The 288,358-nt window shown below is 43.2% G+C and overlaps 1 pseudogene; it reads left to right on the top strand.

Moving 5' to 3' along the window:
• Positions 1-84,058: 84,058 nt before the first annotated feature.
• On the top strand, positions 84,059-182,779 carry LOC123819615 (annotated as a pseudogene).
• Positions 182,780-288,358: the final 105,579 nt, after the last annotated feature.

Genomic DNA, 288,358 nt, shown 5'->3' with positions numbered 1-288,358 from the left:
TGCCCACTTTTCCACTTATGGTTCCTTTTACCCAAAATACAACTAAGCAGAAACACTATTTTTCTCATTATGGTCAGACTTGGTGAGTTTAAACACAGCTTAACAGGTAAAGGCACTGGACCAGTTAACAGAAGACTAGGGGTCAATGTTGCCTTAGCTATGAATGGGCTCGGGGACCTTGAGACAACCATTTAAATCTCTCATGACTCAATGTCTTCCCCTTTGAAATGGACATGATAAAATCTACTCTACTGGGTTGGTTTGTAGATTACATAAGGTAGTATATGCAAAGAATTTTGCACATCAACAAATGTTAGTTTTTCTCACAACTTCTACCCCATCCTTCAATGAGTTAGAATTTCTCTTTCGCAAAATTAAACTCACCTACCTCACCCCATTTTACCTGTGAGAGCTAATCTGAGAAGTTAATGTGATGGGGAAATGAATGTGAAAGCACTAAGGCAAAATAAAGCCTGTCGGGATGGCTCCTTCGACCACGTGGGAATGGCCCAGGAGAGGAGAGTATGTCCTTTTTGAAGGTCCACTACTTCAATCACCTCTCAGATCTAAGGGTCACTTTAGAGTAGGCTAGGCCGATTGATCAATTAGCATCAAAGAGCTGGAGAAATTGTTCAGGCTCCAGTTGCTGTCGAAGTCAACCCACGTTGGCTATAGGGCCAGTGCCCAAACCCTTTGAGTGCCATACAACCTCAAAGAAATAAAGGCTGGCAAAGCTTGACGCCAGCTACATGATTAACTGAACAAAACCTAAACACTCTAAGCTGTGAGATCAAAGAGAATACTTTTTCCAACAAGTAAACCCTCTTAGAGAATTGGAACATGATTCATCATAACAAGCCACTTCGGAGTCAGGCGAGCAGACCGTCCCATGTCTGAGGAATTAGATACAGGCCTGTCTCAAAGAGAGAGGAGAATGACGGGGTCATCCCTAAGGGCCATCATGTCCAGAAGCAAGATATTCATGACCTGAGGTAGACATCCTGAGAACATTGCCCCTGGAGCTACAAAATAGTGAGAAACTGGAGGGCAGGGGTGCACCTGAGTCAGCTGACATCCCTTTTCCAGGTCGGGACCTCATAGAGCCTGGATCTCAGGAACATAGTTTTCCATGCTTGTGTCAGAAAGTCTTCACTATTAACTCAAGCCAAGAATTAACTTAGCCCTAACTTGCCTACTAAAGCTCCTCTCCCAGCACCTCTCCCTATGGCTGAGAGGATAGGTGAATGAATGTAAACAAATGTGCTTGCAAGCTTCTCCCCAAATCATCCAAGAGTCTCAAACCAATCAGAACAGGGAGATGGCTGGGATTTAGGGCATTATTATTATTCTCCGTTCAGTGGGGAGGTGTTATGGATTGACTGTATCCCCCAAAATTCATATGTAAAAGCCCAAATCCCAACATGATAGCATTTGGAGATGTGGCCATTTGGGAGGTAATTAGGGTTAGATGAGATCATGAGGGTGGAGTCCTTGTTTGATGGGATTAGTGTCCCTACAAGAAAACACACCAAAGAACTTGTTCTGTGTCTCTCCCTGTGAGTGCGTACTGAGGAAAGGCTATATGAATACACAATGAGAAAGTGACCGTCTGTAAACCAGGAAGAAAGCTCTTACCAGAAACGGACTGTGCTGCCACTTTAACCTTGGTGTTCCAACCTCTAAAACTGTGAGAAAATGAATTTAAGTTGCTTAAACCACCCAGTCTAGGGTATTTGGAAACCCAAGTTGACTAAGACAGAAGGGAAAGAGAATTCTTCTCTACTAGTTGGCACCATTATCTACCCACTTGTCCCAGCCAGAAACCTGGAAGTCATTCTTGAGTCCTCCTAATCCTTCTGTCTTCCTGACCTAATCAATCACCGTGTCTTACCAAAAAATTCTCCAACTTGCTTTATTCTGTACCAAGACTCACGAGGTCCTCTCCATGCCCTGGAACTGGGCACTAGTTCCAAACCCCAGAATTTCTCTTGATGGTCTCCCTGACTTTGATCTTCCCATGCCAATCCAGCCTTCATGTGAACATCAGAGCCACTTCACAGAACTTTACTTGGTGCTAATACCCTGCCTAATACCTTTTCATTGGCTCCTGTTCACTCAGCCACGGCCCTTTAGCTGAATATGCAAAGGTATTGGATGACCTGGCCCTGCCCATCTTTCAGTCTCACCTCTTCATCTCATCATACATGCCCTCATCCCCTGCTTCATCCCTCAGCTTTGGCAAGTCATGCCCTCTCACACTTCTGCATCTTCATGTTGCCTAGTCTGGCTACACTCTCTCACTTCCCACAGCAAACTCTCCCTTGTTCTCGAAAACTCAGTGTAAGTGTTTCTTCCCCAATGGAACCTTCTCTTTCAGCCTCCCAACCCCTTTCTCCAGGGTTAGGGACATCCTCTTGGCTCACAGAGCAACCCCAGAGTATAATCATCATGATGCTTATTACAGTGTATTTTACTTGACCAATTGCTTACTTGCCTATCTCCCCTTTATAAGCAGTGTATGAGTTTTCTAGGGCTGCCATAAAGAAGTACCACAGGCTGGGTGGCTTAACCACCAGAAATTTATTTTCTCACAGTTATGGAAACTGGAAGCCTAAGATCAGGGTTTTGGCAAGGTTGGTTTCTTCTGAGGCCTCCTCCTTATCTTGTAGATGGTTGCCTTCTCCTCCCTGGGGGCTCACATGGTCTTCCCTCTGCGTGTTTCTGTGAGCTAATCTGTTCTTCTTGAAAGGACACTAGTCATATTGGATTCAGAACCACTCTAATGTCCTTATTTTAACTTAACTGTTTCTTGAAAGGTCCTATCTCCAAATGCAATCACATTCTGAGGTACTGAGGTTTAAGACCTTAACATATGAATTCTGTGAGGGAAACAATTCAGCCCATAGTATCCATGACCTCCTTAAGAACAGGCACTGTGTCTCATTCACACTGCATTATCAAGCCTAGCTCATCTCATAGGTCACGGCAGATGTCTCAGGAATTATCTGTAGAATGAAGATACTCCATGAAATTCAGAGCCAGTCAGAGAAACCTGCTCTCTCTGCTCTATGGAAGCCAACTCTGGAGACCTCTTCTCAAGTATCTTTTATTCTTTGAATCAGACAAGCCAATGAAATGCTGAAAAGTTGCCAAGACACATTCTTCTCAGAACTAGAACAACTAACCCTAAAATTTGTATGGAACTACAAAAAAAAAAAACCCTCGAATAGCCAAAGAAAACTTAAGAAAGAACCAAGTGGGAGGTATCATATTCCCTGATTTCAAACTATACTACAAAGCTACAAAAATTAAAACAGTAAGGTACTGCCATATAAACAGATATATGGATCAATAGAATAGAATATAAAGTCCAGAAATAAATTGCTTATATGGTCAAGTAATATTTGACAAAGGAAGCAAGAATGTGCACTTGGGTAGAAACAATCTCTTTAATAATCGATGTTGGGAAAACTGGGGAGATTCATGTAAAAACAAAAACAAAAACATGAAACTGAACTACTTTCTGTAGAAAGGCTTGGGCACTGATATTTTTTAAAGTTACCCAGGTGACTTAATGGCTGGAGTTTAGTGCCACTAAAGCAGAGAAGAGAAACTGTGACCTGTATCGGTTGGTGTGAGGGGCAATATTTGTACTGGCTTAGGCAACAATGAGAAGAGTTTCACAAGTTCCCATCTCTGAAAAGTTTTGAGTACTTAGCAGGTGGGTAGAATAGGTGTATTCACTCATTCACTGTGCCAGACACTGTGTTAGGTGTGTGCTCTCATGGGGTCACCACAACAGTCCTCTAAGTATACTCCCCATGGAACATGTGAGAGATGTGGACTCAGAGAAGGGAAATGACCTGCCTAGTATCGCATGCTGGAAAGAAGAGGAAGTAACATTAGAACTGGGCACTGACTGCAGACTCCATACTTGCAGTATTATCATGTACAGAGTAATTGACCAGCTGGGGGCTGGGCCCTGGACAGTGGCGTATAGCAGGTGCTTCCCAAGAGCTGTTGTAGGAAGGATGTGACTCAACAGTTATTAAGCATTCATGCATACTGGGTACTGTGTTATGTGTGTACAGTACCTCTCGCCTTAACTGGGTTTGTACAGAGAGTTGGACAGGTTAAATAACTAGTCTTTTTAAATATGTTTCAGGATCTGAAGAAAAAAGATAAAGCTAATTCTTCCTAAGGATTAGTAGAAGGTCAGACAGCTTACTCATAGCCAATCTGGGATTTCAAACCCAGAATTCTCTGACTCCAAAACACGTGCTCTCTGCTCCTCACAGGCCACTTCCCAACAGACATGCATTTAGGACACTGCCAGGCACCTTCCTGGAGAGCACTGCACACAGCTAATAGAAACCTCCTCTTTTTCCATGTGGTTGGGTCACTGTTGGAAATGGCTGCATCTGATCTTCCTGTGCTGCACCCTCTCAGTTGTCTGGAATCCTGAATTCTGTGTCCCGAGTGCAGTCTTAGGAGAGAAGAGTGTGTGGTTAGATGTAACCTGCACCCTGCACTGGCTGCTCTTCTTTTGATTATGTGGCTACAAATAGGGAGCTTGAGAAGATAGCCCTGTTTCGGAATAATTTCCAAGGGCAGGCAAGACTCACAGTGGGAAATTCCCTCTAGAAGACAATTGAAATGAGTGTATTTTGGGGGACAGGCAGTGGGGGTGACAGTGGCTACAGAGCTCAGATTTTGGAACCTCAGAGATCAGGAGCTTTCTCCAAGGGAAGTTATAAAAGTCAGGAGGTGAAAGACAAATACCATATGATCTCACCTGTAAGAAGAACCTAATGGACAAAACAAACAAATGAGCAAAATAGAACCAGAGGCACAGAAACGAGGAACAGACTGACAATGAGCAGAGGGGAGGGGAGAGAGGGATAAGGATCGAAAGAAGGGGAAGGGACTAGTCAAGGAACATGTATAAATGAGCCACGGACATGGACAACAGGGTGGAGATTGACTATGGGAGCAGGGGGTGGAGAGCAATGGGAAAATTAGGACAACCACTATAGAACAATAAAATATTCTATTAAAAAAAAAGAAGACAAGCACACTCAAGTAGCCTCCCCTCCACCTGCTGGATGCTCACAAGGACCAACAGATGGATGGACAGGATTCTGAGTGAGGCTGCAGGCACCAAAGGGGTTTCCCCTAGGAAGCCAGAATAACCGAGGTTTGCAAAGTTAAAAATATGAACCCAGATGCGGAAGGTACAGCATAATCCTCCAAGTGAGTGATTCATAGCATGGGGGAGGGGGGCATTGGCTCTGCCCTTTCATTCTCAACTTCCTTCAAGCAGTTCCTAAGGAGGTGCCTCTTTTCTGAAAGCAGGAAAGAAGTATTTCAATTATCTTATCCTGTCATCCAGGTGGTATGTCCTTCAACCCCGACCAAAAGGCAGACAGCTATTTTATACATGGCAACTCCCTTTGCTAGCAGAAGAGGCTGCTATCATTTAAATCATGGCACTTGTGTTCTCAGGGAAGCACACAAAGGTCCTGGACATAGCACCAACTTCAGAGTTAACGTTGCCTCAATTCAACCCTGACTCCATGCACCATGCTGTGTCATACTGATCAAGTTCCTTTACCTCTCTGAGCCTTAGCTTTGCCACCTTTAAAATGGACATGATAACAATAGCAGTCAAAACATACTGCGTGCTTTGATATCAAGTCACTTTGAATGTTAGAAGCACTCTAAACTCAGCCTTGCAGCTTTATTACCGAACTAGAAACCATACAGTACCAGTGTGTCAAGGCAGCTGTCCACAGCTTTGATGGCTTACATGGGCTTTTTATATCAGAGATCTCATTTGATTTTCACAACTGTCCACGGTGGTAGTCCCAGGAGGGATGAAGCTCCTTATTTTAAAATGAAAAAAAAAAAAAATGATGCTCAGAGACTCTGAGCAGCTTTTCAGAAGTGGAAAAAATGGGTCTGAACCCAGATCAGAACCACATTGCTATGTGCCAGGCATGTACTTTTCCAGTGTCTCATTTAATATAGAGAGTTGGGGTTCTCGACCAGGGTCAATTTTGTCCCCCTAGAGGACAGTTGACAGTATCTGGAGATGGTTTTAGTTCTTATAACTGGAGAAGGGGGACTATTGCTTCTAGTGTGTAGAAACTAGAATGCCTTTAAACTCCTCTAGTGCACAGGACAGCCCCCCACAACAAGGAACTAACCCCCAAATGTCACTAGTGCCAAAGCTGAGACCCCGGATACAGAGAAAAGCAATCAGGCAAGTTCCCATTTTACAGCTGATAAAGCTGAGGCCTAGAGACTAAGTAACTTCCCCAGGGTCACATGGTTATGATGTGATAGAGTGGGAACTTGAAGCCAGACAGGTTGACCTACACCTATCTTAGTAACAACTAAACTATGCATTTTCTACAAGGGAATCTGTGTTGAATTCATTCATGTCATGGAAAGTATCGAAAGTGCGACTGCCTTCAAATGAATAAAGCACTTTTATGCCACAAGGCTTTTAAGCACATGAAGGTTATACAACTGGTCCAAACAAGAAACTTAAACCTAGCCTAAACCAGGGACTACAGAGTGGGGCCTGTCATCCCAAAATATCTTAGTTCTTTATTTCTTTTATAGTAAGTAGTATATTTACTTTTCTCCAAAGGAATGTGTACCCTCTCCTCGAAAATGCCTATGTTCTTAGATGCAAATGCTAAAAGAATAAAAATGAAAGACTGAAGGTGATTAAAGCTGAGAACATGGCACAGGGATGAGGAAGATGAGCCTGACTCCCCAGGGCACATACTCTCAGGCTCAGGCAACTGGGCCTTCGCCATCTGCCATTGGGGACCATGGAATCTGGTCTGTTTGGGGGTTTACGCAGATCCACCCATACACCATTGTGACCAGAGGGCAGGCCCCCTCTCCCTCTGAATCCCAGTCCTCCTCTCATTTGTAAAATAAGGGGCTTCAACTAGATGCTCTCTAACCCCTCCCCAGCCCGATCTCCAAAGTCCTGGCCTCCACATCAATAATTGGCAAACTTTTCCCCTACCCACTCCCATCTATAGATGGAAAGTATTCTTGAGTATGCCCCAACTTGTATAAAATTCCTTTATGCAGGTAAAGATATACATAATCAAAGACACTATCATCATCTTTAATTGCCATACCCTTTAATGAGCCATCTGCATATGCAAGCACACTATGGCTGTGGGTTATATCCAGTGCCCAGCCCAGGACCTGCGATATCACTGTCCTGGGGACAAGGGCACCTGGAGCTGCTAGATGAGCTCCTGTCCCAGAGGTTCAAGGACCTTGAGGAATAGTCTCAGGTGTGGTCAGTCCTGGGAAGGCCCAACAGGGGATCCTGATGGGGACAATGCCAAGTAGCAGCTCCAACATCTCAGCTCATGTGTGTGAGATACCTGTTTTCATTCGTGGCCAAGGAGTCCTTTAGTGGTTTGCTAGCTGGCTGAAGGGTGTTAGCTCCAAGAATGCCTGCATAGCATACAAATTATGACTTCATCCTTACTCTGAAACCCTTGACATAAAGAATTTTAGTGGGATTTGAAATCTATTTGCATGATTATAAATGATTCAATATTTACCAATCCATTAAGAAGCGCTGTTAAGTTCTTTTTTTTTTCAATTTTTAAAATAAAGTGTTTTATTCTTTTAAGTTATTTAGAGCATTGTTTATTAAACCAGAGCTATTTCTGAAGTTAACATGAACGACTAAAACTTAAGCTCAGTGGATTTCACATAGAAAAAAATATTTGTTTACATATGTAACTGATCTTTAAACAAAATTGGCTAGTGGCTTTATCATCACTTATAAACTAACATTCCTTTCAAAATGTTTGCCTTTTATATACAAGAACATCGGCACCCTTTACTGTCGTTTCCTTTTGTGTGTTAGTAAGGAAACTTCCCTAATTGCAATTAGTAATTAATTGATTAGAAAAGTTTAGTACTGGTTATGAGTCTATTCAAGTTGGAAAAGCTCTGTTCGAAGTGAGAACTAAAGTTCAAGAAATTTCTGAAGAAACATTCAATTTTTCTCATTCAGCATAGACTGAATGTTGAAAGTTTTACTGATTGTTCTTATTTTCCTTTTTTAAAAGGACTCTAAAGGTTTAGGATCTTATTTGCCCTAAGAAAGTTTAAGTACAATTTCAACTGTAGAATATATTAAATAGTTCTATAAATCATGTATAATCTAAATACCTCTATGTAAAAAGTTTCTGGCCTGTGGTCAAAAATGTAAAAGACAGTCATGAAACTGTCATGGTCAGGCGTGGTGCCATCATTTCAAGCATGAGGACTGACAGTTTTAAAAGTTATATTAATGGATGCAAGCTCAGTTACTCACTGGAAATTTTAAAATATTTATTTGGTGGGTTTAAATAAAGTCAATATTTAATATAGTCTTTTAAACTTTGTATTTCATCATACCAGTAATTTTGTAATATAAAAAAAAAGGTAGTGATTTTTAAAAATCCAGCCCATACAGTCTTCCCCAGGTGGCCTCAACCTGCCCTAGGAGACTGCACAAATATTCTTATTTTCTCTGTGTGCTGTGACATGGAAGAGTTCAGGAAACACTGTTATAGAGGATAGACTAGGCCTGGGCCTCGATTTGCTAGCCATATTTATGTGCTACCACAGCTACACTGCAAACTCATTGGGGCAGGACATTGCTATTTATGCATCTTCGGATGTCCTGTGATATGGCACACAGGACTTTGAGCTGAGTACTTTAAATGCTTGTTTCAGATGTTTGCTCTTATACATAGTTTGAACTTGTAAGAACTATAATCCTTTATTGAACAACTACTATATCCAGCACTATAGCCAGTCCCTTCCAAACATTATCTAAAATGTATATAAGATATCTATATGTCTGAAAGCCAGCAATAAAATGAACCATTAAAAAACATTATGCTCCTTACCACAACCTTATTGAGAGATTAATATTCTTGTCCCTTCTTTACAAATAAGGAAAGTGAGGCATGGAGAGAATAAGTCACTACCCGAGGTCACACAACAGGTGATGTCATTTTAGGCTGTTAGTACTTGACCAAATGGCTTCGATTAGCATGTCTCAAAACCTATAGAAATCAGACCAATCTAAGAATCAAAGATATAAAGAATCCTTCTTACAAATAAAAGACAAAATATTTATATGGATCTGATAGACACCAGGAAAAACTATATTTAAAATGTGGGAAACAGTCTCCACATTATCATAACTTTAAAAAAAAATAAAGGGATAAGGAGGGAGGAAGACGAGAGCTCTTAGAGGCCTGAGATGAACTCAATAATATAAACTGAAATCCCACCCATCATAAGCTCAAGTCATGATTCAACAAAGTTAGATGAAAATAACAAAGGTAAAGAATTTGTTAAGTCAGAAGTTGTGCATGTGTCAGTGAAGTAATCCAAGAACGTGGACAAGATTTCTGATGACCGAAGACACAGACCACAGTGGCCCCACTGCCTTTTGTCTGGCAGCACCCTGACCTGCTCTGTGGTCATCAAAGACACACACTGGCCATCATTTTGGGGGGAGCCCTCACTAGGAGGGAAGAAAAAGGGAAAATTTCCCCCCCAAACCCCATCAGTTCCCTTCCCAGGGGTTCTACAGAGCAGCAAGGCAGTGAGAGTGTAACATCTGCCTGGAAGGCTCTCAGACTGGCGTGACCAGGAACCGGTAGGGAGGGTTCTACAAGAAGTAAGTCTGATTGATATTTTGTATTAGGGGAAGACTGAAGAGATGTCAGGAAATTTTATGTTTCATCCAATCAATTCACTATTGTGGGAAGGAATAGGGGTTCTAGGTATCAGACCAAGCTGGTAACCTGGATGGACACTGAACCTCCTAGGGAAACTTAAGCATGGCCCTGGAGACAGGGAGGGTGGAGTGTGACTAGCAGTGAGCCAATAGATCCAGAAACCTGATCATGGTGATGGCACGCCAGAATGCTTGGGTGGTCAGACATATCTTCTCTAAATGTCACTAACAACCTGGCTCAGGGTGCGACACATAGTGTGTCTGCAGAAAAGTTACTTTCCCTTCCTCATTCATGGATAGTGGTCAAGTCAATAACGGGAAGAAAAAATAGTACTTGAAATAGCTTTAGTAACAATAAGAAAACAAAGAAAAATGTGATTTAAATATATCCCTTAGTGATTTAGAAAAGAAACAATAAACTAGATAGCATCTGGAATAAAAGAGAAAACAAAATAAATAAGAAAACATTAGTATTAATAAACTAAATGAAAAACTGGTGCATTAATAAGGATTGTCCAGAAAAACAGAACCAATAGGATGTGTATAGATATAGATATAGATCAATATATAGATTGATATACATAATTTATTTTAAGGAATTAGCTCATGTGATAGTGCAGGCTTGGTAAGTCCAAGATCTATAGGGGAGGTCAGTAGGCGAGAGATCCAGGGAAGAGTTTCAATTCAAGTTCAAAGGCCATCTGCTGGCAGAATTTATTCTTGCTCAGAGGAGGTCAATCTTTGTTTTATTATGGTCTTCAAATGATAGGATGAGGCCCACCACATTTGAAGAGTAATATGTTTTACTTATAATCCACCCATTTAAGTGTTAATGTCATCCAAAAAAACACTTTCAAAGAAACAGCCAGAATAATGTTTGACCAAATATCTGGACACCATGGCCCAGCCAAGTTGATACATGAAATGAACCATCACAACTTGTTTATGAAACTAATTTCTTTGGAGGGGTGTACAACCCGTGGCCCATGGGATGCATGCGGCCCAGGATGGCTATGAACGCAGTCCAATACAAAATCGTAAATTTACTTAAAACCTTTTTTTTTGCTCATCAGTTTTCTTTAGTGTTTTTGTATTTAATGTGTGGCCTGAGACAATTCTTTTTCTTCCAGTGTGGCCCAGAGATGCCAAAAGACTGGACACCCCTGCTCAGAGCTTTATAACTCTCTTTGCACATGGACAGTCATTATTTCCTTTAACCCACTCAATGGACTTTTTATGGAGTAGCAAACTGAGGCTGAAGTGCTGAGTAACTCCCCAAGCACACACAAGGAGTAAGTACTTTGACCTCAGTCCCCCCGACTCCTTCCAATGTGCCACACTCGCAGTGGTGCCGACACAGACAGACCCAAACCCAGCCTCTGACCCCAGTGTTGTGCTGCTTCCCTGGGGTTGGGGTCCTCTTTAAAAATAGTAATACAAGAAATAGATACTAGCGTGAGCCTATCGACAGAAAGAACTTAGTGCCCTTGTTGTGAGTACACCTTTTTAAATAAATATTGCCTATGATTTTTCTGTACAACTGCTGCCTCACTTCACCATCTCTTTGGCTGAAATGTTAAAGCCACTTAAATGGTCTTCTACCTGCAATATTTCCCACCCCCAATACTTTCTCTCTACTGCCTTCAGTTATCTTCGTAAAACACAAATCTTATTAAATCACATCATTCTCCTGCTTAAGGTTTTTTCAAAGTCCTTAGCTTGACATTCAAAGCCCTTCCTATTCATCTCAGGTTCTGTGTTTCACCCATGCTGGCAATTTGCAATTCCTGATGTGCTGTGGTCATTTCTCATTTTATATATTATTAACTCTGACATGCCCTGCAGTCTTCTCAACATCCACTTTCCTTTCACCAACCGGTAACAGCATAGACATTCCCATTCTCCCACATTCCCTTCCATTCTCAGCGTGGTCACCTCCCTCATGAACACAATCGCTAGTCTGGTTTGCGCGCCTCTGGTTGATGTTACCTATGCCTTAGGTTACATTAACACTTACCAGACTCTCACAATCATATTTTTTTGAAAACTGTATTTCTTGCTAGACTGTGAACTTCTTGAGGTCTTGCATCTCTGGAACCTAACACAGCTTTATGGCCTGTGGTAGGTTTTCCATACATGTTCATGAAATGAGTAAATAGGTAAGGAATCTGATAAGATAAACTAATGAGAGATATGTCATTTTCACTCTATCTTATCACCTGGCTATTTGTTGCGGGCCATGTGCAAAGAGGGAAACGAAATCCTGCTGGAGAGTCTGGGAAGAATTAGCGAAAGGCCTGGATTCATGTCTCAGGGAACTAGATAAACTAGATAGTTGCCCATCAAGTGGTGCCCATCAAAGAGTGAATCAAGGTGACATAACCAAAGAATTGCATGCATCTGGATGTTCCACATGCCCCAGCAGCCTGAGGAGGGGAAGATATGGGTTCCACAATCTGCTTCTTCAGTATATTCTTCTAATTCATTCATTTTCTCAAACCATTACCCTAGTCTTAGTTCAGTTCCTCCCAAGAACACGCCCCCTCAGCAACAGTGGCAAGAAGGTGGCATCCAGACCCAATCAACATAAATACCAAAGTCCTCATAGCACTTAATCAGGAAGCCACCAAACCCATGGTATTCAAGAGACATTTGCTTATCTCAGAATATGAAGTCTGTCAAAAAAAAAATTACCTATGAGCAATGGTTTTGCTAAAACCCTTACTTTCCTCATTAGAGATCTGGTCTGGCCCTGAAAGTCTTTTCTTTAAAACAGATGTTCTTTTAAAAATCAGCTTTATACATGGAGATTTTATGCAATCACTTCAGGGAATACTTTTTGTTCAGTGTCTCTCTTATGTCAAAGAAGAAGGTGAATCCCCAGTAGAAAAGCATAGGAAGCCTGACACAAAAGTGTACATGCTGTAGGATTTCATTTATGTAAAGTTCAAGAACAAGCAAAACTAAAGTCAGCACAGCGATTGCCCTTGGTGGGAAGTGTTGGAGGCAAGAGGCACACAGGAGGCTGTGGGTGCGGGAAATGGTCTATATCTTGATCAAAATGCCCCAAAGAAGTCACTGAGCTATGCACCTGAGATTTGTGAGCTTTATTGCATGTTATGTCACTTCTCAATTTTAAAAAATAAATGTTTTACTGGAAGAAAAATGGACAAAAGGGTGGAGAGCATTGGAAACTGCTTGTTTCTAGCATGGGGCTGGTAAGTGGACCTGTGCCCAAAATAAGAACATACCTGGTAGACTTTTGCTGCAGAGGAGAAAATAGTCAAGAAACAGGGGGGGCGATGCCACAGGATGAGAGCCTTCTTCTGTTCAGTAAAGGTTTGCAGAGCAAAGCCCTAACCCAGGATGGCATAGTGGTAGGAAAGGAAGCGGGGAAATTTTGCTTAACATAAGGCAACTACAAGTATATTATTTCCTGAATATCCTGGGAAGGGGGAGGAGAATGCAAAGCCCCTACCCCTTCCTAGAAGATTGGTAAGGTAGAAAATGAAGTGAAGCATGACCTATTACACTAAAAAGTTTTGGAGAAGGCAAATTGCATTTTACTTTAAAACATGATTTCCAAAAATCTGGAGTGATCATATGTGGATGAGTAGATTGGGTTTCCTATGGGATCCCTAAGGAAGTGGTATCTGGGATGGCTGATGAGCCAAAGAAGTTACCTAAGTTTTTGGTAGAAATGTCTGATGTGGGGAAACCTCTTGTTTAAACAGGTCATATCCTTGACCTCAGAGCCATTTCCAGAGTAGAAATAGATTTCTATTTACATCCAGGAATAAAAGAACCAACAGTATTTTCTTCCTGGCCCCGGCTCCTGCCCTCCAGAGATGGTTCTGGAACCAATGCAATATTGCTGCAGGTATGGATTTCTAGATGGTTTTTAAGAATTGCTTGGGTTTGGGTGAAAAATGAATTCTTCCAAATAGAATTGCCTTGGGTTTTCCAATCCCATGCTCTAATTATAACAGATATTGGGACCTCTAAGTCACATTGCATGCTGTGTGCTGGGTTTGACTCATTGGAAGCAGAGGGAACTGGCCAAGGCCAGCATGCCCCATGGCCCATGGCCCGGCAACTACCTTTAATTGGGTTCTGCTGCCAGACAAGTGGCAGGGGGAGGGGGTAGCAGGAGGCGGTCCTGGCCATGACCCCTGAGGATTTGGAGAGGGACTGATTCTGACTAAGAATGACACACGTAGTTTCTGGAGAAGTGTGCTCAGGGCCACTGGGGCCACCAAGCTTGTGGAGCTAACAGGAACTTTACTGGGCTTCTTATGAGCAATGGATGTGTGACTGGGTCCATCCTGGTCACAAAGTCCTCTGTGCCAAACCTTCCTGGTAAGGTAAAGAGTGTGCCAACCTCCAATCACTGTCCAACCAACCACCCTAGCATCCTAGGACAATGACCACATCTCCAAAATCCAAGACATAAGAGTACAGGAGGAACACAGTAACCTGTGAAAGATTAATTTAACAATCCTCCCCTTCCAGAATGTTCTCTGTCCCTACCCCTCTAGCCACTCCCCTTCTCTAAAACCTGCCCCTCCTCCACTGTGTATTCACTTATAATCCTTACTTCCCTTCCTCTACACTAGCTAAAGCTTGATATTTTAGCTGAGGTCTTCTTTCTAAATATGGAAACTAACTTCAAGGAAAAACTAAGAAAAATCCTTGAGATTATCAAACAAAGAAATAGGGGAAATTACACCCACGCCGTCATGTGACGAGATGTGCAACCTAACATCATATCAATAGTATCTTCTGTCTCTCTTCCAGGCACCATGGAGGATGCCTCAGAAAATCAAGGTATAAAGGAGGGAGATGAAAATGGATGAAGCCTTGATAATAGCCAACATTCATTGAACACTCTATTTGTGTCAAGTTATGTGGGAAGTTTTTATATGTATCAGCCCCTTTAATCCTCTCAAACCCTTATGAGGAAGGTCCTTTTGGCCTGATATACACTGAGGCTTAGAAGGTTCAATAACTTGACAGGACTGACCAGCTAGTTTGTGGGGGAGACTTTCTAATCCCAGAGCACAAACTTGTACTGCCAAACCCTTCATTCACGTTATCGTACTCTATCATCACAACTAACTTGCAAAGTAGGTTGTATTATTCCTGTTTTATAGGTGATGAAACCAATTCATAAATTTCAAGTAACTTATCTAATGTCACATAGCTAATGTACAACAGAAAAAAATGAACCCAAGCTTTTCTATCTCCAGAATGTATCCTGTTTTCACAAAGCCATGGGTCACATGGTCCAAAACTAAGGAGCTCTTAATTTACTAAGAGTGTTAAGACACAAAAACAGCTGTGATAATTGTGTTTAAAAAGACAAGGTGTGGCAGAAGAAAGGTCACCTCTGCTTGAGAGGCAAAGAATGGCCCCTTAGAAAAAGTAGCATTGACATAGTTGAGTTAGATTGAAAACCATGGCCCACCAACTGCCCCGTATCTCAGAAGGATAAGATTGCCTTAATGCCCCTCAGCCTGACCTAGGTGGAGTTCCTAATTCTAATTTTTCTTGGTCCAGCCCTTTCTCCCAGTAGAAATCTCTAGCAAAAGGACATCCAAATAGAAGAAGTAGAAGGAATGAATATGGAATGGGAATGGTTTTTTTAAGAAGATTAAACAGTGGTTTTCAGGCCATAATAAAAGCAAAACCAAAAATGTTTAGTAATAATAGAAATAAGGTAATAATGATCACTTTGAGCTGTGATGGCCTTTTTTACCCAAATGCCTTCTACTGAAGAAGAGTCAGCCTCATCATCAGTAATGAGACTGGCCCCTCTGTCCTGATTACCATCTTAAAATGGGGAAATGGCTTCCGGAGAAGCTAAAACGGGTTTTTGCACATGGGTCACTAAGTCTTATGGAGAAGATGGGGGAAGGACTCCTAGGGTCCTCCTAAGACCTTGTTTTCTTTTTTTTTTAAGATTTTATTTATTTATTTTTAGAGAGAGAGAGAGAGAGAGAGAGAGAAACATCAATGTGCAGTTGCTGGGGGTTATGGCCTGCGACCCAGGCATGTACCCTGGCTGGGAATCGAACCTGGGACACTTTGGTTCGCAGCCCACGCTCAATCCAGACCTTGTTTTCTTGTCCCCCAGAAACAGCATATCTATGTTGAGTACCTGTTTTGGACCAGGAACTGTGCTGGGCCTGGGAGGTGTGATGGCCTCAGTGGAAATGAGGCAGATGTGCTGTTATACCAGATAGAGCCTTCAAATCTCTGCTCACAGTGAGGTCCCCCTGCCTCTTGCACAATGCAAAGGTTACATAACTCTCATTTGAGCAACCTAGACTCATGCTTCAAGTCAAAGGTTTCACAACTGCATAGTTGACTTCCAGCCTCCTGCATTGCCCTAGGGTCTAATTGTCAGAGACTGGAGAAGAAACCAGGTCAACTCTAAGAATTTGAGAAAACAATAATCACTTCATGAGAACTCACTATTTGAAGCCAGGGCTCTTGGTGGAATGGAGAGAGGTGGGGAGTCAAGAACAGCTTCACAGAGAGGTTCTTGAGCTGGGTTTTAAAGGATAAATAGGGAATGTACAGACAGGCAGAGGAGGAATAGTTTCCCTAAGCATAATGAAAGCAAGTGCAAAGATAGAGGGGTATGAAACTATATGATGAATTCATGAAACTATAATAGTTCAGCATGACTAAGCCCTAGTGAGTGCTCTTATATTGTTCTAGCACTGGGGAATTCCTGCAAGTCCACCTTTAAAACTCTGGAACTTCTGAGACGCTCTCCAAGAGTCTATTTGCATGAGTTTCCATGGCCTCTTAGAAGACACAGTGAGGTAAACCCTTTAGACTGACTTAGGCCTCCACATCTATCAGGATTAAAATGCTAGTCTGTGGAGATCATGAAGGTTCCCCAAGCTCTGCAGTGGTTCCTCAGGTCAGCCTAGAACTCACTTTGGATTGGAGGTGCCCAAAGAAATCAGCCTAAGGTTAGAATGCAGGCTGATGACTGGTGAGGGCTTTTTCTGAAACTGTGCTATTTAAGTGCCCCCCGCCCCCCGCCCTGAAGCTCTAAAATGGGCAGGGATCAAATCAGCTGAGAAAGGAGACCAGGTGCGAACCACAGTGGGTGTGAAGCACTGCTGACATTGCTCTTGAGAATTTGGGAAATGCCATTCTCAGGCCTTCTCTCTGTGTCATTGTCTTTGTTGCTGTTATTCACAAGAAAGTCACAATCCTTGGGTCTGCTTCTAATTAGGTTGGAGACTTATTTACAAACCCTCCCATTGATTGGATGTCATCTGAAACCTACAAAATATGTGATCGTCTCTGCTCTAATACTCAGCCCAGAACACTAGCCCCAAAGGCATCACATGGGGACTGCTGTCATAGCTGGTGTTTATTCATTAATAATAATGGAAATAATCAATAATAACTAACATGTGGATATTGCTTTGTCCTTTAACAAGCCCTTTTCACATATAAATTTCCTTTGTCCCATATAGCATCAACCTTGCATAGGAATTACTAAAAATATCTCCATTTTACAAATGAGGACATTTAGCCTCAATGAGATTACAGAAATTGCTCAGTGTCATGTAGATAGTAAGAGTCAAGGCTAAGATTTCAGGACCAGCTCTTTAATGGCTCCAAAGAGCTTCACCTTTTCAACATGTTTTTACTATTAAAGTCTTTTGGGGCTCCATAAACTAATACCCTTCAGTCCTAGGCGTAGTACTGCTGAATATCCTGTCATTAGACTGTCCTCTTATTCAAGTTCAACTGCTCATCTTGGTGTGGGAGAAAAGCAGAGTAACAGTGTATACTCAGTGGTCACAGGCCACATGAATGAATTTGGATATCCCTGAATACTCACAGCAACCTCCCTGAAATCCATCCATCTCTCAGTGGGGCAATGGTGTTTTTCTTGTTCACCACTATATCCCCAACAGAGTGCCTGACACTAGGAAGACATTCAATGTGTTTTAATTGAACCAGCATGAGCACATTTATCCCTACTGATTAAAGAAGGAACCTGAGACTCAGAGGAGCGAGGCAGAACACTTGCGATGACAGAGCCGGTAACAGATGGAGTAGGAGCTCCAACACAAGCTACCTGTGGCCACAGACCCCACTTTGCCTTATGCCAGGAGCCAAAGTTGCTTGGAAGTCTTGCTAGCTACCAACTTTTTCTTCTTACTGAACTAAAGAAAGTCGATGACATTGCCCAGCTTGGAAGTCAAATGTGTGTGTGTGCTTGCTATTATGCTTGCTTATGTGTTTGGGATGGGGTAAGAAGGCTTTCTGAAAGACACAGGAGTCCTGTCTAAATAGTATTTGCCTTATAGTCAGGAGACTACACTTCTGAGACTCCATTAGTAGGAACATTTCCAGGAACCTGGTCATTTTCCCTACTTCTGGATAATTCTGCACATCCTCTCACGCTCACTGGGATATTTACCTTATAGTTAACCAAGACTACCTCCCTTATATTGCCAAGACATGGCCTTTTCTTACAAACTAGATAGTCCTTAAATGTTAAGCAAAGTTAAGATCTTAGTGTCTTTAAGACCCAGCTTGCTGGGATTGCCAAGTGAAAAATACAGATTTTACCATGGTGATGGGTCTTTCATCCTTGGGGGTAAGAGTTGTGTGTGTGTGTGTTTGGTGGGGGGGGGGGGTACCTTCTCCATCTCAGAGGCAGCAGACATCTATGATTAACTATACAAAAGTGCCAGTTTGATGATAAAAGCTGTACTTAGCATCGACTCCTCTGCTATAGCAGGAGTCTGGGGGTGCAGCTTTTGAGGATTTTTTTTTAATGGAAGCTTTTGTTAACATCAGATATCTAATTAACTTAAGTTTTTAAAACTACTGACGTGCTGTGTCTTCAAGAAAGACAGTTATCAAAATAGTCTTCATCTAACATAATTACCCTAAACCTACTATGGAAGAAAGAATAAAAATGTTTCCTTTTTTAAGGAAAGCCAATGTATTGAATAACATGGAAGCATTTTGTTGTGGGATCCCTGTCTATGCAGCTGAGGCTAGATCAACATACTAACCAGCATAATTATCATATCCAGAGTTTGTCTCGGGAAATGCCTTCCAGAATAAGGAAAACACAGTGTCTGTGCCCACAAGGATGACTTGGCTCCCCCCGAGGATGAAAGGCTCCAGCTGCTCTGCAGTTATAATCAAACTGGCTCTCCCCCAGCCTCCTCGGGCTCATCCATCACACAGTAATAACAGAGTTGCTGGCTGCTCATCTCCAAAATGGTGTTTAGGACATCAAATGCTTCAACTACCACCTATGTGCATGATGACTCCAGAATATGTCTTTGACTCAAGTCTTCCTCTTGCTTTCCCCTAGACTCCAAATCAAGCTGCCTATGGGACATCTAGACTTCCCTCCACACTGTCCAAGGCGATATCTCCAAAACCAGACATACCGCATTCCCCTCTTACCCTCCCACTATAAAGGAACTCTTTTGCTCAGATTCCCTGCCTTCCTCCCCCCCCCCCCACTATCCTGACAGTCACTCACAACCCTTATTTTAAGGGTCAACATGATTATTTTTAGTAGATTTTATATTTTAAAATGGACTTCGATTTACAGAGAAATTGAGAAAATAGTACAGAGAGTTCCTGTATACCCCAGTCACTTTTCCTGTTGTTAACATTTTATATTGGTATGGCACATTTGTTAAAATTAATAAACCAGTGGTGGTTCATTATTATTAACTCCACACTTCATTCAGATGTCTTCAGGTTTTACCTAATGTCCATCGTCTCCTCCAGGATCCCATATGGGGTACCACATAACATTTAGTCATTGTGTCTCCTTAGGCTCCTCTTGGCTGTGACAATCTCTCAGGTTTTCCTTGTTTTTGATGACATTGATAGTTTAGAGGAGTTCTGTTCAGGTATATTCTAGAATCTTCTTCTATTGAAATTTACTGATGTTTTCTTGCAACTAAACTAGGGTTATAGGTTATTAGGAAGAAAACTGTAGAAGTTAAGTGCTGACATGATTTTTAAGGCATTGTTTGGACATTGGAGAGGGCTGGTCATTGTGTTCATTTGACAGAGGAAAGGCTAATACTTATTCTGATATTTTACTTATTAAACTGAATCATAAATTTCATTTTCCTTTTCCCTCCTAGACTAGGAGTTCTTTGAAGGTAAAGACTGTACCCAATCCATCCCTGTATCCACAGAATCTGACACTGGTCATGAAACCAACTCAGGGCTTGATGTATATTTGAAGCTTTGGTTCATTTTCTCATCTGCAAAGTAGAATAATAGAACTTATTTCTAAGAATTTTGGGTAATTAAAATATTAAACTACTTGGCACAGGGACTTGCATTCAAAATAGTAAGGACTCAACTATGTTAGCTGCTACCACTTTTGTTACCATTATTCAGACATATCTGTTCTGCAGGATATCTTGGAAACCCACTTCACTATGATCCTCTCTATATCTAAATTTAGTGATTACATGGAAAGAAGGGCGATCAAGCTCAGCTTTATACTTTATAGAGTTCTCTTCTGTAAATGCATGTTGTACTTAGTTCACTTTGACAACACTACTTTGACAAGACTCTTCACAATGGTCCAAAAGAAACATAAGGCATGGCTCCTGCTCTCAAGACCATACAAATTGACTGTCAGATAATAATACAGGGCAGCATTTGATGATGAGCCAAGCAGAGGCAATGTGGGTGTGGGAAGTTGCAAGAAGGGGCTGTGCCTGTGCGGGCTGTATTGTTGCTAAGGTTTGAGATGTAGGCATTGAATGATGGGCCAGATTTGGATGGTTAGAAAGAGAGTTTAGAAGATCATAAGCAAGGATCTGGAAAAATGAGTATATAAAATTCAGTGCCTGAGAAGAGGCCAACCCACCTGATACTGGGATTTAGGCAGATAAGAGTAAGAGGTGGCATTGGATAGGACATCAGAGAGAGCAAGATAACAGGATGGGGGTGGCTTGAAAGCTGGCCTGAAGAGTCATGGGGAGCCACTTATATGTTTGAGCAAGCGAGTAACTGCATGAAGATGGAATTTTCGGGAGATAGTCATGCTTGCAGGGGGCATGACTAACTGGAAAGTGTTAAGACTAGCATGCTAGTTTATTCATTCTTTTATCTATTTATTGGTTATATATATACTTGGCAATATTTATGGAGCTCCTTTAACACTCTGGGCATATGGAGACATGAAAGCCTTGATCCCTTCCCTCAGGGAGCTCAAGGACTAGAGGGAGAAAGATTAAAGAAATTTCTGCTATAATCCAGACAAGATCATAGTGAAACCAAAGAGAAAAGAATAAAATAACCTGTGGGAGATAAAAGAAGAATAGATAGACATATTATATTTCTGTTATAAAAATAAATGAAAGAACTCATGGTTCAAGAAGTAGGAGAAAAACCCAACAGGAGAGAGGGCTAAGAAGGAGATAATCAATAACATCAAAAAACTACTGGAATGAAATAGAAAACCTGCCCAGGGACAATGATACCTAACAACAACAATGATAAACAACAACAGCAACAGTAACAATAATAACACTTTTAAACAATTACTATGTCCCAGACCCAGACATCATTCTAAGGCAGTTCATATGTTTTCTCATTTTCTTTTGTACCTACCATAGCATAAGATGCCTAATTCTCCATTTTCAACTGGTGTGCTGCAAAAGGCAACTGGTGCACCACAGGAATTTTTAAAATATGCAAAACCTAACTATTTAGTTAAGGGCATTGACCTCTTTTTCAAAGATTGTCAAATTAAAAAATAACATTAGCCAACACAATAGCCATCTGATGTGAATGAATCAAAATTATACTTATTTTTTGTCAGATCAGCAAAAATATAATACTTTTTTTTTTGGCATGCTGAAGAATTTTAGTAGTTAGTTGATATGAGACATGAGATGGAAAAGGCCAGAAATCACTGTTCTAGGCCAAACTGAAGCACTGTTAGATTTATGGGTGTTTGGATAATATAGCTGGGGCTGAAATGTTAAAAATGGGGTTTATAGGTTGGTAGAGTAGTCATTTCTTTCTTCAGGTTAAAATCATTGGTCTCAGTTAAATCATTGGTCAGTCCTAGCCAGTAAAATCCTGTTTGATAAGATGCCTTTCCTTTGTCATGACTAAGAATGCATTTCTCACTCATGTGGGTTTGGGTGTAACCCAGAAGGTTCTTCAGTCCAAACTCTCTGACAAACAGAACCTCTGAACATCAGCCCAACCTTTGGGAGATTGGCCATTCTCTTCCTAAAGCACTGATACTCTGAAGTATATCACAGGAGAGAATGTGTTCTGAGCAGGGCCTGGATTCAGACGGGGAAGTTTGGAGGGGTGGGTGGAAGTGCCTGGACTTCCAAGAAAAGTTGCCAATGAACTTGTTATTTTTCCCATGGCATCTCAGAACTGCTTTATATCCATCCAAAGACTGAACACATTTTAGAAAAACAGGAGGAGATTTCTGCTGAGAGACTTTCAGTTTGGGGAACCAAGTCCCTCTGAGAATGCAAGGGGGAACATCGTATCAGGAAAGGTTGTTATCATTTGTATATTGGTGTACTTTAAATTTAGGCTAGGACTCACTAATTTGCTTGTAAACTGCCTGCAGTGATCTTTCATTGATAGATAGATAGATAGATAGATAGATAGATAGATAGATATAGACTTACAGTGTTGTGGCATATGTGTGTGTGTGAATACATACATACATACACACATGAGTTACCCAGCAAATGTCTTCATAAAGAGCTTTCAGACATCAAGTTACAGGATCCAACTGAGAAAAACAAGTAAGCACGTTTTTAACTTAAAACTCAAATTTTTAAAGAGGCAACAGGAATCCTGGTGCTAAAATAAATCTTAACACACAATTCCTTTATGCCAGCAAGCCTATGTCCTGCTCATAGGGTCTTCTCTAATGTAAAACAGGACTCCAGCTTCCTCTAAGTCACAGACTTAGTTCCAAACTCTTCTCCACATCTAGGAGGCATGGAGCTTGACAGGGGTATTTATCAGGGTAGAAGCTTTGTTCATGGTCACTTATGTAGGGGATCAAGGTTTCAAACTTAGTTCTGTCCACCCCCAATTTCTTCCTATCTACCTGGTGGCCGTCTATAAGCTGACATTGACCCCATGTTCAATGAAAGGTCACAGGCAAAGTCAGGATCCTTCAGAAAGCATGAACCCAGTGTGGAAGCAAGAAGTGGGATAGCAACTACAGGAATAAAGGGTTAGGTGGTAAGAATCAACACTGGTGGATAGCTTGATTAGGATGAAGGAAAAGACTAGTCACTTCAAGTCATTTTCCTTGTCTTTTCAAAGGCCTTTTTGCTCTTCACCCTGAGTTTCCTATATGTGCCTCCTCTCGTACATGGTATTTTGAAATCATATATCCCGCCAGTGTATCAGGACATGAGTTATCTAGAAAAGCTGGTCAGGACTACACCTGCAGGAGTAGTAAGAACAAGCTTGGTGGGATATTCTGCTCCAGCCCTTGGAACATTTGACTCTCACAATCAATGACTCTCACAATCAATAAAAGACTTCAATACTGGCAGGTGGGAAGTGTGGAGGGAAATGAGTGGAGGGGCTACTGTAGATGAGACCACACAGTGAGGAAAATGGAGACCTGTGTGGTCAAAGAAGCTGGACACCCCTTGAAGGTCTACATTAAGGGTACAAAAGGATCCCTGGAACTTTCCATTGGGGTCTAGGAATAATGCCTCAGAAGTGAGATATGTGCCTGTTCAGCCTGGGTCTGGTTTAATTTAACTTCTAATTATGTATCTCCACAAAACCCTTGAGTGCACAGTATAGTTGAAATGGAGTCCTATCAGAAGCAGGTTCTTGAAAATGAGAATCTCAAATCCGTTTAGCCTGCTTGGTAGCACTCTTGGATTTCCTCAATTCCTAATGTCACCTGTATATATGCATACACAGATTTTCCTGAACCTTCTCACTCATTTCTCTAAAATCCCTTGGTCCTAAAAGCACAGCAGATTCATCAACAATTGACTAGGGATGGATGGAAGGGAAAATAAGGCCACAACACTGTAAGTCAATTTGACAAAATTCAATGTATAGTCAGTTTTACTCAAACATTTATTTAGCACCCTGCTAGGCCCTGGTTTGGTGAACCAGACAGGGTTTCTGTTCTCGAAGAGTCACAGCCAAACTGGTAAGCCTCCAGGATAGTGTTTCTAACCTCAGATTCATCTTGGGAGCTTATAAAAATACAGACTCCTCAGCCATATTCTGGTTTTCTGAGGTAGAATACCTAGGGTGGTGGAACCCAGGAATCTGTGCTTTAAAAAGCCATCACAGTTGACTCTTATGCACTATAAACTTTGAGATCATCTGCCTTAGGCTCTTAGCTAACTAACTACGGTTTTATTTCCAGGCCTCAAGCACAGAGACCACTCTAGAAGCTTACCTGGTGAGGTGAGGGACAGATTGGGGGCGCAAATCTTGTCACCACACATTTCTTGAGCCTCTAACATGCAGGAAGTTGCAGCTGACCTCACTTGGAAGTCCAGAGCAAAAAGATACCTAACTAAAAGCTACCCTTGGCCCATATGTCACAGGAACAAGCTTTATATTTTTCTTTATAAAAAATAAGACATACTCTGGTTGGTGTGATTCAGTGGATTGAGTGCCAGCCTGTGAGCCAGAGGGTTGTGGATTCAATTCACAGTCAGTGCACATGCCTGGGTTGCAGGCTAAGTCCCCAGTAGGGGGAGTTTGAGAGGCAAACACACATTGATGTTTCTCTTGCTTTCTTTCCCCCTCCCTTCCCCTCGCTCAAGAAATAAATAGAATCTAAAAAATAAATAAATAAATAAGACACAATTGTGACTTAAAGAGTAGACTGGTGTGGTACCCAGGATTAAAGTTCAGGTGTACCTGTTTTAGACCAGCTGCATCTCTCCTACCACCCTCCTCCCAGCACTACCATTTAAAGCAGGTATTTTGATTATCTGTGTGTAACAGTATGAGGATGCTAGCTCAACAATATTGAATGACCTGCCCATGCTGCTGGAATTTTAATCTAGCTTTCCCAACTACAGGTCCAAGGTTGTTAGGAGTTTCCAACTTTAGAAGAGCTTCCCCATGCAACCCATATGGGACTGGGGCAGAAGTAAATCAACCCTGGCCCATGGGAACCAGTTGTGATGTGTTATAGGTTATTGAGCCAAGCCTTGGATAAGAGGCCTGGCTCTACTTCTTACTAACTAGGTGACCTTGGTCATGTTACCCTCAGCCAAACAGCTCCCCAAGCCATATGCCCAGGGGTTTCTCTTGACACCTGCCCCTCACTTACCCTCCACATATAGTGCATTCTTACTAGCTTCACCTTCTAGATATCTTCAAATGTATACAGTCTCCCCATCTCCACCACTGTTACTTTAGACCTGAACTACCGCAAGAACTCAACTGATTACTCTCCTTCCATTTTTGCCACTCATCTTATCCCAATCCAGCTTCCCCTCAACAGCTTGATTCATGGTATGCCACTCTTTTACTTATAAACCTTTAACAGCTTCCAATTTACCTCGGGGAAAAAACTAAATGTCTTACCAAGGTCCACAATATCCAGTCTACCTCTGCACACTCATCCTGAGCCTCTTTCTGCCTTGCTTTCTAAGCTTCAGACATGGAGGTGTTCCTATCTTTCAAACGTTCCATGCTCCATCTGCTCAGAAGCCTACATATAATTTGGACCTTCTTAATGAGCCTACTTACCTCATTCTTCAGATCTCAGTTCATTATCATCACCCCTGGAGCCTTCCCCCTCCTTCTTCCTCACTGCTAAATCAGTTCTTCTTTTTATATACTCTCGCAGTTCCCTGAACTTACCACAGTTTGCATTTATATATCCCATGGTGAGTTCCCATCTCACCCACTAGAGTGGGACCTACATCAAGGTGTAGACCATTCTGTTCTCTCCACCACAACCTTATTCCTAGCACCTGACCACAGAACCTGGGATGTAGTGAAAAAATAGCAATGGCACTGCTACTGCTAAAGATGCTGCTGACGTTCATGGCTAATGGTATAGAGTGCCAAGCATGTGCTAGTTCTCCTTCTAAGCTTTACTTGCCTTTGTTCTCTTAAACATTGAAACCCTGATGCATTTGGAGAAATTCCATGATGAAGGAATGTACCTCATTTCTCTGAGCCTCATTTTCCTTATTGAGAAAATGGAGAAAGTAACATGTGAGTAAATCCCAACCAGATCAGAAGTATCTCAAATTTATATACTCTAATTTTATATATATATATATTTACTCTAATTATTTACAAATGAAGGACTAGAAATTTTTCAAAAACTTTCTGTGGGTTTTAAAAATCAACCCATATACCCTTTATCTTATTCTAAAACAGCAATTCTCAGCCTTTTTTTTTTAAAGTATTGCCAGCCCCAGCCTGCCACAAAAAGAGAAAACATATATTCAGTGTATATTATCCCTAGTGGGAGAAATTAATAAGATTCCTTTGGGTAGTGTTGAGCTTCATAGGGCTAAAAACTGTTGTAATATCTACTTTTTATCACATCCAAAAAGCAATTTTTATGTCTTTGGTAGTAACCTCACTGCTCCTGCCTTTGAGAAAATGTTCTGAAGGGAAAAAAGAAAGTGAGAGAGACAGGAACGGAGGAAGAGAAAGGGGAAGGGAGAAAGAATGAATTGAGGGGGATGCCAAGATCTCATGATGGAAGATGGAGTTTGAAAAGCAGATGAAGCCAAGTTGAAACAAAGCTAATATCCAGTCTTCCAGCTGCTTAGTAGAAAAAATATATAATTTCTTTAAAACCAGCAGGGGATACTGAGAGCAAATCACCTTCAGCCATTCCTCCTTTAAACTCCCAGATGTTGTCCTGAGTTGTTTTGCCATGAGAGCCACTGGGATGCAGGTAAGCGTGTGTGAAATGCTCAGGCGAGGAGGGGTAGGGGAGTTGATGGCAGGACAACAGATGAGGAAATAGCCTGGTCACAGCTGGCTCCCATCAGGTCTGAACTACAGAAAACAACTCGTACACAGAGAGGGTCCATGGAATTCTTTGTATTTAGGATTTCTGTCTTCTGCAAAATTCATTGCGACCAGTTTAATAGAGTACACTTGAGAGGCAGAAATAGCTTAATTTAAAAGAAAAAAAACTCAATATTTAAAAACCCAAATCCTCTTTTCTACTGACTTTCAGTACAATGGGAGAAAACTATAGTTACTGTTCTTCCTGAGGACAAGGGGTGGTCTGTAAAAGTCCATCGACAGTGTTATTTTCTCCTCTGATTATGTCCATGCATCAGCTAGAGAGAGACAGAATGGTAAGTCCTGGGCTTTCTTGTCTAAATACCCAAATAACTCATCCCTCTAACCAATCACAAGAATGACAAAACCATAGTAATCCACCAAACATGTTAACACATTCTCATAAAACCTCAGCATGTTTTTAAAGCCTGTTGTGAAAGAGCAGTGACAGACAGGCAGGACAAAAATGCGTTGACATCACTTCTGTGCTGGGCTGAGGTGCAGCTTTTACCAACAAGACAACAGCCTTTTCCTAGCAGGGCCCAGAACCACAACAGTGCCATGACGGCTCTGTCCCCACAGCCCTCTCAACAGCTGGCTACAGTCAGAGGCAGCTGAGCTGAGGGCCAGAAAGACTTTACTGACCTCCCTGGTGGCTGGAGAAATGGCCTACACATGCTGCAGGCAAATACGCTTCACGTTCCCCAAGAGGCTGCCCTTCCTCTCTTTCCACAAAGAGGATCAGACTCACCTTGCTCCCCTGCCCGACAGGGCAGACAGGGGCCACAGTGCTGTGCGGGCCCTTTGTATCTTCTGCCTGGGGCACTTACAAAAACTTTCTAAATAGTCTCTCTACTACTTTCTCTCTCCTGTCCACACTGCAGGAACCACATAACCTTTCTAAAACAAGCTTAGAATGTGTAATTCACTGGCTTGAAAATCTCCACTTGTCCCCTATTGCCAAGGGTGTAAAACTCATTCTTCTTAACCTGCAAGAGCAGAATCCTCTCATCCAGGCCCTTGTATTTCTCTCCAGTTTTTCTTCCATCCCATCCCCAATCCTCACATGTGCCATCCTCACAGAATTCCACAAGATTTCCAAGACAATTAGGCCCTTTCACAACTCAGTGGCTTTGCATACACTGACCTCTGGACCTCCAAGCACACATGACATCTCCTTTGGGGGAACCCCTTCTCATCCTTCAAGATCCAAACTCAAATGCCATTTCCTCAGTAAAGGCTTCATGGAATCTCCCTTGCCACCAGGGATGGAGAGGATAGTTCCCTATGCCCCCATGTCAATCTCCACTCACCTCTATGGGAGAGGCAGTATAGGATAGTAGTTAAGGAGATGCACTTCATAGATTAACAGGGTTCCATCCCAGCTCTGCACATTCTAGTTTTTTGACCTTGAACCAATTAGCTTATCTATGTCTCAGTAGCCTCAACTGTGAAACAAGAGGAATAATAGTAAGTACTACATAGGATTTACTATATGGTGATAAGCACCTAAAACCCTTAGAAGAGTGTCCCATTCATTATACGTGCTCAGTAAGTGTTGGCTATTATTATTATGTCCACTAAAATGTTAATACTGTCATCATCTGTTTAGGTGTCTCTCTCTTTGTCTAGAGAAGAGGGTGGGGACTGTGTCTTATTCATGCTTATATTCCTGGTGCCTAACAGTTCCATGTAATAAGCCCTCAATAAATGTTTATGGAATACGTTGATTATTTTCTAGGCAGTAAAACATCCCCATGACTCCAGAGATTATATCTCAAGGAATTTTAATTCCTCCTTTTGCTCCATGGAAGGAAAGATGTTACATAAATCCATAAAACACTCTGTCCTGAATAGAGATGCTTGAAGTCAAGCATCTCTAGCAGTCCCAACAGGAACCACACACAGCATCCTGTGTGTCCCTGGACAAGTCACTGTCATTCATATGCCAGGCACTGATCCAAGGGCTGGGGCAAAAGCCTTGCATATGATAGGCCAGGTTGCTATTCTCATGAACCTTGACTGAAAGGAAAGAGTGCATTAAATGATAAATAAGAGCAAGGAAAAGTAAAGTTGGATGGCTATAAGTTCTATGATTGAAATGAAACAAGAAAACATGTGTAGAAGTTGCCCAGGAAGGCTACATTTGAAAATCAGATCAAGGAACTCTTCCATGAAGGCTGGCAATAACATTTAGGCTTAGATTTGAGACCTAGTGGAAAAACATTCCAGGCAGAGGGGGCAGCTACTACTAGTGTTCAGTGTGAAACTGAATGTGGAATGCTTTCAGAAGAAAGCCTGTGCCTGGAACTTGGGGGAGGAGGGTTAGAGTCAGTCATACCACCTGAGGTCACTGGGGAAGATAGGGGCCCTACAGACTAAGAGAAGGAATGTGGAGTTTACACCAAGTGCACTAAGTGATCACTGGAATGTTTTCAGCAGGATAGGAATAGAGCTCCTGTAGAGAGAATAGATTGTGAGTGAAACAGAGGCAGGATTATAAGCCATGAGACTGGCTGAGAAGCTGTTCCATTCATGTAGTTGAGAAATCAACAGCTAAATTCAGATGGTGTCTGAAGAGAAGGGCTTAGTGAACTAGAGTCTAGATTCTGATTAATTAAGTGTAGGAGTCAGAGAGTGAGAAGTGAGGATGGATGCTAAAGTTTTGCCTATAGTGTTTGAGATAACCCTATTGGTAACACATTTCACACCTAGGAAGAGTAATTTAGTCCATACCCCAAGTTATTGGATGGAGACAGCTGGGTAAGCTGTAGACTAGAGATAAGAGATTAAAGACTTCTGTCTTTGAAATGTTAAGTTTGAGATGTCTAGTAGATACCCAAGTGGAGAAGGCAGAACATTGGATGTACAAGTCTCAAATTCATTGGGAAAGATCAGAACGGTAGATATGCAAGTAAGAGTCATTGGCATTTAGATAGTATTTACAGCTATTGGGGCAGGTGTGATCACCTATGGAGAGCATATAGTTGAAGATACAGAGCCTCAGAGTAGAGGCCTGGAAAGAGTGGCATTTTGAGGTATAGTAGTGCAGACAAGCAAAAGAGACCAAGAAGAAGCAGCCAGTACCGATGGATGAAATCTGGAAGAGTATGTTGTCATGGAAGCCAAGAGAAGAAAGTATTTCAAAACAAAAGGAGTGCTAATCTGGGTCAAATGCTTCCAAAAGGTCAGCTAGGAAGAGGGTTGAATTTGGCAAAATGGAAATCTTGGGTGACTTTGCAGGGGTCAATTTCACTTTTCATCTCTTGAATTGTCTGTTTATCCATTTTTTTAAAGGATATTGTCTTCAAGCATTTTTTTAAGATTTTATTTATTTATTTATTTTTAGAGAGGGAAGGGAAGGAGAAAGAGAGAGAGAGAGAAACATCAATGTGCAGTTGCTGGGGGCTGTGGCCTACAACCCAGGCATGTGCCCTGACTGGGAATTGAACCTGCGATGCTTTGGTTCGCTGCCCACGCTCAATCCACTGAGCTATGCCAGCCAGGGTGTTTTCAAGCATTTTTAAACATAAATACTCTTTTCTTAAAATAAATCATTAAAAGAATCTCAAGATATAAAAAAAAAGAACAAAATCAAAACTGCCATAGTTAAAGCAGGGACTTCAAGAGCTTATCTAGTCCCAACTCCTTGCCCTTGCAGTAGACCCAAAGGTAGCCTTGGAAAATGCCAGGGCTCCTTAGAGAGAAGACCCAAAATTACTGAGCTGAAAAGTCTGTTAAGGGCTCTTTGGCCAAGAGAATCTAAGTGGGAAGGTGTGGGTAGCCCTCAGTCTGGTTGAGTAGCAGGCCACACACTGGATAGGAACATCCTTACATGCGCTGTGAAGAATACAACATCCCAGGATTATAGGTAGGAATGCCTGGGAGCTCCTATAATCACAGTTCATTCTGGTTTCAGTACCCATTTCCTCCCAGAGTAGGCCACTGGCGCACCCATTCAACTGGTTTGCCCGGATCCTGTCGTTCTGCCACACCTCCAAAAAGCATCCAAAGCCCTTCCTTTGTTGCAAAATGATTCAGTGTTGTTTCCATAAAATGTGGGGACCTGAGCCTATGTTCACACACGCAACCTGTGTATGCTGGAAGATTTAAAGGGAGACATCCTTTGAGGGAAGAGGCCGCCAGAATGAATTCCTGGTTGTCTTAGAGGAACCGCCAAGCATAACATCTTCTGTGCAGTCCCTGTTCTCTCAAAAGTGAGCTATAGTTTTGTTGCTCTGTTGCAAATAATTACAAAAGGAATGCCTAAGTATCGCTAGTGTTCACTTGAAGAATCTTTAGAAACTACCCAATGAGCTGACAAAATGAGGTAAAATTCTTAATTCCTGGGGTACCTACTTTGTGTCGGGCACTCTGCTCAGCCTGGGCAAAGGTGAGACAGATGCAAAAAGATAAATCCTTCAGGACATCCCTTTTGCTTATCTGAATCGATCATCTTCCTTTAATTCTAAGACAGCTTATGTCAGGCTGCTCATTAGAATTGCAGGATTTTCCCCTGGAGCACACTCTTGCCCACTACCAAAACACAAGATTGAGAGCACTTATATCACAATGGAATAGCAACCCCCCTGACATTTATCTGCACAGACACTGGACAGTTTACAAAACTTTTTCTTATACATTAAGAGGTTGAACAGCCCTGGCTGGTGTGGCTCTGTGGATTGAGTGCTGGCCTGTGAACTGAAAGATCACCAGTTCCATTCCCAGTCAGGGCACATGCCTGGGTTGTGGGTCAGGTCCCCAGTTGGGAGTCTGCAAGAGGCAAAACTAATCGATGTTTCTATCTCTCCCACATTGATATTTCTCTCTTCCTCCCTTCCCTCCTCTCCCTCTAAAAAAAATTTTTTTAATATTTTATTTATTAGACCTGGCTGGCATAGCTCAGTGGATTGAGCATGGGCTGCGAACCAAAGCGTCGCAGGTTCGATTCCCAGCCAGGGTACATGCCTGGGTTGCAGGCCATAACCCCCAGCAACTGCACATTGATGTCTCTCTCTCTCTCTATCTCCCTCCCTTCCCTCTCCAAAAATAAATAAATAGAATCTTTTTACAAAAAAAATTTTAAAAAAAGATTTTATTTATTTATAGAGAGGGTAAAGGGAGAGATAGATAGAGAGATAGATCGATAGAGAGAAACATTATATGAATTTGCTAGGGGCTGTGGTTTACAAAACAAATTTTTCTATAAATAAATAAAATCTTTATTTTAAATTTTTTTGTAAAAAGGGATTCGATTTATTTATTTTTGAGAGAGAGAGAGAGAGAGAGAGAGAGAGAGAGAGAGACATCAATGTGCCGTTGCTGGGGGTTATGGCCTGCAACCCAGGCATATACCCTGGCTGGGAATCGAACCTGCGATGCTTTGGTTCGCAGCCCGTGCTCAATCCACTGAGCTATGCCAGCCAGGGCTAAAAAAGTCTTTTTTAAAAAGAGGTAGAACATTTTTTTCCCTTGTTTGTATAGTCTTCATGTTTTCCTATCATTTTGTTGTTGTTGTTGTAAAACTGTTTTTGCTGCTACAGTATTAGCCTTTCTAAGGTTGTTTCACTGTCATTCTTTGTTTCTCAGGTGTATATAGCCTGCCTCAAAAGTGAGCGCCTGACATAAGAAGCATCACTGAAGGGCAGGTGCAAGGGTGACTCTTCAGGACTCTATGCAAAATTGCTGATGCCCATTGGCCACTGGCTCCTGTCTGGTGTCAAAGATTTCCAGTGCAGCAGGGCACTGCTAATGGGGGATGGGGAGAGGTATGAAAATCATTTTATCTAAATAGCAAAACTCAAGGAATCTAAACTGGGAAAGATCCTTAGAGTATTAAGTCTCTAACCCCCCCACATCATCACTCACCCAGATGAGCCCAATCCTCAGGCCAGAGCAGGTCCCCCAGGCTAGCATAGCAGCATGGTCACATCCCCAGAGCAAGTGAAACTGGGTGATCGAGCCTGGGAAAGAGGGAAGTACTGCTGTATCCTCCTGGAAACCAGGGGAGTGAACAGATAGTGCTTATAAGTGTGATGTATTTACTCACAATACTTTTCCTTTGAGCTCACAGATAGCTCCCATCTGTGACATACTTGCTTTCCAATTTATACTTAACAGTTACAGAAATATTATTATTCCATCACCACCCTATGGGGATCTATATATTAATATTCTCAATTTACATAGGTGACATGGAAACATTAAGTTATGTGAGCCAGGTCATGGATCGCTTAACAGAACCGGGGTAATTACCTGTTTGTAAATCCTATGGTCCCAACTGCCGCATCATCTGGGTCACACACAAAACAGGAGCAGGGCTGAGATTTGAACCCTGGTCTCTTTTCCTAAAGGACTAAATCTGTCCCCTGACATCCATTGCCATGTGTTTAGATCTTAAGTTCATGGCTGGAGTTTTGATGTTTGAGCACCCTCCATCTTTCTTTCATCTTTTAAAGATTTTGTTGTGAAGATATTACTCTTGGAAAGTACCTTGTTTGGCAAGTACCCATGGCCACTGGAGATTCAGCCTAAAGGGAAGCACTAGCAAAATATTTGTGGTAACTCTGGTATAGAAGGAAAGTACACCATTCTGGCTGGATTCCACCCAGAAAACCCTTCACAAGTGTTGTGGGAGCCAGGGGAGGGGGAGGGGGGGTGTAGAAATCCCTGGGATGGGAAATGAATTGGCTTGTGTCCATTTGAGGTTACCTCTGGTCATTTGTAGCCCGAGATTAATGGACCACAGATCCTAACGCAACTATGATAGAGATCACACCAAGATTTTCATCTTAATCCTTGGAGTTGAACAAACATCAAAAAGCTCAGCAGGTTGGTTCAGATCATTATGATAATGATTAATAAGAGGCTTGTTTACAGAGCTGCTGTCTCCATAGTTTGTCATCACCTCTATGCAGGAGACTCTGTTGTGTGAAGATAACAACAACAACAACATTAAGAACTGAATGAGTTTCCCCAAATATATTAATCTCTCCATAAGCTTGGACCCCAGCTCTCATCCTGAACACCTCTGAGTAACCCACTGACTCAAAAGCCACTTTGTCCATGTAAAAGGATATAAGGAGGAAATTTTCACAGAATACTAGATTCTATAAATTTCCAATACAGCGTACACACTGTGCCAACACAATTTGTATATGCCTTTCCTCCTATACCCAGAAAACGCAGGAGATAAGACCACATATGATTCACCTTTTTATTTGCAGCACTTAGCCCAGTGTCCCATACATTGTAGATGGGCAATAAATGTTTACAGTGTTGTTAAATGTATGATGTCATCACTGTGCGAAGCTTTCTGGCACAGCCCCTTATTTTACAGAGGAAAAAAACTGAGGTCCAGAGAACAGATATGACTTAGCCAGGGTCACTGAGCTACCGACTGGAGAAGACCTGAGTCTAGAAACATTGTCCCTTAACTAACCTGCCACTGCTCTTTCTACACTACATATTAAAGCCTAGAAATGACAGGCCAATCAAAGATACCAGCTTCCCAAGAAATCTGCTATCAAAAAAGTATAAACACATGACCCAGCATAACCTTGTTGCCAAATCTCCAAGCCTCTTTGATATCCTCCCAAGGAAGAACTCAACAACACTGGTTCATTCCTGGGATGGATTATATTAGTCAGGCTTTTAAATTTGAGCCAGAAGGAGCAGGAACATATTCACCTAAGAATTGAAATCAAATGAAAGTTCATATTTTCTTTATCATTTCCTGGGAATGGAAGGGATTCTGAATAAAGACATAGATTAGAGTTGCTTGTGACATTAGGAAGTAGTGAGCAAAGCACCAGTAATTATTGCCATTGTTCATTCAGTAACAAAAAGAGAGTCTCAAGTGGAGGGGTGGGGGCAGGATTTCTGGGCAATTATTCATTCCTTCAAAGATCTTAAATAAACTCTTATACTTGCAACCTGATCAAACCAAAACAATCTTCAATTATCCGCTAACACCAAAAGGGCAAAAGGAAGTCTCAAACCCTGCAGACTGGCCAGGTGATCCATCTCTGTCTCAGATCATTGTGACTGTGCTAGGGGCTGGTATCCTGGTCATTGACACCAAGCTCAGAATGATTATTTCTGTAGATGGATGGATTTGTTCACAACAGTACACTTTCTCTCCAGCCTTTCTTTTGCAACCTAGCAAGGGAAGAATATGGCAAAGCACATTGGACAAGAAAAGAATCAGGCTCACAAATTTGGATGCCTTAGCCCCAGAACCTCCTTGGTCATGACTTCACAGCGGATCTTTTCTAAATGCTGCTATGTATCAGTTACTGTGAGGAGTGGGTGGCTCAGAACCAGCAGTAGACAAACTTGCTAGTCAAACATGGCTCAGGTGAGCTTTTCTGGAAAGAAGGCAAAGACACATACTGCCTGTTCAGCAATTCTTATGGGCTATGTCTCAACCAGGCCCATGGTTGATTTCGTTGATGAAAATAAATAAATGATTAATTTGATGAAATGTTGAATGATTTACTTAAATGATTGATTTATTTTTTAAAATTGTAATTATCTTCATTCTTAGCAGAAAAGAAAGCAGCATGCTATTACAAGAGTCCAGGTATAGAAAGGAGGTTGTCTTGTGTTCCAGTCCCTGATCCACTATCTGAGTGATCTTGGTGAATTACTTAATCTCTCTGAGACTTTTTGTTTTTATTTTTAAAATGGAAATAGCAATTTCTCCACTGCAAAGATTACTCTGAATATTAGCTTTAAGAAATATGAAGAGCATGGAACATCAAGAGGATGTAATAAATATTTCTTCTCTTTCTCCTGAAATCTTTGGTTTCATGTTATTAAAAAAAAAAAAAAAAGCAAAGTCCAAAACTAAATGGATTCAAATGTGCACTGTCATTCCCTGTAGTGCCTTAGCCAAACTGAAAGATGATTCAATGGTTAAGGCAAACAGGTGATTATAAACAGCATGGCACATTCATTAGCTAGGCAGTCTGCCCCTCAGTGCGATGGATCGCTCCACTCATTTATGAGAAAACTTCCCTTGCTGCTATTGAACCCCAGAGCAGACTTGGTGGTGAGATGAGGGTGTATCCCTGAGGGCACCAGGTCATCGCCTGGATGTGTAAAAGGGTACTATCCATTTGGTTGCTACCACACCCAGCAGGAGCACCTGTGCGCTTTATGGGGTGAGGTGATTGTGTCTCCATGTGTGGTGTGTGTCAGCCTCTGCATTTGTGGAATCTGCTGGATCGCCATCATATTTTTGCATAGATCCCTCAAAATGCAGCACTTGGAACCTGACCCTCGTTCTGGAAAGAGGGGCTTGGGATAATCCTAATAAAACCAGCAAGATATCCTATTACCTGCTTCCTTTTCTTGGGCCTTTCAAAAGGGCATGGCAATTTCTCCACTGCAAGTTGAAAATTTAGCTGTAAAAATATTTCATGTTCAAGTGCTTATGTACATTATATGTGTGTACTAACATTTCAAAAAATTATAGTGAATTCTTTATAGCTTCCTGAAATATGTAGTATTCCTTTGTCACACCTTGTATGTGCTGGTATCTCTCTGCCTAGGACACTGTATAGTCTCTCACACCCACTCATTCTTCCGGAATCTGCTTGGGTGGTACCTCTTCTCATAGACTTATCTGGCTTCTTCAAGGTAGGCTGAGACATTCCTTTTTCTATTCCTCCTGAACATTTTTTTTAATTACAGCCCTTTCACATTATAGGTTCATTACCTTTACTAACAGTGCATTTCTGGCAAACCTAGAGCATGTTTTATTTATTTATCTCAGCGTCCACAATGCCCAGCACAGGAATGACATTCTGTGAATCTTATATTGAGTGAACGAATGGCTGGATGGATGAATAGACGGGTGGGTGAATGGATGGTTTCAGGCCCAGGGCCAGGTCTAAGTGTGGTGACAGCCCCAAAAGACTAGGAACTATGTAAGGCAGGGCAGGGTCTTGCACTGCAACCCCTATAGCATTGGGACTTCGGAGAGGAAACAGCTCTCTTAGGCAGGTGCATTGGCTTGTATAATACGTGATAGTGGCTAATAGATCAAGTAATTTGTCCACTTTCCTGGAGTGAAGTTTTCAGCCTGGACTCAGCTCAGCTCAGAGAGCTGAGTGCGTGATGCTGCACGTCTCCTTCAGCGCAGTTAAATTAAGCTTAATATCCTATGACTCAAGAGTTTGCACACCAAGGCTTGGCACTTAATATTGTAATTACCCCTTTTGATTAGAACTGCCTTTCATAAGCAAATCGACGCAGTGATTTGACAAGCTTGAGGAATTGTGTTTGGAGCTCACCCTACGAGTTCCACAGGGAACTATAATCATAGTAATTACTATTGAAGCAAGATTCCAGTTCTCGATGTACCAGGAGGTAAGTGAGTAAGAGTCACACGCTGCCTCCTTTCCCATCTCAGGATAGGCTGTGGGGCTGAAAACAAGGAAGGAAGGTGGAAGTAAACACATTGTGATCGGCAGTCAGCCCACAGGCTGCAGTGTTTCTCCTTCTACAGGGCTCAGTCAGCCTCTGGAGATTCAAGACTTCGAAAAGAATGTTTTAGCTGCCATGTATGTGTGTGTATGTGTGGGGGGGTTAACTTTTATGAATACATAGAGAAAGCAGACATGAATCCACAGACTCTATTTTTTGAGGGCCTCCCAAGCTAATGTTAGGGTGAATGTAGAAACTAAAACTCATTAGAAACAGGGTCTGCAATGACTCAACAGGCTTGGTGTTCCAGTCGACCTGTAGATACAACATTCCCTGAAGGTCAAGTTCAGATCACCTCTGGAAGTGCTCAGAGTGTTCTGGGCTGGCTTTTAAGGACAAATGCCTGGCCAGGAACAAGAGCCTTATTCCAAACCACAGGGGAGCCTTGCAGCCACAAAAGTACTCGGCTTACAAATGAGCAATGCTGCCCTTCTGTCCCATGGCCCTTGTGCTGGCTTCCCTGGGAGGATGGAGCAAGTTCCAAATGCGAAAGAGGCCTAGTTCCCAGTGGGACTCTCAAGAGGGCTCTGAGGGATGGTTATTTCGTTTCTTTGTCTGGTAGAAGTTGTTTATGCTGGGGGCCTCCTACACTATGGAAACCGGATCGCTTGCGCATAAGCCCCACAATTACGGCTCCCCACTGTCCATACTTTATGGATTCCCTGCCCCCTACCTTCTGCTTTTGCCTCCATCATCCACAGCCTGAAAATTCATTTAACAATTAACAGCACAAAAAGGAAAATGCCACAAGACTCAGATTGCTAGCAGATGCTCAGGAGGTGCTGCAAGAGGAGAGGCTGTTTGAGGCCAAGGTTCCTTTCCCTGCCTTTTTAAAAGTCTACACAGAATCAGGTGAGGCAGAACACACTGCCATTTCTTACTCATTTGATTCTTTTTAACAAGTATCTTTTGAGTAACAGAGTGTGCCAAGCCCACCACTGGATTCTGGAACCTTGTAGTATTAATAATGAACATTTATTGAGTGTTTACTATATGCAAAGCACTATTCTAAACACGTATTTTCAAAGAATCTTCAGAGCCAAGAATCAAATACAAGCAAAAGTGTACTTAAAAAGTCACAGAGGTAGAAGTGAGACGGAGAAGAAATGGGCTCAGGGTACAAGTTACAGAGACAAAAGAAGGGCCTTTGGAGCTTAGGGGAGAGAAAGAGGCAAGGAAATTGCACCTGGGGGAAAAGGGTGGGGGAAAGGCATAGGTCTGCTCCGTAGAGAGAGCTGCTGAACATTTTAAATTTAATAACATATTAGCTCACTTTTCCTAACAGCCCTAGTTTAAATCCTCAGATGAGGATAAAGAAAACCAGAGAGGTTAAGAATTTTGCCCAATGTCACTCAGGTATTAGAAAGAGTGGTCAGGATTTGATCGCAGACAGTCTGATTCCACAACTGGAGCCAGAAGTTGACACATTTTTCCTGTAAAAGGCCAGATAATAAACATTTTAGGCTTCACGGGCCATCTGGTCTCAGGCACAATTACTCAACTCTGCTGCTGTAGCATAAAAGCAGCCGTGGACAATAGGAAAACAAATGAATGTGGCTGTGTTCCAATGAAACTGTTTATGGACACTGAAATTTGAATTTTATAGAATTTTTGTGTCATTAAATATTTTGTTGATTTTTTTCCTCAACCATTTAAAAACATAAAACTATCCTGACATCACACTCCATACAAAAAAAAAAAAGTGTTTGGCCAGAGATAGTTAATCCTCAGCCTAAACTATGCTATCTGTCCATTAGTGAGTAAGCAAGAATTGTTATCCTGGTAGGGGAGACATGAAAATTTAAAGCCCTTTCAAGAATCCTTTCATCTATGTGTGTGCTGCCTGCTATGCCTGATTACTCTCTACCTCTCATCCTCTCTCCTCCTTCTGGCTAAATCCTGTGTGTCTTTGACACTCCAGCTTAGCATCGACTGCTTTCAGGTTGCTTCCTTTGACACCACGCTATGCCCAGCCCCTCCACTGTTTTCCAGCATTCTGTTCTGTCCTCTCCATCGTTGCATTCTTGGAGTGAGGCAGTTAACTGTCTGCTCCAGGACAGCATGTTCCACTCGTTCTGTTCCTGCCTCCCTGGATTCTGACCTGGTCCCTCGCACTGGTATCAATAGACACACAATGTGTGTTGTAGAATTAATTTGTAGGTATGGGAAACTCAAGGAGCATCAGTGGAGAAGGAAACTTGGAACTCTGGGTTGGATAAAAGAGTTCTCCAAGCCAACAAGATGGGAAGGTTGTTCTGGGGGGCAAAAATGAACTGCACATGACAAGAGGCAGATGTGAGGAAAACATGGCATGCTCAAGGAATCACCAGTTTTTGAAAGAAAGGCCAATGGCAAGAAATAAAGCAAATGACATTTGTATTGACAAAGGTCTGATTTCTGCAGGCTGTGGGAAGACAGTTGGAGTTCACTGAACATGGAGGTGACATGCTTAGATTTGTGATTTAGAACAAGAGTCAGAAAAACAGAGCCCGCGGACCAATTCCAGCCCAACGTTACTCAGTTACAAAGAGAGGGAGCCGGAGATGGAACTCAGGGGTGTGTGAACCCTAGTCTATGTTCTTTCTTTCTTCCAAGCTGCTTTCTCCCATATGGGAATTTAGACCTGGGCTGGGACTGACTCAATGCTTCTGGGAGCTCTGCAAACTTGAATCCAGTCCCATTTCACACTGATGGACTTGACCTTGGGGGAGGAGTGAGGGACAGGTTGTACAAGCCTCTTCAGTTTTGTTTCTGAATGCATGGTGGGTGCATAACCAAGGCTCATGGTCTCTGTGCCTGCTCTGCCACAGATCTCTGGCATATACCTATTCCTCCTGAAACCTTTATCTATATAATGAAGAATCGGGCTACATGCTTTTGATGGGCCCTTATCATGATAAGGTGCTAAATATTATATGGATTCCATATGCCATATTAAAATACCTGTGCCTCAAAGGTTTATAAACAGTAAAAGTCCTGGAAATAGAGGAAGCAGGAGAAGAGACATCACTTACCCTGAAGACACAGAGGTGAACCACGATACAGGGCTTTAGAACAGAAAGGAGGAGAGGGAGCTTGTTAAGGAAATTTAAAGCCTACTGTCTTAATAACCCTTTGTAGTTCTTGGCGCCTGGCTTTTCTTGAAGCTCAAAGTATTTTGCAAACATTAGCTCATTAATCCTGCCAAAGGCCTGTGAAGTGGGTAGATGTGAATGTCTGATCCCCATTTGAAAACCTTGAATTTGAAGGGGAAAGGGCCTCTAGCCAGTGACTAGTGCATGGCTGGGGAGAGGAGAGGCCCTGAAGTCTGAACTAAATCGAATAGTAATCTTTTGGGGGGAGTTGTAAATCATTATTCTACTAGAGAAGTAGTGGATGGTGGGAAAACCATGCCTGAGCTCTGGAACCAGCCAAATTCATATACCAGGGCTAGCTGGGTTTCTACAACTCTGTGAATTTGGGCAAGTCCCTCAACTTCTGTGAAATTCAATTTCCCTTTGAAAAAGTGGGTGATGATACATAACACTTCACCAATTCATAGTCTGGGAAATGTAAATGCAAAGTTTATCTCAAAGTCATTGGATTACTGGAAGTTTCAATAAATATATTTAAGAGATTTTGATTACAGAGATTTTTACTAAAACTCACCAGATATCTGGCACAAAGTTACATAGATTTTTATCTTCCAGTGAGTGAGTTCAATGCACTAAGCTCAGATAGGGAGTAAATAGGGATGGTGGTGGTCCAGGTGGGACAGCAAAAGTAGGAATGAGATTCTGGAAACAGCTGCCTTGGTCTTGTTCAAAGAAACTAACCAACCAACCTGAGTTCAGTTGTCTAGAGATAAAGCTGAAGAAGGGGCTCATAATCCACAAAGTGGGGAAGGGGTTATGTGGATGATGGGAAGTCCATTTCTCCTTGGAGACTCAGAAGGCTTGATTAGGGAACCATCCTGGTCAGATCTGCAGTGTGGAGACTCCCTGGTTCAGCAGAGAGAACCACAGACTTGGCAGGTGGTGGATGAGATAATTCACTGAGGTATGGGATGAAAAGTTTTATGACTTCTCCCTAGCTACTTTCTAATACTTACTATTTTAAAAATTATTTTTGTGTGTATGTTTAAAGGCAAATAATATATTTCTAACATAGTATATTTGCGCGCGCGCGTGTGTGTGTGTGTGTGTGTGTGTGTGTGTGTATGAGAGAGAGAGAGGGAGAGAGGAAGCTATACAAAATTTTTTACTGATGGGGCACACAATCGAAGTTTGGGAGGCCACTTATTTTGTGAGAAGAGAAGAAACTGATACAGAATCTCACCTGAAATTTCCTTAAGGCATCTGGAAGTAAGTTAATGAAAGCCTGGTTGGAACAGTGATTTGAACGGAAACAGAATAGAAAGAATATAAAAACCGTACTACACAGGAAGAAAAAAGCTGGATTTGGTCATTCTTCATCACAAAGAGCAAGTTATTAAAGAAGACGGAAGAGGCAAAGCTGACTGGGAGGTTTCAATCCTTGACCTCTTAAGAGACTGCTGGCACCATCAGAGAAAATGAGGAAGGACAAAGAGGAAACTGGCTGGAGGAAAGGTGAAGAGGTCTGCTCAGGCCAAGTGGGATGGAAAGCAAGGGCAGGAGAGAGGGATAAGTTGGAGATGTGAGGCTGGGGCTTGGAAGAGATCCCTGGCTAGAGGCAGAGGAGCGATGGGGGAGGGGCCTCCTGCAGAAACAGTGGAGGAATGGGATCTCCCAGAGAAGAGTGGACAAAGAATCAGCACAGTGGGAACGAAAATTCTTATCTCTACCAAAATCCATGTTGCAGAGCCCACTGCCAGAGGTCAGCCACCATTTCAAGTGGTCTCAATGTATAGACTCACAGAATATCGGAGTTTGAATGGCCTGTAGAGACTTGTCTAGTTTCTGGTTGTCTTGGTTTAAGTAGGTTTTTAAAGTCACAACATTAACATATCCACAATGTGTCAGTGAGAGCTCCTAGTTGCGAGCAGCAGAATCCACACTGGCTAATTTAAGCAGAAAATGGAGTTATCTAAAGATATTAAAAAGGACATCAGAGAATCCTTAGGAAGGCTAAAGAAATAGATTTGAGGTTGTGCTTCCAGAATCAGTATTTAAAACCACAATACACTGGACTATTGTTTGGCAAGAGAAAGAAGTGAAGTACTAATAATGGAGGCTACAACATCGATGAGCCTGAAAACATTACACCAAGTAAAAGAAGCCAGTCACTAAGGACAACATATTGTCTGATTCCATTTATATGAAATGTCCAGAACAGGCAAGTAGAACACTGATTAGTAGTTGCTTAGGGCTAGGGGGATGGGAAGTTGGGAGGTGACAGCTAAGAGGTATGGAGTTTGGTGGGGAAGTAATAAAAATGTTCTAAAAGTCATTGTGATGATAGACACACACCTCTGTGAATGTCCCAAAAACAAACAAACATGGAATTGTATACTTTGAGTGAACCATATGGTGTATAAATATATTTCAATAAAGCTATTAAAGACACAAACACACACACCCCATAGAAAGGCAAATGGGAAGAGGATCATTACTGTCTCTACTACCAATGCCAAACAGGAAATGCCACGAACTTAGTTTTATTGCAAACTCCACTCTCAGCATCCCTGGTGCCACCTCTGCCTCAGGGACTCAGCCAAGCAACCACTGGCTTTCCTAAAAACGACAGCTTAGCCCCCACCCATATAAACACATAGAAGTTCTGGGAAGATTCCATTTCTTCAAAAGGCTCACTTGCAGTTTGAAGTCCTGCATGGATGAATCTGACAGATGAAACCAAGAACATGCTGTGTGTGTGTGTTACCTAGCTGCAAGGGACTCTAAAAATTTCAATTCTGATCACTCCATTGGGAATCAGGAGAATGTCCTAGAGAAAGACTAGTCAAAAGATGATGGGGCCTTGACAGAGAGGCTCAGTTGCTTGTGCCTATAAAATGAAGTGTCACCAGTTTGATCCTGGTCAGGGCACATGCCTGGGTTGCAAGTTTTGTTCCTGGTTTGGGTGTACATGAGAGGCAACCAATCAATGTTTCTCTCCCTCTCTTTCTCCCTCCCTTCCCCTCTATCTAAAAACAAATAAATAAAATATTTTTTTAAAAAGATGATAGCAAGGGAGGGATGAATAAGCAGAGCACAGAGGATTTTTAGGACAGTAAAACCACTCTGTATGACATCACAATTGTGGGTGGGTGTCATTATATATTTGTCTATACCCATAGAATGCACAACACCAAGAATGAATCCTAATGTGAACTGGAGACCTTGGGTGGTAATGACATGTCAATGTAGGTTTATCAATGCTAACAAATGCACCACTCTGGTGGGGAGTGGTGATAATAGGGAAAATATGCTTGTGGTGGGCCAAGGGGCATATGGGAAACCTCTGCACCTTCTGCTCAATTTTACCGTGAACTTAAAACTTATTTTAAAAAATTAGGTCTATTTTTTAAAAAAGGATAACAGGCAGCCACAAATATAATGAACATCCACTATTAAACTATATCATAGAACCTCAGAACAAAAATTAATAGAACTTGGTAGCTTTTAACAGTCCCCCTAAGAGGACTTGAACTCTAGAAGTAAAAAGCAGCCACATACTGTGTAAAGAGTGGGCAGACTGGTGAGGTGAAATGACCACTGGCTTTGTAACCCACCAGTTCTGGGTTTGAAACCCAGGCCTGCCTCTTACCAGTTGTTTGGTCTCCACAAGTCACTTAATGTCACTGAACCTCACCTGGAAAATGACAACAATGCCTTCTTCACAGGGTTTTATTTCTAGGACTGGGAGAATGAAAGCTAAGTAAATCTTAGTTTCTGCCAATAAAACAAGGAAAACAAATGTTATTATTTCTATTAATTTTATTCGACCAGCCTCAACTGTTTTCCAATTTCTGTGTTCTCAGAATGTGTAAATGATGTGCTATCACTATATTTACTTCCTATAATGAGCTTGTTCCTTTTAAGTTCCCTCTTGCTGCTTGTGGGAGTTTTAGAAACTCAACTATATGAGAAGTATATAGAAAAAGCACACAAAAAAGGCAAAATGATGACAATGAAATGTTTTCCTTTTTCCTTTCTACTTTTGTGACTTCTCATTTTGTTATTTTAAAGGTAAGAGTGTGTTGTTGTTGTTGTTGTTGTTTTCCAAAAAGAAGATGTAAGTAAACAATCAAACAAAACAGAAAGTGAAGAGGAAAGCTCTAGGAGCCTAGCCTATAGAAGAAGAACCAGCAGCTCCTTCTCCATTGAGAGGTCGCGTCACCTGCTGTGTAGAAGCAAGCCCTCATTAGGAGCCCACAACATCATCTCATGGACCACCAGCTCCAGGGTGTGGCACCAAACCTCTCCTCATCTACTCATTCTGTCATGGTATTACACATACCACCTCTGGTCAGAAAATAGAGGAACTCTTCACATGTTTTCCAGAAACCCCTAGGATCCAATACTCTTCCCAGGAAGCTTATTGCATGCGGTCCAAGTCTCATGTTATTCTTGAGTTACTTAAAGCAGGATGACAACTCTAGCCTCCTGATTCCCTAACTAGCATTCTTGTCATTCTCCTGCCCATTGTCAAATCTGACTCTCAAGGAATCCATTTACCATAGGGAGTAAATAACTAATAGACATGGTAGATTCTTTAGGGTCCCCAGTAATGGTGATACCCCTCTCCTGATTGCATGTTCTGTATCTTTCTGGTGCTCAGTACTTTCTTAGCTTTTGATGGCTTCATTGGCAGACCTTCTTATATTAAATCATGACCACCTGATATTTGGGTAATATTTGAGGGTACAAAGGACCAAGGCATGAAAGGCTAATGTGTTAGTGCCCAAAGTTATTCAAGTAGCCATGAAAATAAAAACATGTGCTACAGTGGAACAGGAACATAATTTGCTATATCTCCATCTGACTTATACATAGCTTTTCAGAATACGTGTTTGATGTGTTTGACCATGTCTTTGACTTTCTTACTGTCTTCTCTTGGCTCCCTATTTCCTTTGCTCCTAGATTCATACTCTGTAAGAAGGCCTCTTGTGAGAATTTTCTCTTCTCCTCTAATTCTACCAACTGCTTCTTCTGAGACTCATTCATTCTCTTATCTGACTACAGGGAAGACTTCCTGGCTCCTCCAGGGAAAAGCAGAGGCTCTCCCCTGTTTTTTCCCAAAGCACAGAGGCTTTATTCAATAGTCAATCCACAAACATTGGTTGAGGTCCTACTATAAACTCTGCACTGTGCTCTCATAACCCCTTACAGTTTACATCTCACTTCTTACAGTAAATGTCACTCTGGGTATCATTATTCTTTTATCTGTCTGGAAGGTACAGCCTGGCAACAGCCAGCCATGTGGAATGTTTGGTTAAGACAATGGCACCATTTCCTTTTTCTCCACACCCACCCAGCTAGAGTGACCTGTGCCCTTGCTCCCTGAGCCCAACCCAGAACAAGGAGAGCCTTGGATCCAGCCTCAGGGCACCCTGAGAGACAATATGTACTTTTGTGCCTACTCCTTAGCCTCCGTTCATTAGTAGACACCATATGACTGGGATTCAGGCTCAGTTTCCCTGCCAAACATGTCATTTCACTATTGCCGTGGAGCCTAATCTGGCATGTGGGTCTTACCAATCTTCCTGCCCCATGTAAGACTCTTACTCCAGAGGCTAGCATTGTTCCAGGGAGACCCAGTGGTGCCTGGGGTTCTGCTTACCATGTTAGGGACCAGGACCCTCTCTGTTGGTACTGTAATTGCCTGCTTCAAGGGCCTTTGCAGCTGGACCCTCAAGGAAGCATCATACCTAGGTGTGCTTAGCCCTTATTCTCCACAAGCTGAACTGAGCTTCCCTCCTGGACTGGCCTGCCCCTTTGGACTGTGGATTACTCCCTTAAATATTTCCTCCAATGAGAAAGGCAGGCTGCCCCAGCCTCTGCCTTGCCCAAGACACCTCTTCCTCCTCCAAGAAAGTGTGCTCAATAAGGACCAATAGTAACCTTTGAGCTGAAGCTTTGGCATGCCCCTGGAAAAAGCCAAGCTGACAGGAAAAGGGGGTGGTTAAAATAGCTACACAGGGGACTTCAACAGAGTTTCATTAACATGATAGGAGGGAACATAAGAAGAAAGAAACTTGCAAATGGATATGAAAAGTCTAAAAAAATGAAAATACCATGGTCTCTGAATGTTTGCATCTAAAAAAAGGATTGCCCACTTTAGTAAAGCATTTTATGGAAAATAATAATATTAGCTAATATTTATTGAGCACTTAGAATGGGCCAGGGATTCTGCTAAGTGTTTTACATGCATTTTCTTATTTAGTCTTTACAATAGCCTTATGAAACATGTTCAGTTAATAACCCTACTTTTTAAAAATTTTTTACATTAAAAGGATCATACACCCAATTTACTTTTTAAAAAATAACTTTGATTTCTAAATAAATACATTTTTTTCCTAGATGGTGAGTTAAGAGAGGTTTCAGGCTATTTTTTTAAGTCCTCTTCTATTTCAACACATTGCATGTATGAATAATCTATATTGTCAATAAAGGAGAAGCAAAAGTAGAAAATATTATCACAATAATTCCTCTTTTTAATGTTATTTTTTAAAGTACTAGGGCCATAATAACCTTACCTTTTAGAAGAAGAAATGGCTTAAAGAAATGAAGTAACTTGCTTTGCAACTAGAAACTAAGAGAATGCCCATCAATAGGAAAATGGTTGAGTAAATTATGGTTTCTTTTAGCCATGAATTAAATCATTACAAAGAATAAATTTAAACTATCCCAGTTGACTTAGGAAGAAATTTTTCTAGAGGAGTTGAGAAAAATAGTCAGACAAAATAAGTGTGTATAATATGGTTCCACATTTGTTTACCAATGAAATAAACCTCTTGTCTGTATGTGTGTGCATGTATTTATGTATATACTTACAGAGTAACATACATAGTATAATTCTACTTCAGGAAAAATATAGAGCCCTATGTCTGTGCATTTATATTTGCCTGTGTGTGAATGAGAGAAGAGAAAGTGATGGAAGATTCTGTTGACCTTGGCTGTGTGGGAGGGAACAGGGGAATAGTACGTAGAATAAGAGAGATTTGGGGTTATATATTTTTGCATCATGAAAAGCATGTATTGCTTTTAGAATCTGAAACCATCAGATGACAACAATGATTTATAATAAATAACTGTTTTTCCCATAGTTACATACTCTCCATCTCAATGCTAAACAGTGAAAAAGAGAAAAAAAAGAGAGGTCTGTACTCGAACAGTCCCCTACTACACATGAGTGTTTGGACCCATAAAGGGTTTTCATGTTCCTCAACTTCACTGCCATATAGTATTAAATATGTTTGAATCATGATTTTTCCAGACACTATAGGTTGCATGGCCAAGGCCACACAGCAGGCATCAGAAGAAGCCTGAATAGCAGCCCAGAGTTTGGACTCCAAATTCAGTGCTCTCATGTTGAGAGTCTAAAATTATGTAATGAAGAAACACATTTTAAAATACCAACTTTTAAAACTGTGTAAGAATCAATTTGGTTAATGCAGTGAAAACTCCTAGAGGTATAATGTATCATTATTATAATTACCTCTTAACTTCCTTTTTGCCTATCATTAGAGTTAGACGCCATCAGTTACATGAGTAGTGTGGGTCCTTGATTATGACCTCACACATTCATTCAACAAACATTCATTGAGCACCTAATACGTGCCCAGCACTCAGTGAGGTGCTGGGTCAGCCTTATAGTCGGAACAAACACTTTCCATGGGCTTTTGGCCAAGAGCAATTAGTATATGCCTCCAACATTTTTCCTTTTAAAAGTTAAGAGACCATTTTATTAAACTTGAAAGTTTAGTAAACATTAAAGACTTTAATTTTAGAAAGACTCTGAATCAGAAAACACTTACAAGAAATAAGCACCATTTAGAGAAAGAAACAGAGACTACAATTAAGTCCGGCATGAATGAGCATGAGGGATGGCCAACAGCACCAGCATCTTTGAGCGCACACTATTGCCAGATACATTCCGTGTGTCATTATAATAAGTGCTCACAATAACTCTAGATGGAGGGGACTGTTATTATTCAGTGTACCAGTGAGGAGACTGTAGTTCAGGGAGATAGGAAAGAATTTTCCCAAGGTCATACGGAAAGTTTTGGAGCCAGGATTCGAGTACAAACTTGTCTAACTAGAAAAATCATGGAGTTCCTTTACTACTTTGCCCTGCGTGCAAAGGAGACTGTCCCCCCAAGAGCACATCAGGTTTCCGTGGCTAAGATGAAACCACCAAGGTGGTTGAGTGTGTCCACCTCCTGGGCCATGTGCCCAGAGTAGAGATCTCTCGTTAACACTGGAACTGAAACCCTGACATTTCCTGGTGTCCCGTCACCTGCCAGGCACCACTCTTGATCTTGTTCTGGTACTGTACACAGGTTGTTCCAAATCCTAATTGGCTAAGTGGCCTCTTTGCTTCCTAATCTGTCAGCCTTATACTTTCCTTCAATGCAACCATCAGAGTCTTCTTTAAGCTCAAACTGGGCCAATTCTGTTTTCTGCTTGAAGTGTTCCAGTGACTCAGGGTCTCACATATTCCACCCCCTTTCCTTGACCTCCTAGCTCATTTTCTCCCCTCACTGCCTTGTCTCTGCCCCTTTGAGTGCATGAAGTTGGGAATCCTAATTGATCTTTTTAAATTAATCTTTCAAAGAATTGTTTTCACTTGCTTTTGTGAGGGCACTACACATTCCTGTGCAGTTGTAAGCCTCCCTGCTGGTCCACAGAGACTTGGGGTCCACTCCAGTCTGAGGCTTTGGCCCTTGCTGCTCCCTTGGCCTAGAATGTCTCCCCATGGGTGTCCAAGTGGCTCATCTGCCCAGAATCAAGTCTTGGTCCCATTGTCATCTCAAGTATCCCTCCTTTCCTCAGTTAGCACTGCACATTCCTTTCTTCCAGAACTCGGAATCCGCACTACCACCATTTTCTCCAATGTCACTTATCACCTTCTCACCTTCTGATATACTAGATAATTTACTTATTTGTGTTGTTCACTGCCTGTCTTCCTCTCCATGGTCCCTCATAAGGACCATGAGGTTAAAAGTGTTTGTTTGTTTGTTCACTGATGTATCCCCATCACTTAGAGCAGTGCCCAGCATGTAGCAGGCAGTCACCAGACACTTGCAGAATTGAGGAAAGAACCTTCTCCCGACTGAATAAGGTTGACTGTTGTCATTTCCATTTGAAAGTTCAGAAATTCGCCCTGGCTGGGGTAGCTCAGTGGATTGAGCGTGGGCTGCGAACCAAAGCATCGCAGGTTTGATTCCCAGTCAGGGCACATGCCTGGGTTGTAGGCCATAGTCCCCAGCAACCGCACATTAATATTTCTCTCTCTCTCTCTTTCTCCCTCCATTCCCTCTCTAAAATTAAATAAATAAAATATTTTAAAAATACTTAAAAAAAAGTAAGTTCAGAAGCTCAAAATCAGACTTTTATGCACAAAGTCAGCCCCTGGAGAGTGCCTGAGCTGGGATTCAAAACCACGGTGGTTCATCAGGGAGGAAAGAGGGGAGACAGAGGATGCCTCTCCAACACTGGACTCTCCCAGCTTCGCACTCCCCACCAGCAACCCCAAACACCACGGCCTCTGTCTTCTACAGTGACCGCAGGAAAGTGTGGAAGTAAGCAAGTGGGGACATCCTCTGCCATTCCTGGCAGCCCCTGCCAACAGTATCCAAGAGCCCAAACTGAGAGGCAGGCCGTCAGTCTGCTTTTAGGAAGGAAATAGAAAATAGGGGCTAAACAGGAGAATGTTACAGGAGTGAGCCCAGGAATCAAGCGCTTTTGAGTCCCTCATGTGAAAGCTTCTTTATACACACTTAAGGCCAAATATGAAAATGAACAGGTGTGATAAGGTAGCCTTAGCTCTGCTGGAAGGGTTCCTGTTTGCCCACCACAAAGTGCTTCCTATTGGGGCCACTGCACATCCCACCTCCCTCTGACATCAAACACCGCCCAGACAAGGAGTGCCAAGTAGTGATCACTCTAAGGCAGAAAGTCAACACAGCCTCCAGAAGGTCATATGTGTACTTGTCCGATTCTTTTCTTTTTTTTTTTAACACAGATTGTATTCTATCTCCTCTCTAGGCCCTATGCTAGGCCCCAAGGACTCGGTATGAAGCACATTGTTACTTTCAAGGTGTTGGTATTCTAGTAGGGAGGCAGACACATAGGCAATCTCAATGACTATGGGAGAGAAGACCGAACAGCTCAGGGATCCCAGCCCTGCAAGCCTTCCCAAGAAGATGACATTTAAGACAGTGAGGTTCCCTTTGGAGCACACGGGTTGGCAGGACTTCAGAGTACTCAATTAGGCCCTGAGCCTGCAACCTCCAGAGAGCAAATAGGGAGGTTCCTATAATACCTGTACCTGGAACTGACCCTGAGAAGCAAATGGCCTACAGGTCCCTGCTGTAAACAAGGGGTTAATGATTAACTAGAGCCAGAATGTCTGCTCTGCCCCATCCTGAGCTCAAGGAACTCCTCGCAACCATTTATTGGGCCAATCCTTATGCTACGTACTTGTCATTCATTATCTTATTTAATTGTCACAATAATTATTTCACAAATGAAGAAACGGAGATTCGCACAAGTGAAAGGCTTCATGCAAAACCTTCAGAGCTGAAGGCAGTGTGGGAATCCAGGACTCTTTCCATAACACAGAGCCCTTCCTCCTTCCACTCCACACTGTCATTGCTCACAGACCTGTGGTTATTCTTAGCCCTCAAATGGGTGTCTTGGAGAAGTTGGAGCAACACCTGCTACTATGGGCCAAAAAGAAGACCGATAGAATTTTTGTGGTTGGAGTGGCTCAGGTTTAAATTTCAGCTCTCATTAATTCCACTTGCCACCTCAGGGAATTTGCTTCACTTTCCTGTTGCCTTAGATTTTCCTTCTGGAAAGCGGAGATCACTGTATTGTTGTGAGGCTTCGAGGGAATGAAGTCCGTGATAGAGCCTGAACCTAGCAGGCCTTTCTTCCGGAGAGCTCTGGGCTAAGTGTTTCTGACAAGGTTCCGCTTTGGGAGACAAGTGAAGATAGACAGTGACCACTTGCCAAGGGGTTGTCATCATGTCCTTCTTCAGTTAATTTTTTTTGCCATAAAGAGGGAAACGAAGCACTATCTTGGATCTATCGTCCTTGAAAATGAATTCATTTATTTATTGTTAGGACATTCTTTACACTCTTCCCAAATATCCTGCTAATGGTCATGGTAGACCTAAAGGGAGTATGGACCACTGCCCAATCCAGTCTCCAAACCGAGCCGAGCTCTTTATTTCTTGGCAGTTTCTCAACCATCAGTTGCAAGCCCTTTGCTGCCAAAGGTGTTTGGCCCTGAGTAATTACTAAGGGAATGTGATGATTTCCGGCATGGGAAATACAGTGTGAGTCCCTGTGTAATTACTAAGGGACCCACGAGGTATAATTACCAAACAGGCTGCACAAATGACATCTACTGGCACCGTCAGATCGGTCTGCGTACTTGTAAAGCAGCTGCTGTCAAGCCTTTTTATTGCATGAACGTGGGTATCCTAAGTGACCTGATTTTTTTTAATGAAAATTTTTTTCTTTTTAAAGGACTATAGACTCAGCTGTAAGAAATAATACAGAGTTGTAAGAGATAATACAGAAAGATCTACAATGGACCTCTTACCCAATTTCCCCTAATGGTAGCATCTCGAAAAATTATAGTACAGTATCACAGTCAGGATACTGCCATGGGTAGAGTCAAGATGCACAACGTTTCCATCACCACAAGATCCCTCATGTCGCCCTTTTAGAGCCACACTCACTCACTTCTTTCCCCACACCCTCCGTAACCTCTATCAACCACTAACCCACTGTCCATCTATAATTTTGTCATTTGGAGAATGTTGGAGACATGGGATCAACCCATTTGGGATAGGCAACCTTTTGGGATAGGCTATTTCTCTTAGTATGGGCTTTTCCCTCTTTGTCTGACACTGTGGCGATGCACTCACATTGCTGCACGTATCTCCTTTTTTCCTTCTGAGTAGTATTCCATGGATTAGATGTACTGTAGTTTGTCTAACTACTCACCATTGAAGAATATCTAGGTTATTTCCAGTTTGGGGCTAATATGAATAAAGTTGCTGTAAACATTTGTCTATAGACTTTGGTGTGAATGTAGTCTTCATTTCTCTGGGGAAAAAATGCCCAGAGATGCAGTTACTGGGTCATATGTTTTTTGCATATTAGATTCCTAAGAAACTGCCAAATTGTTTTTCAGAGTGCTATCATGTTTTACCTTCCCATCAGCAAATATATTAGTGATCATATGAGTTTCTCCACATATACAAATACGTTGGTTGGTTGCTTGGTTGGTTGGTTTGGGGCTTTATTGCACTGGCTAGAACCTTCAGCAGCATGTATATTTCATAAAATGAATAGGGAAGTAGTTCCTCCTCTTATGTTTTCTGGAAGATGCTGCATACAACTGGTGTTAATTCTTTAAGTGCTTGGTAGAATTTTCAGTGAAACCACTTGGGACTGGAAGGGTTTTTTTAGTTTTACATTAAAAATTCAAATTATATAATAGTTACATGGCTACTAAAATAATCTATTTTATATTGAGTGAGTTGTGATGCTTTGTATTTTTTGAGGAATTGGTTCATTTCATTCAGTTGTCAGATGTATGTGTATAGTTTGTACTATTATCTTCAAGGTCTGTAATGTTGCTGCCTGTTTCTTTCCTGATACTGGTAATTTGGAACTTTTCCTTATCTCTGCTATTTGTTTTTGCTTTTTGCTGGAAGTTTGTCAATTTTATTAATCTTCTCAAAGAACCAGCTCTTTGTTTCATTGATTTTCTTTTTTTACTATATTTTATTGATTACGCTATTACAGTTGTCTCATTTTTTTCTCCTTTTTATTCCCCTCCATGCTGCTTCACCCTCCTACCCACATTCCCCCACCTTAGTTCATGTCCATGGATCATACATATAAGTTCTTCAGCTTCCCCATTTACCATACTATTCTTAATCTCCCCCTGTCTATTTTGTACCTACCATTTATGCTTCTTACTCCCTGCACCTTTTCCCCCATTCTACTCCCTCCCCCTCCCTGCTGATAACCCTCCATGTGATCTCTATTTCTGTGATTCTGTTCCTGTTCTTGTTGTTTGCTTAGTTCATTTTCATTTTTGTTTTTGTTTTTAGTTCAGTTGTTGATAGCTGTTTGTTGTCATTTTATTGTTCATAGTTTTGATCATCTTCTTTTTCTTAGATAATTTCCTTTAACATTTCATATAATAAGGGCTTGGTGATGATGAACTCCTTTAACTTGACCTTATCTGGAAAGCACTTTATCTGCCCTTCCATTCTAAATGATAGCTTTGCTGGATAGAGCTCCTTGCCTTTCATGACTTGGAATATTTCTTAGGATCCAGCCCCTTCTTGTCTGTAAGGTTCCTTTTGAGAAATCAGCTGACAGTCGGATGGGAACTCTTTGGTAGGTAACTGTCTCATTTTCTCTTGCCGCTTTTAAGATTCTGTCCTTATCTTTAATCATGGCTAATGTAATTATGATGTGTCTTAGTGTGTGCTTCTTTGGGTCTAATTACTTTGGGACTCTCTGAGCTTCCTGGGCTTCCTGGAAGTCTATTTCCTTTGCCAGTTTAGGGAAGTTCTCCATTATGTTTCAATTTCCTGCTGTTCTCCTGGCACCCCTATGATTCAGATGTTGGAATGTTTAAAGTTGTCCTGGAGGTTCCTAAGCCTCTCCTCGTTTTTTTTGAATCCTTATTTCTCCATTCTGTTCTGGTTGAATGTTTAATTCTTCCTTCTGCTCCAAACCATTCATTTGAGTCCCAGTTTCCTTCTCTTCATTGTTGGTTCCCTGTACATTTTCCTATCTTCACTTTTCATAGCCTTCACTTTTTCCTTTATTTTGTGACCATACTCAACTACTTCTTTGAGCATCCTGACTACCAGTGTTTCAAACTCTGTATCTGATAAGTTGGCTCTCTCTGCATTGCTCAGTTCTATTTTTGGAGCTTTGATCTGTTCTTTCTTTTGGGCCATGCTTTTTTGTGTTGGTGCACTTGTTATGTAGTAAGGGGTGAGGCTTTGGGTATTCACCAGGGCAGGGCAACCCAGCTAACTGCATTATGGCATTGTATGTGGGGGAGGGGACCTAGAGGGAACAATGGTGCTTGCTTAGCTCTTGGCAGGCTTTCAGTCACTTTCTCTGCTACCCACAGGCAAATTGGGCCCTGCTGCTGCTGACTACCAGATAGGTGGGTTTATGTATGTTCTAGGACCCTGGGATTCTCTTCAGTGAGCTCTCCTGTGAGGCCAGGAGTTTCTCCTCCTGCCTCAACCCCTACAAGTTTTTTCAGTCAGAGGTTTTGAGGTTTTATCTACTTGCACTGGACTCCTGGGTTGTGTGATCTACCTCACTCCCTAGTTGTTCCTCCTGGTTTATCCACATGCAAATGTGGAACCACCCACTCCACCAGCCACCACCTTGCTGAGAGTCCTCTCCACCCTGGCTGCCCTTGTCTGCCCCTCCTACTGGTCTGGATGAATATTTCTTCTTTAACTCTTTGGTTTTAGGTCTTCCATACAGCTTGATTTTCTGGCAGTTCTGGCTTTTAAATGTGTTGTTGTCCTTCTTTTGGTTGTGCAAGGAGGCAAAATGTATCTACCTATACCTCCATGTTGCCTGGAAGTTGTTTCATTGATTTTCTTTATCATTTTTCTGTTTTGAGTTTCATCAGTTTCTTAAATTGTCTTTGTAATTTACTTCCTTCTGCTTGCTTTGGATTTATTTTACTTTTATTTTTTCAGGTTCTTGGGGTAGAAATCTAGAGCTATTCTAATTTATACATCAGTGCTATACATTTTCGTTTCAGCACTGTTTTAGCTGTGTCCCACAAATTTCAATGTATTGCATTTTATTTGAATACAGCTTAATGTATTTTTTTATTTCCCTTGAGAGTTCTCTCTTGACCTATAGATTACATAGAAATGTGTTGTTTCATTTCCAAATGTTTGGAGATTTTCCCCTTATCTGTCATTGATTTCTATTTTGATTCCATTATGGTAAGAACACACATTCTGAAAGATTTCTAATGTTTTAAATTTTTGAGGTTTATCTTATGGCCCAGGACATATTTTGTATATGTGGAATCTGTACTCTGCTATTGTGTATTCTGCTGTCGTTGGAGTGAGTGTTCTGTGTCAATTGCATCATGTTGAGTGACGGACATTTTCGCGGGGTGTTGGGTTCTGTATTGACAGTTCTTCTTCCAAGGACTCCAGTGACGTGAATTTAAATTTTTTATTAATATCCCATAAGTCCCTGAGCTTCTATTCTTTTTGTAGCCTATTTTCTCTCTGTTGTTTAGAACAAAGATGATGTTACTAAATTCTTTCTTTCCACAGTGAATGACCTTTATTTCTTCTCCCTGCCTAATTCTTCTGACTTAGACTTCCAATACATGAGCTGTTAGGAATAAAAGAATATTCACATAAGCAATTGAATGAAGGAGGAAACTCAGAAAGACTGGTAGAGCCCTAAAGCCCATTTTCACTTCAATGGCATTTGCCATGCCTGATGCATGTGAGCATCATTTTGCTACCTTGTGGCAGGTGAGTGACTGAAGATAAGCCAAGGTCCCTGAGAAATCTCACCCGAATCCATAAAGCCAGGCCCTCAAACATTTACCCCCTCAGATTTCTAATGTTTTAAAGATTTCTAATATTTTAAATTTTTATGAACTTGGTGTTCATTGCCTTAAAGAAGACTGCAAAGAAAACTTTTTGTCTCCCATACTGGTACCAAGTGGTGGTGTAGGGGAAGATCTCCCTTAAGAATTAATAACCACAAGCTACCCCCAATGGGTTGCACCCTTACATGGACTATTTTTTTATATGGACTTGTACTCAGTAACAGCTTTGAATTCCAAAAGCCTTAAAAACTAATGTAGATTTGTGCTATGGTATACTCTATGTCTTCTTAAAGGAGTCAATGCAATGATTTAGAAGAATCCAACAAAGAAAAGTAAAATCCTGTTTAGAAATTATTTCCTTTTCTCCATCTCTCTCATTCTCTCCCCTTCATTCCTCACCTGGGTATCTCAATGCCATGCTGTTTTACTTCCAACATTGCCTTCACCATTGGGCTCTCCCATCCTGCCTCTTGACCAGCAGTGACCACCAGAATTTCTTTTGCCATATACAGGCTATGCTGAGCTGATTCAAGCCAACTAGAGAATAACAAGACTCCATGTTCCTGATCCTCTTCCCTTCCAAAGAGCCCCTAGAAGATCGAGGTTCTTCACTATTATTCTTAAATTTTTCACTGAATTCAATTTTCACTTTGTTTTATCACAAAATCTAAGCTGCCATGTTAATTAAACAACCCATGCAAACCAGCAGTCACACAGACAGAACCACATCACCCCTAACATTGAAGATCATCCATGTGCATCCCCGAGCAGTCTGTTGTAGGAACCTAAGGCCTACAGACATGAAGGGAAGGGACAGTTTATCAGGGTTCTCGTGTGGGAGGAAGAAACACACACCATTGTGAAATGCTTTGCTATATAAAAGTATCCCATGGAATGCAAATGGACAAAAGATGTCCCAACCCCCCATGCCACTTTGTGAGAACTTCAGAGTACCAGGAAATGTCATGTCCAGCAATACTTGCAATTATAAGGGATAGTAATTATTCCTACAACAGTCATCATCAAAATTACAAAACTTCTTATTGTTGCAATCAATTAGCTTCACGATGACATGGATGCACTCCCTCACGTATTTTCTTTCTCTAAGGCCATGGGTACCTTAGATGACTTACCACAAAAGTGTAATGTTTCACAAGAACATCAAGCAGACTGTGTCCTAAATATCAGATTCCAATTCAGCCACATGTATTGAGAGTCTACTCATATACAATCCTTACAACAGCCATGTGGATGGGTTGCATTTTTATATATTTTATAATACATATAACTAAATTAAGGCTCCAACAAGCTAAGTAATGTGTCTAAAAGTAGACATCCAGTAAATGTCATGCTTCAGATCTTAGACTAGTTTCTCTGACTATGTTCTTTCCACTGACCAACTGCGGAATTAAAGCAGGACAAGTGAGATCTGTTACAAACAGGGACATTGTGCTATGTCAGGAGAATTTCACCATTGTGGTCAAGGTTGTAGACCTGGTTTGGGGCAATTAGCTTTTTCTCTGTCCTAAACTCTAAATCTTTCCATCATTTAGCCTAACTGGTCACAAAAGCAACAGTGTAAGAATTTGGGGATGGCTGGTGGCAAAATTAATGAGTGAGAATGTATATGTATTTCCACATTAAAAATTTTCAATTCACATCACAATTATTTACTTTGCATCTGCAAAATAGGACAGGCTAGGTTTTATCAACCTCACTCTACAAATGAGGCTCAGAGAGAGAGTGTGCTGTGAGTGCCCAGGACCACACAAATGGACAGTAAAGGAGACTAGCACTGAAAGACAGAGTCTCTGACTCCAGGTTCAGTGTTCCTCCTGCTTCCCCAGAATAAACCCAGACTCTCCCTTATGCTTCAAACATTAGCTTAAAGCCAATAGCTTCCTGAGGGGCTGTGGGGGCATCTTGCAGGAGCGGGGACAGACCATAAATTCATATATTCCCAGTTGAGTACATGTTGTCCTCCATCACCCTGGCGTTCATCCGGTTCCTCATTCATTCCCTTCCCTAAAGCACATGCCAATTGAGCAATGCCAGACACCTGACCTCCCATGTCCATTCCCTCAGTCATTTACCTATGTAAGATACAAAGGCTAGAGCTCCACCCAAGGAGCATGAGTGGACATTTGCTGGTTGTCCCCATCACCCATTTCCCCTTCCCCTTCCCTAATTCTACCCTAACTTTCCTAATAAAGTATTTTGAGTGGAATTAATCCTGAGTGCTGACTTCCTGAAAAATCATCAAAATAACCACAAAGCTCAGTAATGTTTTTATTAAAGTGAGGGAGAATACTGCCACAACAGAGTCATAGTAACGTCACAGGGCCAAGCCGGGATGCCTGTAACATTTTAGAGTCTGGTTTCAGATGGGCTTTCAGTGAGGGGAGGCTTATATAAGACTGGCTCATGATGTGATAATTTGGGGATGGTAGACAATCAAGGGTGGAGAGCATTTCCAACAGTCTTGGAGAGAAAATAGTCACCTGACACTATTTAGTGAAAATTGCAAGTTTGATGTTCGTTTGTTTGTTTGTTTGTTTGTTTTGGTGAGGACTACATAGTTGATTTCCAAAATGAAGTAAACTGCAACATATATCTTTCTGGGCAAGAGTTCCCTGGAAGAGCAAAGCTGCATTGATGAAGACAGTGGAATAGTAATGTTACATTAGTGAAGATGGTCAAACAAAAGTCAGATTAATGTGGACAGTAAGCTATGTGGATGTTGAGGGATTTGGGTCTGAATTCATCCCAGGAGTATGTCCTCAGTGACTGAAATAATTCAGCATAGTCTATTCCCCTGGTCAACGTGATTGGTTTAGCAATGGAACATAAAAACTAAATCAGGCCAATGGAAATCAATGGAGATTTATCATGCAGCTATATGCTAAGCATACTTTCCAATATCTACTGAATTTGAACCCTGGAGCCTGTAACCCCAAACATTGTTGGCAGTGACCTTGCAACCATAGGACAAACTCTGGAAAAGAGCCAATGCAATGGGAGAAGCTGAGAAAGAAGAGAAGGAAGCCAGGTTCTGGTCTAATAATTCACATAAGCCACTGAATCAAACCTTGAAGCCAGCCTTGCTGGAACTGCATATAATTATGTAAACAATGTGTTTCTTCTATGAGCTAAGCCATTTGAAGGTGAATCTACTATTACGTGCAATGCAAAGTGCCTAATCCCTGGCACATAGTTGTTATTCAATAAATGGTAAATCTAGCCAAGACAACTCTAGCTATTACTCTGCTACTAACTGGCCAAATAACCCAAGTAAGTCATTAACCTTCTCTAGGCCTCTGATTCTTCATCTGTACTATTTCAAGGCTATGAGCTAGACTCTAAACCCTCAATCAACTCCTAGATTTTATTATTGTGTGTGTTATATTTCTACAAACTAGAATTAAACTGGAAACCCCCTCCAGGTCCTGCCATATGATTCATCAAGCCAGTTCTGGAGAGATGATATACTGGTATTTGATACCAGCTTGGGTTCTTGGCTGTGATAACAAACAGGACTTTGACTTGGTCACCACTTGAGCAGATTCCAAGTAGCAGGTCAGATTTGGGAAGCTGGCTGTATAAATATTAGCCTTTATCACAACTCAAACAACCTGAACTGCCAAACCAAAGAGTTCTTGGGGAGGAATTGTGTTCCCTCTTCCGCTTTGGAGAACCAGAAATCACAATGCAATTTTGTCACACTGCCCAGAAGATAACTCTCTTTGCTAGATAGTAAATAAAGGTGGACACCACCCTATGTGTTTCAAGGTATTGCATGCCCACTCTCACTGTCTCCTTCAGGTAACAAGGAGCAGGGTTGGACTAATAAGAGGCACTGCCAATAAACTGAAGGTGGGTTTTGCCTCTGGCCAACCTGAAAACTCTGGTCATAGGAAGGCCAGTCCAAAGAGTCTGAGAATTATTAAAAGATACTGCAAAAAAGTCACATCCAGGAAATAAAAAGTTTGGAATTTCATGTTCATGGCAGAATTTCTTCCCAAATGTCAAAAGCTGTGTGAGCATAAACAATAGGAGTTTGAGAACAGAAGTAATCATCTGGGTGATTTGAGTCAAAATGTTTTTCCCTAGCACTGGCTGGTGTGGCTCAGTGGACTGAGTGATGTCCTGTGAACCGAAAAGTCACTGGTTTGATTCCCTGTCAGAGCACATGCTTGGGTCGTAGGCCAGGTCCCCAACTGAGGTCTTGCACACTGAGGTTTCTCTCCCTATCTTTCTCCCTACCTTCCTGTTTCCCTAGAAATAAATCTTTAAAAATTTTTTAATGTTTTCCCCTAAATCATTCAATTGATACAAAAGAATTTTCTTTCTGAATTACTAGGCAATCATCTTACTTTCAATATTGCATATTGTACAGTTCTTTGCAGTTTCAAATGTGCAACCCCGAATGACTCTTGTTAAAAGTCCAGAACACCTATGGCGATAGTCTAGGTGACCGGGAGATGAATTCTAATGCCATACCAGCATCATGGGAACTGGAAAGCCTATGGCCTAATAGGAGAGCTTGTGTCTAGGTTTCATTGAGGGAGATAGAGATGGAGACAGAGAGAAGAGGGGCAGAAATGTGTGTTTGCATGTGACACAAACTTACTTTTTATGCACAGAGTGTCTAATAATCCTCTTGGACAGCAGTCAGCTTTGGGTCATAAATCACCAGGACCATCCTTTTTTTTTTAGAGAGATATCTTCGACAGGCAAATATTAGAAGGAATGTAAATTTTCTGGACGTCTGAAAAAGATGAGTAAGCATTTCTTTTCTGGTTTTTCATGCAAAGTGCGGAGCCGCTCTCCCTCCTGAAATAAAACAGGACTGTCAACCCCACATGCCTTGCTTACCATGTCTGGAAAGTGTCACATGTCAGAGCCCAGGAGATACGCATCCCCACTGCCTCTCCCTGTGGAACTGGCAACAAGCAGCCATCCTAGATCAGAGACTGTTAGACACAGAGGAACAAGTGTGAGCCATGTGAGAAGCTAAACAGAGCTCACGTGGCCAGAGAAAGAACCCCTTGTAGCCCCCAGCCTCTCCAGTGAGGACACCCTGACACTGAGGGGATGAGTGGGAAGAGAGTGAGAGGGGTCAGAGCAGGAGCAGCCCCGTAGGCCTTCCAAGTGGACCCTGGACGAGGGACTCTGGCCAAGCCCTGCCAATGCTTACTCTGAGGCTTCAGCAAATTAGTTCTCCCTTCCATGTTCAGCAGTCTTTACACATATAACAACAAAGTAGACTGGTTCAGTGGAAAGATCCACTCCATTGGCAAACCCCTATAATCCATCAATCATCAATTCAATCCAGTGTACAGTCAGTGAATACTTCCATGTGCTTGGCCTTAGGCTAGATGCTAGAGTCACACATGGGCATTACACCCAGTGCCTGCTCTTAAAATCTCCCATTTTAGTGCCTGAAGCAGAACAAACCATGATCTATGGTTGAAAAAAGTGGCCATAGTTGTATGTAAAAGGGAAGAGATGAGGGGTGAGGAGTGAGGGGAGGGATGAACTCATCTGAAAAGTAAGGAGGAGGAGGTCTGGGGAGACTTCAGGCAGGGGCTAGGGAGATGAGAACTGGACTCTGTAGGACACAGTACCATGTCAGCAAGAGTAAAGGCTGCAGGGGAAAAAATGCTGCAGGCGTAGTATACGGGAGAACACCCTGCTGCAGCTGGCACCCCCAAGGAGGTTCCCATCTCCAAGGGATGTGTCTTCCTTCCCTGTCCTGTGTGCACTCTGGGACCTTGCCCCTTTCATGCCATGCAGTTGGGTGAGATCAAGGAAGAAGAGCCCATGGGAGCTTCCTATTCTGGGCTCAGGGAAGGATGCATGGGGCAAAAAGCAGTGAGCAGAGGCCATGGCTCCTTATAGCACCTCTGCTGCAAAGAAGGGGTAGGGAAGGGGGGGAGAGTTTTCTTAATCTTCCCCCTTTTTACTATTTTGCATACATGGGTCTATATGTAACTTCATTCCGTATAGACCTGTGTATGCATGTAGAGGTACTTGACCTCCATTAGTGCATTTTTGTTTTCCTTTTCTATGTTAGCCTGGCTGCTCCACCTCCCTCTGCTCTCCCCTCCATCACTGTCTCTCACCTCTCTAGCCTCCTCCCCCAGTCCCCTCATGTTCACAACCACATGAGTCAGGGATGTTGCGAGAAACAGACACGGAGTGTTCAAGAAGACTTTAATTAGGGGAAATTTTTAAGACATGAACGGGGTAAAGGACAAAAAAGCAAAAGATGGTGAAGCAAGAGCAGATAGGCCTCGGCTGGAAGAGCCAAAAATAACAATTATAAAACAGAGCAGTCATACAAAGGTCCCCACCAGGCGCTGTGGTGGCACGTCCCTGCAGCCACCACCATTGAAAGGAGCCAGGAATTTGTGCCCTAACCTCATGTATCTCCCTCCTCTCATTAAAAAAAATTAAATATGTGTACTGATTTTAGAAAGAGAGGAAGCGGTGGGGGGGGGGGGGGGGAGAGAAACATCCATGTGAGAGAGAAACATCGATTAGTTGCATCCCATATGCTCCCCAACCAGGGATCAAACCCACAACCTGAGTTTGTGCCCTGACTGGGAATTGAACCCTCAATGTTTTCGTGATGGGGTGATGCTCCAACCGACTAAGCTACACCAGTCAGGGACTCCTTCTCATTTTTTTTTGCTGGAACCTCCCATGTACCAAACCAACCAGAAGCCTAAGGGCACACTGGACTATATAGACACAGACCATGAAGGTCAAACCTCGGGGCACACAGCTGGTTGGAAGGGTAGGGAATGGATTTGGAGACCAACAGACGATACCCAGCACAATCTAAAGTGCATTCTTTCTCTGCAAACATGTAACTCTCTAGAGACCTACATATTCATATATATCATACATGAGATTTTTCTCATCATGTCACAAAAATAGCAATCATATTTGCATACTTTTGCTAATCTTGCTTTTTTTATCCAATAACATCTCACAGACAAGCACTCTAAGTCATTTTGTAGAACTGTGCTTTTGTTTTCTTTTTAAGGAGCTGCAAAATTTACCATAAGATGAATGTATGATTAGTTATTTGGTAATTCTCTTATTTTTCTGGGGTGTTTTTTTTTTCAGTATAAGCAGTGGTGCAAAAAAATCTGTATATTCATCTTATTATGTATTAGTATTTTTTCTATGCTGTAAATTCCTAGAATGGAGACAGTTTTGGTTTAAGAGCATATTTGAGAATCTCTATACCTTCTTGTCAATTCTGTTGTAAACCTAAACCTCCTCTAGAAAGAGAGTCTTTTTGAAAAAGAGTACATTTGAGTATGTGTAAGTATAAATATTTTTAACAGAAGTTGTCAGAATGTAATTGTGCTACATCTGTCTTTCAAGTGCTCAAGGAGAATAGGCAACAAGGGGAACCGAGCCCAGAGTCCCCACTCACATGTCACCTGCTCTGGCAGCCATCCCTGAGCTCCCCACACCCTGCCCTAGATTGCCACTGCTCCTGGTCTGTCCCTTTTCATCCATACCCCACTCCATTTCAAAGACTATGAACTTTGTGAGTTTAGATCTTGTGACTGAGCCTCTCAAAACCTCCATCCTCAAACACGGAGCCTGCAATATGTTAGACTTTCTGTGTTTGTTAAACAAACAAATGAGTGAACCACACAAAGGTGGCAAGAATCTTTCAGTTTCCCCTCTGCCCTTCTAGGCTGAAGAAGGTGACACAGACTCAGGACTGAGGTTCTTTGTCAGTACAGCATGTGCCACCAAGTGGAACATTCTCTATGGTCCCCTTCTTGGGTCCTGAGCTTGACAGATGAGGTACAAATGGCAAGTGGAAGAAGAACATGAGATGATCACAGACCATACATAGGTTAGGCATTTTTTCCAAATACATGGTGTTTGTCTCACTCTCAGGAAGAAAAAATAAAAACAAGACTACTGCATATTAAAAACCTTTGGGAAAATGCCTTGCAAGAAAGCATAGTTCCGAGGGCCAGTAAGAGGAGGCCTTGTTTCAGCTTCTTCTGTTTGGGTTCATTAACTTCCTTCCTCTTCTCGGACTATTCACTGCAGAGCATGTGTCTCGGTGCACCAGCTGATGAGGCTGATGGCAGAAGTCTTTCTTCTCAGAGTTGATGCTTTCAGAAGTAAAAGGAAATGACAGAGTGGTGATGATGTTTCTGCTCTTCACAAGCAGAGCAGGTTGTTTTGAATGATTTTGAGGGAGGGTTTTTTTTTTGCATTTTAATATTTGTCATCTTGGTGTCTCCAGAAAGCCCTGCTACATGGTGTTCCTCTGGGAAATGAATTTGTCCTTGCCAGAAACTGTCAGCAAAGGTCACAGTGGGTCTGAGTTGAAGCCATCATGTGTGGGGCTAACAGAGCACAGACCTTTGCTAGGGGGACTGACCTTTGATGGACTGACTCACAGGCTGGGGCTGGGCCTCCACCACCTCGCATCCCTCGGGTCCCTGGATAAAGGATGTTTGGGAGAGGCAGAGGAGAATGGCCTGAATGTGTTGCCATCCACAGAAGGTGAAGTTCGAGAACACTGACCCAAAAGGATGTTCTCAGAGAACCATGTTGTCTAGTGGGGGTGATATGTGTGTTAGGAGTGGGGATGGGTCAGGAGTGCTGGTTGGGCTGGATACTTCACCAGAACAGGCTGGAGGGAGAAACATCAAAGGGAAAATCTGGAATCTGGTCAACCAGGGGAACAAGGCCATAGTCAAAGAAGGAAGATCAAGTTCTAGTCCAGGGTTTCTCAACCTCAGCAAATTTCACATTTTGGACTATAACCTAATCTCAGAAGTGATATCCTATCATTTGTGCCATGTTCTATTTGTCAGAAGAAAGTCACCAAATCTAGGGGAGGAAGGGTTTACTCAGGAGTTAATACCAAGAGGTGGGGATCTTGGGAAACCATCTCAGAAGCTGCCTTCCATAAGAAATTACCAGAGCACCGTGATCTTCAGAACCATGGCCACCAGGAAAAGTTCACTCCTGTGTCCAGGTGAAGACTATGTGGACAACTAGAGCAGTTTGATTGCACAAAGAAGAGTTATAGGGTCTGGCTCTTCTAATGTCATCATCCTTTACTCTGTCTGGCTTAACCTCCGTCACAAAATTTATGTTATGTTCTGTCTCTTCTACTTGATAGTGTCTCATTCATCTCTGTATACTCAGTGGCCAATGTAGGGCCTAAAACAGAGCTGGTGCTCAGGGCCTATTGTAAATAAACCTGAACAGACATTTCCCATTTGCTGTTCTAGCAAGAAGACCGGGATAGCACTGGCTCTTGTTGCCTCTTGTTTCCCCATTGGACTCAGCTTTCTTTGATGAGAAACTTTCCTACTGGACTGAAGTAGAATTAGATGTGAACTGGGTGGGGCTCCAGCTGGGAAAGGTATTGGGCCCTTGGTAGTGCACAGTTGGGTTGGCTTCTCCTGAATGGGACAAAAAAGATGTAAATACTGAACAAGGGTGTCTTCATTATTAGGATGGCTTTTCCTCTCAAAGGAGGAAATGTTGTATGTCTAAGGGGTTTTGTTTTGTTTTGCTTTGCTTTTTTTGGAAGAAGTTCTTCTATTCATGCAGTTTTAAGTAGAGCTGGAAAAAAAATAAAAGACCTCTTTGAAGAATTACTCTGTCTTATTGTGGTAGATACTTGGATGGGCATTACAGTCTCCATTTCACTTTTCTTATATTTGAAGAGATTGGAAAGCCAATAGATGCACTCTTATGATCTGAAAGAAAAGAAGTAGAAGTAGTTTATTTGGCCTCTGGTTGTCATTACTCCTCCAGCCATTACTCTGGCTGTCAAAACTTCAGGAAAGTTTTGATTTTTTTTTTTTTTGCAACAGGTCACAGTGTTTATTCTCCAAGGTTGTGGGTATTGACAAATAGTGGTGGTCATGCCAGCCTCTCAATCTGACTTCCTCATCCCTGGATTGCAGCTTCAGAGAGCCATTCTCCTGGTTCTTGTTGCCTCTTGGTGGCAATGCCCACTCAAGATCTACCTAGCACCAGTGGCACCTCAGAAATAGTAGCTGTCCTGGTAGGTAAAGTCTGTATTGCTTGGAAATCACCAAAACAAAAACAAAACAAAACAAAAAAAAAACCCTAGTCTATAACCTGCTCCTTCAGCCTTTAAACTATTTCATAAGTGTACAATTGTTTATTTTAAACCCTGTCCTGCTTAAAATACCTAGAATGAGTTTTATTTTCTAAAATTAAACTGATTGATACATATTTTGTCATCTGAAGTCCACCATTTTAAAGCCCCTTCTGGGATTCAAAGCCATGAACTCACTGATGTCTCATACATAAACATAAATAGGAGGACTTCTGGAAAGTGCAGAGCTTCAGCTGACAGCCCAGCTCCAGAGCTAACTGGCTTCTCTGGGACCTGCCCTCTTGACTGGTGAGACAATTCTCTTTCTGGTATTTTCTAACTGTGAATGCCTACACCTTTGCTAAGTTGTCTATACCTTGAAGGCAGAGCAGAGATTGTGGTGGACTCCAAACTTCAGGTGCCTTCCTCAAAACACACTTCTCCAGATGTAAAAACAGCCTGGAGAGGCTCAGCCACCACCCCCCTCCCCAGCAGGCCCACCAGCTACTCCCTATTCCCAAGCACAGGACAGGGTGTGTCTCCACTCTCAGGTATAAGAAGGAATTTGTCCTGGTAAGAGAAAGCAGTAAAATCAATCAGAGTGGGCAACTCAATTTCCATTTTTACTTAGAAACAAAGTTGTACCCCAAGTTGCTTGAAACACGTGTAAATACTAAGAATGGGCATAAAACTTTAGCTTTCTAAGGCAGTCAGTGGCCAGCCAGACCTGAGTTCCAGCCCAGGCACCACCACTTAGAAGAAATGTAACCTTGTATATGTCATTTAGCCCCTCTGAGCCTCAGTTTTTCATCTGTAAAGTGGAGGTACCATTTTGCAGAGTGAGTACAAAGATCAGATAAAATCTCCTTTCAGATTCCTAATAAATGTTAAACAATGATAGTTCCTTTCTATCAACTTTATTCTGTAAGAACGTAACCAATCACAGAATCCTGTTCCCACAACATCAGAGCTGGAAAGGGCCAGTGTGGTGACTGGCAGAGAGTTGGCAGGCAATAAATGTTTGTTGAACTAATGAATTAATTGTTGAAGAATGTAATTTAATAATTTTACAACTGGAGCAACGTGCCAAAGTCATGTAACTAATCAGTGACAGAACTGGGGATCAACATATAACCCTCAACTCCCAATCGGAATTCTCTGCCCAGACACATTTCTTTACAAAGCCATGCAGTTCTCAAAATGATTTGTAGGTAAAATAGCAGTGATTTATGGAAAGCAAATCATAAATTATTCTCAAATACTCATTTCTCAGCATCTGAGACTCATTTCATATAGAGCAGGAATTCAGATTTCCTATTGAAAGTCACTCCAGGGTCCAAGGATTACAGAACCTATTTCCCCAAAGCAAATGCTCCCCAGCTCTCTCCATCGGACCTTAAGGAAGACGCTGAGAAGGAAGCTAGAGGAGAGCACCGGGTGCTGGAATGCAGAGGGAAGGGAGGGAGGCCTTTTGTGCTGTGTGCTCTAACAATCCTTCAGAAACTTTCTCCTTTCGGGAAGTGAGAGGAGTGAAATCTGAGGTCTGGACAAGGACATCCTTGGTGATACAAAAATATTGTGAGTCGGCAACCCAAACTACCATGATTCACAGCAGAAAGTCCCATGAAGCAAATGAAATCACAAGAAAAAGGAGACAGCTGAATCTGAGAAGCAGCTCCGCAGACACTCTAAAAGGAGGAATCACAAGGTTCAGAGAACGGGCAACTCTAGAGAAGATTGCCATTGATTTAAGTGAAAACAGTCCAGAAGTTTAAGAATAATAGAATCGTTGGACTGGCTTACTTTCCTGGTCCATACTCCACATAACTCTTCTCGCTGCAACTCCCAAGGCAGATTCTACTCTTGGATGAATTAGGCCGGGTGAAGAGAACAGGATTCTTGCCCATAATTTTTTCAGCATATCTAGTTGATTTATCTGTTGATACCACTGTGTTATGGCAGTTAAAACACTGCAACATTAGAACAAGCTGGAACAGACTTCGGGCATTCATAAAAGCCATATGAAAACCACATGTAGGAGACGTGGGAGAGGCGGTCCAGATAAGAAAGTGGATGCAAACAATTGCAATCCTTTGCTTAAAGCTGAAGTAAGGGAGTGTTTGGCTGCAGAACTGTAAACACTGTGATGGAATTTCAGGATCATCACCTTGTAGGATCCTGGAGACAGACAGAGCTGGTTTTGCTTTGGGACAGGTGCTGGCCAAAGCTCGTGGGAGAAACACCTTTTCATTGCCCTATAAGGAGGACCCCTACTGACCAACAGGAAGTGTGTAACATTCCTTGTTTCCTCTCCAACCCACTTTGAATCTGTGCCCCCTAGATCTTTTCTGGAGAAGAAATTGGAGCCTTTTAGTCACTCTCTGGCTAAGGGACTGGACTTTTCATTTTCTTAGGTGCTCGCCAGGATGGATTTGGTGTTAGAGATGGAGGCTAGAATCTGTTCGTTCCTAGCTGTGTGACTGTAGGTTCAAATCTAAACCTCTCCTCAGAGTCCTCATCTTCAAAATATTGTGATATTCACTCACGCACATGCTTCAGGGAGAAAAATGTGGAAATGTTTCTTCAACTCCACTGTTCAGATTTACTGAGACTTGTGTAATATATGAACAACATGGGTTTGAACTGTATGGGTCCACTTATATACACATTTTTTTTCAATAAGTGTGTATAGTACTGTAAGTGTGTTCCCTCTTCCTTATGATCTTGTTACTCACATTTTCTTTTCTCTGTCTTACTCTGTGGTAAGAATACACTGTATAATACATACGACAATCAAAATACATGTTGATTGACTATGTTATTGGTAAGGTTTCTGGTCAACAGTAGACTATTAATAGTTAAGGTTATAGGGAGTCAAAAGTCATCCTAGATTTTCAACTGTACATGAAGGGGGTCAGTGTCCCAAAGCCCTGGTCATTCAAGTGTCAACATTTTTGTATGGAAAAAGCACACCTTCTCATAGAACCCCGGGAAAAGGATCTGGGACATGGGACTTGTCTCCACTTTAAGACCCACAAACTGAACCCATGAGTGTCTTACGTTTTCTATATTGAAAAGAAATCTTTCCATTTCAAGTGATCACTGACATTGATTAAAGTAGTTTTTAATGTACCATAGGTAAATGAGATTATTTTAAAGTTCATCATCAAAACAAAAATGCAAAATATTTAAAATTGTGTAACCCCAGGCTCCCCCAAAATGAACCATGAATTAATCCTCATTTGCAAAGCACTGGCAGGGCAGTTAAGAAGCCAGGTTTTGATCCTGCTTTGCCCTTTACTAGCTGTGTGATTTGGGGCAGGGAACGTAATCTCTCTAAAGCCTCAATTTCCTCATTTTAGATTACTGGGCCCAGAAGTACTGATTAAAGGTAAGAAAACCTCTTGGAATCCTACTCTGCAAACAAAATCATGTGGGAAAGAAATTCTAGTCAAGGGGTTCTTAAAGCAGAGGGTCAAGGCCAGCTGTGCCAGCTTGGGCACACCTTTTACCCTTTCTGGGCCTCAGTTTCCTCTTGGAGGAAAGAGGGATCTCCCTAGCCGACCCACCTAGCAGGGCCTCCAGGAGGATCAAAGTGGGGATGGAAAGGAGGCTGCTCTGCAAAGAGAAGAACACCGCACAGAATAGAACTTCTGGAAACTGGAGGTTTCGTCATTGCTCAAGGCTTAGAAACCACCATCCCTATCTGGAAAATCGAATCCATCTTGAGGTTAGAGCTCTGGTTTATGATCCTCTGTTTCTCGTGCCAGAAATGAGCTCAGCCGAAAGTGCCATTAACTACCCGCTGCTGGGGTGGGTTCGCTATCAAGATCTTTTTTATCAGTCAGCTGGCTGTGAAAAGCCAGATAGTGCTTATACACAGCCATTCCCCACAAAGCTCAGCAGCCCTGCTTCCCAATGCTCTGACAAAGCCCACCCCTGTCAAGACACGGGGGGGGGGGGGGGAGGTGGAGTTAGGGAGGAAACTCCGCTAAGGTCATGAATGGATTCTGTTCTCTCTCCCCATCTGCCGTGTACACTGCTGGCCCCAGGAGGAATAAGTGAGAAGCCAGGGGGCATCCTGAATGGTTTATCTGTTCCTCTTTCCTTCTCCTTCTTGCTTTTCCTCCTCTACCCCCACCACTGAGGCAAATACGATGATGAATTAGGCTTCAGTGAGAAGAGCCAAAAGCAGTCTCTGTCCAACCTCCCAGAAACAATCTGGGGATCGTCTGATAATCGGCTAACAGTTCAGCCCACATTCATTCAGGTGCCTCCTATGTACCAGGAGGTAGGCCAAGGGCTTTTATACAACATTATCTCTATTTCATCTTCATGCAGAGACCCTTCCATGTATCTTGCTGCTGGGTCTACAGTAGCTATTCAGGCTTTTATTATGATTGTGGCTACTCACACAGGACCCCCTAAATGGCAGAAGGATGGTTCTAGTCCCAGCATCACCCCAAACAACGGTGCCCTTAGATGCTCACCAGAACCAGCTCTAAGCCACAGCTTCCTCCTTTTGAACTTCTGCCTGTGTGTAAGATGGTTGTGGGGATTCACTGAGATAATGCACCTGGGAAGATTGTCTTTGAAGTTATAGAAAATACTGTAAGATCCTCACTCAGACTCTAATTCATCTTCTGAATAAGGCAGGCATCACACTGATATCCAGTGAAGTACTGGTGAGAAATCCCAGTGAGTGACCTAGTTACTGGAGCCAGCCTGACTATATCCACTTGCCTAATATAGGACAGCAAGAAGGTAGAAATTTGATGGTCCACCTTGACCACATGAACTATGATACCTGCCTGGCTGGTGTGCCTTCTGGCTGTGTGGCTTCTAGAACTAGCTCTTTGAAGCTCAGACTCTTCTCTAAAATAGATCTAGTAGTTGCTACCCTACCTCACAGGGCTATTGTGAAAATTAAGAGAAAGTATGTGAATACATTGGCATGGTGCCCGGAACATAGTGGAAGTTCAATGGGTACTTATTGCTTCATGTGTTAGTCTTAAAAACTCGGTTAGGTTTTCACACATCCTGCGTAGAACAAGAAGGGATTCATATCCTGAGCAGATCTGTGGGACACCCATCATCAGGAATGCTGCTGAAAAGAATTTCTGTCCCTGAGAAATGTGTTTAGAGGCCAGTTACCAGTAGGTATTCTGCATCTGACCCCAAAATGATAAAAAACCCAATAACACTGCTTGTGTTTAGCAAACTACTTGGACATCAGGTCTTTCTATGATTAATAACCAAGTTTCATTTGGATAGTTAGCAATGGCATTTCCCAAAGGAAATTTCTTGATGTAGAGCTAGGTCTCATTGTTTGTCCCACCTGGCCAGTGCCAGTGGGTTGTCTATTGTTGTCTGTCCTAGGTGTGGAACAGACATCCAGCCAGATGAAGTGACTGACCTAACAACGTGGTACAAGCACTGAATTCAGGGAAGAGCTTCTGGGAATCTATTCTTGCTTCTCTGCTCATACTCTTCTTCATTTCTAGGCAAATTATGACCTTAACTTTTTTAAATCCTTACTCAAGGATATGATTTTTTTAATTGAGAGAGAAACATTGATTGGCTGCCTCCTCTGCATGCCTGACCAGGGATCAAACCCACAACCTAGGTATGTGTCCTGACCAGGAATCGAACCCACAGCATTTTTGGTGTACAGGACAATGCTCCAACCAACTGAGTCACCCTGCAGAGACACTTCCAAGTATCTTGCCAGGGTGGCAAATTGTGACTTTAAAAGGCAGGCAGGATTTTGCCCATGTAAAGAACACAATTATACTTCCTGATCCTCAGACTTAAGGTTTTGATTGTGATTTCAAGATCCACATGTTCCTTTCAGTGCTCTGTCTTTGGCTCATTCAAATGTTTGAACAAACAATAGAGTAAAAGCAAACAGGTCAGACCAGGGGAAGCATAATGTGCTGTAGGAGAATAAATGAAAAACTAAGCACAGGAGAAGATGAGGCAAGAGGAGTCAGCATTTAAGATGGAAACTTGAGAAATGGGTAAAATTTGGAAGTGTAGAAATGGAAGTCCATTCTAGGACCAATGGAACAGCATAAACAGAGACAGGAAAGCAGGACACTCAAAAGATTTTAAAGAATAAAGAGTTTTATGTATTTGGACTATGTAGTACACCCTCTATACACACAAATTAATTACTGTGCTGTAGCTCATGGAAGACATGCTTTTTATAGTGGAGGTTGGGTGGGGAACCAGAGTATGGCAGAGACTACTGGTAGTCACTCTTATTTAGCTCCTTCTTCTGGACATAAAGGAGAATTCACATCTCCACCACCCCTGTAGTTAGACAGTGCCACCTGACTAATTCTGGATGATGTATTGTATGTAGAAGTAGTAATTGTCACCTTCTGGCCAAAGCAATTGCCAATGCAGAAATATCCAGCACTTCTTTCCCTGCCATGTCCACTGAGAAGATGATATTTTCCAAATAGTATCCTTGCAGGACAGTGGAGGCTGCTAACATGTGGATCACTGAATCATTCCATGAAGAGTGAGTGGCTTAGAAAGTCTCCTAGATCTTAAGTGAACTATTCATAAGCCATTGGAAGTTTAGGGACACAGTTATGTCAGCATAACCTAGCTCATCCTGAGTGATACAGAGCTTCTGAAGAAATACCATTATCTTCTGAAGACCACTCTGGACCTAATATGCCTACTTGCTTCTCTGAGGATACTAATTCTAAGCATCCTAATGATCAGAAAAGAGATAGCTATTTCACATGTACCACGCTTCTGGCACAATTAGACACCTTCCTCATTCTAGACCAAATCTGTTCAAGATAACAACACTACCAAGAGCTTTGCGGCTTTATTTTGAAGTGGTTATGAAGGAAGATATATTTAACAATCCGTAAAGCTACACTGAGATTTAAATAACTTGAACAATGACCTCACAGCAGCTTTGCATAGTAATAACTGCTACCATTTAGTAAATTACTGAGATTCAACATGTTGGTGGACACCTTACACCCTTGGCCAGTTTCACCCTTACACTAAACCTGCACATTTAGATTAGTATCCCCAATTTACAGATAAGAAAACAGGCTCAGAAAAGGAATACACCTGTGTAGTTAGAGGAGAGCTAACATTCAAACCCAGATACGTTTGACTCTAAATTCAGGCTCCTTTGACAGGTCTATCTTGTCTACCAAAGTTCACAGGAAGGATAAATAAAAATAGAATCTGTCCCAGAATTGCTCATCTGTACTCCAACAAGAGGAAGATATAAAAGGTGACAGAGACAGATAGTACTAAATATTTGTTTTCTCCTCTACATTTCCCAGCCTCTCTAGCAATTAGTTTGGGGTCATGTGACTAGTTTTGGCCAAGCTGTGAGCAGAAGTGACAGATGGTGTTTGCAGGCTGAAACAGTTAAAAGCCAGTGTGTTTCTTCTATCCTTCTGTGCGCCTGCCTCCATAGGAGTTCACATAATCTAGTTGGCATGACTACAAGGAGGAGGAGAGCCTCTCAACCTTCATAAGATTGTATGTTCATAAGAAATAAGCCCCATTATGTAAAGCCAGTGGCAACTATGTTTAGAGACTCGTTTTGGTTATATCAGACCACAGGCAAATAGCACTGAATTAATAATGAAGTTCATGGAACATTTTGATCATTGGTCCTTGCATGGCCATTTTTATTAGTTATTTAATTAGTTGATTTAAATAATGTATGCATTAATGAAACCACCTCTCAGAACTAAAACTAGGATCATGACAGTAACCTTCATCTAACTAAATAGTCTTTCTATGAACTCCTTTGCCTGCCTTTCCTCACACTTGGTAACTATCACCCTAACTCCTGTATTCTTCATTACCTTGCTCTTCTTAATATATGGTGTTATTGTATCTATGTGTATTCCTATAAGCTGTGTGTGTATGCATGTGTGTATAGACAAAGTCTCTGTCCTCCCATCTGCAAAACACAGTTGTTATGAAAATCAAATCAGATAATGTAAGATGAATGCTAAGAATAGGCCCTGAAGTAAGTAGATGCTCATTCAAATTCTAGTTTTCTTCATCTTTTCCTTTCCTCAATTTTCTCAGAGGCATTTCAGTAAAGGAGAAGCATCCCAAGATGATTTGAAATACCTAAGAAAAATAATGTAACTCACTAAAGCAATGCAACTAATGAGATGGCAGGTTCCATATCAAAAGGAAAAAACACTTCAGGTCTGAGAAAGGTTTTGGATTTCTAGATGTTTGTTTTGGCAAAAGCAGAAACTCAGTCCTTGCCTTGTTAGAGCAGCAGCTCACAGGGGACCTGACACTGCATCCACTCTGGATGGGCCAGGGAAGCTGCTGAGGGACATCACCTTGGGGCAAAGTAGACCTTGCCAGTTAACCCTTGTGCTACTTCAGGAAGAGAAACCAGCTTCAGAAACCAGCTTAAAAGGAGACACGTTTTCAAGTGTGAGAGAAGACTCTTTAAAAGAAGGTAGCTCAGAAGGGTGGGAACATTCCCTGAGACCTAATCATAATAAATAGTAAGCTATTCCAAGGAAAGACATAAATATTTCAGGTAGCTACGGAGGCCAACTACCCGCCCAGTGCATTATCGAATGGGCTGATGTTTTCAAAGTAATGCAGATATGAGAGAAGAGATGAGATCTGTGGGACCCACACAAGGAATACTCAAGCCTCTGAATTCCAGTCCAGGATCCTTGCCACCACTCAGTGGGGTTATTCAGGTGAGTTTCTGTGCCTTTGATGAGGGAAAGAGGTAATTACATCAGTAGATGGAGAACTTTCAGTGACAGAAAAAAATCAGGCCACAGATGGACACGGTCCAATATGGTAGCACTAGCTACATGTGGCTATTTTCATTACAAGAGATTAAATTTTTGAAATGAAAAATTCAGTTCCTCGGACACACTGACCACATTTCAAGTGCTCAGTAGCCACATGTTGCCAGTGGCTACCGTGTCCACAGCACGGGTATAGCACTTGGCCATCAAGGCAGAAAGTTCTGAGAGACAACACAGGACAGCCCAGAGCACCAACAAGCCCAGGGCAGAAGCTCCAAACAAGTGCTGGATGCAAATAGGGTCAGCACTGGACAGGAGCACCTGTGGGAGCGTGGTGGCAGTTTCCTGAATTTGCCGTGTCCCAGTCACACTGGCATCAAATGTGCACCCGAGAATAACAGTCTATGCATGAAACAGAAAAATGCAGGCAATGGAGACATTCTACTTTTCCCTCTGCAACAAGCCACCAAGCAGTGGATTCACCTGGAGCATGGCTGGCTCAGAATAGACACTTCGTTTAAACCCTCCATGCGTAATTGTCAGAGGAGCCCCTTGGTCTCCTCAGGGGATCAGTGTTGGAAGTCAGAGAATAATGGTGGGTCTTAGACGTAGGAGTGTTTTAAATCTCTGTCACCTCACCACATTCACTTGGGCATTTTCTTAGTCATTTCTTAGAGTGGAACAAACAAATTTAATTTTTTTTATTATTATCACTGATCAGAGCAATGTGATAGGGTACCTATATATCAGAATTACTGCCAGCTTGTCGAATTCCTTTGCTGCATGAAAATAAATGAACTCAACCTTAGAAATAATTTCCCAAAGCAATGCTGCCACAGGAGAATTTTCATATTGCTGCCATAGCTATATCCACATTTGCTGTATACTTTATAGCAAATGCCCATTCCCCCTTCAGGGCCATCCACTATTATCAAACAGCAGAACGATAGAGCCCAAGGGGATTCTAAGGCTAATCTAGTCAGAACCCTTCATTTCCCAAGGCATAAATTTCAGGATCAGATTTACCAACCAGTGAGGGCCAGAGCAAGGATCCTTTGAGGATTACCAGGATGCAGGTGTCTGTGAGGTCAAAATCATGTTCATAATAATTCCCAGGATTTATTTACCTTTCTAAACACATCACAGGTGTGCAGTGATTTCTAGAGGTTATGTGACATACCCATAGTTATCTAAAAATGCTATTAAAATACTACCCCCTTTTCCCATTATACATCCATGTGAAACCATGGATGCCAACTTTATACATGCCAACCAAAATAGTAAGTGGCAATGGATGCATAAGGAAGCTGATATGAGGACTCCACTGTCTTCTCTTAAGCTAGGTATTAAAGAGGTTTATAAAAAATGTAAGCGCCCTGGCTGGTGTAGCTCAGTGGATTGAGCGCGGGCTGCGAACCAAAGTGTCACAGGTTCCACACAATGATGTTTCTCTCCGTCTCTCTCTCTCTCTCTCTCTCTCTCTCTCTCTCTCTCCCTCTCTCCCTTCCCTCTCTAAAAATAAATATAAATAAAATCTTTAAAAAAAAATGTAAACAAAGGCATTCTTCCCACTAAACATTTTTAGACTGCACAGTTATTATTCATTAAAAATTTTTGTTTATGTTAATATACAATCAGCTTGTTATTTTTATTCTTTTTTTAAAGATTTTATTTATTTATTTTTAAAGAGGGAAGGGAGGGAAATAGAGAGACAGAGAGAGAAACATCAATGTGCTGTTGCTGGGGGTCATGGCCTGCAACCCAGGCATGTACCCTGACTGGGAATCGAACCTGCAACACTGTGGTTCGCAGCCCACGCTCAATCCACTGAGCTATGCCAGCCAGGGCTTTATTTTTATTCTTAAGTGAATTAATAACTTTCTAAATTCCTCAGTTTTAATTTCTAATGAGGTAAATAGTGATAGCTCTATATCTACATAAACAAAGATATTTGGAGCCCTTGATATTTTTTAAGAGTATAAAGGGGTTTGGAAACTAATATGCTTGAGAGTAGCTAGTTTAGGGAAAACAACAAAGGTGAAAAATTATTAATGTGCAAGGCAATTTATAAAGGAAATTGGATTGATTTGTAAGGAGCTGAAGACTGCTTTTGTTGAACTTGTTCTGAGTGGGCCCAAGGAATACAAATAATGAAAGGAACTCATAAGTAAAAGCCCAACAAGTAGATTTCAGTCCAATAATAAGAATTCTCCAATGGCCTGAGCTATGCCAGGATGAAAGGGACTGCCTTGATAAGGAGTGAGTTTCCCATCCCTGGAAGCATGTAAACAGAGTCCAGCAAATAATCTAGCAAGGTTGTTGTAGAGAAGAAGCCAAGTACCAGCAGGAGCTGGGGTTGGGGTGGGATGGGATATGCAAACAGCTTTCAGATCCCTTACAATCAGAGTATCTAGAGTTTAAGGAAAAACCTCAAATGATTTTCATACAAGTCAAAAGACTTTGGGCCCAATCTTAACACTAAAATTGCTCCCTGGTCACTCCAGGGTACTGAAAGGCATGGTTCCCACAAGTTGCCTTGTAATAGCCTCTGACATTTGCACTGGGCCTTGCAGTTGGTAAAACTCTTCACTCTCCTTATTTATGGTGATCCTCTCCACTACCCCATGAACTAGATAGCACCTCACAGACAAAGCTCTGAGAGGCAATGCAAACAGCCCCAAATGATGCAGCTGGTAAGTGGCAGATCCTTCTGGCATCAAGAATGGGATTCTTTCCACTGTATCCCAGCTGCCTCCCTGCTGGTCCAAAGGATTGAGCAAGCACCAAAAAGCAAAAGTCCATCTCTGACATATCCACTCAGTCCTCCCCACATGGCGTATTTGTAATGAAACTGTTTATCTAGCTCAACTCCTCCCAAGGCACCTGGTCACATAGAGAAGCATGATGTTCCTGCTCTCACAGAGAAGTCTCTTACCCCCAGAGCTGCCCTCTCTCCCTGCAGATTCCTTCTTGGGAAACTGGATTCTTGAGAAGCCTGAACTATCAACTTTCCTGGGCACGGTTGTCTCCAGTTGTGAGTTCAATGTTCAGGAAACCCAGGAGCTAAGCGATCACAGCCCAGGCGTGCAGGTGCGAAGTGTCACCCATCTCTGTGCAGCCTGCCCTCTGCTCAAATGTTACCACCTCTTTTGGGTGGCACTTCTGCCTGCTGTCAGCCATCCCTCCTTGGGCAGAGATCCCATCAGATTTTACAAGCCAGGCAGGGTCAGGCCTGGTGAAAACGGGACTGGGAATGCCCAGAACAACAAAGGCAGCAGGTGGTTTTCCTGGGGAGACAAGGGTGAGCCAAGCCACCTCCTGGCAGTCATGGGTCACCCATGGAACAGCTGTGAGCAGGACAGTAGCAGACCCCAGTTAGGGAGACATAACTGGAGGCAGACCTGTTAAAATAAGGCCACAGCTTATAAAGACAATTTTTGAAGAAAGACTTTTGTTTGGATGATTTTCGAACAGCCAGATTACCGAGATGCAGATTTGTGAGTTGTAACTGTTTCTAAAGCCAGGACAAATGTTTTCTGTGAAGCACTGAGATGAAATATCATAGGCTTTGTGGGCCCAGTGGTCTTTGTTGCAATGACTTGGTTCCTCTACTATAGTTGAAAGCGGTGGTAGAAAATGTATAAATGATTGAGTATGGCTGTGCCCTGATACCATTTTATTTATGGACACTGAAGTATGAATTTTGTATGATTTTCATAAATCACAATTTTTTAAAAAAAAATCTATTCTTTGCTCATGAGCTGTACAAAACAAATAGGCTGGATGTGGCCTGTGGGCTAGTTTCCCAACCTCTGTTCTGTGGCAATAATTCTCAAACTACATATGATAAATAACCCATCTTTTTAGATGTCCAAATTTCTCAGTTACATACTTTTGTACATTTAGATCAAGTTGCCTACTATAAAAATAAAAAGAAAGTAAAAGAGCTAAACAATGCAAGTCCACTGACAATTGATACCGACATTTCTAATGCATACTCTCAATGTCTGAACTTAGTCACTAGGACCTGCACCCTGTGGCTACCTGACCCACACTGTGGAAGACCCTATGAATCTAACGTAACTGTTTTGTTGGTCTAAAATCAGTTAGCCCATCAATTATTTAAATCATCATCTGGTGTTTTCAAAGAGCTTCAGGTTTGTGGTTTTCATACACAGGTAAGCAGTGCCCCTTGCGGTCTTGTGTACAGCTCTTAATGAATGTCTTCTTGCCCCATATGGGTTGGCGAAGGCACATTCTACTGGGAACTGCCGTTCTTTCACAATAAACATTGCTGCAGTGTTTCTCTGCCTTTGCCCCAGCCTCTCAGGCCCCTTCAAATTTCTGCTGACTGTCACGGAGGCTCTGTGCTCTGCTGCTCACCTCCTTGCCTTCTCTGGTGTCCAGTTCAGACAGGGGACACAGCTTCTATCATTCCCCATACCTGCCACAGCATGATGGCTGTCCTTCCTCCATGGAAACAGCCATTTATATATAATATAATTATTGATATGTTTGGCTTGAAATCTACCATTTTTCTATTTGTCCCTTCTTGTCTCTGTCCCTCTTTCCCCCTTTAGTATTACATTTTATCTCCCATTTGTTTCCATTTTAGTGGTTGTTCTAGGGTTTAGACTATATATCTTTACATTCACTTATATAGTCTATATTTGACAAATATTCTGTTATTTCATGTTTAGTGTAATACCTTACAAAAGCATATTTCCATTTCTGTCCACAGTGTCTCACTGTTAAGAAGCGACAGGTAGTTACTGTATGTTGCAGGTGTTTAGCAAGGTCCCTCCACTGTGACTAATTGGAACTATAATGTCTCTTGTGTGAGCTCTGGAATTGTTCAGTTTTTGCTTCTGGATAGTCGTGGGTTTTTCTTAACCTGCCCTCATGCAGTTTTGCCCTTTACATGTGCATATTCATATTTAGTCAAATATTCAAGGTGAAGAAGTAATCACTTGATAATCAAAATTATATCTGCAGTGGACTTGAGGGTCTTTGGGATGAAAGAAACATCAAATGATAGGTTGGTGCTGGAGTAACCATTCAGGGTCTACAAGGACTGTTTTTTTTGGAATGTATATTGAGTTTTAGGACCTAAAATTCTGTGGCAATTCACAAGAATTTGCTTGTAGTTGAGAGGCTTGGCCACCCAAGGATGAATCTAGAGATTTAAATTACATCAACCAACAGTCATTGTGCTCCCAATATGACCCAGTCCTCAGCATGCCAAAGCATAGTCCCTTCCCTGATCTGAGGGAGAAAATGATGCCTAAAATGAGTAAACATATAATGAGATTCTGTGATCATTACTGCTGAATGAGGTATAAATAAAGCCTCAAGGACAATCTTGATTGAACAGGGGAGCCACGATGGCTTTAGAGAATAGGAAGCATTTGAAAAAAGTTTGGGTACACGAACAGAAGTTCTCAAAAGATAAGGACAAAACTATTTTCAACAGAAGAAACAGCCTGAAGAGGGGCACATAGGCACAGAAGTACAGGAACTTTTCTTCCTCTGTGCTCAAACATAAGTTGTGAAGTGGAAGCATTCTAACCGGTGATACGAGAAGGGAAGGCAATAGTGTGATCATGGAAGCTGAATAGCTTGGGCTTGAACTTTAGGACAGTAGGAAGATTTTTCTACAGAAGTGATTTACACAGACTAACATTTCAGAATGATGATTCTCAAATCAGGAAGCTATGTGGCAGCAGGAATTCTAGGTGGAGGACATCATCACTCCTTGGGTTGAGGAAGGAACACAGACAGAAGAGAGAGTTTACCAAGGAGATAACCCCCAGGATGAGCCGGGATCCATGTGCTGATTGCAAAGGGCATGTATGTGCGGCACTATCAAAATGGGCTAATCCACACCTGGGCCCCAAGTTCCAACAAGGGTCAGGAGCAAGGTGGTATCCCAGAGATACCTTTCTGCGTGGAGAAACTAGTGTTTCTTTTTTTCTGTGACTTTGGAATATGGATGGAATAAATATGCTTAATTCTCATGTTTTCCTTTTGTAAAAAATGAATAAAAATAATAAAGTAAAGCAATTCATACTTTGCTAAAGAGCACAGATTATGCAGCCTGTACTTAGTCCCCATCCCACCTCTTATCTCAATGAGTCCCACTTGAAAAGTTGGGAAGAGCAATACCTATCTCCCCATAGTATGGTACAGATGAGATGAGGTGGTTTTTGTGTTTTAGACCTATTGTGCGACCCATCCCAAGTCTGCTCATTTCCACCTGTCCCCCAGTGAAAGCCAACATCATGCTCATGGTCACAAAGTCCCCCAGCTTTCACCACCATAGTCACACGGTTCCCTAACATCGACAGTTGCATATCTCCCTTCCATAGCAAGGGCCAGACTTCAGAAGGCTTATACTTTGCCAGCCTTAGTAAGAGCCACTGCAGCCTAACCTGGCCCGCTCCTCTGGCTGCCCCCAGTAACTGCCCAGAGGGTGAGTAACACATCCCAGAAATGTGAAGGAGTTAATGCCCTTGGGAGGGTTTTTGTCCATCATTAAGGTCAGGAGACAGGAAGGAGTGCACCAAGTCTGAATGGTTCCTTTCTGAGATTTCCTACATGGCCAAGCAACCTACTATATTTTTAAAAATTTTTATTGAATTTATTGGGGTGACATTGGTTAATAAAATTATACAGGTTTTAAGTGCACAATTCTATAGCACATCATCCCTATATTTTATTGTGTGTCCACCACCCAAAGTCATCTCCTTCTATCACCATTTACCACCCCCCCTTTACCTTCTTTTACCTCCTCCCATCCCCCCTTTCCCTCTGGTAATCACCACACTGTTGTCTGTGCCTACGAGTTTTTTCTGGTTTTGTTTTGTTTTGTTTTGTTTTTGCTTAATCCCTTTAGCTTTTTCACCCAGCTCCCAACTCCCCTCCTCTCTGACTGCTGTCAGTCTGTTCTCTGTATCTATTAATCTATTTCTATTTTGTTTGTTAGTTCATTTTGTTCCTTAGATTCCACATATACATGAAATCATATATCATTTCTCTTTCTCTGACTGGCTTATTTCACTTAGCATATTACTCTCCAGATCCCTCCATGCTGTTGCAAATGGTAAGATTTCCTTCTTTTTAATGACTAAGTAGTATATCTACTTACATACTGGTAGACACAGGCTGCTTCCAAATCTTGGCTATTGTGAATAATGCTGCAATGAACATAGGGGTACATATATTTCAAAAATCATATTTTGGGTTTCTCCAGACAAATTCCCAGACATGGAATTGCTGGGTAATTAGGAAGTTCCATTTTTAATTTTTTTGAGGTAATTCCATACTGCTTTCCACAGTGGCCATACCAATCTGCATTCCCACCCACAGTGTAGGAGGATTCCCCTTTCTCTACATCCTCACTAACATTAGTTGTTTGTTGGTTTACTGATGGTAGCCATTCTGACAAGTGTGAGGTGATATCTCATTGTGGTTTTAATTTCCATTTTTCTGAAGATTAGTGATGTTAAGCATCTTTTCATATGTCTACTGGTCATCTGTATGTCCTCTGTGGAGAAGTGTTTATTTAGGTTCTTTGCCCATTTTTTTAACTGGATTATTTATTTTTTGGTGTTGAGTGGTATACAGCCTACTGTTTTTCTCAACAAGCTGTAGCTAGTTCAATAAAGTGTCATCTTACATTTGCTTTTCCTCTTTCTCTGTCTCATTTCCTTTTTTTTTCTCCTCACTTTTGCTTCCCTGGATTACACTTCTCAATATAACATGTCCATATAAGTTTTGCCTCTGACTCAACATTCTAGGAAATCCAAGTTACATTAGCAAGATCTATTCTGGGTGCATAGCGGGTTCTCAATTCATGTCCTCTTTCTTCCCTCTTAGCTATATATTTCCTTCTGCTTGTACCTCATAGGTTTTTGTGAGGCTAAATTGAGATAACACATGTATTACTTTGTGAACAGCAATTATGCTGTGCAAATGTAAATCATCATTACAAATTAATTGACACAACTGGACTAACCAATCAAATGGCTCTGCTTTCACATGGTGAACAAGGTATACTTGTTCTTATTCACAGTGAAGGAATGATTGCTGTCACAGTTTTTTACTAGCTGGGCCACCCTGAGAAAGTGGCTTCTCTTCACTGAGTCTCAGCTTCCTCATCTCTAAAATAGGGATAACAATATCGAGTTCATCTCGTTGTTATGAGGTTTTAATAAAATCATGGGTGTGAACTTGCTTTGTAAACTCTAAAGTATTATGGAAATGAAAGAGGTATTGTTACTACCAGAGAGGTAGCAGCTCAATAAATACTTTCAAATAAATGACTTCTTGTGAAATAAGAAAACTAATTTAAGTAGTGCCCAGTGTCTTGATGTAAATGAGGCATGCCTCCTGGTCCTCAATATATAAATCTCCCTGAGAATTTGGAGCAAGAAAATGGAAATCAGAGGCCTTATACTTGATGGGTGTATTAGCCATTAATTCTCTGGGTATTGCAAATGCAGTCCAAGTGTAAGGTATGAATAACAGTGTGTTTGAAGAGATAAAACATATAATCAAGCCACTTATTTAGTTGACACAGGAGAGTTGGCGACCACTTCATGGAATTAAACTTACTATCATAACTTATATTTTTTGTTTGTATACCTTTTATATTATATAAATATATTATTTAATCTCCAAAAATGCCTATGAAATAGATATGAGTTTCCTCATTTTTAGTTAAAGAAACTAGGATTTAGAGAAGTTTGGCAACTTGCCTCAAATCTAAAGCTAATAGTTTTGTGGAACCAGTATTTGAAACAAGATCTGTCTCATCCTCAAATCTGTATTTGTTCCTCTACATGAGGCTGCTGTCTGAAAGTGCTGTCCTCCCTCTTATTCCATTTTAAACTGCACTCTCAGCAAACCTAGGTTCCAGACCACCCAGGTTGGGACTAGAACAGAACTCTGAGCACCCTCACATCAAAACTGTGCTGTTGCCCAGGACTGTTGCCTCCCAAGAAAAGTTGTAGGACTATGTTGAATATGGAGAAACACATATTTAACTTGAAGTTTGTTGCAAAATAGCTTAACAGGAATGCCAAGAAATGAGTTAAAGAAGAAAAGGCCAACAGGTGAAACCCAGGCATCAAAAGATGCCCAATGTGAGTGTGGGTGGTGTGTGTGTATCTATCTACATACACACATTACACACAATACACTCATGAACCTTTATTGAGCACCTTACATGTTATACTGGGCACCATATGATCCTATCAACATTATGTATTTTAATCTCTGCAATTAAAACTTCAGTTAAAAAAAGAAGAAGTAAAGATTTAAAAGACCATTCAAAAAGGCAATACAGAAGTTGTAAGAATACATACTGAAAATGCAATCCACCAGAGGACCCAAGCAATTAATTTCTTGAGAATGAATGCTAGGGTAGATGCTGTGGCAGCCAGAGTTCAAACTGCAATAACAATGAGCAAGGTAACCACTTCACACCAATCAGAATGGCCATCATAAGCAAATCAACAAAGAATAAGTGCTGGCAAGGTGGTGGAGAAAAGGGAACCCTAATGCACTGTTGGTGGGAAAGAAGACTGGTATGACCACTGTAGAAAACAGTATGGAATTTCCTCAGAAAACTAAAAATGGAATTGCCTTTTGAGCCAGCAATTCCACTGCTGGGATTATACCCCAAGAATCCTGAAACACCAATTCAAAAGAATCTATGCATGCACCCCAATGTTCATAGCCAAGTGCTGGAAGCAACCTAAGTGCCCATTAAGTGCCCATTAGTGAATCAAAAAACTATGGTACATCTACACAATGGAATACCATGCAGCAGAAAAAAGAGGAGCTTCACAACAGCATGGATAGAGCTGGATAGCATTCTGCTAAGTGAAATAAGCTAGGCAGTGAAAAACAAATACCATATAATCTCACCTATAAGTGGAACCTAATCAACAAAACAAACAAGCAAGGAAAATATAACCAGAGGCATTGAAATAAAGAACAAATGGACAGTAATGGGGGAGAGGGGTGGATAGTAGGGGGTAATAAGGGAATGGCCATCAAGGAACATGTATGAAGGACACATGGACAAAGCCGGAGGGGGTAGGTTCAAGGGTGGAAGGTAGGATGGTTGGGGCGGGGATGCATGGGGTGGAGGGGTGAAAATCGAGACAACTGTACTTGAACAACAATAAAAAAGAGAGAGAGAGAAAGGAGAACAAATAATGAGCAAGGTAACCAAGTCTATGGCAGGTGTAGTTAAGTCTACAGATCTTACGTTGAGGAGTATGAACCTTGAAAAGATTGCACTGATGAATAAATTTGAACACTAGCTTGAAACACTGGATGTTCAAACACACAACAAATGGAAAACATAATGAGTAGCACTACAACAACACCACAAAACCAAATGGATATGCTGCTTCAAGAAATAGCAGATGAAGCTGGCCTTGATCTTAATATGGACCTACCACAGGGTCACACAGGATTTGTTGGCACCAGCGTTTCTTCCACGGAACAGGACGAGCAACCACAGAGACTTACTAGTCTATGTGATCAAGTGCAACTTAAAGAACTAGGCTTTTGTTTACTTCACCTGCTTCTGAAATATTTAGTGTGTATATGTAGACAAGTTGCACTCCAGTTACACTAAGAACAGCCTATGTTACAAAATGCTTAAACACTATTTATATAGAATCCTTTATTTGCCATGCTGTGCTTTCTAATGCTTTTAAGAAATTCCAGAGAGTTTCCACCTTTACAGATTTTACAGTTTTGTATATTATGTTGAAAAGTATGGGGGACTTTTTTTTGGTATATGACTTTGACCAAACGAGCATTAGTTTATTGTATATGAAAATTCTTCCTCAAAATTACATCAAAAATCTAGCAATGAAGTTACTACAAAAGAAAGTACAGAATAAAGGTATTGGTATCTTTTTATTTCAAAGTTGTTTTAAGTCTGCATTCACATGTGATGCATAAAAATACTAGCAGGGAAAACGTATTTACTTAACATGCTTACATAGCCAAAAATACCTCATTTAGTGTCGTATGATGAACAATCTATTTTTTGTGTTTTTGTTTGTTTTTGCTGTTCAAGCACAAATGCAGTTGACTTTTATTCTGTATTCATCAGCTTTTAAATTTAGATTATCATTGGAATTTTTACTCAATAATTTAATGATTATTATATGAATTCCTGAAATTAAAAATTTTTTTCACTGATAATTTTTCAATGTAACTAGAAAAAATTATAGTGTTAATTAAATAAATTAAGGTTTGCTCAGTTTTTAAATTTTTTCTTTGCTAAGTATTACTGTTAATAGTCAGAGTAATTTAACTTTTTATATTTTCAAATGAAATTGAAACACATTTTATTTTATTTTTAAGTATATTTTATTGATTATACTACTACAAGTGTCCCATTTTTTCTCCCCTTTATTCCCCTCCACCCTGCATCCCCCTCCCACCAGCATTTCTCCTCCCTTAGTTCATGTCCATGGGTTGTACATCTATGTTCTTTGGTTTCACCGTGTCCTGTACTATTCTTAACCTTATCCTGTCTATTTTGTACGTACCATTTATGCTTCTTATTCCCTGTACCTTTTCCCCCATCCTCCCTCTGCCCCCTCCCCACTGATAACCCTGCATGTAATCTCCATTTCTGTGATTCTGTACCTATTCTAGTTACTTGCTTAGTACATTTTGGTTTTCTTTCCTTTTTTTAGGTTCAATTGTTGATAATTGTGAGTTTATTGTCATTTTATTGTTCATATTTTTTATCTTCTTTTTCTTAGATAAGTCCCTTTAACATTTCATATAATAAGGACTCAGTGAAGGTGAACTCCTTTAACTTGACCTTATCTGGGAAGCACTTTGTCTTCCCTTCCATTCTAAATGATAGCTTTGCCAGATAGAGTAATCTAGGTTGTAGGTCCTTGCCATTCATGACTTTGAATACTTCTTTCCAGCCTCTTCTTGCCTGCAAGATTTCCTTTGAGAAATCATCTGATAGTCTTATGGGAACTCCTTGGTAGGTAACTATCTCCTTTTCTCTTGCTGCTTTTAAGATTCTCTCCTTGTGTTGAATCTTGGGTAATGTAATTATGCTGTACTATCGTGCATGCTTCCTTGGGTCCAACTTCTTTGGGACTCTCCATGCTTCCTGGACTTACTGGAAGTCTATTTCCTTGGCCAGTTTGGGGAAGTTCTCCTTCATTATGTTTTCAGATAAGTTTTCAATTTCTTGCTCTTCCTCTTTCCCTTCTGGCACCCCTATGATTCGGATGGTGGAATGTTTAAAGTTGTCCCAAAGGTTCCTAAGCCTCCCCTCATTTTTTTGAATTCTTGTCTCTTCATTCCATTCTGGTTGAATGTTTGTTTCTTCCTTCAGCTCCAAATTGTTGATATGAGTACTGGTTTCTTTCCCGTCACTGTTGGTTCCCTGTACATTTTCCTTTATTTCATTTTGTATAGCCTTCACTTCTTCCTCTATTTTGTGACCATACCATTTCTGTGAGCACCCTGATTACCAGTGTTTTGAACTCTGCTTCTGATAGGTTGGTTCTCTTCATCACTTAGTTCTATTTTTAGAGCTTTGATCTGTTCTTTCTTTTGGGCCATATTGCTTTGTGTCAGCACACTTGTTATGTAGTAAGGGGCAGGGCCTTAGGTATTTTCCCTGGTGGGGCAAATACCTTCGCTGTGTTGTGGAGACCTGGTCCTCCAGCCAAGAGAGCCAGCCTTGCCATGAGTCCTCTCTGCCCCAGCTGCCTGTCTCTGCCCCTTTTACCAGTCTGGATGAATATTTCTTCTTTAACTCCTTGGTTGTCAGACTTCCATACAGTTCAATTTTTCTGGCAATTTTGGTTATCTTTTGTTTTTAAATTTGTTGTCATCCTTCTTTTGGTTGTGCAAAGAGACAAAGTGTATCTACCTATATCTCCACTTGGCTGGAAGTAGTCTGAAACACATTTTAAATGATTCTGCTATTTCTACTCTACTCTCGGTAGACTATATTTTAAAAGATCATTTTGCAAGGCCTTAATACGATTTACATTTTCCATAAGCTTGTTGATTGCTTTTTGAGAATTTTAGCCTACCATTTTTTAAAGCAACCAACAAAAAATGGCAAAGAAAACAAAATTTTATTGACTCAAGATACAACTACCATAAGCCCTCGTTAAATGTAGTTGTCCTTTTATCTCAAGCAAAAACTGTTTAATAGCTGGAAGAAATGAAGTAGAAATAAATGTTAGAATAAAATGTATTGCCTAGCCAGTGGAATTTGGTATACAACATAGGTGCTGAGAACACAGAAAGGTTCTAAGGTCCAAAGATGTCTAGACTCTGGAAGGTCAGGATCCTTGGGTAAAGCATTTGATGGCCAACTGTACTACTTTACATTTTCCCAGAAATATTTGTTTTACCCACCTAAAATGAATAAGTGCCTGAAATTTTCTGCTAAGTGACCAAGTTATATTTTAGCTAAGATAGTACTAATGTAGGTTAAGTAGATAAGGTTTTTTCATTACTTATTGCATGATTGATCCATTAAAGAATTTTAATATTTCATTTACTCTATCGAAGAGCAGATCTGTTTAGAAAATCTTTCCATTGTTAAATCATGAAGGCATTCAAAGTGCAATTATGGAGACTTTTGTGCTAAGTACTCACCATTCATATATGTTTGCTACTATAAATGAGAGTGTGCATAAATGAAGATTTTCACTGATTAATGAAATCAGAAATTAGTCTTTTGCTAAGTTTCAGTTAAACCTATTTAACTTTCATGCTTGGAACCTGACTATATGGTATGACCTCAATGTGGGAATCTTCCATTTTGTTTATAATTGAGGCTTTGTCCTTTTTATTTAAAGGGTAAATTTGCTTATATCAGATCATCTTGGGGAGGCACAGAAGAGATTATTATTGACTAAAATATCCATGAAATACTTATCTTATTTTCCCTTGGTGGGAATTGTAGTTTTTGTTCTTTTGAATTCAATACAAAGTGTTAATTGTGAAAAAAAATTATACTCTCCAAAATCTGTTTGACACCAAAAGTGAGTACCTAGAACCCCAAAGACCTATTGATTACCCATTAACCAATAGCACTCAAGAAAAAAAATATATATATATATATATATATATAGTATTGTTTTCTAATGTTTACCAGTTTCCATGGTGTAAATGTTCTTACCATGGTTGAATTAAGCTGGCAACTTGACATCACTGAATGCTAAGTTAGAGAGAGATGTACACAACCTGCTGTCACAAGTTGGCATGCTCTGCATCCAGCACACCACCCCCTTCAGCTAGGATCTCAGCATTCCACAGAGCACTCTGGAGCAAGAGACAATGATAGTCTCTGTCTTCAAATCTGTGTTTGTTTATTGTTTTCTTATAGTTTCTTTGGAAAGAAAGCATAACCAATTAATAGAACACTCTGTAATACTCTGTAATCTTTTTTTTTATAGCTTATGCTAACACTCAGCTCTGGGAAAAGATAGAGGTGAACAGATTAAATCTAAAACCAGTAGCAATATAAACAGGATAATTGGAACAACTGTAAAATGAAAAAAAATTAAATCATCAATTAAAATATATATAAATATAAACAGGTACAACCCTTTGAGGAAGCAATGGAATAATAAGCATCAGATTGTAAAGATGCCCCTATTTCTGAGCAGTAATCCCGTCCATAGAGTTCATCTAAGCTATTGGTCCTAAAAGCAAAAACTAAGTGAATAATCATTCACTGCAGTGTTATCTATAGAAATAAACAAAGAAATAAATTGAATGCCTACAAGCTGTCTCAATATCCAACAATAAGTAATGGTTAGCTTAAGTGTTCACAGTAAACAGAATAATAACTTCCCCAAGATACCTGTGTCTTACTCCTTGGAGCGTATGAATATGTTACATGACATGAAAAAAAGAGACTTACTTTGCAAATATAATTAAGATTGCAGACCTTAAAATAAAGTGAATGCCTTTGATTATCTAGATGGACTCTGAGCTGTTTTATGCACCCTTAATAGCAGAGAAGTTTCACCATCTGGAGCAGACAAATGAGGCAGAGGGGAAGTCAGAGATATTCTAACATGAGAAGGGTTTGATGCACCATCGCTGACTCTGCTATGTACAGGCCTGCATGCAGGAACCAGAATGAGGCTTCAGGGAGGCAAGGGCTGGCCTCAGGTGACAACCAGCAAAGATGCAGGACCTCAGTCCTACAGCAGCAAGCAACTGAGTTCTGCTAATAACCTGAATGAACTCAGAAGCAAATTCTCCCCAGGTAAGAGCTCAGGCCACTGACACTTGATTTTAGCCTATGAGACCCAGATTCCTGGCCTATAGAACTATAAGGTAATACATTTACATTATTTTAAGCTGTGAAATTCTCAGGAATTTTTGTGACAGCAATAGAAACGTAATACAGTATTCTTCATCCATATGAAGTAGCATCAGATTCATATTTTTGAATGATCATTGTAAAGATCCTACAGTAACACAAAGAGTTCTGCCCAATATGAAGAGAAGTGGAAAAAAAAAAAGATTGCTACATGAACTACTATGATCTCTCAGGTAAAAAAAAATACATGTATGTAAATGAAGGCCATTACAAAAAGAAAATATGCAAAGCTGGAAATAATTAGGATTTGGAGAGGGACACTTCTTTAAGGGCCTGAGCATCAGCCTGGGGGAACTTGCATGGACCTGCCTTACGAGAAGGTCCTCACTTTTTCCAGAGCAGTGGCATTCCTCAAAGGGCCCCAGGCACTCAGGAGCTGCAGCTGCATCACTGATACCTTTTCTTCACCTATAGCAGCAATGAAATCAATGGATAGAGCCTTCTCAGTGCTAACTTCTTCTACGATCTTTTCATTTTTAAGGCTATGGCACCTGCTAACACCTGGCCAACACTCACAGCTTCCAAATAAGTGTACAAACACAAATGAATGTGAAAGGAAGACTTGGAAAAGGATGATCCCGTTACCTGTGGCAGCTCTGTTTTTCATTTGTGGCCATGATTTTTCCATTGCCTGATGATATTTTTTCATCTGGGATTTGTCATTAGTTTGAATTGATAGAATTAAACTCTTTTTTGCCTTTCAGAAGCACTCATCTACAATCCTGATTGCTAAACAAATACTGATCATTCCCTTTACCTCACCCCAACTGCTTCAGGAAGGAAGAAGGGAATGGTAGGTGCAAACTCTGCCTGAAATAGTATGTTCCAAGGTGAACAGAATGGACTGTAACAAAAGGGAAATTTCTATTTATGTAAAATGGTTCAAAGATCACATATGCTCCCCAAGCAGCTGGGGGCTGGGACAGGGACTTGTGTGATGCTGCAGACCAAAGCTGCCTCGAGCCGCTTATTGTTGGAGTAATGTATCCAAAATGACAGAGGCAAGTGGTGTCCACTATTGGTGTCTGATGTAGATTTCAGAAGTGGCCACTTTCACTGTTAAGTCATATTGGAGAGTGATATATGCAAATCATGCAAGTCCAGGAGAGAATGATCAAGAAAGCAATTATGACTAACTTCTTACAAGCCCAGCACCATGCTAAGCACTTTGCATACCTTATTGATGTTCCCATTATACAGATGCAAAAGCTGAGACAACAAGAAAGAGAAGTGACTTGCCAGAGTCAACACACAGCTTTCCCCACACGTCTCTCTCTGCCTGACATTTCCACTGCATTGTGTTACCTTTCAGACACCAAGAAAGTGAGGGATCAGGAAATTTAGTCATTTGAGGTGTGACTCAGCACACTGGGGATGTCTAACTCTGAAGAAGGGACACCAGAACTGTCACAGAAATTGGCCTCAGATTTCAGAAGGGCTGCCACAAGTAGAAACAAGCAGAACACTTCTATGTAGCGTTAGCTTTGGTGATAAGTTTGGTGGGAAGTATGGGGGAGAAATAATGAGACATAAAAGTAACTCTATCTATGACAGCTAATCAAAACTTCAGTGGGAGTTAGGGCCTGAGGTCCCCAGCAGGGTAGGGATCAAGCAGAACCTGAACCTGCAGTTCTCAGGCCCACACCATAGGAGGCAGATTTCTACATTAGGTGGGAGGTCCTTCCCACCTGGGTCCTTCCACAGTGAGCTCATGCATTCTGATTCCTCATTATGCCTACAATTTAAGGGAAAGGAAACTAGCATTTCCGAAGTCCTCATCTGTGCCAGGTAATACGCCAGGCCTTCCTCATATATCATCACATGTAATCCTTACAACACCCGACTCTCACCTTGCCAGATGGGCAACAAGGCAGACCTCACTTATCTCTACATCTACACATACAGATTCAAGTGCATTGCAGTCAAAATTTGCAGTGCCTGTTTCTATGGCAAGTGCCATACAAAGAGGATTGGGGGTTGAAGCAATAGTCCTGGCCACCAGCTACCCTAAATGACCTGTCTCCTGGCTCATGCTCCACAAAGGGCCATTCTTGCTTCCAGGAGAACATCGGCTGAACCCAGCAGGCAGAAAGAGGGGGAGGGGAGAGAAGCCAATACGTGAGCACAGTTTTTCCTAGCCTGAGGAACGGAGATGTTGAAGCTCTGTGTTTGTTTTCGTTGTTAAGATTGGTATTTTATTTGTGTGTGTGTGTCAATTAATTGAGTGCCCAAATGGAAGTCTTCTTTCCCAATAGGCAGGTCTTGCTCCAGCTAAAATGAATATGGAGGAATACAGAGTCAGGGGATTCCCAAGACAATTCTTCTCATTCTGGAGGCCCAGCAGACCCTTAGCCTAGCTCTCCTTCCTGTCTTCATCCCTGCTTTCTCCTCTGGCAGCTGGCCTGTGGCAACCCAGAGAGGCAGCCAGATGGGCAAAGGAGAATGGAAGAAAAGTGTCTGTGTAGAAAGCACCTCTGTGCAGATGTACAGAGCCATATGACAGCAGAGAATAGAGAAAGAGACAAGGAGGGGAGAGATGGAAAAGAGGAAGGGAAAGCAACAGGGAGAGGCTGAATGAGACAGCAGTGGGGAGGAATGAGGGAGGGGAGAGCAGCAGGGGAGGAAAAACAAGGAGGCCCACAATAGAAGGGGCCAAGGGACAAACAGATGGAGTGAGGCATAAACATCGATTAAGGGAGAGCCCAAATGAGGAGGAAGAGATACAGGAGTCTTTGAGGGGAGTGAGGCCTCCAGAAGATAAAGGGAAGCACTGCCAAAAATTTTAAAGTAGGCCAAGAAGAAAAGATGGAGAAAGAGAAGAACCGTTATTGAGTGCCAGGTAGTTGGAATTCAAAGACCACACCCTTTGCCAATCCACCATGCTGCTTCCCAAGCATTGTGCCAAGAAGTAGAACCAATATGAACCTTGGCTCATGGGAGGGGTCTATGTCTCAGCCTGTCCACCTGCCCCAGAGTGCCAGGCCTCCCCCCTTGGACCAGGCAGACCCACCACGAAGGCTGGTCTAAATGGATGCTTCATGATTAGGAGTCATGCTCTCACTTCTAGCCATTTTCCACCAAAAATCAGAGCACTGACTCGTAGTGTAGTGACAGGTGACTTCTCCATTTAAACCCAGGCCCTGATTAGAAGAGCATTATAAGCAAGTGGTGGATAGAGAATGCTTGTTTGAATTTATACCTGGGCCATCTATTGTTGTTTGGTCAATATGACAAGCACTGCTAGTCACTGAGTTGTGTTCTGGATTTTGTCTCAGCTGGAGAGCCCCCTTGCCCGTGGAAGGAGGTGAGGTTCTTCCTCAGGCTCCTCTTTTTACTGAGCACCTACTAAATGGCTGGCTTGGTCTTATTTCAAACACACAGGAATTCCTTGTAAGGTATGCACTGTTACCATTCACAATTGCGTTGAGAAATTAAGGCTCAGAGAATTCAATTTACCTGCCTAGATCTGGTGCATTGTCATCCTAAAGAATCCTTCATCTTGGCACTAAATTGAACAAAGCAGTACAGGAGATTTGATGGGTACAAGCAGAAAACAGTTTTATTCTTTCCCACCACTCTCATAAGAAGGCCTCATTGAAAATTTCTTTCTCTGCCCTTGGGTGCATGTATGTAGAGGGTGGAGGAACATGTTTCAGTCCCATAACAATTTCAGGTATTCCTGGATAATAAGTTTTTCAGTCACTTTAATTCACAAGTATGCTCTCATTTGAAAAATTAAAAAGTCCTGTCCAGGATAATGACACTACAGCTGAGCCCTCAACCTACAGTTCAGACCTGCTTCCACAGTGGACCCCTATAGTGCTGGAGGGATGTGGTCAGTTTCTCTTGTCATTCTGGCTTCAGGCAAAGGGTTTCAGTCATATTATTTCTACACTTATGGAAAGCAAACACAAGCCTCATATTCTAGGGGACATACATTGAGACCTTGAGTCCCTTGAACCCTCTTAGCATGTCCTTAATGTTAAGACTTAATGGCACCTGGCTTTCATATCAGGAAGTACTTGGTACTCACCCAAGTACCCAAGACAAAGACTAAAGAGTCCTGCTTTCACCTGTATTGTAGAAACATTGAAACGTCCTAGCAGAGGTCCACCTCTGTGGACATGACATTCAAAGCTGTAGCTCTGAAACTGTTATTTGTAGGCAAGTTTTGTTTATTATGCTTAATTGAAATTGGAGCTCTTGATCAAATAGGAGCTGGCCTATATACCTTCATAGAAAGGTATATGTATAGGTCACTTGATAAATGTATTGATTCAACACTCAGAGGCTCAAGATAAATTTCTCATTAACTCTGAGTCATAGAGGCAGTCACTGGCCATGTTCACGCCAGCACATTCCAGAGAAAACGGTGTTCAAGCCAATGGATCTCAAGGGTCATGGCTCCACCCTCAGGGATAACCACATCAGGTATGGATGGGGGACGCATCAGGCTATCTTAGCTGAAGAAGATATCTTAAAATCACCCATGCAATCACCCTTGCTCCAATATTATGCTCAACAGGTAGATTTCTGATTCTTTATGTGTGCACCACCTCACTCCAACATAGCAGTCACCAATGTGGCTGACAGAAAGATCATACAAGAGTATGGCAGTGTTTCATGCTGCTGTGCCAGGTCAGGTGGGCTGACTAGACTTCCCAGAACCTCCTTCACTGTGTGTTTCCAGGAGAAACTTGACCAAAAGAGGAACTTGCATGGGATGAGGAAGACCAAGGTAAAGCAGCAGCTATCACTTCCAGAAGTTAGTCATGATAAGGTATGATGACTAACAGACAGGCAGACGCAGAGGTGCCCCATGGGTCCCCATATCCACTTGCTCCCCTTCATGCTCTATCACCAGGATCACCACAGAGGTGGTGACTGCACAGAGGTAATGGCCACATCACCCACACCACACCCACAGCACGTGGAAGACCGAGGCAACTGGCCAGACACATGGATGTCGTGACTGGAGAGAAAAAAAGTTCCAAAGTTATGAAACACAGAGAAAACCCATTCTTTAATAGCATGGAGCATGTGGTAGATATTTTTCAGGGTAATTGGGAAAAGCAGACCTTTGTAAAACTATATAACTGATAACTGATCTGGTATTTAGAATGATCTCTGAGCAGATTAGCAGGCTGCCAATGTTAGCTGATTACAAAAACCTGAGAACAACGGGAGTGTAGACTCCAGCTAGGGAGAATTATGAGGTCCACATCATTGTAGGATCTACGATTTTGTGCAAAAAGAAAGGAAAACTTGCACACAACCCATATAAATTCTACTCAGCTGGTGGCTAAGGCTTTTTACCAATCCCTTACTGAGGAGCAATTTGGAAGATAGTATCTAAACCCCATCTTTAAAATGTATTATGCATATATGTCTATCATGGATATGAGGGAGCCAAATGCAGTGACTAACTGCATACATGCTGGGGAAGATTCCCCGGGTTCAAGTCCTGACTCTGCTACTACTAGTCAAGAGAGCTCAAACTGTTCCTTGGTTTCCTCATATGTCAGATGAGGGTAATAGTAGTATATATCTCATGGAGATGCTTTGAAGAGTAAATGAGTCAATATGTATTAAGTACTTGGAAGAGTTGTTGGCACATAGTAAATGCTATATAGGTATTTGCTATAGAGGAACAGATTTAGTTTTCATTCCATAGTGCAAATTCAAGGGTCCTGCTAAAACCTTTCTACTATCTTCCTAGTTCTAGTTAGAGACTCTCCCTCCACCCCTATACCTGTGAATTGTTACAAATAGGTATTGCCCCCTGGGCAGTTGCATGTAGGGTCATGGCGCTGAGGTGAGCAACCCCAGGTGAGCCACCTCCCTGCAAAATTTTGCTTTGCAAAGACTGATGCCCAACCTTCATGGTTGAAGTTCTCAAGTGGAACCACTGAGTCTGCAAATAAATTCCTTGGGTGTTCTGCCAAAGCCTGGTTTGAAAGAGCTTCTCTCTCGCCTATACCCAGTGGGTTCTGACTCTGGGTCCAGCACAAATGTCAGCAGTTGCAGGCTCCTTACTCCAACTTATTGGCAAATCCCAACTGGTCCTCCTGGGAATCTTAGTGAGTCAGTCATCTTCCACTGTCCTGCCATGGGGTAAGTTTGGGCTGTTCCTCTGGGCTCAGGGCTGTCTGTTCTCACATTATGATTTCTTCCCTGTTGCTTTAACATCCTTTTTTAGTCACCACATCAAGGTTGGGAGATGGTCTTCCCAAACAGCACTGATGCCCACTGACCCCCTTTGTCTCCTTTATTAGGTCCTGAGGGAAAGGACAGAGGTGGTTAAGTGGTAATGAACATGAAATTGAAGAGGCTCTGTCCTGCCCCAGGCCCACCACCTCCTTGGCAAGGTATCTACCATGGGCCTGTAAGATCTTATGGTATTTGGAAGGAAAGGGAGGGAGGGAGGATATAGGCCCCATATTGTGAGCCTCTTTGTCACAGTAAAGCAGCTAGAAGTTGTCAGTGTTCACACGTGATGGTTTCGTTTCACAAATTTCCTTAAGTTCATACATTGGCATGTACTTATTGACAAGTGTAAGATCCCTCTCTGTGTCTTCTTTTCAGAGCCCTCATCAATGAAGATTCGTGACCTCAGAAGAATTCACCAAGCACCTCCTTGGCCAGGCCTTGAGGAAGCAGAAATAAATCAGATGTGGCACCTTTCTCCTTGGTGTTCACAGTCATGCAGAAATATGCACAAATTGATGAACCTTAGGGCAAGCTGGTGGATGCTGGAAGGTGGGTACCCAGGATGATGGCAAATGGATGAGCCCCTATGTCTGCTAGGGGCTCAGAGAAGGCTTCCTATGGAGGCAAAGGTGCACAAGGGGCTTCTGAGCACAGATTTTCAGGATACTGGTTAATATACCAGCCCACTGCTTTACCAAGAGGTCTTGGCCAGATATTAAGATGAAGTCTATCACACAAGTGCATTTCAGTGGGTATTGAAATTAGAGGAATCAAAGGCCTTACCCAGAGACAGTTTATGAGAAGAGAAGGCAGCCCAGGTGAGGCCTTTAGTCCAAACACAGGCTAGTGCTCAAGGGACATCTATAAATTAATTACCAGCACTCTTGAGAATGGATGGGAGGTGAACTCCCGGAGCAGGCTGAAGCCCTGTTGGGCATTTCATCACTTTCTAGGGGACCAGCCCTGGACAGCAAGTGGCTTATTTCCCCAGCCCCTTTTCCTGGAGACTGACAATGGCTGTGGGACAGCCACCCCCATGGGTCAGCCAACCACCCTCTCTCCCACCCCCTCTTTTAGCATCTCCACCATTGACAAACACACTGACAAGCACACAGGGAGTTGGTCTCAGGTTCCCCTGTAATGGGAACCTCTGTGCCTTGGTCCCAGGGCTCTGAGTGGAGCTCAGAGCTCAGCTGTCCCCAGAGCTCCAGGAATGAGAACTACTTCTCCATTCTAAGCATCCCTCTGAAACCTAATTCCTTGTCATAGGAAAGAGGAAGAACAGTCTGAGGCTCCCCTGGGGTCCATTCTCCCTCAAGGTCTGCCCTCTCACAGTCTCTGCCAAAAGGTAGAAAGTGCCCCACTCATCCTTGGATGCCCGGACTCCAACAGGAAATGCTCCATGGATGCGGGGTCTTTGCTCTTGGCTCCAAGTGTAACAACAATGATGTGAGTTCTGTGTGTCCCAGATGTGAGGATGTGGGGAGTTGAGAATCATGTCCCCCGCCCCAATGGGAAGATTTTTTTCCCATGGGATGACTTTGAAGATATAACATTTGCAGTGTGTGAGCCTTTTAAAACAGAACACTCAAAAGGGTATGAATATAAACACCCACCTGCTTTTCCAAGGACATAAAATAGCTTTTAGAATGACACAAAGCCTCCTTTCTGAGCATATTTCACTCCATAGGGCACTTCCCAAATGAGCTGATGAATCTGGGTCCAGAAATTCTATCATGTGACTTAACCAGCTTTTTTTTTTTCCATCCACCCTGATTGAAGCTGAAACATTCCAGGGAAACTTGCTTTCCAAAACTTACACCTCTCCAGAGAGGCAGAAAATAGCTCGCTTTCAAATCCACTGAAGAGATTTCACTTAAAAAATAAAATAAAATAAAATGGAACCAAACACTCCTGGCATCTAATCTAGTACAAATTGAAAACTATACTAGTGTTTACATGGTTTGGGGTTTTATTAGGAAAGAGTTGCCTGGCATTAATAATATGAATAATATGATGTTTAGCTGGAATAGAATTTCCGCTCTCCATCCTTCCAGACTCTGGGGAAATGGGAACACCCTCTCTGTGTTCTGGGCCTCCACAGACTCATTCGAGGAGGAGCTGCTGGATTTCAGGTGCAGATGAGAATCACAGCCACCATGGATCCGATGTCATGGATTTACATATATAAGACCTACATGGTTTCCTCTAACCCTGGTACATGGATCTCATCCATCCCACTGTACACATGTGGAAACTGAGGCTCAGATGGATTAAATTCCTTGCCTAAGATGACCACACAGGCAGTAAGTAAGGAAACAAGAATTTGCATCTGAGTTTGTCTGCATTCATTTGTTAGATTCTTGATTCATCCAACTGACTCAGTGGTTCTCAATGTGTCAATGTGTGTGTGTTTGGGGGAGAGAGAGATTTTGCTTCCTCAGGAGATGTTTGGCCATGTCTGGAGAAATTTTCTGTTGTCACATCCAGGGGGTGGCTACTGGCATCGAATGGGTAGAAGCCACAGATACAGCTAAACATCTTACATTATACAGAACAGCATCCCATAAAAAAGAATTGTCTGGCCCCAAATGTCAATAGCACAAGGATTGGAAACCCTGAACAAACTCTCAAGTGCCAGGTAAATACCAGATCACATGATATTTTTGAAGGACACAGAACAGATGTCTGTTCTCATAGTCACACCAAGCCAATGAGAATTCCTTGATCATAGACAAGTTCTGTCATCAGTAAAAAAGAATACCTTCATTTTTTTTTCATGAAAAATATTTAAGGTTAGAGGTGGTTAATTGCAATTGAAATATATCTGGGGGAGAAATAATCGGGCAATTTCCTTTTCCTTTCTCTGAATTACAGTGGACCCTTATAATGCTGAGGACATTGTAGTATAGAAGTCATAAAGCCCAGCCCCAAAAGCATGACTTTCCCATGGAGTTTTCCCATGGAGACCCCTGAGAGGCACTGGGAAGTCAGGCTCATTGGTTCACAGTGTAGTGGTGAGACCTTATGCAGTTGGGTGGGAGGTGGTGTTTTGAGCAGTGTCTTTTAAAGATCACCCTTCAGAAGCCCCCAAATCCAGAGCTTGATGAGTTGGGGTATTTTACAGGAGTAGTCTTGACAGGAAGGAAGGAAGGAAGGAAGGAAGGAAGGAAGGAAGGAAGGAAGGGAAGGAAGGGAGGGAAGGGAGGGAGGGAGGGAGGGAGGGAGGGAGGGAGAAAGAAAGAAAAGAAAGAAAGAAAAGGGGATGGACGGGCAACTATGGGATCATCAGAACAACACCCAAGAAGTTTCCAAAATTCGGGATACAAAGAAGAGATCAGGGACCAATAAATCATGGAAGAGGATATAAAGAAGGAAAGAGGCAAGAATGAACAGGGTTGTAAATATGACCAGGGTTTGTTGTATGGGTGTCTGTCTGCTTATGTTAGAGTAAGATAAGAATCAGATGAACACAATATAGTCCTGCTCTGACTCTGGAGATGTATCTAGGTCTCCTTCCTGAAGCCCTGGCCTTCTCTGTAATCTGAAAGAGAGAAAAGCTCCACCATTTGGGGCCAAAACTCCAGTACTGTGTTCAGTGCCACACTGACCACAGGCCATTGCCAGGCCATTAGAGGGAGAAATGCACCCACGTGCTCACATTCAGCCAACCCCAGCCTTCGATTGCACTTTAACTCTGAAAAGGCCCAACCTCAGCCTCATGCCTACATATGTGGGGACCATGGACAGGAAACAAGACCAAAAGGATGCAGTGTGTCTGTGGCCACGTATGCACAGAGATGCAAAGAGGATGTATTTCAACCCACACAGGGCCTGCAGACCCTGGGCAGAAGCTGGTCTGTGCCATACTGTACTTAGCCTGTGCTCTCCAATTTCATCATTGCTGGCTCAAAATGGGCCTGCAATTTTCATTTCTTTATGGGCTTAAGTAATCTATTGCAAATGTCACCAGCAGGCTGTAATGCATTCTTGCCGAGGAAACTGTTCTTTCTGTTCAGTAACATTCTGGTTGAAGTTTCGCCGGGCCGGGTAACTGTTTTACATTAGTTATAATGGTGTTTACATTGGATGCACCAATGTTTAAATCATTGGACAGATTTGTTATTAGTAGGGAGGCAGTGGCATTGTTTAGTCCGAGTTTCTGGCTGGGTGTGGGGTGGGGAGGGGGCTTCTATTAGTATTGATAATATTTTACAAGAGACCTTGCAGAAATGTTTATAATAATAGCAATGCTGTTTATCTTACCAGGATTATGTTGAAGCAACTTTAATTGTATTCATATTAAACATATTTGTGTTAGAACTGATGTAATATGTTTAGCATTAATATGAAGGTTGCTAAGTTGGGGGCTTTCGAGATAGAATTAAAGGGCCAGGAAGACAATAGGACATATGGAAAGCATTTGGGGGGTTTCTGTTCTTGTCTAACAAGAGGGATTAGTGCATTTGCCGAAATACAGTATAAGATGTACAGTGGGCTGTAACGCCGGCATCTGTTTCCCTTACGATCGAGTTCTCTTGGCTTGTGTGTGCGCGCGATTGCTCTGAGTCCGTGCATTCTCAGCAGCTCCACCAAAGCCCACATGTCAGGGATACTTCAGATGCTTTGCAGCTGGCTGTCGCACCCAGAGATGTTTCAAAATGGATTTTGTAATGGCTTATAAAAGTCCCACATTGTGCACTGGCGATTATGGAGTGTGATATAGTGTGCACAAGAATGTTCCCAATTCCCTCCGCGCTGTATCCATCAATCTGGCTCTATTAGGCTTGGCAGGATAATGGCCGGAGTGAGGCTCTGGACTTTATCTCCAGCTGAAAGAAGCGTCCTAATTATCTACTCATCAGAGCTACCCCACTCCTGGCTCAAGGAGACCACTGCTAGATCAGGCCCCAAAATTCCAAATCTTTACAGTCACCGTCCAGGCCCACAAAGGTCAAGATGCAAGACTGTGTCCAGCCCAGCTGGGGAATCGTGGTCCCAATAAATCCTGGAAATCCATCTGGCTCCCCAGCTGGAGGCACTATCCAGAGGCATTGTCCAGTTAACCCATCAAGGCTCGGTTTCCTGGTCCACCCCATTCCTGGACAGTTCAGTTCCCCGGGCCTGGATGACTTTCTGAGTCTCTGTGGCAATGGCTCAGACCCAGCCCAGGCAAGTCAAGAGCTCTGACTTTCTAGAACACATGGCTGATTTCTGCACCTCCCTGCCAAGGCGTCTGGGAGGATTCAATGGAGAAACGTGACAGCACCTAACAGAGGAACTGAACACATCATGCACTTATCATTGGCCAAATTAGAAAAGTTCATGAAGCATTTAGCCTTTACAGGAAATGAATGGTTTGCTTGACAGATGTGTCTGTTTTCTAATAGAATTCTCAAAGAATATTTACAAAGACCATTTTTTACATAATACTTGTTACAAATACCATCCTGTAAGCTTGTATTATTATTGTCAGTATTATATTTTCATCCCCATTTTATTGGTAAGGAAATTAAGACTCAGATAGATGAGATGATCTTGTCCCTTTGCTCATGATTATGTCCTATGTGCTGGCCACTCCAGCACAGAGTCCCTGTCCCCCCATGGGTAACAAGTGGCTGGGAAGGGAGCAAACACACAGGTTCGCTACTTCCATGTGCCTTTTGCTTTCCAAGACAGCACTGTCTCTCTTCCAGAAAGTTCTCAGGATGTTTGCAAATGTGGAAGGGGTTTGGAGTGAAGCACATGCACAAATACCTGCAGTGTAAGGTGCAAAGAACTTAGGAGGCATGAGAGACAGTGTGGTGAGATTTGAGAAAAGGGAGAGACAACAGCTCTCTCCCTAGGATGTAAAGACATCACAAAGGAGGTTGAATTTGAGCTGTGCTTTGGAAATTAGTAGGACTTACACATGCACAGGGAGAGAAGGGCAGGCTAGGCAGAGGGGACAGTGTGAGCAAAGGTGTAGGTCAGGAAAGTGGGAGGAACATGGGAATTAGCAGGTAATATTTTCATTTGGAGTGGCAGGTCCCACTGAGTGCTGATGTATAGTGGATCAGGGCAAGCTGGCAAGCTAGGCTCTTTCCTTTAAGAAATGGGGAGCCAGGGAATGCTTTAAAGCAGGAGCATGATGTGCATGATCAGAGCTATATTTTCAGATGATTAAACTGAAAGCTTTGGAGGAAGTGGATAGGAGGAGGAAGAGAGACAGGCTGGCCAATGTTAGAGTAGTTGAGGCCAAAGCAACAGGGGCTTTTGTAGGGGTGGAAAGGGGGAAAGAATAGCATGCCAGAGAGACCAGAGACATGTAGAAATGTGACCACATAAGACTCTTTCCTCACTCTGCTCCTTGGAGGGACACCGGCAGCAGCTCAAATGAGAGAGGAAGAAGCCATGTGGCAGCAAGATTCAGCCCATGTGGTGTTCCCCAAGCACTGGTGGGTACTGTCTCTGTATCTCACCTTGGAAATAGACTTTGGAGATTGTATGAGCTTGCTTAGGCTGCCATAACAATGTACCACAGTCTGGGTGGCTTAAACAACAGAAACTTATTTTCTCACAGTTCTGAAGACCAGAAGTTCAAGATCACGGTTCAGCAGGCTGGGTTTTTCTAAGGCCTCTCCTCACATTGTGAGCCATCTATCTTCTCTGTGTCTTCACCATGACTGTGTTCAAAGTTCCTCTTCTGAAAAGGATACCAGTGATATTGGACTAGGACTAATCCTAATGGCTTCATTTTAATTACCTCTTTAAAGACCCAGTCTCCTATTAAAGTAACATACAAGGTACATATTTTGGGGAGACACACTTCAGCCCATAACAGATGAATGTACAGTTTCTCCCCACATGCCTAGTATTATGTAAGCCCACATCAAGCCACAGAAAAAAAATACAATTTCCCAGGCTTTCCTCAATGGCCCAAGAAAGGACTCATCTCCCACCAGCAGCAGGCAGAGTCAGGACCAGGAGGTGGGTAGGATCTAGGGCCAGCCTGCCCAGGTTCAAATCACAACTCCACCACTTACTAGATGCATGATCTTGCTGAGATTGTTTATCTGTCCCTGAAATTTCTCACCGGTAAAGTGGAGTTAATGGTATCTCTATGTGTTGAACTTATTATGAGGATTAACTGAGTGACCATATGTACAGATTTTAGATTATGCCCAGTACATGGTAAATGCTCAACACATGTTAATTATGGCATCCATTAATATTCTGGGTCCCAGCTGGGATGGAGGTGGCAGACATTTGAAGGCAATAGTTCAAGAAGGGGTTTATCAAAGAGAAGTAAGGTCTAGTGTTGGGAACCGCCCTGCCTGGTTTCAGAAGCTGTAAACTCTGCCAAGGCTAAGGCTGAGGGAGCGACCTTGGACCATAAGCCACCAGGAAGACAAAAGCTTATCTCCCTGGCAGGAGCACTGCTTCTGCTTCTTTCACTTCACCCTGCCTGGCCCCCAATGCTTGGTTGGTTAGCCAATGATGGGTAAGATTCCCCAAGGGGGGAACGACCTAAGACAGGCACGACAGCCCCCAAGGAAGGACTTTGGGGGCTACAGCAAAAGGGGGTGATGGACCCTCGCCCCTCGGCTTTGACATAGCCTGAGTCTTCATTGTCTGTGAGAAAATCTCCTAATCTCTTGGCTGCCTTACTTCCCTTGCTCCACCTAAGCCTGAAACAATGACAGAGGGTGGTGCAGCCCTGTGCTGGAAAGGGCGGGTTCCCCCGGGTGATCAGGCCTAAGAAAGAATATGTAAAATCCTATGAAACCTGCTTTGTTTAGAATGCTCTCAATTAAATGATAAGGGTCCAAGGAAGAAGTAAGTTTGTTCCTTAAATTTTTTATAGCTCTTTAGCTATCTGACTCTGACTCAAAATAGGCCCTCAGAGTTCCTTGTTATTTGATCCTTACTTCCCAGAAATGAGTAATGAGCTTTACCTGAATTCCTGTGTAAACAAACCCAATAAAACCTGTTGAGGAAAAGGCTCTTGGTCCTTCTCCTTTGAGAGATCAGCCACCTTTCCTCCCCAAACAGATCACGTCTTGGTAGACTTATTCTCACCCGTGGCAGACGGGGGGCTCCGCAGACAAAGCTATCCCACAGTCTAGAGCTTTTACCAGCATTTTACCCAGTCCACAGGAATGGGGGCATAGGCTGAAGAAGTCCAAGTCCTTGCTTTGGGGTCGTTATATGTACCATCTATCATAATTCACCCTGAGTGAATTAGCACAGGCCAGGCACTGGCAGGAGGACAGGGCTGGGTGATGATCAGGCTGTCAGAGGAGGGGAAGCCTATACAAATCACAGGAACACAGAAGGGCCTGAGACTAGACCATGTGTTTTATCAATACAAAGCCACACTGGTGGGAAGGGTGGGGGACATAGGCAACGCGTGAGACTATGCTGCATATCGGGACACATCTGGCCTCCTAGAGTGTCCCCACAGAGCCAGGACTAGGTGAGACAGGTGAGGCACTGACCTCTGACACAGAATTTAAGAGGGAGGCAAAACTCAGTAATCAAGAGAAAATAACATTTTAATGCAATCCCTGTCCAAATCAAAATTAATACCAAAAAAAAATCCATAATGAACAAAGTATCAAAATTTCAAATAAAGACAAGATCAGACCCTGTACCTGCACCGTGGCCTCGCCTGCCTCACCCTAATTCTGGCCCTGGATCCCCAAATTTCTTCATGAGTCTAGCCTCACTCTCTGTGATCCTGAACTAGGTCCTTGTCTTAAGCTGCTCCTCATTAGAGGGCAGATATAGTCTTGCTATTTCTGGGCTACGGTACTTGGGGATTTTTGTTTCACCTCACCTATAAAATGGGGCAACCATCACCTGTGTTATAAGGATATTGTGAGGCTTAAGACACAAGAGGCTGACTGGCGCCATTCCCTTTCCTTTCTCCTCCCCGCCCCCTACTTCTTTCCCCACAGGCTCGTGTCTCCTCAACTCTAAGCCAGTGGGCAGCTGGAAACTTGTCCCAGGCTGATCCCCTGAACCTGTTCCCAAAGCCCCCCTTTTTCTCTGACTTCCCAGTGAGCTAGGGCAGTTCAACTTAGGCTCACCTGTTGCTACTTCTATGCTGTTTTCCTTGTTTTACTGTCCCCAGCTTTAATGGATCCTTATACTCCAAAAAAAAATAAAAAAGATAAAAGAGACTGAATGTGTTACGGCACCTAGTTCAGTGCCTGGAACATATACTTGAGCAATGTTCAGGGGAGCTAAAGAAAACATTTTAGATCTGCTTTAATGGTATTCACACATCACTCTGTGTAGACATTGAGTAGGAAAATTGATGTCCAAACTCAGGAGGACATCTTCACAGATGGCACATTATAATTAAAATACAGGCATTTAACTTGGACCTTAAAAGGAGAAAGACTAAACCAGGTCTAAATTTTCCCTCCAGACCCAACAAACCTTTGTCAACTGGAGTACCATTTTACAGAGGAGACTGAAGAGGCTTTGAGAAGACTTGCACACTGCCCAACATTGCACAGAGAGAAGATCAGAGGGTGAGGCAGAAACCTGAGTATCATTGCTGAGCATCAGAGCCATGACTGGTCCTCACAGAAGGGGTGTGGCGCTCTGTGTGGGGCTGGTGCTGATTCTAGAAGCTGGTATAGGGTGGAGCATGGACCATACAGGGATCCACAGAGGGATAGCACGTCACGTGGGGCCCTTACCCGAACTGTAGAGAGCTGATTGCTACCAACCAATGCTGTGCTCCCTGCATAGGATGACTAATGTGGCTTTGCATCCTGATGCCCAGGAGAGTCCCAGTTTGTACCTGTTGTCCTGGCATAACTGTTAGTAGCTCACATCTTTTACTATCAAACATGTCCTGGTCTAGATAGAAACCTAAAGCATCACCTTAATTATAGCACCTTTCAGGCAGAAGACATTGAGCTGTGGATTCTTCTCCTCTACCAGGGAATCTCTCCCACCCAACTGAAAGCTCTCCTAGGACCAGGTCTGTGTGTCTGTCTGCTTACCAGGTGGCTGGCCCAAGAACCAATTCAGAGTGGACACGCTCGAAATACTTGCTAAAGGGAACTAAACTGAGTAAGCCAAACAACTTATCTTCTCTGCTGCTAAGCCTGCCTTCCCTGTACTCCCCATGAAGGCATTCATTCCTGGTCTCTGACTCTCCCAAAGAAGGGACAATTGTCTCCAGAGCCACTGTGCTGGGTGTGAGTCAGAGAGGAAAGCAGAAATGAAAGCAAGCCAGAAAGCAAGGAGGTCCTGCCTGGCTTGCACTCGGCGTGAAACAAGTGCTGAAGGCACACCCTGTGGAATGGGGATGGGGTTCCACTCTTCCCACTGCAAGGGGTTGAACCTCCAGCCTTGCTTCTCAGAGCACAGCAGTAGCCCAGACCCCCTGCCCAAAGCACACCCACTGTCAGACATTTAGCTGAGAAAACCATCCTAAGTTTGAGGAATGTGGGACACAGAGGCAATGGCCAGTGCCTGACTTGGGAAGAGGACCTGTTTGGCATCACTCTGTGCCTAATTCTGACCTTTCTGGATCCTGCCTTGGTTCTCCCAGATGCTCCCCTCCCTAAGGAAAGTCCTTTCAGTTTGCAGTCTTTGCCCCTGACCTTGGCTCTGAAGGAGACCTGCCTCACTCTCTTGGTTCAACGTTACACCACTTTCCTCCCCAAACCCTCTTCAAGGACACCTTTCCTTCAATTCTCAGACATCAGTCTGTCAAAACCCCCCACAGGGCCTGATAAATACAGATTGCTGGGTCTTCGCAACCCCAGAGTTTCTGCTTCAGCAGGTCTGGGGTAGAACCCAAGCATGTGTGTTTTTTACATGTTCCCTGGTGATGCTGATGCTAGGGGTCCTCCCTCTGGCTGTACATTGGAATAAGCTGGGGAGCTTGTGGAAGGCCCCACACTGCAGTCCACACCCTGGACCAATTACACTCAGATCTGGCAGTGGGACTCAGGCCATCAGCACATTTTAAGGCTGCTCAGGTGATTCCAATGTGCATTCAAGGTTAAGGAACACTATTTTCCAGAAACTTGATTTTCCTCGGCCCTTCTGCCAATCACAGTTTCCCATCTAACTGGAAGTGAGTAGGTCTCCTTTTCCCTCCGTGTGTGCTCAGTATGGTTTTTTCCCCCCTCACCACAAGGTCCTCTCACATTTAATCCGTCTTCACCGGGTGGTGGGTGGGGGCTGGCAGTGTCGAAATTTGTGCCACCTTCACACAATATTCTTCAACTACTAGTTCAATGTTTATTTCATGGGGCTGGTGAAAACATGTTCTCTTAATACAAATTATACTCAGAAACAGGTTCTCCTGATCATTCATTTCCGTGGCCAAAGAAAATAAAATGTTCTCTCTTAAAAAAAAAAAAAATTCCCATTTTTCTGTGGTTCTGGAACTCCCTTCAGTTGTCTTTTGTGATTTTGTGAATCAGACCAACTTCTCGGGAGGACTAATAAAGGGTTTAAATTTAGATAGTAAAATGAGTCACTGACAAAAGTACGCCACATCAACATGCTCTTGGGTTTCATAGTCTCAGCTGACAGCGCTTGCCTGAGCCTGTCGCAAAAATACGCAGCTGAACTAGGCAATTGATGGTTAGGCTTTTTCAGAAAAGAACTTCCACTCAAAGGTGTTTTGTATTTGGATGAGAAAGGGACCAATTTACATTTTGCCAATTATGTAAAGCGTTACACACAGAGGTTCTAAATAAATTGGCACCGTAGTTCCAATTCATTCTCAGGAAATTTGGCCTGCAAAGGATTGATGCCCTGGGAGGTGGTCCAGCTGGCCTTCCCCTCAATCCACTTTGGCTTCCAAGTTATTCTTTCCATCACAAGCATTCACAGAGGTGAATATGATAACCATTTCTGCTCACCAGAAGAGCTGGCTCTTATAAAAATCAAAAAAGAAAAATTTCCAGGCTGGAGGAAGTTAGCACCGATGCCCGACGCAACCGAGAGGCTGAGTAAGCTGAGGCCTCAGAGGTGTTGATTGGAAGAATGGATATCACGTGGGAAAGGAGAGACTGAGGTTGGAAAGCTGTTTTGAACATTTGGTTGAGGAGACAAAGAGGGAGGATGAGGGAGAAAGCTTGTAAGAAGGCAGGGCCAAATGGGGAATTTTGTTTCTTTGTTTGTTTGTTTTGTTTTGTTTTCACCAGATTAGAGAGACTTGAATTCTTCTATACAGGTCAGGAGGACTGGTACAGACTAAGAGATAAAGAAGGCAACAGTAACACATGGCGTTTTGTCACTCAGGAGGCAAAGAGGGGGAGGTTCGGAGTGAAATTTACCAGAAGTTTCCTTCACTTTGTTGCCTTTCTGTGTAATCACTGCCTTTTTTTTCTTCTTCTCCCCAGCTTAGGAGGACTTTGTCCCTAACAAACTCCCATGGAAGTGACACATTCCTGGGTGACAGGAGGGTCTATCACAGGAAAGGGACTTATTGGGAGAGGATTGAGTCATAATGGCAAATATTACAAATGGATTTCTAAAATCCTATTCAGAGTGGCTTTTAACATTTTTGTTAGTTTTGCTTTGCTTTTTTTTTTTTTTCATTGAGTTAAAAAATTTCAAGAAAGTGTACGGTACTAGCCCTGGCTGGTGCAGCTCAGTGGATTGAGTGCAGGCCTGTGAACCAAAGAACTGCCGGTTTGATTCCCAGTGAGGGCACATGCCTGGGTTGCGGGCCAGGTCCCCAGTAGGGGGCATGTGAGCGGCAACCACACTTTCATGTTTTTCTCCCTCTCTGTCCCTTTCCCTTCCCCTCTGTAAAAATAAATAAATGCAATCTTATAAAAAAAGTGTACAGTACTAATCTCAAAGTAGAGCCTGTTGAACTTTTACGTATGTATATGCTTACATAACTACCACAAGATCAAGATATAGAACACTCCCAAGCTCCCTAGGAGGCTCTCTTATGCCCTCCCTGAGTCAATGCCCCACCCCCAAAAAACACTGTTCAGACCTCAGTCACTGCAGATTAAGTCTCCTCTTCTTGGACTTCATAAAAATGAAATCACACATAAATGGCTTCTTCTGATCAACACGTAGTCTATGAGATTCATCTGTGTACTGGCAAGTGTCATTATTTTGTCTACTTTTTTTATTGCTCTGAAGTAGTCTATCATACCAATACATTGCAATCTACGTAGCCAGACTTCTGTTGATACATATTGGATTACTTCTTGTTTAGAGCTTTTAAGAATCAAGGTGCTGAGAGTATTCTAGAACATGCCTTTGGTGGACATACATACCTCTTTCTATTGGTGGTATATCTGGGACTGAAATGGATAGGTCCTAGGTTGGTGTATGTTCAGCTGTAGGAAATAAGAACAAGGGTGTTTTAAGAGTTAGGGGCTCCCCATGAACCACAGGATAAGACTAGAGCTTTGTAGCACGCGGTACCTTCAATCCTATTGCCCTGTCTACTGCTCTGAACTTAACCTCTCACCATGGCCCTCTTGCACCCTGCCCAGTGGCCATCTGAAGGACACACATTTCCCCTGACCTTCTTAGTTGCCTGGTGTCTCCAGGCCTGTGCTCTTTCTGTCCCCTAAGCCCACGATGCCTTTTTTCCCTTCTCTATTAGAGAAGTCCTGTTGACCACTGAAGACAATAGACCAAAATTACTCCATCACTGGATCATTCCCCAGCCTTTCCCTTTCTTCCCTGTTTGTAACACTTTCATCTGTGCACCCAAAGCCTTCTGCACTTGTCTGTGTTATCTCCGATCACACTGTGTTGAGATTGCTTGGTTATGAGTCAGTGACCTCCTGTGAGGCAGGGCCCACGTCCTGGTCATCCCTCCAGCCTCAAGTCATGCACAGGACTTCACCATAAAAAGGTTAATAAGTACTTTTCAGATTTAACAAATGAACCAGAATTTAAATAAACAAGGAAGACGGCCAGTTTTTTTTCCCTCCCCAGAGATATAACAAGAGGTGAACCTTCTAGTTTCTATAACATTTCCGGTGCAATTGCTTGTCAGAGCTGCAGTGAATAGTACAGATGAAAGGGGACCGGAGACAGAAGTGGGTCTGAGTGACCATTTCCTTCTCTCCTCAAAGGAATGCCTTTTCCAAACTCGGAAGGACATGCGGGTGATTCAGACCTTGTCTATGTCCTCTAGCACCAAACACTCGTTACAAAGTGTTATTTATTTCTTATCTTTGGCAAACTGTCCAGATGTTTCCAAATATCCAGTTGTTCTCCCTGCTATAACCCAAACAACTCTGGGTCTTTCTCACGTTTTATTAAGATATCATGGAAACAGAGCTGGGTTGAGTTGAAAATTTAGTAAGACAGAGCCAAGGGCAGGAACTTTGACCAACTCACTGTACGCTAGAGGTTGCCTGAGAAATGTGGCCCAGAGAGGAATCCAGAAGACACACCTGAGATGTGCAAGGTCATTAACGCCCAGCCGTTCCAGGAGCAGCCTGGTCCGTGTGCTTCTGTTGATCACCTGGTTATGGGATGGAGCACTTGCCTTGCTGTTCCAATCCTTCTCAGTCAGGCTAGTGGACCAGCCCCCACAATTTTCAGGCATTTTAAACCTCTAAGCCTGAGTGTAAGCTCACTCCTTTGTCTAAAATTCATTTTCCTGATTCCTGCCCAGCCCATCCTTCCAGTCCCAGCACCCAGTGAAACTGATCTTTTGCTCTCAATCTCCTCTCTGCCTAAACCCTTCCACGAGTCACCTCAAATGCCTGCTCCTTACAGAAGGTGATCTCATTCTCCCCAGCTACCAAGTTCTCCCAACACCCTACCCTCTGCTTCTTTTCTGGGGTTCATTTGGAATTTTCTGCATTTTATCACAACCTGACATGCATATATTACTGCCTCCCACAAACGGTACATGCTTGAAGGGCATGGTCTATGTCTGCTATACATTTGTGTTCCCCAAGGAAAATGGCAGTCACTTAAAAATATTGATCAAAAGTGACCATTTCAATTCACAGCTTATGACCATCATCTGGATGTCCTAAAATCGAGGAAACAGAGGAAAGAGCTCTGGATTAGGAGTCATACTGACCTGAGTTCCACACTGGACCTGCCACCACCTCACTCTATGTCTTTAGACAAGTTGGCTCACCTCTTCGGGCCTCAGTTTTCCCACCTGTAAAGAATAGCGTCTCCAAAACTGGTATTACAAGACAGCTGTTAAGGCAGTTAGATGGAGAAGCCTGATTATGTCAACATTTCTATTTTCTATTTGGGGCTGGAGATGAGTGATTCTTTAGAACACACCTTCTTTGTTCCGGGGCGGGGGGAAATCACCTTCAGTATACAGATTCGACAGACAGGGAGGATACAGCAGAATTGATTGTGCCGTTGTATGGAGGGCTGGAATTCAGGCCGAATGATTTCTGTGTCCCCAGTGCCCATACTGGCCTGGCATGGGAGGGCCTTAGGTCAGTGTTTAGTGAATGAATAAAAGTTTAATCCAGCCGAGACTCAGGAAAGGCAAGGACTTTGTTTCTAGAACTGGGGACAAGGAAGAGCCTGGCCTTTCGGGATTGAAGCATTCAATCAGAGAATATCTATCAGCTAGACTGAAAAGCTGACTCACTGGAGAATTAGACTTGGGCTTAAATGATACTGTGGCTCAAACAGAATTGTTTCTTCAGACCAGGTAGGGCCAAGCCTCTCACTGGAGTCAAGTGGCTCCAGTTGTTAGGAGCTTGACACTGTCTGCTCATCTGATGAGGAAGTCCCTCTTGAGGGCAAGTCAACTATATATTCCCTAAGGGCCCCTTGAGCTCGAAAGCTGCCCTGGTCTCTGCCTGCCTGCTCCGTGGGGCCTCCTGACCTCTCTCCCTTCATCCATTCTCTCTCTCCTTCTCCTTTACCTCCTCGATCACACAATGGCGGGTTACACAAAAGCCGCAAATTCCAAGCTATATGTAGCATAGAGCGGCTGTTTGTCCCAAAATACCACGTCGCTGACTACAGCAAACACAAATTACAAGCTTTATCTAATCACAGTTATGTGACCAGTCATTTTTGGTTTCCAAAAATGATGGTAAGTGGTGTGCTTCTGCAGCTGGTGGTGGAACTGGCTTGGGTTTCAGATCTCGAGTGCACGCAGATGCACACGGAGATGGGCATCCCAAGTGACCGGTTCAGAAAGGGAAATAGGAGAGGGAGGAGAGGAAGTACAACTCCCTGGGTCAACAAAGCCCTCTGGTTTGGACCTCAAAAATAAACTATTTAAAATCATCGTGTTGCATCGCCACCACACCAGAGGTTATCAGCACTCATTTCCTCAGCACACAGTTTATTCACATAGAAGATGACACCAAAGTAGTCACCAAATGGCCACACCAGGAACTGGAGGAAATGAACCTTGGTTAGAAGTCATGGATTTTGTTTTGGGTTTCGGTTTGTTTGCTGTTTTTATTTTTCACCAAGAGTAGATGCAAAGGTATCGAGGAAAGAGCACTGGGCTTAGAGTTTGGAACCCAGTTTGGCTTATGACCATGACCCATGACCTTGAGCATGTCAGCCCGCTTCCCTGAGTGACCTAGTGACTAAGGTGAGGTTTATAACACTACCTGCCTCCCCAGGGTGATGAGAGGGTATAATAAGGGAGAATGTAAAAGTGCCAGCCACTTATCTGGCACCAATACGCCTGGATAAAAGGGGCTGAGCCATTCACTAAGACCTGGCTTCTCAACTTGCTGCATTGCTTCACCATAACTATTGTGACTGCTCCTTTACCCCCATATGTGAGGGCTTGCATTTGCTGGGAACCAGCAGGAGAGGGGCCCAGCCTCTCTCGTCATGTCTTGTGGCTTCAGTTTTCTGCATGATGAACCCGGCCTATGATTCAGTGTCAAATACTGCCACTCAAAATAAACCGGTGTTCCACTGAGAGTCAAGGGCACATGTGCTCAGCTCAGAAGGCACTCCTCTATATGCTTTAAATAGCCCAAAGATGTGCTTCAGCGATTCTCTCTGCTAAAGCATAAACGCACTGAGGAAAGCACAGCCCTGTGAGTATCTGTACTCTTCCACACCAGATAGAAACTGCACAGGGCCACTCTTTGCAGGGAACATGAGCTGTCACCATGAGCCTCTTTGGCAGCAGAGGACTAACCTTCCAGGGCCAGCAGAGGGGAGAAGAAGGATGGACAATTCTACCCGCAGCTGAAGTAATAACAATGAAACAATGAACGGTCCAAACTCAAACTGACTCTCACTTCCCGAATCTATAAATAAGTCAGTGTTTTTTTTTTTCTTTACTTTAATTCCATGTTCGTACCTCTCGTGAATGGGTCCTTTAAGAGTAAGAACTGGAATTTCGGTATCAAAAGTCTAGCTGGATAATGCTGGAAAATTCAACTCTCCCCTCACTCCAGAAAGAGGTGTTGAATGAACCATCTAGGCTCCTTTAAGTTCTCGCATTGTATTGTACTGAGGCCAGTTCATCTTGGAAAATGGGCTGGGATAAGGATCTTACCCAAAGAGCCCCAGCCAGTGTGGCTCCGTTGGATGGACATCTTCCCTCAAACCAAAAGGTGGTCCATGAAGGGCACATGCCTGGGTTGTGGCCTCAGTCCCAAGTCGAGGCCTATGTGGAAGGCAACCAATGGATGTTTCCCTCTTGCATCAATGTTTCCCTCCCTCTCTTTCTCCCTCCCTTCCTCTCTCTGAAATCAAAAATTAAAATTAAAAATTGAAAAGAAAAAGATTCTTACCTAAAGAAGCATTGTTGTTGTTGTTTTTTTTTAACCTGCCATTATACCTGTTGCAAGCAGATTAATTCTCCCACTTGCCCCTCCAGATCGGTCATGTAGCTAATTAGGAACATTATTTTTCAGCCTCTACCACCTTAGAAAAGGAATAAAACTCTGGAGATAATTTGATGGAAGGAGCAGCTGCGGTGCCAAAATCGGCTGATTTCTGACTTCAAGCAGAAACCCTGGAAAAAAAAAATCACAGTGATGATAAAAACTGGCATTTGCAGAGTCTCTGCTATGTGTCATACACATACAGGTTTCACATCCCTTATTCCAGTTCATCCTCAGAATGGCCCTTGGGTGTAGGTGCTTTTATTACCATTTCATCAACGGTGAAGCTGAGATTTACAGAGAAAGAAACCTGCTCAGAGCGTTTCTGTTTCTTCTAATGACTGGGAGGCTCAAAGTTGAATCTGGTCAAATAAAAGCACACGGGGGGTTGCACTTGTGGTTTTGTCATTCCCAGCTCATTTTTTTCCCTCCTGCCCCACTTTCCTATTTTCTTCCACATCCCCCCGCCCCCTTATAACTAATTTCTGCATTCTCCCTATAGTATAAAGCAGCCTGAAATCCTTTTTGGAAGAGATGGAGAGTTGTCAATAAGTAAAAGAGGAGAGCCAGGTAGCAGCACAGCTAAGATGAGAATTCAGGTCCCAGCTGCCATCACAGTCCTCTGCTCCAAAAGAGGCTGTCTGCCTGGAAACATGCTTTTGCAAAGGTAATAGATAAGTCCACAGGAGGTCAAGAGCAGACTCTCAGCCTGAAACTACCACAGGCTGCTTGGGTTCCAGCTAAGGATGGGCTGAGAGACAGAGGTGGAAATCATTATCTGGAATCTTGCTAGGGAAGAACTTGGCTCTTTTGGTGAAAGACATAGAGAATGGGGACCCAAGAATGAGGAAACAAGAAGAGGCTCCTGACTCTTGGTAGAGGCAACCCTGAATGTGGCTCAAGAAACTTAATTGTTGTAGCATCTTTTTAGGAGCACTGTATGGCTTTCAGAAGCCGTAAGGCATAGGATAGCACCATGTGTACCTGAAAATAACCACCCACAGTGATAGAGAGCTCCACAAAGGGGTGGACCACAAAATAAAATGGCAGCAATTGATAGCATCCTGACTGTCAGCAAGAAACAGTTGTGAAAATGTACAGGGGCAACAGAATCCATTTATGATACATATAAATTGCTGGGGAGCTTAAGAAGGTCGAATGAAGCTATCCATTGTGATTGCAAGAAAATTTAAAGGAAATGAAAATTGAGTGCCCCTGTGGTGGCAGGCATTGTGCTGGGTGTTTCACATCCTGTCCCTCGTTTAATTAGAATGACCCCCCTCTGAAGTAGGCCCTATTGTCTCTCTGTGAGTAAGGGGGGAGTAACGCTAAGGGTGGCTGAGTAACCTGGACAAGCTAGCAGGTGGCAGGACTGGATTCATGCCCAGGGGTGGTCCAATTGCAAAGCCCCACTCTGTCTGCCTTGTTATGCCACTCAGAAGAAAGGTCTCAAGTTCACCTTGATCCACACAATAATGGATGTGTATCTTAAAGGTTCACCAACCTGAATGTCAATGGTCTCCTTTTAAAACTTAGGAATATGTAAAACTCATAAGAAATACAAGGGGGACCCGAAGCACAGAATTTATTTATAAAAAATTGTGTATTTATTCTTACATGTTTCAACTTCTGTCACCTGCAAGGACTCTCCATTTGATGCAATACATCTATCAAGATGTTTTTCCACTGCTCAAAACAGTGTTTAAACTTGTCAATTGTGATGCCTTGTAGTACTTCTACCATTTTTTACTTCACTACCACATTGGCAAAATATTTCTCTTTGGGGGCTTTTTTCATCCAGGGAAACAAAAAAAAGTTGCTCAGTGTGAGATCAAGTGAATAGGGAGGGTGAGACATGGGAGTCAAACCGTATTTTTGGTCAAAAACTGCTGAACACGCAGGGTAGTGTGGGCAGGTACCCTTGTAAATCATCCATCATGAAATGGGCAAATGCCTTGAGTCTTCAAGAAAAATTCACTGAAGCTAAATGCAGCCTCTCACAACAACACCAGCTGGTGCACTGATACAGATGGGCTCCTAGAACACTCACCTAGAGGGGGAAGCCTGTACTATAAGGGGCCTGCCCTCCAGAAGATAATTCAGGAGGTCTTTTGGGCCCCCCCCATATAAAACTCATAGGAAATATAAATATATGAGAACTTGCACAAAAACAAGCTGGAAAAATAAACAGACTTACTAGGAGTTAAACCAAATTATAAAGCAGCAATAATAAAAATTTACAATATTCAAAAAGTAAAGAACACAAATTTTTATCACAGAAAAATGTACATAGGATTATTTAGTATATAATCAAGGAAGCATCAAAACTAATTGGGATAATTGACTCTGACTTAATCAGTTATTTTGTGTAACTGGATCACAATTTGGAGATAAATTAATTTATATTTCACCTTATATAATATGAAAAAATAAACTTCAAATGGATTAAAAAGTAAACTAGTAAAATGAGCCATAGAAATAACAGAGGTAAAACAATATTTAATTGCAGATTTAGAGAAATGTTTATTTGGTACATAGTAAGTAATAGTATAACTTTCAAAGGAACAAAAAAATGTACTTTATAACATCTTCAAAATAATATAAAACATACAAGGAGCAACCAATGAATGCATAAATAAGTAGACTCTATCTCTCTCTCCCAAATCAATAAATTAAAAAAAAATTAAATGCAAAATAACTCTCTTCAATGAAAACAACTGTCATTATAAGTAAAGCTATTTATTTCTAAAGTATGGCAGAGATGATTTACTTTAATGTCTATGATATATCAATAGCCAGTACCAATAGGACCCAATAGAGTAATGGGTAATATCAATTAGCTTAGGACAATTCTACAGAGGAAATAAATATATTTTCAACCTCAGAAAATAAAAATGTAATGAAGCACCACTTAATACATATTTTCTGATGGCACTATATTATGTTTGTGTTCTTTAGGAAAACAGTATAAAAATGCATAACAAAATTCTTAACACAATTTGTACTCTTTGAGTTGATAAATCTATCCCAGAAATTGATCCAGAAGAGATAATCCAAAAAGAATCAAAAGTTTATAAACACACTTCTTTTTATGGTCTCTGCATGAGAACATAGATGTTAGCTGAACCTGTTCTGGCAATCATTTCACAATGTATGTAAATCAAATCATATGATGCATGCCTTCAACTTATACAGTGATGTACGTCAATTATTTCTCAGTAAAACTGGAAAAAATATAAACACAATGATATTCTTTGTGATGTTAGCTAACTGAGTAAAAGACAAAAAATTAAAATCATTCAAATTAATGACCAACACAAAAGTGAAATGAGGAAATGATTGTGGTATAACGACCGGATGAAATATCAGGCCGACATTGTAAGGTGATGTAACAACAATGTCGTGTGGCGGGAAAAGGGCAGATCACAAGGGTAAATTCGGACTGAGGTCACAATCACCCACGCATGTGTGCAAATGGAAGAATGCTGGCAAGGGCCACAGAAAAAAGGCACGTTTTATGAAAGAGGAATGTGATGAATACTTTCTATTTTTTAACTCCCCTCCATGTTGTTCTAATGAAACTTTCACAGTGATGTGAAATCTGGTGTAAGCAGGCATGACTGAACATCCATGGGACACCTAGTAATGGGCCAGCAGATTCTCCAGAATGCTCCCTGTAAGAAGCCACTGAACCTTCCTACCCAGGAGAGGTCATCGACCTGTATGTAACACAGGGACAGGCAGATAGGACAAGAAGACTGATTCTCAGTCCCTTTCAGCAATATGTGTCTGTGTTGGGCCTAGTGCTACTATAACAGTGTGTCACAAACTGGGTGGCTTTAACAATGAAAATGTATTCTCTGACACTTCTGGAGGCTAGAAACTGAAATCCAGGTGTCAGCAGGGCTAAGACCCTCTGGACTCTGGGTAGAATCCTTCTCTGCCTCTTCCTAGCTTCTGGTGGTATCCAACAAGCCTTGGCATTCCCTGACCTGTAGCTGCACCACGTGACATTCTCTCCTTGTGTTTTCACATTCTCTTCTTACAAAGACACAGGTCATATTTGATTAAGGGTCTACCCTATCCAGTATGATTTTATCTTAACTTGACAAATTGCATCCACAATGCTCCTATGTCCAAATAAGGTCATATTTTGTAAGGTACTGGGAGTAAGAACCTCAACACATCTCTTTGGGGGATACAATCCAACAGTGCCTAGCCCAGGGACTTTCAAATATGAACTGCCCCATCTCTAAAAAATCTAGATGCTTGTAAGCCTTATTCCTCCACTTGTCTCAATTCTCCCATCAACATGATGTAGGTAAGAAGTAAGGCAGTAAAAAATTAAATTTCAGGGTAGCCATTTGGCACCACTTTGCACCCAACACCAGATACTTCTTGCTGGAATTGCTTTGTAGGATAGATGTGAGGACTTACTTAACTAATGACTTCAAGGGGGGTTTCAAAGGAGCTCTCTGACTTGCGGATTGAGAGTTATTGAGTTCCATGGTGCTCTATTAGTCTCTCCTTCATTTGTCTGGCCTCAGCAGCATTTAAGAAAAGTCAGCATGAGATTCACCCAAGATTTATGGCTACTGTGACTGATTTCTACTACCCTTAGCTTTGGGGACTCAAGAGGCTACAATGTGGGGTAAAACCCAATCAGAGAAAAACAAATACCATACAATTTCACTCATTTGTGGAATCTAAGGAACAAACTGAACTAACAAGCAAAATAGAGACAGATTCATAGACAGAGAGCAGGATGATAGCTATGGTGAAGGGAGTTTGGGGGTGGAGGGATCTAGCAAAAGGAAAAGGACTCATGGACAAAGACAACAGTGTGGTGATGGCAATGGAGAGGAGAGGTATAAGGGGGCTACAGGGTAATGGAAAAAATACAATAAAATTTTTTAAAATAAAAGGCAGCAAGGAGTCATCACTACGTGGCCTAGCAACAGTAGAGGCAGAAAGAAAGCAGGGCGCACCCAAATTTGGAAAGCCGGGACATGTTCAGCAGAAATGCAGAATTGTCTAGGGGTGACTTAAGTCAATATTAGAGGCAGGAGATTCTCAAGCTCCGATGGAAATAAAATTTCTTCACTACAGTCTGTGTAGTTTCCCTTTACTGATAAGATCAAGTCCAAACACGATTGCATGTGCTTGCAATTTGTCCTCAACCAACCTCCCTAGCTTCATATTTTACTCAAACCTAGGTGCTCACTTGACATTTCCTCAATAGATCTTCTGACTTAACACACCCATTGCTTTGCACGTGATCTCCTTCCTACAGAGTGCCTCTCTGGCTCCCATGCCTACAGCAGGGAGCAGCTCTAATGCCCACTCAAAGAGCCCCTACTAAATGTGTCTATGATCATTTTCTATATTTTCTCCATTCATTTATTACGTTCACTCAGTATTTAATCGTCCACTGGGTATTTGTTTGTTTGTTTCTTTCTTTCTTTGTTTTGCCAGGCTCTCTCTGAAAGCTCTTGGGAAGAATTCTTTCTGCTTGGTGGCTTCTGATGGTGACTGCCAATCCTTGGCAATCTTTGACCTACAGCTGTGTCACCCCAGTCTCTGTCTCTGACATCAGCTGGCTTCTCTTGTCGCCTCTCCATGTGGCTCTGTTTCTCTGTGTCTCTGTGTTCAATCTCTCTCTCCTTTCTCTTATAAAGATATCAGTTACTGGATTAGGGGTTGCCCTAATTCTGTAGACTTAAGGTTTTTTTTATTGAGGTATATTTGACATACTATTAAATATGTATTCACTGCTGACAACGTATCCGGGCCCATATGTACATGTGAGGGATGGGTGGAGGAGCGGGGATAATTAGTCTGTGAATTCTCAGGCAAGAAAAGAGTCTGGGTTTGTGGATAAAAAGTTGCAGATTCAAGCAGAGAGTTCTATGGAACTAACATAAGGGACAGTTAGACACCAGGCACCTTCCCCAACAGGGGTATTTGGGAGCCCTGTGTCATGAGAGCAGTATGGCTCTTTATTCCCAAGTAAGCCTGCCACCTCCATGTAGACCGCTGGAGCCTGGGGATGGCAAGTACCTTTCATGATGGGCATTCTCACACCTCAGTAAGGACTCCAGGAACAGAAGCCATTCCGGGCCCAGCCTGTCCCCATCTGCGGCAGTGGCCAAACCAGGTGTCCTGAAGAGGAACACAAAACCTCTGAGAACAGCTTCCCCATCCTCCCATGGGAAGCCCCAAGTCCCTTCCCGAGGGATGCAGGAGCACCCAGTGCTTTGCCTTTGACATTCAGCAAGTGTCACTTCTTGACCAAGGAGGCAGTTTCCATTTCCTGAGCCCAGTTGTATGTTGGAGAAATATCCCAACTTCAAAAGCACTGGGGAAAGTTACGCATCCTTGGTGCTTGTCGGGGCCTTCTGTGCTTCTGTTAGATTAGAACTTTTATTTCCTCCTCTCTCCTCTATTTTTGATTGCATATACTTCCTCTATTTGCTGCCCCAATGGTCCAAGCCACCCCCTACATATCACTTCCACAAGAGAAATAAGCAGAGGTAAATGAACCACTTCTTCCTCAGTTCTCCCTCAGACCTCTGCCCTTCCCTCCACCACTGCAAAAGGCACAGTTCATGATGATGGCTGCTGTCTTTCTGTACCACCCCCCAGCCTGGGAGCTTCCCAGTGCAGGGTCCCTGCCTGTTCCCTCTCTGTCCCCTAAGCAGAGCCCGATGTAGAATACTTACAAGATTTTACTGCAAGGATAGAATAAAATGAAGGCTCTGACACTTACTTTGATTTCTCATTTAAAGTCTCTCTGGGTGAATACAAATGGAAAAAGTAAGTCTTATAGCCTGTCCTGTTCTCCCCAAGCTTCAGAATTTCCTACTTCCAGGCTTGTGTTCAGTGAACAAACTGCTGTGCCATGAATGCATGAATGACAGATAGAAAGGCAGGACTGGAACATCTCTTAGAAATAAGTTCAACCAAACTTCAATGACCAAATGGCCCCTGAAACCCAACATCTGGCAGTGAGTCCCTGCCTGACTCAATGCAAAAATGGAGGTCTCCAGATTATCAGGCACAGCACCTCCTTCCATACACCACCTCTTTATCCAAATGTCTGTGCAAAGATGTCCAGCAAATAGAGGGTCAGGTGGAGGGGCCCTCCTCCAGCTGAATGCTTTGCTAGTCCCTCCTTTCCTCCCCACCTATGAGCTCAGCGATGCCCAGGTGTGCCCCCAATTCTATTCAGGATACTTGCAATTTTCCAATAAGATCACATAACATTTGCAAAGGACATCTGAAAAACACGTTAGGGACACAGGTACGAATGAATGCAGGGAGCTGTGTCCTTCCGGCCTCTTTGCTTCCCTGCCCCAGGGCCACCCCGAGTTGCTGCTTCCTCCTGCTCAAGGAGACAGAGAGAAACCTGAAGTTCCTGCGGGGAGTTGGGCCACAAATGCAGGAGGAACACTTTCCTCACTGATATTTCAAGACTATTTCACAATCGCCAAACCACCGGCCGCATGCAATCACTAGCTGAAGCAAAAAGTGCAAGTTTGGATTATGTGTGTGTGTGTGTACTCAAACACAAATAGTAAGGTTTGAAGGAAACTCAGACAGCCAACAGAATTCCTTGTAATGGCAGAGCAGGTTTTGGCCAAAAGAGCATGTTTGGGGCAGGGAGATGAGAGGCTTAGTCAAGTCAAGAGCCAAGTCTTAGGTCACCAGATATGAGAGGGGGGAAAATATATATATCTCCAAACACAAAATGCGGCAATAGACACAGAATTGTGTTTTTAAAACATACACACACAAAAATGTTAAACTAAAAGAAAAACTGGAAACAGTATTCTTTTTAGCTTCTGAACTTAATATTTCGGGTGCTATGATGTCACAAGCTGAAAGATCAAAAGGAAGATTTTATCAAGATGACAAAAGCAAAAATTAACAGATTTTTTTGTTTATTCATTCACTTGTTTGTTCACTTTTCCAATTTATTTGCTAAAAGGATACAGAGAGTAGGATACCTCTAAGGTAAGGGTGCCAGATCAGATACAGAACCCTTAGATAAGTTTGGATTTCAGATACATGACAAATACTTTTTTGAGTATAATTATGTCCCAAATATTTCATGGCACATGCTTATACTAAAAAGTATTGGTTGTGTACCTGAAATGCAAATTTAACTGGTTGGCCTGCATTCTGACTTACTAAGTCTGACAACCCTACTACCAGACCTCCAGACAATTGCTTGGGTACTTTATTTTGGAAGACTATAACCATCCCCACACCTCCTTCAACCTATCCCACAATGTCAGACCTGGAAAGTGATCTAGTCCAATGTCCTCATTATACAGATAAGGAAACTGGGGTCAGAGAGAGGAAGTGACTTGCTTAAGGTCACACGAAGATTCAGTGGCATAGCCAGGACACAAACCTCAGGTTGGTTTGCCACGAATGACAGAGCCTCAAGTCACCATACAGTCATCTACAAAGGTCGAACCAAAGTTCCAACCACTCCAGGATCACATGGATATAAAAATAATCTGTCTAAAATCTTGAGGCCTATTCCCTTAGAAATGGTGGGTTAAAAGCTGACAAATTGTGAATTTTAGCACTTTGTCAATACCCAAAACATTTGACTCAAAAGAAATTGCGACATAGAACCCAGAATATAAAATAAATTAAAACTAAAGCTGCTCTGGATGGATCAGGGTTAGAGTAGCAACCCCTACGGCCCTCCCTTTCTCTGCTAAAACATCCCAAAGCTGTGTTCATGGATTCTCTCGAGTTCCATCAAGTGCTATAGATGGCCACTGTGTAATGCAACAAGCCCTGGCTTTGAGTTCAGAAACTTCACCAACACCAGCCTTGGGCCAGACACTCACTGCTCTGAGTCTCAATGTCCTCATCACTTAAATAGAGAAAAGAAGAATTACTAATACCAAGAGAGCATTGCAAGCACTAATATATATGGAAGGGCATTGGATGCTGTAGGCACTACACCAGCAGACGTTCATTTGCTTTTCTGTAAATGAAAGAAAAATGAGTAGAAAACTGGGGAGACTATTTGTTAGCTCTATTTTCACTCTACTTGTCAAGCCATTCCCTTTTAATCTTTATTCTTACTCCTCTTGAGATCTTAGGGATGGATTCTGATAGGTCTCTGTGGACTAAGCTGTCAGATTATGACCACAGTGTCTACAGAGGCAGGTCAGCAAAAACTAGGGCACATCTTTGGTCTTTCCAGGCAGCCAGGACCACGTTTCCATTGCCAGAAACTTCAGCTACTATAACCCCTCAACTTTCTAGTCTTTCAGGTGTGTTTATGAAAAATCTAAAGCTCTTGGTTTCTGGGAAGACATTTGAATGTCCTAAGAGCATCTTGTACATATGTAAACCAAACACTGGGTTCACATGGAAGGCCATCCTCTGACCCATCTGTCAAGGGTGGATTTGTCTAGAGCCACATCCCTTTCTGTGGTGCCGGCTCCTCCCAAAACCATTGTCTGGCCATGAGCTTTTCCCAGTGTCCCATGTTGAGATCTCTTGGATCTTGTCCTTCATGTCAATTCAATGTATGTCATCCCCAAACATTCTAGATTCTAGGCAATTTCTTCTTAGGAATACAACCCATGGCCTTGGGGGAATCCTGAGAAGAAAGAACCCAGGGAGTTGGCTTGGACTAGTGTGATAAACCATTTTTATATTCTTGAGCAAGTCAAGTCTTCTCTTGTGCTTTGGTTTATACAAAAAGCACAGACTTGTCTGCCTCACTAGGAGACTTGGAGAACCTAAAAAGAATGGGTATATGCAGAATGATCAGTAAAACACTATTTAGACATCAGATTTTATATTTCCACTAACAGTTTGGGGCTTTAATCAACTCTATAGTCTCCCATTCTAATGCCTAGTAGAAAGTAATCAACCAATACTTGGTTTCATCGAAGTCAATTACCAATACTAATCATATTAAAATATTTGTGGAAATACACACAAAAAGATTGACATTTCAAATATGACTCTTTGGTGCTCTGAACAATGAGATCTGCCCTTTCCACAATAACCTAGTGGACATGTTCTTCTAATGAAAGGCTTACTTGGTCAGTGTTCCTTCTCTGGTGCTGGTTTTCTAGTACAAATGAAAAAAAAAAAAATGAGGGACTATACTTCATTTGGCAGCTGGGCTAGGACCGGGATCACTCAGTCCTCAGGGTGACTGGGAGCAGATATAAATTTGCATTAATTTGTTTCTCCTCAATAGATCAGTTGGCCAGGCCAAAGGGCCAGGCTAAGAATGCAAAGAAATAAAGCCAGAAGGCTCTACTGATGATCCTGTGCCCTGGCCCCTTAAGTCTTTTACAGAGCCATCCCTCATATATGAGGAGTCCTCAGTTGTTTTTCTCAGAGGCACATTTACATATGAGGGTGAGAGTAAATAAGACTCCAATAGCATTCACACTTTGCCAGTGCACCGAGAACCCAAATATCTGCTCTTTCTAGACATACTGTGGATGTGGGATGGCAGAGTTCACAGGGAAAATGTGAGGTGGGGCCACATGATGTAACTATTTGCAAATTCTTCAAATTTTGAAGTTGAGGAACTGGACTCACAAAAATATCACTCCTTCAGCACAGGGCAAGGAGGTATTTGTGAGGATAAGTTGCAAAAAAGAAAGGAGAAATAAAGAACATGGAGAAACCTGAGTCTTGTGTAAGCATTTTCATATTCTTAAACTCTGCTAATGGGTCTGTATCCCAGGGCCCAGTCCTGTCTGAGTGTCACCCCATCTCTCCGTAGAGCTCAGGCTCATCCTGTCGAAGAGACACTTGACCTCCTAGAACCCAGAGCTTGTTCAGGCCTGCCGTTGGCCATGTAACCTCCTTGCATTTACTTGAGGTTTGGAATCTGGAAAGAGTTCTCCCGTCCTTGATCTCGTTTGCTCCTCTCTGTCACCCTGGAAATGGAAATATTGTCACATTCATAGCCCAGATAAGAAGACCAGCCATAGCCTGCCTGTACAAGAAGGGAAAAGCCCATTTGCAATTATGAAATAATATTTAAACTACTTAGGATAAACAGAGTGAAGAAATTTCCTGTCACATTTTTGCTTTTGGAAAACAACATTTCCAGAGGGTAAGCAGAACCAAAACTAAGTATTAATTGCCTAATAACCACAGTTTTAACTGGATGGAATTTTATGAGATTTCCAAATTGGGCATGCCATGTTTCTAGGCAAAAGGACCGAAGATTGTCATTTTGATTCGTTTTACTCAATAGATTGTCCTTTCATTAATCTTCATTAATGGGATGGGTAGGCAATGGAAAGCAAAGCCAAAAGGATACTTAAATCCCTCCGAATTAGAGAAATGTGACATGTAAATAAAAGTTCCCTCGCTACTCATCCCAACCCCTACCAAAGTCTGTCTTGCTTAGGGAATAAAGTCATTTTTCTCCATTAAGCCAGCTCCATCGAACATGTCAGCATGGAATTGGAGCCACTGTAGGCAAGGCTACACTGGAAGCGCCTGAGAATAAATTGCTTTGACCTGAGGCTCTTCTGCTTAGAATGGAATGAAGAGGCTGTGCTGGTTGCCTGGCACCCATGTAGGCAACACTCGCAGAGAGACTTCCCCAGAACTCTATGGCAAACACATGACCTATCCACCCCCTCACTTTACCGAAGAGGAAATGAGGCTCAGAGGGTGAAAGGCCTTAACTGGCCATGGCAGCTCTGGGGCCAGAATCAAGGGCTGCATTTTTAACTCAGACTGTGGTATGGTGTACAGTGGGGGTTGGGGAAGAGGGTATGTGTATGTAGGTGTGAATGTGTGTGTGTATGTTTCGATGAGAAGCCCAGGGCCAGAAAAGAATTTTTTGGGGGGTGAAACCTAGCTGGGTCTCACATGGTAAGCAGAAGTTACAAAGATGGGGCAGAGCAAGAGGTAGAAAATTTCCTAAAAGAGAACAGTTACAAAGTGTGAGAACTCTGGGTGTTGAAGGGATTGCAGGAAGTTCAATTTGTCTGAGGATGTGGGTGGAGATGGGGGGAGAGAAGGGCAGGGGCCAGATCAAAGACCCTTGTATTCATTCTGACTGCCTCGACCTGCTCCATGCCGGCTGCTCGTTCTGAAAGTGTGTGGACCAGTCCCCACCAGCTGCCCATCCCCATGCTGGGGCTCTCACCCACTGTGTCTTGTACAACCACTGCCACTCAGATCTCTATCTCCATGTAGATCAGGTCTCCCCTTTAAAATGCCCACCCACCTCTCTCCAGCTTCTCTTCCCTGGGAGCATAAGGACATGCTACCAGACATCAGACATGTAGGGAAATGAGGAGGTCAGCATTGGGGAGACAGGCAAGGAGAAAAGAAGGGCTGTATTACCCTGTTAAGGGTCACATCTTGGAGGACTGCTCCAAGACACCAGGGACCCCTTCCTGTCTTCAAGGTTTACTCACAGTCCCACAAGGGTGGAAGCTAAGGGCACACATGAGCTTCAGGCTTGCCATAGCTGACTTGTAGAGCAAGGTTAAAGCTTGTGGGGTTCCTTTCCAGGGCTTTTCTACCCAACCCTGCAACATTGCCTCCCCCACCCCTCCGACCCCAACGCTAGCAGAATGGTCAAGCCACACTGAGGGGTCAGTATTTAGCTCCTGTGACATTGGGGTTGGGTTACTGATGAAAGATCCAAGGACTTCTTCGGAGCCTGTGACAGCTCACCACTCCAAAATGGCACTGCTATATAGAAGCAGTCTTCAGAAATAGGTCCATCCTTCTGTGTTCAGGAACAGCATCACTGTTTTTGCTCACTGTCTTTGATAGTTTGAAGTGTGAGTGGAAGGTATTTGATTGCTTTGGGGAAAACAAAGAATTGCAAAAAGCCTGAATTTGCATTGGCTTTATTTCTTACAATTACTAGCTCATAGGAGCAAAAATGTGCATCTCTTCTCAACTCCATGGTTAATGACATCAACTTGGTGGCCTGAAGTCAGCCATAGTGGGATATACTTCAGGTCGCCACTGGTTTCATCTCATTTATGGAAAGAACCCCACAAAGCTGATACTTGGAGCAGAAAACTGACTTCCTTTACAGATGAAATGCAGAATTCCAGTACTTTGGAATGGCCCGAAAAGCAAAAGACATTACATATTAAACAAACACTCTCCTGACAGCCTTGGAACAAACAGATATCTTTTTTTCTCCAGAACAGAGGTTCTTTTCAGAGTACAATAACAAGAGAACTGAATCTGGAATCAGAAGTCTTGGTGTTAATTCTGAGCCTCCCCATTGATTACATATGTGTTAGTAATTAATACATCTTGAGTTAGTCTTGAAGCCTCAGTTCCTCCATCACTAATATGAGATAGACAAACAATTTCTCACCCTGATTGTGAAGAATGAACAAAACAATAGATATTAAATATAGAGTCTGGAGCAAAGAGCAGATAGTAAGATGAATAGCAGGCTAGATAATATGGACACCATCTTGTCAGCCAAATGAAAAGTTCTTTTCTTCCATCAAGGGGAATTCCATCCATCCAGGTGGCTTTAACATTGCTCCAGTATTAATGGCACTTTCATCTGCATGAGCCACTGTGATCTGTGCTCGCTCCTAGAAGAGTGCGGGACAGTCATGTGTAGTGAGGGGACTCCACTGCCTTCCTTTGCCCTCTCTCCTGGTGGGACTGGTGATGACTCCCTGGGGAGCTGTCACAGCCAGATGTTGGCAGGCATGACACGTGACACATGACACATGGCAAGCTCCAGAAACTTTTCCAGCTGTAACATCTTTGATCTCTGGGAATTCTCCAGACTCATGAAGAAACAAATCTTCTAAGACCTCTGGAGAAAGAATTGTCTGTTACTGGAAGTCTTAAAAGAATGAGTCCTAGCAGAGGTCTGAGGGCAGTGTTCTGGTTATTGTCGCTGCACAACAAATTACTCCAACACTTAGCGGCTTAAAATAACCATCTTGGTATACTCGCTGATTCTGTGGGTTGGGGATTAGGAAAGGGAACAGGTTTGACTCTGCTCCACAGTGTCTGAAGAGGCAGCCGGAAGAGAGGCGGGGCTAGAGACTGGACTCATTTGGCAGCATCTTCACTCACATGTCTGGCAAGGACCTCAGCTGGTGTTGTTGTCAACCAGAGAGCCTGCGCATGTGCTCACCTTGTGGCCTGAGCTTCCCCACAGTATGGCAGCCTCAGGTTTTGTAAATGTCACCTTAGGACTCCAAAGGCAAATGTTCCAGCTTCATAGGTGGGAGCCCAGCACACTTCCCAGCCCCAAGCTTTTGTGACCTGGTCTCAGAAGTCACTCAGTGTCACTTTCTGCAGTGCTCTATTCCTTCTGAACAAGTGGGGAGCCCTGCCCAGATTCAAATGAAAGGGAATTAGACTCTACCTCTTGATATCAAAGTGGCAAGGTTCTAGAAAAGCATGTGGGGTAGGGAGGTATTGTTGCCACCATCCTTAGGAAATACAATCTATCACAGATAGCAACAGATCTTTCTCATGTGGGGCCTTCACCTCCTGTCTCTGTAATGCGGATAGCTACAGCTTTGATGTCTGCCCTTGGCCTTTACAGAGGCCTGCTCCTCTCCAAGCCCAGGGCTGGGTCCAGTTCATCATTCTTTTATGATCTTGCCATTAAGAGGATTTTGCAAGCAGCTTTGGGGGCCAGAGCCATGACTTGTTCATCCAGCATCTCCCATCCACGTGCTGCACCTGGCACAGCATGGGTCCCAGAAATGGTTATTAGATTGGAATCAGTAGGTTATTCAGATCTTATAGAAAGTAATAATAATGTTAAGAAACAATTACATAGCACTTCTTATGTGCCAGGTATGGCTCTCAGGGTTTTAGAGATGTTAACTCATTTAATCTTCTAAGGAGCTTTAGAGGGAAGAGCATTGTTATCCCCATTTTACAGATGAGGAAGTCCAAGCACAGGCAGCTTGAGTGACTTGCCTGTGATCACTCCACTCACAGGTGACAAAGCCAAGCAGCCTGGTTTCTAGAGCCTGCATTCTTAACCACTATGTTACTCTTCTGCTCCCAGAGTGTAGGGAGCCCTGGTTACATAAGCAGGCTATTGGGGGGACTGATGGTGATTCTGCCACCTCCTTGAGCATTTGCAAGTTCTCGTCTCTTTCTGGGTGTCTGTACCTTTTTCAGTAATGCAAGGAGGGTGAACTAGGTTTCTCAGGGTCTTCCCAGCCTGCTATATATGCTGTGTCTTCACAGGTAGACTAAACCAAAAGCTGAACCTCTTATGATACAAGCTTTTATGGTCCTCCAGAAAGAGCTTAATAGGAACTTTGAAGGGTTATTGAAGACCCAAAGTCCTTATGACAAAAGTCACAAACAAGAATACAATATTCATTTCAAGTCATCCATCCTAGGAATGTTTGCTGAGCACCTAACAGATGTCACGTTAGTCAGAGGGGAGCACAGCGAGTGGGAGATACTCAGGAGCAGTGGGTACCCTGCCCTCGCCCCCACCAGAAAACAGAATCAAAATTCCAAGGGCACAAGAGAGACAAGTGTGATGCTTGGGATGCTCTGAGCAAGCATCGCCATGGGATCTGACTGACTCTCAGCAGAAGATCAACAACTGCATGATTCTCACTTTGTGATCCCAGCCAACTCGTTTTCTGGGGCCACTCAGAGGCTTGCCTGAGAGGGAACCCACTGAGACACAATGTTCCGGGCCACCCTGTCTTTTCTTGACACCAAATGCTTGCTCAGCCTACACTCATTGGCCAGCAGAGAGATTGAGGACAAATGACCCCACAGCGGTATTTTGATTCCCTTCATAATTCAGTAATGCAAGACCAGCGCGACAATGAGGACCTCGGCAGAAGCTTTCCTCTCCCCAGAAGGGCATTTCCAGGTGCCTCCCCACCTGAGAAAGGACAGGAGGAATGTGGAGGCCCAGCAAGGTGGGCCTGCAATGGGGAAGCAGCAGGCCAGGAAGAGGCTACAAATTGGATCCCTGCAGCTCAAGCTGCCCACACTTGGCTCTGATGCCTGAACTGACTGCCCCATCAAAAGCCAGCGCAAGGGAGAGCTGGTGAAAGGTAAATGCCTTCCATTTGCTCCGCTCAGTGGTGCTATTAGCAGCACACGGAAAGAATTTGGGTGTCAGATTTTTATCCCAAAAGCCTCACTCAGATAACGGGGTATTTCACTTACACAGCAATCTGCTTTTGATAGGATTTCCCTCCCATTTTTAAAAACTCTTCCTGCTTCAAGCCTCGCACAAGCGGATCTTTGCTCTCTTTTTCTTCATCTTTTTCTCCCTTCCACCTTCGCAGCAATGGCGGAAGCCATTTTCTCAGCTCCTACTAGGTGGAGGCCCTCCTCACCCTTGGTATTTCTTTAACAACCTTTGACATCAGTCCTATCAGTCCGCCCCTCACAGACAAAGGAGGCTGTGCAGGTTCAGAGAAGCAAAGTCACTGCCCAAGTTCACACAGCGGGGCAGTGGCAGACTGACTGAGGGCCTGGGGTGACGCCACAGACCCCGCTCCTCCCTGCTTCCCTCCACCCCCTGTAACTGCTACAGACACTCTAAGTCACCAGCAGATCCAATTTATAATTCCTTTGCTTAATTGCTTAATCACTCACTACAAATGTGTTGGCATTGGTTTGGAGATATTTTCAGGTAGTTCTGTGACTTCTCTACAACATTTTAAATTTTCCCCAGGAAAGTAATTTTTCCCAGTTTAACATGGAGTCAGAGTTTTATTGTTGTTATTGAATACACCACAGGGGTTTTGATGATCGGCTTGCTTTATTCAGTGTCACTGAGAACTTGCTACATCTACTTCAAGGGAATAAAATGATACCAGAATAGATTTATGGAAAATGAAAACAGGAACTGGCAAAGTCAACGCTATTTCACAATTATTGGCTAAAGGAGTTTGCAACATTCGGATTTTAGTTGCCTTTTTATTTTTTGTTCTGTTTCAAATGAGCGATCAGTCTGAATGTAAGACATTTTGAACTTGCTAGGGTGCCACATGCCTCGTCCTGAGGAGGGGGAGGAGGACAGCTCTCTGAAGAATCCAAGCATTAGAAACTTAGATCTCGCATGAGGGCTGCTCAGGTCCTATTTCCTCTAAACTGGAAAGCTGCTTTCTCTGTAACCTCAGCAAGCTTGAGCTGCCTCTTTAGAGAACAGAAAGAACGATATCCCCTTTTAAAGATAAAACACTCCTGCTACGGTATAGGGGCTACCCCTTCGCTTTACGGTCTAGAGGCTTAGGCTGGTAAGACTTTGAAACATCTCTGAACCTCATGTTAGTATTTCTGAATCCGTATTTACCATATTTACCAAACAGGTTGCTGAGAGACGGATCTGTCCCGTGTAAGACTAGCATGTGAAGGAGCTTGAAGTTCTGCATGACCTGTGAGTAGGGTGCTCATTAGAGCCACTGTCACGACCAGGATTCACAACATAACTTAATGTGCGGGCACAGCCCTGGCGGTACCACCTCCCATGGTTAAATGAAAGAGTTTCAACAGAACTGTTTCTAATCTGGTCCTGGCAAATATATCACCCATGGTAAGACTTTATTTTTATGAGTGATTCCAGGAGCTGGTGATGACTCAGTCAAGGGCTTAGCTTAAACTGGCATTTGATACTGACGGGGAAAAAAAAGGCTCATTTGTCATCCATTCATTCATTCAGGCATTCATTCATTCAACACACCTTGAATGCTCTTTATATAGCTTTCAGATAAGAAAGAACTTAAGCGTTTTAGAAGCAATGTTTAACCAGGCTTTTCACAGGTTAAATATCATATACCATGAATGGGTGGGAAATTGCTCTGCAAACTGTTCAGGTCATAGAAAGGTGAGACACTGACTTTATAAATCATTTTGAGCTCTTCCGTCAAGCCGATCCCAGAGGCTCCTCTCGTTCACCTTTGATCATCTCGCTTAGGTCTGCCTGAAGAGTTTAAAATGGTCAGGCATATTTTAATGTTAGGTGCTATATTTTTCTATAACTTATCTGTTTTAGTGCGGACCTCCAGTTCTTTGGAAGCAGTAAGATTTGACAATCATTGGAAATGGAGCGGAGGACAGGACATCAAATACGCACGTAGACCTTTTCCTGTGAGGGTGCCTGAAGGCAAATCATTCACCTTTGCCTGAAGGCGAATCATTCAACTTTGCAGTGGCCTGAGGTTCCCAGAGGGTCTCAGTTGAATCTTCTTAAAAGATGAGTTCCTGCCACTCTGACTTGTTCCACCACAGCTGTGCAGGCTACGCCTTCTTTGGGTCTCTTGGGCTTCCTCTACTCACCTGGGCTTTTCTCCCCATCCAGTCTGACTGCCTCCTGGGTGAAAACAGAGATACACTGGGAGGGGCTTCCTAGCAAGCAGATGCCAGGGTATGCTGCTCTGCAGACAGGTACCCTAGAGGTGGGGAAAAGGTTCTTCCCTGAAAGGACACTGAGAACTGAAGTAACTAGGGCGTAAAGAGGGTGCACGGGTTTCTAAGCTTTAGCAGGAGACAGTGCAGTGCAGAAGAAAAAGAGCACATGCTTTTTTGGATTATATGGCAGGGTGCTTATACTGAGCTTGTCATCTCATGGCTCAAGCCACTTAACCTCTGCAAACCTCAGTTTCCTTAGCTATAAATTGAGGGTGATAATAACTCTTCCAGGGTCATTGGGAAAAGTAAATGAAGTAACTACTGTCTATAAAGTAACAGGCACTTTATCTGTGCAAAACAGTGGGCCTGTGAATAACGTTCAACACCATGGCCCATTATAGGCTCAGTCATGAAAAGTGATGCAGGCATGCGGCAGCATGAGTGGCCAGTATCTTCCAGGGCAGTGGGGACCACAGGAGACGAGCCCACTGCCCAGGAAGCTTCCTGCTTTGGTGTTTTTCTGTAGCTCCCTGCCTGTCTTCCAAACTCCAAAGCTTGTTCTCGGTACCATTTACTTCCCACACCAAGAATCCTATGCCTGTCTTCATTCTTCCATCTTGCCAAGTCCTTGTGCAAAGGTTATCAGAGTAGACCCCCCACCGTTGTCCTCAGGGAGCCCTCCTCATGTCTCCCGTGGGTGCCCAAGCCCAAGCAGCTGCATCTCTCTCCTGGGCTGCAGTACTGCCTCTTCTGTGGTCTCCCTGCCTCTGACCCTTTCCCCCCGCCACACCCTCCATCTCTACAACCCACAGATCTTATCAAGCCTCCTGTTTGGTCTCTGGAATGGAATGCTCACACCCCATGGAGTGGTCCTCTGATCCACTGAGTTCAAATGTTAGAACTTGACCTACACGTATTTTATATCTCATTCATTTTAACTTCTATTTGTGAGTGTGTTTTATAATATTTTTGAGCTAGCATTTATTGAGCACTTACTATGTGCTGAGTCCAATGTATTTATTTTATTAATGTATACAGTCATCACAACTCTGGGTTATCATTTCCATCTTAAAGATGGGAAAACTGAGGCACCTCTTTGGTAAGTAATGTTAAACAGAAAAACCACAGGCCTAAAATGTGTCACTCATGCTAAAAGCCCATGAAACCAAACCAAGATTTAATACCTAACATAATCAACCAGGCTAGAATTTTCTGGTCCACACCAATGAGGTGATCTGTCTTGTGGGCCCTCTGCATTCCTGCCACGGGAGAGAAGAGGCCATCTGCATGATAAAAATCTTGCCCTGCCTGGTGTAGCTCAGTGGATTGAGCACAGGCCTATGAAGCAAAGGGCCACTGCTTCAGTTCCCAGTCAGGGCACATGCCTGGGTTGCAGGCCAGGTCCCCAGGGGGGCACACATGAGAGGCAACCAAACACTGATGTTTCTTTACCTCTCTTTCTCCCTGCCTTCCCTTCTCTCTAAAAATAAATAAATAAAATCTTAAAAGAAAAAAAAACTTCATGTGCTCTATTCTCTTCCACTAAAAAAATGACGCCCCTGCCCAAAATAACCCTTCCTTTTCTTTTCTTAATGCTGCCTTACCACACCCTCCTTCCCATAAAAACCTTCCAAATTGTACAACCCCTCAAAGCACTCTTCCAACTGCTAGATGGGATGCTGCTTCATTCATGAATTAGTTAATACAGCCAGTTAGACCTCCAAATGTACTCAGCTGAATTTCATTTTTTAACGGTAACTTACCTGTAGTCACACAGCCAGTAAGTGACTGAACCTGTGCTCTTAGAGTTATTCTGGTATCATAATACATGTACACAATTCATAATTAAATAAGTGTACAAATTGGAATTAAATGCTCAAAATAAGTTGTTTGGGGGTTTTTGTTTGTTTGTGTGTTTGTTTGGGGTTTTTGTTTTTTGTTTTTTGGTTTTTTGCCCTAGCTGTACAATTTTAAAGGTCTGGATGAAATCAGTACTTTTCACCTTGGCCTTCCAGAGGCACTATGATCTGCCTACCCTTGCATTCTTCTTTCTAGGGACTTCCCTCCCTTTACAGGAACTCAAGGCCTCAGGCCTGCAGGCCTTTTCTGCTGCTGTTATCTCTGACCAGAAGGCCCTTCCCTGAGGACCTGTCAGCACAGGTGAAACTTGAACTGCCGGGAAAAATTTGTGCTCTACTGAGAAACTCTGTGTTGTCTGGAGGATCCCTTCCAGGTTATTTGATGTTATAGGAGCTCTTTTACAACTTTGGAGAGTGTAGATAACTGATAGCCATGCAAAGTAATTCTTGTTTATAGACATGCAAATTCTGTCCTTTCCACAGAGGTTCAATTCACTCCTCTGTCTGTGAAAGAAGCTGGTTTTGCCTCTATTTGCACATTCATTTCACTATTCCTCATCTTCACCTGTTATAACATCTGCCTGGTTCCCTCATTGATTAATAAATTCAATGAAATCTTCAGCCTGTGTCTATTTTCTGTCTATATGAGAGTGGTGAGTTATCCCTGTTTGAGAATAATCATTTGGTAAAAGTGAGGTGCAATCCAGACCCCACGCCCTTTACTCTCATCTCATTCATTCCACAAACCCTCCCTGAATACCTGCTTAGGGCCAGGCCCTGGGCGGGGTGTTTGGGATCAAGGATAACTGCCACCAGCTCAGGCTCCTGGAAGAGGCACCACGACACAGACAGACTCTGTGGGATCGGCATGAGGAGTGCCTAACCCCAGTTGGGATCATAGAGAAAGTTCCCTGAAATCAAAGTAATAATTCACATGAGTTAATCTCATTACAACAAACACTAAAATTTTACCTAAAAGCATTAAATGAAATGTGATTTTATATTGAATATTAGTTGAATGAAGTGAAGTAAACATTGGCAACATCTGATTTCTCATAAAATACATTAGTAATGATATTTTTAACCTGTGCTGCTCTTGAAATGATACTGTTTTTGAAATAATACTCTATCCTTTACCAAAGAAGTTATTTCCAAGTCCTGGGTACAGAACTGATCAATTGGAGTTATTCAAACAATAGTCAGTCATCAAAAAACCCTCCCCATGAAAGGAAAATACACAGCTATACAACAATGGGACCATGAAGCTCTCCTGACACCAGGAAAAATGTGAAATTACAGGCATGCCCCCTGTCACAATTTTTCAGTCAATGACAGATAGCATATATGACGGTGGTCCCATATGATTATAATGGAGCTAAAAAATCCCTATTGCCTAGTGACATGGTAGCTGTCATAACACCAAAGCACAATGTTATACTCACATGTTGTTAGTGTTGTTGGTATAAACAGTCTACTGTGCTGCCAATTGTATAGAATACAGCACATACAATTATGTACAGTACACAGTATGGATACTTGACAATGACAATAAGTAACTGTTACTGGTTTATATATTTACTATACTTTTTATCATTATTTTAGATGGCACCCTTTCTACTTATAAAAAAAACTCCTGTAAAACAGCATGCCACATTATGCTGACAGCAGCCTCATACATTTCCTGTTTACAGTGTCTCTTATTGCATCATTTTCACTTGTGCTTGACTTCATGTTGTGTTGTTTTGTACAGTAACAGGCTGTACAGGCAGGTAGCCTAGGAACAATAGGCTATATCATGTGGCCTAGGTGTATAGTAGGCTACGCCATCTAGGTTCATGTAAGTGCATTCCATAATGTTCCCATAATGACAAAAATCACATGACAACACATTTCCCAGAATGTATCCCTGTTATTAAGCAGCACATGATTGTAAAGTTAAGACACACAGGTATTTCACTGAGCTTTGGATTGGTTATCCAAATGCAAGTCAACTGATTTTTTTTTAAGATTTTATTTATTTATTTTTAGAGAGAAGGGAAAGGAAGGAGAAAGAGAGAGAAACATCAATGTGTGGTTGCCTCTCGCATGCCCCCCACCAGGGACCTAGCCCGCAACCCAGGCATGTGCCCTGGCTGGGAATTGAACCAGCGACCCTTTGGTTCACAGCCAGTGCCCAGTGCACTGAGCTACACCAACCAGGGTGCAAGTCAACTGATTTTATTCATCTTTGTATCCCAAGGGCCTTACTCCATTCATTTGTTCATTCATTCATCCTAAAATCTGCACTGAATGCCTTCTTGGATCTATTGGAGCTTAAAGCGGCATATGATGAAAAAAGATTCAGTTCCTGTTCTCTAAACTCTTATCATTTTGTGGATAAGGATGGTGAAAGGGCCCACCTGTAAATACCTATAATGCAATTTAATTTGTGTTAATAGGTTATATCCAAAATGCTAGGAAAACAAAGGAGACTGTGATAACTTGTGAGGTCTGGTGAGTAGGCAGAGAACTTTCCACCAAAGGAAAAACACGAGCCTAGGCTGGACTAGAAAAATTGGAAACGACAGCTCATTCCCACTTTCAGGAGTATGGGCATCAAGAGCCTTGTTAAAAATAATTTTCAAAAAGCTAAAAACATGACTGTTTTATAAATATAAAACAATGTCAAAGATTTTGTTCAACTCTTTAATTCATAAGATGTTAAAAGAAATTCAAATAAGAATCAAAGGAGCTAGGTATTTGTAGACAATTTAATTTTAGAACTTTGGGAACAAGATTAAAGATTGGATATAAAAGAGGTTAATGAACAATAAACTTTGGGTTATGGACAGAGGAAACCCTGGTGCCGTTGTATTCATCCCCAGGTTCAATGAGTTGGGCTAAATATCGCACAAAAAACCTGTTCGCCTCGGGGTTTGTGGAACCTCCCACCAAGTTCAAGATGGACTGAGAAACTGTTAGATGACAGATGATCGTAATGTGCTTTTGTTCCTCGTGTCCTTTCTTCCAATATTTTACCTGAGGGATGTGATAGAACTTTGTAGGAAAAAAGTATTTAGTTGTTTGGTACTTGGTGAAGAGGAGTGCACTGTATTTTAATGTCCATGGTGTCATGCTATCACAAAAATTATCTGAAACTTGGAAATAGCAACAGAGCTTACTGGAAGGGTATTCTTTCTTCCAGGGCTGTTCTGGGCTTTGGCTTTGATTGGTTTTCTATTGAGTGGGCGATTTTCAATTCCGTATGGACTGAGGTTAGCTTGTAGCTCTTTCTGTGTTGTTTGTTTTTTTTTTGAGATAGCTGCAAAATTTCTGACTGTACTAAGCTCACATGGTTCGTGCTGCAATGACATTAATAGTGCAGTCAAACCTCATGTTCTCCAACATCTTTGTTTTCAAACAATTTGGTTCTCAACCAAGTTATTCGTGGAAAAAAAAGTCTCAGTTGTCTAACAAAACTTTGGGTCTCAATTCTCTACCCCAAAACATTTTCATGTTGATGCCTGTATGATCCATCACGTGTCTCTCAGGTGACAAAGGAGATTCTGTTTTCAAACAAATAGCTTCTTGATCAGTTTTCCAGAAAGAATTAAGTTCAAGAACCAAGGTTCCACTGGATTCCAAGGGCAGTGGGTGTATCCAGTTAGGGGTTTTTCCGGATCAATAGTAGCAGCAGTGGTGGCACCAGCAGAATGAGCTGATTTGCCAATCCTCAGAGAAAGCTTTGAGAAGATTCAACCAGCACATGAGAAAGAAAGAAGCTGGTCTTTTAAGGAAACAAAATGAAGTTTGTTTTGACAGAGAAGTAGTTTGGGGAATGGGGATGATGGGGCGAAGAGGTATGAAGAAGTCTGTGAGCTATGTTAACCAGTATCGAGATTCTCGGTGCTGGACTTGAATGAGAGACCAAGGATAACCCCCGTGGGGTCTAAGCCAGAGAGACACTCCATTACACACACACACACACACACACACACACACACACACCACTGCTCTCAAAGACTGGAATCAAGACTCTCAGCAGGAGGCACGGGGATTGTTCAGAGCTGGATGATGAGGGCTTGGGTATTTCAGAGAAATATTGACATGCAGAATTCATAGAGTCAGTAACCAGTCCACAGGAGGAGTGAGTGAGGAGATGAGAATCTCTGTTACTTTTCTAATTTGAGTGTTTGAAAGGAAGGTGATGCCATTTAACACTAAATAAATGAAAGCAGGCTTAAGAGAATTGGCTGAGGATGGTGAATTTCATCCAAGATACAGTGAACACCAAGCAGGAGCTGAGGAGTCTTGATGAACTGAACAGAACGCAGAGGACCCATTGGGTTTTTCTTCTCCATGATGGGTCTGCCTTGGAATAACCCGTACCCTTGAAAGTATTTATACTTCTTAATCCTTTTGCCTTTTTTACCTACCGCTCCCCCCCCCCCCGGTCTGGACAGGGATGTATAGTACAGCATAGGAAATATAGTCGATAATATTGTAATAACTATGTATGGTGCTTGGTGGGCACTGAAAATATTGGGGAGGGGGGACTCTTTGTAAAGTCTATGATTATCTAACCACTGTGCTGTACTCCTGGAACTAGTACAAAGTAATATTGAATGTAAACTGTAACTGAAAAATAGAATTTAAAACAAGAAAGTATTTGTAGAGTGTTCACAGCACAATTCTGGCAGAATATGATATGTCTACCATCCTTTTAGACAGTTATTTATATGGATTTGAATACTTGCTGTATGTCAGGCATGTACTGGGATGCAGAGGTTACTCGGACACATACTTTGTCCTCGGAAGGTTCATAGTATCCCAGGAATTAACAGCAGCAGACCAGACTGGCAGGTGCGGGAGGTGGGGCAGGAGGGGGCGTTGTGAGAGGGTCACTGAGAGGAGCCCACCCAGCTCCTAGCTGGAGGCAGCAGCTCTCTCCAGGGACAGGAGGTCAGATGGCCACAGGGTTTATGTGCTGCCTCCATGTGATACCAGAAGTCACTTACAGGAGGAAGGGGAGAAAGTAACTAAAAATAACGTGGTTTCTGATTTGAGTATTTTGCAACATTCTTTGAGTCATTTTAAGGAACAAGTCCCTCTGTTCTTGCAAGAAGAACTTGGAAATCAGCAGCCATAGATTATTTGAGTCAAAATGTTTAAGGCCTGAACCAGGCTTCTAGAAATCCTTCAGACTTTGCTTCTCCCTAAAGGAAGGAGAAAACTTCATTTTCCTCCCCTCTCCCTTTCTCTCTCTTCCTCTCTCTATCCACATATAACTACCTCTCTCTCCCTCTCCTTCTTTCTTTTTCTCTGGAACGCAGGTGCAAAGAAATACACTGGTCTGATCCCTTTACTCCCCAGTCAATAGCACAATATCACCAAAGGTTCAGGTTCAGGTACAAGGTGTCAAGCCTTTTAAAGACTGTGTTGGGCAAACAGTACTGCAGACTCCTGGGAACAAAACAAAGAGAATCTCTCTTAAGGTTTAACCAAGCACTGCAACAGAAATTAAAACACTGGGGCAACGTACCTTCCCCTCCTCATAGACCCTCTTCTAGCAGAAAGGGTGTCAGCTGGGGAATAGGGGACCCGAGTTCTGGCTTTGCCACTTAACTACAAGACCTTGAGCAAGTCATTTCCCACTATCCCCATGGTCCTGGGTTTTCTTCATCATTGTAATATGTGCCTGGCTCTCCTCACAGGTTTCTTTTAAAGATCACATCATAATGCAAATGAATGAAGTTTCAGGAAGTGCTATTCAAATATAAGACGTTCTTGTTACTATTATTGTTGTTATCACCATATCCTGTCTACCAGGAAGGGAGAATTTATGATGTGACCATCCCTTTGCACTGGCACCTAAAAAAGATAAAACCACCACTGGCAAGACTTTGGCCCAAGAAAACTGAAATGCATAGTATCCATTGACCCAAAAGCATGACATATTTTATAGTATGTTTCTAAGTAGCAATTTTCCACACACACACACAAAAGAACAATATCCCATGGCTTGAGGGTTTTTAATAAGACTTACTTATTTTTCCCTCTTAAAGAACTTCTAAGGATTTCTGGAAGCATCAAATCACCCTTGAATCCATTCATTTCCTACTAATTACCCACAAAAGCACTTCTGACTAATATAATAGGCTGTAACATTCTGAAAAGCACTGAACGTTCATCCAGACAAATGCTCTGGAGGACGTAGAGAGATCACAGAGCATGCAGCACAAAGGACCTCAGAGAGTCCTGTCTCGTCCTATAGGGGTTCCTGTCTGATGGGCAGTCTGTAGGAAACCAGCTTTTTTACAAAGGGGGACAAATGTTTCATGAAGAAAGATATTTGGTGCCAGGGCCAGAAAGTTCTCCATTGTGTCTGTAACACACACTGCTGGGCACAAACACTACCCCATCACCACCCTGGAAAAGAGCCTGTGCTCCATTCACATGGGAACTTAGCAAGGTCCCAACACTCCGGGAGTTTGCGGATTTTCATGGGTCATTGCAAAGAGAACTGCTGACCATTTATCTCTGCTCAAAAGATGCTTCTTGTGGGAACTTCTGTTCGATTTCATTTTCAAACAACAAGAGTGACTTCACTACTTCAACATCAGTTTAACAAGATTGGTCTGCCACTTTGTGCCAGACACATTGCCATAGGCCCTGGGGAGATGGGACATGCACAGACCTGCCTCCTGCTGGGTGCAGACTGGCTGGGGTCCAGACAAGATGTGATTACTGAAAATCCTTTCCATGGATTTCCAGTAATCACACGTTTTGAATGCCATATGTCTAGTATGTTTGCTTCCACTCATTTGTTTGTTTGTTTGTTTGGTTGGTTGGTTGGTTGGTTTTGAAGTTTGTGACTACTCCTGCCAACCCAAAATGAACTAAGGAATTCAGAAAGAATCAGGTTAATGTGACCTGTGTAGACAGAGAAACCGGACAGTCAGAACTCCCAAAATCTGCATAGGAGCCAGGGTGTTCTGTTCTGCTGCCTATAGTGGTCAGATTAACCTAAACCCATCTAAAATCTAACTGTCCTCAGCCAACTCAGCAAAGGCTTCAGGCAACCACATAGAGGAAGGCAGAGCAAAGAATAATAAATACTGTGATAAAAAGAATTTGGTGAGAGATGAGAAAAAAAAAACATTTTAAGTGAGGGTTGGGCAAAGTCTTGCAAAACCAATAGGAGGGATACACAAGGGAATCTTTCTCAAGGTTGAATTGGTGACTAGACCAATTTTTTAGAAACTGGCATTGATTAGCGAGTGTGACTATCTGGGCTATTTGGAGCTTTAGTTTTCATTCCAAGAAACTGGCAGCATCTCTCACCACTGATCTCCCCACATTGATGGATGGTAGCAATTATATGGAGTTATTTATGTAATGTGTTGTAATAGCAGCACACGTTGGCTGTCACTTTGACCCCGACACTCCCTTGCCCAATTATAAGGAAACCCCATCACAGAGCTGCCTTCAACCAGGGGCCAGAGCGGGAAAAAAACTTTTTACTTCTCTTCTCAAGGAAACAGGAAGTCTGAAGGCCTTTGAGAAAATAATGCCTCTTTGGTAGGAATACTTAACAGTATTGTTCAATATTAATTTGTCTTTGTGATTTATCATTCCATCTGGGCATTTATTCCTGCCTGTTCTTATAGCAAACAATTATTAATTTAAAAACTAAATACCACCTTTTCACTAAAGGGATGTTTAATAACTGTGCATTAAGTGCCTTGTCTCTAGGGAGGTGCAAAGATGAACAATAGCTCCTGTGTTCTGGAAGCAAGGTGCCTGGTGTCTTTAAGAGGAGAACTGCAATAATAATCCTAATAATCACAGCTTTTCTTTATTGAGCACCTGCTGGGTACCTGACGTTGCACTAGGGGCTTTAACACACAATCCCTTATAACACTCAGATGAGATCATTCCCTCTGTCCTCTCGCCTTTAATCATTGATGTCTTCACTCATCCTTGAGTGCTGGGTGTGCTCCTGACTCAGGGTCTTAAACTGTCACCTCTACCTGGACTGTTCTTGGCTCAGAAATCCACATCTCACTTCCTCCCTGCACTCAGGTTTCCGCTCAGAGGCCCCTTTATCGGGCAAACCTTTACCCACCGCACTGGGTAGACAAGAGCATCTTCACTCTTACCCCACTTAGTTACCATCTGAGCACTTGTCACTCCTGACACAAGATAGATCCCCCTTGAAACTGACAGAAACCAGGGAGCGGTGAGAGTTGCAAAATGTTATGCATGATATATACTAAAACACTGAATAGTACATTTTAAAAGGGTGAATTAAAAAAACAAAGTAAAAAATAAAAGGGTGAATTTCATAGTATGCGAGTTACATTGCAATGCAGCTGTTTAATAAAATAATAGAATGGGAATAGTTTATTGTCTTTTTCTCCCCCTCGAGGAGATAAGCAGGACTTGGCTCTCTCCCTGGTCGGATCCTCCCGGTCTAGAGAAGCCCTGAGCACAGAGCAGCCAATCGATAACTATTTTCCGAATGAATGAACATGTGAAGAGAAAACTTGAAAAGGAAAAAACCCACTAATTAGCCCCAAGGATGTCTGTAGTTTTTATTTCATCAGTTATGAACAGTTTCTCCCAGAAGTCAGATCAGGATAACACTGCCTGGCACAGACTGTCCGCTTCTCAAAGAATCAGCTGGGCTTCTAACCAGCTGGGCCTCCCCCTCCCCCTCTCCTCCCCCTCTCTCTCTTCTCATTCTCCCCTTTCCTCCCCCTCCCCCCTCCCTCTTCTCCTTCTCCCCTTTCCTCCCTCTCCCCCTCCCCTTTCCCTTTTCTTCCCTCCCCCTCCTCCTCTTCCTCCTTCTCCTCCTCCCCCTCCATCTCCTGTCAGTCATGATGCCATTAAACCAAGAAGTAGAAAGAACATTTAGCTGACAGACATTTCTAGAGTCACACAAGGGCTCTCTGCCAATGACAGTACATGACCTAAATCAATAGCTTATTCTTTTGAGCCTCAGTTTCCACGTGTGTAAAATGAGGATCATAATATCTTACTGAGTTCTTATGAAGATTGAATAACAAGAATATACATGGGATAATCTAGCAAATTCTAGATGTATAATAAGCTGTCAAAAAAGTGTTTTCATATCTGCCAGAGTATCAGTGATGGATCTTAAGGATATTTAAATTTAATCTGCAGGTAGAATAGCCTCAAAAAAAGAAGATCCTGGATTTCCTGTTACAAAGCAAGAAGAAAAATGCTAGGACTGGCCTTCCATTGAGTATTTAGTTATAGCCCCACTTCACTTCCCATCTTCATGAACATAGCAGACCTCTTTACTTCCACGCCACGGGCATCTCTTAATACAGCAGAGTGGAGAAGGTGTTGGCTTCCCAGTCAGACAGACATAGGTGTGAACCTGAGACGTCTCATTATAACTGTGAGCAAGGAGCTTGATCACTTTGATCATCAGTTTCCTTATCCATTCAATAGAATCACATGGAAATCTCTCTGTATGTGTGTCTCTCTCTGGCTCTCTCTCTCTCTCTCTCTCTCTCTCTCTCTCTCTCTCTCTCTCTCATTGAAACAAAGTAGAATGAAGTAACAGTCATGCAAACAGTCCACATTCCTCATAAGGTAAGTACCTTCTATTCCCTACCCCTGCTTGCTGGATGTCAGCTTTAAGGACTGTTCAAGAAGCCCACTAGTTCTTCCTCTTCTTCCCTCTCCATGGTGCCAGCACTCTAGGAGTTTGAATTCCTGGAAGGAGGACACTTCAGTCTCTGCCCCTGCTCACACAAATGAACAAGGACAAACCATCCCTCTAGCTCCCTCTGAGTGTTTTGGATTCCTTTAAAAGATGAAATCTGATTTCAGGCCTCAAATGCCAATGGTACAAGCAGCTGGGCTGCCATTTCACTGGACCCCAGTCTCAGGAGACATCCAAGGAGCTCCAGATTCATCAGACTCCTCCCCACACTTGGAAAGAGTATCCAGCTATTATAAGAAAGATGAAGAATCCCCATGGACGTACTATGTCAGTGAACTTGCTCTGCACCACTGAGCTTTTCATTTCAAAAGAAGAGTTTTTCCTTCTTCCATGGACCAATAGCCTCATTGGAAACAAGTGTATTAATCTTCACGGGTGATAAGACAATTCAAAGCTCGGAATAGAATGGGCAAAATTTGATTCCCTGACTCTACTTCTAAAAAGTCCTGTGCAAATAAATACCAGGGCACTTTTATTTCTTGCTCTTAATCACAATTTGGTGAAAGAAATACATCTTTCCTTCCAGGAGATGCTGCTCACCTGTGGTCTTTGTCATTTGCTTTGACTTTTTTGGCCTTGAGAGATGACTTTCCAGACTATCGCAAGATCCCATTTCTAGGTCACACTATGTGCCCATAAATTTAGATGCTGGGATCTGCTTTCAGGATTCATGCTCACACTGTCTGGATGTAACATTCATCACATGGATCAATTCCTCTCTGAAAAACATCGGATTCTTTTATATCTTAACAAATTATTTTACGACATATCACCACATGCATCATCTCATTTGATTTTATAACAAACCTATGAGGTAGGTATAATGCTTCTTAGAGAGAAAGAAACCGAGACTTAGTCATTTTATGAGACATAAAATCAAGACCCAAATCCTGGCCTTTAGATTTCAAATCAAATATTTTTCATTCAGTGTACCACTGGCCTGCAACATTTTCATGAAGCTCTCTTGGAAATTAAATATATATATAATATAGAATTGATAAAGATACATATGATTGCTTTTATTTTATGGGCAATAATGAGAAACCAAGGTGCAGTTTAGCCGTGAAACAGGGAACAGCACTCACTGCTTGCTCTGCCTAGCTCTTTACCATAATCCTGGAAATTTAAAGCTTTTTTTAAGGAACTGAACTTTGTTTGGAATGCTTAGTCTCCATCTAAACAATTGGTATTGGTTCTGTTTTCTACATTTGTAAATGAGTCACTTCAAGGCTGAGAGAGATTTCTGGGGAGGGAAATGAAATGGGGCCCCCAACCGCAGCCAGAACCACTGATGAGGGGTGCGCTTTCTTGGGGAGAGTCCATGAAGCCAACCAAGTTCCACTGTAACAGAAAAGCACACACACTCATTTTCTCTTTCTTCGTGATTTTAGACAATAGATAGGTTCTGAAGAGTTGCATGAAATCACATGTGCATCTAGTTACTCAAAAAGTCAGTGTAAGGGAAATACTCTTTTGGGAGGGGGGAATATATCATTATCTTTCCATGCCCCCTTTCTCACTTTATATTTCCTTGTTCTTCATTTTTCCACTATTTCCCACCTGTTCCATTCTGAAATGTCTCTCTTTACCTACTGGCTCCTGACTTTCCTAGAATGCATGGTTACAGAGGAATAAAACAGAAGATTTAAGTTATCACATTCCTGGTTGGAAAGTTTCACCAGGTTTACATCCTCAGGAAGTCAATGTTTATACCCTACCAAAATTCAGCCCACGGAAAATCATCCCCCATGGAGCTCAAAGCTGAGGGACAGCAGAGATCAGGTACCCCATAATCTGACCACCTAACCCAGATGGCTACGTATGGGGAAGAATCTGAAGGAATGTGCTATAGAATGATGGGTTTATCAACAGCCCTGTGAACGTTGCTTGTCTGCCTAGTTCCCAAACACACTAGATCAAGGCTAAGGAGCAAGGAGCAAGGATCAAGGAAAACAATTTCAAGGAGAAGAAGGAAATGCCATGCTAGCTGCTACCTTACTGCCTCATCTCATCACTCAGGATCCTAACAGATGCCCAACATGCACAGCAGCAGATACTGAAGGGGGGTGCATGGCCTTTAGCCCATGCATGCACAGTGATACTTAAGCATCCAGCCAATCCTTGGGAATTTCAGAACGAGTGTGGCAGGGGTTTGAGGACACAGGTTCAGAATCAAATTGCCTCAGTCTGAATTTCAGCTCCATCACTTATTAGCTATTTGATCTTGAGAATAATAACAGTGTTGGCATCACAGGATGGTAAAGAGTAAATGAATTAACATGTATAAAGTCTTTGGGAGAGTCTCCAGTACACAGTAAGTACTCCATAAATGTGAGGAGATTCTATCAAGCAGTTCTGGAAAAGCTGGGATGGAATCCAAAGTCTTGTCTGTTGAGATTTTCCTCTTTGTCCCTCTCCAAGAGGCCCAACTCCTAAGCTGATTCTTCTTTTAGAAGAGTCCTCACTTGGATTAATCAGCCATTGGGCAGTCCTTACTGGGTGTCTGGGGTCTTGGGGGCATGACTTCCTAAGTCCCTGCTGTGTTTTCACCCCTGTGAATTTCCTCTCCCCATATTCTACTGTTAACTGTGGCTTCCTATTCCACTCCATTCCCTCATCCTACTTCACTAAGAAGTGAATGTAGCTTTTTTCACTTTGCAACCTGAAACTGGTATCATTTAATTTCCTTTAAATATTCCAGGGCCACAGTGATGAGAAAAAGAAAGAAGACAGAAAGAAAAAGAAAGAAAGAAAGAAAGAAAGAAAGAAAGAAAGAAAGAAAGAAAGAAAGAAAGAAAGAAAGAAAGAAAGCATTTCCATAACACTACATTTCTTTTTACTAAGAAACATAGCCAAATTCAACATGCACACACTTGTCTTTATTTAAAACCTCTTGCATAGTATATCTAAAATCTGACAGTTTCTTCTACTCAGTGTTTAAAAACAGCTTAATCCTCTTTTTAAAGAAAAGCTTCCCTAAGGACCAGCAATTCACTGCCAGTGTCAAAACGAGGTGAAATATGGAAATAGCTTTAAGCAGAAACACGTCTTCTCGACTTATGCTTGCTACAGAGCAAAATGTATCAAAAAGAACATGGACTAAAAAATCAAAAGACCAGGACTTTCCAGATCATTGTTTCCTCTATCTATGATTTGCTGTGTGACATTGGGTAAGGTTCTCTCTCTGGACCTCAGTTTTTCATGTTCAAACCAAGGAGTTCCAATTTTAGAACAGTGGCCCTCCTTCCGTCTTTCCTTCTCTCCCTCCCTCTCTCCCGCCGTCTTTTCCTTCCTTCCTTCTTTTCTCCTTTTCTTTCTTCTCTTCCTCCTAGTCTCTCCTTTTCCTTCTCCTTCATCTTTCTCTCTTTCTTCATTTTCTTTCTTTGCACCCTCCTTCATTAAATGAAATCCCATCCAGTTGGCCAACATATTAAACATGAAGATGGAGAGGCTCTTTATGTTGCTTTCCTCCTTTGTCTCCTCCTTGCCTTCAGGACGGCACATGACAGCTAACTAGCCATGTAGGTCTCCTTAGAACCCAGTTTTTAAAAAAGCACACACACACTGAATTACAGGATGAGACACAATACTGTACAGGGCAAAGTGCATGCACTTTGGAACAAGACAGGCCTCAGTCTAAATCCTTACTCATGTCTGCTCTTACCAGGGTGTGACTGTAGACGAGTCATTTTATAGGAGTTGCTCCTTGAGCCCTTATTTCTTCATCTATAAAATGGGAATAACAATATTTCTAAGGATTAAATAGAACAATTGTTGAAGGATGAGTTAAATTCCTAGCATATAGTAGGAGCTCAATAAATGTAATGGATGGTTTATTACTGAGAAGACCAATTGTCCTACCCAACATCTGTAGTCCTGGTGTATTATGAAAAGCACACCCTTTCATTCTTAAAAAGGTCTTTATTTGGACAATAAACTATATGACCATTACCATCTCCTAAAGCCCCCTCCCCAGCTTTAATTCTGGAGCTCTGAAAACTTGCAGGTGTTGTTGGTTGGGTCCAAGAATCCCCCAAAGGGTCACAAACAATTTTTTAATGTCAAGGCTTGAGAATGTGGTTGGTGCCATTGCAGAGGTTGGCAGGCAGCTCACAGACAAAGAGGAAACATTTGTTTCATGCTGTTATACTTCACCAGCAGAGAGGTCCCCTCAGCCCAATAACTGGCAAATTCTATGGGCAAACACGTTCAGAGTCAGAGTGGACAAGCATGCTGAAGAAAGGCAGCTCCCCAGGAAAACCAGCATTTGCTCATGTCAGTTAGGAGGATATGTGTTTTGAGTAAGCAATCCCCCGTTCATTTCACGTCTCCTGCACCCCCCGGGTTTCCTTTCCTTGGTAGAAACAGGCATGTGTGATTCACTCTCACACTGTTGGGAAATAAAACACTTGAATTGTAAACTTAGAATTGGGAAAAAGAGAACCCTGATCTTAAGATTGTATTCAGAGTAAACACTTATCACTTTGGCAGGCTCAACAAACAGCATTTTGGAGTGTTAACAGCCCTTAATAAGGACTCTCACTGCTGTTAGTTAAACAAACAGGCCCTAAGTGGAGGGAGGCAGTCGGTGGCCCATCTCCACATCGACAGATTGTTATCAGTGTTGGCCTCCGTGACTGGTGGACATTCCAGCCCCAGCACCTTCTGAGAGCTGATGATGTTTTCTGCTGAGAAACAGAGCCTGATTTTTCAAACCCCAAATGAAACATGTGGTTGTCAACAGACCTTATACTATTTTCAAATGTTAGAGGTAATCTTGGAGATGGAACATGGATGTTTAAATATTGGCATTGCTGGAATATTTTCATGGCCTATAGCATCAGCAGGGCAAAAAGTTTAGAAAAATCAGTGACCCCTTGTGCCTATATCTGTGAATAGCTGTTCATCTCCTTGGGGCAGGGGGGAGAAGGCTTTCTGTTGGTGGGAGGGGCAGGCAGCGTAAAAGTTTTCATGCAAATGACTGTGCTGTTGCAGATTTGGATCTACTCTCAAAGCTGGGCTGCCCTTACCTTGTTTTAAATATCAGGAAACCATCTGTTCCCCCTTTTTTTTCTTCACAGCTAATAATAACCTCACCTATTCTCCCAGGTCCTCTTCAAATACCACTCACCTCCTCTAGATAGTTTTTTCTCTTGCTTCACCTTCCCTAACCCTAGTGGGAAATTATCTTTTCTTCTCTGAATTCTCACCATACAAGCCCCAGCTGCATATGAGTTTATTGAGTTGTGTGTAATCAATGCAGGTATCTCTCCTTCAATGATTGGAAGTCCTGGCTACATATTTAAATCACTTGGGGGCCATTAAAAAGAATGTTCCCCACATAATCCTTATAGGCAGGTAAAGCTGAGAACCACCACTTTTCTGCAAAGAAATTCTGATTCTATCCATTTGGTGTAGGGTCCGGGAATTTTCATTCTTAACCAGCATACCGGGGCAGGTCTTCCAGTTCACACTTGAGAAATGCCCTTCTGTTCTAAATGGAGCCCAATCACTAACAGATTAATATTTCTTTGTAAGGAGAATCCTTTAGCCCTTTAATCCTTATGATGCCATTTATGTAAACAAAATTAGAGGTAAAATTGAGGCAGAGATGAGTCATTCTACTTCTTAAGAGAGAGGGTTGAACATGTTGTGGCGGTGGGGGAAGTGAGTCAGTACTGGGGTAAAGGAAACTGGGACCAGCAAGGCTGGGGAAAAGGGAAAACCCACCACCCTGGCCTATGACCATGTCCCAGGACCAACTTTGAGGAATGAAAATATTTTAAGAGAATGTTGTAAATTGTTTGCAAAGCAACCTCCCTCCTCCATCTCCCCTTAGCATCTTGAGTAAAGAGGTGCTGGAAGCCATCTCCACTTTGGCCAGGGTGGAGACAGGGAGAGGACGAGAAGAGGCAGAGTAAGAAGTGAAGGACAGCTCACATCTGGCTTACATGTGTGGGCTTCATCATGAACACAGCCTGTTACACAAAACAGGTGTTCAACAACTATTTGTGAAACAAATGGAATAACTACCGGGAAAAAGCTCAGAAGACTATGATTCCTGCCACCACGAAGGACTGACAGAGGTAGAAAGAGAAACAAAATGGCCTTTCCTTTATCAGTTTGCAAAGGCAATCCCGAACTCCTCGATTTCAAGCTACACAGTACACAAGTGTCTTCCAAGAAAGAGTAGGCAAGTTGAAAGTTTATAGAACCAAAAAAAACTTTTCATGTGACATTAGCTTGGCTTTGGGAGTTTGGCTATTGTTACTGTTTTGGAAAGTTTCAGCAAAAAAAAATTAAGCAGGGCATTCAAAATACATGGAGAAACAGCTCACATAACACCTACCCTGATGTGCACACTGATCTAAAAGCAAGTAGAGCAAGGGATGTCCATATGAGCCCCAGCTGGGTGAGTGAAATTTTGCCCTGAGTCCCATCTGTTCTAAGCCGAAGTGACAGACATAGCCTGGGGTTTCTACTTACAGTTCAGATGAGCACAGCTCAGCAGCAACTCTTCCCTTCTCCTGCAACTTATTTTACTTTGCTTGGAAGTTACTTGTATGTATTTTTATCTGCCTGGCCATCCTTAACACATTTGGGCTACTCTCTTCTTTGTGTCATGCCAACAGAGCTACTGATCTCCACATCAGTACCCCCTTCCTGATCCCAGGGCTGGATACATGACTCTAGATCAATGCTAGAGGCCTTGTGCCTCTAGCAATAGTGAATGGTCCAGGCGAAGCTGTCTAATCTAAGCAAGGCCAATCAAAGTCATGCTTCAGTTGATAAATAGACAATAGACACTATTAAGTTAGAAAGCATGAGAATCTGGAGCATAGGATAGACCAAAACCCAGAAGGAGAATGAACCAAGGGGTAAAGAGAGGCTGAGACCTGATGTCACTGTTGGAACCCCTGAACCCAGCTGTATCTGAAGGTAGTCATTGCTGGACTTGCCAGGCATGCAAAATTTCATTCATTTGTTCATTAATGCTTAGGCTAGTTTTAAGTTGGGTTTCTATAACTTACAAGGGAAAATGTTATAATGAATATAATTGAGTCTAAAATGTTTTAATATTCAAGTTATCCTCATATTGAAAGATGGAATAATCACTTCAGTTATTGATTCAACTCCCATTCAGAGCCAGGGCATGAACCAGGACAATAAGTTTCTCTCATATGAATGTCCCACTTAACAAATGAAGACATCTGAAATTCAGAGGTTGCTTGATGTTGCAAAAATCACTGAACCGATCCATGGAGAAGTTGGAGATCCTACTCTACATCTGCTTATATTCACTACACTCTATGCATCCAAAGGAAGAGTGTACATATAGGGTAGGCTAATTAATATTTAGAATTAGCAATTTCTTTCATTTAGTTAACAGAGTGCCAACACTTTCCTGTGATGCTTTGCTCTAAGCATGGTTCCTTCTGTCCTACACAAGTCTCTAAGCTTCCAGACCAGCCTCCTGAGGCACAGCCTGCCTCAGAAACCAGTGGCAAGTCCGCCCTACTGGTCGGATGGGCTTTGTGTGCCACATGCAGAGCAGTCAGAAAAGGCTTGCTCTGCAATTAGCACCCACTGACTGAAAGCTGGGGGTGGGGGACAAATGGTAAGATGGTGAACTTCATACAGGACCAGCCACTTTCTTGGTCCACAGTGAGCCCATCCAGCCTTTGCTGCAGGTGGGAAGCTGAGGAGTAGGATAGATCTGATATATTGAAAACTGAAGGGAACATATCCAAGCTCATCCCCCCTCATATTCGACTAACTTTGCCCATCTTCCTATTACCTCTCCTGCTTCCCCCTGGAAGCAGCAAGTGAGTGGTAGCCCAAGGAATACATTCCAGGGACTCATTAATGAGATTTTCTTTATTTGAGTATTAACCCCCATTCCCAGTTGTGAGAAAGGCCTGGTTGCCCCTTCTTTAAATGCCCACTCCTAGTGCTGGAAAGTGCCTGCACTGCCATTCATTGCCTCTGTGACTCTGAGCAAATAACATAGTCTCTCTGAGCAGCAGTTCCTTCCGAAAATTGGGATGATGCCACATAACCAAGGTATTAGAAGGTGTTCTCAAGGTGACATACCATCACTCCTCCTGGTACCCAGCATGTGGCAAATGCTCCCTAATTGTCAATATTGGCAGGCTTTCCCAAGAGGGTTCATGGGAACAAACCTAATGCATACTGGGCCCTCACTCCACTCCTCTGCCTAATCTTGAGTTGCTGCTTATTAAGTAGCCAACTTCTTCCCAATAGGGCAGGAAGTGAGAGTTGGCCTTTCTCATTTTTCATATTTTGTGACTGTAGAATCCCAGCAAATAATCCCAGCCACTGTCAGATAGATAGGACAGAGCATCCTAATGCCATGGAATTACTACCTCAGCCTAATCAACAATTGTGTGAACATTTTGATGCTAAGGGTAACTGGGTTAGTTGTAAGTGTTATGGTGATGCCAGAAATGTTTTGGAAAGCATGGACAGAGGTCTTGGGTTTCAGATTCTGTGCCTCCATCTTCAACCGAAGCCCCAGGGCCACAGGTTGGATGCAGCAGATGTGGCCCCAAACCCTTTCTAAGGTCACAGACTTTTATTGCTGAACCTCCCATTCTGTCCAGGCCCAGGTGTGCATTCTGCATGCCCACCTCTGAGGTAGAGGGGTCACCCAGCCTCTAAACAATCCCAGGGGCACTCACTCTCAGAGAAAGTCTATTCTAGAACTTCCCCACTATTCCTTCTGTGGATTAGAAAGTCAGGGTCTAGAGAAGACGGGTTACCTCCATGACAGAAGCATCAAGGATAGTGATTTGCAACCACTAATGCATGTTATGAAACGCCTGAGGATCCTGTTAGAATGCACATTCCCCTTCAGCAGGTCTGGAGTGGGCTTTGAGAATCTGCATTTCTAACAAACCCCCAAGTAATGCTGATGCTTCTGGCCCAGGAACCACATTTGAGACTAGCAAGACTCAGGGGCATAGGGGGTTCATAGCAAATGTTTGCTAATTAATAAGTAATAGATAAATTGATGAATATACATATAAACAAATAAAAAGTGGCAAAGTAGATTAAGATGGAAATTCCATCATCCAAGGCTAGACTAGAGTTAGAGACCATGCCTCCAGACTTCCATACTTGACCTTTATCTTCCCCATATGTTTCTTTCTTTTTGCTCTGTTATCTCTCCTCAGTGACAAGGCAGTACAAAGATTAAAGTCACTCTCACTGGTATAGTCTCTGAACCTCAGTGTCCAACTCTATACAATGGAAATAATACTATCTATCTATTTCACATTGTTGCAAGGACTAAATGGCTCATAAAAGATGCTCAAGAAATGGTGGCTATTGACTATTGCTCATATTAATTAACTTGAATTAATAACAGAGAAGAATATTACTTGCCTATCTATGTGCTGGCACTGTCCTAAAGCATTTGAGGTCCATAGTATTATGCCAATTTTACAGATAGGGAAACTGAGCCTTAGAAAGAGTAAGCAACATCTAGCCAAGGTCACAAAATAAGTAAATAGTAGGAACCAGTTGTATGTTATTCTGAAGCTGTATTCTTCTCCTCTACACCCTATCCTGCCTCTTCCTCGTGCCCTGGTTGTGGGCAGCATGCCCCATTTGAACACAGTATGCCATAGTCAAAGGCTCTGGGTATGAGGTCTCAGGGCTCTGAGTCCAACCTACATCCAGGCTCGTTTCTGGGCTACGGAGCAGACAGCCTGTTTACACGACACAGGTCTGGGATGGCAACATCCTCAGTGTCTGTTTGTCTGCTTTTTCCTTCTTTCTCCTCTCACTCAGACCTTTAATGAGTCAGTTATGGTCAAATCCAAGGACAGCATGTGCCCAGCTCAGTCCAACCTACCGGGAAGGTGTTTGAAGCCCCAAAGGTCACTAGGTAAAAGTGTCAAAGCAGACAGACAGATGACCTCTCGCCTCCTTGGAGGAAAGGGGCTGTTTGTTGAGCAAAGGGCTCAGGGCTTCCTCTCCAAGTCCCACACAGGCCCCAATCACCACCCCCGCTTTCCAACCACAGATGTTTTCTTGCTCACAGCCAGGTTCCAATTGGGACAGGATCTGCCAGACTGAGCTCTAGAAAAGGCTGAGAGGAAAGAAATGTGAATCTGAAATGTTGTTTTCACCACTCTAAACCCAACTTTCTGGTCCCCAGCCTAATCCCGCCTCAGTATTGCCACACCTGGGGCAGAGATGGCTAACTGCTCCTCAGAGAATCCTACTCCCCTTTCACAAAATGGAATAGCCACTGGGACCTGGTTGCCATGCCAGTGAGCTCATTTCCCGGCACCACTTGCTTCTTGTGGGGGTCATGTGACCACTTCTGACCCATGAACAGAAGTGATGTGTCTCCCTCCTAGGCCAAGGCATGCTTTCTCCACCCTCTTTTTTTTTTTCATCCTAGAGAGACAAAAGCCACAGGTAGAAGTCACTTGGGTCTCTGAGTCATGTGGAAGGCTACCTGGGAACCAGGAACACCCACATAGATAGCTTGGTTATTCTGAAGCCACTAAAACTTTCAGATTTATTATAGCAACTAAGGTTACTCTTATTAGTGTGCTCTAGGGATGGGAGAGCAGCATAAGCTGATTGGACCTTACACTGTGCTCAGAATTTCATCACTGGAATTTCATGGGACCTTTATACCATTCTAGCAGATAATCGCCACTCCATTTTAGACCATAGAAACCTTGGTTCTGGTATGTCAAATCATTTGTTTCAGGTCATATGGTTAGGAAGTGGCAGACATAGATGTAACTTGTAAGAAGCCTTCCCTCTGCCACCTCTAGACAGTGTGATCCTGAAGTTCCATCAGAAAGATCATCTTCCCATAGTTGTCCATAGACATAATCCACCATCTGAACTCTTATTGGTTTATAGGACACTTCTCCTGCAGGCTCCATCTTGGGTGTCCGGGAAAAATGAGGACAGGAAGGGAGAGTGAAAGCCAATTCCACACCCATCCCTTCTTACCTGGCCAGCCATGGGACAGAGGGAGCCCTCACAGGGGTAGAAATACCCTTCCTAAAACCTCTCACCTAGGTCTGGCACAGACCCGAAAAGGTAGCAGCAAGTTTGGTTGAAGACCTTTGGGAGTGGAATATAGTTTGTTAAAGTGAGTATTAAAATTTGCTGTTGGCAAGTCAAGGTAAAATAAAGTTCCAGTAAATTTCCCAATTGATTGACTCAAAGTATTTAATTTAAAATTTGCAAAAGTGGCCAAATTTTAAGGTGTGAATTATGCTGCACTGAGATTCGATGCAGGCTCACCAAGGACAACTCTAGGGAGTTCTTATGACACTGGCAATGACACACTCAAGTGGAAAAGAATATTGAGCTTGGAGTGAGGAGCTGGAGGTCCAAGTCCTGACTCTCTGGCTTAATGTCTTGAACAAAACACAACCTTGACCAGCCTCCTCATTTCTGAAAAAGGATTGGGGACAGGAAAGGTGCTACCTCACCTTTCTAACAATGTTTCCGGGAACTTTCTCTGTCTTTTTCATCTTCATGCTTAGCATCTTCAGGCTTCAGCAATCATGCCTGAGGTATTACAATAGGCCCTTGTGGGAAGGGGGGAAGGGCAGGGAGGGAGGGGGAGAGTGGCTCCAATGCTTTCTGTTTCCACTCCCCTCCTCATTGTGCCCAGTGAGATCACACACCAAGTGTCCCCCACCATCCTTAGGATAAAATCCAATCTCCTTAGACTTCCATTCAAAGTATTCCATGATATAACCCTGACCTTCATTTCTATTGTGTATTCCTTTACTCCAGTCCTTCATCCTACACTTGATCCCAATGACAAGTCTCACACTTCCCTGTGCACCATCTTGCTATTTATTCCTTTTAACTCCCCTGATATGCAGTTCTCTACCCTATTACAAGTTCAAACCTTATCCATCTTTCAAGGCTGATGTCAGTACAACCACCTCCAGGAAACCTTTCTGGATGCCCACAGCTGGGATTCCATCTCCAGGAAGTAGGAGTTATTAGGTCTTGATATGTTTCAAATGTGTTGATTTATTACTTGATCCCATTTTTTACCTCCCCTCCTAAATCCTTTGAAAAAGAATTCTACCTTTTTCATCTCTGCATTCTCCAGCACCTAGAATAGTGCCTGGTACAAAGGTGGTATTTCATAAGTTTACTAAGTTCATTTAAAATCACAAGTTAGGAAAAGACTCAAAAGGGCAGTTGATAAGAGGGAGAATTAGAGTAAGTCATGCCGTGGTAATAAGTAAACCTAATACCAGGAGCTCAGCACCATGAAAGCTTTCTTCTTGCTCTTCTCACAGACCGTCATGGGTTAGGCAGCTCCCCAGGCAGAGCTCCTCCAATCATTGATGCAAGAATACAGTTTTCTTCCATACCTCAAGGTTCTCTGCATCCTGCATGCTTTGCTTCTAGCCATGCAGATATAGTTGAGAGATCATGGGAGTCTGCACCAGATATTTTACAATATGGCCTGGAACTGATGGACATTCTTCATAGTTGAAGTGCTGTCTATGAAACCAACAGCAATGGCATTTCCTGAGAGCTTGTTGACGTGCAGAATCATAGGCCACACTTGAGACCTACTGAATCCAAGACTGCATGTTAACAAGATCCCTAAGTGATGGGCATGCACATTACTATGTGAAAAGCACTAGTGGAGACTATTTCTGCACATGTTTCATTGGCAAGAACTCAGTCCCAAGGCCCAAACTGACTGTGAGGAAGGCTGGGAAAATTTATCCTACCATGATGCCTCAAAAGAAGAAATGGATTTTGCTAGCCATAGACACACCCTCAGGCAGCATGTCAGAAGGAATGGATTCATTCCTGCTTCCAGGTCAACCAAGTCATATGGTACCTCAGTCACCCGCTCTGCAGTAGCAGGGGATGGGTGGAGTATCTGCCTGGCTGAATGAGGGGACAGGCTCTTTCAAGATAGCGGAATCCAACAGAAGAGCAGAGACTTCCCATATATCTGAAGGGAGATGGAAGCCAGGTGAAAAGGCATATTAAAAAAAATTTTTTTTCAGCTCATGAAGTTGAAATAATATTTAAACACCGTATTCTGAAGACAAGAGCTCCCTACTGCTTCCACCGAGGGTCCTTCAATCAGTGCAAGGCTATAAGCAGCTCAGTAGCAAGCTGGAAAAATTCGTTGTTCATTTTCTGTGAAGTATTGACCTGTTAGATCCAACTGTTTTCACTATTTTCATTGGTCATTGTTTCTGGTTCTCATTAGTTGAAATTTATTTTAATTATTCTGTGACTATTTTTTCCAGAACACAAGGATTTAAGGTTCACATACTTTCAACTTTTCTTTATGATTGGTTAATTAACCAGTGCTGAGTGGGGGGATGAGGAGTGTAGGAAATTTTAAAAATCCTTTTTCATGTAAATGTGTAGACCACTTAACAAGAAAACTCAGAGATCCTTTGTAATAATTGTACTTGATGGTGTTTTACTTGGGAAATGCTGTTAAGCCAGCTCTGATCTTTTTAAAGCATTTCATTAAAGTAAAAAAAAAACATAAAATTTCATAATATGAATTAGCTTCATCTTGCATGTGCAACACACAGAAAAAAAATCAACCCTGAAGCAATCAAAATTTCCCCATTGACACTGAGCATATAGCATTTATAGTCAAACATCCCTTGTCTAACTATATTGTACTTTTATTTTTAAACCACAGGGGAATAAATGATTTAGAAACTCAATAGGAAAAGAAAATAAATCCTTGAAAAGTATGTATCATGAAAGCATTTCTAGTGCTGAGTATAAATGGGGATTTCATGTCCATTCATATGATTTAATATTATGAGTCCAAGTAGTGTTACATAATTCACTCATGAGCTGCAAGGGTGAGCGGGTAAATGTGCATATGTGTGCCATCAGTCATGGGATCATTGCTGCATTGTTAACGCACCATATATCCTTTGTCTTCCTTTGGCTTTCATTTGAAAGTAGGCCACCTCCTCTTTTTTTTTTTTTACCTTTTTTTAATTGTTCTTCAAGTACAGTTGTCTTCATTTTCTTCCCACAGCTCCCCACCCCAGCCATCCCCACCTCCCACCACTGATCCCACCCCACCTTGGTTTTGTCCATGTGTATTTTATAAATGTTCCTGAAAACCCTCCCCCGCTATCCCCCCAGTATCCCCTCCTACCTTCCCTCTGGCTGGGATTATATCCTAGGCCACCTCTCTTGACTAACCATCCTTCTAAGGTCTTTCACAACTGGATTGAGGACTTCCAAGTCTTTCTCTCCAGAATCCACCATGTTCTTGAACTTCATACTTTCAGAACCAATTTAATGCTGGATACCTCTATTTCCAGAAAGACCCAAATTTGTCTGTCATAAAAGTAGTTTACCATAATCTCCCAAAACTTTGTACTTGTCTTGTATTTTCTAAGTATTCAAAATGTTTGTTGAATTATTGAATGGGATAGAGAGTTCCTCATTTTCCTCATTTTTATCTCCACATGTTAATATGAACTTTCATGTACATTTATATTTACCTCACTTCACCTCCACACAAAAAAATTAAAGTGAATTTTTAAAGTCTACAATATAATACAACAAAAATGGTCCAAAAATCACGGGAATAGAAAATAATTAGAAAAACTGAATGAAGCCAGAGGAAGACTGATTCCCAGCACTGTGAAGCCGGCAGTTGGGACACAAATTAGGCTGCGAGTTTTCTGAAGGCTAAAGCAAAGTGGGAAACACTGATCAAGGATGTGTGATTCATAGTGTCTGTCAGATTAAAGGAAATATATTATTTCCAGCTGTTCAAGAGGAGCATGATTTTATTATATAACAAAAGCAATGCCAGCAAATGAGAGCAGTATGGACTTTCATACAACATGACTTAGGCCAAAAGGAACCTTCTTAGTTGCCTATCTTATCCATTTTATAATTAAACACTTGACAATGGACTTAGATAAATACTTTGATGAATCCTTAAATTAATCTTTCCTTGAAGACTCTCTGAAAAAAGAGTGGAAGTGGGCAAAGAATTACCTTCTGTCCATAGTCTTTTCTATTTCTCTGAGTATGTGATTCTAGTGAGCATCCTAAAATGAAATGTTAGTCCTATATAAAGCATATTTTACTGAAGTGGGGTCCTTTTTGGTCTGGTTGCAATTTCATCTCTTCGAACCATCAATGCTGCACCACTGACTGTTCCTCATACACAGCACTCTCCCTGTTCACGCCTTTGCTTGCACTGCATCCCCCACAAAGCATACTCTGTCCCCAGTGCTCCTCTGCTTCAGATTCCTGTCCCTCTGTATAAACCCCAAACTCATTTCCAAACTTTTTCTTGACTTCAGAAGTAGGAGCTCCCTCTTTTAGCATTTATCCCTAGTGTATCAAGATGTCCCTTTAAGGGGCTACTACCACATATAAGTTAATATTTATTGAGCAGGTTACTGTGGGTATTAAGCAAGCATTAAGCTAAATGCTTTATATACCATAAAAAAATAATATATATCATTTTTTTAATCGTATGCCACTGTTCTAAATAACAAATCATAACAAAACTTGGCAACCTTAATAAGTATTTATCTCACAATTTCTGTGGATCAGGAATGTGGGCATGACTTAGGTGGATGCCACTGACTGGGGCTTTTCATGAGGTTGCAGTCAAGCTGTTAGAAGGGGCTGTGGAGTCATCTGAATGCTAAAAATTGGGTCATTTATACATGGAGAGTCATTTCACTGTGCTTTTTACTTTTGTGTATGTTTGACATTTTTCATAAGGAAAGGTAAAATAAAATCTGAAGATGCATAAGGTATCTAAGTCAGGTTAGGAGGAAAGAAGAAAAAAATGGAAAACGACTCAGTGAATCTCACAATACCTCTTTAAAGGAAGTTTTAATATCACAGTTTACAGATGAGACAACTGAAGCTCGTTGAGGTTAGAAGACTCTAGAACTGGGATTCATAGCCATGTCTGTTTCACTCCCAAAGGCAACATTTTCCTCACTATACCACACTAACATATACCTGCACTTACAGTTTTTAGGTTGCACTGGATTCTGGGAATACATGAGGTCGCATTCTTGCCTTCCTTACAATGACTCTCAGCCTTCATCACCCTCCACTAAAGTCTCCTGAAGTTGCCTGGAGTGTCTCACCTGTGCTAAACTCATAATGTGTACCAAGTGCTGGGCCTTAATATCAATTCATCTTCACAATACTCCTAGAAGGTGGGTATCATTACCTGTTGTTTCCAGAAGGGAAAAGAGACTCAGAGAGATGAAGTCATACCTCAAGTCACATAGCTAGATGAGGTGGAGTTCTGATTTGAATCTAGAGATGTAGGACCATGAAATGATTGTTCTTTCTGTTAGTACAAGTGCCATTGTAGAATGGTGAGCCTAGTAACAGAAAGAAAACTTAGAATGATTTCACTTATATGTAGAAATCTAAAGAGCAAAATAAAAGAACAAACAAAATAGAAACAGACTCACGTACTTACAGAGAACAGGCTAATGGTTGCCAGAATGGGACAGGGTCAGGGGACTGGGTGAAAAAGGTAAAGGGACTACAGATTGGTGGTTACAAAATAGACTTGGGGGTATAAAGTACAACACAGGGAATATAGTCAATAATACTCCAATAACTCCGTATGCTGCCAGATGGGTACTAAAAATATAGTATTCCCCCAGATTTGGGGAAACGCTTTGTAAAGTATGTAATTGTCTAAGCACTGTGCTGTACACCTGAAACTAATGCAAAATAATATTGAATATAAGTATAATTGAAAAAAATTTTTTAATCTGGACTAGCAGTTCAGTAGTCTGAGTTGTAAGCCCCTTTTCTTGCTGATTACCAATGAGATCCTTCTCAGGTTGCTTTCCCAATCTGGCCATGCTCTTCACATCTTTAAAAGAGAAATCTGATCTCAATATCTCTTAAGGCGGGGGTTTCAAACTACAGGTCAGACCCATTAGCAAGTACTGTGATCAAATCAACAGGGTCAGCACAGGCATTTTTTAAAAAGAGACAAAACAAAAGAATAAAGCCCATCAGAGTAAAGATGAATATTGTTACATGACAGATAGACACACACACAAACCCATATAAGTATGTATGTGTATGTGCATTGGGTCACGATATAAGATTAATTTGTCACTGTGGGGTGCTCTCAAGTGGGGTGCTGTCACTGCTTTAAGACACCTTTCAGACTGGGACTTCAGGCTGAGTTGGATCTGACAATTTGCAAATGCAGACTCACTAGTTTCCTATAGACTCTGTAGACCAACAGAAAGAAGAGAACTTTAGAATCAGACAGACTTGGATTTGACTTCCGTCTCTGACTTTGTGCCCTTGGGCAAGTCATTCCACCTCTTTGGGCTACAGTTTCATCGTCTAAAAAATTCAAGTAATAATACCCATCTTATAGGATAATAATGAGTCTTAAATAGGAAAATATAAATGCTTAACACGTGGTAATGCTCAAAAATATTAATTATTATCATTCATTTTAATATTTTCATTATGACCATTATCATTATTTTTAAATTACATTGAAATTATTTATTTACATGTTTCTTTCTTTGCCATTATATGTCCAAAACACATTTTATTTAAAGCAAATTGATTATGTTGACAGCACGTTTAAAGTTAGAAATGAAACCAGAAGACAGAAAGACAATGCCACAGCCCCCAATTCATAAAAGGACTTTCATTCAGTTAAGAGCTCTTTGAAAATAGAACATGGTCTTGAAGAGTGGTAACAAAGACTAAGTACCATAAGGCATCTTCTCATTACAGGAGGGATCATCGTTCCTCCCTATACCCAGGCCATGTTCATGGGTGTGTGATCTGGGCAGGTGCCAGGAGTCCCACACTCAGAAGGGCTCCGTGTTGGGTTTCACAACAACTCCATGTTGGGCTCTGTTGGTGCCATCTTGAAATTAGGAATAACTTTGTCCTTGAACTTTTGTTTTTGTAAAGTCTGATGGACAGAGGAACAGGGAGGTGAGGAAAAGAGAAACGGGCAGTGTGTGTGCCCACCATTCCCTGACACCCATTCACATGCAGTGTTGGCCATGCCTCATAAGCTCAAAATTCCAGGAGACTCCCAATATGTGGGAGTTCAGCGAGGCCCAAACCAAGTGTAAGGTCAGGGTATCACTTCCACGACTGAATAAGCTGGGGGAATGGGGCACTGACCCTGCTAAGTGGTCATGCATTTTATTGGAACCAGAACTTGTTTCTAGTCACCAAGCAGCCCTGCCATACATTTTAGCTAACCACTTACTCATCAGTGAGCCAAAGGTGGAGAATGTTGATAGAATGTGCACATATCAAAAAATGAATTAAAAACATCTGAGTTCATGTTGTGCAGCATTTATGCTGTTCTGATAAGAATGAAAGGTATATGCATATATCAGCTACAGAATATAAATTTCGAATGTAATGTAATACATAGCATTCAGAAGATCATTTTGCTGATTCTACATAGGAGTTTTTCAGTGGAATTCACAAGTAATTATTGAATACAGTCACTTCGAGGAAGTCAGAGCAGGGTTTTTTACTAGGAGCTCTCTTCCTTCTTCCTCCTCCCCACCCTTCTCTAACTACCTTCTGTCTCAACAGCTGGCTGGTGGCTTTTTGCACAATCTAATCGGTGACAGGCGCCCAGGCCAACTTCTCCAGATAGTGACAGACTAATAGCAATGTTGATTCGGTGGGCTAGCATTTTGTAAAGAGGCAAAAGGGCTAATATTTCTTTATTGCCATGAGCTCTAGAATGCTTGGGTTCTTTATTTACTTGTCTGCTGGTAAATTTTTACAGCCTTGTTCTGCCAAATATTGCTTTCCTTATTTCTGAAACTCAACTCTTGAACTTTGGACTGCAGTAAAATCACTCTGGTTCTCATGAGTTGATTCTTCTTTGTAAAATTACCATGCTTTTCTTCTAAGGACATAATTATAGCAAAGTCATTTTATGTGTGTTATAGCTGGTGTGCAAAATCCCCTCAGGCTGATAACCCATAGCTTGGAAAGGAAAAAACTATGAACTTTTAAGGCAGTCATTTCGAACACAGCTGTATATTAGAAGGAAGTGAGGAGTCTTACAAAGAACAGGTGCCTGGGTCTCCTCCTCCACAATTCTGAAGCAATTGGTCTGGGGTACGTCCTGGGCACCAAGAGTTTTAAACGCTTTCCATAGGTGATTCTACATGCAGCCCTGGTTTCAGAACCTCTTGGAGTCACTGCTCGAAGGTCTTATTGTTTAAATTAAGAGGAAAAAATCCATGCAGCCAGTTCAGTCAGAACATCAGCCTTCATATAAGTAGGAGCCTCTGCTGTCTGACAGGCCTAGTCCCAGACCCTTTGGGAATGGCAAAGATGAGTAAGATAACCCCCCAGCCCAGAGGAGCTTCCAGAATACAGGGCAAGTGAGGACGTCAGCAAGCGAGTACAAGAGAAGAGAGAGTGTTAGAGTATCTGGAACAGAGAGATAGTCAGGAGCCAGTGGGATATCGAACTTTTATGTTGCCTCTGGAAGGGACTTCCTAGACACTGTGCTAATGGTACCGGAAAGTCAAAAAAGACTACACAGCAGTGAGCTTGAAGCACAGGGACAATGACTTTTTGACTTTGTGTCTAAGTGACCAACACAATGCTGGCACAAAGTAGGGGGTTATCAATAAATGTCTGAAGAACAAATGAATAGCCTGATTTGTGCATAAGATGCTTAGAAGACCCAAACCAAGAAGATTGGAAAGCCATGTCTGAACCAGATAGCATAGGTCTGGAAAGTTCTCAAGCTGGGCAGTTAGTTCTATCACCTGAGCTGTTCACTGGGAAATATATTTAGCAATAGATGCATGTGATCCTCTGCTTGGAGAATAAACCTGGAGGTAAGATAAGAAGCAAGAGCCCAAAATGGGGCTAATAGGGACCTTAACCAGGCCAGGGGAAGAGGGAAGTAATGGTAAGAGATTGTTCACTGATGTGATTAGGAAAAGAACCCTTACTTTGGGAAGTCTCACCCATATCCTCTCCTACCCTGAGAGCTCATTGTCACCTAATCTGACTCATTAGGCAAGACACATGCAGAGATAAGCATCTGTGGTCCTTCCCAGTCAGGCCCCTCTGCATTCCCAGGCCTTGCCTATAGTAGTAATAGTAGGTTCCATTTAGTGAATACCTACTATATGCCAAGCTGTAGTAGACACATTGGCATGTCTGTCCAACTTTGACAATGCACCCAATAGCCCCAGGTGAAAAGATGAACAATAAAAGAAAAGCGTGGAGTTTGAATCCTACCCCTTACCAGTTACTTGGACAAATTACTTAGCCTTGCATTACCTTCATCACCTATAAGATGGGGATAATCGTACCCCATCAGTTTATTGTGAGAGCTGACTGAGGGAGCACACAGGGAGCCTGTACAACATTGCCTGACCCAAAGAAAAGACTATATGCCTTATCAGCATGCCTCCCTTCATTTCACTCCTTTCCTTGCAAACAGCCAAGGTGCACATGGATTGCCCCAGTAAAAAAACAGATAAGCACACCCTCCATTGGGCCTGCTTACCCTGACTCTGGGAAACACGGGGCTTTTCAGAGGTGAGAGTTTCAGCTCAGGGAGTCAGAGGAAAAACAGGGCTGAAGAGGTTCATCTATCCCAGACTATACAGACTGAAAGAGCCCTCCAAGATCACGGCAGTCAACCTCCCACTTTATGGACTGTTGCACCATGCCTCAAGAAGAGTAGCCATTTGCTCAGAATGGCCAGCACCTGTGAGCGCTCAGAGTGACTCCATTAACCAAGTCGGAGGGGATGTGAGACTGCCTGGGGTATGGTATGTCCAGCCAGCTCCCTGCTTAACCCAGCCCACCAGCCCCAAACAGAAGGGTTATTCTGAAGAACAGATCCAGTGCCTACCTAGGAGGCTGTTTATATTCCCCTCTAGCTTGAGGGGCACAGTTGCCAAAATACCTCCCTAGAAAACTCTCCCAGAAGACATTTGATATAACTGACTCAACAGGTTTGACCACCTCCTGTGGGCACTCATATCTACAGACTGCATCCATATCTATCTGATTGTTTTCCCCATACAAAATAATCATCTCCACTAATAAAGACAATACAAAAAAATGTTTGATTCAATTTCTTAATAGAAATACACTTTTTAAAAACAGGTACTCAGTCATTGAATGTCAACACACACTAAATGGAGAAGAATGAGGAAGGGATCCGAATTAGCAATTGCTCTTTCCCCAGAAGATTAGATTAACCCCTCAAATCTCTAAATTTTTCCAGATTAACTATGATGAGTCATTTTATGTGCCAACTTAACTGGACCATGAGGTGCCCAGATATTTGCTTAAACGTTATTTCTGGGTGTGCCTCTGGATGAGATTAGCATTTGAATTGGTAGACTGAGTAAAGCACATGGCCCTCCCTAAAGCAGAGGGCCTCACTCAGTTTGCTGAAGGCCGGAACAGCACCACACTCTGAAGAGAATAGAATTTGCACTCTCTGCCTGACTGTCTTTCAGGTGGGACCCTGGTCTCCTCCTACCTTTGGACTCAGACCCCAGCTAGAATTGATACCATTGGCCCTATCGGTTCTCAGGCCTTTGAGTTCAGACTAAAACTTACACCTTCATCTCTGGTTCTCCAGCCTGCCAACTACAGCTCTTGGGACTTCTTAGTCTCATAATCACAAGAGCCAATTCTTAATTTATGTAGTAAAATTAATTTATATATAACTTCAATTATATATATATTAATTAATATGACTGCTTGAGCTTCCATAGCAAAATATCATGAACAAGGTGGTTTAAACAACAAAAAAGTATTTCTTATGGCTCTGGAAGCTGGAAAATCCAAGATCAAGGTGCCTGCCAATTTGGTTCCTGGTGAGAGCTGTCTTCCTGGCTTCCTGCCATCTTGCTTTGTCCTTACCTGGCAGAGAGAGAGAGCAAGCTCTCTGGAGTCTCTTCGTAGACAGGCACTAATCCCATTATAAAAGTCCCACCCTCATGACCTCAGCTAACCCTAATGACCTCCGTAAGTCGCCATCACCAAACAAATATCATCACATTGAGGGTCAGGGCTTCATCGTATGAATTTTGAAGGATGCAAAGATTCAGTTGATAATAGTATGTCTCCCATTTTACAAATAAGAATGCAGAGGCTTGGGAAAGTGAGGCAATTTGCCAAGTCACCAAACCTGTGAGAGTCAGAACCTAGCCCGCGTATCTCCCTCAACCACGCTCGTTCTACTATAATTATTTCTTTTAGCTAGCTATCCTAACATATAGCCAGGACCTCATCTTTAGAAATGGCCAGTAAAAATATGAAAAATTGCTCAACCTTCCTAGGTATCTGGGAGTACTAATTAAAATGACAGCAAGATTTCATTTTTCACTCATCAGATTGGCAAAAATTAAAGACCAATGATATCTAGTGTGAGTGAGGGAGGGGGAAAGGGGTGTGCTCTTAAATACTGCTTGCAGGAACACACATCAGTGGACTGTGTTGAGGGCAATTTGGCAGAATCTATAAAAACTTTAAATGTGCATTCTCTTTGATCAAGCCATTCAGGCTCTTGATACCTACCCCAGGGAAATACTTTCACATGGGTACAAAGAGGTGTACACTGCATTCTCTGGTAACAATGAAATATTGGAAGCACTGCATTTCCCATTAGTAGAGAATGGCTGAAAGAACGTTGTGCATCCAAACTATGACAGCTATGAAACCTTCTGGCTGATGTGCATATTCTGACATGGAATATTTTATTCAGTGATCCAAGCAAACTGGGGAGTGTTGATAGCATCATTCTATCGAAGAGACCCCAGAAAAGTACCATAATGCCTATATTATATGTCTCTATGTATATACAAAACAAGGATACATACGCAAAAGGGAAAAGAGAGCTTTTGTTCCAACAATGTGTTGATTGAGATTTCACAGAATACATTCTTTTTATTGTTTGCATAATTATTACAAATACATACGTAGATAAAAGCATGGAAAAGAGAGTACTTTCCTCCACTACATTTCCTTTTTTTTCCTCTAAGAATTACCTCATGGGGTAGACAGGGTAGGGTTATTGCCTCAACATTCTAAGTGAGAAACCAGAGTGAGAGAAGGAACTTGTCTGGGTAACAGGAGAGGTTAATGACAAAGTCAAGACTGCAGTCCAAGTCTCTTGATGCCAGTTTCAGTGCTCTGTGGACTGCATCCCCTGCTTCATTCAGCTCCCTCATCTTCGGGCTATCTTGCCTATGGTCTAAGAAAGCCATCAACCTATTCTTGCAAGAGAACCTCCAGCTCTTATAGAGTTGTAAGGTTTCAAATATCCTCTTCTCCATGTCCTGTTTTTAAAGCACCTCTGGGCCTGGGGGGCAGCATCCTCTGAATCTGTACTGGAAACCTGCAGGTTCAGGGTTGCAAAGCACTCATCTGATGTTCTGTCCGATTTCCATCCAAATAAATCTCATTTTGCTGATGTCTGTAAAGTCTGACTTTATAGCAGAGAGCTCTCCTGGAACTCTGTCTTTAATAAAAGGGGAAAGAAGTGAAACTACTAATTTAGTTTCTTTAAAAGGCATGTATTTTCATGCACATTAAGTCCATCTGTTGGTGAAATGGATGCCTTTGCACAGCGTATAATTTGATAAAACCCAAAAGAACTCAGAGCTCCCAGCTTGAAGCAGAAATAGAGAAAGTGGCTGGGAACCTGACTAAAGTGGAGAAATCCACCAAACACTATTTTTAGAACTAAAAACTGATTTAAAAAAAATACTCATTATGGAGAAAGATTAGTGTTCTTAGTGGAAGAGCTTCTCAGCACATTTGAACTGCTTTAGGGACCCAGATCAAAGGGCCCCCTGTCTCTGCAGCTCGTTTACTGAGACTGTTTTTCACAGCACTGTGTGACATCTAAGCACCGCCCTTCTGCCTTCACACCGTTTTGTGGTCCCCCCACTGGCTGCAGAGACCTTACGAACTGCCAGTCACACTCTCTCTTTGCCAGCGCAAAGTGTTTCAAAATTTGAAATGTTGACAACATTGAAAATGGCATTCACACTAAAAATTGGATATTTCACAGAAAAAAAAATAATTAGGAATCAGTATTCTGATTTCTCTTGAAAAAGGGGAAGAGCTGGTCATGTTGGGTGCAATTTCCTGCACAGCATTAATGGGCTGATGCTGAGTCATAAAGGTATAATATAAACAGCTTCCACTTCTGGGTTTGCCACAATCCCTACCTGTACCTGCCCGGCCACTATGGACACTTGAAGTTGCAACATCTGATCTTGAGGATTAAAGACTAAACTTTTCAGAAGGGCATTCAAGGTTCTTCACTATAGGCTTCTGGCCATCCTCTCCATCTTCATCCTTTCCCAGTTCTTTATCCATTTATTTAGTCAATAAACTTTCATTGATTGTTAGCATGCACCAGGCTGTGTGTCAGGTGGGTATGAAGGTGAATAAAATACATGTATCAGTCAGGGTCCCAGCAGATGGCACATACAACTAGGACTATTAAAGCATCATTGGTTGAATAGGAGGGGGACCACAAGGATAGTACAGTACCCTGAGCCTAGAAACTTCTGGACTGTTAGTACCTCTAGGACTAAAGGAAGAGAGTTATGGAGAGAAGCTATGACCTTCTGCTGAGAAGGCAGCCAGCCCTGCAGAGTAAGAGCTATGGGAAAGATCACGTGCCCTCACTATCTTCTCTACCTCCAGTACTCTGAGGGGGTTTCTCCATTGTACAGAGCCAGAAGCAAAGGGCAAAGAGGCCTCTTGAGGCACTCCACAGAGGCCAGCTTCCTGGACAGAGAACAGGGAAAACAGAAGACACTGAGCCAACCCTGTTTTGTCCTTTGAGGAACTCACAGTTTCGTGAGGAGAAAGGGAAGGTCAGTAGGCAATGCCAGTGCAGTGGGAGCAGGCAGTACTGTGTTAATGAGATTCATGGTAGGCTCCTGGAGCTCAGCTGAGACAACCACCCAGGCGGGCAGTTGGGAAGCCTCCCAGGAAATGGTGAGATCAAAGTTGAGATACAAATGACTGAAGAACAAGGAATTAGCCAAATGGAGGTGAGGAGGGAGAGGTGGAATGTCCTAGGGTAAGGAGCATCCCATCACTCAGCTTCATGGACACCATATACTCAACCCCCTGGATCACTCAAGGTTCCCCAATGTTTCTCATTCTTTTGCAGCTTTGTGCCTACACATCGACCCTTACTCTGCTGGGAGAGCTCCATTCATCACCCTTTGGGGGAAGTGAGCTCATCCTCATCTTCTCCAAGCAATTCTACTTCTGTATGAACCCGCTAGAAAGGTGAACATATAGTCACTAAAAGTCACACATTAGAATGTTCACAACAACAAATGCAAATAACAGTTCTATGCATAGTAACCAAATGTGCACCAACAGAGAATGAATCAGTGAATTATAATGCAGCAAGAGGATAGAAAACTACACAGCAATGAGAATGTATGGTCTACAGCTATGTACAAAAATATGAAAGAATATCACGAATGCAATATTGAGTAAAAGAACCCAGACACAAAAGAGTTGCTCCCATTAAGATTCCATTGATAAAATGTTCAAAAACAGACAAAATCAATCTACGGTGTTAGAATTCAGGACAGTTACCCCTTAGGGGAGAGGTAGTAACTACAAGATAGCATGAAATGGGGCAGGGTGTTGCTAGTAACGTCCTATTTCATGAGCTGGGTGCTAGTTGCAGGGCTCACGAACATTCGTTGAGCTTGTATGCTTTAGATAGATATACTTGTCTTTATGTTATACATTAAGTCACCTCCTCTGGCAAGCCTCCTCAGGTTAGTGAATAGCAAGGGTGACAAGTCCAAAGAGATCAGAAAACCTTTCCATAACACTCACCAAGACATCTACAAACCCCTGAGGTAAGAGCAATGACTCGGAAGCCCCAGGCCTGCCTCTGTTTCCTTGGTGATCCTGGACAAATCTCGTCCACTCTCTCAGCTCTGTCTACTGCTTTACAATGATTCAGGGGAGCAGATGTGCTTCTGCTTCCTTCCAGCAATCAGAGGTTTTACGGGCATCAGAGATCAGTGCATCCTGAAGCATTTTCTGAACTTCCTTTCCCATCCCGGACAACCTTTGCTCGTGTACCTTGCAATGGCTGCACGTCTCAGCCAAGTGGCTCCCAACTTCATCGAGGAGGAACGCTGTCACCAGTTTCCTCCCAGGAGCTCCACATAAAAAAAGAAGATGCATTTTTTTAAAAAAGATGTTTATTGTGTAATCATCCATTTGTTTTAATCAAGATATTTATACATAGCTGCCAACCTGACCTTGTGTTCAGCATGAGATAACTATTATCTCTCCAATGGGTTATGTAATTTCTGCTCAAAGCAGAGTAACATGATCATCTAGCTCTCCTGGGAAGACCCAGAGCAGGGGCTCAGTGCAGGATCTCCATTATTAATTTTAAGAAACTCACGTTCACTCGGGAACCCTTATTTCTTTTTCTCAAGCCAATCAAGATGGTGTCCCTAGGTGAGGGCCACTATTCACTTCCTCGACCCATGTACTCAAGAGCCTTTGGGTTTTGTCTTCAGATATTTCTTGGTACTACATTCCTGACTTCTTTTCAATAATGATCTCACAACAATATGGCCTTTGCGATGCTACCCAAGCCAAGTGAAATAAAATATGATTATTTTAATAATACTATTACTGGCGGTCATTTATGTGTACTTCTTACATGTGCTGCCATTCTCCTAGACTCCTTCTATGTGAGCTGTGGAGTCAGACAGCACGGCTTCAAAGCCCACCTCTGATCCTTATTAGTTCAGTGACCTTAAGTGAGCACATTTCTTAATATCTCAGGATCCATTTCTTTAACTATAAAATGGGAATCTTCATATAGTTAGGTCATTGAGTTATTGGGAGGATAAAATGCATTTATTCCATGGAAACTCATGCTTTGCACATGGGAAATGCTCAAAGAAGTTTGCTATTAATAGTAATTCTGCTTTCTTCACAATAACCCTTTCAAAAAAAGCATCATTATCCCCATTTTGTGAAGCAAACACTGAGGCTCAGAGACTTGCCCAAGATCACACAGCAGTTGAATGACAGACCAGGATTTTTAACCCTCGTTGTGCTTGATGCTAAATCCTGATCTCTTTCCACTTGTCAATCCTTCAGCCTCCACAGATGTTGTGCCTGAAAGCCTCAATAGTTGCTCCTATTCACTTAGAACCATAGATTATTTTTTACAGAAAGGATATTTGATTATTGAACTTAATTATTTAAAAGAAAAAAATAAAATTATTAGGCAAGACTTTCACCTGTGTCCTAAAAACTCAAATTGACCCAAGTACATATTTTTAGGGACCCATTCAAGATTGTCAGTCCTATGACAGTGACCAGAGGGGGGAGGAGAGGGGATTATAGGGAAAAAGGGTGATGGGTTTGTAGGAACAATTATAAAGGACACATGGACAATATCAAGAAGGGGGTGGAAATAGGGGAGAGCTGGGTGGTGGGGAGGGGTGGGAGGAAAAGGCAGAAAACTGTACTTGAACAACAATTAAAAAAATGTTAAAAAGAAAGAAAATAGTAGGGGAGGTTAAGAGAAGTATAGGAAATGTAGAAGCCAAAGAACTTATATGTACAACACATGGACATGAACTAAAGGGGGGGGGGGGGAATGCGGGTGGGGGGTGTGCAAGGCAGAGGAGAATGAAGGGGGAAAATGGGACAACTGTAATAGCATAATCAATAAAATATATTTGAAAAATAAATGAGCAAATGAGGAAACAACAACAACAAAAAAGAAGTCAGTAAACTATAGCCTATGGTTAAAATCTAGCTCTTTCCTTATTTTTATACACAAAGCTTTATTGGGACACACACACACACACACACACACACACACAAGATTGTCAACCCTAATTTTATGGCTGTTGCCAATCTTGTTTCAGGCGCTAGCAAAAGACTTAGAGAGTCCTGGGCAACCTGTGGGACTTTGGACACAACTGCTCCCTCTTAAGAGGGCCTCCACTTCCCCTACACAGAACAGAGGAGTGGATGGAGCTCCCCCGGTCCCTGCAGCCTTGATCTGGAAGCCTCTCTCTGACATCATCCCAGGCCTTTGTACACAGGTGAGCAGCTGGGCTTCAAACGCTTGGTTTCTGCCCTGTCTTCCTGAACTATGTCAGAGAAAGGGGGAAAAAAAAAAATAAAAACCCTTCCAACATCTGTTTTCACACCCGGGCTGGGAATTCATTCCTGAAACATTTTTCATACTTGACCAGAGGGCATTTCGTCACAGGGAAGAGAATCCATCCTTTGCTCCCTGGTCTCCTCTGTACTCTGCTGATAAGAGACTAACGAATGTGCTGATATGGACTTCCAGGAACTGGAGCTTCTCCCTGGCAGGTGCCAAAGTGCAGTGCCCAGAAGGGCTTCCCAGGAGAGCCAGCCAAGTCACTGTCCTTGCTGATCTCTTCCCACCAGCACCTCCTTCAGCCCCTGCAACCAGAGATTGGTCACCGGCACAGCCATCAAACAAACGTCCTTCTGCCTGACTTCCAGCTCCCTGGACCACTTGAGGGGGAAGGACCCTCCCTGCTAGTTTCCGAATCTCCCAGGCATGGGAAGAACTAAACATACCTTCAGTCCCACCTATGGCTCCAGGAGGCTCTACCACTCACTCCCAGTGTGACCTCAAACATGTCTCTCCCTTCTCTGGACTTCCAAAACAGCTAGTATTTATACAACACTCACTCTGTACTAGGCGTTGATCCATTTTTTTTTTAACAATCAGCTCATATTTAAACCAGTCACCAACCTTACATCCCCTGTGATTAGTTTTATTGTTACCCTATGTTACAGATGAGGAAACTAAGTCACTAATAGGTTCACCTAAGACCAGACATATTCAGGATTTGAACCCAGACCCTCCAGCTCCAGGAAGGCTCACGGTTACCCCTAGTCCAGCAGTCCTCAAACACTGTGGTCTCAGGACTGTTTTATAGTCTTCAAAATGATTGAGGACCCCAAGGAGCTTTTTGTTTTCATGGGCTATATCAATCACCATAATTAGAGATGAACAGTGAGAGATTTTTGAAGCCTGAGAGTACACAGCACACGTTGCATTAGTCATCAGAGCTATAATCGTGAGCTATAACATCATCGCACATCGAGTAGCCTCCAGAAAACTCTCCTGTATGCCCATGAGACAATGGCCATGAAAAAAAAGCAAATGGCATCTTAGTGCATTATTACAAAAATAGTTTTCACCTCATGGGTCCCCCAAAAGGCTTTCTAGGACTCCAAGGGGCCCCCAGACCACACTTTGAAAACTCATGTGTTGCACTGCCTCCATCACCTTTCTAGAACATGTACCTAGGGAGGTCTTCCCTCCGCTTCTCACCAGATATTGATGCAGTATTTCCTGACCACCAACTCTGCCTGAGGCACTGTGCTAGGCACTGGGATCCAGCAAGGATTAACAAACACACCCTTCTCTGTGAAGCTTCCAGTCCAGTGGAAGAGAAAAACTTTAAGCAAAAAATATATATATATTAGAAAAGAAAAAAAATAGGACACATAACAGGGCCATAAATCACAGGCACAACATAGTCTGAGGGGTCAGGGAAGGTTTTCCTGAGGACTTTGAAAACTGAGACTCTGCTTTGCAAGAAGGAATTGGTGGCAGTCACCTAAAGAGGGCTTGAGCTCTGTCCTAGCCTTTACTCTTGCAGCTCCTTCTGTTCCCAAAAGCACCCAGTTAAACCTTTGCAGTCCAAAGACCCTCACCCCTGGGCTCCTAGATAGCCCAGCATTTGGTGCCAACACAATTGCACCAAGGCCACATGTAGTGGCAGAAAGGTCAGGAAATGAAAAGAACGTTGCATGTTGAACTCCATGCTTAAATATAGGTCATTTCAAAGGAAGTCTGTAATTCAAAATAGTCTTTGAAGGTTGCATGATGTTTTGTTGTTGTTGTTTTTTGGCTTGCTTTTTTTTCTCTTTTTCTAAACACAGAACCACAAATGCAAAAAAGCACTTTAATTTCTTCAAGACGAAAGTCTCGGTGATTCAGAACTCGTCTTTGCTCATCATGTTTCTCTTTTAAAGCCAAATCTTCTTTTACAAAGTCCCCTGGAGTGTTTGGTAAAAGGTACTCCAGGCCAGGAGTCAGGCCCTGGGTATCATCCCAGTTCAACCACTGATTCACTGTGGGCTTTTAAATTAGTTTCTTCTCTTGTTTGGGACATGGTTTTCACATCTCTGAAGTGGGTGGGGAGATGGTGAGAAACTTTGACTATATCAATATTTCTCAAAGCGTGGACACAAAACAGTACAGGGCACCTATGGGGGATGATTTCAGGAGTCACAGGAGGAAAAGAAAAATATCTTCCTAAAAAGGGTGATCATTTTTCAACTCTCCCTTTACCCTTGGGATTACATGTCAAATAGAAATTCCCATGTTGGTGCCTGTGTGTCCTCAACAGCTCTCTGTACTTGCCGCTTAGGATTAAGCTTCAGCAAGCAAGGAGAACTAGAATTTAATGTCATTATTTTGTTATCTTTGTGCATGTGCCTCGGTTAATTTCTACGTTAGCAAGTAATTCTATTTTTGGGTTTCTTTTTATCATCATGACAAAGTTTCCTGTGCAAATAAATTCACTTTAGTTTTGAGAAGCAAATTGTTGTTTGTTTGTTTGTTTGTTTGTTTGTTTGTTTGTTTGTTTGTTTGTTTGTTTTTTAATGTAGCAGATATTACAGGAAGCACAAAGCTACGGCAACAATTCTGGCCACGTTACCCCAGTCAGAGAACTCCGTGTGCCGACATCTGAGATCACTTCCCTCACGGGTCTAGGTACAGCCCCACATGCTGGCTGTGGATGGCTCAGTCCTAGGATGTCTTCACTATGCTCTGTTCCCCTAATATCCATGCTCCTCAGGCACTCAAGTTGTGCTGAACAGACTCTGGACCAGGGATGAAGAGGGCCAGGTTGCCTGGGAATCTTGTTCTGCCACAGACAGAACAGCGTGTCCCCTCCCCCTCTCTGCAGGAACAATCCTACAAACAGCAAGGGGAGGGTCCGGCAGTGGTTTTAGCTTTGCTCAGAAGAAATTACCATAATCGTGCATTCTGGGCAGTATCAGACTTTACAAGGTACTTCCTTGCATATGAACTCAGTAATCCTCCCTACATACCTCCAATTTATGTATGACTTCGTTTTACAAGTGAGAAAATGGAAGCCCAGAAGCTGAAATGACTTAAGAAGTCACACATCTAGAAAGAGATGGGATAAGGACTTTAAATCTTCATCTTTTGTCACCGACGTTCTTGTTTGTGTGACTACAAATGATACTAAAGAAGGTTTAGGAATAAATAAGAAAGATGAACCCAGGCATTTTTATGGGGATAAAATATCCCATTTTATGAATGTATTATCTAAATGGTCCCTTAATTTGGAACACACGTCTTATATCCAGAAAATAAAAAACCCTGTAGCTAAACTTTTGAGTACAACTATAATATGTTTATAAGATAACTTTCTAAAATTTCAACGGGTATGTTCAAATTTACATAGATGACTCTATGTACATCTTTAAGGCTCTTGACACATATTGACCCGTATTGCCAAAAGGCCCTTCGGAAAGGTTGCACCAATCAACTCCTGTGGCCCCGGCATAAAGGAGAGCGGCCACTCTCTCACACCCTGATTCTGAGTGTTTTATTTAGATTTCTTAAAATAAGGGAGAAATGGCACTCCAGGGCTTGAATTAGCATTTCTTCGATTAGTAGTGAAGTTAAACATCCTCTCGTCTGCTCATTGACCATTTAGATTTTTATTTGGAAACTTGATGCTCAAGTTCATGGTTGACTTTGTAAAATATTTCATATATTCAGGATTCAGGATAAGGGAAACATTGCCAAAAGCTCTCTGGGTCCCAGTTTTCCTAATTGTGAAATGGGTTTTAGAGGGAATGCTCTCAAGACCCTCTCAACTCTAAGCTTAACTGGGACAGAGGTGGCATCGATGCAGCTGAGAGCCTGGGGGTGCCTCGTGGGCTGGAGTCTCAGCCCCTGCAGTCCCTTCCCCCTTATCCCAGGGAAGGTGTCCAGGCTGCCAAAGATGGGCCACCTCTGCTGAAGCAACACTGTAACTCTGCTTCCCCACAGGGACACCCACCCAGGATCATTCACTGAGGAAGTGACTGTCTTTTGCATCCATGTTAAACCAAATTATTTATAACTTAAGAAGTGATTTTTGTTCTTGTTACCTTCATTTTTAATTACTCCTCCCTCTTCTTGCATCCCTGCCAATCCCCAAACTCTATCCTTGGAAAACAGACATGCAGAAGATGGACCTGCCATGGTACCTTAACCATCTCCATGACAACCAGAGGTGATGTTCCTGACATGTTTCCAAACCAACATATCCCTAGCTAAGAGGAAGAGAACTACAAAGGCTTAACAGAAACTTTACATCTGCCTTTACAAAAAAAAATAAATAAAAAGTAACAGGAAAGATTATATTCTTATTATAGACTTCCTTTAATGATGATTATTAAGTTAGAAAAAATTTCATTTTTATCTTGGGTGGGTCTCCAGTTAAGATGAATTTTGTTTCATTGAAAATGCAGGAAGTTGAAATCCCTCCAAACTGATCATTGCTTGAAAATGAATATGTAAGCCTAGACGGTAATGAGGAAAGTATTGTAAGTGCATATCTTAATGCCCTGGGGAGGCTCAGATGACACATTTTATTTCATGTCTTCCAGAAAAAAGAAAAAAAGAGGAGCTGTACATTTTAACCTTGGCCTCCCTTTATGTCCCGAGTCCCATCCCCTCAGCTAGACTGACCCACCCACACGTCACACACATGATGGGCGACGAAAGTGAACTGTACACAGAGCTGATCTGGGACTCCATGGAGAGCCCCATCTTTAAGGTGCTCCCCACCGGCTCACCCTGCTTCTGAACTCCTGGCCCCCTTCACTGCTCTCCTCTGCTGGTCCTCACAGTGGCCCTGCCCTCCTGACTGCCTACTGTATCGTTTTTAACTTTGCCAAGCCTGGTGTTCTGAGAACCCTTGATGCCCCAGCTCTCCTAATGCCCACACCACCTCCCCGCAACCCCACCCGCACTCTAAGTAGAGTGAAAAAGGATGGATGTCAACCTATTTCTCATTTCATCTCTGCAGCAGGGAACTCTGGCAGACCTGAGTGTGGGTGCTTGGCTAAATCATTGAGTATATGTATATGAATCCAATTTTAGGTTGCTGATGTTTGGTCTGGTTGTCATCCTGGCCAGGAGCCATAGCAAAGGTAACTAACTGTCCTTCAGAGGAGGGACAGGCTCTGATGAACAAATGCTTTCTGATGCTGCTCTTAGCTCTCACCCCTAACCTTGCCTGAGGCGGGGAGAGAAAGAGGGAAGAGTAACATCTATTGATGATGTACTTTATTACAACATACATACAACCTCTAGCAAGTCAGCTCACATCTCTGAGCCTCTGTTGCCCCATCTCTAAAATGGGTATAAAGATAATCCATATCTCAATGTTATCATTGAGATGATAGAGTTGAATGAGAAAATTCTGTAAAGCACTGAGTAGGGTGTCCTTTACTTGGAAAGCATTCAGTCAGAGGTTGCATTGTTGCCATTATTATTATTATTTTATCTTAAGGATTAGTACAGGGCCCCTGTATGTAACTCTTTCCGTGTTGTTTTAAAAGCTTCTAACAGAACCCAGCATTGTAGTCAAGTTAATGCTGCCAAACGTCCAGGTTGGGGCTGATGTCATTGCCACTCAAGGGACCACTCTGAGCCTCAGTATCCTTGTCTATAACCTTGTATCATTGGACACCATGGAGGGAAGACTCCACAAGGTAGTGGTGGAAAGTGACCAACACTGGGCTGAGCACAGAGGAAGGCCCAAGAAATGGGAGTTCCCTTTCTTTTCCTGCTCCCCCTGGGAAAGTGCCGAAAGTGCGGTTAAGGACCTGCTGGGGCTTCTCTGGCCACCTGACCGGAGGGACAGCCGGGTGGAGAGCAGGAAGGGGGTGGTGTGGTATAAAGCAGGTCAGTTTATTTCCCCTCTGTGACCCAGCAATCTGGAAACAGACTCCCTGTCTACCGCCCATCCAGCCCATGGCAGCTCTTTCCAGAACAATGGCAGGATACAGGCCTGTGCTCGCCAGCAATGGGATGCAGGTCTCTGGGCCAGGCTGCCTTGGCCTCGGCCATGCAGGGCTTGTCTCTGGCACACACACAGAGGGCCAGCAGCCTCAGCATCCAATGAGGGAACCCCTGGTACAGCCCAGAATTTTCACCCACTGACTCCCAGGGAGGCCCACGTATTAAGCCTGAGAAACTTGTGAGTCTTGGAAGACCTGGTAGAGAGACAGGAAAGGGGTTCCAGGGGCCCTGGAACATTGGTTTGAGGGCTTCACACCCAAAGATCTCCTTTCCTCTCACTCTGGGCTGATGTTTGGATTCCTGATGTCCCCTAGGGGACTTTGCCAGCCTCTACACTATTCCTGATGACACCATAGTAAGCTGCTATTTTTTAACTACACCTACAGTGTGACAGGCATAATGTAAGGTACAGTCAATCCTCATTTTTCTGGATTCTGTATTTGCAAATTCACCTACTTGCTAAAATGTATTTGTAACCCTCAAATCAACACTGCTGCTGCTGTGTGTGTGTGTGTGTGTGTGTGTGTGTGTGTGTACTTTCACAGTCATTCACAGGTATGCACAGAGTAGCAAAAACATTTGAGTCCCTAGACACAACGTTCCCAGCTGGGGTGGAGCAAGGCAATCGGCTTGCATGCTATAAACAAAGGTCCCTCTTGCAGCCTGTGTAATGCCTCAGTTTTCACATTTGGGGGCTTTTGTGGATAACTTTGCTGTTTGAAAGGGCCCCCAAGTATAGTACTGAAGTGATGTCCTCTGCTCTCAAGCACAAGAAGGCTATGATGTCCTTACAGGGAAAATACATGTGTTAGATAAAGCTTTATTCAAGCATGAGGCATAGTGCTGTTGGCATGAGTTCATGAATATTAATGAGCAACACATATTAAATAAGGAGTCTCTAAACAGAAACACACACACACAATGAAGTTATGCATTGGTCAGTCCACAGAAACACTGTGATGAGAGGCTCACAGTAACCCAACCCTGTATTTCCCCTGGGAGCAATGGCTCATATTCGCTCACTATTTTTGGTGACTTTATAGAAGACAACTATTGCAAAAAGCAACAGTCGACTCTATTTGTTATCTTATGTAATCCTACAAATAACCACAGAGGAGATAAATATTATTATCCCCCTTTTACAGATGTGGGGATTGAGACAGAGAAAAGTAGACTTTCTGAAGCTCACCCTGCTCAGAAGCGGCTGAGCTAGGATCACACCTGTCTGCCTCCAATGCCTGCATCCTACCCAACACCTTGGGCTGCTGTGAGCATGTCTGCTTCCCAGTGGGCCAGTGCACCTCTCACACCCACAGGGACAGAATGTGTGAGCAGGACCAGACTGCTGAACTGCAGCCTGGTCCTCAATTTTATGGGGAAGCCAAGGTTTGAAGACACCAAGTATTGGGCCCAAAAGCATATGAACTCAGAGGCCCAAGGCAACATTGGCTGCATTCTTGGTTCTTACCAATTCCTTAGCCTCTGCAAAGTTGTCTGGGCACCTAAGATGTCATTTTGTAAGTTTCCCATAAACATTTCTTTGGGAAAATACAGGTTTTTTTAAAGATTTTATTTATTTATTTTTAGAAAGGGAAGGGAGGGAGAAAGAGAGAGAGAGAGAAACATCAATGTGCGGTTGCTGGAGGTCATGGCCTGCAACCCAGGCATATACCCTGACTGGGAATCGAACCTGCGACACTTTTTGGTTCGCAGCCTGCACTCAGTCCACTGAGCTACACCAGCCAGAGCTGGAAAATACAGGTTTTTTAAAAAGAAAACTAATATTTGTCAAGCACCTACCACATGCCAGGCATTTATTCTCACAACACTGATAGGTCCACAGTATTATTCTTGGAGCTATTCCAATGGAAGCCCCACCCATGAACCCTTGGCATTGACCTCTGTACTCCAGAGGCTACTTAAAGTGATGGGAACATGGGACTCTCTTTGTTTTCTGGGCATTTGAGTACACTTGGCCCATGTGCAAGGCAGGACAGAGGTGCAAAGGGTTACTGCCCCTGCTGCCACACTCAGATAATGAGGGTGGGGGTGCTGTGAATAAATCATCCAGCTCCTCACTCTTGGTTGGGATGACCCCTAGTCATAGTCCACACTGTCACCCAGAGCTCCCCGACAGGACTGAGCTCTAGTCACCCAAGACCTTATCTGTCTTGATACTGTTTCTTTCCCCTCCTGTCTCAGACCTTCTCCCCATTGGTGTTTCCTGGGATCTCTTCCTACTCAGGTAACAGCTTTCCACTCAAATGAGGAACAAGCCTAGAACATGGAAGGCAGGTGGCACAGATGGTGACTCGGTTCCACACGGATCAACTTGTACTGCTATGTCTTTCTTAACACAATGCCACCTTGGGGAGAGCAAGAATGAATATGAGGTGCATGGGTGACTTAGAACAATTGAGACCAAGACGAAGAATTTACCACCAGAGAGTGACAAACGGTAGGTGATGGCCCTGTGCCGTGTCAGACAGTTAGTGCTCCAGAACCAGGTTCCAAGCAAAAGATTAAAAAGAAGGAAACAATACTGTAGTTCAGATCTGTTGTGTTACAGTCATCTTGCTAAATGATTTTGACAAGACTTAGACATTACTTCTTTGGTTCCTTTTGGTGTATCTAAATAGATTATGACAGATGAGTCTCAGAAAGGTGAACATAGGTGGTATCACATGGTGGCACCATGATTTGCTATCGGGCTTATCCAACTCTGACCTTTGCTCTTCCCTTACCCACCCCACCTTTAAGACTCTGAATGGGCCAGGACACATGGTAGAGCAGCAACGTCTCTCCAACTTCACTTTGTGGGCGGCTGCAGATGTTACCAGCTTACGAAACAGACATGCCTACATGACTCTATAACCTTGACATGAACTAAATTCTCCTAGAAACAGATTCCTGTGCTGCTTACCTGCCAAAGGAACCTGTATTAGCTATCTATTACTCTAACAAATTACCACAAAACTGGCAGCTTTAAACAAACACATACATTGATCTCACAGTTTCTTTCCATGGGTCAGGAGTTCCAGTGCAACTTAGCTCTGGTCAAGGGTTTCACAGGCTGCGGTCAAGGTGCCAGCTGGGCCGCATCCTCATTGGAAAGACCCAGTGGAGAAGACGGTGTTTCCCAGCCCAGTCAGGCTGTCAGTAGAATTAATTTCTGTAGATATATGACGGAGGACTCCAGCTTCCAATGGCTGATCAGCTGGAGGGCAACCAACACAGGTCCTGGAAGCCACCACGGCTCCCTGTCACATGGCCTTCCCCAGATGGCAGTTTGCTTCCCCAAGGCCAGCAGAAGAATCTCTCCCTCCAGCCCACTGTGATGGAGTCACTACTAATACCACCTACCTATGGGTATGTCGTCCCATCACCTTTGACGTATGATGGATAAATTTATTATTTGTGCTACCATCATCATTTGTAATATTATTGATTATAGTTATTATAAATTCAGTATTCTGAAATGTAGCATTAAGCTCCCATTTACTTTTGGCCTAAAAGTCTGCCATAGTTCTCTGTGGAATAAAATCCAAGTTCCCAGCCTGGCTTCCATGACCCCAGGTTATCTGCCTGGTTTCATCTTTGCCTACTCCTGGCTGATCCCTGACCCATCATGCCCAACTCTCCATCTCCTTTCAGCACATGCAGCCCTTGTGCCTGGCTTGGCCTTTGCTTTCCTCTCAGTCAAGTTCATGTGGACAACTTTGCAAACCCATCAAGAAGATGACCTTGACTCTCCCAGGGCCCACTCAGCCTTTCCCTCCTCTGGGCTCCAAAGCACTGTGCATGTGCTTCTCTCTACCACTGGTCACACTCCATCATGTCATTTCATCAGACAGTGAGTTTAAGTTCATCTCTAAATTCCAGGACTTGGTACAGATTAGGTCTTGATAAATCATGCTGAATGAGCACACAATCGCTATGCTTAACAGTCTCTCTTCTTATATGCCCCCTTAGCACTTGCAGGGTATATTAAGCTGATGCAGGCAAGTCTGGAGTGTAGACATTGGGCAAAAGACAGTGAAAACCAACGGGATGACCCCACAGGCCCAGAGCAGTTCAGAATGGATATCCTCTTCCTGTAGACTGCCAGGCTCCAAAAAGCAGCTATGGCTCCACTGAGGAGCCCTCGGCTCAGCACTTCCTGTATTCAGTGCTGCTATTCTCGGTGCTCCTCTTCCCCAAAGCCTGCTTCCATATTTTCAGGCCTTCCAATGTTGCAGCCAAACCACTGCTGTACTTCTGAAAGCAGAACCAAACATACCACCGGCCACTGCTCCTCACGGACTTCCTGCTCCCGGGGCTCCAATCCCAGCCTCCCACCCCTTCCTCTGCTCTGCAGGTCCTTGCCCAGGCAGTCACGTCCACTTTCTGCGCCCTGGCCCTGCACACTGCCCAGCTCCTCCTGCTCCTCCACCCTCCACTCTCCTCCAGCCAGGCTCCCTGGGACCTCTGCCCGCTCTTGGAAGCCCTGCTCCTCACCACTCTCCTGCTTCTTGAACCACTTCCCCATTTGAATTCTTTATGTCCCTCCTCCCTTTATTCTGGGGAAGCCTGGTTCAAAGGCCAGTTGTGACTTTTGTGGGTTCAAGGCCAGCATTAAAAATAGGAAGGAGTTACCATTTCGGTCACCTCACTTGCCTAGCCAGGAAGAGGCCACAAAGGTACTGTACCTTGAGCAAGCAAAGAGGCTGCTACAAGTGGCTGTGCCAGCCAGGCCTCCGAGGTAAGGTCATTGAGAAAAAGAAAGGCCCACCAATGGGCTCCAGGATGGGTGTCAGTTTCTCATGAAACCAAAAGGGTATTAACTCTTTCCATTTTTAAGATGATTGCTTGCAATTTTGAATCTAATTGAAATCGACAGAAGCAAGACCACTGGAGCAACAAGCCACATAAAGCCAGGACAAGCCACATAAGACCAAGTGTCTCCTAAATCTGAGAAAGATAAGCTCCTCCACTGGGGATAACCAAGAGAAGAAAGCGAGGTAATATTTAAAGTGACTAGCATAGCGTAGAATGCATAGAAATCTCTCCAAAGAAAGCCAGTTACCTTCCCCTTTAAAATTGCTGTTGCTTCCTTCAGTGGAGGGCCCCCTGGGAGGCTGTCAGGCTCTGTTGAGCTGCCCTAGCTGGAATGCACGTCAGGGCGCTGCCATCTGAGGCCTCACACACGCCTGCCGCCAGTCCAGCTGGGGTGGTAATAAGTGGCACTGAGCCAGCGTCCTCAGCAACTTCAGGAGCTGCTGAGATGGGGTGACTTTGATGTGGAGCCAAAGGAAGATGTGTTGCAATTACCTAAATTATTTGAGGCCCCCACAAAACTCAGAGAACTACAAGTCACTTGCAAATTTTTAATTTCCTGCTGCTCGCCATCACGCCAGCTAAATTTTTGGTTCCCCATCACGTCCAGCAGTCTCACAACTTGGTGCCTTTGCACGTGCTTGAGTCTTAGCCTAGAATCTCCTCCCCTTCTCTCCGTAGCTGCTCAGAAAATTTCCTTGCGCATACTTCAGGTCTCAGCCGCATGGCCCCTCCTCCAGAAATCCATCTCTATCCATCCCTCCCCAGTGTTCTGCACACGTAGCATTTAACACTCTCTGCTGTAATCACCCATTTATGTTCCTGAGTCCCCCCCAAAATGTGATCTCATCGAAGGCAGTGAGCAAGCTTTGCCCCTACTTGTGCCTGATGCTCACATGAGGCCTGCCACAGAGAGATCCTCACAAAGTGTTTGTTGAAAAGCACTCCTACAGCGAGGTGGCAGTAGAAGGAACCAAAGCTTTAAAACCTGAAAAGACCTCTTTCTGAATTCTAGCTGTTCACCTAAATAGCCCATGCCAGTGGTTTCAGTTGCTTAACCTCTGTGGCACCTCTGTTTCCATTTTGTGAAACAGAAAAATGAGATGAGTCTCTGAAAAGATTGTTTAAAGGGAACACACACACACACACACACACACTCATTCCAGTAAGGCCTATTGCCACCACTCAGGGGTGTTGAACTTAATGTCTCGATCTCAGCCTCTGCTATACACAGCTCTAGGTCCTGGGAGTAGTCAGTTCATCAGGGAGACCAGACTACATGAGGTCTCCTGAGCTTCCCTCCCAAGGACAGACCATACCTTTACACTTGGCCAAGGTCAGAGCCCTTCACACAGACCTCAGCCAGATCTTACATCCCTATACAGCTTAAAGTATGCAGTGGCACTAAAAGGAGCATATCCAATGGGCCCTTGCTTGAGCAGAAGCCCTGACTCCTAGGTTCATATTCTGGCATATTAAGAAATGGAAGGTCAGCTGGCAACCTCAAAACAGGACTTGTTTTCCCAGCGCACAAGCCCACACGTCAGGCCAGGAGCCTTTTCCTGTCTTTCACATTCGCACCATGGGTTGAGGATTAGTTAGGATAACCTGGGAGATGCTGCAGTAACAAAAAACCTCCCAAATCTCAGTGGCTTACAATCACAAAGGTTCCTTGCTCTCGGACCCAGTTTTATGGGTGTTGAAGACTCACCAGGGGAGCTGCTCTCTCCATGATGGCTCAGATGGACAACATAGCCCCTTTCACGTGACCATGGCTGAGGAAGAACGAGCACCAGGGGCTCACACATCAGGGACACTCTCCACCGGGATACAGATGTATCTATTAATTTTATGTCTGTTCACGATCTTAGTCTGTAAGCTCCCTCAGAAACAGAGCCATACCTATTTTTTCATCGCCTGTTTCAGAGTAGACACACAATAAATATTTGTTGCATAAACAAACAAAAGAACTGATGGATTTATCATTCATTTATTCTTAAGCCAGCATCCTGAGAGTTTCCTCTGCACCAGGCTCTGGAATGAGTGATGGGGATGCAACTGGAAACAAGACTCGGTCTCTCCCTTCACTGAGCTCCCATCTGGGGGTAAGTCAATGTACAAAGGAAAACTAATTCAGTGCTGATAAGGGCCTTCACTGAAACCCACAAAACCTGCTGTTGAAGCAAGCTAAGGAACAAATAATCTTCCTGGGAAAGCCAGGAAGGATTTAATGGGGAAGTGATATGTGAGCTGGCTCTTAAAAGATAGGTTGTGCTGAGTAGAAGGGATGAGAGAGGAAATACAAGGGCAATCGCATAGATGCGGGCATGGCTGTTAGAACCAGCCAGGCATGTTCAGGGAAGGGAGGGCTTCATTCTGTGTACAGCTGCATACAAGACGGGAATGATGAGCACATAGATGGAAAGAGAAGCATCACCATGTCATGGAGGACCAGGGGAGCATGGATATCAAGCTAAGGAGCTTGGATTTCATCCCATAGGAAGTGGGAGGCTTTGTAGGGTCCTCCTGAGGGGAGCGATGCAGTCCCCCATGCGGTTCTGGGAGACTGTCCTGCCTGAAGGAGAAGAATGTGTCGGCAGGGAAACGGATCAGGATGCGTTCTTGGTAGACTGAGCCTGCCGGTCTCTGGAAGGTAGGTGACCTTGGTCCTGGCTCTGGAGCAGGAATGTCCTCTGATGTCAACAGATGTGTCTTATTTCAGGATGTTTATGTGTATCCATATGCACATCACAAGGTATTTAAGATATTTTGATATTACTGTATGTTGCTGTGGATAATGTGTACTTTTTTGCCCACATTTCTGAGGGGAAAAATAAGGATGTGCATAGTACATGAGTAGTACTAATTCCATATCTATATAAATGTTTTTAATTCTTTTATTTATGTTTATGCATTAACATGTAGGTATGCATTATACCCAGGAGTGCATTATATACAGTAAAATGTGGTAATTGGTGTATGAAAACTCTCTGAGGAAGGCAGATAACAGGTGAAACCAAGCTCACGCAGAGTTTAGTATTAAAACTGCAGATGACAAGCTGTCACTGTTCTACAGAGAGCTAGAAGCATTGGAGTTCATGACCCAGTGCCTATGTGCACAGGGCCAGGTATAGAGATGGTGTTTAATGCTTTCTATTTCTGTAGGGAAATAAGCTATGAGAGATTTACCTCATTTTGACAATGTCACAATGAGATGGCCTCATAATTCCCTCCCTGCCCTGGCATCCATAACACTCAGGTATAGAGGGAGTAAGGGGCCCACCCAGGGTTGCACTGCAGAGTTATCGGGAACCTGAGACTTTGAAGTCTGGTGCAGAAACATCCTAGGTTGGTCAGTGTGTGTTTTGTTTGTTTTGCCGTCACAGAAATCTATGTATGAGGCCACATTGACTATCCTGTAGCAAAAATAAGTAGTCAATTATACAGAAATAATGTTATTTTCAAATCATTAATATAAAAGTTGTTTCTAAGAATTATTTTATTGATTTTATTTATAAAAATGCATAACAAGACCAACATCATTAAGTCTAATGCTGGTCACTGCTTGGTCGAAGTCGTTAAGAAAGTTGATGTTTTCAGACTGAATGGGTTAGGAGCGGGCAGGTCATCTTGAAGGACCCCTGAATTCTGACTCCAAATTACATCATAAAGAGTTGCTTTCAGCTTTTGTTTTAGTCCTAATCATGAAAGATGATGGATTCTCACAGAAGTGGGGAGGGCTAACCACATTCCAGAGTTTGACTATAGGATTCAATAGACATCTCAGACTATCACTGAGAACTTCTTGAGTAGCCACAGTGTGGTTTTCAGTTCATTCCTCTTCTAATTGAGTCAAGCTGAGCAAGGCAAGTGCTTGATAATCAGACCCACCCTCAGGAGCCCACTCCAAGACATTGTGAGAACTTGGGGATAGGCTGGCCTCTGATCCAATCCGTCCATTTCTTCTGGATTTTTTAATTTCATTTATGCCATGTGTCAGTCAGATGGTCTCCAGAAAAACAAAACCAGTAGTATCAATCGATCCATCTATCTATTTATATCTGTGGGTAAGTACTTGTGTGTGTACATATACATATATGCTAATAGACCTCATATTAATAGGGCAGGCTAGGAACTCAGTCAAGAATTGATGCTGCAGTCTGAGTCAGAATTTCTTCTTCTCTAGGAAACTTTAGTTTTTGCTCTTAAGACTTTCGACTGGATAAGGCCCACCCACATTGTCAAGGGCAATCTTCTTTCCTTTAAGTCAATTGATTGTAAATGGTAGCCATATCTACAAAATACCTTCACAGCAACATGTAGCTTAGTATTTGACAAAATAACTGGGTACTGCAGCCTAACCATGTTGACACAAAAAAAACAATCATCATACTGAGTTTCTGCCATTTTTCAAAACCCACGATTCCACTGGACTTGAGACAAGATAGCTACAAAAGAACCATACTTTTTTCAGTTGCCATAAGCTCAACCTATCTGTCCAAATGAGCAACACTCTTGGTTGTTGTTTTTTATGGTAATTTCAAGTTCAGTGTGCCCAGATGTCACATCAGTTAGGAAGCACAAAATTATGAGTCATGGAGGGTCTGGCAGGAGGAATTTTCAAATCCTCTGAACAGCTTTTCATGACCCAGCCATCTGATCACCCTAAAGTACACCCAGTTTCCATGCTCTGCTTCACCTTCTTCCAAGTACCCCATGACCTGGATATGACTCAGGGCCCAAGAATGAAAAAAATAGTCAGAGTCCCAATCACTTCCTCCATCATATCCTTAAGCCCAACTTACAGAGCAGAAAGTCTCCAGATGAATGAGGAAAGTGGAAGCTGAGCCCAGCAATCTTCCCTTCAAATGTGAATGAACGGTTGCGACATTCTTTCCAATCCGGGTCAAAGGAGTTCAGTTTTTCTGCCTTTAGCCTGAGTGTCTCACATGCCACCTTGGTGGGTGGACAGTTTTGCTCTTTCTTGTAGGCTAGTAAATGTATACAATTCTCAAACAAAAAAAATGCAAAAGACAGTAAACAGCAAGCTGTGAGGAGAAGGTGGAGTAACCATCAAACACTGTGGATGAGTACAAGTTGGTAAAACCACTTTGAAAACCTATGTGGCAATAGCTCCAAAAGCTGAAAACACCTTAGTTCCCTGCAGTCCCTCTCCTGGGCATATGCCCAACATACATGCACACAGTGGAATGCCCACAGCAATGCTATTTATTATAGCCCAAAGCTGGAAACAACACAAATGTCTACAAGCAGTAGAATGGACACATAGGTATATTCACACAATGGGATACAGCAATGAGAATGATAATCTGTGGCTACAGAAGAATATCATAAACTTAATATAGAGCCAAAGAGACAAGACATCAGAAAAGGACATGTTGTATAATTCTCTTTATAGAAAGTATAAAAACAGAACTAATCTATAGTATAGGAAGTCAGGAGAATGGTTACCATTGAAGGGAACATTACAATAGGAAATGGTCAACAGGGGAGCTCTTCAGTGATTGATAATGTTTGATTATCTATTATTGCCTAATAAATTACCCCCAAAATTAGGGGCTTAAAACAACAACTATTTCTTTATATCTCATGACTTTGTGGGTCAGGAATTCAGGTAGGGATTCTTTGCTCCATGTGATTTTGAGAGAGGTCACTCAGTGATCTTCATCTGGCAGATGGACTGGTCTACAGGGTCCAGAAACCCCGCCCTAACAAGTGTCTAGCTTCAGCAGTGATCCCCAAAGCCTGGGCTCCATTGGACCTGTTGGCAGGCATGACTGTATGTGGCTCCTCCAACATGGCAGTGTCAAGGTAGTTGGATGTCTTGCAGGGTGCTTCAGAGTTCCCAGAGAGTTTCCAGAAGACCTGGGTGAAAATGGCAATGCTTCTTAAGGCCTAGCCTTACTGTTATTTCCATTTCATTATATTGGCCAAAGAAGTCACTAAGCCAGTCCAGATTCCAGAGGAAGAGAGGAAAAGATCCCACCTCTGTGGGGAGAGGGCATGATGTCCAGAGAGGGAAGGAATGGATGGCATCCGTCATGGAGACAAGCTGCCATGTGACAGGAAGCTGTTTCTCCATTTGGTTGTTGTTACAGGTTATGTTCAGTTTGTGAAAATTTACCAAGTGATATACTCATGATATGTGCCATTTTCTATATGTATACATGCTATAGCCCAAATAAACATTTAATTTCTGCCCACCCCCAAACTTCACATGTTAAAACCTAACCCAGCTGTGATATTTGGAGGTGGGGTCTTTGAGAGGTGATGGGATTAGTGCCTTTGTAAAAGAGGCCCCAGAGAGCTCCCTCACCTCTTCTTCTATGTGAGGACACAGAGAGAAGACAGTGGTCTGGGAACCAAGAAGTGGGTTCCCACCAGACACTGAGTCTGCCAGTACCTTGACCTTGGACTTTCAGTCTCCAGAACTGTGAGAAATAAATTTCTGCTGTTTATAAGCCTCCCCATCTATGGTGTTCTCTTATAGCAGCCTAAAGGGGCTAAGATACTGTGATTTTAATTTTTTTTTAAGTTCAATTTTAAAAAAGAATGAAGAAACAGAAAGTCTCTGGGAAGAGGCTGGTCCCGTTTGGGCCTTCCTGTGTCGTGATGAACACTCCTGCTTCCCTGGCATCGCACACCTTTAACCAGCCCTGTGTTCTCAGGCCACATGGGTGTGAACTCTCAGGCCCCTTTCCCTGTGAGGTCCTCAGTTTCAGTAAAGGAGAAAACCAACAACTGCTTCCCTGGGTCACTGGGAGGGAGGCAGAGACAACTTAAGAGAAAACTCCCAGCATATCCTGGATTCTCCGTGAATTAGCTTTATTTTATTTCAAGCCCTGCCTTGGACTCCCAACTCCTCAGCTGCTGAGGAAGTCAGCAGGTAGGACTTCCTAGAAGGCCTGATAAGGGTCCAGAGAAAACTTTCCACCCCCTCCCCATGGTCCTTATCTTGCAAGCCAAGAAAAGGGTACACTCTCAGGCATCTGTGCCCTGGGTGGGGTGGGGGGTGCACATCTGCAGAAACAAAGTTTCCTCTCTGTGATTTTTCAAGAAATTATTCTTTTCCTTCTTTCCTTTTTTCTCCGTCCTGCTGCCTGCACCAAGCTTTTTCTTGCATCATTATCTTAGCACAGACTTCTAGAGTGGCCTTTGAAAATAGGACCACAACACTGTTAGATGAATGGATAAAAAAAATGGGATATAGAAGTATGTGTGTATGTATGTATGTATATAGATAGATGTATATATGTGTATATATAGATCTATGTATATATGTATACAATGTATGTCTATATGTATATGCATGTATTTGTGTGTACATGTATGCCTATGTGTGTATACATGTGTGTGTGTGTGTGTATACACACTCACACATGCCACGGGGATAGGGAGTCTGTGTTTGAAGCTGATGAAAACACTCTGCAGCTGCCAGAACAAGACCAAAGTCCCCAAGCAGAGTGACAAGTGAATCACTTCGACTCATGCTTAGTCACTGCAAGGTACTTTCCACACGGACACATGGAGATGGTTACCAGAGCACTGTCTGCTGGCTGCTCTCTCATGAGCTCAAAGAAAATGTTGTTGTAACCTTTACTTTGGAGGGGGGAAAAATAGCATCACTTTCTCTTTCCTTTTCTTTTTGGAGAGAGATTTGTTGGCAAAATCGTTGAAGTGGTTGTTTTTGTTTACCCTGGAGAAAGTTTCCAGATAGCCCTGAATCCTGAGCTTTGTGTATGTGGCAAACCCTTCGAGTCTTAAGCACTTAATGTCTAAGTGTGTAAACAACCCCCTTAGAGATGACTGTCACGGGCCATCCAGATCATGGGGCCTCATATCAGGCTCTCTGACCACCAGCAGAGTCGTCCAGGCTTGGAGGAGTTAGAGAGCCGGGGTCCAAATCCTCACTCTGATCTATACTATCAGTATAAAGTAGGGCATGATATTCCAACTTCCTGACCCCCACCTCTTCCTAATTAATAATAATGAGGACTGGTCATGCTTACCCACCAAGTGGTTATGAGAATTAAATGAGGTGCTTGTGTAGAAGCACCCCAGATACTGCTTGGCACAAACACAGCAGTTGATTAGTTAAAATGAGTGCACCCCTCCCTGCTCTCTCCTGATCCTTCATTCATTATTTCCCTTTCCACTTTTCTCTTTTTCAATTCCCTTTCTACCTCTTCCTTCCCTCCAATCCAAACTTAATCAATGCTCAATTCTCTCCTCCCCTCTCTGCTGTCTGCTTTATATATATATGACATATATATGTACACACACACATACATATATACATATATATGTGAAACATATTTCAAGTCTCAACCCCCCTCTGTACTTATAACCATCCCTCTGGCTGGTACAGCCTTGGCATGGTGGCTATTGAAAGCCAGCCAAATTCTGGTTAAAAACACTGCGATTCTTGGCCAGACTTTCTCTCCTTACAAACAAGGGTGATGTTTTCAGTCATGGGAAGTCTTCCCATTCATTTAAACCCCGGGGGAAAAAAATAGCAACACCTCAGTGTGTGGCCTTAGGTGGACAGCGATGTGAGGCTCCGGGTATCGACAGAAATAAATCTGGTGTTTCTGAAAATTGTGAAACATGTGCAGTGAATGTGTCATCCCAGCAAAAGTGAGTCAGTCCCCAGGCCTGGGCCCAAATCTGGCAGTGTTTGCTTTCTAAATAGAAAGTATATTCCTGGCCAGCCTAACATTAGCAAACTGGTGGTCAATGAGAGTGGAAAGAGAGAGGCAGAAGAGGAGACATGCAAATCTATACTTTGCAAAAACTTTTACTGGAAAAATGAAGTTCTCTCTCTGTGATTTGAAAAATATACATTTCCTTTTCCTTCTTTCCTTTTATCTTTATCCTCCTGTCTGCACCAAACTTCTCCTTCCAGCAGTATCTTAGCACAGACTTCTAAAATGGTCTTTGAAAATATGACTATATAAAGACTAGAAAAACAATACAAAAGATCCATGAAACCAAGAGCTTGTTCTTTAAAAAGATAAACAAGATTGGCAGACCTCTAATCCCAGACTCATAAAGAAAAAAAAAAGGACTCAAATAAATAAAATCAGAAATGAAAGAGAAATAACAACTGACACCAGAGAAACACCAAGAATTATAAGAAAATATTACAAATAACTATATGCCAACAAATTGGACAGCCTGGAAGAAATGGATAAATTCCTACAAACATGCAATCTTCCAAAAGTGAATCAGGAAGAATCAGAAAATCTGAGCAGGCCAATTATAATTAATGAAATCAAAGCAGTAATCAAAAAACTCCCAGAAAACAAAAGTTCTGGACCAGAGGACTTTACAGGTGAATTTTAGCATTCAAAGAACTAACACTTCTTCCAAAAAATATTTGAGAGGAAGAAAGACTCCCAAGCTCATTTTACGAGGCCAACATTATCCTAACTCCAAAAACCAGATACAGACACAACAAAGAAAGAAAATGATAGGCTAATATCCCCGATGAACATAGATGCCAAACCCTCAACAAAATATTAGCAAACCAGCTTCAAGAATACATTAAGATGATTATACACCGTGATCAAATGGGATGTATTCCGGGTATATGAGGTTGGTACAATATTCACAAATCAATGAACATTATACACCACAAAAACAAAATGAAGGATAAAAATCACATGATGATATAAATTGATGCAGAAAAAGCATTTTATAAAATCCAGTACCCATTTATGATCAAAACTCTCAGCAAAGTGGGAATAGAGGGAACATACGTCTGCATAAGTTAGGCTGTATGTGACAAACCCACAGCCAACATCTCACTCAATAGGCAAAAACTACAAGCATTTCCCTTATGATCAGGAACAAGACAGGGATGTCTGCTTTCACCACTCTTATTCAACATAATACTGGAAGTCCTAGCCATAGCAAACAAACAAGAAGAAATAAAGGGCATCCAAATTGGAAAGGAAGAAGTAAACCTGTCATTATTTGCAGATGGCATGATACTATATATTGAGAACCTTAAAGATTCCATCAAAAAACTACTAAAACTGAGAAATGTATTGAGTAAATAGCAGGATACAAAATAAATATCCAGAAATCAGTTGCATTTTTATACACTAATAATATACTATTAGAAAAAGAAACTTTAAAAAAAATCCATTTACAATTGCACCAATAAATAAATAAATAAAATGCCTAGGAACAAATTCAACCAAGGAGACAGAAGACACTGGAAAACTATAAATCAAAGAAGATAAAAATAAATGGAAGCGGGACTTCTGGCCAAGATGGAGGCTTAGGGAGATACACTTTGCCTCCTTGCACAAACTAAAAGGACAACAACAAATTTAAAAACAAAAAATAACCAGAACTGCAAGAAAAATTGAACTGTATGGAAGTCCAACAACCAAAGACTTAAAGAAGAAGCATTCATCCAGACCAGTAGGAGGGGCAGACGCCAGCAGCTGGAGTAGAGAAAACTCACAGCAAGGCAGTGGCTGGAGGAACAGGTGAGGCAGCAGCTATTAGAGTGGGCAGTCCCACATTTGCACGCGGATAAACCAGGAGGAACAACTGGGAAGTGAGACAGATCGCACAACCCAGGGTTCCAGTGTGGGGAAATAAAGCCTCAAAACCTCTGATTGAAAAAAACCTGTGGGGGTTGAAGCTGTGGGAGAAACTCCAAGCCTCACAGGAGAGCTCACTGGAGAGACCCCCGGGGTCCTAGACACAAACTGACCCATCCAGGAATCAGCCCCAGAAGGGCCCAACTTGCTTGTGGGTAGCAGAGTAAGTGACTGAAATCAGGCTGAGAACTGAGCAAGCGGCATTGTTCCCTCTTGGACTTCTCCACCACAATGCAGTGACTTGCGTTGCCCTGCCCTGACAAATGCCTAAGGCTCCACCCCTTACTACATAACACACACACCGAGACAAAAAAAAAATATGGCCCAAATGAAAGAACAGATCAAAGCTCCAAAATAGAACTAAGTGATGAAGGGATAGCCAATCTAACAGATGCAGAGTTCAAAACACTGGTAATCAAGATGCTCACAGAAATGGTTGAGTATGGTCACAAAATAGAGGAAAAGGTAAAGGCTATGAAAAGTGAATTGAAGGAAAATGTACAGGGAACCAACAGTGATGGGAAGGAAACCAGGACTCAAAACAACTATTTGAAGGAGACAGAAGAAATAAACATTCAACCAGAACAGAATGAAATAAGAATTCAAAAAAATGAGGAGAGGCTTAGGAACCTCCAGGTCATCTTTAAACATTCCAACATCTTATATAGGGGTGCCAGAAGGAGAAAAGGAGGAGCAAGAAATTGAAAACTTACTTGAACGTAATGAAGAACTTCCCTAATCTGGCAAAGGAAATAGATTTCCAGGAAGTCCAGGAAGCTCAGAGAGTCCCAAAGAAGTTGGATCCAAGGAAGCACACACCAAGGCACATCATAATTACATTAGCCAAGATTAAAGATAAGGACAGAATCTTAAAATCAACAAAAGAAAAGGAGACGTTACCTACAAAGGAGTTCCTATAAGACTATCAGATGGTGTCTCAAAAGAAACCTTGCAGGCAAGAAGGGGCTGGAAAGAACTGTTTGAAGTAATGAAAGGCAAGGACCTACATCCAAGATTACTCTATCCAGCAAAGCTATCATCTAGAATGGGAGGGGCAGATAAAGTGCTTCCCATATATGGTCAAGTTAAAGGAATTCATCTTCACTGAGCCCTTATTATATGAAATGTTAAAAGGACTTATCTAAGAAAAAGAAAATGATAAAAAAAATACAAACAGTAAAATGACAACAAACTCAACTACCAACAACTGAACCTAAAAAATAAATAAATAAAAAACAAACTAAGCAAACAAATAGAACAGGAACAGATTCACAGAAATAGAGATCACATGGAGGGTTATCAGCAGGGAGGGGGAGGAGGTAGAATGGGGGAAAAGGTACAAGGAATAAGAAACATAAATGGTAGGTACAAACTAGATAGGCAGAAGTTAAGAATAGTATGGGAAATGGAGAATCCAAAAAACTTCTATGTGTGACCCATGGACATGAACTAAGGTTGGGGAATGATGGTAGAAGAGGGGTATACGTGGAGGAGAACAAAGGGGAGAAAAAAATGGGACAACTCTAATAGCATAATCAATAAAATGTATTTAAAAAGATAAAATAAATGGTAACTGTAAATGGAAACATATACCTTGTTCATGGGTAGAAAAATTAACATCATTAGAATGTTCATACTACCTAAAGCAATCTATAGGTTTAACACAATCCCTGTCAAAATACCAATGGTATATTGGAACCACAAAAAAAAAAAAAAACCCTGAATAGCCTCAGCAATATTGAGAAAGAAGAACAAAGTTGAGAGCATCACACTACCCAATTTAAAACTATACTATAAGATCATTAGTCAAAATAATGTGGTACTGGCATAAAAACAAACACACAGATCAATGGAACAGAATAGAGACCCCAGAATAAACCCACATCTGTATGGTCAATTAATATTCGACAAAAGAGGCAACAACATACAATGGGGTAAAGATAATGTATTCAATAAATTGACCTGGAAATACTGAACAGATATGTGCCAAAAAAGGAAGGGATGGAGGGAGGGAGGGAGGGAGGGAGGAAGGAAGGAAGGAAGGAAGGAAGGAAGGAAGGAACGAACGAACGAACGAACGAACGAACGAACGAACGAACGAACGAACTACACCACCTCCTTACACCTTCTACAAGAACAAACTCAAAATGGATTAAGGCTTAAATATATGACCCAAAACCATAAAACTCCTAGAAGAATATCCAACAAACACTTTGATATCACTCTTAGTAATATTTTTGGATACGTCTGCTTGGATAAGAAAAACCAAGAGCTCTGGCTGGTGTGGTTCAGTGGTGAGTGCCAGCCTGCAAATCAAAGGGTCACTGTTTGATTCCCAATCTAGGGCTTGCCAGGGTTGCGGGCCAGGTCCCCAGTAGGAGGTGCAGAGAGGCAATCACACATTGATGTTTCTCTCCCTCTCTTTCTCCCTCCCTTCCCCTTTCTAAAAAATAATAAAGTAAATAAAATCTTAAAACAAAAGAAAAACAAAAACAAAAAACAAACAAATGGAATTACATTAAACTAAAAAGTTTTTGCACAGCAAAGGAAACCATCAAAAAAGCAACAAGACAACCTACTAAATGGGAGGACCTATTTACCAATGATACATCTGATAAGGGGTTAATATCCAAAATCTATAAAGAACCCATACTACTTAACAACAAAAAAACAAATAATGCCACTAAAAAATAGAGCGAGGACCTGAATAGACACTACTCCAAAGAGGACATACAGATGGCCAATAGACATATGAAAAGATGCTCAACATCACTAATTGTCAGAGAAATGAAAACTAAACCACAATGAGATATCACCTCACACCTGTCAGAATGGTTGTCATCAATAAACCCACAAATGACAAGTCCTGGCAAAGATGTGAAGAAAAGGGAATTCGTTTGCACTATTGGTGGGAATGCAGATTGGTGTAGCCACTGTGGAAAGCAGTCTGGAGTTTCCTCAAAAGATTAAAAATGGAACTGCCTTGCAACTCAATGATTCCATTTCTCAGGATTTATCCAAAGAAATGCAAAATACTATTTCAAAAGAATATATGCACCACCATGTTCATTGCAGTTTTATTTACAATAGCCAAGCTATGGGAACAACTGTGATAGCATAATGGGACACGTGCCCATCAATAGATGACTGGATTAAGCTGTGGTACATATATACAATGAACTACTACTCAGACATAAGAAAGAATGAAATCTTACCTTTTGCGACAGCATAGATGTACTTAGAGGGTATTATGCTCAGTGAAATAAGTCAGTCATAAAGACAAATATCGTATGATTTCACTTATACATAGAATCTAAAAAACAAAATAAATCAACAAACAATTAAAATAGACTCATAGATACAGAGAGAGAGAGAACTAATGATTGCCAGAGGAGGGGGGCTTGAGGCATTGGGTGAAAGGTGAAGGGACTAAGAAGCACAAATTGGCAACCACAAAATAGGCATGGGGAAGTAAGTAAAGTATATAAAATATAGTCAATAATATTGTGATAACTATATATGGTGCCAGTTGGGGTACTGGGAATGTCGAGGGGAACACTATGTAAAGTATATGGTTGTCTAACCACTAAGCTGTACACCTGAAACCAATACATAAGGAAGGAAGGAAGGAAGGAAAGAAAGAAGGAAGGAAGGGAGGGAGGAAGGAAGGGAGGGAAGGAGAGAATGAGGAAGGGAGGCAGGGAGAGAGGGAGGAAGAGATGGAAAGAGGGAGGAGGGAGGGAAGAAGGAAATAGGACCACAATACTAAAGGGTTAATAGATAAAGAAAGGTAAATTTCTAGAATACGCTGCTTCTTGCTTCTCTGAGCAACAGGGCTGCCCCTTTTAGAGAGTGTGAGCACTGAGCCTACCGGAGCAGCAGTAATAGCAGCAGCTGCTCCATCAGCTTTGCCTAGCTGCTCCAGACAGAGATTCTGGAGAAAAGAAGCAACACAGGGTCAGGAGCCTCCTGTGCCAGCATCCCTGGCCAGCCCAGATGCCAGAGTCACATGGTCTCCGTGGTGCCAGAGGAAGTGATGCAATCACCCTCAGGCTTTGGGTCAGCCAGGAGGAAAGTGTCCTGTTGCAGCGTAGGCGTGGCTGGCTTCCAGGCACCAGGCCTCTGCCCTGTACCAAACCCACAGTGAAGGGGCAGCAGGGGGGCCTGTCTTCGTGCATACACTGCCTACTGGTTTACCCTGTTTTGTGTGCACTGCCATCCGGGCCCCACAAAGGGCTCAGCCAAGTACGTCATCCCCAGACCCTTGGCTTCTCCTTTCCCCTTACTCCAGCTTACAAGTTGTCTTGACTATAAACACCTGTTTCCTTTTGCTGGGACACTATGGGATACAGCTATTCTATTGACTTCATATGCATAGCAGGAATATAATTGAATTCAATTATAATAACTACACTCATTAAAAACCTATGTAATGTTCATTAGACAGCCTAGGTAATATGCAATTAATATCATTAGCATAGGAATTGTGCATTGGGTCACTAATATGCACATTATGTATAATATTCAACGTATGTATTAATTACAGCACATGCCAGAAAAACACAGCATTCAAAGCTTGCAGGCCTGTCCCAGTTATAAACACTTTTGATCTCATATGAATCCCTTTTATGGAATGTCTTTTTCATTAATTGGAACATATGCTTTTCAGTTCTTTACACAAAGATGGCTGTTGGAGAGAAAGGACTCTGAGGAGGGCTGGAGTTAAGTAAACCTGAGAAGCCTGTATCAGAGCATATCCTGGAGAAGGCCCATGACCTTGAGTGCAGGGTCAGACTTCTGCTTTCTGTCCTAGCCTCTGCCAAGACATTCCCTGCCAATCACGCCCACCTCCAATGGAACATCCATTATCTGGGAAATGGGCATAATAGCACTTGACATCACCAGGGTATTAAGTAGATGATCTCATTAGGGAAACTACGGACTGATTTGGAAATGCAAAATGGCAATAGCATTGAGCATGCTGCCAGGAAGCTCTCAATGGAAAGCTTCTGCATTAAAGAAAAGTGCCTACCCCATCGCACCCAGCCTGCCCTTGATGTGGGTAGGTTTGGCCAAAGGCACTCAACCTTGATGAGTGGGCATTGGGAATGGCTGCTCTATAGGTGGGGTTCTTTCAGAGTTTCTCCTCAAACCACATTTTTGGCATTGCCTGGAGCTTGAAGTTACCATCTCAGTTTTACAAAATTAGGAAAGTTTGGCCCTGGTGAATGAAGCGAGTTACCCAAGGTCAACTCAGAAGGCTTCCCTGGCATGAAGGAGACCACAGAAAATGGACAGAGAAGCCTACATCCGAATTCCTTGCGACTGGTTTCTGACCCTGCGCCCAGCCTTCCTTCATGGCTGAAATAAGCCATCCCTGACTGCTCACTTGCCTCATTCTCCTCCCTATCTGTTGCTATCTATCAGGGGAGCCCTGGGGACCCCACCTCTAAAGGATCTACTAGCTGTGCTTTGTTCCCCCCAACATTCATTCAAGTATTCATTGACCACTTTCTCTAAACCAGGCCCTGTGCTGGACACTGAGGCAAGCAACATGAGCACACTGTAACCTTATCTTCAAGGAGCTCAGTGACACGGTCTTAGTTCAGGATTTGGCTCTCTATTCCTGAATTGTGTATGACATACTTGGACTCTTGGCCTCGAATCTTCCTCTTCCCAATACAGCCATGAGAATGTGCTTCCTAAAATGCACAGCTGGCCCTGCACTCACTCCCCTGCTTGAATCCCTTCATGGACTCATATCACTTACAGAAGGAAGTTGAAACCCATTTACCTGGCACTGAAGACCCATCAGGATGTGCCTCTCTTCAGTCCCCTCTTCTTTACCACCTGCCTTATGCACCAAGGACACCAGATTTCCCACAGAGTCTCCCCATTCCTACAGTGTGGCTGACAGCTCCTTCCATTAAGAAGTGGAACTGATTTCTCTACCCTTTGAATCTCAGTTGGCCATGTCACTGTCTTTGTGACTTTAGCAAATGTGAAGCAAGCAAACGCATTGGGCTTTCCCTTTCTCGCTGCTGACCGACCCTGTCTACCACCATATCTACAAGCCCAGCTAGACTCTTGAGGATAAGGCCCACAAGGAAAGAGATCCCAGCTGAGGCCCCAGACATGTGGGTAATACCATCCTAGACCATCCAGCTCAGCTGGATCAGACCAGAACGATAACTCAGCCAACCCACAAAATCATTTTTGAAAATGATAAATGCTGGTTGTTTTAAGGCACTAAGTTTTGGACTCTTTTGTTATACAACAACAGGTAGCTGATGCAAATTCACAAGTGTGCCTGTTCTTTGTACTACTGTGTGCTAGGGAGAACATTGTTCCTTAGTCCGGCATGTAGTTCATCTTCTTCCTGGGCTTGAACACACTTATGTTCTGCTCACTGGATGATAAAATTTTTACCTTTTAGAAAGGGAGAGATATTCCCATAGGAAAAAAAATTAACTGAAGTTTACACTGGATATCAGTGTTATTCTCAATATTCTTAGCCTCTCTTATACTCATTCTCTTGAGTGGACAAAGAGATATCATAAGTCCATAATGGCATAAGTCCTTTTCTTTCTCTCAACACCATGAAACACCATAGGAGTGTCTCAGAACACAGGCTAAAATCCACCTACCACCAAGGCTATGTCTGCACCTGACTCATCATCCTCAGTGCCATCCTCATTCCCCATCCATTTTGTCTCACTCACCTTTGTTTTTCCCAGTGGCCTAGAAGAGCACATTGCCCTGTATGGTGCTTGGCTCATCACTAAGTTTCCTGAAAAGACCCAAATCAAAACCATCCCTGGCAGAAAGCCTTCCCTAATAGCCCCACGCAACGTTGCTTCTTCTCCCTACCTAGCCCTCTCAGGTCCCTTTGTGTTTAAGGTCCTTTGCAGGGATAATTTATTTCCCTACCTATCCTCTACTGCTCCCCCTCCCAGCACACAAACTGTATGAGCTACCAATGTGTCTTTTTTAATCTGTGCGTTCCCACACAGTAGAATCTCAAATAATTGATCAAACTAACCAATTAATCCATCCCCAAAAGAGCTCCAGGAAGCCATGTAGAAAGAACCAGCAGTCTGCAGTCAGACAGATCTGAATTTAATCCCTGCTTTTACATTTTCAAGTAAAAGGACCTTGAGAAAGCCACTTGAACTCTTCAGTCACTCTCCAGTGAGTGAAGGAACTCTAAATAAAGTTCATCACCCTTTCTTCATAGCATTAAGGATTCATAAAATATTATACCTAAAACACCTGACCCACCTGGGGAGCTGCCACCTGGTAGACTCTCCAGTCAAGTTCTGGTTATCTTCACCCTTCTCCCCAGCTACCTGCAAGTTCTCCTGTCACCACTCTGGGAAAGATTGTGACAGCCAAAGGGGCCCCAGGCCCTGACTCCTTCCTGGATCATAAGACTGAGTCTCCTGCATCACATGGGTGCTCTCAGCTGGACAGAACCCACTTGGCACCTGGCACTGACATGCCTTACCTTGTCTTCTTTCTCCTACACGAATGGAAATGAGACAGTGCCTGCTCATGTGATTTGTGAACTGTAAATCAGGAGGCAAATTTTTGTGGTCGCCTTTCTATGAGGAAACAAAGGTCTCAGGGGACAAATTTACCCCTCACCTCTCTTCCCCTTACCAACCTTTCCAGAGTCTGAAACTGCAGCAGGCAAAAGGCCCTGCCTGGCCAAGTTTGGTATTGGAAACAGTGCTACAGAGGAGGGCTGATTCATGCTCATTCATCGATTCCTTTACTCATTCATTCACACACTCACTCATCGATTCACTCATGTGTTTATTTGTTCACTAAACATGCATGCAGTGTGTGTGCTGTGCCAGGCTCTGTGCTGGGAGCAGGGTGAAAGGAACCGCATGACTCAGTGGGTCTCTGCCCTGGAGGAAAGGTGTTCTCAGTCGCCCTCTTTGCTGAGGGTGTGCACATGGGCAGGGAACAGGTGGGAAAGCAGGTCCCTGCAATGTGCAAAGTGCCTTCTCAGCCTGCCACCGGGATTCCAAAGACAGAACCACCCTTTGTGTGAGGCTGGAGTGTGGGTCTGAAGTGCTGATGACAGGGGTGAGTGCAGAGAGAACTCCGGATTGTGGAAATCTAGAAAGCCAAGCCAAATAGTGGGTTGGCCAAAAAGTCCATTTAGTTTTTTCTGTAAAATATAAGACACATTTTTCATTGTCCCCAATAACTATTGATTTGGATAGTTCAAAATAACTGTATTTTGGATATTGAGTATGTTGACTATCTCCTGCATGGTACAACGTTGACTGTGCTCAATTAATGTCTTGATTTGATTGCTATCAATTTCAACTGGTCTAGCCAACTGTGAAGCGTTGTCCAGCAAGAACTCTCCAGCACGAAACTTCACAAACCACTTTTGACATGTTCCATCAGTCACAATACCTTCTCCAGACACTGCACAAATCTTGTTTTGCACTTCCGTTGTGTTTTTACCTTTCTTGAAATAATAGAGCTTAGCATGCTGAAAATGTTGTGCATTTTCTTCCATCTTTAATACCAAAATGACTATGCAAAAATTCACCAATTTTGGTAAGTTTTTTTTAATGCGTGCTGACATAACAGCTGTCACAATATAATCTGACAAAATAGTTTCAAATGAAGTTAAAGATGACTAAGTGCTACTACAGCCATCTTATGGAAAAAAACAAATGAACAATTTTGCCAACCCAATAGTTATTTTTTGCCCCAGGCAAATAGGAGCAACAAACACCTTAAAGCACAGGGTTGACCGAAGTACTCATCCTGCTCCTGCTGCAAAGCCCATGCAGTCTGACCTGCCTTCCCTGCTGCAGTCCTGGCGGTGGCTAGAGTCAAAGTCATTGACGTTCCAGCTCTATGAAGCATTCCCTGAATGACTTGGGAAAATCACTTTATTCTTTTGAACCTCTGAGTAGGAAATACCAAGATTATTGTCTTTCCTCACTGAACGGTTGAACCATACTTTAAAGTACGTATAGCTCAGTGGTTAAGGTGCAGGCTCAAAAGTCTGACCCAGTGAACGTGCCAATGCTGTTGTTTGGGGACTGCTGAACCCTTGGGTCCTCAGTTTCCCCACCTCTAAAATGAGCATGATCACATTTCCCTTGTACCTATGTGAATCAAAAGAGAAAATGCATGTAAAGAACTAGCACAGCACTGGCACGTAGTAAGCCCACAATACATGATATTATCATCACCATCGTTTCATATCTGTATTAGTATCGCTGGGAGAACTGCCTGACACTTGGGATTCTAACAGAACCTAAAGCTCATTCCACATTCTTGCCTCACATGCTCTCAAAGATCTCAGGCCAAGCCCAGATTCCACACCCATGCGGCACCCCCTCCCAGGGTTCCAGCGCATATTTTGGGAAGGAAACAACTGCCAAAGAAAATCCAACCCCATGGTTTTCCTATCAAAGAGAAAAATTTAAAACTACAAAACACTTGCTGGAACACACCAGTTTGGGTCCCAAGGACTTCCTAAAAATCTGAGGGCCTTTCCACAGCACTCCTGGCCCATGCCTGCCACCAAGATATTTCCCAGCACACATCACTGGCGTCCCCAGCCAGGCTCCGAGAAGAGGGCAGGGGAAGCTCCTGACGGGTACAGATGCGTCCAAGGCCAAGCTATGCTTGTCTTCCCAGCCTCTAAGGCCTGCAGGGAAGGTGGGGCAGGCTTTGGGCTGTGTCCAGGGTTCTGGGGAAGAAGCCCTGTTTACCTCCAAAATAGACGATGCAGGCTTCCCACCACTTTTGGCCTCCTGCTGTTCCTCTGGAGAGAGAAGTCCCTTCTGATAAACCAAAGAACCTACTCTTTGCCATGTCCCCTGGCCCTGCTCTGTTCTCCATCTGGGCGGAGCTGAGACTTCACCCTAAGTGCCTCCTTGTGCCCTGGGGAAGTGCACCTCATCCCTACAGTGCAGAGGAAGAAGATACTGGAAGCTCTGCTAGGGCTCTGAGCAAAGGAGCTGCTCAGATTCCTGATAGTGCCCTGGGAGCTGGTGCACAACCCCTAGCACATAGTAGGTGCTCCCCAAATAATAAATAATTAAGCAACTTATCAGATGCCTGAGCAATTCGCTGCTATGTCATCTAATTCTCATGCTACCCCTGCAGAGTAGGTCTTCTTAGCCCTACTTTGCAGATACTACTTTGTAGAACTGAGGTTCAGAAAGCCTAAGGTTGCCAGGGTAGAAAGTGGTAGTGTCAGGACAGGGACCACATCTGTCTGACTCCAAGGCCCTCCCTCTGCAGCCCCTGCCTCTTAGAAAAGGGGGATGTGGGTCTCCATACTGAGAAGGCTTCAACTTCCAGAGACTTTGCCCACAGAGTGCTGCCAAACACTGCTCCAGGCTGGGGGTGGGCGGAGACTGAGCCTGAGCACCAATGGCCATGGCCTTGCCTCCTGATCAGGAAGACAGCTCCTCAGGGAGAAAACGCAGAACAGGATAAAGGAAGGGGCATGATGAGGAGCCTGAGGTAGGGAGGGGCGGAAGGCACACCATAAATGTGTGCCTCAGTGAATCAGCCCAGATGGGCTTTCACATCCAGAGCCGTACAAATTCGAGGCGCTAACTACCCTCCCTCAGTGCAGGTCAGGAAGACTCCATGCAGGAGGAACCTCCGCAATCTAGACCCAGGCAATAACAAAAAAAAATAAAAGCTAACGTTTATAAATTGCCTACACTATCCAAATACTCTGGTGGGCATGGTACATGTGTAATTATATATATAGTCTTCACAACAACTCCAAGAGGTGAGGGCTATGATCCCATTTTACAGATGAGAAAACAGAGGCTCAGATCATATAACTGACTGCACAGATAGTAAGTGGCACAGTCAGAATTTGCACCTGCACCTAACTGACTCCAACGCCTATTCTATTTCATAAACTCCAAAGGCTACAGGTGCTGGGCAAGTTACACAAATGAGGGAAGCATGGTGGGTGTAATAGGAACTAGTGGAGGCTGGAGAAAGCTGGAGAGCTCACTCTCTGCCTAAAAGGGCAGCTGTTCCTCAGCTTCAGCCACTTCTTGCCATTCAAGTATATACACCCTGCATGGCCAGGTCTTCTCTTTTCAAGATAAGCCAGATGTAATGTTTACTTCTGGGTGTAAAATCCAGTATTTAAGTTTTCAGGATTAATTTTTAAAATGTAGAAAGACTTGGCAGTCTAAGCTAAGCCTGTCTGAAAGACAGATGTGGCCTGCAGGTCACCCTTTTGCAATCTCTGCGTTACAACATGGGTGGGAGAGAGAGAGCACCCCGTCCCTAGAGGTGCTCAACCATATTCTATGCTACTGACTGAGGTGTGAAGAAGCAATTGGAAGGGGGGTTGTTGGGGGTGGGCCTTCAAGATCCTAAGCCTGAAACAGCATGAATCTATGAACCAACAGAGTGGAAATGGGCAGGAGCCCTGAGCAAGGAGAATGTTATAAGCAAAGGTGTGGAGTCAGGCCAAGTCCTTTCATCCTCATTCACTCCCAACTGCAAAACCTTCCGTGGCTCCCCATTGTCCTCTTACCTGGGCATTCAGATACATAGCTCTGCCCTAAATTTCTGACCTAACAGACCATTAGAGTGGGTCCAGGAAAGGCCACCTTCAGTGCTTCCTGGACCTGCCTCCAGATCCTCCCCACCTGCCCCTGCCTCGAATCTCCTTGTCTCCAAGCCATTTCTCCAACCTGTCATCCCACTCATAATCCCAACTGCCCAAACTAAACGACCACAGAGGATAGCTGCCTGTCATTTTCCTTTTCTCCCCAACTTGTCCCTAACCCCCTAGTGTTCACTGCCCCCCTGTTGCATGCAGAGCTCTATGCTAGGCCCTCGGGCTACCACCACAGACAAGACAGATGTGGTCTCTGTTGCCCGCACAGGTCCTTTGAGACCCTGCCCTTGTCCTGGCCACACAGGAGACTCAGCAAAGATGTGCTAAACAGAAGCAAGTGCCAATGACGTGGAGATAGCTTTGACCACCGACTTCTATCTCTCTGCAAGCCCCTGCACCTCTTCCACCCCACAAAACCCCAGCCCTGCTGATTCTTCCTGGTTATTTCTCCCAGGCATAAGAAAAAACACAGTTGAAAAAAAGCCTTGGGAACCTAGGAAGAAAGTAGCCAAAGGTGGTATCTTTTTTTTTCCCCCCACAATGTTCTCATTCCCCTACCAACCATGGCAAAGGCGCATTTCCAGACACACTCCTCCTGAGGCTGGAAGCTGGCCCTACCTCTGCTGTGGCAGGCAGCCTTGGGTTGGCTGCCAGGGCCTGGGGTGGAGTACAAATAGCCCCATCCCCCCTTCAAGGAGACCAAGAGCCAAGAGCTCAACCCTGGGCACCCAGCCAGGTTCCCTTCAAGCCAGGGCCTGAGCACATGGACCCTAATCAACTAAAAAACCCCCACCCTTCCTTCTGCAAACACCCTCTCGGCCAGCCACAGGGCGGGCCGACAGGCAGCGCTGATCTTCCTGACCTCCCTGCCTGGTCCCACACGTAAGGAGCTGGCTCAGGACCCTCACCCCTGCCAGCGTCAGCTGGGTCATCAGAAAGGGCTTCGTCTGCCTCTCCCCCCCGCCCCACCACCACAGGGAGAGGGGCTCCAGGCAGGAGGATGCTGACTTGGCGGGACTCTGGTCCTCACGTCCTCCCGCCCTCTGCTCAAATGCTGCCCTATCACCTCCCACAGTTACATGCAGAGCCCATCCCCCCATCAGTACACCCCTTATCAGGCTTTCTTGTTTCTTCATGAGGATGTTTTACCATTTGATACAGCGTGATGTATTCGTTCGTGGGAAATCCTTAGACTCTAAGTCTTGTGAGGACAGGGACCTATTTGCTCTGTTCACTACTAGTTCCCAAGTTCCTAGTTCTTAGCAGAGGCTCTCTGTCAGAACTGCTCCAGACTGGTGATCTCACAGTCTTGCAAGAGAAATGACTTTAGCTACCAGTTTTGTTATTTATTTATTTATTTGTTGGTTGGTTTATTTTTAATCCTCACCTGAGGGTCTGTTTTATTGATTTAGAGAAAAAGGGGGAGAGAAAGAGAGGGAAACATTGATGTGAGGGGAACATCAATCAGTTGCCTCCCATACACACTCCAACTGGAGACTGAACCCGCAACCTGGGTATGCGCCCTGACCGGGAATCGAACCCAGAACATTTTGATGTGTATGGAATGACACTTCAACCAACTGAGCCGCCTGGCCAGGGCAGCTACCATGTTTTAAACTGCCATTTAACTAGGGCCTGCCAACATTAGGCCCTACAGACACATGATCCCATTCATCTCAATAATTCTGAGGTCCGTGTCATTGTTTTGACTGTGGCTGTCTCAGCCTCATCAGCACTGACATTTGGGGACCAGATGACAGTAGTACTCACCCCCCTTTTGTGACAACTAAAAATGTCTCAAGACACTGTTCAGTGTACCCTGCAGGCAAAATTGTCCCATTTGAGAACCTCTGTGTTAATTCTACATTTGAGAAAACTGAGGCCCAGAGAAGCTAGGTATGTTGCCCAATGCTTTAACAGAGGCTGGAACTCCCCTGAGTCCGTCTTGCTTTAAAGCCAGCATTCTCCCCATCCCACCAGGCCACCTTCCCCTTGGCAGGCGGGGCTGGCAGCCCAGGGAACTGTTACTGGGAAGACCCAGAGGGCTCTGCCCAGGCCCTGCTGGTGTCCTGGCTGAGTGAGACCTCTAACGTGCGAGCAGAGCCTTCCCAAGCAGCCTGAAAAACATTTACTCACACTCTGGCTGTGCCTGGGAAACATCATCAGTGATAAATCATATCTCTTAATTATCTGTGATTTCTGTAGCCAGCCAACATTTCCTTTTGTGACAAATATTTGCTCTGAAATTCCTTCTCCGCCCCCCACCCCCACCCCCCACCCCCGCCAAAGGAGAAGCAATGGCACAGGCAAGTACTGGGGCTGGTCTCCCCAGGGTGAGCCCAGACGTCTCTGGTCAGCCCTCAGGTCCCACCCAGCCCAGCTAGAGCAGGGTGCTTGCCCGGGCAAGACTCCTCCCTCTATGCTTCGCAGAGTGAAATCCCCAGGTTTCTGTGTTGTTTGGGTTGTTGCTTTTTGTTTTTTTCAGAAGGGTTTCTGAATCCAAGATGTTCACTCACTCAGATGAGTCCTGCTTGGAGTCATGGTGAGGGAGAGAGGAAGACAGAAAATGAAAGGGCACAGGGCCAGGGGTGAAAAGGCCAGGGTTTAAGTCTACTCGAGCGTGCTGCAGGACAAGTGTACTCCACCTTTCTCGGGACCCTCTGCACCGTAGGTTGAGTATCCAGGCATCTCAGCCTCTATAACTGTTAGCTTTTCACCCTCTGGGGAGGACTATCTTCTGTCACCTTCCAACTGGATACACTGGAGTAAGATCTCTTTTCCCCCAACTCCTCCCTAAGCCCCATCAGGCTGAAACTATTTATTTGCTTAAAAAAAAAAAGATTTTACTTATTTATTTTTAGAGAGACAGGAAGAGAGGGAGAAAGAGAGGGGTAGAAGCATCAATATGTGGTTGCCTGTCACACACCCCCAAACTGGGGACCTAGTCCCCAACCCAGGCATGTGCCCTGACTGGGAATCAAACTGGCGACCTTTCAGTTCTCATGCTGGCACTCAATCCATTGAGCCACACCAGCCGGGGCAATATTTATTTGCTTTTAAACATGACTTTGTACATGTTCTTACCTTTATAGTGAACAGTTTTTCCTCTTCTCTTCCCAGAAAACTCCTATTCACACTTGAAACCCAATGTCTATATCCCTTTTTTCTTCAACCTCCTGCCCCAACCCAGACCAAGGGCATCCTTCCCTCTCTGGGATCCCTCAGCAGCTTGTACAAACATCAGTTGAACTTGGTGCACTCTCTTAGGGATATCTGTGTAAGAGGAGCCCAGGGAAAAAGTTGAATCAGCAACAGAGCAACTAGAGATTGCCAGCTGAGACGTGAAAAAACTTTCAGGTTGTCTTCTTCCAGGGCCTTCCTTTCTACCCAGCATGGTTTTCTTTGGTTTACTAACATGCTTGACTTTCATGGATGCATCCTCTAGAAAACCTTGCAGAAATGCTTTCTAGCACTCAAAGACCCTCATCATATTTTGTTCTAGATTCTGAAAGAGGTGACACAGCCACCAGTTCCTATGACAACAATCTGATTCTGGTTAGAGCTGGGTGACACTGTCATACAGCTAGGCTCATTGAAAGCACTGGAACCCAATCAATGTCTCTCTTCTTGGTATGAAAAGGTGGAGGGGTGGAAGTGGGGTGCCTGGTCCAGGGTGACACAGAGCACAGAATGCTGGTGTCCACCCTGTCGAGTCAGCCTCCAGCTAAAAATCCTCACGGGCCACCCCAAAGCAGCTGAGACCAGGGATCCTCCTCTTCTGGCCTGATCCTGAGCAGGCAAGAGGAAGTCAGAAGTCTGTCTCAGGTGCCCAGAGATAGCTTTCTGTCCTTCACTGAAGTTCTAGAGTGGCATGCCCCACCCTGAGAGAATGCCCCACACCTCCTTGAACTTGTGTGGCTGGTGATAACCCAGGTATGAGGTTCCCTGCGGGGCTGGGTTTGCAGATGTGCAGATATCCTGTTGACATGCTGGGAAGGACACAAAGGGGCACCCCTACTCTTGTATGTCCCCAAAGCCTGAGTTTATTAAATTGAAAATGTATTTGGAATGTTGTCCCATTGTAATCATCCAGAAAGTGGCTTCACATCCCAGATAGGTGTTACCAAATTATTATGGAATAGAAAGCCCAAAACCTTATATTTGAGGGTAGAGGATGGGACGAAGGATAAGTATAGGTGAATAACTTAGGGACAGGTGGCATAAGTATTGAATGACAAATTCAGGAGTTTGGTTGTAGCTCTTTAGACATTTCTCAGCCCAAAGAGTTGCATGATTCTAACCTGGTCTCCGGAAGCTCTCCCCTGCCATTTGTAGGGGAGATGCCAAAGGGTCAGTGCTGGTAGCCTCTACTTCTGCCTTGAAGTTCAAACCCCTATATCCATACTCACTTGGGTGTTGCCTAGGTACCTCTAACTCAGTGGACTTACACCAAAGTCCATTACCTCCCCATCTCTCTAGGCTCCCACAGTCAGTCCCTCCTGCTCTGGTTTTTGTCTCACTTAAGGAGCCTGGGGAGGTGGGTAATGGACTTCAACATGAGTCTACAGAGTTAGAGGTTTCTGGGCAACATCCAAGTGAATGTGGACATACGGGTCTGAAGCTCAGGGCAGAAGTGGAGGCCGAAGTCCAGCATCGATGTTGTTAAATTCATAGAAAAAGATGCATCTGCCAGAGAGAGTGGAGAAAGAAAAGAGGAGACTTGGAACAGAGCCCATGGACTTGCAGCCTGGAAGGGAAATCAGGAGGAGAAATTTTGTGCAAAAAGAGAGAAGGCTCAGCACAGTTAGAAAGAGCTAGTTGATGAGAGTTTGGTCGCAGAGGACCAAATTAGAAGCGGCAGCACAGTACCTGGCCCCCGGAAGATGTACTCAATATTGGTAATTTTCTACCCGCTGGCAATAATGTGACAATGACAGCAGTCTGAGAAGTATTGAACTTTTATTAGACGAAAAGCTAAGCACTTTCCCTAAATAGTTTACATAAGCTTCTTAGCCCCTGGGAAGTAGGTACTGTTGTTATTCCCATTTTAAAGATAAGGTGAATGAAGCACAAGGGAATGACTAGATGTGGGTAATACATACCCTTGTTTACAGACGGAGAAACTGAGCATAGGATGACAAGCTAGAGTCCTTATCAGGAAAGTGGGCAGCTGAGCCGCTGGCAAAGGAGTGAACAACATCCGCAGCTCCAAAGCCCTGCTCCACCTACCCGTCGCTGCTGCTGCAAACGAAGGTCCTTCGCCTACTGAGAGTTCGGAGCACTCTGCACCAGACAGCCCAACACATCTCGACTCCAAGTCAGAGGGCTGAAGCAGAGCTGCCAAGGTCCCCTGGCTGCCAGACGGTGATTGCAAAATGACTTCTGATGATTTAACTGTAAATGAATCTGAAACACACGGACTGAATTTCTCTTGAACAACACATTAAGTTTTTCATTTAATAAAAACAACAAGCCTCTGTTGAAAAATTGTAAAGAAGAAAAACAAGGTGGTAATTATGTGGGGGGTCAAAGGGTACGGAAAGCGGGAGGTGGTAGAGAGAGAACACTTTCCACATCACCCAAGTGCCAAGCAAGTGAGAACTTTCACACAGGGCTATGAAGCTCTTCTGCCTTTTGGGGCGTGTGTGCAGCCCCCCAAAATTGACAGCCAGTGTGGGGCTGTCCAACAACTACTGAGGAGTGGCAGCTTGGGAAAGAGGAAAACACATATATAAGGTGGGCTGTGTGTGTGTGTGTGTGTGTGTGTGTGTGTAACTGCTTGGAAAAGATGGAGTATATAACACACATGTATATATATATACATATATGCACACATATGTACACAAACCATCTTCTCTTTACATAGCTATAAAAATATATGTGATCTATGTGATTTAAAGAACAATTGTGCATATAAAATTAAAATGCAGTGTATTTAAATTTTAGTTGTAAGTTTAATGACAGTATATGATTTGCTTTCAGAAGCAAGCACTGAACCCATAACATACAAGATGAATATTCTCATAGATATAAGCAGCCTAATGTTTCTGAAATCCCAATCTTTTAATGCATTTAAATTTAAATTTTATATATAGAATCGTTCTTTCCTTCTCAAGAAGTACTTGGAGAGATCTATATCCTTATAGTTATATAAAAAGATGGTTCATATACATGTGTGTGTATGCATGCATACATATGTACATATACATGCATGTATATATTATATACAAATAATGCAAAGCTTGAATGTTTCATGTTTTAAATAGACATATTCAAATGCATATCCAAAAATATGTTTTAAATATATACGTTCTGAATATACATTTTAAAATACACATAGTGTAAATATATACCTGTATATACATGTATCTTCTAAAAGAAAACACAGAAGGAAGAGAAACCTGTAGGAGAGCAGTGGAAGTTTGGGAAACCTGACCCAGCACTGGTCTCAACACCTGGGACTTGGGAAGGTCGGAAACGGCTTTGGGATCTTAGGAGCTGTGCTCCCGGTGGCCTCCGAGCCTGTCTGCTCAACTCAAGCTTGTAGGAGAAGCCGGCCCCATCATCAGACTGAGCCAGACACATGGCCGTCACCAGGCAACACCGGGAGCTCCCGCCCCGGGACCCAGCGTCCCCCGCATCTTCACACCTTGCTTCTTCTCTGGCCGGATGTTTCCAAACCATCCGCTGTGTACAACTTCATCTCCTGGAAGTCACAACCTCTGGCTGAGAACTTCCAAAGGGGTGGAGAGAATCTCCCAACTTAAAGAAAAATAAAAACCACCTTTGCCAGAAAGAGGCCGCCAGCTCAGAAGCTGGAGTTTCAAATTATGAGGAGCGCAGTGTTACCTTGCAGGCTTTTTGGTGGTGGTGGTGGTGGTGGTGGTTTATTTTGTGTTTTTCCTCCCCGGGAAATTCTACCATCCTGTTCTGTTTTTGTTTCTCTCCTCTCCTAACCCCTCAGTGCTGTTAGGAAATAGTTTGGGGAAACACTTGTTCAAAACACAACAGCAGAAAATGGGTTAGCAGCCAATCTGTTTTTCAAAGGAACTATTTGGCAGGGCTGAGACACATTACCACGCTGGTACGAGCCTCAGCTGCAGGGTTGCAGATGTCAGAACTGAGTGTATTCAGAAATATGCACAACTGGAATCTCCGTCATGACGCCTGGCCCTACCAATATTGCAAAATGCTGGCCGAGAAGGGAGAGACCAGTGGGTCACAGGCTTTTCCCTGAGCAGAGGTAGGGCTCAGCAAGCCACAATTTAGCTGTCAATGAGGCCTGAAAACTCCTTGACTCAATCGAAATAAACTGGATATTTCCCTGCATGTCTCTGTTGGAAATGACTTTCTTTTTCAAGAGCCCTATCGGCAAAAGGGTATGGGAATCTGTGCCCAGGCTGCTGTGGGATGGGTATGAACCCTGCCAGGCATCTGCAGTTCTTCATGCACAAGGCTAAAAAGTTAACCCTTAACCGGCAGCAGAAAGTGATAATCCACACTGCCATCAAGACCTCAGACTCAGGGGCCAGAGAGTGTCAGTTCAAACTCAGCTCTAAAACTTACCTGGTGTGAGGCTTGGGACAAGTGCCTTAACCCCTCTGTGCCTCAGTTGTCCCACCTATAAAATGGGCATGACAATAACTGTACCAACATTGTAAAGAAAATGTAAAGATTCAATATGATAAATGTGACAAGGAATTAGCAAAGTAAATTCTTAACAGATGGCAGTTATCATCTTTGCTGCTTTGTTGTTGTTAGTTTCAGCTCACCAAAATCAAAAAGGAGGAAAACTGTGCTTTGCCTAAATGGGCACTAGCAAAAATTTACTAAAAACTGTGTATGTGAACCCCTTCCATTAAGCACTGTAAAGATAGTTCTTAACCACAGGGACTACACCCAAAATCACACTATACATATTTCATCTCCTTACTAATTCACTGATTGATTCATCCCTGCATTCATTTAGCATTAGTACTGAAGGATGGACGTTTGAATAAGACATGGTTCCTACTGTAACAGGATTTGTATTCTAAATAGGAGGTTCACAGAAGGCAGAGGAGGAACAGTGAGATCTGACTTGAGGAATCTGGGAAGGTTTCCTGGTGGTGGCATTGAGTTTAGGCTTAAAGATGAGCAGGGTACCAATAATTATAGAGAGAAAGCACTATATGCAAACAAAGAGGACAGAATTGAGGCTCAGAGACATAAAACAGGCTCACCACTGAAGCAGAGAGCAAGTCTTCAGAATGTTTGGTCCATTGTGCTTGTAACGAGCCATGTAAGAACTGAGATTGGAAATGGAAACAGGATCATGGAAGAGCCGAGAACATCCTGCTCAGGGGGCGGCGGTCCCTCCTGGAAGCAACAAAGAAGAAATATAGGTCAACTTGGTTCCTACTTGTCATCAGACATCACCTGTCACAGGGCACCTTCCCAGACGCCTCCTCTCACCCTTGGCCTATTAGGTACCTTCAGCATTCAGGTGCACTCACTAGCCACCTTGTCTTCTCCTCTCGATCAGGATCTCCTCAAAAGCAGTGTTGACACCAGTCTTGTACATCTTTGTACCCCCAGTGCTAGCATGTGGTCCTCCTCATTCAGAATATCAATACATGAATGGATGAGTGAATGAATGAATGAATCAATCAATCAATAAGGGAGAGTGAAGGGGTGATGATAATTCTGAATTATCAGCCAGAGGCCTATTGGGAGGACCCCCTACTGGCCTGGGGTAACTTCCCTGAATAGCACTATCTACTTGTCAGAAGATCCAAGCAGAGAACCAACAGTTTAAGCACATAACCCATCTGTCTTCATCATGTAGATACGTGTCAGTGCTGAGATCGGAGGGTCCCCGGGGTGAGCTCGCACTTTTTGACAGATATCCGTGGATCTAGAGGTCAACTTAAACTGTGTCAGAGTGACTAGTGTCAATTGCCCATGGAAATGGAGCTTGAGGAAACTTGCATAAGTACAGCCCATAGAAAGTAGCCTCTTAGCCTTGTTTTTAAAACCCAACCTTTCAGCAAGGAGGGACCCAAATCAGAATGGGGAAGAAAAGGAATGCTGATTAGAATACCATGATATTCCAGATACCATGCGAAGTCTTTTACATACAGTCTTGGAAGATAGGTAGTAATATCTCTATCTTATAGCTAGGGATCCTGAGGCTCAGAGAGGCCAAGCAACTTGCCCAAAGCCACACAGCTAGTAAGAGTTAAAGATGGGATTTTAATGCAGGTTTGCTGGCTCCGAAACCCGTGCTCTTGTTTTTGAATCACACTGTCCTCTTCTTCACGTGATCATGGCATCACTCCAACTCCCATCACAGGGCATCCACTTCTCAAAGGAAATCTTAAAATGCTTTTTCCACTGTAGAAGTTCTTCAGGGAAATTGGGAACCCCAGGATGAAAACTCTGCCCACAGATTATCTTAAATTGCTCATGTTTCCTTAAAGAATGCCTGGCGCTGCCAACAGCTCTGGTCTGGTTTCCCGCGATGGCCAGCGCTTGTTCAGCCAGGAGGCTCCGAGAATCGATTGGCTGTGGTCTCGCTGACGGCTGACGCCAACAGATGCTATCAATCAGGAGTTGCCATCTGTCCATGACGTTCAGCTTTACAGGGGCCTCCAGAGCTCCCCAGCCTGAAGAAGCAGGCCAAGCCCTATCAGGGCTCTGCCATAGCTAATCCTAGGCACTGGTGGAATGCTAGCCTTCCAGTGGGAAAACCTCAGCAGGCTTTGGGGTCCAGGATGTGCTCAACCATAGTGGAAGACAAAGGGGTACAGTGCTCCTCTGAAGGCCAAAGGTATGGCTACCCCCAAAAGACATTAAATGTGTAGGAGAAAGGGGAATATGCAGGTTGGTCAAAGGAGAGCTTTAGCAGGAAAAACACCTAGCTTTGACACCACTTGAGACTAGGAAAATGGGGACTCGGCACCCCGACTGCACTGCGCCACACCTGGGGTAGAAAGGACACTAGATTTGAGATTGGGAAACTGGATTCACTTCCTGAACTCACCTCTTACAAGTTGGATTACGTTAGGCAATCAGAGAACTCTCGTTGCACCTCAAGGTCTACATCTAGTACATGGGAATAGCACTCCAAAGAATTCTAGTACGAATGAAACAAGATAGTGATACAAAACACTTAGCATGGAGTTTGGCATCTAATAGGCACACAGTAAATACCAGTTCCATATGAACCTCACCCCTTACTCTGTAGTGGTATTACATCACTTATATCAAGTGTTTTTCTGATACAACTCTTACATGAGAAAAACACTTGAAAGACAATCCTGAACCAAATAAACACCCTTAAGAGGCATTTCTTTTGCACAAGTTGTGATCTGCTTACAATTCTAGCCCTGGTCACACACACTAGCTTGTTCATTGCCCTACTTCTGACTCTTATCTGGTTTCTCTCTAGTGAGTAATATCTGCCTTGGCCTGACTCCTTGTTGTTATATGTACAACCACAGAAAACACTGCTAATGCCAAAGCATACTAGCTCTTTCCCAGTGGCATGTAGCAAAAAGGATTTCTTCCAAACTCAAGGGGCATCTCCTCACTGATGAGTCAACAGGATCCGGACATTCCTCAGACTTATACTGTACTGTCCAAGATTCCTATGCGTGTGTGCATACATATAAACTTACTACAAACAGTTCTGCAATTACCTTGGACTTCTGTAAATCCAATAAATCATTTTGGGGCTACCCATGATTCCCCTCCATTGGCCAAGATGAGCAGGAATCCCCTTCAAGAGATTTCTAGACTGCCTTCAGCTTGCTGTCACATTAAGGATGTTAATGGTCACCAAAAGGTAGAATTTCTTGTGGGGCTTTCAGTAGCTAAGGACACCATCTAAGGAGTGTGACAAAAATTCCAAACCAAAGTAGATACTCAACATTACTGTCAATTCAGTTTGCTCAGACTTGATATGAGGACTTTGAGTGGTAGAATGGTATTCATATAGTGCTGGTAGAGTCTGGTTTTTGTCTTTCAGCTATAAAATGCTCTTGGCCAGAGTATCTGTAACTTTGACTCAAAATAGTTAATTCTCTGGGAAGCGTGGCCAAATCTAACTACTTTATCATCACTGCCATCCCCATGCACACCTCTGACCACCTGAAACCCTAAACAAGTTTGCATACCTGCCATGCCCATCCATACTCCTTATACTGGTCCTCATGGCCCTTCATAACATGGCTCCAACCCTCCTCTCCAGTCTCTTTTCCAATTTCTCCTCCCTCCCCAGACCTTATTCTGTAGCTGCACTGATTAATCAGACTAGAGCAACCTCAGAAACAAATGACCTCCAAATCTCAGTGATCTAACCAATAGTTTTTTTTCTGGTTCACATTAGAGTCCAATGGGTGGTTGACTGGGCTCCCTGTTCCCTGCACTAGTTCAGGGAAAGTTCATAAGTTAAACTTATGGTTCTACTATCCTCTGGATCCCTGAATTCTCACCAGTAAACTAGAGGAATGGGAAATAAAGAGTGTGGCGATCACACACACTTCACTGGCCGGCACTTAGTCACATGGTCCTGCCTAACCACAAGGGAGGCTGGGAAGTATAGCCTAGCTGTGTGCCTAGGAAGAAAGGAAAAAGTGGTTGGCAAACACACACACACTGTCCCTGCCACACAGACCAAGTAGTGTAGCATCACCTAACAGTTCTGTTTCATGTTCTTCTATAATTTCCAAGCACTATACCCGTGGTCTCAACTCTATATTTCTCCACCCTGACCCAGGTCAGTGCCATTTTCAGCATGAGAAATTCTCTTTATCCTTCTCCAGGAGGGCAGAGCACCCACCCACACTCAGACAGTTTGTTGCCCTTTCCTCTGCCCTTCCCACCATCACTCACTCCATCACCAGCCATCACCATGGTGTAAAACATCTATCTGTTGATGCTTCTACCTCCTCACTAGACTGTGAACTCTTTCAGAGAAGAGACCATGGCTATTCACGTCTGTATCTCCAGGCCCCAGCCCTGGGCCAGGGGCATGCTTGGCATTCTGCAAATATTGGCTGAATTGTAGAAAGAGACCAAAAGACATGGTTTACCAACACTGCATGAGGTGGAGTCTCTAATGGAGAACCCTCCATTCTGAGACACTAACCCCAGAAATAGTGTCATTTACTGGAGACCTCTGAAAAAGTGTTTTGAAAAAGAAGTGGGGAGAACCAAGCATTATGAGGTTGGGAGAAGTATGTTATGAGGAACCACTGGCTGGAATGCCCAGAGCACAATCTTCAAGGACCCCCAAGAGTCTGAGGAGAACAGCAGCACCCAATGGGAAGAGCAAAAGCCACCAATTGGAAGGTGACAGGAGGAGCTCTCTCTGGAGGAGACTATACATAAGCCTCCTCTCCCCCACTTCAGGGGAAGCACAAAGAAGGATGGTGTTGCCCTCCCATAAACAGGAGCGGGAAGATACGAATCTCAGTCCATAGACTCAGGCAGAACTGGAAGGACACCATATTTTACACAATCAACTTAATTTTGATCCTGAGCTCCCTCCTACCAGGAGGGAAGAAATTCAGTCCCACCCTTCATCAGGATCCCTCCGTTTCCTGAGGTTCAATCAGTATCTCTAGTGTCTCACTTGGTACCAAGGTGATATGGAGTTCCTTCTGTGGCGATAAATGGTTTATGCAGAGCACTTACCCCTGGGTACCCCGCTGCCCCTGCCTAGTCAGCATGGTCCCTTTGAGTCTCACACTTTGTGGCAACAGTTTGTCTGAAGAGCAGAGCCCAGATGTACTGCCAGCATCCTGGGGGAACTGCAGAGCTATACCCCCTGAGGTCTTGCCACCCTTTGGATTACTTGAGGGATCATGGTACAGGCCCCTCTGTTCAGAGAACCCATAGAGACTACCCTCTTCATCATAGACTGGGTGCATCTCTCTTCCACTGAGGGGAGCCTTCTCACCCCAAACCCTGTATCCCTCAGCCACACCAGAGGCCTCGTGTCAACTGTCAGGATGGTTTTATCCAGAAGAAGAGAGACCTGCACTTGTCTTACAGAAACGAAACTGAATTCATTGCAATATTTTAAGTCAGGATATTTTATAAAGAGTTTCAGAATTGTCTCTTCTTTGAAAAGTCTGGAGATCTGACATCACTCGGGCCAGATACGTAGCTGACTGTTCCGTTCAGACAGAGCACGTGTTCTTTACTTTGCCCCCCCCTCCACTAATTACATTGGCACCCAGGCTGCTTCCTCTGTGTTTTGCTTTTATCTCACCTACCTCAATCCTGCAGGAGTTTGGTTTTTCAACATTTAGCTTAGTCCACAAATCTCTAATCATGAGCCTCCAGCTACAAAGCTCCAAGATGAAGAAGGAAACGCAGACTTTCTACCTGCTCGAATGGCGGAAACTGAGAGAGAAAGGAAAAAGAAATCCAGAGAGATAAACACAAATTAATATTTTAAATTACTCTGCCTTCAAAGTATTAACCATGATCATGATAGGGGCACATAAACACATTCTCTGAGCTTCTCAAATCTCTCAAAGCCCATCTCCTTGAAATCCAGGGGGTGAGAAAACATTCATATACCACCTGCCTCCCAATGTGACGAAGGGGACAGACCAGCGAGTGCTATGAGACCCACATTGCCGTGAAGCCCAAGATCTGTAGAAGGATTTTATGGAGTGCTGTCTGATGAGGGAGGGGAGGGTCTCAGTGGCTATAAAGGGCTAAGATAGTGCTTGGCTCACCCTGGGCATTCAGTCAGTGGCAGTCCTCATTATATTAAAAGTCTAAACTCCATAACCTCATTTAATTCTCATAATAACCCTGCAAGAGCACCTGTGCTACAGGTGGGAAAACTGACACTTCAGGAGATGAAGTTAACTTGTCCACAGTCCCAAAGCTTGTGGAGCCTTGGAGAATTACTTTTCAGAACTCAGTGTGCCTAGCTGTGGCTAGTTAGCTCAGCTGTTTAGAGCATCATTCTGATATACCAGGGTCGGGGGGTGTGATCCTTGGTCAGGGCACATACAAGAATCAACCTATGGATGCCTAAATACATGGAACAGGAGATCTATGTTACTCTCTCTCTCTCTCCTTTCCTCTCTTTCTGAGTTTCCTCAGAACTCAATGCATCTGAAAAGCCTCAGATGCTTACTTCCTTCATTTTTCTCCTTGAGTATCAAACATTTATTGAGTACCTATTACATGCCAAGCACTATTCTTAAACCACCCTAGGAGAGATGGACCACACATCTCCATTTCTCAGATGAGAAAACCTACCAGCCAGGTGACAGAAGTTGTCTCCTTTGCAATGCCTTCTGCCAGACTGGACCACAAGCAAATCCATGACCCCAGGGAAGGACAAAGAAGAGCAAGCACTGAATTATTTATACCACACGTGGGTTTTCAGTCTTTCTCTCCAGCTAGCTCCAGCTAGCCTTATCTGTCCCTTCTACTGGACATGTGATTCTGGACAGAAGCTCATTTGAGAAAGCCTTTCATCTGCCTTTTCCAAATCCTCCACATGACAAGTCCTGTGGTACCTCAAGACATTGCCTGCTGTTCTCCCATTTTTCCAGAGGAGAATCTGAGATGAGGAATGAGTCTGAGACCACACAGGAGACAAAGCCCACAGCACCCAAGGGAGGGGCCTGGAGTCCCAGACTGAGGGGCCTCCTCACGAGTTCATCTGTACCCCCGTGTAGACCCCACAGCCTGAGATATAAGCCAAAAGGCCCTTTTACTCACAACAATGAGAAGTTTGGATGCTGCCACCAGGAAGCAACTGCAGGACCTTCTCAGGCTGTTCCAATAACCTGTGGAGGTGTGTCAGGTAAGACTGAAGCCCAAGAAGCTTGCCGAGCTATGGCCACGAGCGGTTCCTTTTTCTCCACCCGAGGAAAGATGTAGACCCTCCTGTACATGAAGCTCCTAATTTGGCAAAAGCGAACTTTCAAAACCCAAATCTAGCCAAGCAACTTCTTTCCTTAAAATCTTTGAGGGCTCCAGCCCACTCCAGTGACCACCAGGATGATGTCCAAGCAGCTTCGCCAGACATCAGGAACTGGGTTCACCCTGCCTCTCAGCCTCACCCCCTTGCACTCCTCCGCATGCACACTGTGTTTCCGTCAGGACAAGCGGCCCACCCATCCCAGAGCACTCTGTGCAGCACAGTGACTCAGTCTTTTTGCTGCTGCTCTTCCCCATCTCGAGAATTCATAATCTCTATAACTGGACAACATGTCCTCATGCCTCCAGATGGATGCCTGGGCATCCCCTCACCCCCTGACACCATCCCTAACACTCCACCCAACCACCATCATTATAATGCAACAAAATCCACACCCATTGCCCTCCTGCTCCCCTCCCCTGCCTCCCACATCTCTCTCTCTCTCTCTCTCTCTCTCTCTCTCTCTCTCTCTCTCTCTCTCTCTCACACACACACACACACACACACACACACACAAGTGCAAGTCTCTCCACTCTGCCCTTTGAGGCTAGAATTGTTTTTTCATCTGTTGCTCTCCCCACCAGACTGTGAGCTCCCAAGGGCAGGCAGGGACTGGGTCCAGTCAGACTCCAGTTTCCCAGTATCAGCATGGGGCCCAACACTGGGCCCCACCTCGTGGGTCTGCCCAATGGCTGGGTCAATAGTTCTCTTCTCATGGATAGATTGAGATCAAAGATATTTTCCTCTTTGCTGAACATACAGGATGTGTGCTGAGAGAGGAAGAGAAGTCAACAACATGCCTTGGATACAGTGGTCCTTTCCTTTGGAATCAGAGTCCTGGTTAAAGAGCAAAAGTGACTCATTTTAGCACTGTCTAACATGACTCCCTTTTCTGGTCTGCTCTCACAACCACCCACATCCAACCTTTCATCAAATCCGCTGGTGGGGTTCACTGATAAAATACATCTTGAACTCAAGTACTTTTCACTGTGTCCACCACTGACACTCTGGTCCAGGCCACCCCTGTCTTTCATGTGGTTTGTTACTGTTGCAACCAAACCATTCTCCCTGCTCCCAACTTCGCCCTCCACTCAGCAGCCAGAGGGTGTTTTTTCACACACTGAAAACCAGATCATGTTTTTTTCCTGTTCAAAACCTTCCCGTGGCTTCCACTCCCATATAGAATGGGATCCAAATCCTTTCCCACGGCCTGCAAGGCCCTCAGAACCCAGCTCCAGCCCCGTCTCTGACCTCATAGCCCCACTCACTCCCTCCCACATTCTGCTCCAGACACAGTGGCCTCTTTGACATCCAAAACATGCCTCAGTCTTTCCCAAATTGCCACCTTTATGACTGCTCTCCTCTCTGCCTGGAATTTTTGTCACCCAAAATCCAATGCTCCCTGTGCTTCATTAGTCAAGAATCTTCTCCAGTTTCATTTCTTTATAGCAGGTTAGCTTGGTCACCTCATCTAAAACACCATGCCACTTTCTTCCACCCCCTTCCTCCATTTTTCTTCAGAGCAACTGTCCTCACATGGAATTATATTATTCATTGCATTCTCATATTCGTGGTCTCACTCTGGTGCTTAAATGTCAGCTCCAGGGGCAGCAGTGACTTGGTCCTCTTTCTACTGCTGAAATCCTAGGCCCTAGAAGAGTGCTTAGAACATAGTAGGCATTTAGCAAATATTTCTTGAACGAATGAACAAATGAAAAAAGAAAATGAACATGATAGATATTTTCAGACAAGCTTCTGAATCTTAACTTCACTCTGTACCAACAGGATGACACTTGCCAAATGCTGTAACTCTAAGACCTATTTGCCTCATGTGTACAGTTTGAGGATTCAGAAAGGGGACTCAGGGAAAGTGTAATTGTAAAGGGGCAACATGAGGGATCTTGGTGGTGTTGGAACTGTTGCATGTCTTGAAAACAGTGGCAAATACACAAACTACGCACGTGATAAAACTGCATAGAACTAACTACACACACACCGATAAGTACAAGTAGCACTAGAGAAATATGAATACAACTGATAGATGGTCTCAATGTCAATGTCAATATCCTGGTTGTGATATCATACTAGAGACTTGCAAGATGATGCTACTGGGGGAAACTGAGTATACAGAATCCCTCCATATATTTTTTACAACTACATGTGAATCTACAGTTATCTCAAAAATTTCAATTAAATATTAAATTAATTTAAATTAAATTAATTAACGGGGGGTGTTCTGTGCATTGAAGCACTCAGCTCACAGCCTGGCACACAGAATTTACTAAATGTGAGTCCCTGCTTCTAAAGACTTGTTTCACCTTCTATTGGCTTCTTCATGTTCTATCACTAAAGGGACTTACATGTAGCTGTTAGTCTCTTCTGGCCCAATCCACAGTCCTGACTGAGATACACAGCTTCAGGCTTCACCTTGCCCTGGTGGAACATTGCTCATAAAGATGCACCTTCTACCAGCAGGCATGCTGTTGCGTGTGTTGTACGCGCGCACTCGAGAGAGAGAGAGAAGTTTAAGAGGTATATTCAGTTAGGTGGGAATTAGGAAGTATCTTCTGGCCATTCCTGTACCTCTTCCTAACCATTGCCAAGTTGTTGCAACCACTTCAAGTGACTTCCGTCTCAAATTTTCTGCCTTGCAGTTGGATAATCTTGGTACAGAATCCATTATAGTCAGCCAAGCCCTGCTATTCTGCAAAGCCCTTTCATATTTCTCATCCAGGAACAGAGAGTCTTGACCTGACTCCTCACCTATGCACCCAAACCTGACCCCCTTGAATTTGGTTAATTCAAATTAAATTAATTTAATTTAATTAATTAAATTCTTGGGCAGCTTGAATCAAGTTTTCATTTACCAGTTTTCTTTTTGCTTACATTTTACTCAGTTTGACACTGATTCTGGGAAGTACTGTATCCCACAGTGAGGCCCAGTTATAAAAGCTGATGAGTTCCCTCCCACCAATTCTATCTGTTTCCATCTCTTCTTTTTCCCAACAGCCTAAGACTAAGACCCCAAAATTCCCTGATTAAAATTCCAAAGGTTTCTCAAAACTGACTGTGAGTCAGTCTACCTCATGAGTGCTAACTGTTCAGAGAAAAATAAGACACATTTTCCTTCCTTGAGACTCTGCTCCTACAGGTTCATGCAGAAGAGGTAAGAGAAAAGACAATTCCCAAAACTGGGTAAGGTGTTACAAGATGCCACAAGAGGGTAAAAGAAGGAGGGAGAAGCTGAAGATATAAGGGGAGGGCGTCTTAGAGCTGAGTCTTGGAAGATGTGCAAGGATTGGACAAGAATACCACTGGAGGAAGAGGTTTTTTAAGGAAAGGGACCAAAAATTTCTAAGGCTTGGGTCAGCACAGCTGTTTTTGGAAACAATGGGATATTGGTATGGCTAAAGCATAAATTGCAAAGGGAGGTGTGGTTGAGAGAAAGACAGGTAAACCTGATCATGGAGATGGCTTTAGTGGAAGCTTAGATTTCTCACTTAAACCAGTGAGGAGGAGAAATTACTAATGTAACTCTTAGACTGAACAAAAAAAACCCAACAACTTAGACACAGGTTCTCTGGAGATGTCAGTAAGTCACAGCTGAATTTTACCTGGGTGCTGATTAACACAAGTCACATGACTTCCCGCAAGCCCTATATTACTGGTAGGATATTGCATAACAGAACTGATCTTTTGGATTGCCAGGGTGTAAAAAGGTGGGAGCCACAGGTGAATGTCTATTGCTCCTTAGCTATAAACTCTCGCAAAGAGAACATCAGAATGATTCACAGTGAAAGCACTTCGACCATGAAGCGCATTCTCAAGGTTGCCATTGTCGTCAAGAAAAAGCCATATCTTCATGGCATTTGGCCAGTGCATCCGGGCATCTGTTCAGCAGATACTCTTCCCTCAGACTGGGTGCAGGTGGCTTCATTATTTGCTGGTTCACTGAATGTAGAGGAGAGAACACAGTGCAAGCACACCTGTGTTCACATCCCACGTCTATTCTGCACTGACCATTTCATCAGGGGCAAAGGGACTCCTGAGTCTTAGTTTCCCCATCTGCAATACAAAAATAATCACTCTAGCTTTCAAGAGACATTAACTAACAGAAAGCCAGGAAAGCCCCCAGTAAAGAAGAGGTTCGCAAGGAGACAGATACGTGTTACTATCGTTGGAGGTCAAGTCCTGTCTTCAGCCCAGATTTTAAAAGGAGCAGAGAGTGAGGAACTGGGAACCTGAGAGAGCCAATCACATGGTTATATGTCATTCCAAGGCATTCAAGTGCCTCAGCCAAGGAGGAGCTGGCAAGTAGTTTGTCTTCTTGGCATGAGCATCTGCCTTCCTTGGGCTGCTTGGCTCACCATTCAGCTATGGGGATGACTTCCCATCACCTGGATGACACTTGGATCACTGTTAAGGAGCTTTCCTAGGGATCTGAGGTTGGAGAATTGAAGAATAATCCCGGGAAGAAAATATTTGCACAAGCCCATTTAGGAGTCTGAAGTTACAATTGTGTCCCTTTAATGAGGGACAGAAGCAAGTATCTCCCAAGTCCATTGCAAATGAATTTACCCTGGAAATAAAAGGCAGAGAATGGATATTAATGGACATTAAGTGGCTACTCCACCAGTATAGCTCATCTCATCTTGGGCAGGAATGGATTAAATAGCATCAGTCCTAAATTAGTGTAAGTCCTGATGTTGGCAAGTATAATGGGACTACAAAGGCCTTCCGCTTGTACCTCATAAGAGGGTGATTCTTCCTGCCAATGGGGACTCAAATGCTCTTCCTAGGGTCACAGTCGAGAATAATTACACTGAAACAGGACATTTTGTTCTAGAGAGAATGCAGACCAGTGTTTAGATTAAAAAATAAAATTAAAATTAAAAAGCAGTTCCCACAGCCATTGTCAGCAAGCAAAGGATGCAGGCAGCATTTTAGAAAGCTTAATAGAGGGAAAATTCGGCTTCCATGAAAATCAAATGAAACACTGATTCGAAAGAATATATGCATCCATATGTTCACTGCAGTGCTATTTATAGTAGCCAAGATTTGGAAGCAGCCCAAATTTATTCACCATCAATAGATACGCGAATAAAAAAAGCTGTGATATATTTATAGAATGGAATACTACTCAGCCATAAAAAAGGAAACCTTACCCTTTGCAACAGCATGGATGGGCCTGAAGGGTATTGCGCTAAGTGAAATAATCCAGTCAGAGAAAGACAAGTGCCATATGATTTCACTTATATGTGGAATCTGATAAACAAAAGAAACTAATAAACAAACTAGAAACAGACTCATATGTACAAAGAACAGACTGACAGGTATCAGAGAGGAGGGGGGCTAGGGGATGAGTGCAAAAGGTGAAGGGATTAAGCCAAAAACAAAAACTCATACACACAGACACCGGTCTGGTGATGAGCAGAGGGAAAGCCAGTAGGGAGATGTAGGAGAGAGCAAAGGGAGGATACATGGTGATGGAAGGAGACTTGACTTGGGTGGTGAACACACAATACAATATACAGATGATGTATTAGAGAACTGTATACCTGAAACCTATATTATTTTATTAAACAATGTCACCCCAACAAATTCAGCAAAAATATTTTTTCAAATCAAGTGATAAGAGAAAGCCCTTTTGGAATCTCCTTTGATGACGTCCTTAAGCAAAAACTAAGACTATTTGGGATTAATAATAAAGACTCTGAAGGAAGAAGCAGGCGTCTCAGAATCCATTGCCTGGGATAAGATGGTATGAAACACACCAGCAGCAGCTGGGAAAAGAATCAACATGGGATCAGAGCTGTTACACCAAGACTGTGTTCAGCCCCTTCAACCTGGGACAGGTGTGGAGGCACACTGCTCAGATCTCTCTTCAGGGGGAAAAAACTTGCTATCAGATGCAAATAGAGAAGGCAGCTGGTAGCCTCCAGGCAGAACACTCAGCTTTCCAGCCAAGGCCACATTCTCCCCGAGCACCCTCTAGCCAATGACTGGGTGTGTTGAACTTGGCCATTACTGCTCAGGAGGAATTCCTTTAACAGGTAACCTGTGCTCCAGAGCAGCCAGTGGGTTGGCAGAGACTTAGATCAGATTCGTGGTCTGCGACTCTTCCTGACCTGTGGCTCCCTCCTTCCTTTCATCATAGATGTTACATTTGCATCATGGTCTGAAGGCTTTCTCTGACCAATTCTGCTTCCTCCCCCAGCCTTATGTAATTACCCCCACCCCCATGAATACTTATGCTCCTAACTCCATCTCATGGGCTGCTGCCCAGAGAACCCAAAAGAAAAACATGTTACCTTACTTAATATTACTAACACCTTACAAAGTAGATGGTAATAGCCCAATTTTATGAAATAGGAGATTAGGGACCAGAGAAGTAAACAAGAGAGCTGTAATTCAAGCCCAGGTCTGCTTGACCTGGGAGAAAAAAATTAGGAGACAACACTTCCTACTCAAATTGTCAGTAGACAGAGAAGTTTTGCTAATGTTATCTTTGTCTGAGTGAAGAGAAGACAAAAACCCAGAGCACCAAGATAACTGTTCTTTGGCCCCTTTGGGGATTTGTCTGTGTAACGGGGAGCTCTGTGTAGAACTCCAGCCCCTGAGGCTTTCAAGAAGGAGCTGCTGTCAGTATTACAATCACACTTCTGTGCATGGGGCCGTATGGTGGCATCTACAGACCCCTTCTCAGAGTAATATGTTTAAATGCATAAAATGAAAAGTGTCAGGTTGCAAAGCAAACCAATCCCATTAAAGTAAAGGTATCAAAATGTTTTTTTGAATCTGCAGTATAGTACTATATGTACTTCTTTATTGACACTTTAAATAAGATTTAGTAGCAGAGCTCAGAGTAACATAATTTCAAAGTACTTTTGCACTTAAGAGATAGTTTAAGATGTCTATAACTCCCATGTGATAAGAAAAATTTATAATTTACATTGCTGACAAAGTCACAGGTCATGCTATTATGATTGTGGCTTGTTGCTCACATTCATCATTGAAAACGTGCTAAATTTCAGTTAGAGATTAGTGAAAACAAAGATGTAATTTATTCCCATGTAAATTTATGAACCTCAAATTAAGAAGCCTTTCAGTAAATTCTAGTACTATCTGACAAACCAGGAGACAAATGCTAACACACTCAAAACTTTTATAATCATTCCCAAAGAGGCAACGAGCTTCAGGAACCACTAAAGGATCCCCAAGAATAAGTTCTACCAAGTAACTTTATTCATTTTTGTGATGGGATAAGAGACTAATAGATTGGGAAACACTACTTGTAGCCATGTTGTGTCTGAAAGGCCCTTGACCCAAAGATTCATGACATTTGGTAGCTAAGATAAAGAGATGTGAGCTGGACAGTGATGCAGTCGGTTGACTTCCATGTCAGTTCAGCCACAGTCTCCAAAGGGTCAAAGCCAAGCTGCAGAGTGTGTACAAATTGCATCCTGGAGGACTCAGCCCTGCTCTGGCTGCTCCAACAGTTTCTTGCAGAGACTTGGATAAGGACCTAGAAAACCAGCTGAGCCAATTCTCAAAAGACATGAAGTCAGGAGGCTTGGTAAATCCTCCGGATAGCAGGATAAAAATCCAAAGTGATGGTGGAGAGCCAGGAAAAAAATTTCCCTCAAGAAGGAATTTAATAAGAATGGGTGCAAAGTCAGACACTGAAATTTACATGTATAACTGCAGGTGCAGAAGATGAAGCGGAAGAGCTTATGAGAAGGATATGTGGTGCTAAAGGCTTAGGGATGCTACATCTGTCATAGGTGTAAGCTAGGGCTACCCTTGTCTGAAAGCTGTTGTCCAGAGTGAGGGAGGTGAGACTCTTTCTCTTCTCTAAACTGGATGGCCCAAATCCAGGGGTGGGTTGGGTTGGGGCATGTGCTAAGAGTCACACTCAGAGGACTTGTAATAAACAAGATCGCACTTGGCGGAGAGCCGAAGGACCCGAACTCCACAGTATGGGAGTCATTTACACCACCAACAGCATTTGGTCTGATAGATGGCACTTTTGGAAGGACAGGGACAGGGAGATAAGATCATTTTCCCCAAAGGACATTATGTAGATCTGGGATCAGAAAACACTTTCCATCGAGGGCCAAATAGTAAATATCTTCTGCTTTGTAGACCCATAGCACATCTGACTTCTGTCACAGTGACACATTCTGCCATGGTGTGGCTGTGTTCCAATAAAACTTTATTTACAAAAGCTGGCAGAAAGTCAGGTTTGGCCTGTGGGGCATAGTTTGTCAACCCCTGATGTAGAAGGAAGAAAATAACATTTACTTAGCATCTATTCTGTGCCAAACATCTGCACATCATCTCATGGACTCTATAGAACTCCTACAAGGTAAGTACTATCACTCATTTTACAGATGAGAAAACTGAGACTCCATATATTCCTATGCCTGCATATAACTTAATAACTTCCTATAGGAGTTATTAAGAAAACATTCCCCAAACCCCACAGTTACGTGATAGCCCTAGGATTCTACCAAGGTTCCATCACAGCACTCCCTTGAGATTTGGGGGTGGAGAGGAGGGATTTACATCTGGTGTAATTTGTCATCCTGGGGAGAACAAACATTACATCTGTAAGGACCACTGAGCTCCAGAAACATGCTGAGAAACGCAGACCCTGATTCCAGTCATGAGGAGGAGACCTGGGTCATTGGGTTGAAAGTTGTGATGAAGTGAACTATGGTGCCCCCTCTTTATGGGAACAAACCTGCTAAGGCTTTTGCATTTTGTTTCAAGTATTTTCTTAATTAGATGATTCATTAGCCACAGAGATATTTTCCACAGCACTACTAACCACAGTGCTTCCTGCCAAGCACAAGGTCAGAGGCAAGGGTATCTGGATAGCTGCAGCATCGGGGTGAGAACAATACAATAACATTTCTGTCCAGACAGAATTGCTTTCCCTCCCCCTTCCCCTCTGCCTTCTTTCCCCTCTCCTCACAATATACCCCTTGGAAGCCTCCCCATACCTCTGCAGCCAACCTCTGGGCAGTCACTCCCTCCTCTGTCTCTATCCAGGCTGCCATTTTCACACCTCCTTCTCAGGAAGACCTTCCCAGTGGCCCATGCTGCCCATCACTCGTCACTGTGCTCCAGTGCTCAGGGTGCATAATAGATAGACACACTCAATCAACACGTTTCATTCAGCTTCACTCAAACACATCTCAACCAAACGCATTCAGCTCTGTTTCCCACTTAATGCCCATGGCCATCATTTAACAAAGTAGCCTCTGTCTGACTTTGTAGATGGAAGAAGCCAGGACTATGAAATGAGACTAGACTGAGGCAACAAGCACTGATGGTGCCTGCTGGAAGCTAGGCCTGATCGTCCCACATCCCTCAAGCTCTGCATGGTTCCTCTGCCTTGACCAGGGAAAATAGTGCCATGTTGCTAGCCTGCACAGCCTTTCTTTAGTGATTACTGGAGAAGATTGATTTTTTTTTTCTTTTAAATCAATGGCTACATCTAGAGCAAACTGAGAGTAAACTAACTGGATAGACCAATCCTTCCCTGGACCCACTCTATTGTTTCATTGCTAGAATCACCTTCCTCAGGAGTATTTATTCACCAGCATCTTCATAGACCCAACACAGGATGAAGAAGAATGGTAGGTTCTAAGGTTAAATCTTAGTTCTCCCATTTATCAGCTGTGACCTTAAACAGATGGCTTAATCTCCCTGGGACTTGATTTTCTAATCTTTAAAATGAGGTTAAGAATACCTATTTTGTAGGCTTGTGAGATTAAAAGAAACAAGAGGAAAAGCATTTGTAAAATGTTCATACAGATGAGGTAGATAGATAATAGATTGATAGATGATAGCAGCATGTAATAATAAACTTATTAGGTGACTTAAAAAATTGAATGGTAAGGGCTCAGGAGAAGGAGAAGTAATGCTATCCTCATAAACACTTATCCTCTTTCTGAATGAGGACCTGACACTCAGAGACATTAGATAACTAGCCTACTGGCACACAGCTAATAATTGACTGGGTCTCAGCAAGCATCATGTGCTTACATGATGCCTATCATGCACTGGGCACTCAGTGAGCTTTGCAGACTAATGAACTGAAGGAATGGTAGGATGTGGTCTGAAAACAAAGCAATGTATTCTAGGAGCGATGTTCTCTGGTCTTCTTCAGGCAGAGCCGCTCTTGCTGCATTTTATTGGGATTAACAATCTTAAATGAGTTTTAGTGACTCCAGTGGGAATCATCTCCATAGCCCTGAAAACTAATGGGACTCATTGCCTACAGCCTTCTCTGATAAGAGAGGCTAGGGCTCAAGAACATAGGGATTTTCTCTAATTTAATGTTTGTGGCTGTTCTTAACACATTGTGTACCACTCACGAGTTTTCTCGTGTTTTGTGCACCATCTGTTAAGTAAGGTAAAGTTCCCTTCTTGCCCTGAGAATATTACAGAAATAGAATCCCACTTAGTAATATTTAATAGGCCATCAGTTCTCATTTGTCTTCATATTATAGAACTAGGGTGAGCTCTATAAACATGGAAATCTATGTTGGTATAATGGAAAGAGCACTGGACACAGCATTAGGAGAAAGCATTCAAATCTCAGGTCCTGGGTGAACTCTTGGCATGAATCTTAGCGCTTTGCCCCTGTTTCTTCCTGTATAAAATGGAAAAAATAATACTTGCCCCTCTCCATTATAATAGTGAGGGTTAAGTGGTATCATTGTGTTAAAGTGCTTAACCTGATGCTTAGCACATGAAAGTGCTTAATAAATATTTACCCATTTGAGAGAATGTTCTTATTAAACATGAATAACAAGATTCTATCCACTCAGTTCAATCCTAGCATTATACGTGGGTCCCTAAAAGGCACTTAAAATAGAGGGACTTCCAGTCAAGATGGTGGCATAGGCAGATATGGCTCACCTCTTCACTCAACCACATAAAAATTACAACAGAAATATAGAACAACCAGCACTTGGAACCATCAGGAATTGAGTTGAATGGAAGGCTGACAACTATGAAGTTAAAGAAACCACATCCAACCAGACTGTCAGGAAGGGTGCAGATGTGGAACAGGCTGCTCCCACACTCACATGTGATGCATAAAAACTTGGGAGGGATATCTCAGGAGCAATGTGTCCCAGCCACAAACCAGGCCCCGCAGCCCAGTACTCCAGTGTCAGGAAGATAAGTCCCCACAACTTCTGGCTGCAAAAACCAGCAGGGATTGAATCAGTGGAAGAAAATTCTGGAGCTCCAAGCAGTTCCTCTTAAAGGACCCACCCACATACTCACCTATTCAGACTCACTCCCTTTGAGCTCCAGCACCAGGGTTAGCAGCTTGAAAGGTACCAGTGGCATATCGGAAGAAACTGAAGTGTCTGGCATCAAGGCAAGCAGAGGCCATTGTCCTTTTTCTAAACCCTCCCCTAACAGAGCAACAAAGCAGGCAATCTGGTGCAATATCTGAGACACCATCAATGTGGCTAACACTGTTTGACCCACCTTGGAGATCCTAGAGACTCTGACCCACCCAACTTATTGGCCCACCCAAGCTGCTTTTCCAAATAAATGGCTGGTCTTAGCTCATGTTTTACAACTTTCTAAATGCTTTCAAACAAGCAACAGCTGGCCTCAGGGAGCCCCAGGCCTGGCACTAGCAGTAGCCAGCCTAGATTCACAGCTTGGCTTCACCTGTGAATCTCTAATCCCAGGACAAGTAGAGGCCATCTCAGATTGCTTTACAGCTCAGGAGGGTGCCCTGGGCAAAACACAGGTGGGTGCTGACCTTAGCCTGCACCTCCAAAGAAACCCCGGGGCCAAAACACCCAATAGATAACTACAGGCCATGTTGGAGCACCCCTACTCTGCCACTGCACAACTGATCCTCCACAGAGGGTGGAGGTTGGTGGTCAATGGTCACAGCCAATCTTTATAGCTGACTGGCCTGGGTAAATTCTTCCCATTGATTTGCCAACAGCTACCAAGACTCAGCTACAAGAGGAGGATGTACTCAGTCCACATGAAGGGAACTCCTTGCGTACCCAGCTTGGGTGAAAAGGGAAGCTGTGCCACTGGACCCTATAGAACACCTACTATATTAGGCCATACTACCAAGACACAGAGTCAAAGTTACTCTCTCTAATACATAGAAACAAACACAAGGAAGCTGCCAAAATGAGGAGACAAAGAAACATGGCCCAAATGAAAGAACAGATCAAAACTTCAGAAAAAGAGCTCAACAAAATGGAGATGAACAATCTGGTTATAAGGATGCTCAAGAAACTTAGTGAAGACCTCAGCAGCATAAACAAGATCCAGTGAGAAATGAAGGATACACTAATTGAAATAAAAAACAATTTACAAGAAAACAACAGTAGAGTGGATGAAGCTGAGAATCAAATCAATGATTTGGAACATAAAGAAGAAAAAAATAACCACACAGAATGATAAGAAGAAAAAATAATCCAAAAAAATGAGGATAGTATAAGCAGCCTCTGGGACAACTTCAAGAAATCCAACATTCACATCATAGAGATGCCAAAAAGAGAAGAGAAAGAGCAAGAAATGAGAAATCTATTTGAACAAATGCAAGAAACCTTCTCTAATTTGGTGAGGGAAATAGATATGCAAGTCCAAGAAGCACAGAGAGTCCCAAACAAGATGGATGTAAAGAGGCCCACTCCAAGACACATCATAGTTAAAATGTCAAAAGTTAAAGATAAAGAGAGAATCTTAACAGCAGCAAGAGAAAAGAGGTTAGTTACCTACAGGGGAGTTCCCATAAGACTGTCTGCTGATTTTTCAAAGGAAACTTTGCAGGCTAGGAAGGATTGGCAAGAAATATTCAAGGTAATGAAAATTAGGGATCTACAGCCAAGATTGTTCTACCCAGCAAAGCTATCATTTAGAATGGAAAGGCAAATAAAGAGCTTCCCAGACAAGAAAGAACTGAAGGAGTTCATCATCACCAAACCATTATTATATGGAATGTTAAAGGGCCTCATTTAAGAAAAAAAGAGGATCAAAACTATGAACGATGAAAGGACAAAAATTCTTATCTATCAACAGTTGAATCTAAAATACAAACTAAGCAAATAACAAGAAACAGAATTATGGATATGAAGAGCGTTGTGATGGTTGCCAGATGGGAGGGGGTATGGGGGAATGATTGAAGAGGTGAGGGGATTAAGAAGTACAAATAAGAGACTTTGGGCCAAGATGGAGACATAAGTAGACACACTGTGCCCCCTCACACAACCAAAATAAGGTCAGCAACAATTTAGAAACAAGATAACAACCAGATCTGACAAAAAAATTGAACTGTATTGAAGTCAACCAAGGAGTTAAAATATACACATTCACCAGACCTGTAGGAGGGGTGGAGTCAGGCAGCTGGGCAGAGAGGGGTTGTGGCACAAAAAGCAGGGACACCGGACGTGTAATGCATCCCGGGTGCAGAAGGCATCCTGAGCGCAAGACTGCAGCAGGCAGACCCTGGGCGCACAGGCGGCTGGCAGACCCAGTGAGGCGGCGACTGTGAAGCGAGACACTTCGCACAAGGCACCTGGCTGTCCAGGCCACATTTGTGTGCAGATAAACCAGGAGAAATTGGGCAGTGAGACAGACTGGGCAACCCAGGGTCCCAGCACTGGGAAATAGTACCTCAGGACACTGATTGAAAGCACCTGTGGGGGTTGAGGCACCACAAGGAGAGACTCCCAGCCTCATAGGAGAGTGCACTGGAGAGACCCACGAGGTCCTAGAACATGCACAAGCCCACCCACATGGGAATCAGCACCAGAAAGGCCCAGTTTGCTTGGAGGAAGCGGCGGAAGGGGCTGAAATTCAAAAGAGAGAGGAGCAAGTGCCATTGTTCCCTCCTGCCCCCGCCCCCACATACAATGTCACAACCCAGCGCCTGGGTTGCCCCACCCTGGTTTACTCCTAAGGCTCCACCCCTCATATATAACAGGCATGACCAGACCAAAAAAAAAAAGTTCAAATGAAAGTACAAATCAAAGCCTCAGAGCCAATACTTTTAAGCAACCAAGAGATAGCCAACCTATCAGATGCATAGTTCAAAGCACTGGTGATCAGGATGCTCACAGAATTGGTTGAATTTGGTCGCAAATTCATGAAATGAAGGCTACAATAAGAGAAATGAGAAAAGGCTACAATAAGATGAAAAAATGAAGGCTACAATAAAAGAAATGAAGGAAAATGCACAGGGAACCAATAGTGATGAGAAGGAAACTGGTACTCAGATCAATGGAGTGGACCAGAAGGAAGAAAGAAACAACCAAACAGAAAAGAATGGAGAAATAAGAATTCAAAAAAATGAGGAGAGGCTTAGGAACCTCCAGGAAATCTTTAAACATTCCAACATCCGAATTATAGGGGTACCAGAAGGGGAAGAGGAAGAGCAACAAGTGGAAAAGTTATCTGAACAAGTAATAAAGGAGAACTTCCCCAATCTGGCAAAGGAAATAGACTTCCAGGAAATACAGGAAGCTCAGAGAGTCCCAAAGAAGTTGGACACAAGGAGGAACACACCAAGGCACATCATAATTACATTAGCCAAGGTTAAAAATGAAGGAGAGAATCCTAGAAGCAGCAAGAGATAAGGGGACAGTCACCTACAAAGGAGTTCCCATCAGACTGTCAGCTGATTTCTCAAAAGAGACCTTATAGGCAAGAAGGGGCTGGAAAGAAGTATTCCAAGTCATGAAAGGCAAGGACCTACATCCAAGATTGCTCTATCCAGCAAAGCTTTCATTTAGAATGGAAGGGCAGATGAAGTGCTTCTCAGATAAGGTCAAGTTAAAGGAGTTCATCATCACCAAGCCCTTATTGTATGAAATGTTAAAGGGACTTATCTAAGAAAAAGAAGATAAAAAAAACATGTATAGTAAAATGACAGCAAACTCACAATTAACAACCACACCTAAAACAAACTAAGCAATCAACTACAACAGGAACAGACCACAGAAATGGAGATCACATGGAGGGTTAGCAACAGGGGAATGGGAGGAGGAGAGGGGGAAAGGTACAGAGAATAAGTAGCATAGATGGTAGGTAGAAAATAGATAGGGGGAGGGCAAAAATAGTATGGGTAATGTAGAAGCTAAAGAACTTATGACACATGGACATGAACTAAAGAGGGGAAGTGTGGGTGGGAGAGGGTGTGCAGGGTGGAGGGGAGTGAAGGAGGGGAAATGGGACAACTGTAATAGCATAATCAATAAAATATATTTTTTAAAAAAAGAAGTACAAATAGGTAGTTACAGAATAGCCCTGGGGATGGAAAGTGCAATATAGGAAATGGAATAGCCAAAGTACTTACACACCTGACCCGCACACATGAACATGGTGGGGGGATTGCCTAAGTTAGTGTGGGGTGGTGGGTAGAGGGGGACACAGGGAAGAAACACAAGGACAACTGTAATAGCATAATAATAAAATATAATTTAAAATACATAAATAAAAAGGCACTTAATAAGTGTTTATTCACTCAGTATAATATTTACCCAATGACTGTCATAGTAGTTGTTTAATGAATGTTCATTCATTCACTGGAATCATGCACAATACTCAGTAAATGTTGGTGGAATCCACACAGGGAAAATGGAACTTCATTCATTCAATAAGATGTTGCAATCTATAAATACTGTATGTTGTTGCCAGTGCTTTACAAAGTGAATGAACCATTGCAGAAATGTTCTCAGCTTGTACTATTTAACAAACCACTGTAAGCTATTTTCCAAACATACAGCATTCCATGAGTGTGCCATAATAACAGTAGTGATGCTAGATACCCACCCCCAGACCCCAAACAAGTAGCAGGAAAGTGAAGCACATGAATTAACTTAGAAGCCAACAAAGGATCCAGCTTCACAGACACAAATACAACTGAACAACCCTTCCTATGTTTGTCTAGAGATCAGCCCCCAGGGAACAATTCCCTAGTACAACTGTAGGCAGAGACAGTCGGGAATTAGAAATACATATATGCAAGTGTAAGCACGTGTGAGTGTGTGTGTGTGTGTGTGTATAAAGTCTTCTTATAAAGGATTTGTCTTTGAAAGTTTTGCTTTCTTTAAGTACTTTGCAACAACAATGCAATTCCTTTGGAAGAAACAGGAGAGGCTTTTAATCTTGTAATTTCTCCTTTTAGAGGCCACTTTCTTTAGAATGACCAGGGAACAAAGACTTTAGGGAAAGGAGGGAGAGATGCCTTCAACAGGCATTGGGTGTCCCCAGTTAATCAGTAGTCCAGGAAAGAGAAACAGACTATATGGTTCTTTTGCAGAGTAGGTAACACTGAAGTTTGGTTCTGAAGAGTGTGCATGAGTGATCCAGGCAGCAAACGTGGAGAAGGAGCATCCTGAAAGGAAAAATGGTATTCAAGGTATAAGGAGTTTGATGTGGCTGAGTGGGCAGCCAATGAGTTAGTAATAGCAAGTGACAGTGAAGCAGTGGGCCAGGCTGGGACCTGTGAGAAATGCTATGCTTGTATCTCTCTTATAACACATCACTGTCTGTCTTATTTTACACTTGGTTGCTTATTCGAATTTTTTCCTCTCCTTTTTTCTAATCTATAATTCCTCGAGACCAGGATGTGTGCATCTGTGACCTTTATTCATACCTGTGAATCAAGCTTGGCACATAAGTACAAAACAAGTTCCAGTGTAAATAAAAAGCAATGATAACTCTTCTAGAAGTTAACATCTGTTGCCTACTATCTAATTCCATTTTTTATGCAAAGCACTGTGCCAGTTAGGAGTTAATAAAAAAAAAAAAAAGAAGTCCCTCCAGGTGTTTTCAACAGAGGAGCTTACATAGTCCTTGGAAACTGCAGGAATCACTCTGGGGGCTACTGGCTCAAGGGCACACCTCCAAAGCTAAGATTCCGAAGTGCACTGCTGCCGCTGCCGCTGCTGACATAACTGCCAACACCTCCCATCCTCAAAAGGACTCCATTGCATGCCATAAATCTGAGTCAGTCCACAGACACGTGTGTGTCTATGATCTCACTTGCCAGCAGCAATGACAACAGGACTGTGGCTTCCAAGTCATTTCCAACTCCCATGTCTCCTGGAGTTTTATCTCATTGGTGGAAACCTAATTTGTTTCTAGAACCTCAAGAGCAAGGGAGTGGGGGAAATGTAGTTTGTAGCCTTCCAGCCCCTGTGATAAAGATCTCTTAAGAACGGGGTGGGAATGGATGCCTGGTTTTAATTGAAGATACCCAGCACAGCCAAGGGTGATTTGAACTCTTGCCCACTTAATATGTGAATTATGTTCTCAAAAACAATAGCAAACACCTCATTCTAGCCAGGATAAAATTTCCTAAGAAACAAAATAATTGTTTTTAATAGCCTTACTTTTAACTTAAATGAGAAGCACCTGTTTTTCCCCCTTCTCTTTCCTCTTCCTCTCTTTTCCTCTTTCTTTTCCTTTCTGAACAATTTAGTTTTAAACCCACTAGTTGGGAGAAATCAGGTTCAGCGGGGGGGGGAAGACCATAGTAAAAAGTAAGGTGTCAGAGCACCAGTCTGTAGGAGGGCAGCCCAGCATGGGGTGTCAGCTTCTGAGCAGGATCAGGGGAGTCCCCATAGAGCCACAGCCCAGCATAGGCCTTCAGAGCCTGGGCAAGGAGAAAAGAGATTCCATTTGGGCAAATTGCCCAAAGGAGAGAGTTAAAGCCCAAGAAAGGTGAAGAGAACATCCACTGGGGTGATGGCCTGGCGCGGTGTCTGCCTGAGCTGGGGTCAGACGATGTCCACACGGGGGGATGGGATACAGACAGAAATGGAAGAGGTTACACACAGGGGGCTAATCAATCAGTAAATGTGGCAGGGATATTGGAAGCCAAGGTGTTCACTGGGGGAGAAGGAAGTCACAGTACAGAAAAAGGGAGAAAATGAGCCATGAAACCATGAGTGTGAACTCATTATTTTAAGTACATATATAGATAGATAAATATAGAAATAAGTATAGATGTAAATATGTAGAGTATGTGTGTGTGTTTCCTGTTTCTGTCCATATACAAAGGACCTGGGAACAGTGATACCTCAAGAGCAATGAGTAAAACTAGTGCCCAAATCTTGGCTTTCAAATAACCTTCTGCACTAAAAGAAACTCGGGTTCCTTGTTGAAATGGCTGATTCTAGGACTGGGGCAAGGAAAGTACAAGATGAGCCTGGAACATCTTGTTTGTGCCAGGAATTAGGAAAGACTCAAAGGATGTTGGAGATATGTCAAAAGAATACAGAAGCCAGACTGAAAGGAACCCCCACTGGCCAAATCTAAGACACTTTGAACATCAAAATACATGATAGAGAAAGGCTGTAATTCACTGACTAGGAAAACCATGATTCTATACTGATACACAACTTACAAAGCAAACATTTGACCAGGAAAGGGGTATTAACCTAGTTTCAAAGTACCTCCCCACAAAACTAAATTACAAAGGGAACAAAGAGTGCACTCTACATGGATGAGGCTGGCAAACACCACCATAGGAAGTGACCATAACGACCCTCATCGGTGTTGGGACACACTGAAATCCCACAGCCGTGATAGCCTGCAACGAGAAGAACAGTGTCACTCCCGTGATATCCCTGCCAGGGAGGTGCAACAAGAAGGTCATGAGGAAACATCAGACAAGCCATCACACTGAGGGACGTCCTGCAAAATCAGTGTCCTGTAACCTTCAGCGTGTTAAGGTCATGAAGAGAATGGAAGACTGGAAAGTCTTCTGTACTGAAAGATACCAGAGAGATGTACAGTTTGTCTTTCTGGGGAAGATGATTCTCAAGTGGAGTCTTCTAGGACTAGCAGGTCACTAACGGGACCATGGGTGAAACTGGAGTGAGGGCTGAGGATTAGATAATAGTATCATACAGATAGATGCCAATCCTGATCTGGATAGTTGCATGGTGATTGTACGGGAGAATATCCTTGTTTGTAGGAAATACCCACTTAAGTCTTCGGGAGTCACAAAACATCAGATTGGCAATGTTATTCCCAAATAATCCAGAAGGAAAAAGTGTTCTTGGCACTGTACTTGCAATCCTTCTGGAAGTTTGTGAATATTTTAGAATACAATTTATTTTCTAAAAGTGGTAAGTACCCAGATTTCAGGTGAAACCCAAGTTTATGAAATTAATAGCCACAACCTCACCTGAGGTAGGTGAAGCTTCAAAAGAACTCCATTTGAACTATTCAAACAGACGGGAGGTTTTCTTTTCTCACACTGCTTCAGGGAAATATATAATGAAACCATATTGATACATTTTCTGGAATAGCAGTATTCTGGAAGGCTGCGTCAAATATATGTCAACTTCTAACCTTCTAGTGTCTATCATGATGTATAGGAAGAAAACTTGGTTCAGAGTAAGAAGACCCAGGGCCTGAATGTCATTTTCACCACTTCCTAAATATGCTACATTGGGCAATTGCTTACCCTCCCTAAGCCTTGGTTTCCTTGATTATAAAATGGAGATAATAATATTTACTTCACGGTATTGTTGGAAGAATTAAATACAATAATGGGTGTGAACCTGCCTACATACCAACTGACATCGGAGCACAAGGGTTTTTCTTTTGTTTTCAATTGCACAACAATTTAATCTTATATAACCCAACAAGTTCCTTCGTCTCTGACACAATTTCTCCTGCTTACGGGTGGACGCAGTTGCCATTTAGTCACTCATCCTCATTCATTTACGCACTTAATGTTTGACAAATACTTGTTGAGAGTCTACTATACAGGGTACTATGTTCTGAGTCAGAAAGAATAAACCCCAAGTTACCTTTTTTTTCCCCTATAAAGAGGAAGATGCAATGGAAACAATGCTTTACATACAGCTGTGAATTATGAATTTAAAATCAGTTTAATAATCCAAGGAAGGGTGTGTTTGCATTTCATTCCCTCTCTCTTATTGTAGCTATTGGATCCACCCACTTCTCCATCACATCCATATTTATTTTCCAATGAGTTCTGAAAGAGTTCCAAGGGAGAGCAAGAGACAGGGAATGCAGCTGACGTCTGCCTCCCCCTGGGAATTAGGTCACTCCTTGATCTAATTCCTCCTGACATTTTCCACATTGCATTTTCTGCTCTTCTTCAAAATACATCCCTCTCAGAAGACGGATGTACTTATTGACTACCTGGGACAATCTTGGCAACAGTTGCAACTGGTCCTGTGTAGAGTTAAAAAAAAAAAGCAAGCAAATAAAATGTGGAGACCTGTTCCATAAGGTCTCCGGAGCACAAAAGGGCTGGTTCTGAAACACAAAAACCCAGGGGTTTCTCTTCAAACCCCACTTAGGCAAGGCAGAGGGCTTATTTTCCATCTTCAGGCCATTGGCAATTTTGTTTGCTTAAGCTTAATTGTTCCCGGATACTGAGAGGGTACAGAAGGTATGTTTGACTTTAATGACTCTTGGCCTAGATTTAACATCCTCTCTGAAAAAATTACCAATGCACACACATGCAAATAGACAGAGGTTTTTGTTTTGTGTATTTTTTCCCCTGAAGAAATGTGCATGGAGGAGAAATGCAGGTAAAATCCAGCTCCGCAGCCAATGCCCTCCCTGTGAGCTGCATAGTGGCTAGCATGCATGGTTGCTGTTGGCCAGAGCAGAGCAAAGAGCAGCCATGCCCTCAGGAGAATCGAGAATCGTGCACACCTCTCCTTGCTCTTGCATCTCCCCCTCACCCTGCTGCCCCCTGCAATCCCACTTCCCCTCCCCCATTTCTCCAAAACTGCTCTGGACAGGTGGCACAGAACTGAGGACACCCCCCCGCCACCCGCCACCGGCTGCCCAAAAACAGAACAATCGTAACTGCCAGAACCGCGGCAGAGCTTTCAGAAGTGCATGAAATCAGCTAAGTAAATTGTGAAATAACTGTTGTGTGACAGCATCAGATCACATAGTACAGTTGAGGTCCCCTGGGGGCAGGGGGACAATCTCCACCCTCTCCCCTAGCCCCCAGTGTGTAGTCCCCCCGTGTACAGGATGCACTCCTCACCTGCCCAGCCCGGGGCTCACCTCAGTCCTCACTGCAGTGCCCCGTACAGGTGGCCTTCCCCCGAGAAGCCCTCTCATGCTAACCCTAACCCCTCCACCCCCCAAACATACCCCCAAACACCCTGCAGCCCCCCACTTCACTGCCACTCCCCCCTCTCCTTTCTTTTTCGGGCTCCCCTTTCTTTTCCTTCCCTTTAAAAGTTGGTATAACCCAGCCCTGGGAGGGAGAGCAAAGTGCCAGTCATGCCAGAGTCTCTGAGATGGGTAAATAAATTTTGAAAAAGCATATTGGATGGTATAACTTAATATTTAATAAAGGAAAGAGATGTCTATTGTCTAAAAATACAAATCCTTGCAGGCAAAACTCGGCAAAATCTCTTTGGTTGTGAGGACAAGGGAAGGATGCAGTGACCCACAAAGTTCTGTCCATTTATTCTTCTGGGTTTTATTTTTTTTTCGGGGGGTGTATTTACCAAAACAGGATATGTGCTGTGTATAAGGTGGAGAAATTCTGTTCTCAATAATCTCATCCACTCCCACAGCTTCGATTATATGTGTAAGCCGACAACTCCCAGTGCTCTATCTCCATCCCAGATCTCTCCATGGAGCCTCTGATCCACCTATGGACTGCTTATGGGATCTTTCCACTCACAAATCTCCAGCCTAACAGGTCCGAAGGTGAGCTCACCATTTGCCCACACCCTGCTTCCAGTCTCTGCACATGGCACCAGGGTCCGCCCCCTCACCCAGGCCAGGGACTGCGGATGCTCCCCTTTCCCTTAGTCTTCCCATGCAAGGGGCACCTCTAAAGCACCTCATATGCCCATTGTCTCCTTTCCTTCACTACAGGCAGACACAGCCTCAGCTCAGCACCCCTCTCCAGGGTCTTAGAAAAGAACAACCTCCCAGCTGGGTTCCTTGCCTTCAGGTTCTCCTCCTGCCTATCTCCCAAGCTGTTGCAAAATGGCCCATCTAAAATACAGGTCTACTCCGTTCATTCATTCCCTTGCTTACAGTACTCTGGTGGCTCCTTGCTGTTTACAGAATATACTTTCATGTTCTTAGAACAGCCATGGAAGGCTCATCAGAGTAAACTCTTACCTTCCCTGCTCTTCCTGCCCGGCTTCCCTCAAATTCTACTTTCTAGCCACCTTGTCCCTGCACATCCCCAAACTCTTTCCCACTGCAGACTTTTATGCACAGAATTCTTGCTTCCCACCTGGCTACATAGTGAACACCTATACTTCCCACAGAACCCAACGGAGGGCCACCTTCTGTGTAGAGACTTTCCCAATTTCTCCAGGTAAAAATAATTGTTCACTTCATTGTTTTCCTGCTGTAGTTCCTACAGGTTTCTTTAAGCCCTTATCATTTTGTAAATTTAATTCTCTGGTTAGTGTCTATCTTTCCTTGTATATCACAACCACTTTCAGTATAGAAGCTGAAGCAGCATCTATATCTGTTTCTGAAGACTCTAAAACAGAGCGTGGTACAGAGTAGGGAATGAACAAACGAATGAATGAATGATAACCTCAGGGTTCCTGCTGCCTTTTCCCAGCATTATTGTCCTCTCAAGTCCTCTGGGACATAACTAGGCTAGACAGAACAGTAAAGGATTGCAATATCTTTGCATTAGCTCTCTAATGCTGGATAACAAATTACCCCAAATTTAGTAGCTTAAAACAGCAATCATCATTTATGATCTCTCTGTGAATAGGGAGTTTGGACAAGACACACATCCCATCCTCATGACATTTGAGGCCTCAACTGGAAGACTCCAAGTCTGGGGGCTGGAGTTGTCTCAAGGCTCATTTTCTCACATACTGACATTGACTGCCAGCTGGGATTTAACTCAGACTGTCAGCCAGAGCATTTCCATGTGGCTTCTCCATGTGGCCTGAGCTTCCTCACAACAGAGGGGATGGATTACAAGGACAAGTGTCCTAAGAATGAGAAAAAAAGCAGGTGGAAACCATATGGCCTTTCATGACCTAGCATGACTTCTGCCACATTCCTCTGGTCAAGGCAGTTACAAAGGTGCATCCAGGTCCCAAGGGTAGGGACCATAGAGCCCACTTATTGATGGAAGAGTGTTAACATTGTAATAAGAACATGTGGAGTGGCATACACATTGGTGTAGCCATATTTGGAAACTAATCTTCAAGGAACACCACCCTGTACTATTGTGTGGACACTTACCTTAATCTCATGAGGCACTGGGAGCAGGTTACACAAATAACCCTAAATGCCTCTCCAACTTTGTCATGAACATTAGTGCTCCGAATCTCAGATAGGAGCTTTCCATCCCATTAGTCAGAGCCCTGTCCCCTCAGGGACACACAACTGTGCCAGGAGAACTGAAAGCCATTAGGTAGGATCCATGTTTCAAATTCATTCACAAAAGACTGACTGTGCCAGGGCCTACAGATGGGTCAGATGCAGAGCCTGCTTTCCAGAAGAAAATATGCTCAAAACCACTTCTCACTACTACAAGTTCACCACCACCCTTGAACCAAGTCAGTGCACTTGCACTTCCTTTACCCCTTGAGATGGAACCTTGGTTCCATAGGAAAAATGGACTTTGGAGATACGGCCAGTCATGCCAGAGTCCAGGAACAAACACATTTCAGGCTTCCAAGCTGAGGCTCCCTATAATGCAAGGAATTAACTAACCGCCATAAAAATAGAACAAATAAAACAGTATTAGTGGTTAGAACATATAGATACTATAAAATTCTGTTTCCTTGGAGTGATAAAATTACAACCTGGTGGCCAAGTCCTGCCAGGAGCCGACTTTTGTAAATAAAGTCTTATTGAAACACAGCCATGCCCATTGATTTAAGTATGGCCCGTGGCTACTTCCATGGGTCACAGTTGAGTAGTTGCAGCAGAGACCATGTGGCCCTACAAAACCTAAAATATTGACTATGATGCCTTTACTGAAAAGTTTGCTGACCTTGCTCTGGAGACCTGACGAAATCTGTTTCCTTGCTTGCATAAACCACGGTGGTTGCCATTTATCGTGCATCACTTACATGCCAGTTTCTGGGTTAGGAATTCTTATACGTGTTACCTTTAAACTTACATAGAGCCACCCAGGAAATATCACTATCCTCATCTTGCAACTAGAGAAAACCAAGACTTAAAGAAATAAAAGATCTGCACAAAGCCACAACCAGCCAGTGGTGAAATTCAAACCTAGGTCAGCATGATTTCAAAGGCCATGCTCTTGACACCATCAATAAAAGCACGGGAAATGGGCCCTGCTGCTTGCTGGCTGTCCGGGTGAGAAACAACTGTGATTCTTGCTGGAATCTAAAAGCTGCTGTACATGATCATTAGCCTAAGGAGCCTGCACTCGAGCAGAACCACTTTTCCCAAACAAATGCTTGTGGCAGAGATGACTCATCCATCACCCAGCAAGGCAGGATCATAGAGGTTGCCCCCTGAAGCTGTTGGAATGAATGGAGAGAGATGGGTCACCCAAGCCCACAGCCGGAACTTCCCCGCCTGCTCAGACGGGAGACTTAGAGCAGCAGCCACGGAACTGTGTAGACTCTACCACCTCCTTCAGACCACCTCAACTTGGAAGGGTTGCCCAGGCCATATGGAGGATCAGAAAGAGCCCAGTCATGGCAGGAAGCTTTTATCTGGAGAGCAGCCACTATTGCAATGATGCTCCCATTAGTACTTGCCAATCTCTGTGGGTCTCAGGGTCAGCTGCAAGCTATGTTTTCCTCCTCCCGTGAAGGGGCTCTGACTATCTGAGAGCCACCATGGGAGCAAGTTATCACACACAGGGAAGAAGGAGGATGGCCTTCTCAAAAGCTAAAAGCCACTTGGGAGTGAAAACCCAGTGAGCGGGGAGTTCAGGACAGAATACTTGGCCCAAAGGAAGTGTGCCTGGAAAGCAGCAGGTCTGGGTTCATGTGTACTTGTAAATGCTTTCTGGAAGCTTCTGGGAGGTTCTCAGAATGGGTGAGGTCAACCTTCCAGGAGGCCGGAGAATTGTCTCCCAATACCAGCCCTTCCAAGTGGTTTTATTGCCTTGGGTTAAACAGTGGTAATCCCTTTAAGGCAAAAACAAACTTATTAATGCCAGATGGCCAGCTGAGGGGACGTTCCAAGAGCTGAACATGGTATCCAGTGTAAGATTCAGTGTACCCACTGTGCAGATCCATTGTGAAGCCCAAATGCATTCAGCTTATGATCTCAGTAGGCATTTGTTCAATCATTGATTTATTCAGGAAGTATTTGTTGAGTTTCTACAAAGTGTCAAGCCTCATTCCTTATTGCTGGGGATACAGAAAGGACTAGGCATATCCTTGTTCAGTTCTGTAGGATGAGCAAGCAAATACCCAAGAACCACAGTGCAATATGATGAGTACTGGGATGGAGGGATGGTGAGCAGGAGAAAGGAACACTACCTCTGATGGGACTTGGAATGGGACAGTAAGACTGTCAACACTACCACTCGCCTGAGCTGTGTGGCCTTCAGCAGCTTACTCAACCTCTTTATGCTTCAGTTCCTTGTCTATAAATTGGAAACAAAACCAATTATTTCTTTGGAATTTTGTTGTAAGTATTAAATGTCAATATACAATACAATAAAGTAGTTAGAGCAGCACCTGGCATGTCCTGAGTGTCATTTGAGAACTGTCATTATACAATGTTCACCATGCACTATGTCCTGTTCTAAGTATTTTTGCATAAATCAACAACCTACGCAGTAGGGACCTTCGTTGATCCTATTTTATGGGTGCACAAGGAGGTACAAGGTGGTTGGCATAGGTTCTGAGTCCCTGGGGCAGGGATTATACCCAGGCAGTCAGGCTCCCAGGTCTGTGCTCTTGACCTAATACAATTCTGCCTCAGGACCCAGCACAGAATGGGGACAGGTGAGTGTGATCATTCCAGAAGACATAACATTGGAGTTGGTGACATTTGATATTTGCAAGGAGTTAAGAGAGTGGAATAGCTATGTGTCACCTGACATAGAATTGAAGGGCATTGGTTTGGGCGTTAGAGCCCCCACTCTACCATTTGTCAACAGTATAACCTCTAGTAAATTGTGTAGTATCTACGTCTGTTTTCTCATGTATAAAATGTGTATTACCATTCCTATGTTGAAAGGCTGTTGTGCAGATAAAATGAACTCACTAGTGTAAAGCACTTAGGATGTTATCTGACACATAAGGAGTGTACAATAAATGGAGGCTATTTTAAAGCTTCATTGGTCAATTGCTCCTTTGCATCCCTCTAACTTTCATGCTTTCTCATTGCTGCCTGTAACTATGATCCACCCCCATTCTCTTTATGGAACATTGGTGGTTAGGTATACTTTTCTGACTTCATTTGCCCAGAAAATACTCTCTTAGTTTTCTCCATCCCCTCTGGGACCTCATTCACCATTTCCTTCCCAGGTTTCTCTTCTTCTGTTCATGCTCAAACACAGGGGTTTCTGTAGGTTCTACTGTTTGTCATCTCCCTGCCCACCCTACACAGTCTCCTGGGTAATCTGTGCCTTCATATACTGACAGCTCATGAACCTGTATGTCCTGAGCAGATTGCTCTTTTGAGCCCTTGACCCATATTTCCATCTACCACCTCCACTTGGAGGTCCCAATGCCACATGTCCAAAGGAATCATCCTATTCAACCCCAAACCTACTCTTCCTCCTGGCCTCTGGCACCACCACCATCCCAGCTGCCCAAGCTAGAAACTGGTAGTTGTTCTAGAATCCTCTTGCCATTCCACCTCCATAACTAGTCAGTCTCAGAGTCTGGTTTATTCTACTTCCTTTGGCACCTTCTCTCCAGCTTCACTGACCCTGTGCCTAGTTTAGGCTCAGCTGTGACTTTCATAGTCTTGGTCTGGCTTCCTAACAAAGTTCCTTCTCACCAACCTTTACCCTCCTTTAATCCATCCTTAACATCAGAAGTTGAGCAACTTTTTTGTAAAGGACCAGATCGTAAATATTTTATACTTTGAGGCTATTAGGTCTCTGTCACAGGTAGGCAACTCTGCCATTATAGTGTGTAAGCAATGACAGACAACATACGCGTGAATGTGTGTGGCTGTGTTCCAATAACATTTCATTTAGAAAACCAGGAGCTGTGTGGATTCATCTCATGAGCCATAGTCTGCCAACCCTTGTTCTACATTATTGCCCAAGTGGCCTTTCCAGTACGACTAAGAGACTCTCTGTTTAAAATCCTTCATTGACCTCCCAACACAATGCAGCCTCTCTTGGGTGTTCCAGGCTGCCTTAGGTGACATGAATTCTGGCTCCACTTAATCCCTGAAACTGTGCCCTACAAGTTAGGCCTGGACAGGTGCCATTCAGCATAACAGCCCATGAGGAACAGTAACCAAAATATAAACAAATTTCAAAATGTATAATGCCAAGCTCCTACTAAATAGAGTTATGGAGCTATACTTACTAATTCAACAAAGATTAGCTGTACACCTGTTATATACCACACAATGTGCTGGGTCCTGAACATTTAGAAGCTATGCCTCTGCTCACAAGATGCTCACCTTTGGTGAGACCCACTTTAATGGGACAAAACAAGTCTTACCGAAATACAGTGCAATTCTGACATGATTGTACACAAACATTCACAGTCTGGTGCTTACTTTTCTAGCCTAATTTCTCCTCCCTTTCCAGCGCTCTTTCCAGAGCTCCAGCCACACAAATCTCTCCCCTTCCATGAGTTCACAAGTCTGCAAATTTGCCTATTCTCTTTCCGTGGCTGGAACTGCTTTCTCTGCATCCTTCTTCAGCTGCCAAGTTCTCTGTTGTTCATCATGTATTTCCCAGACCTAACTCATTGGTGAATGTCCCTGACAGCTAGCAAGTCAACAAATCTGAATGAACAAAGGCCCAATTCAATTATCTACCTTCTGTGAAGCCTACCTTGCTTTTTTCAAGGATTAGTCTGTTGCTTCCCCATAATCCCATAGCCCTTTGTTCATATCTTCTTCAAAGAATGTAGTACACTGTACTAAAACTACTGACTTAAGTGTCTCATGTTCCAACTCTCAGCTCCTGAAGAGTAAAGGTAATGTATTAGATATGTTTGTATATATCACTCACTTCCCTAATACCTGTACATTTTCTCTGGAATCACCATTGCTTGACATACATCTTCTCTTCCATAACTGATTAATAAAACAATAAGTATAAAAATGAATAAATAAATAATGGATATAAAATATCATACAAGCACAAAGATGAAAGAATTCATTCTTACTAGGGAAATCAGGAGAAGCTAAATAGAGAAGATGGCATAAGAATCGAACCTTGAGAAATTATTAGAAGCGTGTCTGCTAAACAGGAGAGGAAAAGGCACCCCAAGAGAGAAAGAGTTTGAGCAAAGGTAAGGTGCAATGAAAGAATGTGACAGATTTGGGGAATGGTGGCTACACTGATATGGCTGGAGCTAAAGATGAGTGAACCATTATGATGCCAGACAGGATGGTGGGGGTGGGGCCAAATGATGAAGGTCTCAGTGGTCCCTCTAAGGGGTACAGATTTTATCATGGGGACAAAGGAGAGCCACTGCAGGGAAGTGACATCAGATGTGCACTCTAGAGAGATAAGTGTGAGCTAATTACAGAAGAGAGATTGGAAACCCGGAGATTCTTCTGAGGCTGCTGCCCGGTCCCTGTGTAAGGGGCCAAGGAGAGGATCTGGACTAAGACAGTAAATGTGGAGGTGGAGAATAGGGATGGCTCGGTAGTTCTTTGGGAGATGACTCAGCAGTAGCTCTGAATTTGCAAGAAAAGAAGCCCAGACACAGAGAGAAAGGAGCCGATGAGAATGTAAACTAAAAGAGGTGGAATCAGCACATCAGGTGATCTGAATTGCCCAGGCATCAGCCTTCTAGAAGGAAATGGTGCAAACTCAAAAGCCAAGGAGGTGTTGTTGTGAATTGGGAACCCAACCAGGGAAACATTCCCTCCACATTTTATGGGAATTAGAAGCCTGGTGAGGAAAACTGGGTTCTTGGCTGAGATTCATAGTGAGCTGATGACCAAGAGCAACACGTGCATGACTAACAACCTCGTAATAGGCTCTTCCCTAAAAGATGTAATGGGAGCCTCGCTGACAGATGTGACAGGTGTTCTCAGCAATCCTCGGGGAGGGACAACTGCAGAGCTCATGCACATCCTTGCTGCTGGTGTGTGAGCACGCTAGGTTCCTCGACCATCCTGAAAGTTTCTTTTGCCCATTTGGAAAGCTGATCCTAATATTTTAGCTTTGAGATCTTATGAGAGCCTGACCTCCCTGCTGGGGATCATTTTCTTTACCTGCTTGTTAGAGGTAACAGCACAAGCTACTTGGAAAGGTGATTGGGAGAAACTGATGAGAAAGCAGATGTGAAACTAGCTTCTCGGTAACCTAAAAAGCACTAAGAAATGTTGGGGGTTACTATTATTATTTTATAAACCAAGAACTGTACCTGGAATTTATTTCCCCACATTTTTTAGAAAAATGTGATGTTTCTGTATTTTTTTTGTGCGCATGCAAATCATCCAAAGTGTTAGCAACATTTTTCCTGATAGAGAATAATTTCCTCTGTTAAAGGGGAAGTGATGTTTTGCTAGCAGCAAACACATCAGAAAATTTGAGTGTGGTCTTCCCAATGCCACTCAGAAGTCAAGGAGAACCCACCCGCATCTGCAATGGCTCCGAATAGGCAGGAGGCAAATGGAGCTGACCATGAGGCAAGGAGAGGAGAGTTGTGTAGTACATCTTCTCTTAGAAGATTCCTAAGGAAGCTTCCAATGGCTTCATACATCCCTGCAAAAGCCTGGAAAGGAAGAAGTGAAAGAACAGCTCAACATCTTAGAATGTGCCACCTCTGATTAAAAACTGACAGCTATGGGGGAAGAACTGCAAAAACAGAGGTGAGGGGGAGCTGGGGAAAACTTGTTTTAATTTGCAACTATTCTCCAGGTTGTCTTTTCCTTTGTGACAGTATCTTATGCTCATGGGTCTGTTTAGAAAAATATTGCCACTCTCATTATTCTACCGTGTCCTCACCCTAAGCCACGAAGATGGATATTAGTGTTATCGTCATTGTTCACATTTAAGAACAGAAGAAACAGAAGCTCAGAGTGACCTGCAGTCAACAGCAGGCCTGTGACAGCAGAAACCCTGCACACCACTCTTCCTGCACTCAACAAGACAGCAAGCTCCCCAAACACAGGGCCATGACCTCTGTTTCTCTTCATGCCCAACCTGCTCCTCCCAGTAGACACTTAAAGTGCTTCCTAATTAAACTATCTTGTTTGGTTCTATATGTGTTCATTCCGCGCATCCGTGGTGGGTACAAGATAAGTGCTGCTGTGGAAAATGAAGGATTTTATGTGAGCTGAACTCTGGTTGAAACCTGGTAGGGGAGGTGTGAGGAGAAGAAACTGTAGTCACTTAGGATTGAACCTATGGAAAGAAATATAAGCAGAAAACATCATTTGAAAAGACCGAACCAGTAGTTGTTACCAGTGAAGGGAGGATGCCATAGGGATAACAGAGGGGGCCTGAGGCCACTTCCTCTAGGTCAGTGGTTCTCCAAAGAAGGCATATAGCAGAGTCACCTGGAAGCCACTGAAGAATGCAGAGGCCTGGGCTTTGTGAAGTAGATAGGACCTGGTATTTTACCAGCATGTCCCAGGTAATTTTGACATTGACCAAAGTTTGAAGACCACTGTTTGGAGCAGATTTTCTCAGTAGCCAGTGGCTCTGAATTTTCCATTTCTTCCCTGGCATGATAAAGGGACTAGAGATCCCAATGGAGGTCAGTGGTTGACCTCTCTGCCCACTAGAGGCATTGCCTATGTGTGAATCCACAGGCCTCAGTCAAGGTTGCCAGTGTCTAGCTTAGGACTTGAGGATGGGAAAGCTAGCATGCAGTGCAGCTCTCTGGGGGGCTCCATGTACTCTGTGAAGGACATGGTCCCAGTTACACTTGTGATGCCTTCCCTAACACATGCTTTTGCTCTTAAAACAATGTTCTGTTCAGTGAACATTGACTAAGCCACTTCCGTGTACCAAGAACTGGGTCAGTCCCAGAGGTGAATCGGGCAATTTCTTACCTTCAAGGAAGGTAGGAGAGACCAGAAACCTGTGGCATCACATTGTAAATCCTATAAGAAAGATGAGGGCCAGCGGAGGGAAAACTAACGTAGCCTGGGCCAGGCAAAGGCTCCTAGAGGAAGTGACATTTGAAAAATACAAGCATGCCAGGCAAGGAAGGGGAAGCAAGGTTTTGGTAGAGAAACCATCTGGCGGCAAGGCCAGGGGCTGCACTGAGCAGGGCATGGCTAATAGACTGGTGTGGTTAAGGGGCAGGTGTCGGGGACAGCAAGGAGGACAGGCGGGGTCAGATGTGAAAGGCCTTGAATGCCACACACAAGAGAGCAGGCTTCATCTTAAACAACTGAAAGGCTTCCCTTTTTTCTACTACCTCCCCCTCCCACTATTTTCCCCTGTGTTTTTCTCCCTCTCCCCTTTAGGAAGCTAGAGAAGAAGGAAAAGCAGAGGAAGGGAGCGGGATACAGAGGGAGCAGGGAGAGAGGAAGAGAGACATTCCAGTTCCTTTTTTGGGGTGGCCCCACCTTAAAATGCTGCTGCTTGTGTGTTTTATAAGGAATTAGCAATCTAATGATTTCTGGCTCCACAAGACACTGAAGTGCTGAACTTCAGCCCAGGAGGGCTCGGGCACAGCTCTGGGTGTCAGGGTTCGGGAGGGACCAGTGCAGTCTAGAGCCCTGGTTCCCACCCCTTGACCTCAGCTGTCATCCTTCGTCTGCTGTGGTTTTACTTAGACTTGTGGTGTCTATTGATTGAGAAAACATTAAAAAAAAACTGCTGTTAATTCAGGAGCACTCCAGAGTAAACTGTTATTCTCTTGGTGCAATAGCACCCACACACTTGAAAATCCAAGAGTGCACAATAAACTCCATCAGGAGGCAGATAACACACTTGGACAAATGTCTGTAACTTATGTGATTGGCCAAGGACTAATGCCCTAACATATAAACAGTTGTAACAAATTAATAAGAAAAAGAAAAAGAATGGGTAAGAGACATTTGTAATGGTGTTCACAGAAAAAGAAACAGAAATATATTAATTTCTCTCATAATAAACATATATATGGAATATCATTTTTTTAACTTTGTAGAATAGCAAAGACTAAAATGTTTGACAATCATAATGTGGAAAGGGTGTGTGAGGAGAAAAACACTTTCATTTGACATTGAGAAAATGTAAGTGAGAACAGGTTATTTGAAGAGCAATTTGACTATGTCTATCTAAATTGAAAATATACTTTTCTTGACACAGAAATTCCATTTCAAAAAAGTAATGCTATGTATAAGATCACACACGGTCACCCTGACCAGCTGGCTCAGATGGCTGGATCATCACCTCCTACACCAAAAAGTTGCAGGTTCAATTCCTGGTCAGGGCACATACCTAGGTTATGGTTCAATCCCCAGTCAGAACGTGTACAGGAGGCAACTGATCAATATTTCTCACACACATAGATTTCTGTCTCTCTCTCAAATCAATAAACATATCTTTGAGTGAGGATTTAAATAAATAAATAAATATCACATGTGTTCATGAAGAATGTCAAATGACTGGACTCAATAAAGGGCAATTATAATGCAATTTTATTTGTTCTCATGCTGTGAATTCATTCACCTGGTCCTTTGATTCACAAAAAGTCTCTGTAATTTTAAAGCACTCTCCAGTGTGTTGACCAGAACGCGGAACAAATTTTATCTGAAATACTCTTCTTGAATAAAGCAGGGTTTTCTTGCTCTTTCTCAACTCCCTCAGGCCACCCTAGCCTCTCCTTACCGCCTTATGCTTCCAAACTCAGGTCCCAGGAACTGAGGCCACACTCTAGGAGAGTTCCCTCTCAGCCTTTCTCAGAATCAAACCGACCCACTCATGGGAGAGGAGGGTGGAGAGGGACAGGAGAGACACATGGACAACACTCTCCAGAGAAGGTCTCCCTTCCCAGCCTGTCCAACCTGCACCACCTCCTGAAGGCTGGAGTCAGTGGATGGCCTATGCTGGCAGAACGGCTATACAGTCTCAAGAGGGCCCGCCCGAGTGGTCCAGCCCATCCTTTAGGACTGGGGAGAGAGGTATTTAGTACAGACTGTATCGTTTCTAGGGATCTGGGGCCTTGCCCAGAAAACTGACATTAAAAGAGTCCCATTTTAACATTCATTTGTGTGTGTGTGCATAGCAGAGTGCAGAGCACTGTGGGCTCCCAGAAATTCTGGGAAGCAGGATGGTGAGCAGACCTACTAGTCATTGTACAACTTGTTTTACACTTTTTGAATTTTTACCAGTATGCATTAGTTTCATAATTTTAAAATCTGTTATTAAAGAAAACACAAAGATAAGCATAGGGCTTTGTATTGCTTTTTAGAAAGCATTGTTTTTATTTCCCAAAGCAATATAACTTTATTCAAACAATTTAGAAATACATAAAGAAAAAAGAAGATAGCTATAGAATATATCTATAAACAAAAAAAAATAGAAAATGTATAGCCCGTAAAATTTTTTTTAAAATCCAGCTCCCACCCTCTCTCTGTCCTGCAAGATGACCACTCTTAACAGTTAAGTGTTTATCTTCTTCCAGGTGTTTCTGTATGACTTTACAATGTATAATTTTCTTTAAGCCAAAAGTGGAATCACACAACACAGAATGTTCTTAAGCCTGATTTTTTTTTTCACTTTAAAATATGCTTTGGACCACATTCCCTGCTGGTACAGAGACCCACTCCACTTTTCCTCACCCTGGAAACACCTTACCTCTGTGTGTCCCCAACACATACACAGGTTACTTGGCCCTAACTTGAGACTGCTGCTCTTTCTAGCCAATTTGTAGTGACTGCCCTACACCCACTTGTGCACTAGAACATCATTCTCATCTCATAGATACCTTAAGTAGAATTCCTGGGGTGTTTACCATGTTGACAGGCACCTAGAATTCTATCCAACTCCTCTTTCTGCCTGCCCATCAATATTGACTACCCCCCTTTTTGACAACTGTAGTAACCTGAGCCGACTTCTTGATGCAATTATAAACACTGATAGACTCAAGACCTACAGACTGGGACCCATGGACCATGTCGGTGCTTCCCCATTGGGACATGATTATCCCTGCAGCTATCCAGCACAAGAAGATGAGAGAATGAAAAGCAACATTCTATTTTTATTTCTCAATAGATTAAATTTGGAATAAAAGGCAGAATCTGCATTATCATCACTAAGAGAAAACATAAATCACTCATGAAATGTCTTGCTTGTGTCCAGCAACTTCAAGCTATGCCTCAGACACCTCGTGGGACCCCTGTTCACTCTCTTCTACCCTTTGAAACCCCCATTGAAACTTCTCCAACTTTAAGGAAAAGAGGAGTCAATAACTGGAACCATGAAAGTTATGGATGCCATATGAGAAAGGAATGAAAACCCCTTGTCTGGAGTCTAGAGGGGAAAAAAAACAGCTAGAGAGTAATGAGGGTTGTCAACAAAAATCTCAAAGGGCTATCCCAAGGATGAAGAAGCAGGCTAATTGTAGAATAGGAGCAAAAATTTGGAGTAACAGGCAAGTAGGTTTTCAAGATAGAGAACACAGAATTTTCATAACCATCAGAACTGTCCAGAGTTTCCAGGGAAAGGACTCACAGCAGCCAAGACTCAAGTCACTGATGTCTATAGAAGCCAAGAAAGACAGAGGACAATGTGCATTGTAGCATGAACAGTGCTGTCTGAAGAAGTTCACTAGCTATCACCAAAGAGCCACAACAGCCTATATATATTTTATTATTTTTGTGAAATGCCCTATGCCAGGATTTGGCCAACACTTTTCAAAAATCTGATGTGATTCAAACAGGTAAATAAGTCTCTCACAGAAGGTCCTATCAAGCAAGCACAGAGTGATGTATAAACCACGGTGCCAGTGCATTCATTTACAAGGAGATAGCCATCAGATAGACCAGAAATTCAAGTCATCCTCATCAAATAGCCTCATCCCCCTGGCAGAATGACGCAGGGAATAGTGGTATCCATGGAGTTGTAATTCTCAAAGTCTACTGGCCAAGACTCTGGCTTGGATGATGCCAGGATGGGCTCTGCCCAGGCAGTGCTGTGACTTCCCACAATCCTTACTTGCATGGATAATAAAACCCCCTTCAGAATGTTCTATTCTATCTTCTAATACATAAATACCTCAATACTGGCATTGGCATGTCCTGCTGTTCTGGCAGACTCTTTTTAAAGTAACTTTATAAATTTCAACTCTGGTTTATTGTGTTTGAATTACATGTCTAACTCTCACAGAACAGATCCTGTTTAAAAAAAAATCACTTGCATAGGTCAGTAGAGGGAACTCTCATGTACTTACTTACTGCATGTTATAGTAAGAGGCAGTACAGTGTCATAGCTAAGATCATAGACACACCGACTGAATCCCAGTTCACCACTTACTATGTGACCTTGAGGAAGTTACATAATCTCCCTCTGCTCCAGCTTCCTCTTGTGCCAAGTAAAGATAATGATAATATCTGCTCCTAGGGTCTGCGATGAAGACGAATGGGTTCATAAATAAAGTCCTTAGATTACCACCTATGATTACCGGGCCCTGGTATAACCCTTGCCAACCTAATCTTCACCATGAGATAAGTCACATTCTTGTCTCCCCTTTACCTGTGAGAAAGCAGAAGTTCAGCAAGGTCAAACAGAGAGATGGGATTGACCATGAAGCCAGAGTCCAGTCTGTCAGCCACATCCCACCATATCCCTCCCACACACGTTGTGGAACCACTTCTCTTCTCTTGTCTTGAGTTGGGGTGAGGTAGGGGGAAGTCTATTTTCATCACTGCAGCTCGTCCTTGAGCAGGAGAAGTGAGTGTGTCCTCTGCCTATGGTCAGGCCAGAGCGGGCTGGTGAGAAGCGTCAATTGTGCAACTTGAGCAGCTGCTTCAGCAGATGCGTCCACAGCTAAATGTGACACAAGTTTCATTTCCAGAGTCAAGAAAGAATACCTATCCCAAAACATCCCCCATGACCTTACCAGAGGTGGATGGGCATGAGCAACAGGGAGGGTTTGCTCCAACAAGCAGCCCTTATCTTCTCTGTTCTAATGGCTGCTGAAGGTACAAGTCGGTCAGCTTCCCGTACAGCCACTGGCTCTGATCACAAAGTTTCCCTGGTCTCCCTGAGTTGACAGAACATTTGAACATTGCCTGCAGAACAGTCAACTATGAAAGAGAAAATAATGAGAAAGGGACAGCCAGTGGCCTTGAGATTGAAGGCTCCAGAAGAAACTCTTATCCATTGGAACAGGGGAAAGGCTGGGTAGCTGGACAGGCTTGAACTTCAAGCTGTCCAAAGTTGTTGGTGGACTGAGGAAGCCATTTAATCTCTCCGACTTTGTTTTTTCTTTTTTTCAAATTGAAGACATTCCTGCCTTGCAGATTTGTTGTAAAATGCTGGGACTATCATCACGGAAGTGTCAGAAACCACCATTAGCCAAGGACAGTCAAAAACTAGGCTGGATAGAATATTTTTTTAAGAGGCCAAGAAAGCAGTAGGATCGAGGGTAGGAGATGGCAATGGCTGGGGTTGGGGCGAGTGGTGGGGGGAAAATAGAGACAACTGTACTTGAACAACAATTTTCAAAAAAAAAGAAAGAAAAGAAAAATTAATCACCAAAAAAAGAGAGACCAAGAAAGCAAAATATATTTTATTGATTATGCTATTACAGTTGTCCCATTTCCCCCCTTCATTCCCCTCCACCCTGCACACCCTCTCCCACCCACATTACTCCCCTTTAGTTCATGTCCATGTGTCATAAGTTCTTTAGCTTCTACATTTCCCATACTATTCTTGCCCTCCCCCTATCTATTTTCTAACTACCATCTACACTACTTATTCTCTGTACCTTTTCCCCCTCTCTCCTCCTCCCACTCCCCTGTTGCTAACCCTCCATGTGATCTCCATTTCTGTGCTCTGTTCCTGTTCTAGTTGTTTGCTTGGTTTGTTTTTGTTTTAGGTGTGGTTGTTAATAATTGTGAGTTTGCTGTCATTTTACTATACATACAAAACACATTTTAATATATATGTCAATCAATTGCAAAAGGAAGAGAGAAAAAGAGCAAATACATTTAGCACCTACTATAGGCCAGAGATCTTATTAGGCCCTTTACCCACATTTAACCTCCCTCCCTCAGACCTCCAGCTCCCCACTGCAAAACTAAAGCAGAGGCTCAAAGGAATGTTTGCAAGTCTCCGCCTTTGCCTACCAACCCCAACTCCTCCTTCAATGCTCACCAGGCTCCTCAGGCCCATGCGGACACCGCCCTGGACTGTTTCCCTCAAGCAACAAGGACAGCTACCATTTCCTGTGTCCCTGCTCTGTGCTAGACTCTACAGTATCTCATCTCACTTCAGTTTTCACAATGGCCCTTTTAGGAGAGTATCATAACCCATGTTCTCTGTAGAAGGTAACTGAGGCTCATAGAAGTTAAGTGACATATAGAAAGTCAAAGAATTATAAAAGGTAATTGAGGCTCAGAGAAGTTAAATAGCATATAGAAAGTCAAAAAGGAACGCAGGTGGGCTTTGAACAGAGGTCTCTCTATCACCTGGTACTGCCTCCCACCATGACATATTTGCAAAGAATTCAACACCTAGAGAGTACTCAATAAATAAATCTGTAACATCAACCCAAATCAGAAGCAGTAGGCAAAATAGGAAATGGCTTACAGCTTTTATGGTATATCCATATAGTAGAATACAACTCAACCATCAATATGCTGTGGTAGAAGAGCAGTTACTGACATATGAAAAGATGTTCTTGATGTTGACTGAGTGAGGTAAACTACAAAGGAGAATGTACAGTGTAATTCTATTATAGTGCATCTATTATCTAGCCATATAGATAGGTATATACACATACACGTACCTTAAGGAAAAAGGCACCAAAATGTTGACAGTATATATGTCTTTGTGATGAGATTGAGCATGGCCTTTGTGCTATTATTTCTGTATCTTTTTTCTCTAACGTTTTTATAGTAACTATGGCCTCCTTGGCCTTAAAAGATGATCACACCTGAACACAACTGAAGAGGCCACATGGAGAGAGGGTGTGTGACAATAAGTAAGCAAGTTGTTTTATATTTCTTTTTTTTTAAGTATATTTTATTGATTATGCTATTACACATGTCCCACTTTTTCCTCCTTTGTCCTCCTCCACCCAGTACTCCCTTCCCTCCAGGACTCCCACCGCAGCTCCCTCACCCCCGCATTAGTTCATGTCCATGGGTTGTGCATGTAAGTTCTTTGGCTTCTCCATTTCCTATACTATTCTTAACATCCCCCTGTCTATTTTGTACCTACCAATTATGATTCTTAATCTCTACACCATTTACCCCATTTTCCTCTATCTCAAACCACCCCCAACCCACCAAGCTGATAACCCTCCAAATGATCTCCATACCTATGATTCTGTTCCTGTTCTGGTTGTTTGCTTAGGTTTTTTTTTTTTCTTTTTTACATTCAGTTGTTGATAGTTGTGAATTTGTTGCATTTTTAATGTCATGATTTTGATCATCTTTTTCTTAAATAAGTCCCATAAACATTTCATATAATAAGGGCTTGGTGATGATGAAGTCCTTTAGCTTTACCTTGTCTGGGAGGCACTTTATCTGCCCTTCCATTCTAAATAAAAGCTTTGCTGGATAGAGTAATCTAGGTTGTACATCCTTGCCTTTTATCACTTTGACTACTTCCTGTCAATCCCTTCTTACCTGCAAAGTTTCTTTTGAGAAAGCAGCTGATAGTCTTATGGGAACTCCTTTGTAGGTAACTCTCTGCTTTTCTCTTGCTGTTTTTAAGATTCTCTCTTTAACCTTTGGCATTTTAATTATGGTATATCTTGGTGTGGTTTTCTTTGGGTCCAACTTGTTTGGATCTCTCTGTGCTTTCTGGACTTGTATGTCTATCTTCTTTACCAAATCAGGGAAATTTTCTTTCATTATTTTTTCAAATAAGTTTTCAATTTCTTGCTCTTCCTCTTCTACTTCTGGTACCCCTATGATTCAGACATTGGTATATTTAAAGTTGTCCCAGAGGTTCCTAAGCCTGCCCTAATTTTTTAAATTCTTTTCTCTTCTTTCTGTTCTGGTTTAATGTTTATTTCTTCCTTACATCCCAAACTGTTGATTTGAACCCTGGCTTCCTTCCCTTCACTGTTAGTTCCCTGTGGATTTTTCTTTGTTTTACTTAGTGTAGCCTTCATTTCTTCCCTTACACATTTGCTTTACTGGTGAGATCTCTAAGCATCCTTATCACCAGTGTTTTGAATTCTGAATCAGATAGGTTGTCTATCTCTGTTTCACTTAGTTCTTTTTCTTGAGTTTTGTTTTGTTCTTTCATTTGAGACATATTTCTTTGCCTCCTCAATTTGGCAGCCTCCATGTTTGTTTCTGTGTATTAGGTAGAGCTGGTTTAACTCCATCTTGGCACATCCATCTGCATGAATATTTCTTTAAATCTTTGGTTGTCAGACTTCCATTCAGTTTGATTTCCTGGCAGTTCTTGTTGTATTTTTTTGAAGTTAGTTGTGAACCTTCTTGTGGTTGTGCAAGGAGGCAAAGTATGTCTACCTACAGCTCCATCTTGGCTGGAAATCCTTGCCATTGGAATTCTTATGAACTGGGTTCTTGACTAGCTAGAGATAATAGTCATAGGTGCAGATGCTATAGCCTTATACCTGAGTTAAGGGACAACTCAAACAAAAAAAATTCACAAAACTAAAGCCAGTTTTGAAGTATATATATATCTTCTACCACTTTATTATTCAAGTAAAACCTAGTGACTATAAGAACTATAAGCCTGAAATAAATCTGACAAAGAAAGACATATACCAAATGATTTCACTTATATGTGGATTCTAAGAAACAAAATAAGCAAACAAACAAAATAGAAATAGACCCATAAATATAGAGAACAGACTAATGGTTGCCAGAGGGGAGAGGGGTTGGGGGGCTGGGTGGAAAAGGTCAAGGGACCGAGAAGTACAAATCGGCTGTAACAGAATAGTCATGGGGATGTAAAGTACAGCATAGGGAATAGAGTCACTAATGGTTATATTGTAATGGCTATGTATGGGGTCAGGTGGGTCCTTAAAGTATGAGGTGGACCACTCTATGGAGTGCATAATTTTATAACCACTATGCTGTGCATCTGAAACTAATGCATAATGTTATTGAACATCAAATATAATTGAAAAATAAAAAAATAAGAACTACATGTCTGGATAACAGACACACTCAACTTTCGTACTCTGCTTTACTCAGTCAACATCAGCATCATTTCTCCATGTCAATACCTTCTATTTTACAATATCACTTGGTATGGTTGAGATATAACTCAGTCACTCACAGGACATTAGAGAAAGACAAAGGCAAAATAAAACACATTGTCATACTTATTGTCACACCTTCTTTCCATGCAGGCCCTCTGATGGTATTCAGGTAAGATCTTCCAAGACTAGATGGACTAGGGGTGGCACAAACACCCTGAGACATGCCCACCCCTCAACTTGAGCCCAACCTCAGGCCAACTCCTGAACTGCACAGATGGCTTTGGCCAGTGTTAGAACAGTGGTCTGGGAACCCACCGAGAAGAGGAGCCTGTGGGATGCAGTGAAATCATGTTCTAAATTATGGAGGGTTTTTAAGGAACAACCAGGCAGGGTGGGAGGCTGGGAGATGGGCTGGTCAGGAAATGCCAGTTTAAAGTTAGCTCTGACCTATTAATCAGCAGCGGGGACAATGATGCAGGAGGGGCGGGAAGGCCGGACATGTGCTCGCGCCAGATTTATGGACCCAGAACAAAGGGTGGCCAGCTCGTTTAGAGAGTCTCTTTCCCTTTTCCTCTGGCAAAACGAGGACATTGTTTAAAAAGCCAAAAAGAACAAATATTCTAAAGAATGAGGTCATTTCCAGAGATGCAACAGGTCCTGATGGGGACTCATACACATGCCGGGTGAGGGAGACCAAGCAGAAGGGCTCAGAGCTGCATGGCGGGGTGTAGAAAATGCGGCAGAGACCACTGGGGAGAGCTTGGACCCTCTGCCAGGCATCTGGCAGGCCCACCTAAAGCCTCTCAAGATAAATCCAGAGGCTTTGGGAAGCCTGCCATTCAGGCTGGAAACAACACTCTGTGAGATTTTCTGGGAAGGTCCTCCCAAAGGTGGGTTGCTTCGTGTGCTGTTCATCTTAGCTCCCTTCTTGTCCAGGAGGGACTCTTGTTCCAGCACCCTGCCTCACTTCATCAGACGAGGGGAGAAAAGGGGAACCAGAAGAGTAGGAAGGGGAAAAGGAAAGCATGCTGTTTGGAGACACAGGATATGATGGCTCTGTTGTCCCCAGTCACTCGGTGTTTGGGGACTGACCACCGGTGGCTTCACAGCCTCTCCTCCATGGCTGCCACCTTTAGTCCGGTTCTGGCTGCCTCCCCCAGAGCCTCAAGGAAGGTCTCCCTGAATCCTGTCTTGCTCTCCTCCCACCTGATCTCCCTCCAGCCTCTGCAATGAACTTTCTAAACAACACAACTGACCATCTCTGTCCTGGCTAAAAAGTACCTGGTGAGTGTGCCTTTTCTTCAGAACAGAGGTTCCAAAACCTCAGCCTGGTGACAGGATCCTTCATGTTATGGGCCCACCTTCCTTTCCAGCTCATCTCCCATCTCTCTCCAGCCCCTACATGTCCTTTAGCCTCATAGAATTATTTTCTGTTCCCTGAACATGACATGCCCCTCCTGGAAAACTTCTAGGCATTCTTTAAGACCTAAGCTCCAATGCTACCATCTCCACTGAGATTGCATACTACATGTTAGCAGGATTAATCACTTTTTTGTCTAGAGTCCAATGCATTGTTCATACTGCCAATAATCATAATTACAGTAATAATAAAATAGCAGAGCATTTATCAACTATACTACTTAACTGCAGGTCACTTGAAAACATGAACTCCATTGAATGCCTGAATGAATGAATGAATGAATGATGACCTACTAGACAAGGTAACCCCTAGGGTATGTGGGGACCGATGCAAATATTTTTGTGAGTCGTCTGTATATATAAACAATTTAAGTCACCAAACTCAGTGTTTCAGCACCTTCTGACATCCAATTTCATGTGATCGATCCTGCAAAATAAATACTCTCTGGCCAGCAGAAAAGATCCTTTCAGCAGTCAGCCCTCCTATGACTGGGGCCTGCACATGGGCCTCTCAGACAATGTCTTAAAGGCTAGGCCTGGAGCTTTTCTGGGGCATTTGATTGGCCCCAAGCACTAAGTAGAAGATTGGAGAGCATACCAAAGGGGGGAAATGGGGACCAAAGCCAAAGTGGATCCAAGCTGGGCTCAGAGCACCCTGTCTGGATGACATTACTGGCTCTGATGAATCCTGATCCCTGACAGGACTTAGAAAATGTTGGAGATAACATTCTAAAGTTCAGCGTTGGCTGGTGTGGCTCAGTGGATTGAGCACCCGCCTGCAAACTGAGAGGTTGCTGGTTCAATTCCCAGTCAGGGCACATGCCTAGGTTGTAGGCCAGGTCCCTGGAAGGGGGCCATGTGAGAGGCAACCAATCGATGTATCTCTCACACATTGATGTTTCCCTCCCTCTCTTTCTCCTTCCCTCCCTCCCCCTCTCTCTGAAAGTAAATAAATAAAATCTTTTTTAAAAAAACTACCAAAATTCTAGGACCCCTGAGGCCCAGAACTCAAGCAGATTTCCCACTTGCCCAGGTAGTGCTGCTCCTAGAAAACCATGTGATTATACACTGCCCTTCAAACAAACATTGATGGAGCACCTAAGCACCTACTATGCAGCATGCACTTCATCAGAAGCTTGAGTTACATATTCATTCCTATTTATTACTATGAGTTAGCAAGTTATGTCTGCCAAGGAGCGAACTTAATCATAACACAGCAAGACCTGCAGAGCGTGGGAGCAGAGGTATCATTCCGCTGATCAGGAAACGGAGCCGGATGGGGGCTGTCATATATTCCATGAAGGTCCAACCACGCGCTCTACTCCTGGGTGTGGTTAGAGTGCAGCAGAGAGGTTCCTGAAAGAAAGCAAAGGGCTATCCATTGATCTCACTTCCAAAAATAAACCAAAACGTGAGGAGAGAGAGAGGGAGAGAACGATGACTTAGAGCCTATTCTGAGATTCAACAGATGATGGAAATAATGACAAAAACATATGTAAATGTCTCCATACTGTTTTCAGAAATTGCCATTGTTAAGCTGGTGGGTAAAGCCTCTCACAGAAGAGCAATGTCAAGTGCTGTGATTTGAGGGCCAGGGAAGTACCCCAGCTTCTGCCTTTCTCCCTGAGCCTTGATTTCCTCACCTGCACACCAGTGATTGGTACCCTCATGTGCCATCGCAAGATTCAAATGAGATTAAAGGTTATAAAAAATCTGTGTGTGCTTAAAGCACCACCCTTGAGTTGCTCATTATTAACAGAGATGGAAAGGTCGTTTTGTGGCTTTCTCACCTCACCAAAAATCCACAAAAGGAGGGAATTTCCACAATGCTGGCTTTTATGAAAAGTGAGATAATCGAGGGAAGAAACAGCCATTTCCTGACACTAACCCTGAAGCTCTTAAGAATGTAACTCCATGCTGTCTTTTAAGTTTCGCACCTGTGCTCACTGTACACACACACACACTCCATAGCTTGATCTTTGAACATCCCCTCTTCCATGTCTCGGTTCTCAACCTGCGGAAATTTTGTCCCCACAGGGTCATTGGTCAATGTCTGGAAACAGGTCAGTTGCCACACCTTATGTGGGGAGAGGGTGGCTTATCACAGGTATCTAATGGGTAGAGGCTAGAAATGCTACTACACATCCTCCAATCCACAGGAGAGTCCACAACAAAGAATTATCCAGCTAAAAATGTCAATTGTGTCCAGATGAAGAAATTCTACTCTGAGTCTTTTTCATACTGTTCCCTCCATTGTAAGTTCTCTTTCTCCCCTCTGCTGACTTCAATCCTACTCCTCCAGAGAAAGGAAAGGCCCCATCACATGCTGCTGGGACTTTTAAACCAAAATAAACTTTTTTGTAATTTGACCAGAACTAACGGAATTGTAAACACCCAGACCCTTGGAACAAAGTCCTATGCACAAGGATGTTTACCGCAGCACTGTTTGTAATAAGGAAAGACTAAACACAACCTAACTGTTCTCTTCAGGGGGGATCGGTAGCTTTAAGTTATAAAACTTTGATACAAAGCAATAATCTACAGCCCTTAAAAGGAATAATAAGATCCTTTCCAAAGGCGCCGATAGGGGAAGAACACTGAGATGAATTGTCAGATTTAAAAAGTAATGTAGTAATGTACAGGGCAGCCTTATAAATATGCCCTATTTGGTAAATAAGTAAAGGAAATATTCATAAATATATTGACATACATCTATGGAAAACATCTATAAAAGTGTGTGTAGGAAAGTGGTAATATTGGTTGCCTTTGCTAAGGAGGACTTAGTGCAATTAGAAGATATACTTGTCATTTTATCATTCATCAGACTGGATATTTTTAACCATATGCAAACATTTCTTTTTTATTTAGAAAAAAATTAGTTCATTAAAAACATGTAAGTGGCAAATCTCAGTGAAGGCCATACATGAATTCATTGTACTATTCTTGCAATTTTTCTTTTGGTTTGAAATTTTTGCAAAATAAAAACTTTGTAAAAGCCTTCTAGAAAAAAAACAAATAGAATATCTTCCTCACCTTGGAGTAGCTAAAGATGTCTTAAATAGTACACAAAAGAACTAAGCTTAAAAGGAAAAAGTTGGGATACTATTTTTCATTAAAATTGAGAACTTCTTTTATCAAACCAGACCATGAAGAGTAAAAAGGCAAGTCACAGGTGAGAAAAAAGATTTGCAGTAAATATATCCAACAAGGGACTTGTATCCATAGCATAAATAACTCCACCAACTCTAGTCAATAATATTGTAGGAACTATGTATGGTACCAGGTGGGTACTCACCTTATAGAAGGGATCACTTCAAAAATTATATGCTGTACATCTGAAACTAATATAATATTGAATGTTAACTGTAACTAAAAAATAAAATAAAATAAAAATTTTTTAAAGTAAAATAAATAAATAACTCCCCCAAATCAATAAGAGTCAACATTTTTTAAAATGAGCAAAACATTTGAACAGGAACATCAAAAAGGAAATTCAATTGGCTAATAATCTTATGAAAAGAGGCTCACAATCATTAGTCATTAGGAATATGTAAAATAAAACCACAGCAAAATACCACTACTCACCCACCAGAATTGCTAAAATTAAAAAGACTGACATCAAATAGGGATGTGAGTAACTGGGTTTCCCATATACATCACTGGGAGGAGCATGAAGTGGTACCACCACTCTGAAAACTCTTCAGCAGCATCTATAAAAGCTGAAGTTTCCAATTTTACCTCTACAAATTCTCCATGATGTACACAGATTTTTCTTTTCAGGATCCCTCAGTCTACATCCTGTGTTTACTACCCTTTAAATTCTCCCCTAAGTCCTCAAATTTTCTTGGTTCTAGGTAACTAAAATTTGCCTCAGGGAATCTCTTGGGAATCTTATCTTTGGGAGTAAAGAGATGACCTATTAGAACCTAGTTTATACCCCCTGTAGGAGCTCCTGGACTAGATGGAGGCGGAGACAGCAGACAATGTAGAAGACAGATACCACTTTAGACTAACCTTCTTTTCCCACCTACATTCAAACTTTAGATCCTTGTGTCATACTTCTTTCACAGTTTCAGTGCCTGAATTCACAATGACCCAAGTAGGAACTGAGAAAGTAAGAGCCTGCTGAACTGATCCACTTGACATCTATCCACAGACAGCATGGAAGGTTACGACTAGGTAAGAAAAAAAAAAGTAGATTTTAGCCATTGATATCTTTAATATGAAGGCTTTAAGATATTTAAAACCTAGCCCCACATTGGCCAATTTTATATCCATTAGCTCATCCCATTCTCAGAATAATCCTGTGAAGTGTAGATATTATTATCACCATTTGGCAAATGAGAAAATTAAGGTTAAGACAGATTATATTAGTTGCCAAGGTCATGTCAGCCAGGAACTGGCAGGGCTGAAAGCCAAACACCTAAGCCTTTGTTTTAAATTCTGCTTATTTCCACTATATCACATCAGAAGCATCCCTGTACAACTCCAGAGACATGGAAATCCAAACTTCTCTCTGGCTTTGGTGTCCTGCACGTGTTTCTCCTTTCCCTGAAACACTTATTCGACCACCATCTCTCCTCCCATCCTGCTTCTTCATGGCCAACTCCTCCTCCTCCTTTGTATCTCTAATGTTAGTCTTTACAGACCTTTCCTTGTCCTCCAGAGAACCTTCAATACCTTCCTCATGAGCGGTGAGAGCACCCTGTACTTCAGATCTTTCATTACCCTGTGTTGTCTTCAATAGTTTCAAGTTGCCTTCCCCTCTAGGCTGTGAGCTGTTATCATCCCTGTTCATGGCTAAATTCCCAATGCCCTGCACATGGAAAGGGTTCATTATATATTGTTGAATGAATGAATGAATGATGAGAACATTCTTCCAAGTCTAAGTCTAACCCTACCTGCTTACCATCAATTGTGTCAGAAAGAAAGAAAGAAAGAAAGAAAGAAAGAAAGAAAGAAAGAAAGAAAGAAAGAAAGAAAGAAAGAAAGAAAGAAAGAAACCAAAGATCAAAAAGGGAAGACCAACATGGTCAGCTGAATCAAGGAGTACAGATTCTCATCATACCTGTTCTGAGACTTCTTTGGTGGACTATCCCCTCCTCTTTCTGTAACTCAGTTTTGCCAATTGTTCAATAGTAGCATCATAGCAGATTGTTTCTATAACTCTGCCTTGCACCACGTAACTCTGGTACTTTCACAGGACTTGGCCAGAACCATGCTTAACTGAAGAAGTCAGCTCTGCCTAAACCCATCTTAATTCCCAGCTGTGTGAGATCAGCTACTATGGGCTTCATATGGTTTCGTGGAAATTTCTGTGGCTGCAAGGTGATGCATAGTGATGAAAGTAAAACTCATGAATGACAACCACATGACCCCTAACATTCTTCTGGTATGCTTTTTAATAATAATCAGTGGTTCAGAACTATGTTAACTTAGTGTCGCTAGCTCTACCACACCAACTTTTGTCCAGTTGCTCTTAGAAAGCCCGTATTTTTAGATGGTGTTACAGTTTTGAGAAAAGTTCCCTGGGAAAATTGAGTAGGCTTAAATTATTGTCTTCCCATTTAAAAATCTGCCTTGTAAATAATTAAGGATGCCAGATGCCATCTGGCCTCACCCTGTACAGCATCAATGTCAGGTGGTCATGCAATTCATGCTTGATAGTTCCTAATTATGGGACATCTCACTACCTACCACACAGCGCATTCCATATGTGACAGTTCTAATTGGAAGAAAGTTGTTTACGATGTTTAGTTGAAGTTTGCCATGCTGCAACTTTCCTCCCAAGGGACTGGTTCTATCTTCTTCATAAACTGAGTAAGTATCTAATCCTGTTCCATTTGACAATCATTAAAAATACTGAAGCATGGAAGAAATTAATAGAATTGGCTACATAAAAATTGAACACTGTAGTAAACAAAAACAATCAACCAAAACAAACCACCATCAAGAAATTTAATTGGCACACTGGGGAGAAAATGTGTGTGTAATATGTATAAGAGACAAAGTGTTATTACACCTAGAAAGAACCCATACAAATTTGTTCAAAAGAAAAATGAGCAAAGGATATGGACTGGCAATTTATAAATTAAGAAACACCATTGTACTAAACATATAAAAAGCTCAAATGCACCAAAGTAACCTAAGAAACATAAATCAAATCAAAATAATTGTGGAGTGTAAATTGGTTCAATCTTTCTGGAGGACGGTATAATATCAAAACTTTAACTGTGCAAATATTCTGATCCAGAAGTTCTACTTCTAGGAATTTTCCCTAAGAAGATAATTAGCCAAATGACAGTAGAAATATTTAACAACTAAATTTCCACCAATAAGAAATTGGTTATCTAAATTATGGTAAGACCATAAAGTGAAATTCTAAGCAACCATTAAATATGATGACCTAGTTGACAAGAGAATTATGTTCACTATGTAATGTCAAGTGAGAAAAAGATTAGCATCGTTATACCTTTTATGTAAAATCATATGCATATTTTGTGTGTATGAATTTGCAAAATGCTGTCTATAACATTGTTCATCAAGATATCAGTGGTATTCCTCTTGGATAATACAATTCAGGCTAATACCTTTCGTCTTTACTCCTTGTGGTCATGTTCACCTTTCTCTGTACTGCATATCTAGGATTTTATAATTTAAAAAGTAATACAGATATTTTTATTTTGAAAACACAAATATTGAAAAACATTTTAATATCCCTCCTAACTCTTTTTTCTCCCTAAGCTAAGCCTTCCTGACTCTCAATATCTCGTCAAATGAAATGAACTGGAGTCCCTCCTTCTGTCTTCAGAAGCCCCTACCCCCAGGTTACCTACATCTCCCCTAAAGTACAGTAGCCAGAATGGAACACAGTGATGAGGATATGGTCTCTCCAGCCCAGAGTGGAACACAGAACTCACTTCTAGATATCATGCAGCCAATGGTGTGATTAGCCTTAATGGTACCACTCCTCCCCACTGATCTGTGTGGAGCTCCCTGGTCTTTCTCACACATCGCTGGTTGTTAAGCCATCAGATCCATGATGCTGTTACTTACTTGGGCCCAAATGCAGCACTTGACATCTATCTCTGTTTGACATTTCATCAACCTAGACTTAGACTGGGCTCATCTTTTCTGCCTGTGAATTTTTATAGAGCCTGAGTCATTCAATCAGCTGCTTTGCTCTCTTTTCTAGGCAACTGAGAACTCTGAAATGACATGGTCATTTTCTCCCGAGGTAGGATAAGCACAGGACAAATGTAGATGAATTCCTCTACTTGCTTCCTCTATGCTCCCATAGATGAAATTATCTACTTTGCAAGTCAAAAGCATACTTTTTTTTTCTAACCACTATTGGTAGGTATATAAGTTGACCCAGTGTTTCTGGAAGGCAACTGGAAGTTGTCTAGGTAAACATTAAATGTAGATAACCTTTGACACCAAAATTATATTTCTATATACAGGGTCCAGCACAAATAACACCCCTTTTATTACAAAATCTTTTTTTAAAGATTTTATTTATTTATTTTTAGAGAGGGAAGGGAGGGAGGGAGGGAGAGAGAGAGAGAGAGAGAGAAACATCAATGTGCGGTTGCTGGGGGTTCTGGCCTGCAACCCAGGAATGTACCCTGGCTGGGAATCGAACCTGGGACACTTTGGTTCCCAGCCCGCACTCAATCCACTGAGCTACGTTATTACAAAATCTTTTATTACAAAATCATAAGCATGTAATTCTGTAATGTACTCAAGCATACCATATTACATTTTAGGTGAAATGTTCAAATTAAAACTATAAATTATTACACCCATATTATTATCCTACCAACCACACTCAAGCAGGCCTTACTTCTGCCTGACCTTGTATTGTTTCTGTATGTTCTGTCTTTATATTGATATAATTTGACTTTAAAGATGACTTCCTAGAGGTGTTTTATATATATATATATATAAAACATATATATGTGTGTGTGTGTGTGTGTGTGTACACACACACATATATGTATATGTTCATCATTGATCACAGAAGTGTTCAAGAGTGTAAAAATTGGAAGCAAACTAAATATTAAAACAACGAGGGAGCAGGTAATCAATATATGGTAGTCGTTACACAATTAAATATAATGTAGACATTGAAAATAATGATGCAGTAACATAATTATTATCACGTGTCTTAACAACATACCAAGTGTAAAAGGTATGATTGGTTCAGTTTCTTTTTAAGGAAAAATTATATAGAAAGAGAGAAATGGTTGGAAGGACATGTTTCAAAGTTGCAAGAGGTTATCTCTGGTGAACCTCACCAGGTGGCTTCACTCTTACGCTTTTCCATAATGTCTAAATGTCTTTATAATGAGCATTTTAATAACAAGAAAATCAATATTTATTTGGGGATTCTTACTATGTGCTCTTTTGCTTCTATTTGAATGAAGGTTTATAGTTGAAGTCTCATTTACTCTTATATGCTGTATTAATTTTTTTTTTCTGTAAAGGGCCAGATACTAAATACCTTAGTCTTTGTGGGCCAGAGAGTCTTTATTACAGCTACGTACCTCTGCTGTTGTAAAGCAAAACCAGCTACTCAAATGAGTTTGGCTGTGTTTCATTAAAACTTTATTTGCACAAAGAGGTAGAGCACTCTGGCTGGTGTGGCTCAGTTAGTTGGAGTGTAATCCTGTACAGCAAAATGTTGGGGGTTCAACTCCCAATCAGAGCACATACTTAGATTGCATGTTTGGGTCCCAGTCAGGGCATGTACAGGAGGCAGCCAATCAATGTTTCTTTCTGATGTCTCTCTCTCTCTCTCTTAAATCAATAAACACGTTTTAATTTAAAAAAAAAAAAACAGGTAGTGGGCTGGGTTTGGTTCATGGGTAATACTTTGTTGCCAACCCCTGTTCTTCACCTACATCAAAAGCGCATTTTCCTTTTCCCACTTGGTGTTTGCAATCTCTTGCATATATCATGTATCAGTCAGTTTTTGCTGCATAACAAAGCATCCCAAAACTTAGCAGCTCAAAACAACAACTATTGCCCTGGCCAGGTAGCTCAGTTGGTTGGAGCATCTTCCCATGCACCAACAGGCTGTAGGTTCAATTGCCAGTCAGGGCAAATACCTAGGTTGTGGGTTCAATCCATAGTCAAGATGCATATGGGAGACAACCAACCAATGCTTCTTTCTCATATCTCTCTCTCCCTCTCTCTCTCTCCCTCTCTCTCTCTCTCCCCCCATTCCTCTCTCTTTAAAATCAATAAAACACATTCTTGGGTGAGGATAAAAAAAATGAAAACCACCTATTCACTTATGACTCTGAGTTTGGGCTGGAACACCTTATCTCTATCCCATCAGGATCATCAGGGCCCACTCATTTGTTTGAGGTCAGCTGGCCATCAACAGTCTCACACGTGTCTGGCTGGCTGTCAGCAGGAGTGATGGAAGTAATGGGGCCACATGTCTCTCATCATCCAGCAGGTCACCTGGGCTTATTCATCTGATGGTGGTCTCCAGTACAAGTCCAAGAGCAGTAGAATAGGACTATCCCTAATCTGAAGCATTTTTTGAGCCTCTGCCTCCAACACATTTGCTAGTAGTACTTCGCTGACCAAACAAGTCACATGTCCAAGTCCATATTCCAGGGCTATAGTTCCCACCTCTTGATGACAGGAATTGCAGGCACATGCAGAGGGATATGTATACAGGTTGGGGAATATGTGGACATTTCTTGGTCAATCTGACAAATTCCCTCATCAATGTCACCTGTGGTCCTTTCTCCTTCTAGAAGCTCTCCCAGGCACCTCCCGCTCAGGTAGATGACTATCCTACAGGGTCCTTTTCCTTTTCCCTTAGAGTAAGACTATTGCTATATCTTTTGGTCAACAACTGCAATCTCAATGCATCTTTTCCAGATATAGGTCCATTATTCTTATTTTCACCTGCAGTCAATTGTTACTAATCCTGGAAAAGTGAGTCAAGCAGCTATTTATAAATCTGCTCAAAATATTTCTCCACTCTCCGATTTCCGTCTTTAAAACTTGTATTTAAATCATTAGCCTATGTCACTTCCCATTCACTGAATTCCTCCTGCTTTCCATGTGTTCACATTCAGGCCTTTGAAAAATGAAGATTATAAAACTGGGACCGTTCCCATGGTGACACATTGGTCTCTTTGATCCTCTTTACTCTCACATGCCGAGTGAACCACCCAGACAGCTGAAGCTCATTATAATCCTTTCTGTGAAGAGAGATCATGCCTTCTTCATTCACCCTCCTTCCCCCAACAGCATATACAACGCTGCTGGCAACCTTTAAAAGAAAAGACTTTTAAATCTTGCTCAACAACCATCCTTGATAGAGATAGTGACAGTGGGGATGTAGGGGAAAGAGCATTAAATATAGAGTCAGAAGGTTGAACTGGGTTCAGAGCCAAACTCCACCACTATTGGTGTGGCCTGGGACAAGTAATTTTTTATTTTTCTCATGTGAAAGCACCCAGCAAAATATAGAGAACAAACAGAGTGCTCGGTAAATGTTTATTCATTCATGTTTGCCCACAGTCACATGCAAAGCACTGTGGGAAGGGGCCACAAAGGGTTTGGCGATTTGTGAGACCCATGTGCCAACAGGGAGCTCATGACAGGGTGGTAAGTGAAAGCTCACAGCCCAAAGCTTCTATTTTTTTATTCTTAGTAAAAGGATGATGTAGGAGGAAAACACTTTTAAACACTTGTCACCCTTTGAGCTGACTAACAAGGAAATGAACAATAATGATAATGACCTTCAGACTCATTTTCTCATCCAGGTCATCTCCATCTTTAGCCCCAAGTCCTGACTTGTTTCCTATGGAAGAAACTCTCTAGTACAAGCCCACTGTCGGTGCAGCGTCCAGCATCTCATCGCTGATAGGCGATTACCTCAAAAAGGCTTTAGAAAGTCCAGTTCATCCAAGGGCTGGAGAGCACTGGATAGTCAGGTTATGGAGTCACAGTGACAACTGCTTTAGCAGGAATACCTCTGAATACAGAAGAATAACTGCAAAGAGCAAAAGCAGCTATGTTTTTACAAGAAATAAAGATGATTTCATTTGGCTTATGTCACTTGGTTGTTTATTTTCACTCTTTAAAAAATGACAAGAGAAAACTGAAAAATAAAGAGTCAGTTTAAATTAGAGATGTTTACAAATGCAATCTGTTATTTGGGTGACCGTGAGCAAATTAATTTAAACTCTCTGAACCTTAAATATTCATCTATAAAATGAGGATAATTACCCTTATTATCTCTGACAACATGTCAACATCTAGTAGAGAGCACTCCCAAAAAAAACAAATAAATGACAAATACACTCTACACTGGTTGGTCTTTGGTAACCCCAAAGTGGTCTTTAGCAGAGAGAGAGAGAATTCTGTACCTAAGAGGTGCCAGGGTTTTCTATGCAATGACTCCAATTCTCAGGTCTATTTATCTTCAGTTCTACAGATTAAGAACCTGAGACTCAGAGAAGTTAGGTAACTGGACCAAGATCACAGAGCTACTATGCAGCAGGTGTTCCTGACTCCAAAGTTAATACCCCTTCTAAATCACTGTCCAAATAGTGCTAACCATAGCCACAGACTAGAACAGAGTGTGGCCCTGGTACCCCATCAGGAATGTTACTCCTGCAGAGACACAAGCTCTGGATTAGAATTTGGCCAGGGGTCCGGGAGAAGGAGATCTGGCCTGGCTGGTGGAAGTGTCTGGCCGGCACCCTGGGGCGCCGTGTTCGGTCTGGCCTGATGCACAGTCTGCACCAATGAGCAGGAAGAGGGCGTCGCTCTGGCTCTAATGAGGTTCGCAGATGCTGGAGACATGTTGTAAACACCAGTGGGTGTGGGTGACCAGGAGGGTGGAGGAGCCACAATGGGGCTGTTCCAACAGCTCAGAGCGGATAGAAATATCGGCAAGAGGTAATGAGAGGAAACCCTGTCACTGGGGCTTATTTGGGAACAGATAAAAACCTGGACACTCTTAGCAAGAGGCCAGGGTCTATGGAGGCAACAGTGGCCCTCACACCAGAGGGAAAACTCCAGGAAAGATGATACAGAAACCTAGAGCTCTGAACTGGCGGCCTTCGTCCACCAGCAAAGGTTTACCTCCTGGTGTACAGCTCTGCAGTGTGCCTCTCTGTCTAGACTTGGTCCCTGCTCACCAAATGACAGTGTGATTAATATGAATTAATTTGAATCCTGGCTCCCTGCTTGCCAGCTGGGTGACAGGGCAAATCATTAACGACTTTAAGCTCTACTTTCCTCATCTGAAAAATGGGTATAATAACTAGTACCTTCCACACCGAGTTGTTATGAGGATTAAATGATATAATGTATATGAAAAAAAAAAACCCCACTTGGTACAGTACATAGCCCACCTTCAGCACTTAACAAAGAGTGGCTGCTAATATTAATACACCTCTCTTACATGCCCAGACTCCAGGGTTGATATTGTCTGGGTGTGGGCAGAGGGAACAGAGGACACACTCACCTGGGACACTTAAATGCTATTAAAGGGGCCATTTGTTGTGGTCTAGGTAGGATCAAGAGGAATAGCAATGGATTTTCAGACACCCAGGAACCAACAACATTAGCAACCTAATTTCTCTACCCCCCACCCTGGCCCCAGCCTTGGTTAGTTAGCTAGAACCCAAGGACATTGGCCACCACCAATGGGAGATGGAGAGAGAGTGTGGAGAGAGCAATGTGGCCACTGGCCAGAACAAAGCACAAGCATCAGGAGTGGGCAGGGGAGCCTTTCTTTCCCCACGTGCCCCTCAGTTTTCAGCCACTGCCTCCCACTGGCTAAACCCCAGGGGATAGCAGAAGGCAAGGAATGCTGTCCTGTTCAGCTTCTCGGGCACTGATGGGGAGTGGGGGTGCAGGTGGGGGGAGGCAAACAAAGCAGCCCAGGCTCCCAAACTCATTTATTAGTCTCATTAACCCTAAGAAAGTTGGTGTCATTAACCTTCTATTTCAAATGAGGGAATTCAGCTCAGGGAGGTAGTGCAACCCACTCAAAAACCAAGCTAAAAAAAAATGGTGGAGCCCCCATTAGAATCCAAATCCACTTCACCAGCCTGCTTCAACAGACTCAGTCGATTGTCAAGAGACTAGATTTGGAGGCCCCTTGTTGTCCAGCGGGATTGGGCGGGAGGGTTTTCCCACATGAAACCAAAAGGTTGCACTGAATTTTAGATGGGTTTGAGTTAGGGGGTAGTCTGTAAAAACAAACAGACTAAGAAAAAATAAAGCCTTTCTGTGCCCACCTGGGTTAGAGCTCCTCGTCTCTTCAACAGGCTTGCCCCAATCCTTAGGAGTGCTCCCTATGGGACCGGAACAGAGGTGACAGCCCGCGGGCACAGCTTTCCCTTAGACAGCACTTTCACGTGCCAGAACTATTCCAAGTCCTTTATGTGTTCACACGTTCTAATAGTAGAACTTTAATTAATTCTAATAGTAGAGCTTTAATTAATGTAATCATCCTTAAATCCCTTACACACAGATTCTGCCCTTGAAGAACTGGCACGGTCCAGTATAAAAGACTTATTTACAGATGGCTTCAGCAATGTGTAGTGGCTACGTCAGAGGGCAGCCAGAGGTTCCAGAGCAAAGAGCAGAGTTAGTGACTCAGTGGTGAGCTGGAGGCGGCCCTTATTGGCTTCCCAGAGCCAGCTCTTCCTAACTACATCTTTAGTGACCACATTGCTAACTTGAAATCAGCCGTGGTGGGAGTAATTGGTAATCACTATAAATGAAAGTTGTTACTTCTGTTTTGTTGTTGTTGTTGTTAAACATTGACCAGCACATTATTGCCTGGAGGGCTTCCCAGAGGAAGAAGTATTTGAGGCAAATGTATTTATAAAGAGATAGAAAGGTGTCCAGCCCCCTCTCCTCCCACTCCCTTCCTTTTCCACACCCCTGTCTCCAGCCTCATGGAGCTAATCAAGGCATATCCCTCCTCAACTCCTGTGTGCTGCTCTGCCCTCTGCCCTCTGCCCTCTGCCCTCTGCCCTCTGCCAGGACGATCCCTTCCCTCTGATCTACCAGAGAAGCTCTTATGCCTGCTGAGTCTCTTTGCAGATGTTGTATATGTAATCACCTGCCCTGAACCACCAGCTGGACGACCTTGGGTGTCCTGATCATCTCAAAACCTTGTTTTCCTAGGCTGTAAAATGGGAGAAATATGAGCTACCCTGTCTACTCCACAGAGTTGTCCTGGGAACGGAGTAAGATGGTCCAAGGGCCACCCTGGAGAGGTGAGCACCAACAAAGGCATGCAATGAAACGCTGGACGTCAGAGCTGGGAGCAAGCTCAGAAACCATCGAAACCAACCTTCTCAACTTACAAACGAGCTAGCGTATTCCTTGGCTAGATTACTGAAGGCAGTGGAAAAACATGATCCCGTGAGTGTCCCAGAAGGAGACCTCTCCTGGGTGCCCACCATGGACTTGTGGGCACCACCAGGCCAGACCTCCCAGGAATGAGATTCTGGAATCACTGCAGAAACAACAACTGCCCAGACCTTTCTAGGCAGTGGGCCAGAGAGAGGGGAGGGAGAACCAGGTGGGCCAGTGCTATACAGAGATCTGGTGAGGTGGGATCTTTGGAATGTTACCTGGTGTGGTGAGGCTCATATTCCCTCACCACCCCCACACTGCCCCCCCACCTTATCGGAAGAGAGGAAGGAGGGGAGGCAGAAAGGAAGGCAAGGAGACATGGGGCCATGCAAACCTGAAAGAGCCAGTCTATAAGAAGAGCTGTAACATGGGAACGGAGCTCTGGGCCTGCTCTGCTTGGGATCAGGTGAGCTGAGCCATGGGGGTAACACTGAGGTGAGGACCAGGCCAAGGCCAGGTTAAGTCTTGGGGAGCAGTTCATAAGGCAGAAGTTCATAGCACAGGTGGGCATCAACAGGAACCCAACACAAGGGGTAGATACCAAGGGGCTGAAGAGTCAGAGGACACTGCTGAGGTCCTAGAGAAAGGGCGTGGAGAGCAAGGGCTGCAGTTCTCACCACGCTTCTCACAGGAGTTCGGAGTCAGGATACAGTTGCGTTTCCAGTGCTGTCTTCATTACACAACACTGCGTCAAAACACTGGCAAGGCAAACAATACAGACATGACAAGCGGGACTCCCCAGAGGCTCATGTTGATGTGCATCCTTCCAAGCCTTTGTCTGTGAGTTTATAGCCATGTATGTTCATGGGGAAAATATGCAGCTGTGCGTGCATGTGTGTGTATGTGTGTGTGGATTAAAGGAATGGGCCAGAAACGCTATCCTGAATGTTACTGTTTGCACCTGTGACCGCTGCACATACACACACAGCAGAACCACCACATTCTTTGTAAGCCTCCCCCTACAATCCCACGGTCTGGGGGAGTGGTGGGTTACCTAATCAACCCCCCATTGATAGACATTAGACTGTTGCCAGTTTTTCATTTTCGAGCGATAATGAACACCCCTTCATAAGCCTGTCCCCAGGAAGCAAAGAAAATTACATTGCATATATTTTTATTCCACATACATATGAATAAGAAAACTTTTCAGAGGTGAGAATTGCCTAAAAAAAGTGTGCAGCTCAACCCCTGACTGAGGCACCCCCTGATTTAAAACCAATCTGAACAAAGATACCGAAAGACTGTCATCAGGAACTAGGACCGCATGCACCCAAGACAGGACCAAAATGCTTGGTAACTAACTCATTTCTACCTCCACTTGCAAGGACTCTGTCTATCTTATGTCCCCTTAGTCATCATTTGGGTGAGTTCTGCACATTTATGCTTGGTCTTTTTTTCATCTGTCCTCATAAATCAACCCTTGCCGTCTCCTAATCAAAGCCAGCTTTTCAAACGAAACCATAGCCGGGTGTTTAACTAACTAAATATTGTTTTTCCCCCAGCACTGACAGAGAGGAGGTGGGATGCGGCCTTGATAATTGTCCTCCCTTCCTCAGCAACCCCAGGAAACCACGTGCTGCCCCTGCAGTTACTGACAGAGCCCCAGGTGGGTGGCAGCCACAGGTTTGGAAGGAGCTGTGTTGGGAGGTTTTCCTTTGTGGTCTGGATTTCACTCCTACATCGTGGGATCCCAAGAAGAAGGTTACCTTCCTGGTGAATAGATCACCTGCCCTTCATGAAAGAGGAAAATAAAGTGCGAAGCTGCCTGGAGTGGTGCCCAGCCAGCCCTTGGCGATCCAGCTGGACTTTCCTTCTCCGGGTCCCACCAACCTCCAGGCCAGCGATTTTCAACCGGTACGCCATAAGAATTTTTCAAACATGCAATACCTGACTCTTTAGTCAGGGGCACTGACCCCTTTTGCTTTAGATTGCCAAATTTAAAAAACGACAACAGCCAAAACAACAATAGTTGACCAGTGTGGATGAATCAAAATTATACCTTTTTTTGGTCAGATCAGGAAAAAATAGAATTTTTTTGGTGTGCCGTAGAATTTTAGTGATTAGTTTATACATGCCGTGAGATGAAAAAGGCTGAAAATCGCTGCTCTAAGCGGCAACAGTTGCCAGAGAACAGAGGGTGTCAGCTCCTGCTACCCTGCTTCCAACAACCCCCGTCTCTCTGGTCTCAGGTGGCTACTAGTGTGGCCTCCAGAGCAACAAGACTGAGTGCATGTTTCCCTGAAAGCTGCCCTTGAACCTCATCTTGAACTTACCCTCAATCCTCCAATTGTCCCCACCATCTGCAGCAGTGGTTCTCAAAGTGTGGTCGCTGGACCGGCAAGCAGTAGCATCACCTGGGAGCTTGTTAGAAGTGCAAATTCTCAGGCTCCTCCCAGACCTACTGGATGAGAATCTCTGGGGTGGAGCAGAGCCGTGTATAGTCTAATGAGCCTTCTGGGTGATTCTAATGCAGGCTCAAGTTTGAAAAACACTGACTGGCAGGATGAGGTCCCTGTTCCTAATTCAGACCCCAGCCCTCATGCACTGGCCCCGCCAGCCCCTGCAGCCCCATCTCTCATTGCTTTAAGTTTGCAACTCTATACCACATGGAGCAGACACACCCCTGTAGGTCTCTCCTTCTCTCTGTGCTTGCTGTCCCTCTGCCTGGTGTGACCTCGCCCACCTGCCTCCACATATTAAATGCCTACCCCCATCTTTTAAATCCCAGTCCAGTGTCCCTGTAAAGACTTCCTTGCCCTCTCCAAGGAGAGAGAAAAATAGCTAACATGTGCAGGGTGCTTACTATACACTGGATACTATTCTAAGAACTTGCCATTTAATAAAATGTAATCCCCTCAATAACTCTGCAAGGTATGACTGTCACTCCCATATGACAGATGAAGAGACAGAGGCCAGAGAACTTAAATAACTTGCCCAAGTTAATAAGAGGTGAAACTGGGATGTGAACCCCTGGCTGTGGAGCCTTTAACCTTTTGTTCTTTCTATTGCCTCCTGTGATGTATCCAGACCAATGGTTGTAATGCATCCCCTTGGGCCTCTTAGAACACACCTGTTCCCCCTGCCTCATGACAGCCATTCAGTTCTATGAAGAAAACTCTCACCCTACCCAGAGTTGCTCTTGTCCAGGCCAACACCCACTGTCCACTCAACTGGCCTCCGTGTGACTTGGCTCTGCTTCCACAGCTGCCAGCCCTATCACTACAGCTGGCTTCTGGATGAGGCCTCTCATTGGCTGCCTTTGATTCTCCCATTTCCTGTTTTAAATTTCAGGGCCCAAGCCTTTGCAACTAGAATGATGACATGACATGCTTTCTGAAAAATCTCATTTTCTAAAGGCATTTCCTATTGATTTCCTCCTTTACTGAGGCTCCGCCCAGCCTGGCTTATGTTAAAAAAGAAGAAAAGGTGGGGTAGGGGGAGAGAAATCTGTGTTTTTCCAAGTTCAGGCTGACTGGCAGATTGCTGTCCATGTCCCTCTGTGGATGAGCTGCTCAACCAGCGTGTCCCAAAGCTGTGGGCCTCGGAACCACCTCTGAAAATCCAGCCCCCAAAACCCCCCTTATATTTCTCTCTTCACCACCTGTGTGGGATTTGTGGCAGCCTGGTTTCTCATAGGGAATTCTGTGGCTTGAAAGATCTGCCTTGAAAATGAAAGGCCCACTTCCCATCTCTCCTCAGCTCAGGGAACTAGTTTCTGGTCCATGGAGACCTGCCTCTGCAACCCTCATATGCTCCCACTTCTCCTAGAACGGGGTCCAAGTGCCAGCTTTGGAGTCCCATGAGCCTGAGCTTGAACTGTAGCTCCCTGTTAGGTACGTGGTTTTGAAGAGGCATTTAACCTCTCTAATCCAGTTTTCACATTTGTTAAATGGGGTAAAGAGAATGCTGGAGGAGTTTCGTGGAGCTGCCATGACGCATGAGCACAAACTTGGTGGCTTAAAACACAGTAATGTATCCTCTCACAGTTCGGAGGCCAGAAGCCCAAACCCAAGGTGTGAGCCGGGTTGCACTCCCCCTGAAGGCTCCAGGGGAGAATCTCTTCTGCCTCTTCCAGCTTCTGGTGGTTCCCAGGTGTCCCTTGGCTTACAGCTGCATCACTCCCATCTCTGCCTCTGTCTTCCTGCAGCCTCCCTCTCATCTCCCTACAAGTCTCTGCCTCTGTCTTCCTGCAGCCTCCCTCTCATCTCCCTACGAGTCTCTCCTCTCTGTGTCTCTTCTAAGGACATACTTGTCATTGGATTTAGGACCCACCTGGGTAATTCAAGATGATCTCCTCTGAGTATCCTTAACTTGATTACATTTGCACTTCCAAATAAGGTAAAATCACAGGTTCCCAGGGTTGGACCACAGATGTGTCTTTGGGAGGCCATTATGGAATGCACTGCAAATACCTACTCCGCAGGGTCACGGTGCAGTTGAAATGAGCGCACGAACAGAAGGTGCCTAGTGCGGTCTCAGCACAGGGTGCCCAGCAAGTGTACAGTTGTGGTTTCCTCTCTTCTCCTCTGCCTCCATGCCCACCCTGCCCCACTGCATTTTGGGAGTCTGGCTTTCTGAACTGGCCCAAGATCAGCTGGGAGCAGACAGCTGCTTGTTATAATGGTTCCACATGTTATATGGAAAATGTTATAATTGTTCCTGCATGTTACAATGGTTCCACAAAGCCCTCCTTATGTGTACAGATCACCTGACTCACATCAACAACCAGGTGAAGTAGGCACGGCAGGTACTTCGTTAATCCCCACTTTAAAGACAGGTACATGGAGGTTCAGAGACGTTACATCACTTACTAGTCCCACGCAGCTGAAAACTGGCATGTCGAATGAGGCTATCAGAGTTCCCTGAGATTTAATGTATAAACAGAGGATGACCCTGTTGATGATGCTCAGCTGTGGGTCATCTGGAGGTGTCAAGAATGCAAGGAGATGGTCGTCCAAGAAATATCATTCCTGCCAAGGGTCAAAATCTGCTCCTGCCTTTGTCACTAGCCAGACGGTAAGTGCAGACAATGCAGCCATCCCCGGGCTCGTGTCAGGGTGTCTGACCACCTCACCTCTCCACTGATGTCTAAATGAACTTCATAGTTGAAGTTCTTGTTTCAGAGTCTGCCATGGATAAAGGGGTCAAGTGGGAAACAATCTCAAAACCATGGGTGCCTGGCCTAAAGAGGTATCCCAATAAACTTTTGCAGGACAAAGGGAAGGAGAAAGCTCTGCTGTGATTGTAGGCCCAACTCAGATGCTCACTCACAAGCTAGGTGGTATTAGGTCCATGCCAAGCCCTCTCTGTGTCTCCACCTGGCCACGCGGGCAAAGCAGTTTTGAATAAGATGATGGCCCAGCCTTTGCATCTCAGCCAGCCTAGGAATCCTGGGATCTAGCATCTCTGTACCCTCAGGCTCGTCAGAAAAGGGAGATTCTCTGGCAGCTCCAAGCCCAGAGCTGAAGACTGGGGAGTAATCCTGGATAGGGACCCAAACCAACTCAAACTGCCATGAGGGAACATTCTGGCAAGGCCCCTCTAGAACTGGCTGCTGGCCTTCATCTCCATAAAGAAGTAATTGCTAGATCTCTGCCTGTGTGTGTGTGTGTGTGTGTGTGTGTGTGTGTTTGGTAAGATTAGGAGATCTTTGTATCCAAATGACCTGAGCTTGGCTCTCCTGCTTCTGGGCTACAAAACCTTTGCTAGTCACATCCTCTCCCCCAGTCTCAATTACTCTGTCATGAGTGGGGAGAGTAATGTTAGGAGGATTCAGTGAGATAGAGGGAGAGGGAATTTAGAGGTAGAGGAATAAAAGCATTCTCTCTCTAAATCAGGTCAGGGCTGGGGCCAGGAAGCATGTTTAAAGCCACAGGGCACCCCACAATCTTATCAGATAGGCTGTGATTTTCCTAGAGGCTGGGCTGCTGGTCCATTCGTCCTCTTATTCATTCAACAAACAGATACTGAGCTTCTCTATGAGTCAGGTGCTGTGTGTAGACTTGGAACACAGAGACAAGCAAGACCTGGGCCCTGCCTGGAGGAGCCCACTGACCAGTGGGAGAGACACGCACATCCATAGATCATTGCTCAGAATCCAATGAACATGGCAAAAAAGTCTGAGTGGAGAACAGAGCACAGAGGAGGAAGGAGACTGACTCTGGGAGCAAAAGCAGGAAGGCTTCAGAGAAAAGGAAGCCTAGCAGCTGGACCTCGAGGGGGAGATGCTCACAAGGCAATGAAGAAAGGGAAGGGCCATTCCCAGCTGAGAGGAAGCTCTAACAGCACAGGGCCTAGAGAGCTAGTGGGTGTCAACTGAGCAGATGGTGAAGAGTTTGATGTGAGTAGCCTGAGAGAGGTGAGTTGGGCCAGGAGAAAAAAAAGGGCCACCTGGGCCTCGCCAGGGAGTACGGACCAGAGGAGCCAGAGACAGGAGCAACTCTGACTTTGCCCACAAGCATCTCAGGGGGGGTCTGTGAGCCAGCAGCCTCAGCAACACCAGGAGCTACTTAGAAACGCAGATCCTCAGGCCCCACCCTGGACCTACTCAATCAGGAGCCGTGGGGTGTGGTGCCAGGAATCTGCGTATTTCTGAGCCCTCCAGGGGATTCCACAGTAAGGTGGAGTCCAAGAAACACCTGTGTAAAACGTAACTCACGGCTGCTGTTCACAGAGCACCTACTTTGTGGCAGCTGCTGGGCTGAGTCCTTCATATGCCTTATCTCAGGGGTGTCAAACTCATTTTCACGGGGGGCCACATTAGACATGTGGTTGCCTTCAAAGGGCTGAAATAATTTTAGGACTATATAAATGGAACTACTCCTTAACTGTTAAGGAGTTGAAATGACATTCAGCAGCAAAGTAACTCACCTGAGGTTGTGAAGCTGTTAAGTAGCAAATCTGGGATTTAAACTCAAACTGTTAGACTCCCAGACACCCAGAGAAAAGGGTCAGCCCGAAGGGCCACTGCGGTTTTTACTCCGGGAGATGGAGAAGAGCATCAGAGCAGCTGAGATTTTCTGGGGTAACAGCAGGATCTGTCTGTCTTCGTTAGTATGAGGAGGGAGCAGGAATAGACAAGGAAGAGCCAGGCTCCCAAGGTTGGAAAATCGAGAGGATGGAGACCCCATGATCTCACACAGGGACATGGGAAAACTGGGAAGGGGTGTGACGTTTCCCCCTTGGGATGTGCAGAGCCTGAGGGGAACATCAAAGATACAAAATGTGCCCTTGAGAACTGGAGAACAGGGCTGTCATCTACCTCTTGGTGGGTGGCATGACCACAGGTATAGTGGATCAAACCAAAAAGTATACTCAAATTACTACAGCTCGGCAGTGTTGAGCTTTAAGGGGGCTAAATCATCACAAAATTTATGAGTATGTGGGGAAGGGGTTCAGGCCGAGGGGTATTGTTCTCACCAGCCCAATTCCTCCAAAAGTATACAGACTTGACCTTGATGTGACCTTTATCTGGGTCTCAGAAAGAGGGGAAAAAAAACCTGTCTACAAGGTAGGGTAATTAATAAGGCGGATTCTAAACCTTATGATATGCCCCAAAGCAAGGATCCAGGTGCTAAATTCATCTGTTCTAAAGATGAAAAAACACAACACCCTCTTTTGGTTCCTATTTGGGTAAAGTTGGACATAAATCATCCTTTGAAAAGGTGCTGTGGGTGCCTTTGGTTGTGGGGGCTCAAGACCTTTCCGAACATCATCTCATTAATCCTGGTGAGAGCCCGACAGGCGGCACCTTTTGTGTCACTGAACAGATGAGGCCGGGCCTCCACCTTAAAGAGGCAGGCAGGTTCCAGGTGGCCCTGGCACAAGCCCCTGCCCACTGCCGGTCAGCTCCCCTGCCCTGTGGGCTGAGGGAGAGTGGGGAGAGCCTGAAGTGAGGGCGTTATGCATGTGCTTTTATTGTTCTTAATTACTCCCACCATGAAAAAAAAAAATGAGGCGGCAGCAGCTAGAGTTATCAGTTGGGTGGCCAAGCGACTTGCAACTAGGAAATCTATATTCTCCTCGCTACCAGATTTGTAAGAGAATTTAATTTCATTTACTCGGTACGCTCCTCCTTCACAAACGCATCTTGTTCCTTCCCAGCCCTTCCACTGTTAGCACAGGATTGCAAAGTGAGTTCTAACCCAACAAAGGAGATGAGGACTGGTAAGAAGAGAAAGTTAGAGCAAAGTCAAGCAACAGACACTTAAGTCCTTTGCCCCTGTTGGGTTTATTTCACGGTTTAGTCTTGGTCTTTCAAAGTAAGAAAAAGGTGTAAAAGTAAGTACCAGGTATCTTAGAAATTGAAATGATTTGATGTAGTCTCTCCCTTTCCTTTTAATAAAGAAGGGAAAGGGGGAACGGAAAAAGGGGAGACACGGAAAAAGAAAAGAGAAAGGAGACACAAGGAGAAAAAGAGAGAGAGAGAGAAAGAAAGAGAGTGAGAGAAATAAGCCGGAGAGAAGTAAAGAAGAGAGAGAAAGAGGAAGAGAGGAGGTGGGGAGCGCCCGGAGTCCGGAGAAATCCTGGCTTCCTACCCGGGAGAGCCGAGCACTTTCCGCAGCGGCCGCGGGCTCGGAGCTTTTAAGGGTTTCTAATCCTGGAAGGCTGTCTGACATCACCCCGTTTCTTGTCGGCTGATGTTTCGTACAAGCCTCTCATTTCCTCAGTGTTTTCAGAGCCACCAATTACTGCAACAATCTTGTGTTTATGTTTTCTCTCTCCTGCCTGGCTGGCCCTCCGCCTGGAGCCTGAGCCTCTCTCTCTAATGCACAGAGCCCAAGGGGGCTGGGTGGGGGGAGCTAAGTGGGGTGGGGGTGGGAGGGCGGTCTGGATCAGGCAGGGAAGAAAAAGGGAGGGGTCCCCCTTAATTTTTTTTCATTGACTTCAGCACCATGTGATCAGGAAGTCTGGCCTCCCTCCATTTCCCCTCCCGACTAAAGGGAAACATTGTGTAGCAGCCGCCGAGGCCGCTGGTGGGATGGCCTTCGCTGCCTGACGTAGGGAGATAAAAATAACCGGCATATTTAAGGCAGGAGCAGGAATCCCGGCGCTCACACGCGGCCTGGTCAGATCCCCGGGCCGGGCTGGCGGGCGACGCGGCCTGCTGCGCGCACAGAGGCTGTCGCCAGTGCCAGCACCAGCGACCTGAGGACCCAGGCCCACTACCCAGGCCCAGCTGAGGCTCAGAGAACCCCGGAAAGGCCTCGAATGGCTGGTGTCGGGCAGCCTGGCCCCGGGGGAGGGGGGCGAGGGGGTGGCTTCTGTGTCCTGCCTCCCTAGAGATGAAAAGGAAGGATGCGGTGGCGGAGAGGGAGGGTGGCGCGATGCCTGATGCTGGGACACGCCAAGCTGCCATTAAAAAAGCCTCTGGGGCCCCAGTCGCGCACGCGTGCGCACACAAACATACACACACGCACACACACACTCAAATCAAGTCCCCCCTTCTGCATCCCCATACCCGCTGCAACTGCACATTGCAAATCTTTGCAAATGTGGAAACAAACAAAAGCAAGCTCACTAAAGAAAATGGGAGAAATTCTCGCAAGAGAGCTGGCAGTTTTTCACGGGAGAACGAAGACTCCCCAATGGCGTGTGATCCAGCCACCTATCTAATGCCCCTGCTGGTTTCCTCAGAGTTCCTCAAAGTTGCCACTACCTCTGACCTCGCTAGAGGCACAGCAATTAGAAAAGGAAGAAATGTCTGTATTCTCTAGTGAGTATACATCTCCCAGGTGAGGAGCAAAAACCATGGTGAGCAGTACTCTCCCTGTAAGTACTGACCTGTTTCCATGGGAATACTCTCATTCAACTCTCAAATCACCCCACACTGGAGGTTCTACTGTCCTTCATTTTACACAAAGGGAAACCAAGGCCCAGGGAGATGAAAGGATGGCTCAAGCCCACGGGTGGGCAAGGCTTCCCCACCACTTCAATAGCCTCCTTCAGCTGCTCTGCATAGCCACATTGATTTATCGTTCTGGAAACCACCTTCTTCTGTTCCTCCTGCTCCCCAGATAAACTTAATACCAAGCAAAAACAACCATGGTGAGCTTTCTGCTGACCTGTGAAATCACAGTTTCGTCCTTGCTCTGGGCCACGAAGAAATTTTTACTTCCAATTAATAATGGGAAATCTCCCAGCCTTCTGATGTTTAAAGTAACAAGATATCTCAAAATTTCTGGCACACTTTTCACCTAAAAGCCAGATGTGCTGATGAAAAATGAATACGCACTCACCCCTGTTTTTTCTGGAATTACAGAGATACAAATAGCTATTTGACTGGGTGGAAGAAGCAAAGAATTTTCATTTATAGAGATTTTGGAATTTAACTATGCATGGGATGGAGACCCCAGGATCCGGCGTGGTCATTGCTAAGTCCCCAGCACAATGCCTGACTTTTAGAATACTCCACCCATAACCTCTGGAATGGGTGAAGAGCAGGTTGTGGGAAAGTGAGGGGCAGCACTTGGAGACACATCGGGATGCTATGTGCCAGCTATGCCTTTGGTGATTGTGGAGTATGATCACCTTTCGTTCTTATAGCAGCCCCAGGACATCAGTATTGTGATCATCCCCATCTTGTCTATAAGGACACTGAAGCCCAGAGAGTAACTTGCCTAAGTAACACAGCTTACGGAGCACTAGTACTGGAGTTTGAACCCAGGCAGTCTTACTCCAAAAGGCAAGCCCAGGCTCAACTCAAGAAGCTCCCTGTAAGGCATCAGAAAGAAGGACCCACTGTTGACTGAGCGCCACCTCTGACTCATCTTCCATGCTTGCTGCTGGAGAGGTGGTTCAGGCACCACAGGCTCCAGGCTCTCAGACAGGTGAGTTGGGAAACAAGGCTGGACCAGAGGCTCCTTGAAGGCAGCCCTGGTTCTCATCCATCTCTATATTCCCAACATCACCCCACAAATGCCTGTTGAATTGTCATTCCTGAGAGATGGCTTCATTGGCCACTGCCAGTGAAGCCTATTCAGCTCTCCTGCCCATCCCTCAGTTGACACTGCACATGACTGCATTGTCACCTGTCACAGCACAGCATATCAGAGCACCTTGCTTACCTGCCCACTCTCCCACTAGCACCTTGAGAGCAGAATCAAGGTGTGGTTCCACTCTGTCTCCAACTAAGGACTCTAGGGCATGGTGGCCACTTGCTAAATGTTTGCCAAATGGTAAGTGAATATGTATTAGGCCTCCACCAGCCTCCTAAAGATACACACTCCATATCATCACCACTTCTGACTCTATCTCAGCACCCCATTCTGTTGCCTCAAAGAATTTGTCACAGTTTATAATTTAAACTGTTTCCTTCCGCCACTCCCCCATCCCATAAACCC

The sequence above is a fragment of the Phyllostomus hastatus genome, unplaced genomic scaffold (genome assembly GCF_019186645.2).
Source record: "Phyllostomus hastatus isolate PE091 unplaced genomic scaffold, TTU_PhHast_1.1 phas_contig_34, whole genome shotgun sequence".
Lineage (NCBI taxonomy): Eukaryota > Metazoa > Chordata > Mammalia > Chiroptera > Phyllostomidae > Phyllostomus > Phyllostomus hastatus.
The sequence above is the reverse complement of the archived record's forward strand: the minus strand, read 5'-3'. Positions and strand labels throughout refer to the sequence as shown.